Source organism: Culex quinquefasciatus, chromosome 3 (assembly GCF_015732765.1).
Source record: "Culex quinquefasciatus strain JHB chromosome 3, VPISU_Cqui_1.0_pri_paternal, whole genome shotgun sequence".
NCBI lineage: Eukaryota > Metazoa > Arthropoda > Insecta > Diptera > Culicidae > Culex > Culex quinquefasciatus.
This window is the reverse complement of record NC_051863.1, coordinates 159744070-160032427: the sequence shown is the minus strand read 5'-3', so window position 1 is coordinate 160032427 and position 288358 is coordinate 159744070. Positions and strand designations below refer to the sequence as shown.

Sequence of the window (288358 nt, the reverse complement as noted above, 5' to 3'; positions counted from 1 at the left end):
AACGGGCAAAAATGCCACACCCCTATATCGCAAAAAATGCATGAGGACAGATTTCATGCAGATTCTGATATACTTCCATGCCGCCATGCATCACAATCATGCGACCGCCGTTTGGGTGTAATTATTCTGAACAACTTTTGACCAAAGCATAAAAAATATTTGCAAAGGCCTTAGTTAAAGAAAACACACTCAAATCGTGGCAAATAAAATAACACTAGAAGCAACTGCATTGAAAATAGTGCATTAATTTTTTAAGTATTCTACAAGCCATTTGTTTTAAATTTAAGATTCAAATGATTCAAATTTGGATTTTGAATAATTTGTACTAAATCAATCAAGCTTTCTTAATTTTAAATTCATTAATTTTTGTATCGGTGTTTTTTCCTGTTTCCTGCTCCAAAACCTCATAAATGTTCCCAATTCCGTAGCATTCTTGAAGGAAAGTCATAATTAAATTCCAGAACTTCCAGAATGGTGTATTCTCCTCGATTTTTATCCCTCTTTCCTCTCATAAACCACAAAATAAAACATCACAAGAGACAAACCGATGAAAGTTTTCAAAGATTTCCTGCGCTTTATTGGTCTCTTCTCTCTCTCTGGATTTCGCTTTATTTCCGTTTTTCACTTCCGTTCAAGTACTAGATTTCTTTTTGCTTGTTACACTGCCCGCCGGAGGATGGCGAAATAAAAAGACGAGAAAATGATGGTTTTCTTGCAGCCACGGAAACGGCAAGGAAAAAGCACAAAACATGGCGGAATGAATCCGGTCTGATTAAATTTTGCCCTCAACTAGCGAAAGCAAACACATCAAATGGTTTCAGAGGAAGGGTTTTTTAAGAGTGCTGGCAGCACTGCTTGCCAGAGCTATGAGTTATAGTTTTATTTTTGCGAATTCGCTACTAACTTTGTGTGAGAGATTCGCCAACTGCAAAAAAAAATCCTTCGCAATTGAGCCTACATTCCGTTCAAATTTAATTGAAAAGCAATGTTGATGTTTGTCAAAAAAAAAGTTAAATGTTCTTTGTTTTCTTACAAAAACTTTTCATAACCAACTCGAAACACAAACATCTCAAAATTGAGCAAACAATCAAATTCTCCAATTCATTCCTCCAAAATTTCTGAACACGTTCGCCGACAGTAATGCCATCTCCGAAAAGCGGACCGATAAAATCTGCAAACTTTTTCGACGGAAAAGCAAACAGTAGCAGGGAAATTGGCATCACTAGCTTTTTTTCTTGCTCCTCCAGCTTCATCAACTTGGTCGTTTGTATTCCACCCAAGGCAACCCCCAGCCCGATCGATGGACCAGTAAATTGCTCAATTATTAGTTTAAGCAAAAATCACGCCGCTCAAATTGTCCGAAGGAATCGTGGACGGAAAGTTGAGTCGAAATAGTGTCGCATAGCAGATTAGTTTTTTAAAAGCAAAGGGAAAAACTTTGCACAAACTTCCTCGAGCAAAAGTGTACGCTTCAACTACTTAAGCCATCAGAATGCGATTTAAGTTATGGTTAAATACTGGGTGAGCTTTTTTTCAATTTCCGCCGAATGGCATCTGCTCAAAGGCGAAGTAAATATTTTCCCATTGCTAGAATGTTCATGAAGCGCACCCCCTGTCGCCTTCCACAGCAAAGGTACCGAGCCAACAAAGAAGATTGAGTTTTCCTCCCGTGTCCTCTCGCGGTACAGGCTCCTGTACAACGTGCTTTTGGGAAGGTTTCCGTTTTTTTTCTTCCAGCGAAAGCTCGGTACCTTTACAATCAGGGACCTATTCAAAGACGTTAATCATGTTTTATTTGACCATGGGAACTGCTCTCTCGTTTCTGTTGGAGGAATGCAGTTTAGTTAAGTTAAGTAATAACTAGTGCGTTCTTTCCGGGAACTCCTGGATTTTTTTCAAAACCGCAAATTCCAGAATCCCGTCCCTAGAATTTCCGAAATTAAAAAAAAAAACATTTTTGGTCTGGAAATTCAGATTTGGGTGTCGTATTCGTATTCGTTGTATGTATTCGACATTTACAGTATTAATTTGGTTTATTAGAGAAAATTGCTAAAAATTATGTTTTCAGATTCACAATATGTCTAGTCGCTTTCGATATTTTTTATTTAATTTTATGTATTTTTTAAAAGACTGGCTATTTTATTTTATATATTTTTTAAAAGATCCCGATTTCCCGTAAAAAATATTTCCCGTTTCCCGGGAAATTTGGAAATTTCCCGAAATTCTTTTTGGAACCAATTTTGTGAAATTGCTCTGCAAAAAATAATAAATAAAGAATCTCGAAAAAAATGTTAATTTCAAAGTTCTGTAAAAAAAAATTAATGAAATTTTCTGAAAATTTTAAATAAAAATAAATTTGAATTAATATTAATTGTAGAAGCATTTGGAAATAGATCTAATGAAAAAAATCTTTAAACAAATTGAGATTGTTTTCGTTTTTATTTGCCATGATCAAATGAGACAAAAACTGAATAAAAAAATGAATAAATAGTATAATAATATAATAGGTTTCTGCAAGAAAAATAAATTGAATTCGTTTAATATCTACTATTCAAGAAATTTAAATATGATGTAAAATAATTATGAAGCACTGCTGCAATAATAGGTGTAAGAGGGTTTAATTTAAAAAAAAGGAACGCTTGTAGAGTGCTGGTCTATTCCCGTACTTGCAGAATAATTGCAGAATATCTGCAGCTTCTACAGAATTCTGCAGCCAGCATAAGTCACTTTTTTGCAGCACTTTCCCGTACTTTTCAGTTCACTCACTTCATCTCTCTCTTTTGCAGAAGTTCTGCAAGGAGAGAAACCGCAAAACTTTTGCCTGGGTAGCGCGTTCCAGTACTTTTTCAGCAATATTGTACACAGTTGAGTGGATTTACTCAAATTGGGTATTAAAGTTTTTTAATTATTTCAACATATAAAAAATGGTTCACAAAAAAAGTAATTGAAAGAAGCTTACCTCTAGAACGGGGATATTATTTTTTATGCAGTGCAACGTTTTATTTAAAAAATCAAGGATGTATTATTTGTTAAGTAACTAGAAATTAATTATTATGAAAGAACAACGGTGACGCAGCAAAATTGACAAATTTGAAAAAAATTAATCAATAACTCAAAAATTTTGAAAAACTTAAATTAAGAAATCTGGAAATTAAGAAATTCATAATTAAAAATATAAAAAACTAATATTTTCAAATTGAGAAACTTTCAAAAAACATAAATCAGATATTTGAGAAATTTTAAAATGCAAATAATTATATCAGAAAAGTATAAAAAAAGAGTAATAAATCACAAATTCAAAGCTTAAAAATTCAAACAATTGAAAACTAAATATTTCAAAATGTTTAAAATTTCAAAAGAATTTTAATTTTGAAAATTCGAAATTAAAAAAATAAAGGTTGAAAAAAAATCGAAATAAAAAAATAAAAGTTTGAATATTAATGAGTTCAGAACACCAAAACTTCAAAAGCAGCAGTTAAAAATAATAAGAATGAAAATTAAAGAAAAAATAATTTCAAAAATAAGTAAAACTAAAAAATTCTGTTAAACAAAAATTTTAAAACTCACACAGCAGTTGCCCCGACCCCTCTTCGATTTGCGTGAAACTTTGTCCTAAGGGGTAACTTTTGTCCCTGATCACGAATCCGAGGTCCGTTTTTTGATATCTCGTGACGGAGGGGCGATACGACCCCTTCCATTTTTGAACATGCGAAAAAAGAGTTGATTTTCAATAATTTGTAGCCTGAAACGGTGATGAGATAGAAATTTGGTGTCAAAGGGACTTTTATGTAATATTAGACGCCCGATTTGATGGCGTACTCAGAATTCCGAAAAAACGTATTTTCATCGAAAAAACACTTAAAAAGTTTTAAAAATTCTCCCATTTTCCGTTACTCGACTGTACAAAATTTTGGAACATGTCATTTTAAGGGAAATTTAATGTACTTTTCAAATCTACATTGACCCAGAAGGGTCATTTTTTCATTTAGAACAAAATTTTTCATTTTATAATTTCGTGTTTTTTTCTAGCTTTGTAAGGTTATTTTTTAGAGTGTAACAATGTTCTACAAAGTTGTAAGGCAGACAATTACAAAAATTTTGGTATAAAGACATAAGGCGTTTGCTTATAAACATCACGAGTTATCGCGATTTTACAAAAAAAGGTTTTGAAAAAGTTGGTCGTCGTTGATCATGGCTGTTCATGGCTGTTCATGGTCACCCGCGACAGACACGGACGACGAAACAAAGAAAAACGCAAAAAGTAACTTTTTCAAAACTTTTTTTTCGTAAAATCGCGATAACTCGTGATTTTTATGAGCAAAACCCTTATATCTATATATCAAAATTTTTGTAATTGTCTGCTCTACAACTTTGTACAACATTGTTACACTCTAAAAAATAACCCTGCAAAGTTAGAAAATTGTGTTCTAAATGAAAAATGACCCTTCTGGGTTAATGTAGATTTGAAAAGTACATTAAATTTTCCATAAAATGACATGTTCCAAAATTTTGTACAGTCGAGTTACGGAAAATGGGAGAATTTTTAAAACTTTTTTAGTGTTTGTTTTCGATGAAAAATACGTTTTTCGGAATTCTGAATACACCATCAAATCGGGCGTCTAATTTTACATAAAAGTCCCTTTGACACCAAATTTCTATCTCATCACCGTTTCAGGCTACAAATTATTGAAAATCATCTCTTTTTTCGCATGTTCAAAAATGGAAGGGGTCGTACCGCCCCTCCGTCACGAGATATCAAAAAACGGACCTCGTATTCGTGATCAGGGACAAAAGTTACCACTTGTGACAAAGTTTCACGCAAATCGAAGAGGGGTCGGGGCAACTTTTCCCGATTTCGTGTGAGTTGGTAGAGAATTACCCAAATAGATACAGTCCAAATTTCCAATCTCTAAATCCTCTAAATTTAAGTTTCTAACCTAAAATATGACTCCAAAAAAATGTGTGTTTTTTACGAATCAAGATTGCGAAGAATTTGAGAATTTAGGAACTTAAGAATTTAATAATTTGAGAATTTAGGAATTTAAGAATTAAAGAATTCAAGAATTTCAGAGATTCAGAATTTTAGTTTTGACAAAATATCATTTTTTTTTTGTTTATATAAGAATACAAATTGGTAGCATCGTTAAAGGTACAATTTATTATTTGCCAATTTAATTTACCTATTATTTTAACACTACTACATATATACTAAATTCAAAATCAATTTAAGATCAAATGTTATTCCTATACAAATATTTATTTGAAATTATTAAACTCAAAAGAAATGTATCTTTTAAAAGTTTTTTAAAACAATTTGTTTTTATAATACATTTTGTTTTGTTGAGGTAAAAAAAACACTAAAAAATCGCTTTATCATTTACATGAATGAACTAAGCCTGAAATCGTAAACATAAAAAAAATCGTTTTCAATAAAACCAGACATAAAAAAACTACCCCAAAATCATTTATTATTACAACTAATAATAAAATGCTTGATTTCACCAAACTTGCAAATTTTATGTAAGCGTGTACTCAACATCCATCACACCAAATTGCAGTAACTTTTCAACAAGAAAGAGAAGAGAGAACTTGCAGAAGAGTACGAGAACGGTTTCGCGGCAACTTCTACCACTCTCACTGCAGAAGTTCTGCCTGAGAGAAAAGTTACTTTTGTTGCAGAAAAGTACGGGAACGCTCTGCTGCCGTTTTTGTGCAGAATTGCAGAATTCTGCAGTACGAGAATAGACCTAATATCATGGCAAAGGCGGTTTTAAACAAATTTCACCCAAAATCAATTTTAAACCCAAAAACCATGTGGTATAATATAACCCTAAAAACATCATTGAAAAACTACTTTGTATTGTAGGAGAAGTGCAAAAAAAATTTTAGAAAATTGCTTCAAATATTTAAAAATAAATTGAGTTGTTTGAAGTATAACGAGAAATTAAATTTTTTAGAAAAAAATCTAAAATGCTTTACTATTATGATCAAGAGCTGAAACCAAGATCATTCTTTGAATTATTTTACGATTTGATCTGATAAAAATAGAAAAAAATACATTTACTTGAAGTTGTTTGATTTTTTACATGCAGTCAACCTATTAATTGATCTTTACACTTATTTTAACCATTAGAATACAATTTTGATGCAATATATTGATCAAAGTTAAGGTCATAATAATTTTCAATAAATTTAAAATTTCGTTCTATTCTCAAATGGTAGTCTCAGATATCCCCTACACGCTTCAGGTCAAATCGAGTTGATATCTGGATGGAACACTTTTTTATTTTAGTTTGAAAATTGTGCTATTTTCACTAAAATGTCAATAAATCCCTTTAAATTTAACCAATTGGGATGCTTGTCGCATTTTGTTGCATTTTTTGAGCCCTTTCAGATGCATTTTACTTTTGAAATTTAATCAAATTTTGCCTATTTTGGGTGACCGAATTTGGGTTAAAGATTGGGAATACTGGGTCAAATGTAAACACAGTTTCGATTTTCATTTTCCATTTTCAACCCTCGAGCGGCCACCATGCTCCAGTTCCATTCCCTTCCACGCCAGCAGTGCCATTCAATCAAAGTCTCGATTAAAGTCAATTTATTCAATGGTTTATATTGCCTTCTGCCGCCGACTTTCCCATTCGAGCGCCGGAATGAAAAGTACACGTTTCTGGGAATTTCCTTCGACTGTCGCGCCGTGCTCGCTTTTTCCACGTTGTGAAAACTACAATATTTATTGCTCAATTCCTTTCCCTTTGGGGGTTGGGGAGCCTTCCAACTTTTACCTCCTCCCTGCTGGGGGGACGAAAATCTGGAATTCATAGTGCTGCGGCTCGAGGATAATTGAGTATTTTACACAGCGCTAGGAGGAGGGGGGGGGTCCTAAAGTGGGCCCCCGTTCCCTTCCTCCCAAAAGGGCAAATCGCTTTACTGAATACATGTTACGAGACTAGTTTGCGGAATTGTCCTTGATGCTGGACTGCTATTTTTCGTTTGGGGAAAAGCGTAATGCTGGGGGATTTGTTCTCCGGGAACATCCCGAACTTGAGGCGGGGGAGGGACAATGAAATATTCAACTGAACAGGCAAACGTGACATGGGTGAGTTTAAATTTTACATGGGCCCACCCACTGCCTGTGAAATTGGGTGGACTGTGTTGGGGGATTCCTGGGATGATGGTCGTTGTTGTTTTTGGTTCTCTGATGTGAAGAACCGTAAGGGACGGTTAATTCAGGAGATTGCATACCATGTGACCATGAAGGTTGTGTACTTTTCCAATCGAAGTTGTTTACTTTGTTAAGGGTTCTTATCGAATTTGAAAACAATCGAAAGGGTTTTTGCTGAATTTTGAATCAAAATAAGACTTGCAGAGTGAAAAACAATAAGTTCATAGCCATAGGTTTATCATTAATATTTTGATGCCGTTGTGCTCCCTTGTACTAAGCTTGCTGGTTTTCCTATCTAGTTAGCATAAGAGAGCACAGAGACATCGATTTTTCAAGAACAAGTTTAAGAATTTCGGTACAAAGTAGTTTTTTGACATATGAAATGTCCTTTTGCCTTCCTCGCTGATCATTTAAAATTGACCTCCGAGACTTCATTTATACTTATCGATTCAAAATCAAATTGTGTATCAATAACAATAACGATAAATGACAATAACGATTTATTTTAAAAAAAACAATAACGATAAAATTATCAAGGCTCGATAACGATAACAATAGTTCTATCGTTATCGTCGGGACGATAACAATAATCTATCGGCAATAATCTTATTGCCTATAATGGACGATAACTATTTTTTTAAACTTTCTAAAATCGACTCAATTCAACCATATCATGTTAAATTGTCAATGCTTTCACTAAGAATATATATTCTTTTAAATCCAGTATGTTTCATGGTAAAATATGTACTTAAAATTGATCACAAAATACCGTATTTTTTCGAAGGGACCATTCATACGTGGACACTTTTTTGGGAATCTCTTACACTCCTCTCCCCCTTCGTGGACAATTGTCCATACAAAAAAACCTTTTTGTATGGATCGTGGACAACACACACGGTAAAAAAATTGTGATTTTTTATTTAACTTTTTATCACTAAAACTCAATTTGCAAAAAAACACTTTTTTTATATGTTTTAGAGGACATAAAATGCCAACTTTTCAGAAATTTCTAGGTTGTGCAAAAAATCATTAAGCGAGTTATGAATTTTTGAATCAATACTGTTTTTTTTCTTCAAAAAATCGAAATATTGGTCGCAAAAATTTTTCAACTTCATTTTTCGATGTAAAATCAAATTGCACCGTTTTCAAGTTAAATCCATATTTAAGTGACTTTTTTGGAAATAGTCACAGTTTTTCATTTTTTTAAATTAGTGCACATGTTTGCCCACTTTTGAAAAAAATATTTTTGAAAAGCTGAGAAAATTCTCTAAATTTTGCTTCTTCGGATTTTGTTGATACGACCTTAAGTTGTTGCTAAGATATTGCAGTGCAAAGGTTTAAAAACAGGAAAATTGATGTTTTCTAAGTCTCACCCAAACAGCCCACCATTTTTCAATGTCGATATCTCAGCAACTAATGGTCCGATTTTCAATGTTAAAATATGAAACATTTGTGAAATTTTCCGATTTTTTCGAAAACAATATTTTCAAAATTTTCAAATCAAGACTAACATTTTAAAAGGGCGTAATATTGAATTTTTGGCCCTTTTGAAATGTTAGTCTTGATTTGAAAAAAATGAAAATATTGTTTTCGAAAAGATCGGAAAATTTCACAAATATTTAATATTTTAACATTGAAAATCGGAACATTAGTTGCTGAGATATCGACATTGAAAAATGGTGGGCTGTTTGGGTGAGAAAACATCAATTTTCCTGTTTTAAAACCTTTGCATTGCAATATCTCAGCAACTAAAGGTCGTATCAACAAGGTCCGAAGAAGCAAAATATAAAGAATTTTCTCAGCAAGTGAGCAAACATTTGCACTAATTTAAAAAAATGAAAAACTGCGACTATTTTCAAAAAAATCACCTAAATATGGATTTAACTTGAAAACGGTTCACTTTATCAAAATTTCACTAAAGAACTTTTTGATTGCAAATTTGATTTTACATCGAAATATGAAGTTGAAAATTTTTTGCGACCAATATTTCGATTTATTGAAAAAATCAGTATTGATTAAAAAAATCATAACTCGGTCAATGATTTTTGGCACAACCTGGAAATTTCTGAAAAGTTGGCATTTTATGTCCTCTAAAACATATAAAAAAATAAAAAAAAATGTTTTTTTGCAAATCAAGTTTTAGTGATAAAAACTTAAATAAAAAAAATCACCAAATTTTTTTTACCGTGCATCATTTTTTTCCAGTGTAGTCCATATCCATACGTACAACTTTGCCCAAGACACCAAATCGATCAAAAAATTCCTTCAAAAGATACAGATTTTTGAATTTTCATACATCATTTTTGTATGGACAGCTGCCAAATTTGTATGGAAAATTATATGGACAAACTAATGATGCAAAATGACTTCTTTGGGCATACCGAAGGCACCAAAAAAGTTTCAGTCGGATTAAAAAATCCAAAAATTTAAATTGAAGAAAAAAGACCGATTTCGTAGGGGACCATCCACAAACCACGTGGACACTTTTTTGGAAATCTCACCCCCCCCCCCCCCCCTCGTGGACAATTGTCCATACAAAAAAAATCTTTTTGTATGGATCGTGGACAATCGCCATACCCCCTAAAGTGTCCACGTGGTTTATGGATGGTCCCTAGAGAATTGCTCAATAACTAAAATTTCCAAAAAATACCGTTTTTTCGAAAGTTTTCAAATTAACAAAACTTTTAATATGGGATATCAAACGAAGCGAAATATTGTGTGCTTTTTCTCTTTATTAAAGTTTTTTTAAATACTTAAATAACAAAATACCGTATTTTTTGAAAATACTACAATTTTTTTAATTTGCAATATGGGTATCAAACGACGCAAATTTTTGTATGAAGCATACACAATTTGAATGTATGAATGAAGCATGCAAAATTTTGCTTCGTTTGATACCCATATTGCATATGTTGAAAATTTAAATATTTTCAAAAAATAAAACAACATAGGTCATTTGTAAAAACATTAGCGTTTTCAAAAAAACCAATAAATTGAAAAGAACGAAATATCAATTCGTTTGATACTTATATTTCAAATTAAAAAAAACTCTGGTTTTTAGATAAAAAAATACGGTAATTGTTAAAATTTTAGTATTTTCCAAAAACTACTCCAACAAAGTGAAAAAGCATACAAAATTTTGCTTCGCTTTGTTTGAACCCACATAGCATTAGTATTTCACAAAAGTACTTTAATAAAGTGAAAAAAAACATACAAAATTTAGCTTTGTTTGATACTCAATTTTCAATTCAATTCGGTTTTATTGGTGAATAATCAAGATACAATGAGTTATTTTGAAGTGCATAACAGAGTTTTGGAGTTCCTTACAGCTGTGTGTTGCATCATAATCCATTTAGGAACAATTATTTCTTTAACTAAGGCACTAGCAAGAGTAAGAAAAACTATAAAAACTTACAGAAATTGCAAAGGAAAGGGGATAGTGGAAGAGAAAGCTTATATCTAGATCACAGGTAATTTATCCTTTGTAGATGTGTTTGATCATAAGTTCCCCAAGGGCCAGGAATTGTTCTGCCTTGTTCCGGCAGCTCCGAAACCGCGTCATCATCTCCCCCGCGAGAGCAAAGAACTCCGGCAGGGTGAAGAGATCTTCCCCGGTGACTTCTTGCTGGGCCGTATTGCCGCTACCGGCAGCGACCACGCTGGCGAACGAACGCCCCCAACCAGCAGGGAACGCTGAGTTTTCCGCTGGAACCGTACGCTGTCCAGCTGCAGGAACGGCTGCGCTCGTACTTCGCTGAGGAGAGTGGGACGCTTTCTTCTTCCTCTTTTCCTGCTCCTCGAGGTAGGCCTTGCGCGCGACGCATCCGCGGTAATTGCCGGTATGGTTGCCGTCACAGTTCGCGCACTTTACGCGCGGCTTGGTTTGTTCTGCCTTGTCCCCCAAGTCCGCCTTTCGTGGCAGTGCGCACGCCTCCGAGAAGTGTGACTCACCGCACTTCACGCAGCGGGGCCGGAGGTTGCAGTTCCGCGAGCCGTGGCCGAATTTCTGGCAACGGTGGCATTGCGCTACGTCCGTCGGGTTCTTGGTGTAAAACCGCCAGTTTACCCAAAAACCGTCCAACGTTTTAGTCCGCCGCAGGTCTTGGATCTTGACGGTGCCGCGGTCGAAGTACAACAGGTACAGCCCACATGGAAAAATGGGCGGAAAACGGCCAAAAAGCGGGGACGTTTTGCCTGAAAGCGGGCCCGATTTTCAGCACGCTTTTTCCCCTCGTTGTGGCCCATTGCGTGCCAGAATGCAACATTTAGGCGGGCGTTACGCATTTTGGTCGCTGTGTTACGCCCGTCTGTGGCACGCTTTTGGGCCCGTTTTGACCACGATAACAGGGCTATAAACGGGGGACCGACGTGCCGGAAACCGGGGGGTTTCTCCTTCCTGTTTACTTCAAATTTCAAGTTAGGGCGATTAAATAAAATAGGGTGACAAATAAACACGACAGATTTTTTTTATTAAAAAAAATTGAACTAACAACAAAACATAAACTATTTACTTAAACTAGCTGAAACATATAAGATGGGTTAGTATGTTAACAGGACTTGAAATTGATTTTATTGGTAATTTGGTCAAATTTAGTTTATTTTAGTTAGATTTAATTAAATTAAGATAAACTTAGTTAAATTCAGTTAAAATCAGTTATCTTTAATTGAATTTAGTTAATTATAGTTAAATTAAGTAAAATTTAGTTAAATTTATAAAGATTTAATTATAATTAGCTGAATTTAGTTATATTTAGTTAAAATGAGAAAAAATTAGTTAGATCAAATAAAATTTAATTAAGTTTCGTAAAATTTCGTTTCATTTAACTTTGGCTGAATTAAGTTATATCAAGTTAAAATTCGTTAAATTATGTTAAATTGACTTACACTTAGTTAAAAATAGTTAAATATTGTTATATTCAGTTAAACTAAGTGAAATTTAGTAAAATGTACTTAATTTTAGTTAGATTTAGTAAAATTTATTTTAATTTTGTCAAATTTAGTTAAATTTAGCTAGATTGAATTAAATTTAGTTGAATTTAGTTAAATTTTGCTTAATTTACTTCCACATAGTAAACTTTGGCTAAATTAAGTTATATTCAGTTTAAATTAGTTAAATTAATTTAAATTGACTAAAATTGAGTTGTATTCAGTTAAACTAAGTTAAATTTAGTTGATTTTAGTTAGATTATATTTGGTAACATTTAGTAAAATTTCGTTAGATTCAATTAAATTTAGTTGAATTTATTTATAAAATAAGTAACATTTAGTTATATTAAGCAAAATTTCATAAAGTGTCGTAAAATTTCGCTTAATTTATTTCAATTTAGTTAACTTTAGCTTAATAAAGTTATATCAAGTTAAAATTAGTTAAATTAAGTAAAATTGGCTTAAATTGGCTTAAATATAGTTAAATTTACTAAGATTCAATCAAAATTAGTTGAATTTAGTTAAATTTTGTTACAATAAGTAAAATTTAGTTAGATTAAGAAAAAAATAATGAAGTTTCGTAAAATTTCGCATATTTTTTTTCAATTTAGTTAAATTAAGTTAAATTTAGTTTAACTTCGTTTAATACAGTAAAATTTAGTTAAATTGAATTATATATAATAAAATTAAATTATGTCTAGTTAAATTTAGTTGAATTTAGTTACATTTAGTTAAAATAAGTAAAATTTAGTTAGGTTAGGTAAATATTAATTAAGTTTCGTAATACTTCGCATAATTTATTTCAATTCATTTCAATTTAGTTAACTTTGGCTATTTTAAGTAATATTGAAATAAAATTAGTTAAATTAATTTAAATTTAGGTAAAACGAGTTATATTTGGATACATTTAGTTAAATTTAGTTGAATTTAGCTAGATTTAAAAAAAATAGTTGAATTTAGTAACATTTAGTGAAATTTAGTACCATTTAGTTAAATTTTGTTGAATTCAGTTGAAAATAATTGAATTTATTAAAATTTAGTTAAATTTAGTAAAAATTGAGTAATTCACTTAAATTTGGCTAAATTTCAATAAAATCAGTTTAAACAAAGTTTAATTAATTTAAATTAAGTCAAATTGAATTAAATTAAGTAAAATAAGGTTAAATTTAGTAAAATTAATTTAAATTTTATTGAATGAAGTTAAACTTAAAAAAGCTAAATTAAGCAAAATTATGTTTGATTTACCTAAATGTGATAAAATTTAGTTGAATTTAACTAAGTTAAGTTTGGCTACATTTAGTTAAGTTTTGCTAAATTTAGTTAAATTTATGTAAAATTTGCTAAGTTTATTTTAATTTGGTTAAAATGAATTAAGTGAAGTATAATTTAGTTAAATATGGCTGAATTAATTGAAACTACTAAAAATTTGGCTAAATTTAGTTAAATAACGTAAAATGAGGTAAATTTAAAAACTTAAATTTAATGAAAAAAACTTAAATTTAATAATGAAGTTTAGGAAATCTATGTTTAATTTTGTTTAATTCAGTCAAGTTTGATGATTTTTATTAATCTTTGTTAATTTTAGTAAAAATAAGTCAAATTGAGTAAAATTAAGTTAAATTAAGTTAATTTGCATTAAATTTAGATAAACTATGTAAAAATTGGTAAAATGAAGTAAAATAAAGTCAAATTATGTAATATTTAGTAAAATTGGGTTGAATTGGGAGTAACTTAAGTAAATTAATTTAAATTAAGGTAAATTTAGTTAAACTAAGTTAAATTAAGTTTAAAAATGTAAGGTTTGATGAAATTTCGTTAAATTTAGTTTTATTTTGCTAGAATGAGTTAAGCTCAATTAAATTTGGTTAAATTAAGTAAAATTTGGTTAGATTAAGTCAAATTTATCTTTGTTTAATAAAATTTCGCTTAATTTAGTAAAGTTTGACTAAATAAAGTAGTACTAAGCTAAATTAGCTGAATTCACTTGAAATTACTTTAATCCATTAAAATTTACTTAAATATGGCTAAATTTAGATAAAATTAGTAAAAGAGATTTTAATTACTTTCAATTCAGTCAAATTGAATTAAATTTAGTAAAATTATGTAGAATCTAGTTAAATTTACATAAATTAAGTTAAATTATGTTTAATGTAGCTAAATTTTGCCAAAATTTAGTTGAATTTGGCTAATTTTAGTAAAATTTGGCTAAACTAAGTTAAGCTTGTTTAATTTGTGTTTAATCTGTTGAAATTCAGTTAAGTATATTTTTTTTATTAAACTCCGCATAATTGATTTAAATTAGGTTTTATAGTTAACTTAAATTAATCAATATAAAGTAAAATTTAAATTATTATTTTTTTCATTATTGTACATGTAAATCTTTGAATTTATGTGTTTTTTTATTGTATTTTTTTGAGGTTTGTCTTTTTACATACAAACATTTTACACACAGCATTTTGTTTTTTTTTGTATTATTGCATTTTTGTATTTTTGCATTTTTGCGTTTTTGCATTTTAGTATTTTAGTATTTTAGTATTTTAGTATTTTAGTATTTTAGTATTTTAGTATTTTAGTATTTTAGTATTTTAGTATTTTAGTATTTTAGTATTTTAGTATTTTAGTATTTTAGTATTTTAGTATTTTAGTATTTAAGTATTTTAGTATTTTAGTATTTTAGTATTGTAGTATTTTAGTATTTTAGTATTTTAGTATTTTAGTATTACAGTATTTTACTATTTTGGTATTTTAGTATTTTAATATTTTAGTATTTTAGTATTTTAGTATTTTAGTATTTTAGTATTTTAGTATTTTAGTATTTTAGTATTTTAGTATTTTAGTATTTTAGTATTTTAGTATTTTAGTATTTTAGTATTTATCTTTGTTTAATAAAATTTCGCTTAATTTAGTAAAGTTTGACTAAATAAAGTAGTACTAAGCTAAATTAGCTGAATTCACTTGAAATTACTTTAATCCATTAAAATTTACTTAAATATGGCTAAATTTAGATAAATTGTATTTTTGTATGTTTGTATTTTTGTATTTTTGGTTTTTTTGTATTTTTGTATTTTTGTAATTTGTATTTTTGAATGTTTGTAGGTTTGTATTTTAATTTTTTTTGTATTTTTGTATTTTTGTATTTTTGTATTTTTTAATTTTTGTATTTTTGTATTTTTGTATTTTTGTATTTTTGTATTTTTGTATTTTTGTATTTTTGTATTTTTGTATTTTTGTATTTTTGTATTTTTGTATTTTTGTATTTTTGTATTTTTGTATTTTTGTATTTTTGTATTTTTGTATTTTTGTATTTTTGTATTTTTGTATTTTGTATTTTTGTATTTTGTATTTTTGTATTTTTGTATTTTTGTATTTTTGTATTTTTGTATTTTTGTATTTTTGTATTTTTGTATTTTGTATTTTTGTATTTTTGTATTTTGTATTTTTGTATTTTTGTATTTTTGTATTTTTGTATTTTGTATTTTTGTATTTTTGTATTTTTGTATTTTGTATTTTGTATTTTTGTATTTTTGTATTTTGTATTTTTGTATTTTTGTATTTTGTATTTTGTATTTTAGTATTTTAGTATTTTAGTATTTTAGTATTTTAGTATTTTAGTATTTTAGTATTTTAGTATTTTAGTATTTTAGTATTTTAGTATTTTAGTATTTTAGTATTTTAGTATTTTAGTATTTTAGTATTTTAGTATTTTAGTATTTTAGTATTTTACTATTTTGGTATTTTAGTATTTTAATATTTTAGTATTTTAGTATTTTAGTATTTTAGTATTTTAGTATTTTAGTATATTAATATTTTAGTGTTTTAGTATTTTAGTATTTTAGTATTTTAGTATTTTAGTATTTTAGTATTTTAGTATTTTAGTATTTTAGTATTTTAGTATTTTAGTATTTTAGTATTACAGTATTTTAATATTTTGGTATTTTAATATTTTAGTATTTTAGTATTTTAGTATTTTAGTATTTTAGTATTTTAGTATTTTAGTATTTTAGTATTTTAGTATTTTAGTATTTAAGTATTTTAGTATTTTAGTATTTTAGTATTTTAGTATTTTAGTATTTTAGTATTTTAGTATTTTAGTATTTTAGTATTTTAGTATTTTAGTATTTTAGTATTTTAGTATTTTTGTATTTTTGTATTTTTGTATGTTTGTATTTTTGTATTTTTGTATTTTTGGTTTTTTTGTATTTTTGTATTTTTGTAATTTGTATTTTTGAATGTTTGTAGGTTTGTATTTTAAATTTTTTTGTATTTTTGTATTTTTGTATTTTTGAATTTTTGAATTTTTGTATTTTTGTATTTTTGTATTTTTGTATTTTTGTATTTTTGTATTTTTGTATTTTTGTATTTTTGTATTTTTGTATTTTTGTATTTTTGTATTTTTGTATTTTTGTATTTTTGTATTTTTGTATTTTTGTATTTTGATATTTTTGTATTTTTGTATTTTAGGATTTTAGTATTTTAGTATTTTAGTATTTTTGTATTTTTGTATTTCTGTATTTTTGTATTTTTGTATTTTTGTATTTTTGTATTTTTGTATTTTTGTATTTTTGTATTTTTGTATTTTTGTATTTTTGTATTTTTGTATTTTTGTATTTTTGTATTTTTGTATTTTTGTATTTTTGTATTTTTGTATTTTTGTATTTTTGTATTTTTGTATTTTAGTATTTTAGTATTTTAGTATTTTAGTATTTTTGTATTTTTGTATTTTTGTATTTTTGTATTTTTATATTTTTGTATTTTTAGCCTTATATTTTTGTAATTTTGTTTTATTTGTTGTATTCTAATATTTTAATATTTTTATATCTTTTTGTATTTTAGTACTCCAATATTTTACTGTTTATGTATTTTTGTATTTAAGGTTTTTTGTTTTTTTTTGTTTCTTTAGGTATTTTTTGCTTTTTTGAAGAAAATATTGAGTAATGATGGAAACTTTAAGCCTTCAAAAATATACTGAGATAACAAAACACAGCAAAAAGAAAAAAATGACAAAAAAAATGAATGTTTTGGGAGAAAATAAATAAGTGAGAGCATTGAAAATTGAAGCGCCTTCGACAACGGAAAAAAAGTGTGAGAAGTAATTACACTCTTGGAAAAGGAAGCAAAAAAAGCACTTTAGTAAATCAGCGCTGGTCAGTTCAGGTTCAAGGTGACGGAAGCCTTGCCGAAGTGATCCTAGCCTGCATCACATGCGTGACGCCCCCCAGCACGACCGCGGAACATTGAGTTGGCGGATAACTGGTTCGCTAAGGCGGCCGTTTGGCTCAGCACCGGCCACCGGCTGCGCTGGATGTTGGGGCAGACGAGTTCAAACTGCTGAACTTCCGGGTTAGCTACGGACGATTTGACGGCAACAAGATCTGCTGGTCTTGCAGCTTTTTGCGCTGCAGCACGTTCTGCAAGATGTTCTGGGTGTGGAACTGCAGCTTTTGATGGGTCGGAATGCGCCGTTCTTCATAAGCATTAGTTGCTGGTACGGTTTTGGGCCACCATGACGACCAGATGCTTGAACACCATGCTGGACTCTGGTTCTGCTGCTGGGGGGGAAGCGAGTGTTGCGAAACCATCTGGCGAAAGTTCGCCCTATCTGCTGGATGTACACATTCGCACCACAGCGGAACCACTTGCTGAAGCGCGATCCGGAGTGAGGGCCACTGTCGCCGGTGCCGCTCTCGGTCTCCAGAATCGGATCAAAGTTCATAAACTTTCGCGTTGACCCCTTCCCGCCTGCCTAACCTCTCCTCTTCCGGCGACCATCCACTCCGGATCCTCCTCGATGACCGTGTCCTGGAGGCGGTAGAATTGGTGGTGTTCGTTGCCGGGGAGGCGCGTGCCCTTGGTAAAGACGACTGCGGAGAGTGCTGCGATGCCACCCATGATATTGTTCCGAAGTTCATATGCGGCATGTGTGTTTGGCCAAGGCCACGGAGGCCGATTTTGTTGTTGGGAATGCCAGCGGTGCGCCGCTTAGAAGAGGTTGCGGACGAGGAAGCTGTTGTCGTCCCGTCCCCGGTAGTTGTTCCGCAGGCTGAAGATACTTACGAAATCTGTTGCCGGGAAATGATTTTATGTCTCGAATGGTTAAATAAAGTGGTTACTTACCTTCAATTTTAGAAATTATTTTCAATAATTCCAAAGAACGGACCAACCAATCAATTATTTTGAACATGTTTGACAAAAGCAAACAAACATGTTTGACAGCTTGTGCGTTATGAAAACTGAGGCAGTGTGCGTGCTGGAGAGCGCGTGTGATGTTGGTGTGAGTGTGCAACACAAAAATCGAAATTTTTAAGGTGTGCGTCTTAGCTTAAGAATCTTAACTGGCACTGGCGATGCCCGATAGTCGCCCGCTCCCCCCCCAAAAGTTAGAGTGGGAGTGTGTGTGTACCTGTTACCGTTGTCTTGCGCGAGAGCACTTTAATCTCCCGCGGTTTTATTCCGGCGTCCGAAAGGTGACCCTTCAGGTCGGAGATCGGACGGTCTTGATAACCCTGCAAGACGACCTTAACAGGGGGCTTCTCGGGGTTGAATGTGTAGAAGTTGAAGTTGCTACGCTTCAATTCTTCAAACACCAGGTCGAAATTCTTTTTGGTCAGCGTGATCACTTGCACTGCCGACTTACCGATTTTCAGACAATATCCGAGGCCTTCCAGCAACTCGTCAACATCGTCCGCTAACGTGTCCAAAACAAAAACGTTCCGCTGGAGAGTTGTTCTTTTTTGACGTCGGCACTTTTTTCCGTGCACGACCATCATCGTCGTCGTCGTCGTCGGTAGTGCTGCTACCGTCAGAGTTGTTATTTTCTTCGTCGTCGCTCAGCATCTGGAACTCGTTCCTGATGGGGATGTTGGCGGATGTTGATGTGCCACTGGTCGTGGCACCGGAAGTACCGGAACGGGTTCGCACTGGTGATCTTGGGACATATCCGGGATGTAGTAACTTTTGTCGATGCCTTCTGCGCTCACGCTCCCTGCGCGATGGCGGTCGACACGGCGTTGGTTTGTTTACCTTTTGCACACGGCCGGTAGACGAACTTCGCGGGTTTTTCGAGGCCGCACTCGAACTGCCACGGCCACGGCCGGCCTTTGGCATGCTGCAGAAGCAAACTCGCGGGTAACCACAATCAATTACGGCGAAAAAAATCGAAAAAACGATGGAGCACTGAGCACTAGCTGCATGTTCTCGTGCGTACACGGAGGGAGCTGAAACAAAATTTGATTGTTTGATACTCATATTGCAAATTGTGAAAATTTGAGTATTTTCGAAAAAAATATAGTATTTTGTGAACAATTTCAAGCACATATTTATACTTTGAAATGGTATATGGTTGAATTTATCGATTTCAGATAGATATTAAAAATCAGTTATCGTTCATCTTATCGCCGATAGAATTATTGAAGTAACTATAACGACAACCATTATTGTTATCGTTAGACAATAATATTATTGACGAAAATTTTATCGTTTTACAATCTTTAAAAATATGCACTTGATTTTCTCGACATTTGCTGTACGAATTTTTTCCGGGTGTGGCTTATTTGGTCCAGTTTCGGCTCCCACAGCTTGGTATGGAATATTGTAAAGTGTCATTTAGTTGATTGAAAGTTATGATGACGACTACAAAAAGTGATATTTTCAACATAACCTCAAATGACCTGGTCTGATCGCCACGCAAGATCGTTTCTGACAAAAAATCTGCAATTTTATGAAAACAGATTTTTGCCTTCCTCACCTCACTGAGGCAAGGCTATAAAATCACTCGAAAAATGAACTTCTTAAATACACCTCCTAGATATACCTTCGCGTACACCTATCGACTCAGAATCAAATTGTCAAATTGAACAAATGTCTGTGAGGATGTGTGTAGACATGATTTTTTTTCCACACGGTTATCTCAGAACTGGCTGAACCGATTTTGGCCGGATCCGCCTTGTTCTGTTCGTTTTGAGGTCCCCTAAGACCATATTAAATTTTATTCTGTTTAATTAAGTACTTTTAAAGTTATGCCATAAAAAAGTTTTTTTGTAGCTACAAAAAAAGGGTGATTTTTCCATAACCTCAAAGGCCGGGTCTTTTTGCTTACGCGCGAAAGTCGCGCAGCATGCATATCGCCCGGTTGCCACATTGCTTAAGTAGTGTCTGCGTCTCTTCTGGAAAAAGTCTGTATTAATTATGTTGCTGAATACATCATTTCGTCTCGACAAAGATTAACACGAACTTTTTACTTTAATAAAAAATAATTTGAAAAAAAATTAAAAAACTAAATAAAAAAATTTAATTAAAAAAATAAAAGAAACTCCTAAATTCATTTGTAAATACAACATGAATGTAAGGAAGGCACCAACCACCTTTAAGGTGGATTAAGTAACGTTTTTTCTTTCTGTCAAAATTACTCTATAAATGAGAGGATGGCATTAAAGGTGGAATAAGGAACTGGTTTTAAAAACATTGGCTAATTTCGCGATTTAATTAAATAGAAACAACGGACAAGTATTTAGAAGATATTCCAACATTTTGCCAACCTATGGTGGAATTTGATAAACACAGTCTCCCTCTTTCGAGAAGGTGACTTTGGGAAAATAAAACTAAAACGATGCTCACAAACAAAAATATGGTCAAACTGAGTCATCAACAAGGACAACTTATTAGAGAAAATCATATAAACATATCGAATGTAAAGTTTTGAAGCTACTCTTTTGTTTATCATGAAAATGCTTTATAACAAAAAGTTCAACCAGTGCGAAACTCTACTTTAAATTTGAACCCAATCTTAATTAAAATCTAGTTTCACAACGCACCGCAAGTGTAAGTAACATAAAGCAATTTTTCCCCTGATTACAGTTTGCTACATTTTGTCCAAGTCCTCCTCAGCAGCGCAGCATTCGCATTCCAGATTGCGGCAATCTTTCTTTTATTCCCCGTGTTCAAGTACCTAGCATAAATAAACCAGAAAAAGTGAAACTCCCAACATTTTTTCCTCTCTGCTCAGTCTTATGTTTCAAGTCTCCCCTTGCAGGGTGGGGGACGATCCTTTGGGGATGCAGTTGGGAAAAATGTTAATGCGATATCCCAGTCCTTAGTTTCAGCGATTTTCCCCCTACTGAATTTCCCGCTCCCATCCGCAGTGATCCCAGCTGCTGGCCAGGTTTTGGCGCGGCCAACGAGCGAGAGTGGTCCAATCTCATTTGAATAAGAGCGCGCTAATCTCGACCAACGAAGACCGTGGCCGTGGCCAAAGTGGATTAAAGTAACTGCCGAGCTGGCAACACTGCATTTTGGTTAAAAGTGTAGATTTTTCCCCCGTTTTACCTTGTTCACTGCTAACTAGTAATTGTGGGGCGGCGATAAAACTGATTGTTTGAAGATGAAAGTGGATTGAAGCTACTCAAAAGCATCCATCAAGCACCGAAAAGCTTCGTATTTCACCATCCACACCAGTCGGCTCAAGTGTCCAAAAGTCGGAAGAATTCATTTCCGGATAATACCCTCGCCCAAGTTGCGAAGAATGTTACTCCTCCTTCTTCCTCTCCCATGTTGCCTTACTCAGCAATCCCAGCTCGAATTCTTGGCTCGGAAAATTTCTCAAATTGCAATCAATTTCAATTTCCTCCCGAAAATCAACTCTTACTGTGTGTGTCCCTTAAGAGAGTGGAATTTCCTATGCTGAAAGTAGAACACACAGCTCTGCCCATAATTAAAAATTCGGCTATTATGCCAAATCAAGTATTCCGAGAAAAACGCGTTTTAGTGTTTGTCACAAAATCTCTGTCAAGGCAATTTCCCATAAGAGTGGCATATTAGCCGTTTGGTTTTTCGCATCGGCAGCCAAGTCTAAACACTATTTCAGTGAAATTCAAGTTCCAGAAGATGCGTTGGAACATCCTCTACCACCTGGTGCTAATATCTCGTTTTTGCAAAAAGTGGATATTAGCCGTTTTTTCAATGGTGGGCAGAGCTGGAGCTCGTAACTCACAGTTGGGTGGTTTATATTTCAATTAAAAACATATGCCCATTTGTGATGTAGGGAAAAGTTGTGGTCTTAAAGCGGTAAAAATGTTTTTTTCTGTGAATAATAGGACAAAAATTGTTCCCAGTTCCCAGACATTATCTCTATTTTTAAAATTTGTAGTTTCAATCTGTTCCAGATTTCACTAGGAAGGAACCTTTTGATTGGTTTAATTCAAATCAAATTCAAATTAAAAAAAATCGTTTAATTTTTAATAATTAATAAAAATTATTCTTAGCGAGAAAAACAAATTAATTTCAAATGGTGGCACAGTGGTAGAGATTTGGAATAATTTTATTGGCATTTATTTTATGACTTCGACGTATTCCTTGCTCCATGTGTGTGAGGCAGCTCAATTTTGGTGGCAGCTGGTTGTGATTGAATTATTGCTTCGTCAGCAACATATTGATTAGTTTTGGTCCCCCGTCCTGCATGCGAGCATAATTGCTTTGTTTAGGACTGTGAGGAAAATAGAATATTATTTATAATTACCATGAATTATTACTATTTTCATTATTCATTTGAAATTAAGCTAACAAAAAAAATAATAAAATATTAAAAATTCCACAATAATAATCACACAAAAAGACGTAGCTCGTTTCAACAATGCAACAATCAACAATTTAACGATTTGAACAATTCGAATGGTTTAGAACTTGCTACAGAATTTCTTGAGTCACCACAGCTAATTTATAAAAATGTAAACAGTATCATCACAGAAAATAAAACTGTTGATTGATGGATAACAAAAAGCGATTTTTGTCTGCTTGTCTATGCTATTACACAAACCCTGCAGTGCATGAGTTCACAACTAGATGGCTGTGGTGAGAAATTATCGAAGGGTTTTGAATATAAATATAGTTTTTTTGCGTCTGTTTTTTGTTAAGACCTGATTTTATTTCATTTCCTTTGTTTAATTATCCAATTGTCATATATAATTTTTTAAGAAAACCAAGAAGGAACAAACTTTCGGCGACAGCCAGCTTCGATGGGTTTGTGACGTGTCTTAAGATGACCGCGTCGCTAGTTGTGATGTTATGTTTTTCCTCGATGATGTGTTCGGTTACTGTTTCGGTTACTGTTCAATCAAACCACAAGAAGGAACAGTTCTTTAACAATGGGCTCATAATTTTCTACTGATTTTGATTAAAAATAATTCTTCGCGACTTGTCATTAAAAATCATTTAAATGTTATTTCTCTGCCACAATCCAAACCCATCCGCCACTTTGTAACGAACAGTGACACTAATCAACGCCCCGCGGGCCTGATGTCTGACTGTCTACATCAACTCTCTTAACGTTAACCACTTCAACCGCAAATGTCTCATTTTTCGCCTCTGCGGTTCACCATACTGCTCCGTGTCATTTTCCGGTAACCAGTTCATTTTCCCTCGTCATGACTACCACCGTTATGATGGCAAGTAGCAGACGTCATTTCTCACAAAAGCGTACAATTTTGAAATAAAAGGCAAGAACTCTATACCGCACTCCTCAACTTTGTATTCATCCACGTTTTTTTCAGTTTAATGTTGCAGCCTTTTAATTTGCGTTATTCCAACTATCGGCGATGAAAAAAATCGTAATTTGCATCAAATATAATTAAAAATCATCAAAATTGTAAAATTTCTACATTTTGCATGGTTTTATGTCAAATAATAATATCATACGTGAGAGAATTTCCCATCCCTGCTCACACCAACAACATGCTGTCTCTTTCCCGTATACATGTAACGCCATTCACACCGAAAACACCATTGCTCCGACAGTCAAAACAATGGCTGTCATCACACATGTTATCAAGCCCTTATCGCAGCAGCCCAAACTCACACCACGAAAGCTGCCACAAAGCCACAGTTCTATTCATCAGCAGAAGGAGTTGGAGAGGGACGCCGGCGTCGTCGTGGTGAGTTTGTGGCGGCGCGTCCGTTCTACGTCGTCACGTGTGACGATCGATGCGTGGTGGTGGAAAAAAATGGGCGGTGAACCACGTGGTTGGAAGAAGAAAAAGAAATAAGAAGGCGCTACGGAGGAGCGCAGCCTGTCTGGGCGGCGAGAATTTCCACGTCATTTGAGCTAGATGTCGTTACGTTTGATTTCGCAGCGTTTGTTTGGTTTGTTGGATGGACAAATTTTAATCACATCAAATACTGTTGATACTGTTATTTTTTTCCAATTTCGAAAAAAGACCATTTGAATCAGAATCTACAGATTTGTATACAGTCCAGACTCGATTATCTGAAGCATTGTATGGAAATTCATCTTGAATATAAATATTCTTAATTAGTTTAGAGTAGTTTTTCGCTATCAACGACTTAATTTGGAATCGCTTATCTGGAATATGACCCTAAAATGATCCAAAATTGTTTGGGAATGAGTATTCCAAGATATTAATATCTTAAAAAAGGGTAATTCTCCGCCAACTTACACAGCAGTTGCCCCAACCCCTCTTCGATTTGCGTGAAATTTTGCTCTAAGGGGTTAATTTGGTTCCTGATCACGAACCTGAGGTCCATTTTTCGATATATTCGTGACGGTGGGGCGGTACGACCCCTTTCATTTTTCTGGTTTTTTTACTAAGACACGGTTTTCAGTGATTTGTAGCTCGTAACCGTGAAGAGATAGAAATTTGGTGTCAAAGGGACTTTTATGTAAAATTAGACGCCCGATTTAATGGCGTACTCAAAATTCCGAAAAATAAACGTATTTTTCATCAAAAAAAGGTGCAGGTGGTTATGTTCTACATGACCAATATGACAAAGAACTTTGTACAAAACTCTAATAATCATGCTATTTTTATTTATATTTTTTAATTCTAGATAAAATTTTCAAAACAACCTATCCCTCATGGGTTTCCTATGCAGATAGGGCCTTTTGAAAATTTAATCGAGAATTCTTTGCGTATTTATTTAATCATGAATAATTAATTCTAAATAAATTTATTCAATCAATGGCACCGGTAGAACCTTCCCTCAGGGCCATGGCCATTCCGGGTGTGGCCAATCCTGTCAAAATGGCAATTTTAATCACCAGTATCAAAAACCATTAATTTTGATACCCATATTGTCTCAAGTCGTATGGTTCGTAAATGTCCCCCCGGTAGAACCTTCCCTCAGGGCCATGGCCACTCCGGGTGTGGCTAATCCTGTCAAATTGGCCATTTTCATCACCATTATCAAAAACCATGAATTTTGATACCCATATTGCCCAAAGTCGTATGGTTCGATAAATGTCCCCCGGTAGAACCTTCCCTCAGGGCCATGGCCACTCCGAGTGTGGCCTGTCAAAATGGCCATTTTCATTACCAGTATCAAAAACCATGAATTTTGATACCCATATTGCCCCAAGTCGTATGGTTCAATAAATGTCCCCTGGTAGAACCTTCCCTCAGGGCCATGGCCACTCCGAGTGTGGCCAATCCTGACAAAATGGCCATTTTCATCACCAGTATCAAAAACCATTAATTTTGATACCCATATTGCCCCAAGTCGTCCTTGATCCCCCCGGTAGAACCTTCCCTCAGGGCCATGGCCACTCCGGGTGTGGCCAATATCCTACCAGTTTGGTCCCAACCCCATTGCCTTGAATCATTCTGGTTTCCGAGTGACCGTTCTAACAATGTTTTTTAGAACAGAATTCCTTCCAAGGTGGTGCTCAACCTGTGTCTTTCAATGTGTGTATGTGTGTGTGAGCAATAAAATTACCACCGTCGATCCGTCTCTGACTGATTTTCGGTCAAAACTAACTGTTCAGAGGCTATCTGTTAGCTTATATAGTTCGCATGAAATGTGGCAACAGTGGTGCAACATTCTCGCGTGACAGTTCCAAGAAAGCAGGAGACGAGGCAAAATTTGCACCATGTTGCCACATTTCATGCGAACTATATAAGCTAACAGATAGCCTCTGAACAGTTAGTTTTGACCGAAAATCCGTCAGAGACGGATCGACGGTGGTAATTTTATTGCTCACACACACTGTAGGGATTATGGGTTGCAGGATTGAATATGTAATAAATTATTAAAAGAGTATTTATTATAAGATTGATATAATTCATAAATAAGAGTTAAGAGCGCAACAAAAAGTGCGCACCTTCATGAATATTGCCTTGTTAGCTAATCGTGGATTGAGTGCGAGAGCGCGCTAGCGAGCTGCGAGAGAGAACAACGAGCGAGAAAACAACGAGATGCGCGCGGCCGGCGAAAGAGAAAATGAAGATTGTCAAATCAGTTTTGTGGTTAATTTCTGTGGAATAAGACGTGTTGTTTGTTGATTGCAAAATATCTGTGTTTTTATTATAAAAGAAAGTCCCCGATCACGACAATGGCACAGTCCGGTAAGTCGAACCTTTTTGATTCATGAAAGATCATTTGTTTTGCTTGAATTGTTGTGTTGTGAAATCCAACAGTTTTGTTTACCTGCCAGGAAGCAGGTCCAAATTTCGCTTTGTTGTTGTGCCTGTGTTTTGAAACAGGTAGATTTTTGCTTGAACTTGTTATTTGAAATTGATAAAAGGCATAAAACTATCTGCGATAATTGACGGTCTTGAATTTAATGAATGATTTGCTTGTTGTTGTGATATTGGGAACGAATGTTTTGTTTTGAAGTAGTAAGTTTGGCTTTTCGTTGTGATAATTGAAAACCAATGTTTTATTCTAAGTTTATGCAGGAATTTGAAGGCAAATAATTTGCTCAAGATTTGATTGTTTTTGTACAATCACATTTTTGCTTTAGATTTGATTGTTGTTGTTTTGATTGACGACCAATGTTTTGTTTTTAATTTGATGCAATGTTTAATCGTTGTTGTGGAAATTGAACTCCAATGTTTTGTTACGAATTAGACTTCAATTTTTTTTCTTCTTATTTTTGTGATTGATGAAAATCAATATTTTGTTTATAATTTGACAAAAGATTTGACAAGATTGTGGAAATTGAAAATCAATCATTCTTTATGAATTAAATGGAGGATTAGTTTGCGATTGAAGGTAGATAATTTGTTTTTAATTTAGTTATTGTTTTGGTAATTGAAATCAAATTTGTTGTTTGAATTTTATTGTTGTTATTATAATTGACGACCAATGTTTTGAATTTGATGCAAAATTTGATTGTTATGGATTGTTGTTATTGTTGATGATCATGATCATTATTTTTATTTTTTATTTTGGATTGGATGCTGGTTACTTTGGTAATTGAAGACCAATGTTTATTTTTGAATAAGATAAATATTTGCTTCTTGTTAGTTTTGTTTTAAATTTAATGAAAGATATGCTTGTTGTGGCAATGACTTGATGCAAAGTCCAATAAAATCACAAATAACAAAATTTACAGGTTTAATTTTGATTGAAAGATTTGATTGTTGATGAGGGAATTAAAGACCAATGTTTTGTTTTGATAAGATGACAAATTTGCTTATTTTTGCGATAAATGAAAACCAATATTTTGTTTCGAGTAAGATACGAGGTTTGATTAATATTGTGGTAATCGAAAACCAGGTATTATTTTGAATATGATGGTAGATTTGCTTTTTGTTGTGGCAATCGAAGGCCAAGATTTGTTTTCTGAATTTGAGTATTGTTATTATAGAACGGTATTTTTACTCGGTTTTAAATTTCATGCAATATTTGATTGTTATTTTATGGTGGGCAATTTTGAGTTTTAAATTTGACGCAATATTCGATTGTTTATATGGTAATTGATGACCAATGATTTGTTTTGAAGTTGATGCAAAATTTGATTATTAATTTTATGGTTAATGAAAAATGTTTAGTTCTCATTTGAATGAAGATTTGATTGTTGTTATTATTGACGATAAATTTTTACTGTGAATTTGATGCAATATTAGATTGTTGCTTGATGCTGTGGAAATGGAAAACTAGCGTTTTAGAATTCTAATGAAAATTTTATAGATTTATGCAGAAATTGACAAACATTGTTTTGCTTTGAAATTTGATTTGAGCAACGTTTTTGCCGTTATAATTGATTAGTCATAGTTAATTTTGAAGTCTCTTCTTTGTTGGAGCCTGACAGACCTCTGCGATGGTAGTCAGAAAAAGTCTCCTCTGTGTTGGAGCCTGACAGACCTCTGCGATGGTAGTCAGAAAAAGTCTCCTCTGTGTTGGAGCCTGACAGACCTCTGCGATGGTAGTCAGAAAAAGTCTCCTCTGTGTTGGAGCCTGACAGACCTCTGCGATGGTAGTCAGAAAAAGTCTCCTCTGTGTTGGAGCCTGACAGACCTCTGCGATGGTAGTCAGAAAAAAGTCTCCTCTGTGTTGGAGCCTGACAGACCTCTGCGATGGTAGTCAGAAAAAAGTCTCCTCTGTGTTGGAGCCTGACAGACCTCTGCGATGGTAGTCAGAAAAAGTCTCCTCTGTGTTGGAGCCTGACAGACCTCTGCGATGGTAGTCAGAAAAAGTCTCCTCTGTGTTGGAGCCTGACAGACCTCTGCGATGGTAGTCAGAAAAAGTCTCCTCTGTGTTGGAGCCTGACAGACCTCTGCGATGGTAGTCAGAAAAAAGTCTCCTCTGTGTTGGAGCCTGACAGACCTCTGCGATGGTAGTCAGAAAAAAGTCTCCTCTGTGTTGGAGCCTGACAGACCTCTGCGATGGTAGTCAGAAAAAGTCTCCTCTGTGTTGGAGCCTGAAAGACCTCTGCGATGGTAGTCAGAAAAAGTCTCCTCTGTGTTGGAGCCTGACAGACCTCTGCGATGGTAGTCAGAAAAAGTCTCCTCTGTGTTGGAGCCTGACAGACCTCTGCGATGGTAGTCAGAAAAAGTCTCCTCTGTGTTGGAGCCTGACAGACCTCTGCGATGGTAGTCAGAAAAAAAAGTCTCCTCTGTGTTGGAGCCTGACAGACCTCTGCGATGGTAGTCAGAAAAAAGTCTCCTCTGTGTTGGAGCCTGAAAGACCTCTGCGATGGTAGTCCGAAAAAAGTCTCCTCTGTGTTGGAGCCTGACAGACCTCTGCGATGGTAGTCAGATAAAAAAAAAATGAACAATCTGTGCTGGAGTTCTTTGCGAAAGCAGTCAGATAACAATCTCCTCGATAAAGGAACCCGACAGACTTTTGTGATGATTTTTGCCTTCCTCACCTTACTGAGGAAAGGCTATAAAATCACTCGGAAAATGAACTTTTTAATTAGACCTCCTAGACCTACCTTCATTTGTACATATCGACTCAGAATCACCAACTGAGCAAATGTCTGTGTGTTTGGCTGTATGTAGACATGTGTACCAAATCAATGTCACTGGAATATCTCGTCACAGGTTCAACCGATTTTGGCCGGAACGGTTTTAATCGATCCGTCTTAACGTCCCCAAAGTTGCTATTTAAATTCATGCAGTTTTATCATGCATTTAAAAAGTCATGTTAAAAAAAACCGTTTCATATTAAATTAAAATTATGGTAAAAAGGGTGGTTTTTTTCATGAAACTCTCACATGTTATAATTTTTTAGAAAGCATATGAGAAGACCTTTTAGGTAAAGTAAGAATTTTCAAGATCTGACTTACCTATCTTAAATTACAAGCAGTTTAAAAAATGGTCTGAATTCACATAACCTCAACTGGTCGGGTCTGATCGCCACGAAAAAGCTGTGTAGAGGGATGCCTTTTTCCTCAAAGGCCGTGTCTGTATAATCTTGACAAAAAGTCTGTAGGTAGTCTGTTAATTTATTAGGAGCTCTGGTGCTGCGATCACGTTAGGGGAGATCAATAAACCATGTGGACACTTTAGGCGGGTTGGAATCTCTCTATAAATGAGAGGAAGGCACCAACCTCCTAAAGGTGGATTATGTAACGTTTTTTTTTAAATAACTTCGCAGAAGGAGCCTTATGGATTTTACAAATATATTGTTCAGCAATTTTTTTCATTCAATTAAGGACCGTCTTTAACATCACAAAAGAAATTGACCTAAGAAAATTAATAAATACATTTAAATGTGAAAGTGAGCACTTTTTGGTATCCACAGATAAATCAATATGTATTTTGGCGTTATGTCTGTGAACTACCTAAAAAATGATTTTAAATTCATCGAATAGGACTAAAACGGTTGTTACTATTACTAAAACTGGAGTTTTCCTCTCTTAAAAGATAAACCTCTAAATCAGCGATTCTCAACGGGGGTACCGGGCCTACTTGATTTACACGGTAGGGGGTACCAGCCTAGAAGAAGGTTGAGAATCGCTGCTCTAAATTGAAAGACGCTAATGATTAAGTATTCCATATTGATAGTTGTTATGGTTAATTGTTACTTTAATCGATTAACTCAGCTGTGATACAAAAGTTGCTTGAAACCCAACATTATTTCACAGGGAAGTAAAAATTTAAGTAATCGTTAACATGAACATTACATTATTAGGTAAAAAATGTAAAATAATACATTTAATAATTAATTTGATGCATTTTTAAATAATAAATAAAGGAATGATTAATCATCAGAAATGCTTGAAATATAATTTAAAGTGTGAGGGCGTTGCGTCACAAGAGAAAATAATACAAATTTTTGAATATTAATTTTGAATTGAGAAGTATGAGTGACAATTTGAGCAACAAAAAAACATTATTTTAAAAAAACTAGGAAATATTTAAATTTATTTTTCAATGTAATATCTGTTATTTGTATCAAAATGGTTCAAAATCATTCATAAATTTCGATAAAAATTATATTTTAACACTGTATCATTTTATTGAGTTAAAAAAACTTTCAAAATTTTAGTATGGTAAATACATCAAAAATCAATTAAGAGAAACATTATTTTGAAAAAAATTAAAGAAACTTTGGGGTTCTTTAATCGATTGTACTTAATTATGAAACCAAACTTTTCAAATTACATAACAGGAGTTTATCAGCAAAGAAAAAGTTAAAATTTTAAATAAGAAAAGAAATTATTGACAGGGATCGTAAAGATCGTGATTAAAAAAAAATTAAGTTTCTGTGAACAATCTACTCAAGTAATATATCAAAGTTGCTTGGAACTCATTTTACATTACGAGAAAAATAAAACAAAATATTTAAAAATAAAACATTAAAAAATCTTTCAGCTGTTTTTAGATAAGCAAGATACGTTTTGAAGGAATTTATGGTTAGGATATTGTCTCCTCCGTGTTGGAGCCTGACAGACCTCTGCGGTGGTACTTTGAAAAATGTTTCGCCTGAGCTGGAACCCTTTGAGATAGTAGTCAGATTGCAATCTATACATCTATGCATTACAAAAATAATTGAATAAAATATGTTTTTTGTTGTTATCTGATAAGCACAGTACATTTTGAAGGTATATATAAATAAAATGACCTTAAACATTGTTTTGATCATGATTAAATGTAACATTGAATAATCTAATCTACGGTAATATCAACAGTGCTTGAATCCATACCTTTAGCTACAATAAATACAATTTGAAGAGAAAATTAATTTGACATATAATAGAAATCGAATATAGCGGAACGGCATTTATTTCAGTTTATATATTTTATTTTTATTGCAACAATTTACCACATGATTTTGTTTTATTCATTAGAATAATATTTTCTGAACTATGTTTTGTTTCAAGATAAACAAAAATAATATTAAGTAGACACAACAGAGAAAAAAAAACTATTCGGTAAAAACTATTCTTTGTCTGGTTAAAAGATCGCGTAAGTGAATATTAATAGAAAGTACAAAATTTTTAATATAAAAGTTGAAAAATGTTGATACTACCATGCATTTACAGAACAAAATCGTTAAATATGTAATTTTTTTTAAGAAAGCTTTTGTGGCAAGAATAAACAACATTTGATTTTATTTTTATAAAAAATGTATTTTGTGCAGCAAAGCACATTTTGAGCATTAATTGAATTATTTATATTATTTTTGCAATTTGCTTCATTTATTGATATTGCTTTTCAAGAAATCATCTTAAACTTAAATATGGACTGTTTTTTATTTTATAAAAGTGTACCGGTACTGATGAAAACAAATTCTTCGAAAATATTACTGATTTTGCATTTTAGTAATGTTTGCCATGATTTATTAACAAGTTCAAAATTAGTTAAAATGCGGTAATATTTGATACAATGTTAAGCGGTGTATGCACATCGGAAGGAACCGGTCAAGAAAAAATTCAAATGGGCAGCAGTAGAAGCGAAAGCAAGCCAGATAGGGTGAAGAAAAATCCCTAAGAAAACGCTCCCTCTCCTTTGTTCTACTGTTCGTGAAGCTGTTTCTTGACTCCTTTCCTTCCGATCTCCATGCTAGTCTTTATTTAAAAAAAAAAATTGTTTGATTTAGCTGTACAGCTTGGTTGGGAATAAGTTACAGAAAAGTACAGATAAAAATATTGAAAATGAGGAAGGCTTGAAGATCCATCTTGGGTGTTTTTGGGTATTAAGCACAAACATATACTTTTCGTCACGTTTGTATTTAACATTACCTAAAATTAGTTTATGTTTACCTTCAAGTCCCGTCTAGTGGATCAATCGGACGTGGCATTGGGCTTGGGCTCATAATCCATATATCGGTTTGAACTCCGTGGCGGGCGCACATAAATTCAAAGTGTAAATTTGAGTAAAAACAATATCTGTGCCTGTCATAGTTTTTGTTTCAGTTTTTTTTTAAATAAGTTAAATAAATTACCACATTGTATATATTTTTAGAAATGCTTATTCATTGTTTTTTTATGGTACACATAAATTTAAAACTTTAAAACGCCAGGATTATGCTTTATTTGTTATTTAAGTCAGCAACACGTTAGATTGTTGAATTTAGAACACATTGTTTTATATTTCATATTCACGAAATGATGATAAATAAAAATAATGTGATTCCATTTAATTCGAAATGTTTAAGAAAATAAAAATTGCTTTTGAATTTGAATTATTATTTTTTTAAATCGTGTTGTGTTGTTTCAGCAATGTTTGTAAAATTTGCTTTTTAATTTTAAATTACATAAAATTTAAAGAAAATCTGGTAAACAATCACTAATCTCGTATTGTATAAAAAAATTGATAAACCTGCATTTATTTGAGAAATATTTGTGGTTTTTGTTTTTCTCCTCGTTTTTTCTTTTTCTTATATTTTCAGGTGTTTTAAATTTTCAACCTCATCAGCGCATTCCATTTTCTACAACTTCTGCGATCGGATGTCAGCCTCTTGGACAACATAGATGAAACATTTCGAAGACTGCGCTTTCGTATTTAGATCAGCATGAAAACATAGTCGAGGAACCCGACGAAAATCTTTTAGGAAATAAAAAAAAAAACATTAATTGATTTAGCATTCATGTAATTTTTCTGTTAGGAATTATGATTGATATTCGTCATCTTGAGAGTAGAAAAGAGGGAGAATGTAGGGATTATGGGTTGCAGGATTGAATATGTAATAAATTATTAAAAGAGTATTTATTATAAGATTGATATAATTCATAAATAAGAGTTAAGAGCGCAACAAAAAGTGCGCACCTTCATGAATATTGCCTTGTTAGCTAATCGTGGATTGAGTGCGAGAGCGCTAGCGAGCTGCGAGAGAGAACAACGAGCGAGAAAACAACGAGATGCGCGCGGCCGGCGAAAGAGAAAATGAAGATTGTCAAATCAGTTTTGTGGTTAATTTCTGTGGAATAAGACGTGTTGTTTGTTGATTGCAAAATATCTGTGTTTTTATTATAAAAGAAAGTCCCCGATCACGACACACACATACACACATTGAAAGACACAGGTTGAGCACCACCTTGGGAGGAATTCTGTTCTAAAAAACATTGTTAGACCGGTCACTCGGAAACCAGAATGATTCAAGGCAATGGGGTTGGGACCAAACTGGTAGGATATTGGCCACACCCGGAGTGGCCATGGCCCTGAGGGAAGGTTCTACCGGGGGGACATTTATTGAACCATACGACTTGGGCCAATATGGGTATCAAAATTCATGGTTTTTGATACTGGTAATGAAATTGGCCATTTTGACAGGATTGGCCACACCCGGAGTGGCCATGGCCCTGAGGGAAGGTTCTACCGGGGGGACATTTATTGAACCATACGACTTGGGCCAGTATGGGTATCAAAATTCATGGTTTTTGATACTGGTAATGAAATTGGCCATTTTGACAGGATTGGCCACACCCGGAGTGGCCATGGCCCTGAGGGAAGGTTCTACCAGGGGACATTTATCGAGCCACACGACTTGGGACAATATGGGTATCAAAATTCATGGTTTTTGATACTGGTGATGAAAATGGCCATTTTGTCAGGATTGGCCACACTCGGAGTGGCCATGGCCCTGAGGGTATCAAAATTCATGGTTTTTGATACTGGTAATGAAAATGGCCATTTTGACAGGATTGGCCACATCCGGAGTGGCCATTGCACAGTGTTCGGAATGGCAAAATTAAGTGTAATAAATTGATAACTCTTTTATTTGACGTCCTAGCCAAATGGTGTCTTCGGAAGAGTTGTTGTACTTGATAAGGGCTACCTTTTGAAGTTATTGACATACAGGGTGACGACCTTCCAGGGTGTCAACCATAATTAACTTTGTTGGATGACGTTGTAGGGCTTTGGTGAAAATATTCAAAACAAACCAAGTTGACAGCCAAATCAACCAGAATTTCAGTTCAACTTGCTGATTTTTACACTGCAGTAATAAGGCGGCAATAATCTCCTGTCACTCACAGCGAAGGAGAAACGTGATTTTATCTCGCAATAAGCAATATTAAAATCGATCAATTTACCCTTTCAATTTACCGATTATTACCACGTTTCAATAAGATTACGCTTAAAAATTATAAATAAATTGATTAAAAACCGTCAAATTCAAATTGAGATACAGTGGACTCTCTCGTTGTCGATATTGAAGGGACCGTCGAGAGCAGGAGTTATGAAATTATAGAACAAAAAATCAAAGCAATCTATTTGAAGGGACTGAACAATTTATTGACAGCTGGAGTAATATTGATATCGAGAAAATCGACAACGAGAGAGTCCACTGTATCTCTAAATCGACACCGATAGACACGGAGATATTTTCACAAAATGTAGTTGAAAGTGTGTACTTTCATGTGCATTGTTCGGTTTTGCGCCAAAATTCGCCATTTCGAAAACATTGCAACTTAAAAATATGCTCAAAATCACTTACAAATGGTTATAACTCCTCAATAAAGGCTCACAACATTTTGCTGTCTTGGGCAAAGATGTGTAATTTTATGTCATAAACAACTCTTCAGAACATAGAAGGCCGCTAAAATGCTAACATTTTAAGTTATCACAAAAAAAGTGCTTTTTTTACTATTTTTGCAAAAATTACGTAGTAGATTAAGAGCTACAAATTTGGCGCCTTTGACAAACTTTCATGAAATTTTCTCCTCTACAACTTTGCGCAATACACCAAAGCCCTACAACGTCATCCAACAGAGTAGTTTTTGGTTGACACCCTGGAAGGTCGTCACCCTGTTTGTCAATAACTTTAAAAGATAGCCCTTATCAAGTACAACAACTCTTCCGAAGACACCATTTGGCTAGGAGGTCAAATAAAGGAGTAATCAATTTATTCAATTGCCCTGAGGGAAGGTTTTACCGGGGGGATATTTATCGAACCATATAAATTGGGGCAATATGGGTATCAAAATTCATGGTTTTTGATACTGGTAATGAAAATGGACATTTTGGCAGGATTGGCCTCAACCGAAGTGGCCATGGCCCTGGGGAAGGTTCTACCGGGGACATTTATCGAACCATACGACTTGGGACGGTACCAAAAACCATGAATTTTGATACCCATATTGCCCCAAGTCGTATGGTTCGATAAATGTCCCCCCGGTAGAACCTTCCCTCAGGGCCATGGCCACTCCGGGTGTGGCCAATCCTGTCAAAATGGCCATTTTCATTACCAGTATCAAAAACCATGAATTTTGATACCCATATTGCCCAAAGTCGTATGGTTCGATAAATGTCCCCCCGGTCGAACCTTCTCTCAGGGCCATGGCCACTCCGGGTGTGGCCAATATCCTACCAGTTTGGTCCCAACCCCATTGCCTTGAATCATTCTGGTTTCCGAGTGACCGGTCTAACAATGTTTTTTAGAACAGAATTCCTCCCAAGGTGGTGCTCAACCTGTGTCTTTCAATGTGTGTATGTGTGTGTGAGCAATAAAATTACCACCGTCGATCCGTCTCTGACGGATTTTCGGTCAAAACTAACTGTTCAGAGGCTATCTGTTAGCTTATATAGTCCGCATGAAATGTGGCAACATGGTGCAAATTTTGCCTCATCTCCTGCTTTCTTGGAACTGTCACGCGAGAATGTTGCACCATTGTTGCCACACTTCATTCGTTGCTGACCCCTTCCGCAGTACCAAGCATGCAACATTTTCGTAACGCGCGACATTTTTCGTTTTTCTGGATTGACACCTCACCAGAATAGAGCCCTTAGGACAAAGTTCTTTGTCAAAAGTAAAAAAATAGTTTTGAAATCGCTGTCACTTCCCGTTACTCAACTGTCAAAAATCGTGAGACATGTCATTTTATGGGAAATTTAATGTACTTTTCGAATCTGAATTAACCCAGAAGGGTAATTTTTTCATTTAGAACAAAAATTTTCATTTTAAATTTACGTGTTTTTTTAACTTTGCAGGGTTTCATTTTAGAGTGTAACAATGTTCTACAAAATTGTAGAGCAGACAAAAACATTTTTTTTGAAAAATAGACATAAGGGATTTGCATGTATTCTTCACGAGGCATCAGAATTTTACAAAAAAGTTTGTTGAAAAAGTTCTCATTTTGACCATTTTTGTTTTTCGAATTTTTAACCCCAATAATTCAATCGTGTGCTTTTGAAAGTATTTTTTTTTCGGAAAGTTCAGCTAATTTTGCATAAGAATGACCCCTTGGACTTTTTGCGTATCTCTTTGTTTCGTCGTCCGTGTCTGTCGCGGGTGACCATGAATGGCCATGATCGATGACGACCAACTTTTTCAAAACTTTTTTTCGTAAAATCGCGATAACTCGTGATGTTTATAAGCAAACCTCTATGTCTATACATCTAAATTTTTATAATTGTCTGCTCTACAACTTTGTAGAACATTGTTACACTCTAAAAAATAACCCTGCAAAGTTAGAAAAAACACGAAATTTTAAAATGAAAAATTATGTTCTAAATGAAAAAATGACCCTTCTGGGTCAATGTAGATTCGAAAAGTACATTAAATTTCCCATAAAACTACATGTTCCAAAATTTTTTACAGTCGAGTAACGGATAATGGGAGAATTTTTAAAACTTTTTTAGTGTTTTTTTCGATGAAAAATACGTTTATTCGGAATTCTGAGTACGTCATCAAATCGGGCGTCTAATTTTACACAAAAGTCCCTTTGACACCAAATTTCTATCTCATCACCGTTTCAGGCTGCAAATTATTGAAAAACACCTCTTTTTTCGCATGTTCAAAAATGGAAGGGGTTGTACCGCCCCTCCGTCACGAGATATCAAAAAACGGACCTCGGAATCGTGATCAGGGACAAAAGTTACCCCTTAGGACAAAGTTTCACGCAAATCGAAGAAGGGTCGGGGCAACTGCTGTGTGAGTTGGCGGAGAATTACCCATGTAATTTTTTGGTTGTATGCAAGAGCAACGAACCGCCCATACAAACTTTGGAGAAAATCCGTTCGGCCCTGTCTGAATATTTTTGAAAAATTCAAAGTGCACGTATTTCTGGAGTCCCCAAATTTCATGCTTCCCCTCGAGTTGAGCCTGCGCAGTCATTTTTGTCATTTTTTGTTGGTCAGTGTAATGTAGTTCGTTTTCTTATTTGAATTCATTTCTTTAAAAATTACATTAAATTCTTCTTTACCAAAGTAATTTTAGTGCACGAATATTTGTGTTATCAAGTAAGGCACTAATTAAAAATAGCCTGAAATTTGGAATTTGAACTCGAAAAATTAATAATGTTTAAATATCTTATTTGAATGATAAAACTACACGATTCTTGGGTAATTCCATCAGAATATTTCCAACCTACCTTGGTTCATCGAAACATATATTCCAATAGGAATAAATAATAATCGAATCATCTCCAGCAAACAGCCCACAACACACATCATTGTGTCTATCTTCCCGCAATCTTCAGCCTAGTTCACATCCAAGGGCTTCATCCTACCGAGAAAGCGAGAGATAGCCGATAACAGGAGAAAGTCAGACAGAACAGTAATGATTTATTCATGGCCTCGCATGGAGAAAACGAAACGGGACGGAATCGATTCCGCATCCGTGCCTTTCTGGGACGGTCCGGACAAAGTTCTCTAATGAGAAAATCCGGCCCCAAACAGAACCAGATATTCGGTGGAAATGAATGGTTCGAAAGCTTTTTTTCTTGCGACTATTTCGTGAAATATTTTATTTTTGAAGAATTCATTTTATCTATTCCTCAGGACCACCCCAATATCCAGAGCAACGGAATCCCTCAGACCCATGACGAGCTGACATACATTCAGCATTTTAATTATGCTAACCCTTATTTTTGGACGGTGGTATTTGCTTAGACGGCTAAACCCAGTTCAAATAATCTCTCGAAAAAGCTTCAACAGAATCCGGATGGAATGAAATCCAATTTAAATGTCTCGCTATTTGAATTACAGCTCCACGGTTCACTGAATCCGGCTTGGTACAAATCGAAGCACTACCACCACCACCCGCGACCAACTGTGCCAAAGTAAACTAATTATCGCATTTTGTAGTTTCTACGCCGGAAATTTCTCTTCTTCCGTACACAACATCAAACGGGATACCCGTTTGCAGCATCCAATTACTGCACGATTGAGGTGCGACTATTGCAGGAATGCTTCTTCTTTGGCTGAAATTAGAAGCGTCAGAGGAAATCATTCAAGCGATTTTCTTGATATAATATAGATTTTTTGAGGAATCCTTGAAACCCACTTTGAACTGCAGTTTTGAAAACTCAGAGTCAAAACTTGTTTGTGAAATTAATAAAATATTTATTTGTTTTATTCATCATTTCTAAAATTAATTGAGAAAAACTTTTGTGTAAAGAAAAATATCAACACAACTTTTTTTATAATTCCTGACATCTTTTTATTTTTTTTTAAAAATAGCAATGACAAAAAATAATATTAATTTGAGTACTGTCACCCTTCAATCCACAAAACGAACAATTCTGAAACAGATCTTTCCGTCTCAAACAAATAAATCTGCTCCTTCTACCGTAAACACAAAGCTCTTGTAGAACCACCTAAACGCCCCAGTCACTAACTCAGCGAAGTGGAATTTCAACGTCATTTACAAGTCCGCACCAATGCTTTGCATGCTCCATGCAGCGCCAGGCCATTAGTTTAGTCCTGGCAGGAGGGACCGGCATCAGCTGACAATGTATCGATAGCTTTGCGAACGAGGACCGACATTAGTAAACAGTAAGTCCCGGGCTGGCTTGTCGGTTGGTACTCCTCGGTTGGGTTTCCCTCTGTAGCGAGGGAAAATGACAGGACAGACTTTCCGGAAAGCCATTTACACATCGTTTCGCAATGTTGTTTATTCGTCATTGAGTTGGAGGTGGGAATGCTTCCGTGGATGTCTGGAACCTGGATTTGGATTGATGAAAAGAGTGAAAGTGTGGAAAACAACATCGTTTGAGTAACTCATCGCCATGTCAGACATTTCTTATCTTCGGACGTAGATTTCAAAGGAAGCGAGATGAAAATTGCAATGTATCCTTAATTTTTTTTTTGAAATTCAACGCTAAACTTAGTTTGTGTAACAAAATATCCAGCGAAACTTTCCAGCAAACTTGTCCAAATCTTCAAGTAACACGCCAAAGTTCATCTTCTGCTCCAACGCGCTGGTAAATTTTACACCCGAAATTAGAGCCATGCATCAATGTTTTTTCCATCAACAACAGCAAAACAACCTTGTAATGTTTACATACAAGGAGAGCTCCCGGACTCAGCCCGGCTGCACCACGCCAAGAAAGTGAGCATACAATGTGTAAACATCATCCTTTGCCTCATTCTACCAAGCTGACACACACGTGTTATAACATGAAATATGTCTGTGTTTGCCAGGGATGCTCTCCACAATGCTCTCAAAGGCCGATAGGGGATCGTTGGAAGAAGTAGGATCAGTTGAATGTTTTGGAAATCATCAGAAAGGGCATTGAATTTTATATTGTATCCAAAAAATGCAGTCAGTCCCATTGCTCATTGCGCAAAGCTGATTTATCTTTTCTTATTGCTCATTACTCCCCAACTTTTGCTCATTCCCACTGCTCATTACAGTGCTGATTGCTCTTTGCGCTCTGCTCATTGCTCATTTTTCGTGGCTCTTAGCTTATTTTTTTATTGTATACTTGCAGAATGATTAAAACCAAGTGGTTTCCAGCATCAAGGATTACTGACCAGTCTGAATTGAATTACCAGGATTACTGGCAAAATGTCACAGATTACTTTGAATCATAATTCCCTGAAACCACACGGAAATGCTCAAAATTAATAACAATTACTTGAAATCACTGCCTAGCTCCCAGCATATTGAATATAGAGCAATTCTCTACCAAAACCGGAAATGGATTTTATTTGTATTTTTTTATTTGACTCAAACTTTGTGGGGGCCTTCCCTATGACCAAATAAGCTATTTTGTGTCATTGGTTCACCCATACAAGTCTCCATACAATTTTGGCAGCTGTCCATACAAAAATGGTATGTAAATATTCAAACAGCTGTAACTTTTGAGTGAATTTTCTGATCAATTTGGTGTCTTCGGCAAAGTTAGGTATTTTTGAGGACTTTTGAGAAAAAAAAGGTACACGGAAAAAAAATTTGCATATTTTTTTCTCAACTTTTTCAGCACTAAAACTCAATTTCCCAAAATACGTATTTTTTGATTTTCGAGATTTTTTGATATGTTTTAGGGGACAAAAATCCGCCACTTTTGAGCCATAGAGAAACATGGTCAAAAAATCTGCCGCCGAGTTATGAATTTTTGAAAAATAGTGATTTTTGGAAAAAATCGAAGTTTCATGCAAAAACAAGTTTGACATTATTTTTTAATGCAAAATTGAATTTGCAATCGAAAAGTACATTACGGATTTTTTGATAAAGGGCTCCGTTTTCAAGATATATCCACCGAAAGTTTGATTTTAGCGAAATATTTGCAGTTTTTCATTTTTTAAAAATAGTGACCATGAGTGACCATTTCTAAAAATATTCGTGAAATTTTTCGATCTTTTCGAAAAAAATACTTTGAAAATTTTTAAATCAAGACTAACATTTTAAAAGGGCCAAACATTGAATATTACGCCCATTTAAAATGCTAGTCTTGATTTAAAAATTTTCAAAATATTTTTTTCGAAAAGATCGGAAAGTTTTACGAATGTTTCATGTATTAACATTGAAAATCGGCCCATTAATTGCTGAGATATCGTCATTAGAAAATGGTGGGCTGTTTGGGTGAGACTTAGAAAACTTCAATTTTCGTGTATCTTTTTCTTTAAGCCGCTGTATTTCAGCAACCAGAGGTCCAATCTTCAATGTCTCTAAAACAATTTAACAGCAAATTTTCTGAACTTTTCAAAAAAAATATTTTTAGAAGTGGTCACTCATGGTCACTATTTTTAAAAATTGAAAAACTGCAAATATTTCGCTAAAATCAAACTTTCGGTGACTATACCTTGAAAACGGAGCCCTTTATCAAAAAATCTGTGAAGTACTTTTCGATTGCAAATTCAATTTTGCATTAAAAAATAATGTCAAACTTGTTTTTGCATGAAACTTCGATTTTTTCCAAAATCACTATTTTTTCAAAAATTCATAACTCGGCGGCAGATTTTTTCACCATGTTTCTATATGGCTCAAAAGTTGCGGATTTTTGTCCCCTAAAACATATTAAAAAATCTCGAAAATCAAAAAATACGTATTTTGGGAAATTGAGTTTTAGTGCTAAAAAAGTTGAGAAAAAAAATCTGCAAATTTTTTTTTCCGTGTACCTATTTTTTCACAAAAGCCCTCAACAATACCTACAACTTTGCCGAAGACACCAAATTGATCAAAAAATTCACTCAAAAGTTACAGCTGTTTGAATATTTACATACCATTTTTGTATGGACAGCTGCCAAAATTGTATGGAGACTTGTATGGGTGAACCAATTACGCAAAATAGCTTATTTGGTCATAGGGAAGGCCCCCACAAAGTTTGAGCCAAATCAAAAAATACAAAAAATAAAAATGGTCGAAATCGGCCGATTTCGTAAAGAGTTGCTCTATAGTCTTTTGAATTGGATCGACTAACAGCTGTTTAACGCACAAAACCACGTGCATGGAAATAGTGCTTCCATCCCGGATTTATCAAAACCGGAAATTCCTGATTCCCGGAATTTGTTTATTTTGTACCTGGAATTGAAAAAATAAACAAATTTTAGTCTGAAATTCAGATTTTCGTTGTGAAATCACTCAATGCTCACAACACGTTGCTCATTGATCATTACTCATTTTTTATTATTTATAAAAACGTTACTAAGTCCACTTTTAGGCTGGTGCCTTCCTCTCATTTATAGACATATGATTCCAACCCCCTTAAAGTGTCCACATTGTTTATGGATCCCCGCTAACGTGATCGCAGCACCTAAGAGGTCCTAATAAAAATAAGTGATGAGTAAAAAAACAGAACAAGTACAGACTTTTTGTCAAGACTATACAGATACCGCCTTTGAGGAAAATGGCATCCCTCCACACGGCTTTTTCCTGGCGATCAGTCCCGACCATTTGAGGTTATGTAAATTCAGACCGTTTTTAAAAATGCTTGTAATTTTTGATAGGTAAGACAGAACTTGAAAATTCTAAATCCACAAGAAAGGTCATTTCAGAACCTTTCTAAAAATATATAATATGGCAGGTTTTCATGCAGTTTTTGAAAATTGTCAAATTTATATGCAGCAGTTTTTTAAGCATAACTTTTGATGTGCTTTACTAAATCTTATAAATTTCAATAGGAACTGATGGGACTTCAAGACGAATCGAATGAGGCCAATACGGTCAGTGACGAGATATTCCAGTGACATTGATTCGGTACACATGTCTACATACAGCCAAACACACAGGCATTTGCTCTGCAGGTTATTCTGAGTCGATATGTATAAATGACGGTTGGTCTTGGAGGACTAATTAAAAAGTTCATTTTTCGAGTGATTTTATAGCCTTTCCTCAGTAGGGTGAGGAAGGCAAAATCCTTTATATTTATTTCAAATCCCATTGTGCCACCAATCTCCCCTACCATCGTGTTACGTGGATGCTGTTCGCGGAACATCAAGGCATTGAAAAATGCAACAGAAACAATTCCAAAGTCATCAGCGAGCTTTCAGCGGCAGACCAGCGTGCTCCTTGGGCAGAATTTAGAGATGCTCAGATTCAAACGCCGGTTTTGGGAAGCCTCTCCTCAACAAGAATGTTGACAGGTTTGCCCAATCTGGCTTCTGCAATCGACAAAGTGAAACTCTGAACGACCGTTACGTTTTAGGGAGTCAGTCAATGAACAAGTTGGGCGCTACCGTACACCGGTCATTCAATAACTGTTGATTAGCCGATAAGGATCACCAGGAGTGAGCGCTGTAAAGCTATAAAAGAGCGTTATTATCCCTGCGAGCTGAGTCAGTCGGTCAAAATTGGTCGAACAGTGGCGGAGCGGTGACAAAAATGCGTTGGCTATTAGTTGGAATCGTGTGCTGCGTGGTGGTAAGTTTAACTTGATACATTTTCAAGAATTTCCATGTATAACTTTGATTTGTTTGCTTCAGAGCCACGCACATTCCGAAGAAATTGGGGATACACCGTCGTTGAACAGGCAACTCGAGTCCAACGTCAAGTTACTTAGAAGCTCGTTGGATGAGCTGGTAGCTCCACTGGGGAAGCTGGACCTTAAATTTCGTACGCCAGCGATCCGAAAGGCTGCCGAGAGCGTGACCGGTATCGCGAGATCCGTCGCGGACATCGGGAGAAAGCTTGCGGATGGATTTGATAAGATAGCTGCCAGGAGGTCGGAATCTGTGGAGAATGTGGCCGAAACGGTGAGCAGCCCGTTTGATAAATTGGCACAGTTCTTCGCGGATGAAGCTCCTGGACACGTGGCAAATCTTGAACGTCTGATGGGTGGTGTGAGTGGTGGAGAATTCAGAACGGCTTTGGAAGGTGTTAACCGAGCATCCGTGGACAGTAGCAAGGCCGTGGAACGGATGGCCAAGGGAGCTTTGAAAGCATCTGGAAATTCTAGCACACCTGACGTAGGACCTTCATTGCTCACAATTCGAGACCAGGTTAATGTTCTGGCACGTGCGGTTGAATCCTCTGCTTCAAACATTAAGGAAGCCAACACCCAGATGGAACTCGCCGGTCTCGTGGCACCCGTTATAGACATTCCGTTTGATCCAAAAGTCTGGTTCGAATTCATTTTGTTCGACTTTGAAGTTGCAGCTGCGGTTGACCGCTACCAAACCGCTGTTCGGAATGTCCACACGGATCTGTCCGCAGCAGTTCGACGGCTGGACATTTTTGCCCAGAACAAAGACCTGCAACCACTGATCGAGTCCCACTCGGAGGCGTACACCCGAATCTACTACGAGCTCACCAACCGCAACCAAACGGACGTAGCCACTATCCAGCGGGGCTTCGAATCGATCCGAACCAACGTTTCGGATATCATGAACAGTACCGGAACCCAGTTCTACACGGAGATGCACGCCGCCGAGGATGCCCTGGCTACCATGTTCCTAGCCCGAAACTCGTTCGCAGCGCAGTGCAGCCGCACTCACACTCCGTCCATAACGGCGTCCCTCGCGCCCCTTCAAGGTGAAATCGTGACCTGTCTGTCCCGGGAACGTCTCCATCTTCCCAGACTCGGCGAAAACGTCAACAAAGTGTTGCAGCTACTCCAAACCAACAACGTGGACTTTGCCGCGGACATTTCCAGCTGCACTCGGTTCCCTCTGGCGTCCCCCAACGATCAGGGGCTCAACCAGGCTCGGGGATGTCTGGAGACAAACGTCGACGAGCTAAACCAGTACCGGCAGTTGCTGAGCAGCGAGTTGGATCAGCTGCAGACGGTGGTCCAACTGGAAGCCGATGCCAGCGTGTTCCGGACGAACTTGTGCATCAAGCAGAGCACCAATGAGGCTGCATCGTTGCTGAAGGGCATTCAGCGGACTATCAACAGGTGTGCTGTTACCGGGATGTGAAGATGCTTGTTTATGACTACTATTTTACATTATGTTCATAATTTGGGAATAAAATAAGCTTATTCTTAAATTTTACTTTCTTCATCCAGAATACTTCTTTAATTCTTTAATCTCTGCTGTAAATTTTACGCAGTAGGTCTGGCCGCTTCAACGTTTGTGATGTCTCAATTCATTGTAATGCAATGGCGCACTACACTACAAATGACACAACAAAGCTAGGCCTAATCTAACCTATGTTTTCTCCAGGATTTTGGCTGCGCTAGTGTTTGATTAGAAAATTGCGCGTATTCCCGAAAAAGACACGCGCTATATCAACCTCGAACCGACGCGCCGCACTTTCGGCAAATGAGCGCTGTCGAATCCCATACTGCGCATTTTGTTTTTGTTTATCTTCTTCTTTGAATCGCCTGGCATTGTTGCCATTTATGTTTTTTATTGCACCAAAAGTGCAGAAAATCGCTGGCAACAATGTCTACGGAAAATTCTGAAATGCCGCGTGGCGTGTACTTTTGAGAGAAACGGACAATACTTCTTTTATTCTTTTATTTTTACAAATCAACTCATTAAAGTTCAAAAATAGTGCAAACTACTGGAATTCAGCAGTTTCCTTTGTTTCGTAAATAACTGGCTAAAAGTAAGGCTACAAATCTCTCCACCTCGTACTAATTTTGACTCACGCCTCCTAAATCACACCCGAGCAACAACCGTTATCGCCACGCTGACTGTCCCCAAGGCTGCTCCTATACCGACTGGCGCATCAACCTCCAAAACGTTATCAAAGATTTATGCAAAACTTTTTTCGGACGATCCCGTTTTATGCCGCGGCGTTCGGTTATAAAACCCTCCGGTTTTAGTGTTCTCCTCAAAACTAGAGACGCACGGTGCCTTGCCGGGTTGGCCAGACTTTGCCCTACTGCTGGACCGTTCAGACGAGATGATGGGTTGGCTCCCGGTTATCGTTTTGTGCCACGTTTTGCTGTTGGTAAGTAGACCTGGAGTTTTTTTTTCTCGCGACGTGAGCTGATTTAATCTGTGAACTCCTAACAGCACGGTGTTTGTGCGGATTTCGGTCTTCCCGACGGGGTTCCGGACTCGTGGATGGTCGAGTTCAACGCCGTGCAACTGCGGGATGCGTTGAACGAAGTAGCTGGTTCGCTGCAGAGAATACCGGCGGTGTTATACTCGGAAAGGGTCCAAGAATCGGCCAAGATCATCACGGAGCTGATGAACAATATTAGTGCACTTGGGAGAAATGTGTCTGAGAGCTTTGTGAATGCTACAAGAGAGAATACTGCACCCGTTGAGGAAGTTTTTGCTGCGCTACAGACGTCTTCCGATACGCTCAAATCATTTCTTGAAAACAATTCTTCCAAGTTTGTGGCCGAACTAGGTCTTCAAGTGGGGAATGTAAGTGCGGAAGAATTTAAGATAGCATTAATTAATATAAACAATGCCACTGTGAAGACTGAAGAAGCTACCACCGGTTTGGAAGGTGTAATTGGAAATAATTCAAGATCTGGAAGCATTCCGGGAGAATTGATACGCGAACTTGCGAGTTCGTTAGGTGATTTGCGCGATCATGTAAGGATCCTCAGAAATACGGTAGACGCTACTGTCAACAGTATTCAGACAGCAAATTCCCAATTAGAGAACGTTAGAAACGTACAAGTTTCCACAGGGAATGCATTAAATTCGTCGTTCGATGATCTTCTGAACATAATAAACAGTGAAAGTAACTCCGCGATAATCAAGTATCAAACTGGAATTAAAAACATCAACAATGAATTGGCTGGAGCGGTGAAACGATTGACCCCGTTTACAAGCGATAGCTCCTTGCTATTACTGCAAGATTCCATTTCCGAGTCCTTCACACGAACCTATTACGCTCTGCTCAATCGCGATGAATCGGACGTGTACACGATCAAGCAAACGTTCCAAACGTTACGGTACAAAATGTCCGATTTGCTCCGATCAACCTCGCAACAGCTCTTTTCCGACATTCAAACTACGACAGAATCGTTAGCATCGATGATTCTAACCCGATCTGCCGCATCAGAACGATGCACGCCCCTGCTGAGCCCGAGAATCCTCGGAACGTTCGGACCCATGCACGGTGATCTCGTGAATTGCATCAACCGAGAACGAGGTCGCCTTTCACGGATCACCGATTCGGTGGACAAGGTGATGCAACTGTTGCAGGTTACCGCCGCAGACTTTTCGTCCGACATCGGAAGCTGCTCGAGATTCGGAGCATTTGCTACCGATCGAGCAGAGTTTGTCAGAGCCAAGGGTTGTCTGGAGACGGTTAGTTTTCTCATGTTTCTTTCATTTTTATCTAGTTTCATGATTCATTAATTCCAGAACGTCCAAGAGCTGTACCGTTACGATCAGGTGATCAACTCCATACTTACGCTGCTGCAACCCAGCGTCGAGAAGGAAGCTGACGCCAGCCGGTTCCGACTGCATCTGTGCGTGACCCAGAGAACGGATGAGCTGCGATCGTTGATGGAAGATACCCGCCAGGCAGTGGGCACGTGCGTGGATACCGCTGCGTAGATAGTCTTACTACCGAAAGATTATGATCGTCAAAAAAACGTGGCTCCAATAAAAATAGATTCATGACTTTAAGAACCCGTTACTTTGTATTTGGAAGCAGGGGAATGACGAGTCTCTTTTATCATCTCTCGAAACGTATCCGAAACGACCTTAAATTGTCTTCCAATTCAAGGGCATTGTCAGTTGACGATCAACAACGAAAGTGTTCAGATGCTTCTTTTAACTGTTTTGTGTTTTCTGCTGGTGAGTCCAAAAATCGAGATCCTTGCTGTAATGTTATATTAAACCACATTTTCAGCACAATGCCAGTGCAGATCTTTCCAAGTCGGCAGATCTACACCTAGAAGCCGTCAGCAAAGCGAAACTTCTTACCACCAACGCCCAGGCCGCATCTCTGATGACGCTACTAACGGTGATCGATGCCGAAAATACTGCCGCGATCAACAAGTACAAAACTGCGGTCAAGACCATCCAAACGGATCTGGTAGGAGCTGTGAAGCGGTTAGACGTGTTTTCCCGTAATGTAACACTCTTGGCCCTCAAGGAATCCACCTCGGAAGCCTTCACCACAGCGTATTACGAGCTAAATAACCGTAACCAGATGGATCTGACGACCATCAACGACGGCTTCCACCAGCTTCGATCTAACGTAAAGAACCTGCTCCAAACAACTAGCGATCGCTACTTTTCCGATGTCCAGAGCACAGCCGAATCGTTGGCATCCGTGACCCGAGCCCGTGGTACCTTCTCGGAAAAGTGTAACGCCGCGATCGGTCCCAAAATCACCGGATCTTTCGCACCCCTTCAGCGAGAGGTCGATGCCTGCCTGGCACGGGAGCGTCTCCGGCTGTCCAGAATCTCGGATTCCGTCGACCGAGTTGTGCAACTGCTTCGTCTCAACATGGCGGACTTTGCAACGGACATTTCCAGCTGTACGAGGTTTGCGCTGTTTGCTACCAACAGCGCTGATTACTACCAGGCCAAAGGATGTCTGGAAGCGGTGAGAAACATTGTTTTACGCTTATATAGCGGAACAGCATCTAATTCAAGCGTGCCTCTAATGTTGGCAGGTCAAAACTTTTACATTCAATTAAAGCTAATTAAAAGCGTTTTCAACTGAAATCGAGCAAAATTAGTTGTTTAAATAGTGAAAATCAGCAAATTGGAGCGAGTGCTTAACCTGCCAAACATACGAGAATTTCCCCTACATCAAATTATTTGTAATGCTTGCTTCCAGAACTTACTAGAAATGAACCAGTACGGAGAGATGATCAACGCGGAGCTGAACCTACTGCAACCCACGGTGCAGGTTGAGGTTGATGCCAGCAGCGGACGGATCCGGCACTGCGTGATGCAGTCTGCAGGCGAAGCAAGCTCTCTGATGGAGGGTACCCGGATGGCGATCAACCGGTGTGCCGAAGTAGGACCGTAGCTTGAAGAATCTTTAAGAATTCCAAACCATAAAGATGATTTGTACAAGTTAAAATAAAATTGCATGATTTAAACAGACAAATTATGCGAATTTGGTACCTATCAATACACTCTTTTATCAGCAAAATCTCATAAAATCCGATATCACACTTTCCCTGATGGTGCAAAATGACACGTCGACGGCACGCCTTCAATGAACTTGATTATAATCCCTCTTTCGTGGAAAACATGATTACAGAGATGAAAGGGACAACAGTGCACGCTCAATCAGCTGACATAATTTCCGAGTAATTCCATGTTATGCGTTTGATGTGTACTTTGCTCCAGTTCAATTCTGGAAATTCCTCTTGGGTTATTGTTGTGTAAATTCGTGGAATTTTATACGCAATTTTATAGTAATGCATTAAACAACAAAAGAATCACGATATCAAGTTGACAAAAAATCACACAGAAACGCCAGCTTGCTGATTCCACACCATTTTTCAATGGCAATTTTCATGAAAAATCGTCAAGCCAAGTCAGCATTTCCCGAAAACCGCGAAACGCACAAATTTCCCACCGCCAAGCGGAAAAAAAACCTCAAGCTTTACACAACAGATTGCCAAAGATTATCCTGCCAGTGTATTTAGAAAAGGGAAAACAGAACCAAAAACTGGAAAGACAGAAAACACGACGAAAAAAAAAACCAATTTATTCCGTACTTCTCGTAAAGTCGATGCTCCTTACAATGAGAAAAAAAAAATGAAAAATTCAACTTTGAAGCACCTCGGAAATCCGCATCTCGACGTCGTCGTGCTATCTTGTCCCACCCGCCATTTCGACGTTCCGAGAAAACGCGTTTTAATGTTTGACCTTGAATAAACGAAAACGGAAGCACGCAATGTAAACAATAACAAACACGTTTTGTTTGGCAGACCATTCTGTGCATTGCCCCGAAGTTTCGTTGAATTTGGTTGCCGGAGTCCCGAGTTATAATTGAAAATGCTTACTGCAGTCGAGCTCGTACTTGTGTCAAACGCGTTCTGACCTGAAATCCCTTTGGAAAATTGTCGCACTTACATCAATTTTCAGGCTGTGTCAAGATAGCACGACAAGATTGAAACTTCTTTCATATAAAAAGTGACAATGATGCACGGAGTTTTTTTCGGATTTCGTTGAATATCTCAGGATTGAAGTCGAATGTTTGGGATCTGTGAAGGTAAAAAGGTGAGGCATTGTGAGCTGCACAAAACGGCGTTCTTAACTCAACTTGGCCCAAAATGCACGTACGACAAATTAGCACGACGGCGACTATCTGAGACTGTCACACACTATTGGCCCACTCTGTGAGGTTACGTGATGACATGAGCACCTTTTTAGATCTGATTTTGATTTTTTTTAATGCTGAAAAGAATTTGAGATCAGTAGGGGAGAGTGGGGAGACTTGATCCCCGGGGAGACTTGATCCCAAACCTGTATCTCGTCAGCATGTGGGTAAAACAATTAGCTTTGTTCTAGAAAGTTGTGCGAAATTGACTAAAACTCATTGTAGAAAACAAAGAAAAAAATTTAAAAATGTTTGGATTGAGTTACACACATTTTTCTAAGAAGTGCTACAAAAAACTTCCAAGAGATCTTTTTTCTTTGTTTTGATAAGTATAGAAAACACTCAAAAATTATTCAAAAAAATATTTTTTATGCATGAATTGTTTGATAAACATATCAACTCCAAAACCCTTACGCATTTGACGTTAAATTTATCGTCAAACTATTTTTACAATCAATTGTTTAAAAAGTGCGTTTAGGGAGACTTGATCCCTGCATTTTTACATTCACTGGAATCAGCCTCAAGATTAAATAATTGGGCTGGGATTTCGTACATAGGTTCCTTTAGTATAGTTGTACATAACTAACTGCAGTTTGAATCATTTTTCAAAAGTTTTGTAAACAAAAATTACTAGCTTTTGTAAACATGCTCAATTTTGGTCTAAAAAAGAAAATTTTGAGTTTTTAAATATTTTATATGCTAAACTTGTTATATTTTGAACACAAACGTACAGGTTTAATGTGAAATTGCTGTATCTTATCGAAAATTAAAAGTTTGGATGAATAAGGAACATTTTGCTTACGATTTCTTCAAAATGTTGAAAGGGGGATCAAATTACCCCCAACATTTTGAAAATGCCGGTTTAAAATATTTTTTTTAAAAAGCTTGGCATTATTCGAAGAGTTTATCTGATGAAATACCCTTATCAGCCAAACATAGTTGAATCTTTAAGCTTTCAATTCATGCAAAAAGATCATAGTTTTGTGAGAAATTGAAAGAGTTATGTGCGATACAAAAAAAGGGAATCGAGTCTCCCCACTCTCCCCTAATCCTTGGATTATATTAAAAAAAAACTCTAGTTTAAAAAGCATTAATATGCAGTTTAAAAAGAAGCATTTAATCATTTTTTTGTTATTCAAAAACGTATAAAAATGAAATTTGTAATCAAAATCATCTGAAAATGAAACTTGATGGTATTCTCGATTTTTTTCGGTTTCGTTATTAAAATCATGCACAAAGCAAAATGTTCACTCTGATCCCATTTACATCTATTGGCATTCAATACTTCTAACAGCCCAGCCTCGATCATCCGAAATTTCTATTAGGGGAGCTAGGGGTAAGACGGCCACCCCCACTGTTTTAGTAAATATACTAATGAATATTACTAAAATGTTAAGCAAAACTATTCCTCATGCTAAATAATGCATATGGAGCTACCTTTGCCAAACATATTGTTTGAAATAGTATAAAAATAGCTCAAAATAAACAAATAATTTTTTAACTTGAAACTGGATGCAATTTTCTTGAATTACAACATAGGCATTTTTGTTAGATAACAATATGTTTTCCTCCTTCAAATATTTTTTCATGTTAAATTGAAGTTTTCCCTAGATTATGACCCTCGGAAAAGTTTAAAAAATGCGATGAGCTATTTACAAAAAATGTTTTAAAAAATAATCAATTTTGGAGCAAGACGGCCACCTCTTCCGGGGGTAAGACGGCCACCCGGTTATATTTTTTGACGGGGTTTTGACTGTTAAGACATATTTGTAGATAAGGAAAAGCATTTTTAATAAAACTATCATTTTTTAATGAAAATGGTTAACACAACATTCTTCACTGTGATATAGCAAAACTCATTGAATAGTATGCAATCCTATCAAACTTTTCATAAAAATTGCTAATTTAATATTGTTTACATAGTTTTGATTTACTTATTCTAATCGAAATACACAAACTAATTATTTTGCATCAAATTGTGTTTGTTTTGAAGTAAAAATTCACAGTTTTTCATAAGACGTGGTCGCGATGATATGAAATTTACTGAGCATTTTTCTTTAAATTTGAAACTTAGTTTGTTCAACCAAAATAGTTATGATGTTCAGAGAAGTTCAGTTCAGTATTTGGGTGGATTAAGCAATGTTATTGGGTTAATTTTTAGCACTGACCGTCTAACCCCACATGGGTGGCCGTCTTACCCCGCCTATTTAATATATATCCGATTTCATTTTTTTAATTGCTGAAAAGTATTGAAAATTGTTTTTTAAGACCAACTAATTTTTGTCATTTCTATAATGGACTACAGGTAGAACAATATGTACGTAATTTTAGATCAAAATAATCTGATGTGTAAATTGTATGAGATTTCTCCCTTAGGCTGGCCGTCTTACCCCCAGCTCCCCTATCCGAAGCAGTGATCCGATTCGAAGGTTTAAACACGAACAAACCAAATATTTTTTTGTTTTTTTATTATTTTCTTACTTTTAACATCAAATTCATGTTTGCGACCCTATTTTAGTCAAATTTCAATGGTTATTTTCCTTACAAATTAATAAATGCATTTTTTCAGTATTTCATCGCCATCATTTTGACCGCCATCTTGGATTCAAAATTTCTAAATCACGTTAAAAGAGAATCCACGAGCAAAGCAAACCCATCTCGCATCGACCTCACCAATCTGCCTGAAATTTCCAAGAATTTTTTGTACATATAAAACTAGCACCTGGCCAAAATATGAGCACTCTAGGTCAACGAGAAGTGGGGCAAATTGGGACACAAAGTTTGCATCTGAAAGCGCCTAAAAAATTGGTCGTCGTCGATCATGGCTGTTCATGGTCACCCGCGACAGACACGGACGACGAAACAAAAAAACGCAAAAAGTAACTTTTTCAAAACTTTTTTTCGTAAAATCACGATAACTCGTGATGTTTCAATGCAAACCTCTGATGTTTGTATATCAATTTTTTGTAATTGTCTGTCTGTTTTCTTTGTAGAACATTGCTACACTCTAAAAAATAACCCTGCAAAGTTAGAAAAAATAAGAAATTTTATAATGAAAAAAAAGGTTCTAAATGAAAAAATGACTCTTCTGAGTCAATGTAGATTCGAAAAGTACATTAAACTTCCCTTAAAATTACATGTTCCCAAATTGTTTACAATCGAGTAACGGAAAATGGCATAGTTTTTAAAACTTTTTTTGCGCTTTTTTCCGATGAAAGATCCGTTTTTTTTTTCGGAATTCTGGGTACGCCATCAAATCGGGCATACATTTTTACATAAAAGTCTCTTTGACACCAAATTTCTATCTCATCACCGTTTCAGGCTGCAAATTATAGAAAAACACCTATTTTTTCGCATGTTCAGAAAATTGAAGGGGTCGTACCGCCCCTCCGTAACGAGATATCAAAAAAACGGACCTCGGATTCTTGATCAGGGACAAAAGTTACCCCTTAGGACAAAGTTTCACGCAAATCGAATTTTGTGTGAGTTGGTAGAGAATTACCCATGTGTTAGACTGCCTTACCCAAAGCGTTCTTACTCTCAGATGGTAGTCCCAGATGTCCCCTACAAGCTCCAGGTCGAATCGAGTTGATATGTGGATGGACCAGTTTTTGATTTGAGTTGAGAAATTGTGCTATTTTTTTCACTAAAATGCCAATAACTCGCTTTAGATTCAACCAATTGGTATGCTTCACCCCGCATTTTGTTGGCGCTTTTTTAGGCGCTGGAAAATTTACGACGTCCCATACAAATGGGTATGATCTGTTCGTGGACTCGCTCTTAAAGTAGTTTTGGGGTCATACTAAAGCTTCACAATAAAAAATAAATGAATTTTGTTTCGTGATTCGATTTTCCGTATTTTTTCCGAGGCCTTCGGATAATCGAGTCTGGAATCAAAAATATGATCGCTAATTCCCAGAAACGTGCTTTCGACTGGTGGATCAATACTCTGATTTAGTTCTCGGCTTGTCAGTCTCAGTAGTAATTGTTTTTAAAAATCTTGCGTCGTCAGACTGGGGTTGATGAGTCCCGTAAGATATAAATAAACACTAAAACCAAGTTTTCTCGATAGATGATTCTCCGCAAAAACCTTTCACTTTCGACGAAATCCAACTCCATCAAGTCAGTTCACCGAACTTTCACCGGTCCACCCTCCAAGCTGTCCAATCTATAAAAAGGACAGATTTTACGTGGGAAACACCGTCCCACCCAAGGTCCCACCCCATGCCACTGACCCTGTCGAACTCATTCATCGCAAAAAAACGACATTACCCACCTGCGTTACATCCTTCCGAACATCACCACGACGACGGTAATCCTCTCCCTCTTGATGGATTTATCACTGATTAAAACCGAACTCGCAAAGTTTACACCAAGTTGAACACTGACATTTAAAATGGGGCAATTCCATTTAATTTTTTTTTGTTTGCAATCCACACAAAGACACTCACTCACACACAAAAACGCGTAATTTTCACTTTTGTTTGAATTGACAAGAGTGTCACCCTTTTCTCCTTACAAAGTGGCGCACAATTTCCCAGATCACATGTGAGGGATGACAAAAAAACAAACACTACTCTCACTCGGAAAATTCACCCCCACACACACACTTTTAAACAGTTCTAAGCGTTCAATGGTAGTGGTAGTACTCCTCGCTAGTATTGTAATTGTTGTCGGTTTTGTTCTAGTAGCCGAGAACAGAACACACGTTCGGGAGCTGTTCGGGATTCTCGCAACGGCTTTGACCCCTTCTTCTCATCATCTCGGATTCGGGAAGTTTGCCAAAAAACTTTGGTGGGCACGGCCACCGAACGAAAGGATTAAGAACTAACGAGAATCCTTTCGTTTTTTTTGCTTTCAACGCGGATGAAACTTCTGTGACTAGGCACAAATCCAGCCGAATCGATATTTTCCACCAACCACTGACCGACGACGACGCCGACGTCTGTCCCGAAGCTCGTTCATCATTTTTCCCGGCGCGCCCCATAAATCGACCGAAAATGGCCCCAACGCATTCTGTTTCGCTAGCGATGGATAGGCTTACATAATGACGCGCGCGTTGTAAAGACCATCGCGAGGCCTGTCTTCTGCGATCACATTTCACCAGACAACACCAAACAGCATCCGTAATGGAGCGTCGCGACGCCCTCTAGGAGCTCGCCCTCGAGGGCTTTTCCCTTAACGACCCCCCCACCACCACCGCCAGCACCCCTCCTCACTAATAGACCACGTGGGGGGCGTTCGGAGAACAACGGGGTCGGGGACAACAGATCCTAACGTGCCCCAACTCTCACTCTCGGCACCGATTAACGCGGAACGGAACTTGACCGGAACTCGCGCCGCGACGTGACGACCGAAACACGCGACGAAACCGGACGCCCCTTCAAATCAGAGTTTAAGGGGAAGGGGATGGTTAAGGTTAGGGTGCGCTCCCAAAAAAATCAACACAAATCACCGAGCAAATTCCGACACGGTCCCAGGACCAAGGTCTGGTTACGGCAACCGCTCACGGAGAACTGGTCCTTGAAGCGGGCTAGCCAGAATCCGCAGATGGCAAAGATTTCGCAACAAGGACTCTCCGAGATTGCTCTCCGGAGAAATTCCGCGGATAGAGGGGGCCATTGAAGGCCATGTGGCGCGCGCGTCAATGGAGGACGATACCGCGCCCGAAAGTAGACAACAGAGAAAAGTTTTCGAGTAATCGAGAGAAGAGAGCGAGAACAATTCCGGGGAAAATGGCACCAACACACACACATACGCTCTCTCTCTCTCCCGCATAAAAGCTCGCAAATTTCGTAAATCTCGTGGAATAGTATGAATGGAGAATGTCGGTAGTAACCTTCACTCGTAGTGTATATTACCAATACAAAACAGATGTGTTTGTTTGCAGCTGGAAGCGCTGTTTGGTTCTAACTGGTTTCGTCCTCTCAGCTGAACTCTGATGTTTTGTAAGAGTAACGGAGCGAAATTAAGGACTTCTCAACACAACGAGTCGCCCAACATCCCAACAAGACGCACTATTCCGATATTATTTAGAACTTAAAAATTTGGTCTCATGAGAAAACTGTGTTTTGTATATACAGTATGTAAAAAAAGTATTTACACCCCTTGGGCACTATGCACATTTTGTGATGAAACATGTAAAAAATGTAAAGTTTGACAGGAACCTAGTACTACGTTTTGTTCAGAAACTCATGCCAAACATTTTGCTACAATAAGCTCATGAAAAGATGATTTCTATGAAAAGTTATATAACAAATACTATTACGAAAATAAAAAAGGTGCAAAAAAAGTTTGTACACCTTTCGAAAAATTAACATAAATAATGTTATTTGTTGACAAATCACCATGAATCCAGTCTCCCAACTTCAAATAGGCATCCTTGACTGATTAAAAAAATAATTTGGATTGAATATAAAGTTTAATAACTACTTAGTATAAAAGTTTATATAACTCTGGAAATTCTATATAAAACTTATCTAAACTTAATTTTGCAAACTTTTAATTCAACTAAATGTCAATATATTACCATAGAATTGCTAAATAAACATTTTGGAGTGGGTATAACACCGTTTTGGGGGTATTTGTATCGATAGAATAGATTTTTCGTTGGAATTTCGTACCAACCCGGAATTACGTCGTCGGAAAATCCGCCGGCATCTGAACCGGTCCACAATTCACAAGTCAACCTATGTGGCATCAGAAAGGGCATAAAATTTCCGATCTTTTGATACCCATACATCCAGGTTTTCTATAAAACCCACGTTTTTAAATACCTAAGCAAAAACTAACTTAATCCACCTATGTGGTTGAAGCCTTCCTCACTCATTACCATCAATGGCTGTACACAAATTTCATCTATTTTTTAGATCTGGATTAAAAAAGAACATAAATATCACTTAAATGGCCATATCTCGAGACAGGGTTGCCAGATCTTCAATGTTTTGGACTCGTTGAAAAGGAATTTTGATAACCGAACCAACGTCGGGTCGGATGGTGTATCCGGACATAGTTTACATACATTTAAGTGAGATACGGCTTCAAAAAAGTACATAAATATCACTTAAGTGGCCATATCTCGAGACAGGGTTGCCAGATCTTCAATGTTTTGGACTCGTTGGAAAGGTCTTTTGATAACCTAACCAACGATGGGTCGGATGGTGGATCCGGACATAGTTTACATACATTTAAGTGAGATCCGGCTTCAAAAAAGTACATAAATATCACTTGAGTGGCCATATCTCGAGACAGGGTTGCCAGATCTTCTATGTTTTGGACTCGTTGGAAAGGTCTTTTGATAACCTAACCAACGATGGGTCGGATGGTGGATCCGGACATAGTTTACATACATTTAAGTGAGATCCGGCTTCAAAAAAGTATTTAAATATCACTTAAGTGGCCATATCTCGAGAGAGGGTTGCCAGATCTTCAATGATTTGGACTCGTTGGAAAGGTCTTTTGATAACCTAACCAACAATGGGTCGGATGGTGGATCTGGACATAGTTTACATAAATTTAAGTGAGATCCGGCTTCCAAAAAGTACATAAATATCACTTAAGTGGCCATATCTCGAGACAGGGTTGCCAGATCTTCAATGTTTTGGACTCGTTGGAAAGGTCTTTTGATAACCTAACCAACAATGGGTCGGATGGTGGATCCGGACATAGTTTACATACATTTAAGTGAGATCCGGCTTCCAAAAAGTACATAAATTTCACTTAAGTGGCCATATCTCGAGACAGGGTTGCCAGATCTTCAATGTTTTGGACTCGTTGGAAAGGTCTTTTGATAACCTAACCAACGATGGGTCGGATATTGGATCCGGACATAGTTTACATACATTTTAGTGAGATCCGGATATATATGAAAACACATTTTTATACATAACTTTTGAACTACTTATTGAAACTTCAATCTGTATAAAACTCGATCTATGGGACCCTAAACCAAGTCGAATGCAACAAGTTCGGGTCAAATCGGTTCAGCCAGTGCCGAGAAACATGAGCTAGTTTGTTGGTCACATACATACATACACACACACATACACACACACATACACACACACATACACACACACATACACACAGACATTTGTTCAGTTTTCGATTCTGAGTCGATATGTATACATGAAGGTGGTTCTACGATGTTTTTATACAAAGTTCATTTTTAGAGCAGGATTATAGCCTTACCTCAGTGAGGAAGGCAAAACGTTGTTATGGTTTCGTTTGAGCAACCTGCCAAAAATGTATGGAATTTCGTAATTTTTGTTCTCGTGGATCAAACTTACTTTTTGCCCAGGTATTTAAAAACGTAGGTTTTAAAGAAAACCTAGATGTATGGGTATCAAAAGATCGGAAATTTTATGCCCTTTCCGATTCCACATAGGTTGACTTGTGAATCGTGGACCGGTTCGGATGCCGGCGGATTTTCCGACGACGTAATTCCGGGTTGGTACGAAATTCCAACGAAAAATCTATTCTATCGATACAAAGACCCCCAAAACGGTGTTATACCCACTTCAAAATGCTTATTTAGCAATTCTATGGTAATATATTGACATTTAGTTGAATTAAAAGTTTGTAAAATTAAGTTTAGATAAGTTTTATATAGAATTTCCAGAGTTATATAAACTTTTATACTAAGTAGTTAGTAAACTTTATATTCAATCCAAATTATTTTTTTAATCAGTCAAGGATGCCTATTTGAAGTTGGGAGACTGGATTCATGGTGATTTGTCAACAAATAACATTATTTATGTTAATTTTTCGAAAGGTGTACAAACTTTTTTTGCACCTTTTTTATTTTCGTAATAGTATTTGTTATATAACTTTTCATAGAAATCATCTTTTCATGAGCTTTTTGTAGCAAAATGTTTGGCATAAGTTTCTGAACAAAACGTAGTACTAGGTTCCTGTCCAACTTTACATTTTTTACATGTTTCATCACAAAATGTGCATAGTGCCCAAGGGGTGTAAATACTTTTTTTACATACTGTACAGCAATTTCATTTGAAAAGAGTCTAAACCAAAAAAAAAGTTTTCCGATCGGTCTCAAAATATTTCTGGGAGTTCCTTGGCCAAAATAATTAGACCCGTATTTTTTTGTTTGGCCATTAGGGCGACCTACATCGTGGTAGGGTGATTCAAAAATGGCAATTTTCGTCATTTTTCGTAAAAACCACTTTTTTCAAAAAATCATACCTCCGCGTAATTTCATCCGATTTTAGCTGAGTTTTTCGACGCGCCACGCGCAAAAACAGGAAAATGATGAAATCGGCAAAAAATCACTTTTCCCCCTAAAACTGCGATAACTGCAAAAAAAAGTATTTTTTCTCTTTTTCGTCATTTTTCTGTTTTTGCGCGTGGCGCGTCGAAAAACTCAGTTTTTATTTTCAAAAATTTATAATTCAAAAACGTACGGATCGACATCGCCATTTTTTAACTATGTTCTGTGAAATTTTCCGAGAAATCCGACAAAAATATTTTCAGACATAGGCTCTTTGGTCCAGATACGATCAAAACGCCAGTTTAAGTTTTCATACGACTTTTTCAAGTGTTCTGTATTAAATTCAATTCAACGAATTTCAGCACCAAAAGAAATCAGCATGTGCCGGTTGTTTCCTTCTTGAAGCCATTAAAAGAATTTTTGGTCTAGATAAAAAAAAAATTATATATAATTTTGTGGTACAATCATTGACATCCTAGTTGGCAATCATTGATTAATGACGATTTCCATAACTTTCAAGGAATGGAGTAATCGTTACCAAAAGGAATCAGCAACTTTGTCTAAATATTGAAAGCGATGCAAAATTTATATCTTTGAACGAAAAATCACGACAATGATGGAAGTCTTCACGTTAAGTCAAATTTTTGAAACTTCTTACTATTTTCCCAAATAGCCAAACTTTCTTTTGCCTCTAAGACTGCTAAAATCAGATGAAATGGCGCGTTTTTTGATTTTTTGAAAAAGTGTTTTTTTGCGATAAATGACGAAAATTGCCATTTTTAACCACCCTAGCACGATGTAGAAGATCACCCTAATGGCGAAACAAAAAATACGGGTCGAATTATTTTGGCCAAGGAACCCCAAGGATAATTTTGAGCCCGATCGGGGAACTTTTTTCTCGGTTTAGGCTTTTTAAAATGGAATTGCTGCATAAGTAGTTCTCTGAATTTATTTCTCGATTTTTTTATGTGTATTTTTTTCAATTTCGATTAAACTTTGCGCTATGTCAAAAGAAGAAATTTTTTATCATTAGTTTTTCCGTATAAATGAACTATAGTACTATGGCAAGCAAACAAACTCGAAAACAAACAAATTTTTTGACTTTTTATTTGCAGAAATGTACCTCACAGAATTTTTGATAAAGTGCACCGTTTTGGAATTATAGCCAGTTTTAGGTTCTAGTTTTCGGAAATTTTGACATTTTTGGTTCTTTAAATACTTAGGAAAGAAGACACCCCCGAAAAAAAATATTTGTTAAAAGCTGTGATTTTTTTCTGAGACTTTGAAAATCGGACAGAATGTTTCTGAGGTAAAACCTAATAAAAAGTTCGAATCCATGAAAACGAGAATATTTAACATTTTATTTGCATATTTCCGTTTTTAACACTGTTTTTTCTCCGGAACAACATTTTGCATTATTATGGACTATTGCTTAAAAATGTGTTTTCAGTCCCTTAAAACTATAAAAAACGAATATTTGAAAAATGTGGTTTTTTTGGTTCCAAAAGTTGCGCCTTTTAATAATTAAGTAAATTTTGTTTCCCAAAAAATATAGGTAATCGCTGAAATTTTAAAGTTTTTGCAGTTTAAGTAAAAAAGTTTTTTTTTTACCGTATTCTTCATTTTCCCGTTTTTGCGCGTGGCGCGTCAAAACACCTAAAAATTATAACTTTACCAGTTTTTATAAGTTACGTAATTTTTTCCATATAAAATCAAATTCAAATAAAATTGAAATTATACAAGCCATGGGTTCATCATTTGGATATTTTCAGTTGATTTTCCGTAAAAAATCTGAAGTTTTTCGAAAAAGTATTTTTTGCACTTATTTTTCGGGGCCGACTTTGAAAAAAAAACTCTAAAATTGTATAATGAGGTTGACCAACATTTGAAATGTCGGGGCAACATTCTTCTAATTATATATCAATGGCCTTAGCATAAAAAATAAGCGTTATAATTACAACAACAACAAAAACATAGAATAAATATGCCTGATTCGTAGTGATTTACTTCCACGCTTTAAAAAAATCATGTAAATATGAAAAAAGTGCCAAAAAGTCCACTAATGACCAAAAAAGCTTCTCACAAAAACACACACATTCACAAATGTGGCACATCAAATAAGATAACAACGAGAGCACCTCACTAATTCGAGAACGAGAGCGCACAACCTCCCCCAACAACTAACATCAACGAGGAGAGAGTAATCAGGACGCCTCTTTCTCACGATAAATCAAATCAACAATCTTCCACACGCGTAAATACTTGCTGCACTCTACACCTTCTACCCGCCCCCTGGGAGGGTTTCCCTTTAATGGAAGATCTCTCTGCGTGTGTGTGTGTGTGTGTGTGTGTGTGTGTGTGTGTGTGTGTGTGTGTGTGTGTGTTTGGGGAAATACCACACCCCACGCCCACCATCACCACCCATCACCTTACCGTTGAGGTGCTCAGAAGTGAAAGCAGTTTGTTGTTTAAGGTTTTTGATGTTGACTTAGGTGCTTTTTGTGGTTTGTGACCTTTTGGATGAGCTTGAAGCTTAAAAGGTAAGCAATAAAATGGAACTAAGTTAAGAAATATTTCAAATTCGATTTAAAAAATAATTTCCATTCCTTGATATAGGATTAAAAATTTCATGATCAAAAAAGTGTTTTTTTTTTTTTAAATAAATAAAGCAATAAATAAATATATAAATTGAAATGTATTTTTTATCTGTTAAACAGTTTAATTATGGTATTTCTTCAAAAAAAAGTGTTGCCAACAGTTTTTTTCGCTTTCTATTGATGTGAGCAAGCTTTCCCGGCGTTGACGGCACTGTCGGCAACACCAAAGAGAATAATGTGTGAGACTTCTTTGAACGAACAAACAAACTTCAATTACCGTTAATGATTCAAGAATAAAGGCTTGCGAAAAACGAAGAGCTGAGAAAATTACATCTTCAACTGAGTGGAATCACGTGTGTGCAAATGTATGGTTTAAATGCATTTAAGACACAAGAAAATGTACTCTTAGTCTTATGAAAAGAGAAAACTTGATGTTAGGGAGCATTTGAATCCAAAATACTGATAATAAAATCGATGCCGAAAAATTAGAGATGGGCAAAACCGCTCTTTTTTAGGAGCCGCTCATTTTCGTTTGCTCAATAAAAAGAACCGCTCTTTTGAACGGCTCTTTCGCTCTTTTGCAAAGTTTGGATAAAAAGGGTTTTTTAAAGAATCGAGTGATTTTATAATTTATTTCACATTGGACTTTTATAAATTATTTGATAAAACAAATTAAAACTGAAAACGAGAAGCAATTCCTCTCAAGGGTGCAAGATGATCCGAGGCCTCTAATCTTGCCTAGAAGCAGATTCATTCCGGCGTCGCCAAAATTCTCATAGTCCCTGCAAAATGTACAGAGTTAAATCAAAGCACACTAAGAAGGCTGCCTCGATCAGAGGACGCCACATGCCAATCAGCCACCACGTGGCAGGGTGACTCACCCCAAAACCTCTTTTACTCAAATGGACCGACATTTTACTTCCCCATCCGATAGAAGGCCAGGAGGATAAGGCGAGAATCGCGCCCCATAGCAACTTAGGGATCGGCAGCCGAAGCCGCTAACCACCACGCCACGAGGCTAGCCAATTGGGTCCTAAACTGCCCATAATTGAAAATTCGGCTATTATGCCAAATCAAGTATTCCGAGAATAACAATAAAATTAGATAAAATTATAAATGTATGTTCTCTAGACAACAGGTCCCTGCAATGGCGGCCATCTTTTTGTAACCAAAGCTTCTGACGCATACGGGAACATAAAGAAGACAACAACAAAAATACTTCTGTCAAATTGTATCAACAAACCAAACAGCGTGTATTGATCTACTTGGGAAAAATACAACATAACAAGAATTTTGCCTAATTTATGGGAGAATACCGATCCCTGGGTCTCCTCGGAGCCAATCATCCGTCATCGAATCTGGATGGCCGCAAAAAAAAATCTGATTATCAACACCTTCCCAAGGAATTCGTCCCGGCAAACTTTCTGCACTCCATTGACTGCAACGTTGACTATCTCAAACACGGCCTTTCCGGTTCAAACAGTCGGGCCGGTCCAGATCGAGCAGGTTGAAGTTTAAAGTTATGGCTTCAAAAGAATTACGGTGTTCTCCTTTTTGAACAGATTCACCGCTATTTTCCGGCTCGTGATCTATACCACGACGGACATTCGGTGTTAGCCGCGACACACCATTCTATAACATTTGCTCTGCCACGATGCCACGTGAACTGGTTCTGCGCCGAGACCGTAATCTCTCCGATGCCACCGAAACTTCCCCCCGGAGTTATCCCCGAACCGCCCCCGTTCGATTAATTTCGCCGAGACTGTTCTGTCTGGCCGGATTCTGGTGCCCGTTGATGGTCAGGTCGGAATTGCAGAGGAAGCTCAGCCGCATCTCTGTCCGTCGGGTATGGCCGGCGCTGGTCTCCCTGTTGCCACGTGAGTGGGGCGCAGATCGCGTTCGAGGCGTTTTTCCGGAGCGCAAACTTAATCAGCTCGTCCGACGAAACCGGCCGCTTGGTGGCCTTCGCGAAGCTGGTAAGCTTTTGCCTTGCCTGGAAGATGGACGTTGCCAGAATGTATTCGGCTTCCTTCAGTTGCTTCTGCAGCTGATTAATTTCCTCATCCTGATCTCAACAAAAAAAAATGGTTCGATCGCTTTGACGTTTCTAAATGTAAACAGTAGGCCGCCATCTACCACTACATCAGCAGCCGATTTCAGATAGGGGCTACTCACAAACACTTATGCATGGGCTAGTTTTCAGACAGGGGCTACTCACTAATACTAATGCAAGATTATGGTGATGGACGAGTAGAGTGTCCCTTTACTCTGACACCACCCCCTCGCTAGACAATTATTGCAAATTGCATAGATTTTTAGACTTTCAGGCAAGTTTGAATAAACGTCAAAAATCTTCACACTTCATCTAGATGACGTTTGCTGTCATATTTACAATGTTGGCTGGCGCGCGTTTTGTTTATTTACAGTTGAAAGCTACTCGTGGGATAATTGGTTTGTTAAAGTTAGTTGAAATTTTTTGAAATTTTTTACAATTATTGAAGTATTTAAATTTAGGATTCTTTCCGGGACACCATGGCTGCAATTGTTGCCGAAGTGAAGCATCGCCGAGCTGCAAACAACACCGTCTATCACGCCTTGTATGGCTTTTATTTCCTCGGACTCTCAAAGGCGGAACTGGCCAGACTGTACGGGAAGCACAAAACTACTGTTCGGCTTTGGATCCAGCAGTACGAGGAGAATGGATTTTTCGACCGGAAGCATTACACGATGATTGCAAAGAAGTTCGGGAAGGAGAAAGTAACGTGGCTCATCGAGCTGTACAAGCGCCAACCTCTTCTTTATTTGGAAGAAGCCAGACAGCTCTTCAACCAAAAATTCCACGTGACGATTTCAGCCTCATCTATTTGTCGTATTTTGCGCAGTGAAGGTCTCACATGGAAGTGTTTGGAACGCCGAGCCATTCAAATTAAAGAGAGGGACGTTTACCGATTCTTTGTCGAATTAAACTCCCTCGACTGGTTGTACATCAATTTGTTGTTCTTGGACGAGGTTGCATTTGATAACAAAGGAATGCTGCGTAGGAAGGGGTATGCACTTAAGGGGGAGAGACTTGTAGTGCATGGAGAGTTTGTCCGGAAGCCACGCGTTTCATGTCTGTGTATGATCGGCCAGGGAGGATTGGTTGAATGCGCTTACACAGAAGGCACGTTTACACGTTTAAAGTTTTTTGAGCATATTCGCCGATTTGCGCTTCACAGCGAAGAGGTTCAGACGTATCCTGGCCGTCATTCCATCTGGATCATGGATGGGGCCAGGATACACTGTGACCAATATATCATATACTACCTTAGATCATTGGGCATCTACCCAATATTCTTACCTGCCTACTGCCCCCATTATAACCCCATCGAGATTGTGTTTGGTATCATCAAGAAGAGAATGCAGAAGACGTACAGTGAAAATGGAGAGAGCAATATGGAAAAGTATGTGGCTAAAACTATGCAAGAGTTCCGTTATTTCAGAATGGACAGATTGTTCAGGAAGTGCGGGTATCTGCAGGGAAAATTTGACCCAACAATTAACGTTCCTTAAATCATTGTAAACCAATTCATTGAAATAAAACAGATCAAATATCCGATGTTTTATTAACTAAAAATAACAAAGAAAACAAGTATCTGGTCAAAAGAATCGTTTACAGCTCATGTTGATTGTTTACGGACTGTGCTGGTCATCAATGCAGTTGGAAACTTTCTTATTCAAGTTCTTCCCGACAGCATCTTCTTGGACAACAACAGATGTTTTCATAGAGTTAATCAGGCTGCTGCTCGTATGTTCCCGTGTCTCCAGTCTCGTAATTCGATCATCCAATGTTTGAAGTCCACGGTTGAGAGTGACCTTGAAAGCCTCGAAAGCTTTGCGCACTTCTACGATGTCATCATGATAACTTTCATTCACATTACTTGCAGCCTCCAATTCATGGCGGACAGCGTTCATTCGGACCCCTTCTTGAATCGAAAACAAACTCGCCAACGATTCCGGCGGATACTGCATCATGGTGGAGCGCTGATGGGCAGGCGCACTGTGAATAGCATTGGCCCAAAAGGACCAGGCCATGTCATGCCCTTTCAGGAATTTGCCGTGGTCACTTCGCAGCTTTTCGGTGAGCTCTTGCAACGCTTGAGTTGTCGCAGCTCCAGCGCGATCGTGTTCGATCGGATCGATCAGTGTATCCTTTACCTTAATCCACTGCGAACGGTTGCTGACGCTCAGGGAGTAAACGTGCAAAAGGAGAGATACTTCTTTGCCGCGCCAGCTTTGTAGCAAATGTTGTTTGTTGTCAAGAATGTTATCGATTGTGTAGGGTCTGCGTCCGGATAGGAACAGGGCGAACTGCTTGAAGTCTTCCTCCGTTGGTTTTTCTTTCGTACTCCACCTTGGAGTACTTTCACCATCAGGATTCGTCTCGAAAACAATCTCTCGGTTCAAATAAGCACAGGATAGGCCCCAAACTCGTGTTACAAAGTCCGCGCTCGAGTTCCCGGAAACCTCCCAGTGTGCAATGTAAGCACCAGACGTTTGTCCTTTAAATTCGCGTTTGTAAACGGCAAGCGTGCACATAAACAAATCTTCCGACGTGTCATGTTTACCTTTGGATTTGTTTTTACGCTTTTTTGAAGGACCACCTTCTCCTGCTGACTCATCAAACTGGTCCGACGCAGCACTGTTCGCAAACTCTGAATCATCCGGCTGCTCTGGTGCAGCACTGTTGTCGAATTCCGAATCATCCAACTGGTACGGATTTGCACTTACTGAGGGACCATCCGTGTCCCCATCTCCGGCAGGGCAATCTGCAAACGGATCCTCTTCCAGATACTGCTCCTCCATCGGAAAGTCACCAACATCGATTTCCAATGCCTCAAGCGTTTGCACCGAATCCATTTGGTTTGGAGTCTGAAATTTTCACAATTATTATAACTTTGTACAAATAGATGAATGTTTCAATGAAAATTACTCGGAAATATCCTTGTTTTTCAAATTACCAATTCAATATTGAGAGAAATACACCTCGCAAACGTTTTTTTGGTAAATAAACAAACGACAGCGGCGCAATCTGTCAAAACAAAGTTAGCTACAGTAAAGGGCGTAAATTATGGGCACCCTCAATATTTTATTGATTCCATATTTTGCTAAAATATTCATAATAAGGTAATAATCATGAGAATTTCAGCATAAAAATAAATTTTGAGAATTAGCAAGCTAAAAAAAATATTTTCCATACAAAACAACACAATAATGACCATTCTGGTTTTTGTAAAACATACACTCAGCCAAAATACCTTTTACCAGCCATAAGGATACCATATAAAAATTTTCCATACATTAACCATATAGATTTCATAGAAGTACTGAATGGATAATTTTTCCATAAGCAGACCTTATGAATTTAATGTAACATTTGTGTTACGTTCATAAGAAAACCTTATAAAATTCAAATTTTGTGAAGCTAGCAGGTTTTTGTTCTTATATGGAAAACTTATGAATATTATTTTCTCTCTCTTTAAATTGTTACTGTATTCATTTGACTAAAATTTGAAGGTTTATTTCTGTTAATTTACAAAAAATAATGCAATTTGTGACAAATTAGATTCAAAGAGTCACATTGCTGGTCGGGGTCGTGTCGGTATGCAGCGACCGCTGGGTGTGGAGTGTCTCACGATGGCCGAACCGTTTCGGGACGAAGTCGCAAGCGTGAACCTGATCTCTGGGGGGGGGGGGGGAGTTCGTCCGAGTGGAGACTGTATGGAATCTTGAGGTATATTTCGCGCGGGTAGATCGGGTACTAGTCACAGTTAAAACGCTCGTGTTCGTGGATCTGCTTGCAATGATGGATCATTGATGTGCTTCTCGAGGGCTGTTTCGTCCACACAGACGGTTGCAGAAGCGGCACTGATACTTTCGCTCCCGCGCGATCGTACCGGAGCGTTTCTCGCAGCTCTTGCATAGTGATGCCGTGGTCGCGCCTTCATGACGGACCGCCAGGTACAGCGAACATCGCTGCTCGTCGATATCATACTGCTTTTCTCCAAATTGATCATGATCCTGGATCAAAAGGGTTGAAATGATTACTATTTTTTCTAAAAAATCTACTTTAAACCCTAAAACTTACATATGCACCGGGTTGGAAGTCGTTTGTCGCCTCTTCAAGGTAGTCTTCGTTAAAGTCGTCGTCGCTGTCCGCGACGGCGCGTCTTTTGCTATCCAGCGTGCCCACCTTTTCCGACAGGAACTCCTCGTACTTCTCAAAGGTTTCCTCCTCGATTGTTTCCTCGAAGAACCCGACGTGATCACCATCTCCACTGCCGGCGACATATTTCCCGAACTTTATGGACTTGAGTTGACCGCCTGCTTTTGGTCAAATCGTTGTTCGTTTTCCTGTTTAGAAAAAGTTAATGAATATCGAATCTAGCCAAATTAGACAAAAACCTCACAAATCAACGTTACCTTCAATCGTTCTTGGCGGCCACGCCGGATCCACTCTGTAGAACTCATGCCGAGATCTATCTCCGGGAGTTCCTAGTGGATGTCTCTGACGAGGCCGGTGACCAAGTTACAAACCGTGACTTTTCCGGAGCGTCGCAACTTCCACCGCACCAGCTTGTTGTTCAAACACATTCCGGTTGTCGTGCTCCGCTACGCTCCAGATGACGTACGATGCCAAAACTCCGCGCTCCCCGTCGTCAGCAAGTTCGAATCCAGACCTCCGGCTCCCAGGGGTTCGATAAAACAATCTGTGAAAAAATAATTATTAGAAAACGGAATACTTCACCAAAAAATCAATTATTTTTAATATACTCACATTTTTTCATTTGCTGGTGGACATTGTCCCTTTGCTCTTCGTCTTCGCTATTTCCATTTTGAATGTTATATGGTTTTCTTATGACTTTTTCACATAAACAAAGTCAATGATAATCATAAATTAACCTTATGAATTCTACTCTTATGCAATCATGCTTATAAGGCAATCTTATGAATTCAAAAACAGAAGATTTCTGAGGGTGTTATATGGTGTGCCATATGTATTTTAAAAGATGTTTTGGCTGAGTGTATGCATAAAATTAGTGGCCTTGACTGTACAGAAGTGTGCACTTTTGGTGTGCAGATAATATTTTCAGGGTCGGAGAATTTGGTGCAAAGTGTGCAATACATTAAAAAACAAATTATCAAAATTACAAAATTATGGTTGCAGGTAAATATTAATGCATAAAACTGTGTTTCTATAACTTAATATGTAATCGTTATTCGCTGTGGCCATTTATCTCGACCGGGTCCTTAACGTCTAATCTCCTAGTGGATCGGTGACCCCCACCCGTCATCAACATCATCGTCAACACGCCTAATCGCGTTTAACACCGCAATTAGTTTAATTACAAGGATCAAACGGCACGGGGCGGCGGTCGCGTGCCTGGCTCCCAGCAGGGACTTCCGCTTTTATGCTTTCATCACGTGGTCAGTGGGAAGGGGAGGCGGGGCATATAATTACCGTAATAGACATTTTTGCAACCTCGAGCAACATCATCCACTACAATTTGCATAAATCTACATTGTGCTACTTCCTTCCGTTCTCGTATCCGGAGGCTGCAACCGTCCTTGACCTCCCCAACGGAAAGGAAGGGTGGCCAAGACGGATGCAACCATAAGCAATCCACAAGCAAATCCCTCTGGACTGGTTCGTTGTCCTCCTTGGACATGCAGCATGGTTGATGACGAGAGCTTTTGTTTCGGTTGACCCCCGTTCTGGGACCAATCGAGACTAGGAGGAACTCACCAATACCAGCGAATCAACATGATGTTGGGATGCACCACCCAACCCAGCAAAGTCCTTGTGAAGCAGCGGTGAAACGCACGAACCCGTGAGAGTTTGACCTTGTCCTCACTTGGTCGCTCAAGGGGAACGAAGTTGCCCCAGTTTTGAGAACTGACCTCGTTGAAGATTTGAGGTTATGTCGCAGTAAAGTAAGCAATCAGTTGAATTCTTTTATTTTCAGTCATTATTTATTAAATCAAATTTATCATTGCAACACTTTGTACAATTAGTCATCGGAATGGCACATGCGCCTACCTCAATGTCTGTCACAATTCTGGTCCCTCAACAATTTACTCAAATTCCCGGATTCGTTCCAACAACGGTCGCATTCCTGTTCACCAACCGTATTACCTGGGTCTTTGCGCTGATCACCGGCTTGGTATAAACCATCAACAGGTGTCTATTGCTGCTCGGCTGCGGCGAATGTTGATGATTCTGATGGATCGTCTGCTGTAGGGAGTGACTCAGGTTCTGAATCGGCTTCAGAACAACCGGTTGAAGGCTCGTTTGGTGTGCCGGAGGTGGCGACTTCAGCTGTAACTGCGTCTCGCCAACGGGATGACCGTAGACCGTGGGCTTCGACTGGTGGAACACCAACGGAGTTGGGCTCGGTCTGAAGATCGACGTTTGGGCATGGTGTGGATTCGGAATCACGCGAACCGCAGGTTGAACGATGACCGGAGCTGGCCTGCTGTGGATCTGGGATGCTTGAGATTGCTGAGCTACCGGCGGACTTGCAACAGGAGAATTAATGTTGCCATGCCTGCCATCGTCGGAAGAATCCCGCTCCTCGGCGCTTTCCGTTTCTTCACCGGACGAGGTATCCCCAACGCTCGTCTGCCGATCCATTTCGCTGGGCACCGGAATCTTGTGGCGCTCCCAGTCGATCTGGTGCAGCACGTTGCGCCAGCTGGCATCACTGGCAGCCAGAACGTCGGCGTAGGTGGCACGGCGGTAAAACAGAACGATTCGCGGGTTCGGTATCAGCTTGGAGTCCACGATTGGACTCGGCGGTGCCACCTGCTGGTGATACAGATGGTCGAGGATGCCGGTGGACATTACTGTACTTTAAAAAAAATGTTTTTTGAGTAATGTAGCACCTTTTTAGGCAAAACACACAGCTCTTGGTGATGCAGGCACGACAACAAGAAGCACGTTTACAGTTATGAAACGAAACAATGGCGGAACATAACAACAAACCTGTTTAGAACAAGTCTTGTACAATTACAATTGCAGAGTGTTGTTTACACAGAGCCAATAGAGGTCCACTGTGGTCACGATTGAGCAAATACAACAACTAAATGTATTCCTTTGTCCAACTCAGTAAAGGGTTTATTAGTGAAATAATTTTAAACTGATTTTATTTCAAATAATTTCCACAGTTTTAAAATTCGTTTTTAACCATAACATAAAATGAACCTGTATTGAATTTTGAAAAACAAATCTAAGGTTTGGTTCAACTTATTGTATGATTATTAGATCGACGCTGTCGTGCTAACTTATCGCACGTCGCTTTTTTGACGTTCCGAGAAAAACGCTTTTTATTGTTTGACCTTGAGTAAACAAAAACGAGACCACGCAATTTAAACAATAACAAACACGTTTTGTTTGGTTGATCATTCTGTGCATCGTCCTGAAGTTTGGTTGCTGGAGTTTGGCTGGAGTCCCGAGTTATAATTACAAAAGTTTACGGTAGTCGAGCTCGTACTTGTGTCAAACGCGTTCTGACCTAAAATCCCTTTGGCCAATTGTCGCACTTGAATAAATTTTCAGGCTGTGTCAAGATAGCACGACAAGATTGAAACTTCTTTTTTATGAAAAATGACAAAACGATGTTTTTCGGTTTTTATTGAATACAAGCCTTACCGGACAAACTTCGTCTTGACTTTTTTTGTTTCTTGACTTTTTTAGTTTGTTTGCTTAATCAGCTTCCTGCGATCAAAATTTGATTTACGTAAATTTTCCCATACAATCTGCAGATGCTCCGGAATCGGTCCCAGAGTGGCCAAAGTGAGATTTTATTAGCATCTAAACCTTCCTTGGGCAACAAAGAGCACCTTGATCCGACGCTCCGTATTGAACTGATTCGCGTTCGAACAAAACCGTCGAAATTTTTATACAAATAGAATATAGAAGAAGATATCATTATTAAATTTTGGGGACCTGTGGGTGAGGCATTCTGAGCTGCAAAAATGTCGTTCTTAGCTTAATTTGGCTCAAAATGCAGATACGACAAGTTAGCACGACAGCGACGATATGTTTCTATTCTCTATTCTACTAAAGATAAAAAATACCAAAGTTGATCTCCACGATGATCAATATCGTATGTATTAGAGGCCATTGTTCTCATGTGATCTCTTGAAGCTTGACTTAGTGATCGCAGCACACTTCGATCTTGTGTACAAATATTCCGATAATCATTGAAAACAGTGTTTAAAAGATGGCCCGTCAAATGTCCACCAAATCAGCCAAACCTAAACTCACGCTCAGCCAGCAGGAGTCGCCGCAAATTCCCATGAACGCCGTCCTCGAGATGGTCCAGCGGATGGCCGGAGTGCCACCCCCTCCGTACGAGCCGCGGAACCGCGGCACCAAGGCAACCCGTGCGGCTAACCGCAAAAAGAAGGCCCTGAACCTTCCGGTGACGCCACCAACTTCGTCACCAGCCAGGGCACCGTCGTCGGCAAGCTCCGCTTCTTCCGCGTCAAAACCCGCCCGCACCATCACATCGGCATCGATCCACGTGGACAAAAATAGCGACCCGGCGAATCCGGCCATGTCGTTGGAGTTCACGTTCGGACAGGTTCAGCAAGCACCAGCGGTACCGGATCCGGCCAAAGGCCGTCGCAATCGGAACCGAAACCGCGTTACGGTAAACGCTTCGGCCGAGGTGACCGGCCAAAATCTACGCGGTTTCATCGATCCCACGCTGAAGGCAGCCAACGAGAAGGGCGTAATGCAAGCTAAGGCCAAACCAGAGCAAAAAGACGACGCTTTCTACGAACAGGAAGCGGAAAAGATTTGGAAGCGCATTTCGGACCCGCTGTGTCACTGCCGGAAGGAGCGAATTCTGGAGAAGCTGCAGAAGCACCAGGAGAACCTGCAGCACGTGAACGATCTGCTGAAGGCTCGCGTGATGGCTTACCAAGCTTTCGGGGATCAGCTGACGGCCGAGCTGGACAATCGGGATATGGGGATTGTGCTGGTGGTCACGGAAACTCCCGACGGGAAGGCGGACATGAAATTTAAGATCGAAAAGAAACCCGATGCGGTTTTCGGTGGAAATTGAGAATATTTGGTTGGAGTTTTCTAGATTGAGGTACCGATTTGGGGTATTTAGGTTCAGGGATTTAATAGAGAATGGAGAAGTAAATTTTAATCTGTATTCATTTGTCAATATAATGTTTTAAGAATATTAACAACAAAAATACAAATTGGAAATACATTATTTTACTTGCAAATACATTAAAAAGAAGCTACAAAAACTACAGTAGCGTTCAGTAGTAAATCTATTTCATCATAATTACCGATACTCTGGGGGATGAAAAAAATCCGTGAAGCTAATAAACGATGTTGACTTTATAGTATGGCACGAAGCGACGGAGCCGAATACCCATACTTACACAAACGATTTTAGAGCGCCCGCCGTGGGATTCGGACCGGCGACCTCTGGATTGTGAATCCAGTGCGCGGTTCGATTGATCCACACGGGCGGGACAACTTGAAGCTAATACTGATAATTAAAAAAAAACATAGTAACAAAATCCATGATGAAACATTTAAAAAAAGTAATCCGAAGGAGTTACCGATTGCTCACGAAAGGGAATTCTTTCAAGCGTAAATTGTTATACCTATTTCAATAACATAACCTAACTGAGTTTGAATCATTTACCTAATGATATATCTCTACCAAACTCTGAATATAATAAAAAACAAAGTTTTTCATGAGTTCATACCACTGCACTACGTTACGGTAAAGAAAAAAAACTCATTTTAAAATGGCCAAATCCTCCGCACCTCCAACTTACCAACATGAAGGACAGAATAAACCCGGTGAAATGACTGCCCAGGATCTGGCCATGCTGCAGCAGTTCACACACCACACCATGCAGCAGACTCTGCTGGAAACGCAACAGTGGCAGGCCAAGATGGCGACCAAAATGGCGGCTTTTCAGCAGTTTGTGGATTTCACTATCAGTGCCGGTGGAACAAATTTTCCGTCAGTGTGCAAAAAGATAAAAAAGTAGTGATTTTTCAGAGTGTTAAAGTTTATGTAAAAATGTGTTATTAGTTGTAGAAATTAAAATTCTGAAAATCCCGGTAATTCAAAAAATAAATCAATTTAAAATATTATTAAGTAATATTGTGACTTTTAGGTCTATTTTTTAGTTTAATCATAATCAAAAAAAGTTACGTATTGAAGCGACGTTCCCTCAAAGTGACATCAAAATCCCACTCCCAGCTGTCACTCCCAAGCAAAGAAGAAAACCAACAAAACAAGCGACAGAAGAAAACAAGGCAGCAAAATCAAAATAGAAGATGGCGATGATTCCGATCTGAGGCAGCGCCGCGAGTTTTGTTTTGCTCCGTGTGTCCTCGTGACTTCCGACGTCAATCGACAGTACCGCGACCAGCCTCCAGACCCGCGTCCGCCCCGGTTGCCGTCGAAATTGTTCCGCCGCGCCGCGTCATCCCCAGGAACCGGCCGCAAAAATTGCGTCCAAGCATGAACTAGCAGCCCTGACTTGTCTGAGCCGCAGCAACAGCAAGCCGAAAATGTCTCGCTCGTCCAAGTCCCGGAACCAGCAGCAGCAGCAGCCGGAAGTGTGCGGCGATTGTGGCAGCTCAGGTGGGTTCCGGTTCCGACGCCTGGACGGAAGTCTGCACTAATTCACGCTTGAAAATGTGATGCGACGATCAATCACGCCCACGATTCAGGAGCTATTTATGGACTTGTTGCTTCCCTCTCCCTGATTTTCATTCGAGCGAATTCGCGTCCAATTTACGCAACGAAAATAAATTATACACACCTCAATCAACCCGCCGAGTGATTCATCATCGTGGAGGAGATTATCTCCATTATATTTAGAAACTCGTTCTTAATCCAGCGGACAGAATGGATGACCTACTTCATAAATGTATTGATGAAGCCCGAAACAGTGAAGAAGACAAGCAGCATCCTAATCCAGAATAAACAACAAAACAACAGATTGTTAAAACGGACGATTAACAAAAATAAAATTCATGATGAATTGTAATATTTACGAAGATGGGAACGGCGTCCAGCAAAAAAGTAAAACCTATTCCTTTCTTTAGTAAGAAAGGCAAAAAGGTGATACGACTAAAAAGTTAAGTAAACAAGGAGAAAAATCACTAGATTGCAGAAAAGAACCATTAAAATACGAAAAAGTTCGTAAAACAACTGAAAATTTCAGCAAACAACGAAAAAAAAAATTCGATTGCAAAAAAAGTCATTTCAAAACGGAAAAAGTTCGTGAAACATACTGAAAATTCCAGCACGCAACTGGAAAATTCACTCGATTAGAGAAGAGAGCCATTCTGAAAAACAGGAAGTCCAGCAAGCATCGGAAAACGATCATTTAATTGTAGAAGAGAGCCACTTGAATACGGAAAAGTTCGTAAACAACTGAAAGGTTTAGTAAACAACGATAAAAATCAGTCAATTGCAGAAAAAAAACTGTTGGAATACGGAATTCGTAATAAAAAATAAAAGTTCAGTAAGCAACGGAAAAAGATCATTCGATTGCAGAAGAAGGACGTTAGAACACGGAAAAGATCCTAAGAGAACTGTAAAGTCCAGTAAACAACGAGAAAAACCATTCGATTACAGAAAAACCGTTTGAATACAGAAGAAATCGTTCTAAAAAACTGAAAGTCCAGCAAGCATCGGAAAAGATCATTTGATTGCAGAAGAAAGTTCGTAAACAACTGTTGGAATACGGAATTCGTTATTGCAAGCAAGCAACAGAAATGGTTTATTCGATTCCAGAGGGGGCCGTTAGAATACGAGAAGTTCGTAATCAATTGACATGTTCAGTAAACATCGAGAAAAATCATTCGATTGCAGAAAACAAACCCTTTTGAATGCGGAAAAGACCGTCTAATCAAGGAAAAGATCATTCTACTGCAGAAAAAAAAACTGTTTGAATACGGAAAAAATAGTTTTTACTACACTGAAAAGTCCAGTAAGCAACGGGAAAAGATCATTCGATGGCAAAAGAGAGCTATTTGAAAACGGGAAAAACCGTCAAACAAAGGAAAGGATCATTCGATTGTTGAAGAGAGCCATTTGAATCCCGAAATGTTGCAGTAAAAACCGTTTCGAATACAGAAAAGATCGTCAAACAACGAAAAAGATTACCGAGAGATCCATGTTGTCCGAGTTCAAACTGAAAAATCACAAAATAACAATAACACTAATTAATTTCATAAGTGAACTGCTTGAATTTTAAAAATGTCTTCCAAAAAGAGATCATAAATGGAGAAGAACATTCAATTCTAGGAAATTCGGCTTAGGGAAAAGATAATTACAAAATCAAAGAAATATATTTAAGAATTTAAATATAGATACTAAAATTTCGCTTTCTCACTCCCCAGACCCCTCGTGGGCCTCCATCAACCGGGGCATCCTGCTGTGCGCCGACTGCTGTTCCGTCCACCGGAGCCTCGGCCGGCACATCTCCCAGGTCAAGTCGCTGCGCCAGGGCAGCTGGTCACCGTCGGTGCTGGCCTTCGTGAACCAGCTCAACGGGCACGGTGCGAACAGCGTGTGGGAGCACCTGCTGCTGGATTCGGTCGCTCCGAAGAACCTGAAGCGGAAACCCGGCCCCAAGGATGCCCTCCATCCGGCCAAGGCGGATTTCATCCGGGCAAAGCACGTCAATTTGTCGTACGTGTTGAAGCCGAGCTTGGAGGATGGCGTTGGAAGTGCGGCAGCTCTGGAGGTGGAACTTAGCAAGCAGCTGCACGCAAGCGTAAGGTCCGGGAATCTGGAGACCAGCTTGAGGTTGGTGGTTCAGGGAGCCGATCCAAATTACTTCCACGACGAGAAGGGTTCGACTCCGCTACACGTAGCTGCCCGTTCCGGTCAGCTGTCCCAGATGGAACTGCTGCTGGTTTATGGGGCGGATGTGAACGCGTTGGATTCGCAGGGCAACACTCCGTTGGACCTGGCCAAGGCCTGCAAGCAGAGTGCAATCGCCGAACGGCTGGTGGAAGCCATGTACGAGGTTACGGATCGGTTAAGCCACTTCCTAACCGGAAAGAAACCAGATCACGCTTCCGGACAGCATTTGCTCATCCCGGATCAGTCGAAGAAGGACATTAGTGAGCAGCTGAAAATCGCCCGAGGTAAGTTGCAATTGGTGCCGAACCGAATGTTCGAGGAACTCGTGATGGACCTGTACGACGAGGTTGACCGCCGTGAAACTGAAGCCATCTGGGCGACTACTTCGCTGAATCCGGAAGTTGGAGCCGTTCCGTTTCTACCTACGAATCCGCACCTGAGTGCCACCAGAAATCAGGTACGTTGAACCGCTACTTCAAGATCTCATAAACTCATTCGTTCATTTCCCCCAAAAAAGGGTCGCCAAAAGCTGGCCCGCTTCAGCCAGCAGGAGTTCAACGGGCTAATCAGCGATGTGCTGATCGATGCGCGACGTCGCCAGAACATGGCGAACCTGCGTCCGATTGATTCACCGCTGCCGTCGAATCTTGCCCAGCTGAAGAACGCAGCGGCCCGCGAGTCGAACCTTTCCGACGACGAGCCGCTGTACGATGCGGTCGCGTCGGACGATGATTACGCGGCACTGGCCCCGGTCGCTCAGCAGGTAATGTTTCTGATGCGCCAGAAGGCGGTCCTGAACCATAACAACAGCTTCGGGTGAACTCGCGTGTGGTGGTGGGAGTAACAAACCTGTTTTGTTCCATTTGTAGCTAATCCTCAGATCAAATATTGTTTGTAACACTAAATTTATAAAGAACTGCAAATCCGGACAAAACATAATTCTCAGAGATCCAGAAAAGGATGATTTATAAATTATGAAGTTATCCAAAAATTGGAATTCTAGATCACTTTTTCAAAACAACCAATGCGCCAAGGGTTTCCTATGTACATAGGACCTTTTGAAAAAGTAAGCGAGAAAAAAATAATGTTATAAAAATATCCGGATGATTAAAAAATCAGATATTCAAGGGTCCGAATTAGAAACTGAAACATTATGTGAAGCGATCGACTAAACCGCTGGCTGCTAGCAAATCGTGGTAACTCACGATTGGTTACGCGCTGACGATTCAAGCGACTTGATCGGTACTGAGGGAGTGATTTTTGGTACACTCAACCCCCAGCAGTTGGTCACTTTTTCGTTTGACACTTTTTAGTTGATTTGACAAAGGCAAACTAAAAAGTGACGAACTGTCACTGTTTACACGGCGCTCACGCACACTACCGAAACAAACGTTTGGTAGTGTGTGTGAACCCTTGTAAAGGGGGTTTGAGTGTAGTTGAACCGAAAATCTAGACTTTTACAAATAATTACTGCAATCACCTGCAAATGATAATTAAACTATCCGGATATTTATTTGAGTAGTATTTGGTAAAATCTGTGATCTGCATAATTATCCTGATTTGCAGCTTCCCTGCTCCAATGCATTGTTTTCAACATTTCTAACACGCATGCCCTAATCTAACCCCAAATCTCATCTCATTACACTCTGTAACGCCGTCCAAAGAATTATTTTACTGTAGGCCAAGAGCGAAATGTTTTAGACAAATTTACATCGACTTGCTATAGCTATAGCTCAAACCAGGAAACGAACTCATTAGAAATAGCTTAGTCAAGGATATAGTGAATCCAACCTCATAACGCTGTGAATGTTGATCATTTGTGATTCTCTCATTTCTATATTTATTGTAGCTTAGCTTACGGTGAGGGACACCTTAGTTGATAGCAAATATTAACCGAATCTGTGACAACGATGTAGCCAAAGAAAACATTAAAACTAACCATAACTAACCTATTGTGTATGTGTTTTCGTCCAACTATCACATATCTGTCCATTTCCTAAACGCTTTGTGATTGTCCAAAACTAACCAAGTAAAACAACCTTCGAATAATCCTAATTTTTATAAAGGCTCTGGTGAACAAATCGCCACCTGGGGGACCGACGTCCGCCGAGGTGGAATCCCTCCGGCAGAAGCTCCAGGATCAGGAGTCGACCATCCAGGAGCTGCGAATTCTCATTCAGAAGCTGACCAGCGAAAACTGCCAGCTGAAGCACTCGCTGGATACGAAGGAATACGACGTGCAGCTGTGAGTATTTTTACTTAGGTGCCATTGAAATCACGTGGACACTTTTCGAAATGTTTCATAGCTCATTACGAAGAGGTCGGAACGCACACGAAGTTGAAACGAACGAATGCTGAGCTTGCCACTCTTCAAGCAGCCGCGCGACGCGAAGGCACTTGTTCTTTCCCTTTTACTCTCACTACGTTGCTGCGTGGTGACAGCAATCATTTGAATGTAGTCATGGAATTTCGGTAGAATGCGTTGCGCTCATTCGTTTTACGAACGAAAGCAAAATGTCAAAGCCTGGTTTACAAAGTGATGGTGAACAAAGCGCTTAGTCACCATTCACTAAAACTTTCGAAGGTCCACAAGCCCTGCTTGAAATACACCACGTATGACCTCCCGCCTACTTCCAGACGAATCGACAGCCACCTCAACGGATCGACGCCCACCGAGGAAACCCCGGAAGAGGTCGAACCCGTATCGGACGGCCGCCAGTACGGCAAACGACCGGTAAGTATGTACGAAGCCAGGCAGCTCCCCCGCGACGAAAACCGTCCTCCCATCACCCAAAGTCTGTACTCGATGACCCCGGCGGGCGCCCAGGTGACCTCAAACTCCGGCAGCGCCGGTTCCGAGCTGAACGTGTCTTCCTCCTCTTCAAATCTTCCACACTTTGAGGACGTCAAAAAACGGACCGACCTGGTCGCTCGCCGTATCAAGGAACTGTTCGCCGCCATGCAGGACCTGTCCTCGACGGACTCGTTCGTGCCGTGCGCCGAACGGATACGGGTTGCCGTGGCCGAACTGGTGGCCATCTTCCCGCCCACCATGCGCGAAGAAACGCTCCGGACCGCACTCAAGCAGCTCAACTACAACACCAACCTGATCCAGACGGAGTGCACCCGGCTGCAGAGGGCCTTCATCGAGGATGGATCCCAGCAGCCGGCACAGGTTCTGTCCGACAGTATCAAGCTTAACATGGAGCAGGTGCGCGGCTGTGCGTACGATTTGGCCATGTCGACCAAGATCTTGATTACGCACTTTCAGGCGCAGGCTTGACGACGAACGAAAACACGCACACAACCATTGAGAGAACCTTTTGCAATATCCCTTTTAAAATTAACACGCACAAACACAAAACGAAAATCACACACCATTACACGGAGAAAAAAGAGTTCCCAAAATCGTGAACAAGCGTTCATGAAAATGGGAACCATGAACAAAGTGTTCAAATCTCATGGTACGATTTCGAAAAACGTACCATGGCATTTGAACACTTTGTTCGTGGTTCCCATTTTCATGAACGCTTGTTCACGATTTTGGGAACTCTTTTTTCTCCGTGTACACACATACAGTAATTACTCGTAATACATGCAAGTATTTTTATCCTATTGTCAGCAAAACAATTGCCGAATGTGCCAAATTTTGTTCGTTTTTTTAAATTAAGAAAATAATAAAGATATAAGTATTTTAACATTATTTTATACTGGGTTTAATGTCCACCATTTTCAAACTAATCGCGTATTTAAACAAACTTCATGAGAATTACATATTTTTTAATCATTAATTACATTTATGACTTAACTGAAGAGAAAACAATATAATTTATTTTTGAAGTCTCCGATTTTAAAAGCTAGACCAATATTACTAACCGACAATCGCCGATAGAACCGGCGGAACGACCAACAACTTTTTCAAAACAAAAAAAAAGTAATTTAATCAAACTAACAATAAAATATTGACAATACATTTGAAATATCAAAATTTGTCATATTTTGTATTGTTTCTTCGAAATTCCTTAACCGTATTGTTAAGCTTACAATTTTGGTGGATTTTACATTTCAGAAGCTACATTTAATGGCATGCATTCAATGTACACTGAAACCCCGATGGTTTGACACCAACTGTTGTCAAACGAACGGGGTCACTTTTTAGTTTGACACCCTCTTTACACAGAGCTCACACTTACTACCAAACGTTTTGTTTGATAGTATGTGTGAGTCACGTGTAAAAAGTGACAGTTCGTCACTTTTTAGTTTGACTTTGACCAACCAACGGGGTATCGAGAAATTAAAAAGAGAGATGTGAGCCGGTAACATGGAGTGAAACTTTCGCAGCTGTCATGGTAAACTTCACAGCAGCTTGACAGAAAGTTTAACTCCATGTTGCACTTTTAATTTCTCGATAAACTAAAAAAGTGTCAAACGAAAAAGTGACCAACCACCGCCGGGGGTTGAGTGTACACATGTCATTCCCCGGCATTGTTTTCGCCGACCTGACATGAAAAAAACTGATGAAACGTTTTAAAAAAAAAATCCACCAAAATTGTAACTTAAACAATACGGCACTTGTCAAAGCTGTCAGATGAAACGTTTCATATATCAACCATCAACAAACAAGTTGCATTTTGGTTACCCGCGGTAAATTTTCTTGAAATATTTCGAACTGTCAAAAATCCACCACCAATGCAATTCTACAATTAGAGGGTGACGAGCGAGAATTCCCGGGAAATCGACCATTTTTGGACCTCTCGATTCCCGGGAAATTCGGTCGAGACTCCCGGGAAAATTCAAACTCAAGAATTGAAGCAAAATTATATTAACTAATCTGAAAATTAATTGAAAAACTCATGTTCGATGTTCTAATTCGAATAAACCAATGCATCTCTAATCTTCCTATTCGGAAAGTGTAAATTTTAACTTGTCAAAAATTCCAATAACTATAATTGAGAGCATCAAAAAAAAATTGTGTGATCCCCAACATTTATCTTGATGCATATTCAGTTGTTACACCCCAGAAATAAATCTAAAGTTTTTTATTATTATTTTTATTTATTATATCAAAGAGGGAAAACTTTTTCGAAATAGGTTCCATTTCTTTAACCTCTCTCGAGCATAGCAATCCTCAAGTACCTAAGTTAATTTTACTGTATCAAGTTAATTTCCTTTTTTGATGTCATTAAGTCATGTTGTGTTTTACGTCAACCTCAATATTAAATTATATTTTGAAAAAAAAAACTCTGGTAATCTTTGTCAAATTAAGGTCCGCCAATTGTAAACATTCGAGCTTTCTTGATAACTGTAAATATTTCTTCAATGAATATTTACAGTTGACCTTGAAAAGGAAAAAAGTTTATATTTTTGTTTAAAGTCGTTATTTCTCAAAGAGTAGTGCGGTGCTTGTGGGGACGCGCAGTCCTGTTTTTTTCTTCGTGTTATTTTCCGTCTCTTTTGTGTCGCTATTTGTGTACATGGGGTGATTGGATTTCTTCTTCTTCTTTGTTCATTTATTTTTTGTTCGCGCGTTCGTTGGCCGATGAATGTTATATTTGTTCTCTTTACATAGTTTTCGATAGAAACGATCCGATTTTTGTTTTTTGAGACAAGCAAGTCGTATTGCTGGATCAAGTCCTTTCCATATCATCGAGGATCGGAAGGCACATCGACGGATATATTTTAAGGCTTATGATATAAAATAATTTTAAGCAATGAAGCCCTTCCTACATCACCGTTGATCGGAAGGCACGCCGACGGAGAATTTCTAGAGAATCGCGGTCGAATTAATACTATATTTAAATCCCTAGATAGGTATCTTTCCGCAGCCGGCTGCCTAAGATTTTTAAAATTTCAACCGATAAACAAATTGCTCATGGTTGCATCACCTACCACAGTGAATCCTGACCTCATACCCATCTTACTAACCCCTCAAAACTCATGTGATACTTTGTCGGAGACGCAGCTAATTTAGCGGTCCCATCACTCAAGTATCGGCTAACATTCCCATCCACTTCCCCGTGTCTTACCACTGGTCGTGGCCGGCGTCGGTATTGATCAGCACGATAGGGACCTTTGAAAATTGCGAAGGGGTGATGATTGGTTCCTACTTTTCATCTGTGGTCCACGGAGCAATTTTTGGGGGTCCTGGTCAATAACGAAGTAGCAGCTACGGGTAGACACCAATGCTATGCTATGCTTGTTTAAAGTCGTTATTTCTCAAATTGCAAAAACCGCTAAGCCAGGAAATTATATATTAGCTACGTTTTTACTTCACAAAAATCACTTATTCAACAAGTTTGTGCAACATTTGGAAAGTAACTCAGTGTGAATAATGAGGATACTTAAATCAACGTTTAATAGAATAAGTATGATTTAATTGGAACTGAATTCATTGAAAAGAAACAAATTTATTACTTTTCTTTTTTTGTTATTGGCAAAGTCAACAAAACTCCCGGGTCCCGGAAATTCCCGGGAAATTGTCAATTTCAACTCTCGATTCCCGGGAAATTGAAAATCTCGAGTATCGTCACCCTCTACTTTTGACTGTTCGATACTAACGAATTATTTCAAGAAAATCTACCAAAATATGAGTAGCATTGTTAATTTGATTTTGGTTAACCGCGGTAAATTTACTTGAAATATTTCGAACTGTCAAAACCCACCAAAGCATTTACCACATTGATCACACAAAAAAACTGTGGTAGAAAAGTATCCACCGCGATCAATTTTTGACAGTTTGACGCCAACGAATTATTTCAAGAAAATTTACCGCGGTTAACCAAAATCAAATTAACAATGCAACTCTGGGTTGTATTGCCAGGGCCTCGTGCAGCTCTCAAAATCCGGTAACAATTTTGTATGGTTTGAAGTTTGCGAGGAGACAAATCAATTCCTGCAACTGTCAATGGCCCGTTCCTTGCTCCGTTCGTTATACTTTTTATGTGAGAATCATTAGATCATTCCTCATATACCTTGAATTCTACCGGCCCGCTCCGTCTGGACTGACCATCTATAATTGTAATAAAAGTCCAGATTATCGCATTTTTTGTTCATTGTTTCCTCCTGATAACCAAACCAAACCACCGCTAATGAATGAGTCATTCCCTCTATCACATCCGCGCAAATTATCGAACACGTTGTAAACCAAAGCGATAACCACCCCCATCGGCTTACCGTTTATCACCCAAATACATCGTCACAGTACAGGGCCTTTTCATTCCGTTACAAAAATTCAAAAAGTCTAGTCCTCTTGAAAAAAATAATACCTTGTATTTGTTTTGCTGTTTATTAGGAAACCCTTGGAGCACCCGTTTAGCGCATGGCAAATCACACACTCATCCGTGCGCGCGACTTAACTGCTTCGATTTGCACTTATTTTGTCGTATTACTGTCGATCGATATTATATCCTTTATAATTAGTAGTTTTGAATAACTCACTGGTCTACAGTGGTTGTCCAGCTTTAACAGATTTATTTACACATGCTAACAAATAATTAATTTCAACTCTCACTCGATGGCGTCATTTCTTTGGTTCAATATCGGTACTCGGGTCCACTCCATTCTGAAATTATTAAAAATTTTGTTGAAATGATTATTGAATTATTATTGCTTAATGGACCATTGAAATATTTGATTTACGAATGACAGTTTGTCACTGTTTAGTTTGACTTTGTCAAGCAAACGGGGGTGCAAACTAAAAAGTGTCAAACCACCGAGGATTTTGTGCCTAATGTCTAATGAAATATATCAAGAAACTGCGTCGAGTGGTTCTAAATCTCATTATATTTTTTGAAACATTTCATCAGTCAGGTCAGGCAGCCAGTAACAACCGACGTTCCACCTAAATGATCAAAATAATTTCAATACTTACTCCCTTCATCGCTGGACCGATCTTCGGAGCCCGGTTTGCTCGTTGGCGTCCTGAACTCCTGCCCGCCGAAGTCCTTACTCTCGGTAAGCGTCGATGTTATCCGCTTGGGTTCTTCCCAATCACGTGCCGCCGGGAAGTACGACCTCGGCAGTTGACCGTGCTCTTCCGGCACTTTGGTCGAGTTCCGCGGGTTCATCTGGGGAGGTCCGGCCAGGTACGAAAACGGCTGCGGATTACCGGGCAGGTACGAGAACCGTTTGTCCGTGTACGGGTTGAGCACGGTATTGCGCAGCGGACCTGGTGCTTCGTTCGACCGGTATACCGGCGGCTCCTGTTGGTCGTAGCCAACCTTAAGCGGTTCAACAGTTCGTCGGATTACGTTGTTGTTATTGTTAACTACCATCGTGGTGTTTGTCACCGGCGGTGGAGGTTCACTGTACACTAACTGATCGTTAGGCTGCCTGGCGGGGTCGGTGTAACGAACCGCTGCCACCGTCCGAGTGTCCTCGACCATTTCGACTGGAGCCGTAGCCGCAGTTGCCGTCCGTGGGGACACCGAACTGTACGGTGGCGCCGGTTTGTTTTCCTCCCAGAGGCGACTGCCGACGCCGAGCATGACAAACGCCAACAGGAAGAAGATGAACCAAATGATGACGCCCTTGGAGGCGGTGATCCAGAAGATCAGTGGTGGAACAATCAAGAAGATGTCATCAATGTCTTTGAAGAAGGGCCTTACTACGTCTTGATTCCCGATTTCCAGCAGATTCAGCACGAAATCGAGTTCCTGAAAAATGAAATTCTGAAATGTTGCAAACCTGGCAGTCTTATTGTACTTACAAAACTTTCTACAAAGTCTATCATGTAATACACAAGTCCAACGACGTCAAAAGCCAACACTAGGAACAAGACTACGACATACGGGTAGATCCCGAAAGCTATGCCGCATCTTCCCAAACAGGAAATGCATGCCGAGGCTGAAATGAACCAAAATAACTTATATTTTTCGCTTCAAAAACCTCAAAAGCGTTTAAGGGATCATTTTCGTTGATTTTTGAAACATTTCATTCCACAATTTAATCATCACAGTTGTATTATTGAACTTGAAATTTTGGTGGATTTCTTTGAAACGTTTCACCGGTAAGCATTCTCATGTCATGTCGGTGAAAAGTTTGGCAGGGAATGACACTTCTTCGCCAAATGTCAGCTTGAGATGTACCATTGAATTTGTGCGATGAAATGTTTCCAAAAAATCCACCAAAATTGTATGTTTAACAATTTGGCTCAGCTATTTATTAGACCGATGCCACACTTGAAACATTTCATGTCGATTCACCAAAAACGGTCAGAATAACAATCCGGCTCTAAACTTACTCAGCAGGAACAAGCTGGTGATGAACCACAGCCCGTATATCACCAGCCCGACGATGCACAGGATGTAGGTCCGATGTCCGGCATCGCTCACATCCGGCACGTCGATTTGAAAGTCGGCGGGCACGTTCGCGATGCCCAGGTTGGTCAGATTAATCTTGCCGCATTCGGCATCTGTAAACGGGGTGAAATTATGATTTTTGCACAATTGAATGAATTTTAGGTGGTTTACTTCGCAAATAATACACGTAAATTGCGTACTCCTCTATGGAATTGTTCATGGGTAGGACACAGTTGTGCGCTAGAACACCGGCTGTCGTGAAAAGTACGTAGCCCGCGGAAAAGAGCTGTAAAGAGAATAAAAGGAACGATTTTTACTCATATTTAAATTTTCATCGATTATTCTTGAAATTTCAAGAATCATTTTCATTTTAGCTCCCAAAATTGTAAATAAATCTGTGATATTTCATCAATGATAAATGAACCCAAATCATTTGACTCAAGTTTGATAAAGTGCCCTTCATCAACTGATCCATCACCCTAGCAGACGACTTTATGGCGACAATCCAATTGCAAAAAAAACTGTGAGGTCAAATCACAAAAAAAAAATCGCGCTTCCCATGACAAACCGTGTTATCAGAGGTGCGCTAATCTGCGACATATAAGCCACATACGAGCTGAATAGACAGACATTTTGTCACAGATATCGTCAACCACCTGTCATGTTGTTGGTGACAAATTAGAGCCACCCCGTCGTGAAAGGTGTTCAACTTTTTCTCGGCACAATTATCTGTGCAGGAATTTGAATGCGGCCAACCACGGGTTAAAATTGAAGATACTTTATAAGGCTCTCGATTTCGTCATCAGTGATAAAAAGTGTTTGAAGATAATATCCTTGCTCTACTATCTTGTTTGAATTAAGCGTGGTGCTATTGTACTGATAAGAAAGAGAGAGAGGGTGTTGCTGTAGTGATTCATTTTCTGATAAATTCTTTTCCCGAATTTTTCAACAGACAAATGTGGATAAAAATTGATGAATAGTCGTTTTGTTCAATGGTCTAAACGTCAAAATTTTTGAAAACCGGTAGTGGGAATCGATTCTCCAGACAATTTTACATAAAAGTCTCCATATTGACCATTGTCCTATGTCCAATCCTTCGGAAGATACAGAGGTTTTAAAAATGAAAATGTTGAAAAAACCGGTTTTTTTGGTGGTTTTTGGCAATTTCTATATGACAGACTTGGTTTTTTAATCTCGTAAATATTTTACCGGAAAGCTCGTCCAATTTCCCATAAGTTTGCCTTTGACAGCGTTTTAATTTATGTCGTTTTTAAATTTACGTTATTAAATTTACTATCCTGGTTTCTACCACACTGAAAAAAATATTCTATTTTCAGTTATAAGCAGAGCAGTTCTCTAGGATTTCGGTCATTCGATTTTTTTTGTATTTTTTAATCCGACTGAAACTTTTTTGGTGCCTTCGGTATGCCCAAAGAAGCCATTTTGCATCATTAGTTTGTCCATATAATTTTCCATACAAATTCGGCAGCTGTCCATACAAAAATGATGTATGAAAATTCAAAAATCTGTATCTTTTGAAGGAATTTTTGATCGGTTTGGTGTCTTCGGCAAAGTTGTAGGTATGGATACGGACTACACTGGAAAAAATAATACACGGTAAAAAAATTTGGTGATTTTTTATTTAACTTTTATCACTAAAACTTGATTTACAAAAAACACTATTTTTATTTTTTTATTTTTGATATGTTTTAGAAGGCATAAAATGCCAACTTTTCAGAAATTTCAGGTTGTGCAAAAATCACTGACCGAGTTATGAATTTTTAATCAATACTGATTTTTCAAAAATCGAAATTTTGGTCGTAAAATTTTTCAACTTCATTTTTCGATGTAAAATCAAATTTGCAATCAAAAGTACTTTACTGAAATTTTGATAAAGTGCACCGTTTTCAAGTTATAGCCATATTTAAGTGACTTTTTGAAAATAGTCGCAGTTTTCATTTTTAAATTAGTGCACATGTTTGCCCAGTTTTGAAAAAATATTTTTGAAAAGCTGAGAAAATTCTCTATATTTTGCTTATTTGGACTTTGTTGATACGACCTTTAGTTGCTGAGATATTGCAATGCAAAGGTTTAAAAACAGGAAAATTGATGTTTTCTAAGTTTCACCCAAACAACCCACCATTTTCTATCGTCAATATCTCAGCAACTAATGGTCCGATTTTCAATGTTAATATATGAAACATTTGTGAAATTTTCCGATCTCTTCGAAAAAATATTTTGGAATTTTCAAATCAAGACTAACATTTCACAAAGGCCAAACATTCAATATTACGCCCTTTTAAAATGTTTGTCTTGATTTGAAAATTCCAAAATATTTTTTCGAAAAGATCGGAAAATTTCACAATTGTTTCATATATTAACATTGAAAATCGGACCATTAGTTGCTGAGATATTGACGATAGAAAATGGTGGGTTGTTTGGGTGAAACTTAGAAAACATCAATTTTCCTGTTTTTAAACCTTTGCATTGCAATATCTCAGCAACTAAAGGTCGTATCAACATAGTCCGAATAAGCAAAATATAGAGAATTTTCTCAGCTTTTCAAAAATATTTTTTCAAAACTGGGCAAACATGTGCACTAATTTAAAAATGAAAACTGCGACTATTTTCAAAAAGTCACTTAAATATGGCTATAACTTGAAAACGGTGCACTTTATCAAAATTTCAGTAAAGTACTTTTTGATTGCAAATTTGATTTTACATCGAAAAATGAAGTTGAAAATTTTACGACCAAAATTTCGATTTTTGAAAAATCAGTATTGATTAAAAATTCATAACTCGGTCAGTGATTTTTGCACAACCTGGAAATTTCTGAAAAGTTGGCATTTTATGCCTTCTAAAACATATCAAAAATAAAAAATTAAAAATAGTGTTTTTTGTAAATCAAGTTTTAGTGATAAAGTTAAATAAAAAATCACCAAATTTTTTTACCGTGTATTATTTTTTCCAGTGTAGTCCGTATCCATACCTACAACTTTGCCGAAGACACCAAATCGATCAAAAATTCCTTCAAAAGATACAGATTTTTGAATTTTCATACATCATTTTTGTATGGACAGCTGCCGAATTTGTATGGAAAATTATATGGACAAACTAATGATGCAAAATGGCTTCTTTGGGCATACCGAAGGCACCAAAAAAGTTTCAGCCGGATTAAAAAATACAAAAATTAAAATTGAAGAAAAAAGACCGATTTCGTAGAGAATTGCTCAGCAATGAAATTAAGCTTATATCTGTAAGCCCTTACATCCAGTTGAAATGCAGTCAGAGGCAAACTTATCGGAAATTGGACGAGCTTTCCGGTAAAAATATTTACGAGACTGAAAATTCAAGTCTGTCATGTAGAAAATGCCAAAAACCACCAAAAAATCCGTTTTTTCAACATTTTCATTTTTAAAACCTCTGTATCTTACCAAGGATTGGACATAGGAAAATGGTCAATATGGAGACTTTTATGTAAAATTGTCTGGAAAATCGATTCCCACTACCGGTTTTCAAAAATTTTGACGTTTAGACCACTTTTCAAAAAAAACAGTTTTAGTAAATGATTTTTGTTTTTTTTTTTTTTTTTTTTTGGGAGAGACATACCATCTTGTATTTTTCGTCAGTCTTTTGGTTATATTTTAGACTATTGCCTCAAAAATTTTGAACTAAAAAAAATCGTGACATCACCTTTAAATTTATGTTTTAGACTTAAAAATCAAAAACTCTCATAGATGTGGCTTGTGTTTTTGTTTCAGTGTATTTTTTTCAGAAAGCCCGTCCAATTTCCTACAAGTTTGTCTTTGACCACTTTTTGATACGACGGCTTCGAGATACAGTAATTTTTAAATGACAAAATACAAAAATATTTAAATACCTTACGCCCTTCTCAAATGTTATTTTCGAGTACTATACACTCCATATACACAAAAATGCCTTATATAGGCCTAGGATAACATGTCTACAAAGTTTCATTGAAACCGGAGAGGGTCGGTCACAAAAGTACCAGAAAAATTCCTGATTTGAGCTGGAATTGCTCTATAGCAGACTTTGTTAGGCAATTTAGGCTCTACGTAGAATTCTTCAGGTGTACTAAAAGAAAAAAGTTGAAAACTGATTTAAAACTTCTAAACACAATTCTTTATCATATCTTGAGAAATTCTTAAAGTATCTTTCAGATTTTGTGATGATAAAACCTGTTGGGTTTGGTGAAAAATGTAATAAATATTGTTTGCATTTATTAAAACTGACTTCATAAGAATCTAAAGCATTAGCCTTGTTACTTGGGCTTGTTACTTGGGATAGCTCCATCCGTAAAAAATTATATTGCCAGTCCAAATAAATATTGTTTTAAATGAAGACAGCATTGTTTTGATAATTTGATGATTAACACTTGATTGTCACCTTACACTGAATATAATAAACGATTTATTATTCTTTTATAAAGCTTTAAAACAGCTTCTATATAGCATTGGACATTCACTTACTTCCGTTAAGAAATTTGTATTTTTTTCAAATTTCAAGGCCTACTATGCTCTAACACAATGTACTGTTGAAAATTGGTGGTTAAGTGAAACATTTCCTATGTAATACAGGGCTTTCCAATTTTAAAATGTGCTATCTCTAGAAATATTCAATTTAACCTGAGGTTTTGATTGAATTAAATGTAAAAAACTCTCAGCAATCGAATGCAATTGTCAGTTTTCCCGTAAGTGCTCGTTCAAAGGGTTAAAATGCATTTTAAAACTTAAAGCGTCAAATTTTCATATCTGGCAACACTGTACGTAAATTTTGAGTACGCCATTCGATTCTACGTCAAAAAATCTTCAAAATGTGCATACCCAAAAGTTCACTTTTTGTAAACTTTTCTTTTAGCAAAATGCATTTTAAAAATGAGGTTTTTCAAAAATCTCAGAAAAAGAGGGGGGTGACACGGGCGCGAGGTTGGAACAAATGTCACCAAACTTGGGATTCTTTGTTTTTGGGGCAAAAACAACCCCCATGCTAAGTATGAGCTGATTTGGTGAAGGTCGATGTTGGACGCGTGGTCACTTGGGAAGGAATGACCCGTACTCTGTTAGGTTCGTCACCCCAAATTCATAGCATTTAAATTCCTCAATATATTGATGCCTCTGTACTCTCTTGTGCTAAGCTTGCTGGTTTTCCTATTTAGTTAGCCTAAGAGAGAACATTCGATATCCTGAACTTTTCAAGAACAAAAATACAAATAAAATAAATAAAATTTCTGACACAAACTGATAATTTTTTTGTGCAATTGTAAAAAAGCTATAAATCATTATTTGAATTTGACCTTTGAAGATTTTATTTGAAATCAAAATTTTAACGACATACAGGTTAGACTCGATTATCCGAAAGCCTTGGAAAATTTTCAATTTGGATTATCAAATGTTCGGATAATCGATTCGAATTTGGTAATGTTTATGCATTCCAGGGCTGTGGAGTAGTCGGGTCTTTCTGGGGACCTGGAGTCGGAGTCGTCAAAACTCGAACAGCTGGAGTCGGAGTCGGAGCCGGAGTCGGCTAAATTTTATGAGCTCAAGTCGGAGTCGGAGTCGGAGCCGAAAATTTCGGATAACCCGGAGTCGGAGTCATCTTAAATGCAAATAAAATCTTGTTGTTCAGTATTTGCTATAAAACAGCTTAATTTACAAAACTTCTTATATTTTTAACTGTTTTTTTAAGTCGTATGTACTCAATTGCCATTTTTTTAAGATTTATCAGTTGTCATTATGTTTTTGAATCTTTTTACTGTGATTGGAAAACTCTTATTGTGTTATTTTACTAAATGATAACTTGTTTATTCCCTCTTACCCAAGTATTATAACTTTTTGTTGTCAGAAATATTTAATTGATTCTTGACTGCATCCCTTTCAATTCAAAGTTGACCAAATTTAATCTAGTTCTCTCTGAAAAAAGTACACACTCAGTCATCTTTTACCCTGATAGCGAAAGTCTTGGAGGTTTTAAGTAAATCATTTTTCAGGGAAAACTAACGAGGTATAAAAAAAGTTTTAAAATAATAATTGCTGTTTTTGGAAATCGGAAAAAGTCACTGACAGTATAACTCTTCCAACAAATATTCAATCGTTATAACAATCTATTTCTAAGAAATCAACATGTGCATTTTGTTTTAAACTAAGTACAAAAAAAATCAAAGTGTTGCATTTAAAATAATTGAAACTGACAAAAATTATCATTACTGTTGCAACTTATTTTGAAATAATCATTGAATATGTTAAATATATCGATTATCTTAATGTTTACTATTTCTCTACTAAAATATGAGAATGTTGATCCTTGACAAACTATGTTGATATCGTTGCAAAAAATCGTTGAACAAATCTCAAGATTTCAGTACCAAAAAGTACACAAAATTAAAATATTATTCATCCGGTAATAATTTTCTCATATTGTATGTTCCACGCCAATATTTCGGAAGGTGATTATCATTGCAAATCAATGTACCTAAAAAAATGTTTTTTGGAAAGATTGCTTTAAGGTCCTTTTAAAATGACCTGGAAAATATTTTACCTGTGGATTTTGGTTTTTATCCAATATTTTGATATTTCATATATTTTAAAGGAGGCGCACGATCATTCATAAAGCTTCGTTATAGGTGAAGATTCAAGAAGTATTGCGCGCCTCCTTCTATGTATATTGAAAATTTTAAAATTAAAATAAATCAATAATTCCCAGGTAAAATATTTTCTAGGTCACGGGTATTTGAAAAGGACCCCTTAATTATCTTTTCCACGAACACATTTTTTAGATACCTTGATTTGCGATCATAATCTTTAAATAGTTGTTTATGCAACAAGTTGCAAAAAGAAGTTGTTTTAAGTACGTGTCGTACATTCATTGCTGCTTATTGCTTACAACACTTTTTGCTATTCCGAAAAACGCTTTTTGAATGGAATTTTATGTCAATTATTCATGTGTTAAGTAAACTCACCGTTCAAAACAAAAAAAAAATATTGAAAAATGTTACTTTTCGATACTAGTGGTGAAAAGTTATTTTAAGTGGAACTTTTCAGCACTGGTGTTGAAAGGTATAAATTTTCCATTTTGTTATTTTTGGTAGGGAAAAGTAGGCCGTTCCGTTTCTCCAGAAGGACAGGAAAAGTTGACAGTTTCACAGAGGAATTGCAAAAAAACAGTTTCGTTTAAAATTGTTATTTAAAAAAAACAAGGTGACTTTGATAGTCAATGTGCTTGAATTTATATGTTAAATTGATTATCAAGGCCAGGTTTCTTTTAATGATTCATTCAAAAAAAAATGCAATTTAATATTAAAATATATAAGCTTTTTATAGTTTAAATGTAAAAGAAACAAACAAGCTAATTTGAGGTTAAGTAAATAAAACCCAATTTAATTACAAAACTGTTCTTCTGAAAATGCCTTCAAAACTGGATATAGTTTTTGAATTCTGTTTCAACAACGTATAAAACTTGTAACCTAGAAACTTTTATTTCCGTTGATTCTTCCTTGAGAAAAACATAGCACTTAGAGAGTATTTAAATAATGCTATTTATCAATGTTTTCAAAATAATAGTTAACAAACTTTTGAAACATTTCAAAATATGTGGAGTCGGAGTCGGAGTCGGAGCCAACAATTTGTAGAAAGCTGGAGTCGGAGTCGGCTAGAGTTGGTAGGCCGGATTTGGAGTCGGTTGGGACTGAAAGCCGGAGCCGGAGTTGGAGTTGGAGTCGTCTAATCTCAGCAAGCCGGAGTCGGAGTCGCTTGAAATATGACCCGACTCCGCAGCCCTGTTGCATTCAAACATTCGAATTTGGCTAAAATCAATCCTCTACGGCTCAAATAGCGTCTCGGACGTAGCGAGGTGCGACGCATACTTTTTTTTGCTTGGGCCGATTTTTGGAAAAAAAAAATGCCATACTTTGAAGGCCTGTACCGAGCTCTAGGATGCTTAAAACTTCAATGTAATATATACCAAAAGATGCGCAAGGATGCACGCCATTTGGGCTCAGTACGCCAACCGGAACCAGCCCCAGAATGCCCGCCAAAAAGTCATTTTTGTTACACTCTAACACACAGACATTTTTTCAGTTTCGATTCTGAGTTGATCTTGAGTTGAGCAAGGTGGGTTTTCGAGCTTAAAAAAAGTTCATATTTGGAGCATGATTATAGCCTTACCTCAGTGAGGAAGGCAAAAAAGCCGAAAGCATCAAAGACAACGAGTAAATTAAAAAAAAACATTTGAAGATCGAATTATTCAAGTGAATGGTTTTCAATTCAAAAGTTCACTTCACAAAATTCACTGCCTTTTTTCATTGATTGGCAAAAACTAAGCTTACGACATCGTTTTTAACCAATGGTGGTCAGCAGAACCAACCGCATTTACATGAATCAATTTCCTTACCAGTGACAACAATCCAACCAGCACGATGGTGGCCCTCGGGCCCATCCCGCACAAGGTACAGTTAAACACCATTTCGTGTCGTCACTTTCAAACTTCTTCCGGTGGTGGTGACGTTCAACGCACACACTTTAAATCACTTGCTCGCTGCTCACTTTCGTCGATTTCCGTCGATTTTCTCGTGATTATCACTTGCGTTTTTCACATTCTCCCGCCAACCATCAGCTGGCTCTGGATCACGACAACTGACTAACTCACAAGACTTCCAGAATGGCACATAAAACAACCCCGGTTTGGCACCGATATCTCACACGCAGTATCTTTGGCGAGTCTTTTTTTTTATTTCACGGTTGATTAGAGCCAGGAAAAAACCCTCCAGCAGCAACTTGTGGACTGTAATCAATCTGAGTTGAGTTTTTTTTTCGCGTGCGATAAACGCTTATTTTTGTGTGTTCTGTCTCACGAGCTCCAGCTCTTATCAGCTCGTATCGAAATCTGCCATCTTTTCTTCGCACTGACTAATCGAGTGGGTCAACCATTTTCCCTAAAATTTATTGTTTTTCGGACGGTTTTCGACTCGTTAAGCTCCCCCCATTCCGTCCTAAACCATTGTCGTCTACATGTTTTATTTATTTCGATAATTTTTTTTTCTCGGACGCGCGATTAGCCCCCGATAGCCGTGATAAGGTCGCGATTTAGAAAGAGCTGCACGCGCAATTTTGCAGACCGTAAACCTTGCCCAGCCGGGTGGTTAAGTACAACTGATTGTACCTGCGAAGGTACGCGCCCGCGCGCAAGTGTTTTCCCCCTGCAACTTCACCCATGCCACCATGCTTCTGAGGTATCTCGGAGTGTCGTCTCCCTTCTTTGTTGGAGTGGACAGCCAGCTGGAGACACATTGCGTCCCCGCGCGAGAGGTAAACTGATATCGCTGTGTGAATCTTCTGTTTGTTTAGCTGTACCGTGGGATCGGAGGACTTTGGAAGCACGTGAAAAAATTACTTAAAATTCAAAATCTCATTGTTAAAGTTATGTTTAAAGATTCATGCTTATTTAAAACGTATTTGTAAATGAGTTAAGTTTTTTGTCTCGCTCTTCAAAAATAAGCTGAAAATTCAGTAAAAATATAAAAACAAGGTTTTACATACTTGATTTTTGTTAATATTCCGTTATAACAAATCATCAATTTTGGAATGTGCGGTCACTGTTACTTTCTGTTGAAGAAAAATGTTTTGAAGAATTTTGAAATTTGCTTGTAACATTAAATCATGTCTATTTAATTTTTAATTGTTTAAAATAAGTCGAGCTATGTTTTCAGTTTTGTTTTAAAGTCCTGGAATCAGATTATGGTGAGCATTTTATGAGCAATTCTTTACGAAATCGACCGATTTCTACCATTTTCATTTTTTGTATTTTTTATTTGGCTCGACTCGGGCGGACCTTCCTATCACCAAAGAAGCCGTTTTGTGTTATTGGTTCAACCATACAAATTTTCATACAATTTCGGCAGCAGTTCATACAAAATTGTTACGTCAATATTCGAAAATCTGTAGCTTTTTTTGATTGATTTGGTGTCTTCGGCAAAGTTGTAGGTATTCATGAAAACTATTCTGGAAAAAAATTCACAAAAATTATATTTCACAAAATCCGTTTTTTTTTTTATTTTATTATATGTTTTAGGGGACAAAAATAGTGTCTTTTATATAAAATTGATATCTTGTACTAACAACTTTTTGACCTCATTTTTTAATGTTAAACCAAATGTGCAATAAAAAAGTACGTAACAATTTTTTTAATTAAGTATACCGTTTCCAAAATATAGCCATTCAATGTTAAATTTTGTCTGTGAAATCCTAGTTTTTTTTTTATTTTTTTAAATTGTTTCCATGATTATCCATCTCTGAAATAGTAGTTTTTGCAATTCCATCGTGAAACCACTTACTTTTCCCGTCATTTTCGAACGACGAACTAGCCTACTTTTCTCTCCCAAAAATAACACCATGGAAAATAAATACCTTTCAATACCAGTGTTGAAAAGTCTACTTTCCAGCACTGGTATCGAAAAGTAATATTTTTCATCATGTTTTTTTCAGCAGTCTTCTAGTATGCAAACAAGTTACGAAAACAAGATTTCTTCAGCACGAGTCGTACCGTAAGACGAGTGCGAGTATTGAAGATTGGGCCACTGGTTGCTAAAATTCAGCGGATAAAAGAAAAAGAAACAGGCAAATTGAAGTTTTCTAAGTCTCACCCAAACAACCCTTCATTTTCTAATGTCGATATCTCAGCAACTATTCGATTTTCAATCTTAAAAATGAACATTCGTGAAATTTTCCAATCTTTTCGAAAACAATATTTTGTTTTTTATAAATCAGGACTAACAATTCAAAAGGCCATAATAGTGAATGTTTGGCCCTATTGATATGTTAGTCTTGATTAAAAAAATCGAATTTCGTTTTCGGAAAATTGGACAGTTTTGATATCTTGTGACAATCTTGAAAAAAAATACAAATTTAGCTAAAATTTAAAAAAAACCTAAATTAGCACAAATGAGAAAACATAAAATATATGAAAGCAAAAACTAAACTCATTTTGATGAAATTATACAAACTTTCGATAACAATAATTATGTTTTAGGCATTTGTAGCTAAATTAAGACTTACCATTCGAAATACGGTTTTTTCTCATTTCTCAAATCGGAGAACGATAACATGGAATAAAATGAAACTGAACAAAATATCCAATTTCGAGAACAATTAGGCTGGTACAAATATTTTTAAAAGTTTTTGTCACCCCCCCCCCCCCCTTCAAAATTGGCCCGAAAAATAAGGGGGCAAAAAAAATATTTTTACAATAAACTTCAAAATGTCAATGAAAATTCAAGTGCAACCAGCTGAAATCAAATTAAAATACATTCTCCTGCGGTTAAAATCATTTTTAGCATGTTTGAGTTTATTAAAAAATCTTAAGATTTTTTGAAAATTTTCGATGCAAAATCTTTTTTTCGATACAATTTTTGTTTTTGTCAGATCTTAGATTTTTTGAAAAGTAATGATTGCAAAACAACTGAACTAGTGTAAAATGCATTTTAAAACACTTTTTTCATTTAAATGTGAAGACTATGGCTTGTTATTTAAATTTTTATTATTTTTTTATTTTTTGCCCCCCCCCCCCCCCTTGACCTCGGCCAGGGCCGAGGGACAAAAACTTTTTTAAATATTTGCATCGGCCTTATCATACATTGTAAACAGAAAGTATTTCAAATTTATGAAAAAAAATCCCAAACATATACGAATTTTCACGAGCTTCACAGAAAAAAAAATCATGGTGATATTACATCTGGAAATAAGTACATCTTTTTTTCAGAAAAAAGGTTCAATTTTACCCTTGATAATGTGTAAATTTACATCTGGCATACGCAATGCAAAAAAAATTGCAGTGCCAAAAATAACATCAAACTGTGCATTATCATTTCCAGCTTACTAAGTCCACGCCCCAACCCGCACGGCCATTTCGACGCAGTTGGCTGATGAACGCCGATGTACTTACCGATGTATTTACTGCATATATTTACACATTATCAGAGGTAAGGTTTTTTTTTTACTGTGTGTGACGCTCAAATCCCGATTTTCTGAAAAAATAAATAAAAAGCTCTTTATTTGATTGAAAACTCATTAAAAATTTTACAAAATGTTTTCTTTTCAATTTCCGAACCTTTTTTCAATTAGGGGAAGATGGGGCAAGATGCTATGAGACGCGAGTTCGATTCCCGCCTTATCCACTGAGCTTCTATCGGATGGTGAAGTAAAACGTCGGTCCCGGTTTCTACTGTCTCGTCAGAGGCGCTGGAGCAGAAATCCCACGTTAGAGGAAGGCCATGCCCCGGGGGGGCGTAGTGCCAATAGTTTCGTTTCGGGGCAAGACGACGATATGCACAGAAAAAAAAATCATGGTAATATTACATCTGGTAAGGGGTACATCTTTTGTGTCAGAAATTTTATCTCTGGAAATGTGTAATTTTACCGCTTTTCTGGTGTAATGCCACTTTTTCAATCTAAATTGAGGTAAAATTACATCATAAAAGAGGTAATATTCAACCTTCCAAAATTACAGCTTCCAAAATTACATTATTTTTTTCTGTGCGGGTCAAGAGGAACAATCGCTACACAGCTAAAAAAGTAGTAATCCAGCTGCGTGTAAAAGGCCTGGGTGTAAAATAAATATTGCATTATTTTATGCAATTTTATGTGATTTTACACTCTGAAATATGTAGCCCATCAATATGGGAAACCTACTTGACCGAAATGTCAAGCTCATATATGCGTTTATCCTTACAGATTTTCATCGGTCTGATGGCCGAATGGGCTAAGGCGCCAGTCCATACTGTTGGTGCTGGGCTTGAATCCCGTCGGTTGCAACTTTTTTTTGTGTGTTTCAAAAATTGTACATGCAGTGTGTAATATTAAGTGTTTATTTTGACGAAGGTGATGTGCATGCTTTTGCATGCGATTTTACCATCGGATTTTTTGCTGTGTAGTACGGCCGTAATTTTTACAATTTTGATTATTTCCAGTATGAGGAATTGTTGCTAGCAATGCAATTAGCTGATTCTACTACCACATAACTGCCAAAACGACGTAAACGCCACGAGGAATAGGATTTAATGAAGTTTTTTTCAAAACCTTTGTTTTCTTACAATATTTGAAAAGTACAAAATAAAGCTTAGGCTTCTTTTAAGGCTCATTTTATCAAAATGCAATTTTTCCTAGATCAGTAGTGTCCCTACCAGTGACTTGCACCTATTAGAAAGTATGATTTAACTTTTGGTTATTTTTGTTGAGAGCATTTAAAAAATCTTGTTCAGGTGGGGCAAGTGTACCATATGGATTTTTAGTATGGAAAAAAATACGAATTGCTTCACAACATATATTATTGAGAAATAAATACATAAAAGTACTTAAAAACTGATAAACAATTGTTAAAAAAAAATTGTCCATGGAAAGTTAAGTGATATTTTGAAAATTTCCTTTTTTCATCTAAATTATAATATTTTTTCGCAAAAACGATCAAATTTTTAATAAAATATTATTATTTAATCTAAAAATGAAAGAAACGTTTCAAATACATTCTAATCTGATGTATCTAAGTGATAACAGTTCAATTGTTAGCAAATTAACATGTTGTTTCATGCATTGTTCCTCTTGCCCCAACGGGTTGTTCGTCTTGCCCCGCTAGTTGAGTAGAACGTACGGAAAATCAAAAATTTTAAAATCAATTTTTGACATTAAAAAACAGGATTTTTTAGAAATTGTTTTATCAAAGTCTTACTCAAGACCTGGAATAAGATGATCATAAAAAAATCCGACAGATTTTTTTACGTTTTTAATGAATTATAACGAGCATTTCCTTAGCTTGTTACACTTGCCTCACTTTCCCCTACTCGAAATAATAGTTAAAAAATGAAATAGAATTTGCATTGGCATTATTAACTTTTACGGTCAAGATATTTTAAACATGTGAACATATTGAATGCAGAAATTATTAGTAATTAACTTCATTTGTTTTCACGGGAATTACGAAAGAGAACCAAAACACGCGATTCGCATGATCATTAAATTTGCCTTACCCTATTTATGAATAGTACCTACCTTAAAAAAAACCTTGTTACACAATTTCACAGTCCAAAAGCTTAATTTCTGGGGTTCTTTTTTTTTAAAAAAAGTTCCAGTAAACCAAATTTCCAGTTTTTGCTTTTTGGATGTTTTTTAAACCGACTTGAGTCAGGGATATTAAAAAACAGCCAAAAAGCAAAAACTAAAAATTTGGTTTATTGGACCTTTTCAAAAAAAAACTTCAGAATTTGATGTCAATCTGGCGCTATTTTCGCTTTGGTCAGTTGCTGGAGTATGGGAAATTCTCGTATGTTTGGCAGGTTAAGCACTCGCTCCTAACTCCATCCAATTTGCTGATTTTCACTATTTAAACAACTAATTTTGCCAAACTTTTGATAGAAACTTGCTTGCTCACTTCTTATTGAGCTATTTATCACTCGAGTTCAGTTGAAAACGCTTTTAATTAGCTTTAATTGAATGTCAAAGTTCTGACCTGCCAACATTAGAGGCACGCTGGAATTAGATGCTGTTCCCCTAGTAAACAGAAAAAAAAAAATCAGGATAATATTACATCTGGGAAGGGGTACATTATTTATGTAAAAAAAAATGTGAAATTTAACCTCTGAAAATGTGTAATTTCACCACTTTTGTGGTGTAATGTAACTTTTTCAGTCTGAATTGAGGTTAAATTACATAAATTACAATATTAGAAAAACACATTAAATCTAGTACTTTGTTCGGAAACTCATTGAAAACAACACCAATCCTGTTTGTCCCATCGTTGTACTTCTACGCACAATTGTCCCACCAAGTATTTTCATTCACGGAATCATTAGTCGTGTTTCCGTATTGAATAGCAAGAGGATTACCAAAAAGAGTGATGAACTGCTAACTGGGGCGTTTAGGGACACGTGGGGTGAATAGGGACTCACGGGGCAATTATGCGTAGAACCAAAGAAATCGGTCGAAAAATTTCAATCGCGTTTTTCTCAGTTGCACTTTTTTGAACATGGGACATTTATGCGTAGAACGGCAGTGTACAACATTGGCATTTATTAAGTCTCTGAAATTTTTTTTTTTTTTTTGGAAAATTATTTATTGCGGCTCAACCAAAAGCTTTTTAACGAACAAGATTTGGAAAGAAGCGTTTCAATGCATACAAAATTAATTTAAAAAATGCACTGCTTCGACCAACACACACTTGCATTACTTGCCAAAAGAGCAATAAATGCAACAATTGAAAAAAAAGATAAGATAGCAAAAACCGAATCAATTTAGTGCTGATAAAGTAGATAACCTCAAGGCAGTTCCCTTTCCCTCCCTCTTGCCCATCTTCGAAAAGGGCACAAATGGTTTTCAACCATTCTGTTATCTTCGCACTTTTTTTTCCACCGCCACATTCCACGACATTTTATTTAGTAGACCAAACGGATGACCAACCGGTTCGTCTTCCACCGTCGGAAGCAAACTTTACATCGATTTGAATAACTGCGTTACAAGCGCGCGCGGCTTCGACAGTTGGGGAGAGACGACAATCTTGGGGTGGCGTCGTGTGTGCTGAATATGAAATTAGTCGCGCGCTCAATTTGGGCATCCGATCGGAACCTCAACCTCAACTGTATGCATTATAATTTGTAGAATAATGGACGTTGGAACTGTAAGCTATCAGTTGTTTTATTCTGAAGAGAGGCAGCATTAGTGCCAATTGTTTAGGCCGATGCAAATATTTAAAAAAGTTTTTGTCCCTCGGCCCTGGCCGAGATCAAGGGGGGGGGGCAAAAAAATAAAAAAATATAAAAATTTAAATAACAAGCCATAGTCTTCACATTTAAATGAAAAAAGTGTTTTAAAATGCATTTTACACTAGTTCAGTTGTTTTGCAATCATTAGGTTTCAAAAAATCTAAGATCTGACAAAAACAAAAATTGTATCGAAAAAAAAGATTTTGCATCGAAAATTTTCAAAAAATATTAAGATTTTTTAATAAACTCAAACATGCTAAAAATGATTTCAAACGCAGGAGAATGTATTTTAATTTGATTTCAGTTGGTTGCACTTGAATGTTCATTGAAATTTTTAAGTTTATTGTAAAAATATTTTTTTTGCCCCCTGATTTTTCGGGCCAATTTTGAAGGGGGGGGGGTGACAAAAACTTTTAAAAATATGTGTACCAGCCTTACTGAGCTATCAAAAAAAAGTTAAAATGTACAAGATATTTGAATCACCAATTTTCCACAAAATACGGAAATGTCACTCACTTAACTTTTACTCATATTTTTTGATTTGCCTTTCAAGCCATTCAGAAGTATGAACCAAAGTTTTGCCGACAAGTTATGTCTTTGTTTTTAAATAGTGATCTTTGTAAAAATTTAAATATTGTACCTTAAATAGTTTGACCTCATTTTTTAGTAAAATCTAATTTTCAATCGAAAAGTTCTTTACAATTATTTTGATTAAGTGCACCATTTTCAAAATATAGCCATCCATAGAGCAATTCCAGCCCAAAACAGGAATTTTTTAGGTACTTTTTTCTCGACCCTCTCCGATTTCAATGAAACTTTGTAGACAAAAAAAAAACAAAAAAAAAAAAGACTTGGTAGACATGTTATCCTAGGCCTATAAAAGCCATTTTTGTGTATATGGAGCCAGTTACACTCGATAATGACATTTGAGAAGGGCGTAAGTGTTTTAAATATTTTTGTATTTTGTAATTTAAATATTGCTGTATCTCGTAGCCGTTGCATCGTATCAAAAAGTGGTCAAAGACAAACTTGTAGCAAATTTGACGGGCTTTCCGAAAAAAATACACTGAAAGAAAAAAAACACTTCACTTTTATGAGATTTTTTTGATTTTTAAGTTTAAAAGTCAAATTTGAAGGTGAGCCCACGATTTTTTTCGTTCAAAATTTTTATGAAAACAGCCTAAAATATTACAAAAAGACTCACGAAAAATGCAGGATGGAGCAGCTCGCCTAAAAAAATACAAAAATCATTTCGACGTCGTCGTGCTATCTTGTCGCACCCGCCATTTCGAAGTTCCGAGAAAAACGCTTTCTAAAGTTTGACCTTGAATATACAAAAACGAGAGCACGCAATGTAAACAATAACAAACACGTTTTGTTTGGCTGACCATTCTGTGCATTGTCCTAAAGTTTGGTTGAAGTTGGTTGCTGGAGTCCCGAGTTATAATTATAAATGTTTACGGTAGTCTAGCTTGTACGTGCGACAAACGCATCCTGACTTTCCTGGCCTGAAATCCCTTTGGCCTTTTGTCACACTTACATCAATTTTCATGGAGTGACAAGATAGCACGACAAGATTGAAACTACTTTCATATATAAAGTGACAAAAATGCACGGAGTAATTTCGGTTTTTGTTGAATATCTCAGGATTGAAATCGAATTTTGGGGATCTGTGACGGTCAAAAGGTGAGGCATTGTGAGCTGCACAATATGGCGTTCTTAACTCAATTTGGCCCAAAATGCACGTACGACAAGTTAGCACGATGGCGACGATTTACTGAAACTGTTTTTTTTTTTCAAAAGTGCTCTAAACGTCAAGTTTGTCTTTGACCACATTTCAATTGGATGCATGGGCTTGCAGATATAAGCTACACTGAAAAAATATGATAAGTTCAGTCATGAGCAATGTTATAAGCTTATATCTGCAAGCCCATGCATTCAATTGAAATGTGGTCAAAGACAACTTATAGGAAATTGGACGAGCTTTCCGGTAAAAATATTTTCAAGACTGAAAAATCAAGTCTGTCATATAGAAATTGCCAAAAACCATCAAAAACCCAAATTTCATCCACATTTTTATTTTTAAAACCGCTGCAACTACACAAGAATTGGACTTAGGACAATGGTCAATATGGAGACTTTTATGTAAAATTGTCTGGAGAATCGACTCTTGTGTTCGGTTTTTGAAAATTTTGATGTTTGGAGCACTTTTGAAAAAAACAGTTTCAGTAAATGATTTTTATATTTTTTTTTAGGTGAGCTGCTCCATCCTGCATTTTTCGTGAGTCTTTTTGTAACATCTTAGGCTATTTTCACAAAAATTTTGAACGAAAAAAAAGTCGTGGGCTCACCTTAAAATTTGACTTTTTCACTTAAAAATTGAAAAAATCTTACAAAAGTGGAGTGTTTTTTTCTTTCAGTGTATTTTTTTTTCGGAAAGCCCGTCAAATTTCATACAAGTTTGTCTTTGACCACTTTTTGATACGATGCAACGGCTTCGAGATACGGCAATATTTAAATTACAAAATACAAAAATATTTAAAACACTTACGCCCTTCTCAAATGTCATTATCGAGTGTAACTGGCTCCATATACACAAAAATGGCTTTTATAGGCCTAGGATAACATTTCAACAAAGTTTCATTGAAATCGGAGAGGGTCGGGTACAACCGACATGGAATTGCTCCATAGTAAAAAATTGTCCGATGGATTCCGGTTTTTTTTTAAATTTTTTCAAAAAGTGTCCATTCCTGAAAATATGTTTTTTCTCGAAAAGTTCAGAAAATTTCCTACAATATTTTCTAAGAAACATTGAAGATTGGACCACTGTTGCTGAGTGGATAAAAAAAGAAACAGGAAATAGCAGTTTATGCAACAAGTTGCAAAAAGAGGATTTTTTCAGCACGAGTCGTACATTTATCCAACGAGGTTCACCGAAAATAAGAAAAAAATCGAAGAGATCGGAAAATTTCATGAATGTTTCATGTTTTAACATTGAAAATCGGACCATTAGTTGCTGAGATATCGACGTTAGAAAATGGTGGGTTGTTTGGGTGAGACATAGAAAACATCAATTTTTCTGTTTTTAAATCTTTGCATGGCAATATCGCAGCAACTAAGGGTCGCATCAACAATGGTAAAAAAAGCAAAATATAGAGAATTTTCTCAGCTATTCATTTTTTTTTTTTTCAAAATTGGGCAAACATGGGCATTAATTTAAAAAAATGAATATCAGCGACTGTTTTTAAAAATGTTACCTTAAAATTGCTATAAGGCCGTGACAAATATTTTTCAAAATTTATGTCGCCCTCCTTCAAAATTTGTCCGAAAAATTAGGGGGCAAACAAATCAAAAAACTTCAAAATTTCAATGGAGATAGAAGTCAAATCAACTTTAAACTATCTAAAATGCATTTTTCTGCATATTTAGCATGTTTGGGCTGGATTAAAAATATTTAAAATGAAATTCCATTGTACAGCATCACAAAAACATTTTTTCTCGAAAAAAAAAATTCTTTGATACTTAGATATTTTTCAAACATATGATTGCAAATCAACTGGACTGCTGTATAATGCATTATAAAACACTTTTTTCATTCAAATGTTGAAACCATGCACAGTGTTCGGAATGGCAAAATTAAGTGGAATAAATTGACAACTCCTTTATTTGACGTCCTAGCCAAATGGTGTCTTCGGAAGAGTTGTTGTACTTGATAAGGGCTATCTTTTAAAGTTATTGACATACAGGGTGACGACTTTCCAGGGTGTAAGCCAAAAATTAACTTTGTTGGATGACGTTGTAGGGCTTTGGTGTCTTCGGAAAAGTTGTAGACGAGAAAATTTCATGATGGTTTGTCGAAGGCGCCAAATTTGTAGCTCTTAATCTACTCGAGATATGCGCCACTTTTGCAAAAATGGTCCAGAAAATGGTGATAACTCAAAATGTAAGCATTTTAGCGGCCTATACTATGTTTTGAAGAGTTGTTTATGACATAAAGTTACACATCCTTGTCGGAGACAGCACAATGTTTTGAGCCTTTATTGAGGAGTTATAACCATTTTTAAGTGATTTTGAGCCTATTTTCAAGATGCTATGTTTTCAAATGGCGCATTTTGGAGCAAAATCGAACAAAGCACCTGAAAGTACACAATTTCAACTAAATTTTTTGAAAATATCTCCGTGTCTATCGGTGTCTATTTTTAGATATCTTAATTTGAAATTGACGGTTTTTAATCAATTTATTTATAAATGTTATTCGAAATCATAATAAATACGAGGTGAACATCGGTAAATTGAAGGTAAATTAATCGATTTTTATGGAAAATACTTTGTCTATTAAATAATACGACAACCTTTGTAAAGTGACCAAATATGAAAGAAAATACTTTATTTTAAATAGGAACAATCATTTAAAATTTTAACTTGCATTGTTTCTGGGCTAAACATGTTTTTATTCATAATTTTAAAATGTGTATCATTTTTTTATGCATAAACAATGTATTTTCCATAAAAATCGATCAATTTACCCTTTAATTTACCGATTATTACCACGTTTTCAATAAGATTCCGCTTAAAAGTTATAAATAAATTGATTAAAAACCGTCAAATTCAAATTGAGATATCTAAAAATAGACACTGATAGACACGGAGATGTTTTCAGGAAATGTAGTTGAAAGTGTGTACTTTGAGGTGCATTGTTCGGTTTTGCGCCAAAATGCGCCATTTTGAAAACATAGCAACTTGAAAATAGGCTCAAAATCACTTAAAAATGGTTATAACTCCTCAATGAAGGCTCAACACATTGTGCTGTCTTCGGCAAAGATGTGTGATTTTATGTCATAAACAACTCTTCAGAACATAGTAGGCCGCTAAAATGCTTACATTTTGAGTTATCACCAAAAAAGTGCTTTTCTGAAAGTCTCGTATCTCGAGTAGGTAGATTGAAATTTTCTTCTCTACAACTTTGCCGAAGACACCAAAGCCCTACAACGTCATGCAACAAAGTTAGTTTTTGGCTAAAACGCTGGAAAGTCGTCACCCTGTATGTCAATAACTTTAAAAGATAGCCCTTATCAAGTACAACAACTCTTCCGAAGACACCATTTGGCTAGGACGACAAATAAAGGAGTAATCAATTTATTCCACTTAATTTTGCCACTCCGAACACTGTGCCATTTTTGTTTGGATTTGGAAACGGGGTAATTGTTTTGTGCTGTTCCTGTTGTAGCCGAAATCAATCAAAGCAATCAGAACACTATTCAAAAAAAAAAAATATTTGGACAGCTGTCTTAATTCGTAACTTTTGTCCTGATTTTCTCCAGATGTTGGTTTTTGATGAAAAGTTTATTATTTTTTTTATAATAATACTTTTTTCAAGTTTAAAGTCATAGATATGCGTGAATATAATACCTACTTAGTCTTTTTTTTTTCAATAAATAAAATTAAATCGAAAATATTTAAGGCACAAAGCAAAATTTTTAAATAAGAACGATGCAAATATTTTTCAAAGTTTTCTCCCTCGGCTCTGGCCGGGGTCGAGTGAGAAGAGGGAGGGGGGGGGGGAATGATTAAAAAATATAACTATTGAAATGACAAGCCATAGTTTGAGCAAATGCACGGAAAAAATGTTTTAAAATGCATTTTACACTAGTTCAGTTGTTTTGCAAAAAAAAACATCGAAAAATTTTAAAAATTCAATAGATTTTTAAATCAACTCAAACATGCTAAAAGTGATTCTAAACGCAAGAAAACGCATTTTTAATTGATTTCAGCTGATTGTACTTAAATTTCCAAACCAATTTTGAAGTTTGATGAAAAAATATGTTTTTTGCCCTCTGATTTTTCGGGCCAACTTTGAAGAGGGGGAGGAGGAGACAAAAACTTTAAATAAAAGTTGTACCAGCCTAACTTAAAAAAAGGTTAATCAAAACATTTTGAATTTTTTTTTTAAGTTTTGCGAAGTTTCAACATTTAAAAAAAAACCCGAGAATTACTGAAAATTAAATTTAAAAAAAACATCAATTATTTGATTGCTGGTATGGGCATCGAACTGAAAACAAATATTTCTAGTTTTTTAAATCACAGATTTCAAAAAATTAAAGAAAATTATAATCAAAAAAATAATGTTGATGCTAATATTTTTCAAAGTTTTTGTCCCTCGGCTCTGGCCGGGGTAGAGGGGGGAGGTTTCAGCATTTGCATACGGAAAAAGTGTTTTAACCCTCTACTGCCCAAATTTTTTTTCGAATTTTTTTATTTTTCCCGTGTTTAGGAGGTCATTTTGAGCAACTTTTGTTCTACGAAAAACTATACTTCTCTTGTTTTATGTTTTTCTTGTTTCATTTAAAGTATTTTAATTTGCATTTATCTTGTTTAGTTTATTTTGGTTCTTGGTAGTATTTGGTGATAGAATAAGTATCACCTCCTATCATTACATTTTGCCTATCTAATTTTTTCAAGTTTTTACAGTCACTTTTTAATTATTTTTTCACATTTTCTGCTATAAAATGGCACCATTATCATTTAAATTGTAGAATAATGCGTAGAGGCATAGTCTGGGACACTACAAAAATTACTGCATACTTCTTTTTACTTAAAATATAGAAAATGTTAGCGAAGTCTCATAAAACAAGTAAAACCTCCAACCCATAAATTTTCTAAAATGTTAAGTGTTCTTCTATTCAATTCTTTTTAAAGATCAAAAATTGGTTGAAAAATTGATTTTTTGCATTTTTTTGAATCGAAGCCCGTCTAAAGGCGGGGTTGGGTTGTAGAGGGTTAAAATGCATTTTACACTGGTTCAGTTGTTTTGCAATCATTAATTTTCCAAAATTGAAATATTTGACAAAAATAAACATTTTAGCGAAAAACAAATTAAACATAAAAAATTTCCAAAATTCAAAATTTGTTTCAAACCAAATATGCAAAAAATGATTTTAAACGCAGGGGAATGCATTTTAAATCAATTTCAGCTGATTGCATTTAAATTTCCACTGAAATCTAGGAAATTATTTTTTTCCGAAGAGAACTGCTTACAAACTTTAAGGGATATTTTCTCAACTAAAAGAACACATTTCCGTGCATTACATCTTAGTTAAATGTATATTAAACCTTAATAAAACACAAACAAAAGAAGCGAAATTACTTGGCCAAAATTTCCTTCCTCTGCGTTTTGCGTTTCTGCGTCTGCTCCACTCGCTGCTTCTTGTCGATCTGCTGGCGCTTCTCCTTCAGCAGGTTCGCCTCCTTCGTTTGCTTCTTCTGCTTCTCCAGCATCTTCCGGTACAGCTTCTTGTGGCGAGACTTGACCATCCTCGCCCGCAGCGCTTCCTCCTGCTTGGTGAGCTTCTTCTGCTCGCTTGGGTTCTCCTTGAAGATCTTTCCACTCACCACGGCCATCTTTTTCTTCTTTTCGTTCTTCTGCTTTGTCTGCTCGTCCTCCTCGGGGGCTTCTTCATCATCTTCTTCTTCCTCGGGGGCTTCTTCCGGTGCGCCGGAGTTGAGTGCTTCGGTCTTTTCCTCGCGGAACGCCTTGACCAGTGCGTAATCCAGCTGAACCTGTTGGCGCTGCTCGGCGTCTTCGTCTTCGTCGTCGGAAATTCTTTCCTCGCCGTTGCGAGCTCCGGCGTCCAGTTCAACGCCATCGCGCAGGGCGGCCTCCTCCGGTGGAACGTAAATGGCGTCATCCCGGTTGAACGGTGACAGATGCGGGGGCAGAACGGCCCCAATGAGGTACTTGTTGACTGGAAGCAGCTTCCGCTGGTTCACACAGTCAAAGATCCACTGCGGTTGGACGTAGTCCCGTGAAATGTACTGCTTGGGCAGGCTCGGTCTGTCCACAATCTGGTGCGTGATTGTTTCGTCCGACTCGTCGAACGTGGCTCCGACGAACAAATTCCTATCCCAAGACGCCCTGCCGCCGAAGCATCGAAGAATAAACACCAACGGCTCTCGTGGCACTTCCCGGTTGATGAAGAACTTTAGTCCCTTGAACAGATTCTTCAGCTTGTTCAAACTGACGGCATCCTCTCGCAGCTTGCGCACCTGCTCCGAGTCCTTATCGCCGTCCAGCAAGTCCAAATCGATCTGGTCGTCCTCCTCCTCCGTGCCCATCTGATCCGAACGCAGCAAGTCCGAGTTCAGCGCGGCGATTCGCTCGGAAATAAAAGTGTCCTCGTTGGAGCGACTTTCTTCGGAATCGAGAGACACCGAAAACTGCGGCGGATAAACCAGGTTGATAGAGTTGTACAGACGGAAATTGACGAAGCCCGCCATCACGGTGAAAAAGTCGGCGAACGATTTCATGATCTGGAAGGGTCAACAATCGTTAATATAAAGCAAATTCAAGTTTTTTAATGAACTCACCTTAAAATCAACGTACTCCTTCCGCTGCGGCTGGTACGGATAGTAGTGCGGCACGATCCACGTCACCAGCTCGCCCTTGATCTCCGCCTGGAAGTAGTATCCCTTGATTGACACAAACACCTTCCGCAGCGCCTTGGACGCGATGCAGTAGTGCATGAACTCGATCGACAACCGACGCGCCATCGACGTAATGTCACGCGTGACCGTTTTCATCGCCGGAAACGTACTGAACAGAAACAGCAACGTCATGCAGTCGTCCAGCTCTTTAATCGCGTCCACGAACGTCGGGAAGCGTTCCTTGATGATGTGGTCCAGCTTGATTTCCGGGTAGTTGGCCATCCTCACATTCTTCAGCAGATTGTTCCCCTTGCCCTTGGCCGCCGCAATTCGCCGGTTGAAGATTTTACGATCGCGCAGCGTCCACACGATCGGTTCGTGCAGCAGGAACGTTATGTCCTTCTTGTGGTACAGAATCTTGATGTCGGTGCTGCCCCGCTGGGCGATCGCACGGTGCTTCGGTTCCCGCGGGTAGATCCCCTTCAGGATGCACAACCGACGAAAGTCCTGCATCGACAGCTGCAGCTTTCGCATCGCTGCCTTCCGGGTCAGGTACTGGGCACCCTCGCCCGATTGGAACTGAAGCAAAACATCCGGATTGCAAAACATAACCTCAAAAGTACAAGTCTCAAAGCACAACTCACCTTGTGATTTCGTTTGACCATTTTGGCGTGTGTTTAGGATTCTGGACGCAGTCCGGCGATCCTTGCAACCGAAGCGGTATCAAACAACACCGATTCCAGGTATTTTTCAACTGGAAATCACAAATTTACAACGAACGACCAATCGACAATCGAACCGAACACGTTTGGTGCGGCTCACAAAAAGAAGCACGTTTGTTGTGACAGGTAGAAGCAAAATATTTTCAACGCGGTTGACGTTTTGAGTGCGACAGAATTTATGTCGCGCAACATTAGAGATGGGAGACGACATATTGAAGTATGTTGCATGTACGTTTAAATCGAAACTAATGAAACTGGGTGAAATTCTACATCAGATTTTTTTCACTGCAGTTATTGCACACTTTGCACCAAATTCTCCACCCTTGCAAATCATAACTGCACACCAAATATTTGCACACTTGAAATCCTACCCCTTCTCCCCCCCGCTCGCCTAGAGTGGTGCGTGTCTCGACTGAGCTTTGTTGCTTTCGACCACTTTAGATCAGTTTCAAACTAGGGTGTGTGTCTTAGATAGTTTTTTTCTGCTGTAGTTTGAGGTGTGCACATTGTTGGAGAGCTTTTCACAACTTGCACGATTGTCTAAAAATCTCTGAAATCCGCAATATGATTTTCAGTAAAAACTGGTACGGAGCTGGTACACTCAAACCCCGATGGTTTGACACCAACTGTTGTCAAACGAACGGGGTCACTTTTTAGTTTGACACCCCTTTTACACGGAGTTCACACACACTACCAAACGTTTGTTTTGATTGTGTTCGTGAGCGCCGTGTAAAAAGTAAATCGTCACTTTTTAGTTTGACTTTGACCAACCAACGGGGTACAAACTAAAAAAGTGTCAAACGATAAAGTGACCAACCACCGGGGGTTGAGTGTACTAGTTTAAAAAAAAACTCTACCCAGTCAACTTAATCGGAATTCTGAAACGGAATTCAATTCGAATCGTTTACGTATTCCGTTTCAAACGCAACAACCGATTCCGTGTACGTAGATATGTTTTGAGGAAAAATCAACTAATTTTGATTTGCTTATTTGAATGCGACTGAAAATTTCAAGCGTATAAATCTAAGTATAAATAATGTTGTATTCGATATAACAAATACAGTGCCATTTGAAGTGCCATCTGGTTTTTGCAACACGACTTAATGCGTGACCTTACGACATATTTTCCCTAGTCAAAATTGACCTATGTATGAGACGGCATTAATTTTTCTTTTAAATGTTGATCGAAAGCCAATCTTAAACTTGTGTGTGTGTGTGTGTGTGTGTGTGTGTGTGTGTGCAACCAACCAAACGGGACCACGCGGCCACTTCTTACAAATTGAGTTGTTTCCATGTATTTTTAGATCTTCATTCTATACATGCAAATAACTCGCATAGGCATTTGGAAGGTGTTAGCTCTGCCGAGCTTCGGTGACCCATTTCTACGCTGGCTAGCCGAGCGCGAGGTTCCTCAGCTTTTTTTTCGACAAGCCCCGCCCTGAAGAACGTTTGCACCAATCGGGTTCAAACGTTATTTAGAACTTCCGAACCCTTGTCAAATGGACAAGGACCCAGCGCGTATATAGTTTGATAGTAACAGTATTCCTAATTCCAGACATAGCTCACCAAGCCGTGATGGCGTAGTGGTTAGCATTTTTGCTTACCAATCCAAAGGATGGGGGATCGAACCCCGACTCGAGCTACTTTGATTTTTCGTTTTTATTCAGTATTTCAAGTATTTCTAAGTCTTAAACTTTCTCGTTGGGAGCAGATGGGCATCGAAACCAGGACCATTCGCTTACAAAGCGAACACCGTAACCAGTCAGCCACGGCCGCTCCTTTTCGAAAGCCAATCTTAAACTTCACACAATATTGTAAGATCAGTTCCTAACTGGACTCGGTCGTTGGAAACGACCGTTGGCGAGCTATGAAATAGGCGGCGGGCCAGATGTGGGCATAAAAATGTCAAAATCTCTCCCCCCTCACTACGTCTTTTTTACATCATTTGAGAACCCCTAGGTCTATCCACGACCAAGGTTGAAAAAAAAATCTCTTCGAGCGAATAATGATTGCCTGAAGATAGGCCCTCTGAGTATGCTTTGATCTCGTTTTTCCTGACTGCCACTTGATCGCTGGGTGTGGCAGAGACGAATAAAAATTAGAATGATTGGGTTTAGTCATCAACTTGCTGCGATCAAGATCCAATCTTGCCCCTTTACTGCCAGCAGTCATGGGTTGTTACAATCATCGACAGCACTCTTGACGAATGACAGCTAGTCGTGGCAATTTGAGAATAAAGATTATTCTCAGCAGTCTTATTCGTGGGGTGTAACAGGCAGCGATTAATCGCAAAATTAATCATAGTCGCCAGATTTTCAACACTGTCCACGACCGTTTCCAATGAACGTGAGAAGATGCCAGAAAATCTAGATAGCTGCTAAATCCACAATAATAAACAATTTAAAAATTGACGTTGATTTTTGGCAAGCAAAACTTGCCGAAAAATTCGTGTTCCTGAAGACGGAACGGCACTTTATTAAAAATTCTTAATTTTTTCACATTTTCGTTTCTTTGAGATTCGCAAAATCTTAAAATGGCAAAATTTGAAAGGAGTGAATAAGTTTTTTTTGCTCAGAATGATTATTTCGATAGACGAAAAATCCATATCAATAATCATTTGATTTGAAATAAAAAAAATCGAAATTTAAGCATTTTAACTTATAAAAAGGGTTTAAAAATAATTCTACAATTTTACTAGATTGTATCAAGTCCTCGTAAAAATTTAACTCCAAATGATCAAATAGGAACTTAAAACTAATATTTTCTAAATTGGTAATTTTAGAATTTAAGAATTTAAGAATTTAAGAATTTAAGAATTTAAGAATTTAAGAATTTAAGAATTTAAGAATTTAAGAATTTAAGAATTTAAGAATTTAAGAATTTAAGAATTTAAGAATTTAAGAATTTAAGAATTTAAGAATTTAAGAATTTAAGAATTTAAGAATTTAAGAATTTAAGAATTTAAGAATTTAAGAATTTAAGAATTTAAGAATTTAAGAATTTAAGAATTTAAGAATTTAAGAATTTAAGAATTTAAGAATTTAAGAATTTAAGAATTTAAGAATTTAAGAATTTAAGAATTTAAGAATTTAAGAATTTAAGAATTTAAGAATTGAGGAATTTAAGAATTTAAGAATTTAAGAATTTAAGAATTTAAGAATTTAAGAATTTAAGAATTTAAGAATTTAAGAATTTAAGAATTTAAGAATTTAAGAATTTAAGAATTTAAGAATTTAAGAATTTAAGAATTTAAGAATTTAAGAATTTAAGAATTTAAGAATTTAAGAATTTAAGAATTTAAGAATTTAAGAATTTAAGAATTTAAGAATTTAAGAATTTAAGAATTTAAGAATTTAAGAATTTAAGAATTTAAGAATTTAAGAATTTAAGAATTTAAGAATTTAAGAATTTAAGAATTTAAGAATTTAAGAATTTAAGAATTTAAGAATTTAAGAATTTAAGAATTTAAGAATTTAAGAATTTAAGAATTTAAGAATTTAAGAATTTAAGAATTTAAGAATTTAAGAATTTAAGAATTTAAGAATTTAAGAATTTAAGAATTTAAGAATTTAAGAATTTAAGAATTTAAGAATTTAAGAATTTAAGAATTTAAGAATTTAAGAATTTAAGAATTTAAGAATTTAAGAATTTAAGAATTTAAGAATTTAAGAATTTAAGAATTTAAGAATTTAAGAATTTAAGAATTTAAGAATTTAAGAATTTAAGAATTTAAGAATTGAGGAATTTAAGAATTTAAGAATTTAAGAATTTAAGAATTTAAGAATTTAAGAATTTAAGAATTTAAGAATTTAAGAATTTAAGAATTTAAGAATTTTAGACCGATTTAGAAAGTTGGCCATCTTTTCAATTTGGCTTTCTTTGCTGAATTAAATTTTCGTGAGATGCGAGCCGTCATCCTACCTCTTGAAATGCTGGCAGCACTGGATTTTGACAGCTGTCCTTCAAAACATTCCCGCATTCGAGCATCGATTCCCCTCGTCGTCTGTTCCGGATTGTCCTCAAATGGAACAACGAAAGCGGAAACTGTCCCAGGTCCAGCCAGCGAAAAAGTGCAGCATCGGCCAGCCCAAATCGCTGTGCCACTCCGACCAACCGTGCGAGCTATGCCGCGGCGGGGTGATGGCCGCTTTCGAGCGGAACTCGTTCTTCGGAAAGGTGATTTGGGTGGGCGAATAAGGTTGAGCTCGGAGAGTTTGAAACAAATTTGGTTGGTTGGTTTCGCAGGAAGCGGATCGTTTGAGGGTGCTTCGGATTTGTGGTGGCTGCAATGGCATTCTGGACAAGCTGTACACGTTCCGCAAGCAGGCACTTTGCAGCTCTAAGTTTTTGCTGAACCCGAGCGGAGGGGACGACGATAGACCTAGGATTTGTCGGTTCTGTTTCGTGACCGGCGATGGGCTGGTTGAGATGTTTGACGAGCGTGGCGGGGCTTTGGATTTGAAGCTGCTGGAACAGATGCGGGATTGGTTGGAGATTTTGTTGAATCCGCGGGATTCGGTGACCAAGTTGTGCGGGTCCTGCATTTTGGGTGTGAAGGCGCTTGCGGTGCTTGGTATCGGTCCTGCGACGGATATCGTGTACGTGAAGAAGTCACTTCCATCGAAGCCCAAAGTCAGCAAAAAGACCCAGCGGGAGAAGCGCGATGCTCGCGAAGAAAGCGACCAGAGGCTGCTTCAGCTGTTGCAGGAACCACGCGAAGGTCGCAACTTTACGGTCCGGACGGCCGATGTCGATCCTCGCGTTCAGGTCGTCTTCGAGGAGTACTTTTTCCGACTGTTCAAATGTCACCCGGACGGAACGAGCGCGTGGAGATGCGTCCACAATCGATTGCGGAGTTGCGCCGCGGAGATTGGAATTGACTCTGGGGGAACGGTTGCCACGCTGAAGGACAAGCGCCACAATCACGCGTCAGGTGCGGAAAAGCTGCTGGAGTATCGTCAGGGCAAGGGAAGGACGAGGGTTGACGGCGTTGAGCAATCGTTTTGGCTGACTTTTGGAGCTTCCGGGAAGAGTCCGTACACGAGGACGCTTTGGCTGGACGGATATCGGTTCTATCTGGTGAGCATCGGTCGTGGAGGAGGAACTGGAAGCAAGTGGTACTGTAACCGGTCGTGGGACACGGGTTGTCGTGTTTTGCTGACCGTGGAAGGGATCTTTGAGGAGATTAAACGGTGCGGAACTGAGCACACGCACGACCCGTATCCGGAAGCTAAAATCGAGCGATATCTGCAGGATTGCGGTGTGCATTTGGAAGTTGAGGATTCACGAGAGGTCGACACTGCGAGCGTTGAATCGAACGAAGCTCAAAACTTTACCATGAAGCTGACGGTCGATCAAAAGGTTCAAATCACCGTCAACGGACACGACTTCCAGTGGGAGGACGAAGCAGCCAGCTGGTGCTGCGTTTGGCGCGAGATTCGTCGCTGCCCGGTGCAGATTCAACTGAGCCCGGACGGAAAAGAGGCCACCCTAGTCGATACAACCAGCGAGCACAACCATCCCGACGAAGTGGTCGCAATCTTCTGGCAAAAATTCGGCAAAAATCTCATCAGCGACGAGCACGAAAACAACGATTTCTACTACAGGCTGTCGGGCAAGTCGGAAGATCTGAACCGCAGACTCGACTACCAGGGCTATCGATACCAGCTGGCCACAATCGCCGACAACGGGGACAGCGACTGGAAATGCGAACAATGCCAAGCAACAGTCCGAGTGATGGGACTGTTCTGGATCATTGACTACCGCTGTCTCCACAACCACGCTCCCTTAACACTGGAGCAGCTCGACTACGACCAAGACCTGCTCCCGTACAAGTCAACAAACCCAACCGCCAACATTCCACAACCCCCCTCAGCCCTTCTAAACCTGCTCTCCGTCGACGAACCCGAACGCAACTTCCAAATGCACCAGCACGAAAACCTCATGAAGATCCTCCAGGACGGCTACGAGTACTACTACAGCTGCTCCAAACCGTCCTACTCCCTCTGGAAGTGCTTCTACGCCACAATCCGCGGCTGCGGCGCCATCCTGCACGTGGACAACCACGGCCGAATCGGCACCCCCGCGCCAACCTCAACCCACAACCATTCCATCGAGCTGTGGGATCTGTACTACCACCGACTTGGCGAGGCCACAATCCGGAACGAGCCAACGAACGCCCCAACCCCGTTCGTCTTCCTCATCAAGCCGGACTTCCTACGGCCGCTCCCGCACATCATCTATCAGGACCATTTGTTCACGATGATCTTCATAACGGAGCTGGGCGAGCGCAGCAAGTGGCGTTGCGTTGGGCCGGATTGCGGCGTTACCGCGAACGTGACGGGGCTGTTTGAGGCGATCGTCGTTGAGGGGCTGCCGCATTGCGAAGAGCCGTTGCGGGAAGAGGAGAAGCGCGAGTGGATTGGACGGTACGGAACGCCGGATGATTTTTAAATTGTTGAAGTTCGTGTCAAAATTCGAGTCTCTTTTTAGTGTTCTCAGTTTGAGTCGAATTCAAGCTGATTGGTTTTAGTTTGTTTGGTTAAATTAGGTTTCAAACCAATAGATTCATAAGTGCATAAAGAACGTGCCTTACTTTGAATTCAAATTTTAAATTATTTGAAAACAAGATGAACATTTTAATACAATTCTTGTATAATAATACCACAACACGTTGTTTTTACTTGAATATTTATAAAAATAAAAAAAAATAGAAAAAAAGACTACAAACAACCATCAATAACTAATGTGGGTGAAAGTTATCCGAAACTCTGCATGAATAATCAATTTGTTCAAAAATCACTCAAGTTATGTACGGTACGGAGATCGGAAGGAACGCGGTCAAGAAAAGTTGCACATATTTTTGAAATATCAAAAAGAATAAAACTCTAAGATTTTGAAATCATGAAGTTTTAAAATTCTTGAATTAAATTTAAAAAAAATACAATTCCTTACATTTTTAAATTATTAAATCCATCAATTCTTAAATTCCTTAATTCATAATTTCTTAAATTAGGGTACGTTATCCATTAGTGGACCCCTTTCCTATAGTGGACCCTCTGAAGGGTTTTTGATGAAAAAATCAATAAAATCCCAATTTCAAGCGTGTTTTCGTCTGCAAATCTTTTATTTGGCATGTCCAGCATCATTTAAAACAATGTTGACTGACATTGAATTGTCCTTTTTGCCAAAATAAGTGTTTTGAGTTCGACTTCTTAAATCAGCCATGGCCACTAGCATTTTCACAGCAAAATAGCATTTCTATTTTATGATTGAATTAACTATCCAATCATTTTTTGCCTGGTTATTTAACTCCAGTAAGTCTAAATAATGTAAGTTTAATCAACTATACTAAAATAAAGCGAAGAACTGCTCATTTTTAAGCAAAAATTTGGGGGGTTCAATATAGGACAACGAAAATCCAAACTTTTCCAAAAGTGGACCCCTGTTAATTAAACCTTCAAAAATGAAGAAAACTGTGTAATTAAGCAAAAGTTTCTCTTAAACATACAATAAATACTTGTTGTTATCAACCTAAACGCATATTTTTTCAATTATGAGTATAAATATAGCTGTTTTCATGTTAAAAGTATCAAAAATGTTGAAGTCGTAAGAATTTATAATTAATAAAAAACTATAGTGAATTGAACTAACTAAAGCATCATAATTGCAGGTTGAAATGATATTTTATAATAATAAATCAAGAACAATTTTTTTTTTTGAAAATAAACATGCGTAGTTCTAACAGCAGCTGTAAACAAATGTATTGTTTTGTTTCGGTCAACTATTTATGTAATTTATATGGAAAAATGTGCATCAATATTACTTTTTTTTATAATTTTAATGTTTTCAATGTTTTTGAAACGTTTTCTTTGATCTTTTTCGGAAATAAATTTGTTTAAATGTCTGTTAGGTTTTTTGTTGTTTTAAGCCAAATTTGTTAACAAAACATATTTGTTTATGATGGAAAATCTATCTTTTATTCATTATATCTATCATAAGAACTTCACCATGCATCAAAACACCAAATATCGGCTAAATTTGGTATAAAAATAATAGTTTTCCTATAGTGGACCCGGGTCCACTATAGGAAAAGGGGGTCCATAACAGGCAACAAAACTTTTCTTTTTCAAATGGCAATTTTTCTGCTCAAAAACAAATTACTGATGAAACAAATAGTCAAAATTGTTCAAAACACTTCAGATTTCATTGTTTTGTACAAAGGATTATGAAAAAGTGCTTAAAATATTTAAAAATTGTGAAAAATATGCGTCGGCTCTACTTGGGGGTCCACTAATGGTTAAAATACCCTAAATTGAATTCTTAAATTCCGTAATTTTTAAAGCTTCCAAATGCTTAAGAGCGAGTCCATGAGCAAAGCATACCCATCTCGCATCGACCTCACCAATCTGCCTGAAATTTTCAGGGGTTGTTTGTACATATAAAACTAGCATCTGGCTATATTATGAGCACTCTAGGTCAACGGGAAGTGGGGCAAATCGGGACACAAAGTTTGAAGATTCAAAAACGTCAAAAATCTTTAAAAGGCAACTTAGGCAAAATTCAATTTAATTTCAAATTCAAAATGCATCTGAAAGGACTTGAAAAATGCAACAAAATGCAGGGTAGAGCATCCAGATTGGTTAAATTTAAAAGAAGTTATTGGCATTTTAGTGAAAAAAAAGCATAATTCGACGCCAACATTTCAAAAAGCATCATGTACAAACCATGCGTTTTGAGAAAAACGCATTTGAATGTTGAGCAACCATTTTCAATTCCCATTTTAATATAAAAGCAAAATAAGATGTTGTAATGATAACAAACGATGAAAAACGTTGCTTTTATTGATACTTGATCATCCAAATTCAGTAAAACATTATTTCTGTAATTTTATTTGAGAAAAACAAACATAACTTCTTTTCAAATCACAAACGTCTATATCACCCTGCTGTCATTGAGGGGGACGCTTTGTTATGATTCGTTTTTCTTCGCCGAATGTACATGGCGCTTTGTTCATGATGCTTTTTTTTCGCCACGAGGTTTATGTAGTCTTTTGTTTGACAGGTTGACAGGGCTATATAAATAGGGACTGCTGATGGCAGAGATTTTGTTTATGTTACTTTATTTAAAATCGTGATTAAACAGACTTTACTGAAGTAACTTTTGCTCGTTTTTGGTGGAGAGGTAGCTTATTAGGAGTACTTTTAGAATATGCAATAACCCAGAAAGTGTCAAAATGTACATGATGCCTTTTGAAATGTTACCGTCGAATTTTCAAACTCAAATAAAAAAGTGTTCCATCCAGATATCAACTCGGTTCGACCCGCAGCTTGTAGGGGACATCTGGAACTACCATCTGAGACTGAGAACGCTTTGGCTAAGGCAGTTTAACATATTAAATAGACACTTTTACTTTTAGTGAATTTTTTGGTTGTAAATTTTTGCTCGGGGGACCCGTTAGATCCCATTTTCTGGTGAAAATTTTATCATATTCGTGTTCCTGAGACAATTTCACAATACAAACATGCATGAAAATGTATATTTTCATCCTTAGCCCTTTAAAAAATAAAAGTTAAAAAAAATCTTCGATTCACATTTATTGAAAATCAAGTTCGTTTCCAAGGATACTAGATGACACCAGAAAAAGCAGCTTCTTAATTTTTTTTAACTTCGGGAATGATGCCTTCCGGATCCTTAATACTAAAAAAAAGATCCTTAATACTGCGATTGCATTCAAATCACAAATGCACATAACCAAACTTAAGATTATTTCAAAATAGACGTGTAACAAACGCAATAAAAACCGCTCACATCTCTCTGCAACATTTCCCCGTAGATGTCACACCATCCTGGCTTCAACCCTGCGCTGTCAGCAACAACAAATTTTGACAGCTCCCGAAACGTCAGCTGATGCACGCGAACTCCTCCGCAGATTGCGGCCAATGTTTGCGTTGATCACGTCGCGTGTGTTTTGTACCTGCGCTGCCGTGAGAAAAAGTTTGTAATTTTACAGTTAAAAAAAGTGTACCGGAAAAGTTTGTTTAGTTAAATTACCGTCAGCAGCATCCCTATACCGGAGTCATAAAATCCAATCAAGTCTAATTTCGCCGTGTCCGGGTTGCTTCCGGGTTGTGTGTCGTGCTCGAGAAACCGCAACAGGAAGCGAAAAATTCCACGGAAATTTCCTGCGGAAAATCGCTAGCAAGAAGAAAATTCCCCAGAAGCAAAAAATCATGTGCAGCGAGGTGAACAACACACACGATGACACGACGCCCAGCTCGACGAATCCGGCCGATTACGGGTGCAACTTCAGGATTCTGGACACCAACGATCAGATTCTGGAACTGCAAACCATCATCAGGGACAAGTGAGTTGGGGGTTGGATCGGGGGGTTGGAAGCAGACGCGACTTACACGCGACTGCAGGGTAATTTCGATGAATCGGTGATTTTTTGGCAAGGGGTGCAGGGTGGCGACTTAAGGATTTAATTGATTTTAATATTCAATCACCCGATAAAAAGTTGTAAACTAACAAGTTCTAGGTATAGCACAATTACAACAACTTTTGTATTTATTATTTTGAAGTTTTTTTTGTATTTGTTTATGTTAAAAAATATTGTAAGTACTTTTTGCTATAACCAAAAGAGTTATCTACGTGCGCATGTATTGCGTGTACGTACACGAAAAAGATTGAGGTTAAATTTTGTACCGGCCAGCAAAACTAATGGCGTGCTAGTGTGCGTGAGCGCGGGCTTAGATAACTCTATGAATTTCAAGCCCAATTTTAAAAATATTTCGAAATATTATTTAAACATTGTTAAAGTTATGCTATTGTCACAAAGCTAAAATATATCAATGAGTACATAACAACTTTTTATATCATCACCATACTTTTAAAACTTAAAAAGTGCTCGTAAAATACCCCATTTAATGTAAAATGCATGACAGAATAATGCATTCTATAAATATAAAATTACAAAAATATTTAAAAAAAATCGCATTTGCCTTATAAATAACAATTTTGAGTAAACCCGAGTTTGGTAAAAAATCTAAGGCTTAAGAAAAAAATAAAATTTCATCTGTTAAAACTCAATAAAAATGCGTGTTTGTAAAAAAATAACAAGCAACAAACAACAAATTAGGAAAATAAAGGAGATTTTCTTGGCGCAAAAATAACAAAATATGAAAATGAGAAAATAAGAAAATAAGAAAATAAGAAAATAAGCAAATAAGAAAATAAGAAAATAAGAAAAAAAGAAAAAAAGACAAAAAGAAAAAAAGAAAAAAAGAAAATAAGAAAATAAGAAAATAAGAAAATAAGAAAAATAAGAAAATGAGAAAATAAGAAAATAAGAAAATAAGAAAATAAGAAAATAAGAAAATAAGAAAATAAGAAAATAAGAAAATAAGAAAATAAGAAAATAAGAAAATAAGAAAATAAGAAAATAAGAAAATAAGAAAATAAGAAAATAAGAAAATAAGAAAATAAGAAAATAAGAAAATAAGAAAATAAGAAAATAAGAAAATAAGAAAATAAGAAAATAAGAAAATAAGAAAATAAGAAAATAAGAAAATAAGAAAATAAGAAAATAAGAAAATAAGAAAATAAGAAAATAAGAAAATAAGAAAATAAGAAAATAAGAAAATAAGAAAATAAGAAAATAAGAAAATAAGAAAATAAGAAAATAAGAAAATAAGAAAATAAGAAAATAAGAAAATAAGAAAATAAGAAAATAAGAAAATAAGAAAATAAGAAAATAAGAAAATAAGAAAATAAGAAAATAAGAAAATAAGAAAATAAGAAAATAAGAAAATAAGAAAATAAGAAAATAAGAAAATAAGAAAATAAGAAAATAAGAAAATAAGAAAATAAGAAAATAAGAAAATAAGAAAATAAGAAAATAAGAAAATAAGAAAATAAGAAAATAAGAAAATAAGAAAATAAGAAAATAAGAAAATAAGAAAATAAGAAAATAAGAAAATAAGAAAATAAGAAAATAAGAAAATAAGAAAATAAGAAAATAAGAAAATAAGAAAATAAGAAAATAAGAAAATAAGAAAATAAGAAAATAAGAAAATAAGAAAATAAGAAAATAAGAAAATTAGATAATTAGATAATTAGAAAATTAGAAAATAAGAAAATAAGAAAATAAGATAATAAGATAATAAGAAAATAAGAAAATAAGAAAATAAGAAAATAAGAAAATAAGAAAATAAGAAAATAAGAAAATAAGAAAATAAGAAAATAAGAAAATAAGAAAATAAGAAAATAAGAAAATAAGAAAATAAGAAAATAAGAAAATAAGAAAATAAGAAAATAAGAAAATAAGAAAATAAGAAAATAAGAAAATAAGAAAATAAGAAAATAAGAAAATAAGAAAATAAGAAAATAAGAAAATAAGAAAATAAGAAAATAAGAAAATAAAAAAATAAGAAAATAAGAAAATAAGAAAATAAGAAAATAAGAAAATAAGAAAATAAGAAAATAAGAAAATAAGAAAATAAGAAAATAAGAAAATTAGAAAATTAGAAAATAAGAAAATAAGAAAATAAGAAAATAAGAAAATAAGAAAATTACAAAATTACAAAATTACAAGATTACAAAAATCAAAAAAAATTACAAAAATAAAAAAATACGAAAATTACAAAAGTCACAAAAATAACAAAAATCACAACAATCACAGAAATCACAAAAATTATAAAAATCAGAAAAAAACACAAAAAACACAAAATTCACAAAAATAATAAAATAAAAACAATATAAACCCCAAAAAAAAAATTTACTAAAATCACAAAAATTACGAAAATCACTAAAATCGCAAAGATCACAAAACTTACAAAAATTACAAAAATCACACATCACAAATATCACAAAAATCATAAAAATCACAAACATCACAATAATCACAAAAATCACAAATAACACCTAACACAAAAAATCACAAAAATTACGAAAATTACAAAAATCGCAAAGATCACAAAACTTACAAAAATTACAAAAATCATAAAATCAATTTGTGTAAAATCACTAAAATCACGAAAATCATAAAAATCATAAAAATCAAAAAAATCACAAAAATCACAAAAATCACAAAAATCACAAAAATCACATAAATCACAAAAATCACAAAAATCACAAAAATCACAAAAATCACAAAAATCACAAAAATCACAAAAATCACAAAAATCACAAAAATTACAAAAATTACAAAAATCACAAAAATCACAAAAATCGCAAAAATCACAAAAATCACAAAAATCACAAAATCACAAAAAAATACAAAAATTACAAAAATTACAAAAATTACAAAAATTACAAAAATTACAAAAATTACAAAAATTACAAAAATTAAAAAAATTACAAAAATTACAAAAATTACAAAAATTACAAGAATCACAAAAATCACAAAAATCACAAAAATCACAAAAAACACATAAAACACAAAAATCACAAAAATCACAAAAAAAAACACATAAAACACAAAAATCACAAAAATTACAAAAAATACAAAAAAAAAAAAACAAAAATTACGAAAATCACAAAAATTGCAAAGATCACAAAACTTACAAAAATTACACATCACAAATATCACAAAAATCATAAAAATCACAAACATAACAATAATCACAAAAATGTCAAAAATTACAATTAACACAAATAACATAAAAAAAACAAAAATCGCAAATTTCACAAAACGTACAAAAATTACAAAAATCACAAAAATCACAAACATCATAAAAATAACAAAAATCACAAAATCAATTTGTGTGAAATCACAATAATCACAAAAATCACGAAAAACGAAACTATTGGCACTACGCCCCCCGGGGCATGGCCTTCCTCTAACGTGGGATTTCTGCTCCAGCGCCTCTGACGAGACAGGAGAAACCGGGACCGACGTTTTACTTCACCATCCGATAGAAGCTCAGTGGATAAGGCGGGAATCGAACCCGCGTCTCATAGCATCATCGGGATCGGCAGCCGAAGCCGCTACCCCTGCGCCACGAGACCCACAAAAATCACAAAAATCACGAAAATCATAAAAATCATAAAAATAATAATAAAAATCATAAAAATCATAAAAATCATAAAAATTATAAAAACCATAAAAATCATAAAAATCATAATAAGGCTGGTACAAATATTTTTATAAGTTTTTGCACCCCCCCCCCCTCCCCCTTCAAAATTGGGCCGAAAAATCAGGGGGCAAAAAAATATTTTTACAATAAACTTCAAAATTTCAATGAAAATTCAAGTGCAACCAGCTGAAATCAAATTAAAATACATTCTTCTGCGTTTAAAATCATTTTTAGCATGTTTGGGTTTATTAAAAAATCTTAAGATTTTTTGAAAATTTTCGATGCAAAATCTTTTTTTTCGATACAATTTTTGTTTTTGTCAGATCTTAGATTTTTTGAAAACTAATCATTGCAAAACAACTGAACTAGTGTAAAATGCATTTTAAAACACTTTTTTCATTTAAATGTGAAGACTATGGCTTGTTATTTAAATTTTTATATTTTTTTGCCCCCCGAAAACGCCCCCCCCCCCAAAACTTTTTTAAATATTTGCATCGGCCTAATCATAAAAATCATAAAGAACATAAAAATCATAAAAATCATCATAAATATCATAAAAATCATAAAAATCACAAAAATCTCAAAAATCACTAAAATCACAAGAATCACAAAAATCACGAAAATCATAAAAATAATAAAAATCATAAAAATCATAAAAAATCACAAAAATCACAAAAATCACAAAAATCTCAAAAATCACAAAATCAAAAATATTACAAAAATCACGAAAATCACTAAAATCACAAAAATTACAAAAACCATAAAAATTACAAAAAAATCTTAAATAAAAAAATCACTAAAATCACATAAATTACAAAATCAGATAATGATACAATTGGAAAATTGATACTTTATAATATTAGGAAATGAGTAATTCTTTTTTTCTTTTTAAATTATAAATATAACAAAAAACACTATTCAAAATGGGAATTTAAGAAAATCCTGAGTTTTAATAAACAAAAAAGTTTATGTTTGCATTCTGGCAAAAAAAATTGGTTTATTGATTATTTTTGCCTTCCTCCTCCTTACTGCGGGAAGGCTATAAAATCACTTAAAATGTGAATATCTGAATTTGAACTATTAGATTGCTTACTTAAAAATATTGGTGAAACACAAAGCCAAAGTTGACCCCCGAAATATGACACTTTTAAAAACATTGCAAAGCTACATTCTTCAAATTTCAAGAATTCTTCTTTCCAATGGTTTTAAAGATTGAAAATTGGTTGAAAAATTGATTTTTGGTCTGATCGGGGTTGGGTTGTAGAGGGTTAAGTGTTAATAATTATTATTCACTTTTTTGAAGAGTTGAGAAAAAACTGAAACTAATGCATTTTGCAGTTATGTTTCAGGTCAAAATCTCAACATTTTTATGAAAATAAAATAAAAACTTCACGATGCGGTTATCCGTTGTTTCGATTATCGGAATAAACATTTTGGCAAGGATTTCGAATAATCTAGTACGGACTGTAAACAGAAAAAATGATGAATTCTTAGCTCAAACGTCAGTTGTTTTTGTTTTAAAATGTAAAGAAGTGCTGGAGATTACAATGTTTTGAAAACACATGTGACTAAACCTTTGAGATTGGATGTTGATTTGCTTTAATCATTGCTAGAAAATAAACTTTTTCCGCAAATGCTCTCTGCAATCTGTGTTTATGTAATTATTGAACAATGTTGAAAAACACTAGATCAAATCAATACACATTATCTGATGCCAAGCTCATTCTAAGTCGACACCCTGTTTCGGAAATGCGCCAAGTTTTAGTGATATCTTAATCGCACACAATCACCCGACTCATCGAATTCGCCCGACGGAAGTCTCTGCACACAATCGCGCTCCCCAATCACGCGGTTCGGCAATCCCTTTTTTGCCCCTGCGCCATCCCACAATTTGACCCACTTTGTAGTTCCTCCTCACCACCAACCAACAACGCCCCGTGTCGTCCGTCTTTGACTCTGTTTAATTTTAGAAACACAACGCGCAGTGACTTTAAGTTCTACGCCGACCGGCTGATTCGGCTCGTGATCGAGGAAAGCCTCAACCAGCTGCCCTACTCGGACTGTTCCGTGGTGACGCCGACCGGTGCCATCTACGATGGGCTCAAGTATCGCTCCGGAAACTGTGGCGTGTCGATCGTGCGCTCGGGAGAGGCCATGGAGCAGGTAACATTCTTCGGCAATTTGTGAGAATGATTGTAAACTTTGCAACTTTTTTTTTTGCAGGGCCTGCGAGACTGCTGCCGGTCCATACGGATAGGCAAGATTCTGGTGGAGTCGGACGCGGAAACGCACGCGGCCCGTGTCGTGTACGCGCGGTTTCCGGATGACATCGCGAGGCGGCAAGTGTTGCTCATGTACCCGATCATGGCCACCGGAAACACCGTTATACAGGTAAGAAAGTGCAAAGTTGGTGGCACACGACGTTGTCGATTAGCGTCGTGGTGTGAATTGCGTCGAATCAATTAAGTTATTTTGAAAAGGGGGTTCTGAATTGAGCCAGTGCTGAATTCTTCAAGTGAATACACGCACCACACACGCAAAGTGGATAGTTCTTGCTGGTCAAATCTATTAGAAAGGTCATGAATTGGCGAATTTCGTCCAATCAATCTTTAATTTGCAATGCCTTTAGCTCTTTTTGACAAACTTGTTGCTAAAGGCTGGGATTTCAAAGATGAACGGTAATTGTAAAAATTATAACTCTAATATTTCAAGTTTTTCAATTTTGTCTTCCTCGCCTTACTGAGGAAAGACTTTAAAATCACTCGGAAAATGAACTTCTTTATTCGACCTCCTAGACCCACCTTCACGTATACCTATCAGAATCAAATTCTGAACAAATGTCAAAGTTATTCTAAAAAAACGAGTTTAGCTATACTTTGGAAGATTGTAAAAAGGGTGCTTTATTTAAGAAAACTCGTCTTGCTATACATTTTTTGAAGGGTATTCAAAAGACCTTTCCATTGAGCCCAAATCGTTGAAGATCTGACTACCCTATCAAAAGTTATTAGCACTTAAGTGTTATTTATACTCTTTTTAGAAGCCGGATCTCCCATATTTTGATGAAAACGTTGTCCGGATCTACCATGCGACTTATCGTTGGATCTTTCCAAAGACTCTAAAAGAATGAAAATCAGGAAACCCTATTAACAGTTATAAGTACTCAAGTGTTTTAATTTACTTTTTGTGAGGCCGGATCTCGGATAGTTTGATCAAGTATGTGTTATTTATACACTTTTTAAGGCTGTGTAGTGTATTCACTTTATGAATGTGAGGAAGGCAATCTTTGGTGCTCATCCCTAGAATGATAGATTAGGATGTCAGGAACAATGTTTTCATACAACAAAAAAAAAAATCCCAAAAATGGTTTGCAACTCGCGCGCGGAGCTTGAACGAAAAAAGTGCATTTTTCGAGTATTTTTCAGAAATGCGCGTAACAATCATACTAAAGTCATTCAAATTTGATCGCCTTGGGCTTCAAGTTATAGTTTAATGTCTCTTGAACAAATTCCTGTACAGACATAGTCCATGAAAGCTTGTGTTTGGGCATGGCAGGGCGTTTTAGGGAGAATAATTTGTATTTTTTAGACAAAAAATTTCAAAAATCACTCCCCAAAACCAGCCAAACTTTCAATATTACGCCCGTTTAAAATGTTAGTCTTGATTTTAAATTGATTTTCATATTTTAACATTGTAAATCGGACCATTAATTGCTGAGATATCGACATTAGAAAATGGTGGGTTGTTTGGGTGAGACTTAGAAAACATCAACTTTCCTGTTTTTTAACCTTTGCATGGCAATATCTCAGCAACTATGGGTCGTATCAACAAAGTTTATTAAAGCAAAATATAGAGAATTTTCTCAGCCTTTCAAAAATATTTTTTTTCAAAGGTGGGCAAACATGGGCACTAATTTAAAAAAAATGAAAAACTGCGACTATTTTCAAAAAAATACCTAAAAATGGTTATAACTTGAAAACGGTACATTTTATCAAAAATTCACTAAAGTACTTTTTGATTGCAAATTCGATTTTACATCGAAACATGAAGTTGAAAATTTTTTGCGACCAATATTTCGATTTTTTGAAAAAAACAGTATTGATTCAAAAAATCATAACTCGGTCAAAGATTTTTTTCCCATTCTGGAAATTTCAGAAAAGTTGGCATTTTATGTCCTCTAAAACATATCAAAAAATAAAAAAAATTAAAAATAGTGTTTTTTTGCAAATCAAGTTTTAGTGAAAAAAATTGAAATTAAAAATCACAAAAAAAATTTTACCGTGTATAATTTTTTTTCAGTGTAGTCCATATCCATACCTACAATTTTGCCGAAGACACCAAATCGATCAAAAAATTCCATCAAAAGATACAGATTTTTGAATTTTCACATATCATTTTTGTATGGACAGCTGCCAAATTTGTATGGAAATTTATATGGACAAACTAATGATGCAAAATGGATTCTTTGGGCATACCGAAGGCACCAAAAAAGTTTCAGCCGGATTAAAAAATACAAAAATTAAAATTAAAGGAAATAGACCGATTCCGTAGAGAACTGCTCAGATATGAACAAATAAAATTGTAATGGGTAACTATTTTTGAAAAAATATATTTTTTTATTAAATGAATTTGTTTCATTCGATTGTACATGCAAAAAGAGCTATGAACTTTAATCAAATTAATTTTGATTTATGATTATTTGTCGTTTACGTCACATTGTGAGAAAATCTTATGTTTTTTCATAAAATGTTATTACCACATATCGTTTTTGAGCGAAAAAAATGATTTCCGAAAAATAAGCTCCTATAAGCTGCATGCATTAGTTTTGGCTGCAAAATTGTTTGGCACGTTTTGGGGAGCGATTTTTGAATATTTTTTAGCTAAAAAATATAATTTTTTCTCCCTAAAACGCCCTGCTATGCCCAAACACAAGCTTTTATGGACTATGTCTGTACAGGAATTTGTTCAGGGGACATTAAACTATAACTTGAAGCCCAAGGCGATCAATTTTGAATGGCTTTAGTATGTTTGTTACGCGCATTTCTGAAAAATACTCGAAAAATGCACTTTTTTCATTCAAGCTCCTCGCAACTCGCAAACCATTTTTGGGAATTATTTGTTGCATAAAAACTTTGTTCCTGACATCCTAATCTATCATTCTGGGAGCACCAAAAATTTGACAACTTTTCATTTTTTTGGGACGCCCTATTGTTCATTCCGAACAAAAAATGGAAAAGAACGTTTGAAAATATGAAAAAAATACTGAAAATGCAAAAAATAAGTACAAGTCCGTTCCGTACAAGTTCCGAAAAATCAGGGGCAAAACAAATATTGTTTCACAAAACATATAATTTTTTATGTAAACAGAAGTCTAATCAACTGAAAACAAATTAAAATGCATTTTACTACATTGTTAATCGTATTTTTTTACACGAATTCCTATATATTTTCTTAAGTTTTTGAAAGAATAATAACAATCATTCTTTAGATAGGAAATGCCTATTATTTGAGTTTCTAGAAAAGTTGGAAAAAAGTCCGGAATTTAATAGTTGAGTAGTTACCCTGATTTTAGCAATTGTTTTTTTTGCACAATATATTTTAAAATGGCACTAAATCCATTAAGTAATTGCATTTTTTCCCAAATTTTTGATCGAGTCAACATTTTTGTGAGTATGATTACAGTCCAGACTCGATTATCCGAAGTTTCGATTATTCGAAGGTTTGAATTAGAATCCGATAATCAAATCAATATGTTGGATCAATTTTGAGCTATTTTTTTTTTTGCGATTCGATAAATTCTAGGGTATTTTTTTCCAATGCCTTTGGATAATCATGTCTAAGCTAAAAATTAATAAATGTTACACTTGATTTGCATTTATCGGAAAAAACTAATAAATCAAATAAAATTCTAAATAACAATTGTTATGTTATTTCAAATTTATGATTTTAAAGAATAATATCTTTAATCGTGTTTTAATCATTCTTTCATAAAAATTTGAATTAATATTGAAAAATTAAATTTAGTAATTTTTCGCATGCTTGGCAGGTTAAGGACTCGGTTCTAACTACGTCCTATTTTTCAATTCTCATAATTTAAACAAAGTTCCGAAGTTCGATTCTCCGAAGGCTTTTTTTTCATTCTGCGACCCCATTTTAGTCAAATTTATATGGTTGAATGCCTTAAAACCAATGAATGCAATTTTTCAATAATTTATCTTCGCTTTTGAGCTGCCTTATTTCATTTAAAAATTTAAAACAAGCGCAAGAATTTTTTAGCCTGTATTTAAACAACCTCCTGCTTTATTTATGTAAACAAACGGGGTCACTTTCAACTACGCTTACGCTTTCTCACTTTTCATACTCCAGCCTTTTAACTATCTCTGCCTCGCGGCCGACCTCGAAATCCTCTTATGCTCGATTTGGCGTTTTCCAAAAAAAAACACCCTCCATATTTCGATACAGAAGCAGAACTTGCGATGGTTTTTAATTTCGTAATACAGTCTAGACTCGATTATCCAAATGCTTCGAAATAGTTTCACTTCGTGTAATCGAACTAAGAAAAAAAATTTTTTTCGTTGACCCATTTTTGATATTCGATGACCCCAAAACTACTCGAGAAATACTTAAATTTTTTACAAAACTACGTATTTTCCTAAAAATTTCCGTTTCTACAATATGGGTATCAAATGATAGGGGTTTTTTCATACATTTTGAATGTAATACCAACATTTTTTGAAAAAGCTGAAAATTTTCACAAAACTACGTATTTTCGAAAAAAAAATACTCAAAATTACAGGTTTTTAAAACATAGTTATCAAATGATTGGGATTTTCACAAATTTCAAAAGTTATAACGCAAATTTGTGAAAAAATCCAAATTTTAACAAAACTACGTATTTTCGAAAAAATAATTTTTGAGTAATTTCAAAACATGTTGTTATTTTGTTCGAAATGAATGAAAAATTGGAAATTTTGAGTATTTTTTCCAAAATACGTAGAATTGTGAAAATTTTGAGTTTTTTTTTTCAAAATATGTTGTGATTACATTCAAAATTCCAATTTTTTGATATCCATATTTAAAAAAAAAAATTTGAGTATTTTTTTAAAATACGTAGTTTTGTGAAAATTTTGAGTATTTCCAAAAAATGTTGTTATTACATTCGGAGTGTATAAAAAAAATCATGATCTCTTGATACCCATATTGTAAAAACGATTTTTTTTGTATTTTTTTTTTTTGAAAAATACGTAGTTTGGTGATAATTTTGAGTGTTTTCACTAAATGTTGTTATTACATTCGAGAGGTGTGAAAAATCTGGGTCGCGGAAAAAATGTGTCGCGTCGTGGCCTTGCGAGTTGGGCCCTCAGTCGTGTTGTGTTCGTGGGGGAGATCAGTTGGCGAATCGAAGTGCGAGAATCCGCGAGAAAGTGCTCGAAGTTTCTTGAATTCATTGAAAAAATGTGTCGCGTCGTGGCCTTGCGAGTTGGGCCCTCAGTCGTGTGGTGTTCGTGGGGGAGATCAGTAGGCGAATCGAAGCGCGAGCATCCGCGAGAAAATGCTAGAAGATTCTTGATTTTATTGATAGAAGGCTTCGCGTCGTCATGTATATATTGTCTTTCTGTTGTTGAGCCGGTTATTCGCGGTCCGGACTGGGTAAATTCGTGGTGAAGTTTGTTACAAAGAAGTCTTGCGCGAAGAAATTCATGAAATCGATTGAAACAGTTCAACATTTTGTTTTGAAAGCCCTTCCCTTAGCTACGTGGCTCGGAAGGCACGCCGACGGTAAGAAGTAAAAAAATACGGGATTGAGTATATAATTAAGTCCTTCTCATAGCGTCGAAACTCGGAAGGCAACGATTATGTTTCACTTTCTGGTCATATCATCTACCAATAATGAATCCGGATCTATTTTAAATTGAACGTCACCGAATAATGCGTTGATTCAAATTTCATTTCGTTTTGAAAGCCCATCCCAAAGCATCGTTGCTCGGATGGCACGCCGGCGGTAAGAAGTAAAAATATACGCGATAATAAGTCCTTCTCATAGCGTCGTAGCTCCGAAGGCAACGATTATGTTTCACTTTCTGGTCATATCATCTACCAAGATGAATCCTGACCTTCCCTTTCCTTCCCCTACTAACACAATTCCCCCACTTCCCGTGATGCTTGAAGGAGATGCTGTGGATTCAACGGTCTCATGCGGTGTCAACAGGTATAGAGCGACAAACTCTGTGTCTGATGAGTCTGCAACTTCAACTATCGGACTAACATTCCTACCTTTGTTGAACTGCATCTCCTTGGGGGCGCCGGTATTGACATAAAGCAGAGATCTTCAGGGGTTATACAGTGAGGATGATTAGCTCCCACTACTCATCTGTTGGTTCATTGTGTAACTTCAGCTGATCCGTCAATAACGGAGTAGCAGCTCATTGGCAGTCAACCATGCTCATGCTCATGCTCATGCTCGATGACCCCAAAACTACTCGAAAGTGATTTAAGAAAATGCATTTGGTATGCGAACAGGTAATCAACTACTAAAATTTTATTAAAATGAGGTCGCAGAATTCTAATTTTGATGATGAAAAAAAAAAATGTTTTGTTCGTGATTCGATTATTCGAAGTCCTATGCAAACCTTCGGATAATTGTACTTAGGATGACCGAAACTTCGAATAATCGAGTCTGTACTGTATTCCTATCACTTTATTTAAGTATTTAAAATAAATAATATGCGTCATAACATATCTAATCTGGAACGATTCAAAAATGATTCAAAAATTTTTAGGATCAAGATATTAAAAAAAAAACAAAGTTGACTCGCAATTCGCAATTCGAAATTCGCAATTTTCAGTGTAAGAACGGGCCTTGACCGATCTTATGCACTAGGTTCCCGACGAACACGCACTGCCCTTACACCTACATCTCACCCTTGCTCTGAGTCAGTACGAGCAGCACGCTAGAACACGCTTTGAGTGTTCGTGCCAGGCATGCACACCTTCTTTTCCGGTTACGCATTTTAACTCGGCCGGGGGTGGTACATTAGGTAGGGTTTGATGTAAGTATAAGCGCCTAACCATTTAAAGTGTGCCTAACAACTTTCATTAAAGCAAAAACTGTTTTATTTGTAGTTTAAATTCAAAAACTAATTGTTATTTACTGTGTATTGTTTTCTTCTGGAATCTTTCCTAGTGTTGAGTCGTGTTTATATGTTGGTATTTCTTTTGTCGCGGTGTTTTGTTACAATTTTTGGTCCTAAGAATTTTATAAAAGTTTTTCAAAAGTACAATAGTAATAGTTGTATTAATTCTTTGATCATTCCAAAAATTGAGTAAGGGCTCGAACCTCATTTGGTTGAAGAAAAGGATGAAGATTGAAAACAATGGACAGTGAAAGAAATATACTATGTAAAGAATCAATAGTAAAAGAAAGATAGTAATTTATTAAGTAGATAATGAAATTAACAATAGTTAATAACAAGAGGTAACAAACAAGCTTAGATTGTGTTAAGTTCAATTTATAGGGCAGATGAAAAATTATTCAAATAGATAAATAAAGATAAACAAAATTGACATCGCTGCCAAATTAAGGAAAAACAGACAGTTTGTTACAGCAGCATCAATTGGTAAAATAGAGTGGAAAAGCGTTGAGAAATAAGAGAATGAAATGAGTAAAATCGAAATCAAATGGAGTAAACAGAAGTAAACAGAAGCCGTGTAGAAAATCAGTGAAACAAAATAAACAGAAGATAGGTGGTAGATGAAATAGAATGAAGAGAAACCCCGTTGTGCGATGTTTCAGGTACATCCACAGCAGTTGACTCAACATACTGCGAATCAAAACAATACCGTCTACAATCACAAATTACATCCCTTTCCCACATTGTCGCGCCCTTTCTTTTAGCCATCTCGACTTTGACCCGCGGTGGTCAAAGGTTTACGATCCGTTTCACAGGCCACCAGCTAGGTCATCATGAAAACCAAGCCAACGTGGAGGTAAGAAAATAGGACACTTGCAAGGAACCAGAGCTATACTGTCTTGATCAAGAAATGATCTAACAGGACTACGGACGTAGTCAGTGACGCTCCTTCCAGGATGTTCCTCGCCTGAGCGTCAACTGAAGAGGTATCATCAGAATCATTCGCACTTGGCCTGCCTTAAAAAAAAAAAAAAAAAAAAAAAACGTTGACTCCAAGAAACAATCATTTTGAAAACTTTGGCAAATTCACCCAAACCAAATTAAACCACATAACGTTCAATATTCACAAAAAATAATGAATACTTTCTTTTAAATTAGAGGTGGGCAAACCCGCTCTTTTTTTAGGTGTCGCCCAGGCTTGCCACAAATACAGATTTTTTTGGCACATACCAAACACTCAATCGAGTATAACTTTAAAGAATAATATTCTTACCAAAAACTGAACATGCCAAAACATGCTAACAATGTTTATCTTTTTGGCCAGTTTAACAAAAACTGCTCAAATTTATTTTAACTGTTAAAAAAAATTCGTTTGTGTTTCGGGCCTGTGCTGAAAAATCTGTATTTGTGGCAAGCCTGGGTGTCGCTAATTTTCGCTCGCTCATAAAATGAGCGGCTCTTTTCAACGGCTCTTTCGCTCTTTTTTTTTAAAAAAATATGAAAAGGCTATTTTAAAGCATGGTGTGAATGTTTAAAAGTGAATTCTCTCGTTGTCGATATTGAAGGAACCGTCGAGAGCGGGAGGTATCAAATTATAGAACGAAAAATCAAAGCATGCTTCTTGAAGGGACTGAAAAATTGATTGACAGCTGGAGCAATATTGATATCTAGAAGATCGACAGCCAGAGCCAGAGAGTCGACTGTATTTTTGTAAATTAGGCCGTTGCAAATATTTTTCAAAGTTTAGGTCGCCCCCACCTTCAAAATTGGTTTGAAAAATCAGGGGAATATTTTTTCATAAAGCTGGAAAATTTCAATAAATATAGAAGTCTAATCAACTCAAAACAATCCTAAATGCCTGCATTGATGATCATGTTAAGATTGTTTGGCTCGGCCGGGTCCGGTGGTGTAGCTGTTAGCGTGGTAGCCTCTCACCCCAATAAGGCGAAATAGCACCATCACGACGAATTTAAAAGAACAACACTTTTGAAACATTTTGTTATTTATTTGCCTCTATTTCACCCATCTTCCCTCCGCTTGCAGGCCGTCAACGTGCTGCGCGACCACGGCGTCCCCGAGACGGCCATCATCCTGTCCAACCTGTTCTGCACGCCCGTCGCCGCCCGGATGGTCGTGTCCGCCTTTCCCGACATGAAGATCCTCACCTCGGAGCTGCACTCGACGGCACCGAACCACTTTGGCCAAAAGTACTTCGGAACGGACTAGAGCGTGGGAACGGACCCGTAACGTGAAGCTACTTATGATAACTACAACTACTGCTGCAAACAACAAGAATAACAAACTATTACTATCAACCATTGCTTCTGGGAGCTTGTTGTGGACCGCTCCGCGCCGGGAGAATCAGTTTTGGACCTAAGTTATTTATACATATTTTTTTTCTGTTCGTCTTTTGTGTCTTAATGCCAATCAAACGTGACCCGTTTGCATGATTTTCTTTTAAATTAAATCTTTAGTTTGTAGGCGTAATGTGTCAGATTGCCAGATAATGAAACTCAGTTATAGGAACACTTTGTTATATTAAAGAATTAATATAAGATTGATAGAAGCTGGTTTGTACTAGTAACACATTGCATAGAATCTTCGAAAGCCCTTTTCTTTCCGTTAGAAGCGAAAATACAAACACTGTAATTGTATGTTTTTTTGATAAGTTTATTTAGCATGTTTGGAAATAAAATTTACACCAACTACTTCAAAGTTAATAATTTATTACAACTTCTACAATGATATTTACATCTTTGGTATTTTCTTCAACATGTTTCCATTTTCATCTTTTCAAATTCGTGTGTGCGGAGAGAGATCGTCACACGATCGTTTCCTTTGCTCTGTTTTCCTACCCAGTTTAAAACAACTTTTAGTTTTCTGCAATATGTCTAGCAAAATGTTAGATTATTTATACACAATCACTTAAATTGAATGGAATTTCATTAGTAGCATTGTCGACTGTGTGTATCTGTGCTGTTTTTTATTTGTTTTGTTGATTTCGAGATATAGTTCGCATAAATCGCCCGTTTTTTTTTTCTTTCTGTATCCTTGGCACGAAGATTAAGGCTGAGATTCAGGAGCGCAGCACTCTGTCTCTAGATGTCGGCATCGTCATCGTAGTCGTACAGCGGGGGCACGACCGGAAGGGACGCCGCCACCGCCGGGGAGTCCATCAGCAGGAAGTCGGCGCACTCGGGGTGACCTGTGTGTGTGTGATGAGAAGGGAGAGGAAAAGTGTAAGTTTTTTTTGCTTTTAAACTCTGTGATTAGTTGAAACTGGCAATTCTCTGCGGAAACAGCTTTATGTTTTGAGCAATCCTCTTTGGAGTTGACGTATTTATTTAAAATAATATTGTTAAACATTTTTTTCAATGAAACATTGTGGGGACTTTGGTTCTTAATTTTTTTAAACAATTTTAATATGTTCATACAAAATTGTTATGTAAATTTCCTATAATTCATTCCCGGTCAGTTAAGGTTATGTTTTAGTTTATTTGTTTTTTCAATGATTTTTAGAAAAGTGACAAAAATGTACAAAATTAGTTTCAAAAAAAAAATTGACCTTACAATCCTTACACCATTTTATAACATTTTCAAGTCAATAACATTGTAGAAAACAGTTTGCAGAACAAGTTCCCAAAAAAGTACCAGTTTTAGTTAGAGGTGGGCAAAAAAAGCGAGCCGCTCAATGAGCTGGTTCTCTAAAAGAGCGAATGAACCTTGGCTCACAAAAAAAGAGCCGCGGTTCTTTTTGAAACTTCGGTCTTTTGAAAGAACTGTTCTGTTTATGTTTATGAATATAATTAATTGAATTTCCATCGATTTTCACAATTAAATTTGTTTTTTTTTCAGAATTAAACGTATATACCAAATTGGTCAACATTGTCTCACGGTTTTTTTCCATTAAATTTAGGATAAAAACTGAAGGTTTAAAATTTAAATGTTAAGAAAACTAGGAAATCAAAATTATAGGCTTAATTTTGATTTCCTAGTTTTCTTTGTAATTACAGTCGACTCTCTGGCTGTCGATATTCTCGATATCAATATTTCTCCATCTACCGATGAATTCTTCAGTCCCTTCAAACTACATACTTCGATTCTCTTCATTCCTCGACATTTTCTCTTGCTTGAAGGATCTCTTCCTCGACGGTCCCTTGGATTCTGTTTGCTTTAAAAATCTCTTCCGGTTGTCAATAATTTCACTTTCTCATGGCTTGCATAGACATTTTTCTTTGCGAAACGAAGCTTTGAAGGGTGTTTGACATTAGTTTGTTTTTGTTTGCTGGGCGTTTCCCTGATTCTCTCCCATAGCTGGGTACCAAGAAAAAAATATTTTCAATCGAGTTTTCATTTTGCATCGATCTGTAAACTGATGATTCTCTTCCTCGACGGTCCCTTGGATATTGACAACCAGAGAGTCGACTGTACTTCAAATGTAAATAATTTTCTAAATAAAATGAAAATCTTTTCATTGCACACCTGTTCGTAAAGATATATTAAAGAATTACCCAAATTTCATTTCAAAATGGTTTACTCAGAAAATTTTACCAAAAAAACGACTTATTCCATGAGATCTTGGAAAAAATAATAATTCTCTTGCTCGATTTAGCTTTGGCATTTATAGACTTAATCGATCAAATCAGAATGTAGAAAAGAGTTCGCAGAATGCTTTCTTAAAAAAATATCAGCATTTTAATTTTTATTTTGGCAGATTAGACCTATTATTTTCAAGCAAATCTTCTCGTTTTTAGTTTTTTTTAAAATAGTTTATAAAAGTTTAATAAAAAACTTAAGAAAATAACACAATTCTTTGAAAAAGCTTTTCACTTTTTTTTTGAAAATAATCGAAAGAGCCGTTCAAAAGAGCAGCTCAACTTAATGAGCGAACGAAAAAGAGTGGCTTCAAAAAAAATAAAAGAGTGGTTTTGCCCACCTCTATTGTACAAAGAAAAGATTTTTATTCGGTCTTCTTGGTTTTTTCAGCTTTGGTTTTGGGATAATTTCAAAGAAAGCTAGAAATCTGGTAAATTTGGATCGAAAACTTTTTATTTTCAGCGACTTCACTGAAGAAATATTCTATAAAATCGAAATTTAAAAAAAAAACATCAAGAAACAAAGTAGCACCACAGTAGCATTAGCCCCCGACAAAACCAACTTTTTCAAAACTTGTTTTTTTTTCGTAAAATCGCAATAACTCGTGACGGGCACATCCCTTATGTACATACATCATTTTTTGTAATTATCTGCTCAACATTTAACCCTTCAAAGTCACAAAAAACACGTAATTTTTAAAATATTCGAAAAGTACATTAAATTACCTATAAATGGCATATTCCGAATTTGTTTACCAAGGCGTCCAGTTTAACACACGTCTTTTTTCGAATGTTCAAATTTAAAAGGGGTCGTACCGTCCCTACGTCATGAGATATCGAACAATGACACTCAGATTCGTGATCAAGGACTAAAAGTACAATCTTTTCTGAACGTACATTTTTGAACTAGTTTTTCACAAAGTCTCGATTTTTATTATTTCTTTTGTTTTAATTCATATCAGCAATCAATAAATTGTAATGATTTATTTGCTTTTCATTCAACATAAGGTATCCTAAGAAGTAAACAAGAGTACTCTCCAGCAAACCTGAATCATTCACTCGCGAGCACAAATCGAACGCGACGCAAAATTGCTCTGACGTATTCCAACCGTTTGTCACTTCCACACCAATCTCTACTGAATACTTTCTCTTCTCTCTTACTCGAATCGCCTAAGTGCGGCGAATGGCTCAGAGAGGCTGTTTGCGCTATGTCGCTCAAAGTAAACTTAAAATAGTCTGCAATCGGCATTGCTTTGATCACTTATCAAACTGCTTAAAATTAATGTTTTCAAAAATATTTTGCAATTTTGTTGATAACACAACATCAAAGACACTTTTGACAGTAATTTCCACCGTGCCAATTTCAAATTGATGGCAAACTGTGGTAGTGCCGCCCGAAAGAGCGCTGCGCTGGTATTGTGCTAGATTCTCTCCTCTCTGAGACGTTGGCAGCTAGCGAGTCGCGTTCGCTCACGAATGGTTGCGCGCTCCAGTCGGCAAAGATTGGTTCAAAGATGAGTGAGTGATTTATGATCTTAGAACCGAAAATCATTTATTTCATTCATTCTGTCAAAATTTCAGTATCATTTTCAAAAAAAGTTAAGAAGAACCCTTTTTTTGGTTCCCGGCAAAAAAATATTTTCTGAGATATCATTGTAGAGAAGAAAACTTGTACAAATTTGCTTTCGAAAAAAAATACTTCTAAAATGTTAACACATTTACAACCTTTATACTTATTTTGAAATTTTGAAAATGGTTTCAGAGTTTTTTTTTCTTAAATTTTTTTCGAATGATAAAATATAAGTATTTATTTTTATTTACTTGGCCGAGTAGCCGAATACTGATTAGATAAGATGAAAGCATATTATTTTCAGGGCTAGCTAAAATACCGCCGATTGTCCTCACATAGTTTTAATCAAATCTAATAATATAATAAAAAAATCCGTTTTTATTTGGAATATAACATGAGCATCAAATTTAAGGTAAATAAAGAACTGAAAAAAAAAGAAGTAAACTAGTTTCCGAAGAGAATTGCCAAATACAGTTATGCACAACAGAACACATCAAACATTTTCAAACCACAGTTAGGAGGTGGGGTTAGTGTCACACACACTTTACAAAACGGACCATCTTTTTGGGAACATTATTTTTTCCGATGAAAGTCATGGAGGTTAGTAAATAATACAGGGTTAGTAATCGTGTTAGAAACCGTGGTTGCTTCGTGCGATTAGCCATTTGCATTCTTTTAATAATTTTCTTTGATTTTCACGTAAACAGGCGCGCAAGCGATAGTGTCCTACAAACTGGTTGCTCATTTTCGTATAATTTTGACTACCATTGACGGATTCGTTTAGTTGGCCACATTCATCTACATTAAGCTACTTTTGAATGCTTTTGCCTCTGCTATTTTTTTTTTACAATGATCATTTTTCGTTACATTTTCCGATGCATTCACAAACTGTTTTGTTATAAACTTTATTTTCCTCTAAAATCTACTCAACAAACTGCAAAAAAATACATCTTCGATTACGGCTCATTCGCATCGTTTCGCATTCGGAGTTAAGATTTTTGGAGTATATTTTGATATATGTATGAACCTTAAGCGCTACACATCTGGTTCTTCCGGATATCTTCTTCTTCTTCGCCGGGGTTTCGCAATCTCAACGGTTACACAAACGGGAGTACGACGGATGCGGCGGCGGAGGAGGTCTTGGCCATCGGGGTGCTAAAACGAGAAGGGAATGACACTGGTCAGAAAGGCTTTAGGTTGCTTTTTTTTTAAATATTTTCGGGTGAAAAACAATTGGACGCGTGCATGCTTAAATTTGGATGAGAATGGGGCAAAGTTTCGTAAAATATAATTGAACTTCCAAAACATAATCATGAAATGAAAAATTCACAAAGTATAATTAAACATGTTTTTATGAATAACCGTCAAAATTCTTGAGCTACAACTCAAGAGATGGATTTTTCACCTTAAACAAATATTAGAAATAATATTATTAGAATTATTTTTCTTCTGAGTGGTTCTGTTCTTATCAACGATACCGAAGACATCAAATTATAAAAAAAGTTACAATTTATTTGAATATCTTTTTGACCTTCGGCCATCAGAAAAAAGACCACGAAATATAACTGACCTATATAATCACTTTTATAATTTGGGTGTGACAAGACATAAAAAAAAATTCATTTTTTTAAATTGATCAGTCTTTAGGTTGCTGTTAAAGTTGTTTTGAGAAAAACAAAAAATAAATGCTGGAGTCAACAACTTTTTACAAAATATAATAATTGGGAACAAGATTTCTAATTTAAAAATCTATTCATATTCTAGTTTTAATGAAATCCGAAGCATAAATAAAACGTTTTCCTATCGATTTGTTTTGCTGAAAATGCCCAGAATATTTAAAACATGCTTGGCTTCAAATTGAGTATAACTTTCATTTAGAAATGTTGAATTGAATTAATATTTATTTAACAACAGTTTCGTAAGAACAATTTTCATAAGTAATCAATTAGAACATTAAAAATTTAATTAACACATACTTCTCGAGTTACTACTTTGAGCAAAGCAGCCCTTTTGTGTCATTGATTCACCTATACAAGTCTACATACAATGTTGACAGCTGTCCATACAAAAATGATATGTGAAAATTCAAAAATCTGTATTTTCTGAAGGAATTTTCTGATCGAGTTTGTGTCTTCGGCAAAGTTGTAGGTATAGATGAGTCATGTTCAGATAACAATATGTACAGGGTTTTTTCTTGGCAATTTTAAAATGAACTGTTTTTCCTTCCTCACTTTCCGAGGAAAGGCTATAAAATTACTCGAAAAATGAGCTTCCTAGTTCGACTTCGTAGACCCACCTTCACGTATACCTATCGACTCATAATCAAATTCTGAACAAAAAAATGCACTCTATTATCTCCGGACTGGCTGAACCTTTCTCGACTGTATTGGTCTCATGCGATCCGTCTTGGGGTCCCACAAGACACTAGTTAATATTATGAAGTTTAAAAAAGTACCTCAAAAGTTATGCTAAAAACAGTTTTGGTTAAACTCCGGAAGATTGTAAAAAGGGTGGTTTTTTGTAAGAAAACCCGTCTTGTTATATATTTTTAGAAAGGTATTTGAAAGACCTTTCATTTGACATTGAAGTTCTGATAACCCTATCAAAAGTTATATAAACTTAAGTGTTAATTACACACTTTTTAGAGGCAGGTTCTCAGATACTTCTATGAAAATAATGTCCGGGTCCATCATGCGACCCGTCGTTAGTTAGATAACACAGTTCAACAAAAAATCAAATGTTTCTTGTCTCTGAGACGAGAATATGTGTTCCTAGTAGATTTTTGCCTGTTGAATCCGAATCCGGGTCCAGAATTGCTCCAAATGGTCCCAATTTTGAGATACACCAGTTTGAAATGTTAATTTAGGCCAAAATTAGACTCTGTCGACTATTTTACAATAGAATTATTGAATAAACAAATAAACCAATACATGTATCTTAAAGTTCACGTTTTCCCTTTCTGAAACACTGGTTTTAAAATTTGATTGTTTCTACGCATATTTATAGCCATTTTAAAATTATAATTTGACTTGCATGCAAGTTGGAAAACTTGAATGAGAACCAACTGAAAATATAATTTTAAAATGGCTATAAATATGCGTAAAACAATCAAATTTTAAAAAGGGTGTTTCAGAAAGGGGAAAACGTGAACTTTAAGATACATGTATTGGTTTATTTGTTAATTCAATAGTTCTTTTGTAAAATAGTCGACAAAGTAGCTAATTTTGGCCTAAACTAACATTTCAAACGGGTGTATCTCAAAATTGGGACCATTTGGAGCAATTCTGGACCCGGATTCGGATTCAGCAGGCAAAATTCTACTAGGAACACATATACTCGTCTCAGAGACAAAATCTTGTTGGACTGTGTAATTGAAAGAACTTCAAATGAGCTTAAAACAGATCTGAAGATCTGAAAACCCTATCAAAAGTAAGCGACGATGTCCTATATGAATGTGAGGAAAGCACCAACCATCAAGTAACGTTTTTAAACTAGAAAACAATTTCCCATACCGTAAAACGGGGTGACTTTGATAGGTTCGCGATTTTTCCGTAAAATAAAAAGTACATTTAAAATACTTACGGAATGGTTTAGAATCATACTGACTGTGGAAGAGAAGTGTTCAAAGTACCTGAAGAAGAACTTTTCATAAAATTTTGAAAAGTTAAAAATTTTAACTATAGTTAATCGGAAAACAGAATGCTTTCCTTGGACAATTTTCCACTAGGAGAAGGTTAAATAAGTTTGTAAATAATAAATAATATGCGGTTTTGAAACACTAATTGTGTCTTCAAATTTATAAGCAATTTCAGGTGAACAAATTCCATGTTAAATAAGAAAACTTGTGATTCGTGCTAAAATACAATATAAATCGATAATTTTATAAACAAAACTAGTTTTAACCAATTTCAGGCAAAATTCCTACGTTTTAACAATTTTTCCTAAAATGTATGTGTATTTTGTTAAAAAAGTTTAAACCGCAAGTTGCAGAAACAAGATTTTTTCAGCACGAGTCGTACATTTATCCAACCAGGTTTACCGAGATAGATAAATACGACGAGTGATCAAAAATCAAGTTTTGCAACGAATTCCATACAACATTTTTTGCAATTCCGGAAAACACCATTTGAACAGAATTATAGGACAAATTTCCATGCATTGAGTCAAAGAATCGTTTAAATGAATATTTTTTTTAAAAGTACAACTGTTTCTAACAAGTGCTAAAACTTCTACTTTTCAGCATTTATTTCAGTGCTGAAAAAAAGAACTTTTCAGCATTTGTTTGGAAAAGGGTTATTATTTGATTCTGTTATTTTTGGTAGAGAAAAGTAGGCTGTTTCGTCGTTCCAGAACGACAGGAAAAGTAAGTAGTTTCACGACGGAATTGCAAAAAAAATATTTTTTCATAAAGTCTAGCCAACTGAAAACAATTAGAAATGCATTTTCTTGCGCTTAAAATCATATTAAGCATGTCTGGGATCACCCCAAAATATTGTCAATTTTTGTGAAATTCCAATGTACACCACAAAACATTTTTTTTGGGGGAAAAAAATCTCTTCAATACTTGGATATTTTGACAACTAATGATTGCAAAACAACTGGGCAGGTGTAAAATGCACTTTAAAACACTTTTTTCATGCAAATGTTGAGATTATAGCTTGTTATATCAATTTATATTTTTTTTTATAAAAATGTTAAAAAGTATTACTTTTCCAAACAAGTGCTGAAAATAAGAACTTTTCAGCATTTATTATGAAAAGGGTTACTATTCAATTCTGTTAATTTTGGCTGTTTCGTCGTTCGAGAATGACAGGAAAAGTAAAGAGTTTTACGATAGAACTGCAAAAAAAAACTTTTTTTTAATAATAAAAATCTTGAGAAAATATTCCAAAAACAAACTGAAATCCTATAAAAGTACCGTAATCTGGGGTGAATCGGGACTACAGTCTGAATAGGGACAGCAGTTTCTAGAGCACTTAAAGCTTTTAAATTTGGAAATGGATGTACACATTTTGTTGGCCTGAGTCTGTTCTAACCGAAACCAACCAGAAAAATCAAAATATTGTGCTCCAACATGGTTAAAACTGCTGTCCCAATTCGCCCCATGTGTCCTGATTGACCCCAGTTTACGGTAATCAATTTTTGAATGACACATGTATTTTTCAATAGAAAAGTGCTTCACAGATATTGTTATATTATTATAGTTTATTATTGACACTTTACCATAATTTGGCATTCGTGTCATATAGATATTCGTCGCCATCGTGCTAACTTGTCGTACGTGCATTTAGGGCCAAATTGAGTTAAGAACGCCATTTTGTGCAGCTCACAATGCCTCACCTTTTGACCTTCACAGATCCCCAAAATTCGATTTCAATCCTGAGATATTCAACAAAAACCGAAAAAACTCCGTGCATTTTTGTCACTTTACATATGAAAGTAGTTTCAATCTTGTCGTGCTATCTTGTCACTCCATGAAAATTGATGTAAGTGCGACAAAAGGCCAAAGGGATTTCAGGCCAGGAAAGTCAGGATGCGTTTGTCGCACGTACAAGCTAGACTACCGTAAACAGTTGTAATTATAACTCGGGACTCCAGCAACCAACTTCAACTAAACTTTGGGACAATGCACAGAATGGTGAGCCAAACAAAACGTGTTTGTTGTTGTTTACATTGCGTGCTCTTGTTTTTGAATATTCAAGGTCAAACATTAAAACACGTTTTTCTCGGAACGTCAAAATGGCGGGTGCGACAAGATAGCACGACGACCTCGTATTGTGATGATGTGCAACGTTTTCGAGATAAGGACACATAAAGTTACATGTTTACTAAAATGCAGTTTTTCGTTTTTTTCTTAAGCGACCAATGCTAAAAAAATCCAAAAGATCATAATATTTCCTGAAATTTTTATTTATGAGCTTTGAAATAATAGTGTATCTTTTGGCTTAATTCTTTAGGTTAAAAACACTGTGCCAAATTTGAGCCCAATCGGTTAAGGTTTGAGGGTCGCTATTGGTCGTTGAAGTTTGTATGGGAAAATTTATAAAAATGTTTGGGGAAAAGCCAAAATTTCAAAATTTAACCTAAAGGTGTCGTTAAATGTGTCGGATCATTGTTAAGAGTGAAAATGAGATTTTTTGTAAAATTTTATGACAAACAACTTTGATGAAGATAGTAACGCGATCCGAGTTAACCCTGACGATTTATTAGCGATTTAAAGAAAACGAGTTTTTTTTCGCCAACTTCAACGATAAAAAGCTACCCTTAACCCTTAACCGATTTCGCTCAAAATTTTCACAGTTTCTCATTCTTGGCTGAGGAATCGATTCGATTTTTGTTATTTTAGCCCCCTAAAAGTTTGTTCCGAATAAAACAAATTCAAATACAATCAATTTCTGGAATTCGGGGATTTTTTTTCCACTTCCATAGCAAAATCAGAATATTTCCATGCTTCCATGCTCTTCTGGTATTTAAATCATAATTTTCATTTTACAGAAAAAAAATAACGTCAGATTTCCTCAAGAGACATATTTTTTCTTTTGAATCTATGATTCCTGAGTTTTAGAAAGAGAAACAAAAGAAAAGACTTGTTCGACACTAATATTTCAATAAACATGACTTAAAAATAATAGAAAAACAAGGTGAATTTTGAAATTATGTTGACACTTATGATGAAACATATTTTTTAAGATTACAATTAAGTAAACAAAAATGATTTCTGTTTTTTTCTTAATAATGATCAAATTCATCTGGTAAAAAAATCTAGTTCACAAAACAATTTGTTGTCGTCGCCAAAAGTCAACAAATCGTGCACCACGTGCGCTCCCATTTCGCCTCCGATGTGCCACAAATATACAATCGCAGTCTTTTAGCCAGAGTTTGTAAGAGCCGGTAATTTCGCTTAGTGGGACTTGGGATTGACAGCAAAGGCCAGTAAAATTAAGTTGCGATAATAAGTTGCGTTTCAGCCTGTCTGTCTGTATCTCGTTTTCTCGCTTAGACAAAAAAAAAAAAAAGAGTGGCAAGAAATACACTTACCAAATTAACGAAACAGCAAAAATAAAAAGAAAAAAACAACAACAATGTCGAGAGCCATTGCTGCGACAAAATGGAAAATCACGAACCGGAAAGAGAACGCAGCAGAAGCAAAAAGGTTAGGTTAGTAACAACAACAACAACAACAACAACAACAAGAACAAAAAAGGCAAAGGAAACATAAAAGCCACACCATAAGACAAATAAAGAGCACTGATAACGATCAGATGAGGAAGTCGGAAAGGTGAAAAGAAGCGTAAGAATAAAAGCGTTAGATAAAGAAGGAAAGAGGGGGAGGAGAGGAAAACAACAACAAAAAAGCAACGTAATTTTTGCGCTAAAAAGATAAGTAGCAAACACCATGGTGGGAGGGGGGAAGGGGGGGTGAGAAACACACACACACACACACAAACACAAATAAATAATAAAATAGATTCGTATAAATTAATTAGGCTTACCCGGTGGGATCTTGGCGGAGGTCCGAAAAAAAACGGTGAGTAAGTGGATGCATCCAACGCCGTTAGGGCATCTCCACACGGAGGGGGGTTGCAAATTTCGCGCTTCCAGTTTGGGGTTCTTTTTCGGTTCCATCGTACAACTAAATGCGTCAAAGGAAAAACTGCTTGAGTGCAATGTGGGGGTGTCGGTGGTGAGTGTGTGTGAGAGAGGATCGAAAAGAAGTAGCTTAAAGTTGACCTCAACCAAGCAGTGAAATAAAGTCAGGGAAACAAAACGCAAAATTGAAACTGGTAGCAAATTGTGAAGATGTTTTTTTTTCATTTGTAGTGCCAGGTCAATTGTTGATAGTTTGGAAGGGCAAGAAGTGAACAGTCATCATCACCAGAAAGGATTGCGGTCGAGTGTGACGGAGAAAACGGCGATGTTTGGTGGGGGACCTGGACGGCAGACTTTGGGAATTGGGTCTGGCTTGAGGTAGCTGATGAGAGGTCGGAAACAGTTAGCTGTCAGGTTAAGCGTATCTTCTCTAGATGGAGTGGTTTAGATTTGGCATTTGCTTGAAACTTTTAGATGTGGAGTTGGTTTTCCAAATAAAAAGCGTCGACATTTTGAAGTCAGATTTTGAAGGTTTTTGTTTTGTTTTTGAGCTGAAGTTCTTATGTTATAAAAATGTAACGCAAATCAAAAATAAAAAAAAATGCTTTTAATTTTATTGCCAAGAATACTCATTCTCATGTAGTTTGCTTAGAGAATATAATACTTTTCTTTAAATCACTTGTCTTATATTTAAAAATTGTTCAAAGAGTCAAAGGAAACATCAAGGATGCACTGAAACCTTACAAAAAATCGTAATTGTGTGAAGTTTGGCAATGCAATTGAAATCAACGTTGCTAAACCATATTGATTCTTGCACTGTAACTTGGATTCAGCTCGCAATTTTTTCTCGTATTTTTAACGACAAGAGTTCAAAAAGCTAGGCAACCACGTTTTGTTTATTTACATTTCTAGTCGCAGTTCCCACCAAACAGAACTTTTAGCACTTTAAAAGTGCGATTGACAGGTGAAAACGAGCGAGCAACCTCGGCTCGCTTTGATCGATTTAGAGGAAAATTTAAATTCCAAGGCAGTTTGACAAGTCGCAATAGTGCGATCGATAGCAATAATATAGTGCGAAGTCCAAGTTAGTGGGAATCACGCAATAAAATTATCGCCGAAAATTTTCTCATTCGGCCATAACGAAAACCTTAACGATAACGTCAGTTTTTTGAAAACTCTTATTTTTTTTATAATTTGCAATATTAATATCAATTCTTGACGAGAACCGGAAATAGCCTTTATTTTTTAATTGACTGTAACTTTCTAAGAAGCTTCCCTGTGACCAACGAAGGCATTTTGCACCATTGGTACAAGTCTCCATACAATTTTGGCAGCCGTCCATACAAGATTAATAAAATCTGTGTCTCGAGAAAGTCTTGATGCCTTCAGCAACGTTGAAGGTTATGATGTGGACTAATCACACAGAAATAGTTGTACTCTTATGAAAAAATAATAATTTTTAAATTATATTTTCACACTATGTAAAAAATTCTCGCAAAACATTTTTTTCATTTTTTGGCACACAGAAAACCAAAAATAAAAAAATAGAAGTATAGCACACAATTTTCACCGTTTCGAAATGTAAGGTAATAAGGCAAAAAACCTTGAAAATTTTAATTTTCTCAATTTAACTCTTTGCAACACTCTTATCATTGCAATTATTTGCCCGATAGCCAGAGTCTAAAATGAATGTTGTAGAATTTTGGTTCAGCTACTTTAAAAAAAAAATCATGATTTTTTTTTAAACAAAAATATACTTGATATTTGCCAGATATCGGACAACCCACTGATAGAAGCCATCCTTCCCCTGTAATGGAGCAGAACTCGACCCCACCACTCTTCTGTGATGTTAGTTTTAAGGAACCCCAAGTTATGATCTCACTACAATGAAAAAAATAAAAGTACCAAATTCCTAAATTCTAGGAATTTTGGCTCCTTTCCTTATAAAGTAATCCAAAAAACCCGATTACTAAATAAGGAGGCAAGAATTCCTAGAATAAAGGAATTTGGTACTATTTTTTTTATTTCAGTGTGGGTTTTTTTGGCCAAATTTTCCCTAGTTTTTGAATATTTGCATTTGAAGAACCTTCTGTTACCAAGCAGTAAATGAAAAAGAAATAGTTGCAAGGAACACCATATCTCTATGAACCAGCCAATCACACAAGATGTAAAATTGTTATTTTGGTAAATAAAATGAATTGAATTGAATTGAAAATATAGTTGATTTTTTTTTTCAAAATAATCCTCAGGAGGCTTTAACTTTAAAACTTGTCAGCCAAAAAAGCCAAAAAATGCATTATTTTACGTTATTTCTTGCGGTCTGATGACCGTGCGGGCAAAGGCGCCAGTACTCACTGTTGGTGTTGGGTTTGAGTCCTGTCGGTCGTAACGTTTTTTTTTATTACAAAAAATGTTTTTTGTGAAACAAAAGTGATGTGCATATTTTTGCCTGCGATTTACCATCGGATTTTGTATTGTGTAGAAAAAATGTTTAGAACCTTTCGATAGCAAATTTATTTTGAATGTTAAAAATATATTATTTTTTTTTAATTTCTTAAAATTAAAAAAAATAACGAAGCTTTGTAAAAAACTAAACAATTTCATATATCTTAATGTGGCTTAAAAGGTGCCTTTTTGTTCTCTGAAACATATAAAAAATAGACATTTTTAATTGTAGGATCTCACGGAATCCCGAATTTTGTTCAAAAAATAGTTCAAAATTGCTATTTTTTTACAAGGGTGTAATTTTTTTTCCAAATCGATCAGAAAATCCCTTCCAGAGATACAGATATTACTATTTTTATTTTTGAGAGATTTCAAATTAAATAAAGACTTGTATGGACCAACAAAAAAAAAAAATTGAGTAGATTTTCACTACACTAGAGTTATTAATGTTTATTATAAGAAATGACCCCGAATAAAGTATTTCTTTTTGCAAAATTCATTTCATTATTTCCCATTTTGTTGTAGTTTGGGTGACTTCGACCTCGTTAGACAAGTGTTTAAACAAGACAAGTTATCACTAAGAGAAGATGAAATCGGTTTGTAAATAATAAATTTCATGTGTTTTTGAAACACAATTCAAATAAATCGTCAAATTTATAGGCATTTTCAAAAAGGCCAGTTTTATATAAAATGGAAAGACTTTTGCTTCGAGATTGATTTAAAAAACAATACAAATTATTTAAAAGACTTTTAGGCAAAATTCTGTCTTTTAAACTTTTCTTTAAATTAAAAAAAAATAGTTAAAAGGTATATAGTTTAAAAGCTTACGAGCTTAGTGAACTAAAAAAGAAACATTGATTATTATTTTTCATTTGGGGTGCACAGCAACCAAGGAAGTTGTTGACTTCTTATTACAAATAAGTCGAACTTACGGACCTGACAAAGTATGTTGGAAATCTTTGTGAAAATAGTAGCTTATGAAAGGAATTAAAAAATACATCGATAGTTCCCGTAGTTTTGAAGATACCAAAATGTCTGTAACCAAAATCTGGGTGCAAAAGCTCTGGTTGATGTGCACCGTTAAAACCACAGCTGCCAACTAAGTGATACAATTTAAACACTTCAAATCTGATTTTAATTAGAAAAAAATGACTAGATACTCGGAATTGAAAATAACAAAACAAAAGCGTTAAATTTTGAAACTTTTAAAAAATATATTGGGGTAATTCTCCGCCAACTCACACAGCAGTTGCCCCGACCCCTCTTCGATTTGCGTGAAACTTTGTCCTAAGGGGTAACTTTTGTCCCTGATCACGAATCCAAGGTCCGTTTTTTGATATCTCGTGACGGAGGGGCGGTACGACCCCTTCCATTTTTGAACATGCGAAAAAAAAGGTGTTTTTCAATAATTTGCAGCCTGAAACGGTGATGCGATAGAATTTTGGTGTCAAAGGGACTTTTATGTAAAATTAGACGCCCGATTTGATGGCGTACTCAGAATTCCGAAAAAACGTATTTTTCATCGAAAAAAACACTAAAAAAGTTTTAAAAATTCTCCCATTTTCCGTTACTCGACTGTAAAAAATTTTGGAACATGTCATTTTATGGGAAATTTAATGTACTTTTCGAATCTACATTGACCCAGAAGGGTCATTTTTTCATTTAGAACATAAATTTTCATTTTAAAATTTCGTGTTTTTTCTAACTTTGCAGGGTTATTTTTTAGAGTGTAATAATGTTCTACAAAGTTGTAGAGCAGACAATTACAAAAATTTTGATATATATACATAAGGGGTTTGCTTATAAACATCACGAGTTATCGCGATTTTACGAAAAAGTTTTGAAAAAGTTGGTCGTCATCGATCATGGCCGTTCATGGTCACCCGCGACAGACACGGACGACGAAATAAAGAGAAACGCAAAAAGTAACTTTTTAAAAACTTTTTTTCGTAAAATCACGATAACTCGTGATGTTTATAAGCAAACCTCTTATGTTTATATATCAAAATTTTTGTGATTGTCTGCTCTACAACTTTGTAGAACATTGTTACCCTCTAAAAAATAATTCTGCAAAGTTAGAAAAAACACGAAATTTTAAAATGAAAAATTTTGTTTTAAATGAAAAAATGACCCTTCTGGGTCAATGTAGATTCGAAAAGTACATTAAATTTCCCATAAAATGACATGTTCCAAAATTTTACAGTCGAGTAACGGAAAATGGGAGAATTTTTAAAACTTTTAGTGTTTTTCGATGAAAAATACGTTTTCGAATTTGAGTACGCCATCAAATCAGGCGTCTAATTTTACATAAAAGTCCCTTTGACACCAAATTTCTATCTCATCACCGTTTCAGGCTGCAAATTATTGAAAACACCTCTTTTTCGCATGTTCAAATGGAAGGGTCGTACTGCCCTCCGTCACGAGATATCAAAAAACGGACCTCGGATTCGTGATCAGGGACAAAAGTTACCCCTTAGGACAAAGTTTCACGCAAGTTTCACGAAGAGGGGTCGGGGCAACTTTTCCCGATTTCGTGTGAGTTGGTAGAGAATTACCCATTGAGAAAACTTTTTTCCAAGAATTGTGCATTACCACGCCTCGCCTACTCGCTGTATTTTTTCAAAAATTATTTTTTTACTCTAAAACTCTAATGTACTGAAATCTATAAAAAGTTTACGCAATTTGATATCTATTTAAAAAAAAGGCTTGTTAAAATAAGGTATTTTGTTAAAAAAATATTTCGCATTAAAATCTCAAATTTAGTGAAAATTAATACCCAATTTTGCGTCGACTGTTATGCATAGTACAAATAATTAAAATTCGACTATTTAAAAATCATCATTATTAAGAATATATTAATTTTTTGGTTTCAAAGCAGCCATTTTATTTATTGATGTTTGACATTTTTTAATAGACTTCGGTACTATTCAGTTAAAAAAAAAATCTCATTTTGCTATTTGTTGTAATTTTGAAATAAAATAGTTTTTAAATCAAATCTTATGAAAAACTACAACTTTTAAAAAGAGATAAAATAAATTAGACTTGTACAGTATTTGTTCGGTAACTGGGCTGAGAACGTAGCCCAGTCACCGAATGCCGCTCGTTAACTGGGTTGAAAAAAAAAATAAAAAAACTACGAGGGGACCACCAATGCATAATATTTTCCAGATGAAATATAAAAATAAAAGTTACTTAGATTTTTTTATGATGCATTCTTTTCATGTTTCTTTAATTGTGCTTTGAATTAAATAAATGTTTGAAAAAAGTTATTTAACATATAAAATTAATTTAACATGATTTTTGCATCCATTAACCCCTCGGTCATTTCGGTTTGTTTTGGTTTTTGACGTTTGTCTGTTTTTCTCTGGGCTTCGGCCCAGTTATCGAGTGCCCAGTTAGACAACACCCAGTTACCGAACATCTGAACTGTATTGGAAAACAACTTATGAGAAATCAAATAAATAACAACTTAACATGGAAACATAAACCAAATTTAAATCAGAATTGCTCAACCAAAGTATAAAATAAGATCTACTTTAGTGCTCGGGCGTGCTCAAAATGTGTGAAAACATAAAAAAGTGGAACAGAAAATTTCATTTATTTAGTATGTTTTATTAAACTTCAATGCAACGCGATGTTGTTTTGCAGTTTTTCGGTTTAGTTGATCTTCAGCAATTACACAAAGGTTCTCCGCATTCCATTCTACACAGATTTAACATGGATTACTGCTCGGATGATTGCTTGCTCTGTACAATAGAAATAAATTAGTTTCCTTCTTCGTCCTCTTCCTCGGATAACAACATTTTCCTTACAATTTTCCTAGCTGCAGTTAGTTTGCAAGACTCACACATACACACACGCGCGCTCTTACTCTCTCGCTCGCTTTCTCTTTCCCTGCTTTCCGACAGTGTTTTGTTCCTAAAATTATTATTTTTAATTTTTACTATGCAAAATAGAAAAAAAGCTTCTCTTGGACGAAGCCCTTTTGAAGATGGCGTCTGCACGTGTGCGTGTGTGTGTGTGCTTCGTCGACTCAACATTGAAAATAGTACATAGTAATACTTACACATTCTTGTTATGCCTTATCGAAAAATTACTTCACCTTCTGTGTGAGTGTTATTGTTCGCTTCTTGTATTTACAATTTACAACGTTTTTCAGTTTTCTTGTTTTTGCTTCCGCTTTTGGGAACTTTTTTTTTCCTGCTTCTAATTTATGGCTAACGATTTTTATTTTCGCTTCGAAAAAATAAATAAACGTATTTTCATGGTTTTAGAATTTATTGTTTGTGTGCGTGGTAACAACATTCTGTTGGTTTCTCTAAAAGCAGTTACGTCGGAGGGGGGGAAAAGAGTAAAAATCCTTAGCCAGCATGTTTGGTCTAGTGTTGTCAGTCGCAAGCGCCATCACCATCACCAGTGTTGTTTTGATTTGCAGGTTAGATTCGTGATTTTCGATTTTTTAAAAGTGCACTAGTGTCAATCGGCGGCTGTCAGACGAGAGGTTTTTTTTATAGCAACCGCCATTATGGCGCAGATTTTTGACAGATTGACAGTTCAGTGGAGAAGCATGGCGGCTCAAACTTGTTTTTTTGTTTAGTGTGAGTGCTTTGCTACAATTTAATTGAAAATAAATTCGAAGATATGACAGGGGGAAATGTTTCGTTTTACTTTTAGGTCCGTAAATCGTTCGTTAGTTTTTTTTATTTGTAAAAGTGTGTGTTTAGGTGTTGGTGGGAAAGGGAAATCTGCTTGATTGTGTGGGTGGGTGTGTAAAGTTTGTGACATTATTTGTTCGAGATTCGGCTTTCCAGGGGTTTGTCATATAACACCAATTGTTAAAGTAAGATATTTGTAGTAATTTGTGGTGGAGGTGGAAAAAAGTGGTGAACCTATCGTCAGGACACGTTGAGTATCAAATTGATTTTTGGTTGAACGGCTTGATGCAAACAATTTGTTTTGTGTTTAATGTGTTAGTTGAATTGATTTATCCAAAACTTGGAATGTTTTCTTCGCGTTATAAATATTTGGCTTATTTTATAATAAATTTTACCAGTAGGCAATATAAATAGTTTTTTACACATTATACACAAATTTGTACTATAAATTCATAATTATATAAAGAAAAGAATCTGCAATTTATTTCTATATTACACAAGAAAACAAAAACACATGTTTTCCATTATTTACAAAATAGAAAATGGGTGCTATTAGATACTTTTCTTCGTAATGACCATAGAAACAGAAAATAATAATAACTACGACTAATTTTTGGCATTTGGTTCTAAGAGTTAAAAAGTCAAGACGATTTCAAGTAGTTCTGTTTATCGTGTACCTGCTGGTTGCCACACGTGTGTGAGAGTGTGCGTACTATCAGATCTAAATTGGCTAAAAATACTTTCGTCGTTTTGGTAGCTCAGAACAAAACAAAAAGTAACAGGGAGGGAACTTCCAGGGAATTTTGATGGGAAGGAATTCAGGTAAGGAAGGTGGCAATGTGTTGGCTTTTGTTTGATTTTGTTTCGATTTGTGTGAAGTTTTGCTGTGGTGGTGTGGTGGTGGTTCTTTGTCTAATCTCTAATATGTTAATTCAACAATTGGTGTTATAAAGCCTATTTTAGCAATAGTAACCTCCGTATCCGTAACCGTACGAGCAGTCCTGGTGCTTGCTGGACGTCGTCGGGTGGTAGTCGATGTCTTTGTTCTCGCACTTGTTGCCCGAGAATCCTTTGGGACATCTGCAATGAGAAGGATATGGAATATAAATAGAAAAATAAATAACAACGTTTAAGATTATTTCTGATGTTGTTGCAGTTTATAATGATAAATTCTATAATGGTATCTTCATTATTCAATTTTTAATATTTTTAAGAAATTTCCTGCGACCAAAATTTAAAATTTAGTCATAAAAATGTCTACATTTATGTATGACCCAATCTCACCCCCAGACCTCTGATCCCTGATGACGGATACATTTTTTCGCATTCATTTTCACATTTTATTCAAATAGAGCGTTTGTCCAATAAAGGCGACTCATTTTATAAAACAAATATTTTAAGGAAACTTTAGATATTTTGATTTTGTAAACAGCTAAATAGGTCCAAAAGCCCTATGTTATTTTTAATGTACAACGGTAAAAAACACGACTAAAAACCTAATCTGATCATTTTCTTTCATGTTAATGCAAAAAAAAAAAATATATATATATATATATATATATATATATATATATATATATATATATATATATATATATATATATATATATATATATATATATATATATATATATATATATATATATATATATATATATATCGACAAGACACATTTTTTCCATGGATCAACTATCAACAATATTTAAGAAGCAAAACTTTTTTACATTTCGGAACTGATTGTATTTGAAAGAATGGAAAAGTCTCAAAAATATTCGAACCATTATTTTTTTTATAAATTAAATAAAAACTTTCAAAATGTTTTAGAAGTGCGCAATTCTCTACGAAATCGGTCTTTTTTCTTCAATTTTAATTTTTGTATTTTTTAATCCGACTGAAACTTTTTTGGTGCCTTCGGTATGCCCAAAGAAGCCATTTTGCATCATTAGTTTGTCCATATAATTTTCCATACAAATTTGGCAGCTGTCCATACAAAAATGATGTATGAAAATTCAAAATCTGTATCTTTTGAAGGAATTTTTGATCGATTTGGTGTCTTCGGCAAAGTTGTAGGTATGGATACGGACTACACTGGAAAAATAATACACAGTAAAAAAAATTTGGTGATTTTTTGTTTAACTTTTTATCACTAAAACTTGATTTACAAAAAAACACTATTTTTAATTTTTTTTATTTTTTGATATGTTTTAGAGGACATAAAATGCCAACTTTTCAGAAATTTCCAGGTTGTGCAAAAAATCATTGACCGAGTTATGAATTTTTTAATCAATACTGATTTTTTAAAAAAAATCTAAATTTTGGTCGTAAAATTTTTCAACTTCATTTTTCGATGTAAAATCAAATTTGCAATCAAAAAGTACTTTAGTGAAATTTTGATAAAGTGCACCGTTTTCAAGTTATAGCCATATTTAAGTGACTTTTTTGAAAATAGTCGCAGTTTTTATTTTAAAATTAGTGCACATGTTTGCCCAGTTTTGAAAAATATTTTGAAAAGCTGAGAAAATTCTCTATATTTTGCTTATTCGGACTTTGTTGATACGACCTTTAGTTGCTGAGATATTGCAATGCAAAGGTTTAAAAACAGGAAAATTGATGTTTTCTAAGTTTCACCCAAACAACCCACCATTTTCTATCGTCAATATCTCAGCAACTAATGGTCCGATTTTCAATGTTAATATATGAAACAATTGTGAAATTTTCCGATCTTTTCGAAAAATATTTTCAAAATTTTCAAATCAAGACTAACATTTTAAAGGGCGTAATATTGAATGTTTGGCCTTTTTGAAATGTTAGTCTTGATTTGAAAATTTTGAAAATTTTTTCGAAAAGATCGGAAAAATTTCATATATTAACATTGAAAATCGGACCATTAGTTGCTAAGATATTGACGATAGAAAATGGTGGGTTGTTTGGGTGAGACTTAGAAATCATCAATTTTCCTGTTTTTAAACCTTTGCATTGCAATATCTCAGCAACTAAAGGTCGTATCAACAAAGTCCGAATAAGCAAAATATAGAGAATTTTCTCAGCTTTTCAAAATATTTTTTCAAAACTGGGCAAACATGTGCACTAATTTTAAAATGAAAAACTGCGACTATTTTCAAAAAGTCACTTAAATATGGCTATAACTTGAAAACGGTGCACTTTATCAAAATTTCACTAAAGTACTTTTTGATTGCAAATTTACACATCGAAAATGAAGTTGAAAAATTTTACGACAAAATTTCGATTTTTGAAAAATCAGTATTGATTAAAAAATTCATAACTCGGTCAATGATTTTTGCACAACCTGAAATTTCTGAAAAGTTGGCATTTTATGTCCTCTAAAACATATCAAATAAAAAAATTAAAAATAGTGTTTTTGTAAATCAAGTTTTAGTGACAAAGTTAAATAAAAATCACCAAATTTTTTTACCGTGTATTATTTTTTCTAGTGTAGTCCGTATCCATACCTACAACTTTGCCGAAGACACCAAATCGATCAAAAATTCCTTCAAAAGATACAGATTTTTTAATTTTCATACATCATTTTTGTGGACAGCTGCCAAATTTGTATGGAAAATTATATGGACAAACTAATGATGCAAAATGGCTTCTTTGGGCATACCGAAGGCACCAAAAAAGTTTCAGTCGGATTAAAAAATACAAAAAAAATCGAATGACCGAAATCCTAGAGAACTGCTCAAGTAAGGGAAATAAGTCCATTTTAATCACTCTCTCCGTTCGATCAATTCTCATTACTTTTGCCGTTTTCCGCCATAAAATCAACATTTTCAGATGTATCAACAATGGAGAGTTGCTTGCTCACTTTTGTTTGAGCTATTTATTGCTTTGGAACAGTCAAAAACACTTTATGAAAGCTGTAATTCATGATCAAAGTGCTGATAGGCCGGTAATAGAAATAGGCTGAGAAAGGGTATAGTTCTCCTATTATTTAAAAGATATTTGAAAGAATGTAAAAATTATCAAAAGATTATGACTGTCATGAAAAGATTTTAAAATAAAAACAAAGTCGAACTTTACATTATGACCAAGGGTCCTAATTTTCGGCTCAAAGATCAGAAATCACTCACTCATCGCCTAGCGAATCTTTGCCGACTGGAGCTCACAACCATTCGCGAGCGAACACTACACTCAGGCTGCCAGCGACTTGCTCCAGAGACACACATTCTTCGTGAATGCCTTTGCCTTCTCCGTCCGTCGACCCGAGTCACTCACGAATACGTTCAGAGAGGAGAGAATATAACAACATACCTGCTCGGCGCTCTTTTGGCCTGCAATACCGCAGTTTGCCGTAAATTTGTGTTCGGCATGATGGAAATTGCTCTTGAATGTGTCTTTGATGTTGTGTTATCAATAAAATTGCAAAACATTGTTGATAACATAGATTTTAAACAGTTTAATAACTGAGTAAAACAAAGCCAATTGCAAACTATTTCGACTCAGCGACTGAACGATATATCGCAATCGGTCTCTCTGAACCATTCGCTGTACTACCCGATTGGAGTGAGAGAGAGAGAGAGAGAGAGAGAGAGAGAGAGAGAGAGAGAGAGAGAGAGAGCAAAGAGAGAGTATTCTGTAGCAATTTGTGTGGAAGCAACAAACGGTAGGAAACGGTCAGCGCATTTTTTTGTTTCTTTTGATTAGTGGTCGCGAGTGAATGAGTCTTTTTGAATCAATCAGAACCCTCAAGAATAGGTTGTATTTAATAATAAAAATAGATTTTCAAAATATTTTAGAAGTCATTTTTTGAATAAACTAATTGAAAGAATGGAAAAATTCACTGCACGTGACGACAGTCATAAAAAAGTGGATTGCAACAAAAACTAAAAAATGTTGTAGAGGTCACTTTTTTTAAACAACTGCTCATATTTGAAAGTATGGAATGACTCACTATATTATTGCAAAAACTAATATTTTTGTACTTCTCAAAAAATTGTTAGGAAGATATTCTGTTTATTTGAAAAAATGATAAACTATTATTTTGAAGAATATTTATAATTTATAAGTTCATAATCATTCTAATTTGTTCATATTTTCACAATTGACCTTTTGTCCACTTTCGACCTTATGTCTTTCGATCTTTTGTCACACATACGGAAACCAGCATGCTTAGTACATGGGGGCACAGAAGCATCGTAATATAAAAAAAAATGCGGGCAAAAACATACTTGATGACCTAAATTTTCTAATGTTACTGGAGTCAATATATTTTTAAGAATTAATCATATTTATGATGTATTGAGGAACTGATATTTTGATATTTATAATAATTGTGAAATTTATTTTTTATTAGCTATTAGCTCAGTAACTGAGAGAGTTTGGTACTGTTGAAAGCCAAGATTTTAAAACTGCACTGATTTATCAGTTATCTATGAAATAAATTTGTATTGGATTATCTTTTTTTGACATTCATATTCCAATATACGTTGTCACATTCCTACTGGTTTTCTATTCATTTTATTTTTCAATCAAATAATGGGAAGACGGTAATAACAAAATTCATGTCATGTCATTATGTTATCATAACAAAATTTGTTATTGGTCTGATATTGGTTGAAAGCCAAAACAACTTTGATAGAACATTTTTTGTTATGGAAGAATACCTCCAACTGTATTGGGATTAAAATAAAATTTTGAATGTCATACATTTTTTTTGAAAACACAAAAAAATTTCACAAAACTACGTATTTTGAAAAATACTTCAAATTTCAGTTTTTTGCAATATTGGTATCCCAAAAAAAAAATCCCAATCATTTCATACAATTCGAATATACTAACAACATTTTTTGAAAATACTCAATATTTTCACAAAACTACTTATTTTCGAAAAAATACTCAAAATTTTAGTTTTTGGCAACATGGGTATCAAATGATCGGGACTTTTTCATATGAGCATGAGCATGAGCATGAGAGACCACCCATGGTTGTCCTTCTCCGTTGCTGAACAGGACCGTAATATCCTATCAATACAACCGACCATACAATTAAACGATCAAATGATGTTTCCCTTATCAACAGCATGCATGAATGCGCTGAAAAGATAAAACATCACGATCATCAAAACTAGAGCCGTTGCTAATAGGAAACAGTCGTTGGCCACCAACGGCGCCCGCCATGTCAGTTTGTAGATCTCGGGGGATTGGGACGGGAATGTTAGTTAGCACAGGTTGCTACAAAGGGTGGGTTCTATACGATATCCATACCCCCACGTGTGCCGGAAAACTACTTCTACTTGGGATTTTGTTAGTGGGTAAGGGTAATGGCCAGGATTCAACATAGAGGATGATGATGCGACCCAATAATCAATAAATTTTGTTTAATGGTGTAATGCATTATGCATTCTCAAGGCAAACAGTCGGAGTATGCGGATGAGACTATTCCCGGTTATTTGGTGTTGAGTTTAGCATAAATGATTAAGTCTTAGACAGCCGGCTGTGGAAAGATAAAACCAAATAAAATGCGAAAACGCGAAACCGCCCGGACCGAAAAACACACTCAATCGGGGGGACAACAAAGACGGAAACGGCAACGAAAATCCTGCGTGATGACCGCGACGCGCACCGTTCAAATTCTCTCAAATGATCGGGACTTTTTCATATATATGGAAAGTAATAACAACATTTTTTTGAAAATACTCAAAATTTTCACACAACTACATATTTTCAAAAAAAAAAAAAAATACTCAATATTTCAGTTTTTGACAATATGGGTATCAAATGATCGGATTTTGTCATACATTTAGAATGTTATAACAACCTTTTCTGAAAATACTCTAAATATTCACAAAACTACGTATTTTTGAAAAAAAAAAAAACACTCAAAATTTGATAACACATGTTCGGATTTTTTCAAATATTTCGATTGTAATAAATTTGAAGCTTTGAATTTTAGATTATTTTTTATTAAATACGTAGTTTTGTGTAAATTTTGAGTGTTTCCAAAACAAAAACTGTTATAGTGTTCGATCATTTCATACCCATATTGTGAAAAACTGAAATTTCTTTTTTCGATATACGTTGTTTTGTGAAACATTTGAGGATTTTCAAAAAAATAGTTACAACTTTTGAAATGTATGGAAAAATCGCAATCGTTTGATATCCATATTGTAAAAAACTGAAATTTTGAGTGTTTTCATTCGAAAATATGCAGTTTCGTGAAAATTTTGAGTATTTTTTTAAATGATACTATATTCGAAATGTATGAAAAGATCCCAATCATTTGATACCCATATTGAAAAAAACTGAAACTTTGAGTATATTTTCGAAAATAAGCACTGGGCCGTGCTTAACCGAGAAGCTGAACGAATCAAAACCGGAGCAGTGCAAAACCGTAAAATAAACTATTTTAAGGTGTGCTAACAAGAAAATTCACAAAATTGTGATTTGCCTCCTCTCTTTTTCGCGGGTGGAGAAGGCTCGAAAGCGAAAATGATATTTTGCGATTATTCGATCCCTGGATATTATTGTTCATAACGAAAAAGCTTATTTTTCTGAGTACAATGACCCTTTTGTACCACCACAAAGGGCTTAAAAAGCGATTTTAATTTTGAAATTTAATTTTCAAAAACTTATTTCTCGCCCTTTTTTGACAGAAAGTAGTACACGGAGAAAAAAGAGTTCCCAAAATCGTGAACAAGCGTTCATGAAAATGGGAACCACGAACAAGGTGTTCAAATGCCATGGTACGTTTTTCAAAATCGTACCATGGGATTTGAACACTTTGTTCGTGGTTCCCATTTTCATGAACGTGATTGTTCACGATTTTGGGAACTCTTTTTTCTCCGTGTAGATAGCGCGTTCCAAAGAAATCATAGTTGATCCATCGTAAAGTGTTGTCTAGATAGTATTTGTTTTGCATTAGAATAAAAAAAGTGATCAGATATCTTTTTCAAGCGGACCCTTTGGAAATACCACATCATGGCAACATAGTGGATGGCGCCAATGTTATTTTCTTTAAGTTTATTTTTTTATCTATCTTTTTGTGCAACTGCAACTGTTTGCGTAATATGTAATATGTATATTTCGTATTTTATATTTACGTGCATGCCCACTCTTGGAGTTCCTCGAAGTGAATGCAGGTGCCACTGTTCAGACAGAAGTGCTCAGCGCCAGGGCCCCGGCATGGCCGCGGTTTGTACGGAGGTTCCGGCGTGGCCGGCGTTGCTGCAAGAGGGAGAGCAAAAACGGAAAATAATGTAGAAGCGAACCGAAATTAAAACCGACGTGTGCCACTGCCGTCGCGACGTCCGTCGGAAAAGTGTGAAAATGTCTTAAGAATGAAGCTGCGGTGCGCGCCACGCCAAGTCCATGTCATATTTCATCAGGATTAATATAAGATCGCACGCGCGCTGGGTTCTGATGGTGACTGACGGTGGATGGTTGGAGCTGACTTGGGTAGGGTAGGTTGATGACTATTGGGACTGCCTATATTTTGTCCATTAATTTCAAATTCAAACGTCCAACAATTGCCGCACTACCCTGCCCAAAGCCCGTGTGCCCAGGTATAGAAAGGCCATGTCTCTTTCAACGCCGGTGTTTGCCCGATCAGCGGCACATTTCGACACAGCATCTCTGGCGCGGTGCGAGATCTTTCCCAATTTTAATTAAGTGGAAAATTGTGTGTGCTGCTGCGGTACTGCTAGCAACCTGATGGCGAATGCACTTTTCCTGAACTACAGAAACACGCGCGTTCACCTTTTCAGCTCAGGTGCGCGCCACTTTTTGGGGGTCTATTTTCGTCGTCGGAAAATGCACACACGCCGGCGAATTTTCTCAGAGTGGTGGAAAATGCATGGGCTATTCGGACCTGGCTGGACGAATGGTTCTACATTTTTTTTTTGGTCGGAAGATTCTTACTTGGCTGCTTGGTGCTCGAATGTTTGGCCGTTATTCGAACGTGCGTCGAGTTGGAAATCTTGGCGTATTTATTTTTAGCTCGGCACTCGTACTCTCCAGCATCACTGGGAATCACCGAATGAATGATGAGCTCGGATCGTTTTCTGCGGAGGAGAAGTGAAAAGACAAGAAGAAAATGTATTATAACTACTAGGCAAGAGGAAAATTTATAACAACGAGCGGCTGGAAGTGATGAGTTATTAAATTATGGCAGATATGATTAAAAGGTCGTAAATTTGAATAGCCAATTGATTGGCTGCTAAGCGTGGCGTTGAAGTTGAGATTAGAATAGGGATCAAGTGGGGTCGACTTAAAGGAAGTTTGCACTGAAATGTGTGGGATGTGTTAATTTGTAGGTATGTTTTAAGTGGGATATCAAATGATCATCACAGCATTTGCGATAAACTGTTTTGAAGTATTGAGAAAAGTTGTTGAGTAGATGGTCTAAAACTTGAACATTTTTCGTCTATTTTAGAGCTGGTTGACTGGCTTAAATTCCTAGTTTTAACTACAATGCGTATCTTCTTTTCAATTAGAATTACTGCTCATGTTTGCATAATTGTCACTTAAGAGCGATTGTCTACGAAATCGATCTTTTTTTTAATTTTGTATTTTTTAATCCGGCTGAAACTTTTTTGGTGCCTTCGGTATGCCCAAAGAAGCCATTTTACACCATTAGTTTGTCCATATAATTTTCCATACAAATTGCCAGCTGTCCATACAAAAAAGATATCAAAATCAAAAAAAAAAAAATCAAACCATCCACATTAACGACCCCCGGGTCTTTAGTGGTCTCTATTGCAAGTTTCTGCTCGAACCTAGGAGTCCGAAGGCTTAGAGCGAGTTGTGGCGCTATAACCACGGCAAATAGTGTCCAGGGCATTCGTGGAAATACAATGTCCCATCCCAGAGGGTCCCGGAGTACCAAACCTTCTTAGCATGGTGCTCCCAACGAATACAACCAAATCTCGGAGCGTATGGTGGTGTGTCCCCACGCTTCTTCCTCCCCTGTCGATTCAGAATTGTGTTGTTGTTCGAACTTGGTTGTTCGAACACTCAGTGCTCAAACTCAACCCAATTACGAGTCATCTCTGCGATACGGCTTTACGCAGTAGGCCTGGCCGCTTTAACGCTTGTGATGTTTCAATGCATTCCGATGCAATGGTGCACTACAAATGTTAATAAATGACAAGAAGAGTGCTAGGCGTCATCTAACCTAAGGCACTCTCCAGGATCCCTTCGAAAGATTGGCTGCGCTAGGGTCTGATTAGATTAGATTAGATTAGATTAGAACCTAGGAGTCTGAAGGCTTGAATGGGGAGAGCACCCAAACCTCTTTTTACTCCAAGGAACCTTCCACCCCAGTGTTTGAACTGGCGACCTTTGGATAGCGAGTCCAACCGCCGCCAGCGATTCCACCGGAGTAGGCTTGGTTTGGTGTGTTGTTTGTACTTATGGCATGGAGACAACTCCTACACCTGCAATGACTTAATGGCCTAACAACCAAGGCCGGGACCGACATTTTACTTCCTCATCCGATGGAAGGTTGCAGCAGATGGGAATCGAACCCAGAATCATCCGCTTACAAAGCGGACAGCGTAACCATTCGGCCACGCACTGCCAAAAATGATATATGAAAATTTAAAAAATCTGTATCTTTTGAAGGAATTTTTTGATCGACTTGTTGATTTGCGTAAAATTGTAGGTTTTGATAAGGACTACACTAAAAAAATGATACACGGTAAACATTTTTTTTGGTGATTTTTAATTTCACTTTTTGTCACTAAAACTTGACTTGCAAAAAAGTGTTTTTTATTTTTTTATTTTCTGATGTGTTTTAGGAGACATGAAATGCCGGCAAACATTTTTACCGTGTATCATTTTTTTTTATTGTAGTCCATATTCATACCTACAACTTTGCCGAAGACACCAAATCGATCAAAACATTCCTTCAAAAGATACAGATTTTTGAATTTTCACATATCATTTTTGTATGGACAGCTGTCAAAATTGTATGGAAAATTATAAGAACGAACTAATGATTCAAAATGGCTTCTTTGGGCATACCAAAGGCACCAAAAAAGTTTTAGCCGGATTAAAAAATATATAAAAAAAATGAATGACCGAAATCTCAGAGAATTGCTCTACTGAGAACTGATATTATTTTTCCTTTTCTCATAAGATTGTGTTCTAAAATAAATGAAAAAACCGTGAAAAGTAAAAAAAGAATACTTAATTTCACTTTATATTAAAAACAAACTTTGAAATTACATCAATCAAAAAATCAAAAAATATAAAAATTAAAATAACAAGCCATAGTCTCAATATTTGAATGAAAACATAGTTTTAAAATGCGCACATAAGAGCGTCTGTTGCTTGGTTCGTGGCATAATCGGATCTGAACAGAACTGAAACTCGCGGGTTAGATAGTGCACAGTAATTTTTAATGAAAACTTTATTGCTCTTGGTTTCTGTCGGTTTATTGAACTGTACTGGACGGTAATTAGACAAGAAAACTGTAACTTTCTACATCTTGAGCTGTATTTCAGAACAGGACGATTCTGTTCTGTCTGATCTGTTCTGTACTGAGTCTCGCGGAGCAATGGCCACTTCTAGAGAAGATTCTTATGACCAAAGCTGGTAGTTCTAGCGGGAAATTCTATAACAGTGCCAAGAACTCATTTGTAGATGCTTAGAATTATTCTGTAGTACTAGATCTAACTGAACTGATGCAAATCTACAATCTGAACCTTTTGCATGCGCAAACACACTAGTTTAGTTGTTTTGCAATCATTAGTTTAAAAAAATGTAAGATATGACGAAAACAAAAAAAATTGCAAAAAAAAACTTGTTGCGTTACGTACATCGAATATTAACAAAAAAAAAAAACAAAAGATTTTTGAATAAACCCAAACATCATAAAAAGCTGGGTGCTGAATAGTGGTTCACACGGCCTCAATTTCGAACTGTTAAAGTGGAACCATTTTACTGTTCGCAAAAAGTAGAGAGTATTGTTATCGATCATTAAAAATTGTTTTTTTTTTGCAAGAATGAAAAATTTGTGGCTTTGAGCATCTGAAGTCAAGAAATCTTAAGAAAGTAATTCTCTACCAACTCACACGAAATCGGGAAAAGTTGCCCCGACCCCTCTTCGATTTGCGTGAAACTTTGTCCTAAGGGGTAACTTTTGTCCCAGTTCACGAATCCGAGGTCCGTTTTTTTGATATCATTTTAAAATTTCGTGTTTTTTTCTAACTTTGCAGGGTTATTTTCTAGAGTGTATCAATGTTCTACAGAGCAGACAATTACAAAAAAATTGATTTGTAAACATAAGAGGTTTGCTTATAAACATCACGAGTGATCGCGATTTTACGAAAAAAAAGTTTTGAAAAAGTTACTTTTTGCGTTTCTCTTTGTTTCGTCGTCCGTGTCTGTCGCGGGTGACCATGAACGGCCATGATCGACGACGACCAACATTTCGAGCCAAACATTTCATTAGAGCACAAAACAAAAACGTAAACATTCGGGATTATTCCACTATTCCATTCATTAGTACACTCCCTACATGCCCTCCAAAAATCAGATTGATAACAAACAATTTCCTATTGAAAAAATCAAAAACACAAAAGGGCACATAACAATGTTCACTCCGAACCAGAAAAAAAGTTCAATTGTGCCCTTTTCTTTTTTGTTAGTTTTTCGTAGTTGAGGAACTTTCTATGTTATAAGTGAACTTTTCATACATTGTTAACACTAATTTACTTCAAAACAACGTTTGGTTCACGTTTCACCAAGGGTTTCTGCAGAAAAAAACTTCGTCGAAACACAATATTCACATCTTCAGTTCAGTTGCATTTAGAAAGGGCCCATAATGAACAAAAGTTGGAAAGTTAAAAGGGTCCAATAACGAGATTTCCTTTAAATTATGAGTTTTATTGCGAAAATCAACATAAATCAAGAAGCATTCAAGCAGAGTTGAGGATAATGATGTGTTTTAGCATATCATAAGTAAAAATGCCGAGCTCCCGTGGTCTAGTGGTACGGGTTTCGCTTTGTAAGCGGAAGGTCGATGGCTTGAAACCCATCTGGCGAGGCAAAAGGGGTAGGTGGCGGTCGAGAGGGGATTTCGGCTGCTGCGGGAATTGATTTGTCAAGTCCCAAGCCTCCCCAAAACCCATCACATCCAATCTCTCGGACGATCTGTTGGCGACTGAGTCTGAGCGTTGAAGAACTCTGCAGCAATACACAGAGAAGAGCTTCAAATGCTACTTTCGACTCGGTCACATGCTCTCAGGCAAAATTCGAGCTGAAGATTGGGCTATATGATCGGTAACGATCCCTAGATGGGTCAAAAATAAACGAGATTTCCCCTCAATCTCGCTCATCTCCACGTCTTCGGATCGGTCTCTCGTGCTCGTGTGGCATGGCATTGAGTGATTGGTTTGGGGAATGAGAGGGGGCAACTGCTCGAATAATTCGTCAAAAACTGTCTCGCTCAAACAATAGCGCTACGGAAGACGATCGTTCGGCAGGCTGTGTATAGCAGCAAAACAGAAAACCTGAGAACAGATCATACTACAATAGATACGCAAGTGTCGCAGTGGTCCGTGTCTGTTCACAGTAAAAAAAAAAAAAAAAGTAAAAATACCATCAGTCAAGCTTCTTTTGCCTTCCTCACTGAGGTAAGGCTATAATCCTGCTCTAAAAATGAACTTTTTATTAAAAGCTCAAAGACCCACCTTCATATATACATATCGACTCAGAATCGAAAACTGAACAAATGTCTGTGTGTGTGTATGTGTGTGTGTGTGTATGTATGTATGTGTTCAAAAATCTTGCCAAGTTTTCTCAGCACTGGCTGAACCGATTTTGATCGAACCAGTTGCATTCGACTTGGTTTAGGGTCCCATACATCGCTATTGAATTGATTGAAGTTTCGATAAGTAGTTCAAAAGTTATGTATAAAAATGTGTTTTCACATATATCCGGATCTCAATTATATGCATGTAAACGATGTCCGGATCCATCATCCAACCCATCGTTGGTTAGGTAATCAAGAAACCTTTCCAACCAGTCCACAACATCGAAGATCTGGCAACCCTGTCTCGAGTTATGACTACTTAAGTGATATTTATGTACTTTTTTGAAGCCGGATCTCACTTTAATGTATGTAAACGATGTCCGGAACCATTATCCGACCCATCGTTGGTTAGGTAATCAAGATACCTTTCCAACAAGTCCACAACATCGAAGATCTGGCAACCCTGTCTCGAGTTATGACCACTTAAGTGATATTTATGTACTTTTTTGAAGCCTGATCTCACTTAAATGCATGTAAACGATGTCCGGATCCATCATCCGACCCATCGTTGGTTAGATAATCAAGAGACCTTTCCAAAGAGTCCACAATATTGAAGATCTGGCAACCCAGTCTCGAGTTATGACCACTTAAGTGATATTTATGTACTTTTTTGAAGCCGGATCTCACTTAAATGCATGTAAACAATGTCCGGATCCATCATCCGACCCATCGTTGGTTAGGTAATCAAGAGACCTTTCCAACGAGTCCACAATATTGAAGATCTGGCAACCCAGTCTCGAGTTATGACCACTTAAGTGATATTTATGTACTTTTTTGAAGCCGGATCTCACTTAAATGCATGTAAACGATGTCCGGATCCATCATCCGACCCATCGTTGGTTAGGTAATCAAGAGACCTTTCCAACGAGTCCACAATATTGAAGATCTGGCAACCCTGTCTCGAGTTATGACCACTTAAGTGATATTTATGTACTTTTTTGAAGCCGGATCTCACTTAAATGCATGTAAACAATGTCCGGATCCATCATCCGACCCATCGTTGGTTAGGTAATCAAGAGACCTTTCCAACGAGTCCACAATATTGAAGATCTGGCAACCCAGTCTCGAGTTATGACCACTTAAGTGATATTTATGTACTTTTTTGAAGCCGGATCTCACTTAAATGCATGTAAACGATGTCCGGATCCATCATCCGACCCATCGTTGGTTAGGTAATCAAGAGACCTTTCCAACGAGTCCACAATATTGAAGATCTGGCAACCCTGTCTCGAGTTATGACCACTTAAGTGATATTTATGTACTTTTTTGAAGCCGGATCTCACTTAAATGCATGTAAACGATGTCCGGATCCATCATCCGACCCATCGTTGGTTAGGTAATCAAGAGACCTTTCCAACGAGTCCACAATATTGAAGATCTGGCAACCCTGTCTCGATGACAACTTAAGTTATATCTGTGTACTTATTTTTCTGGAGCTAAAAAAATAGCTGAAATATGTGTCCAAACAAATATTACCCATTGTTGGTATAAAGTGAGGAAGGCATCAACCACATAGGTGGATTAAGTTAGTTTTTTAAATAGGAATTGAATCAAGTTGTGCACTTTTTGCAAGCGATTTTCTCGAATCGCGGTTTTTGGTTTTGTGCCCTAATGAAATGTTTGGCTCGATTTTCAAAACTTTTTTTCGTAAAATCGCAATAACTCGTGATGTTTATTAGGGGTTTCTCTTATGTCTATATGTTAAATTTTTTGTATTTGTCTGCTCTACAACTTTGTAGAATATTGTTACACTCTAAAAAAATAATCCTGCAAAGTTTGAAAAAAACACGAAATTTGAAAATGAAAAATTTTGTTCTAAATGAAAAATGACCCTTCTGGGTCAATATAGATTCGAAAAGAACATTAAATTTCCCTGAAAATGACATGTTCCAAATTTTTTTACTTAGACACCAAATTTCTATCTCATAACCGTTTCAGGCTGCAAATTATTGAAAAACACCTCTTTTTTCGCATATTCAAAATGGAGCGGTCGTACTGCCCCTCCATCACGAGATATCAAAAAACGGACCTCGGATTCGTGATCAGAGACAAAAGTTACCCCTTAGGACAAAGTTTCACGCAAATCGAAGAGGGGTCGGGGCAACTGCTGTGTGAGTTGGCGGAGAATTACCCAGCTGTCTTAATTGTTTGATTCCGTTTGGAAACCTACTGGTTTAGTGTTAAAAATTTCTGGACCAGGAAATGCTGCAAAATTTCAAAAACAGCCAGGGAATTTATCTGCGACATTGCAGAATGACACTCTCGCCGCATTTCTTCGTCACTCATAAAAAAACCTTTTCTAACCGAAAGAAAAAAAAAACACTCAAAATTTTCCATAAAAAAAATGTAGAAAACTAGACAAAATAAAACATATACCACTGATTACAGTATGTAAAAGAAGTATTTACACCCCTTGGGCACTATGCACATTTTGTGATGAAACATGTAAAAAATTTAAAGTTTGACAGGAACCTAGTACTACGTTTTGTTCAGAAACTCATGCCAAACATTTTGCTACAAAAAGCTCATGAAAAGATGATTTCTATAAAAGTTATATAACAAATACTATTACGAAAATAAAAAGGCGCAAAAGTATGTACACCTTTCAAAAAATTAACATAAATAATGTTATTTGTTGACAAATCACCATAAATCCAGTCTCCCAACTCCAAATAGGCATCCTTGACTGATTAAAAGAATTTGGATTGAATATAAAGTTTACTAACTACTTAGTATAAAAGTTTATATAACTCTGGAAATTCTATATAAAACTTATCTAAACTTAATTTTGCAAACTTTTAATTCAACTAAATGTCAATATATTACCATAGAATTGCTAAATAATCATTTTGGAGTGGGTATAACACCGTTTTGGGGTATTTGTATCGATAGAATAGATTTTCGTTGGAATTTCGTACCAACCCGGAATTACGTCGTAGGAAAATCCGCCGGCATCGAACCGGTCCACGATTCACAAGTCAACCTATGTGGAATCGGAAAGGGCATAAAATTTCCGATCTTTTGATACCCATACATCTAGGTTTTCTATAAAACCCACGATTTTAAATACCTAGGTAAAAACGTTGTTATGGTTTTGTTTGAGCAATCTGCCAAAATTGTATGGAATTTCGTAATTTTTGTTCTCGTGGATCAAACTTACTTTTTGCCCAGTTATTTAAAAACGTAGGTTTTAAAGAAAACGTAGACGTTTGGGTATCAAAAGATCGGAAATTTTATGCCCTTTCTGATTCCACATAGGTTGACTTGTGAATCGTGGACCGGTTCGGATGCCGGCGGATTTTCCTACGACGTAATTCCGGGTTGGTACGAAATTCCAACGAAAAATCTATTCTATCGATACAAATACCCCCAAAACGGTGTTATACCCACTCCAAAATGATTATTTAGCAATTCTATGGTAATATATTGACATTTAGTTGAATTAAAAGTTTGCAAAATTAAGTTTAGATAAGTTTTATATAGAATTTCCAGAGTTATATAAACTTTTATACTAAGTAGTTAGTAAACTTTATATTCAATCCAAATTCTTTTTTTAATCAGTCAAGGATGCCTATTTGGAGTTGGGAGACTGGATTTATGGTGATTTGTCAACAAATAACATTATTTATGTTAATTTTTCGAAAGGTGTACAAACTTTTTTTGCACCTTTTTTATTTTCGTAATAGTATTTATTATATAACTTTTTATAGAAATCATCTTTTCATGAGCTTTTTGTAGCAAAATGTTTGGCATGAGTTTCTGAACAAAACGTAGTACTAGGTTCCTGTCAAACTTTAAATTTTTTACATGTTTCATCACAAAATGTGCATAGTGCCCAAGGGGTGTAAATACTTTTTTTACATACTGTTTATAACAGCTCATTTACCAGTAAGAAAAAAGTCATGCTTGTGCTTGAACAGCCTCCTACTTTGTTGATGTAAACAAAGTGGGATGATTCGAAAATAACGTTACGCATTCTCTCTATTCATCACCCAGATAAAAAGGATTCGAAACGCTGGGAAATGGATTTTGAATTATTTGCACTTGGATTTTTATTGAAATTTTATAGTTTTTTGAAAATAAAATTGTTTTTTTTTGCCCTCTGATTTATCGGACCTTAAATTTAAAAAAATATTTGTACCAACCTTACAGTAAAATTGATTTGTTTTATAAGTTATGGTTGTGATATATCGTCATTTCTTACATATTTTCAGAGAATCTCTTTAATTATTATTTCGTTCCTAAAACGGTAAACTCGTGGAAACGCATGGTGCCTCAGCCAACCTAGCTAAACTATGAATCACAACCCAAAACCCACAGAAATAAAAAAAACACTAAATTTCTACTCACTTGAGGTGTACTTGAGCGTATTTCGTCACGTTCCGGTTGATGGACCGTTTGTCCTTGAACCACGTCACTTTCGGCGGCGGCTGCCCCCGCACCTTGCACACCAGACGCACCCGTTTGCCCTCCTGCCGCGTCACGTTCGACGTGATGGAATAGATCTCCGGGCGTTTACCTATTGAACAAGAGAGATAAAAAAGGTTTAAGTTAAAATATTATCCAAAGTCACACACCCCTCTTTAATCCAGAGCCGATTTCGTCAGGTCTCGAAACTGGAGTCTCCAAAGTCTCGGGAAAAATTGGCCAGTTATTATACGCCGCCGCGATGATGGCGTATTGCTCCATTTACTCTGGTGCGGAACGGGGTTTCCACGCAGACTTGCTCAACTTTTGATGTGTTCTTAGCCAGTCAAAGAGTATGTGTGTGTGTGTACGCAAGATGAAATAAAATTAGATGAGGTTTTTGAACTTGGTCGATTTCGTACACCCAGAACTGGGCATCGGCATACGAGAGGATAAAGAGCACGATTCGGTAGTAAAATGGTACTGTGTGCGGACGGAGAGGATAAATCCCGAAATTACAGAGAGTACTTTACTCATGGTTCATTTTCCAAAAAAGTTCATCTATCAAAAAAAAAAAAGTACCGGTACCGAGACTCGAACCCAAGACCTTCGGCATATTGAACCGTGCCTTTGCCGTATAGGCCACCATGGTTCGGTGACTAAGTGTCGGTCGTTTGTCCATATAAGCCACTCATAGGATGAACTGTTCCAATGAACGAATGAACACGCGAGAGGACTATACTCTCGCAATATAGCACTTTCCTCACGTTTCTTTTCGTGAGGACTATCCCCTCGTTCTTTAACTTTGGGTGTAAACAGACGGAAGATGTGCGAAAAAAATAAATATACTATATATGTGCGAATTTAACGTCGTCTGAAAAAGGGGAGTGGTTGGTTGTGGGGTGGGGAAGAGGGAACTAGAGGGGGTGTAAGGAAGAAAGGATGGGTGGAAAATTTGGTAGGAGTAGACATCTTAACCTGAGAGTCAGACGTATCTATCAATCTAGCTGGGAAGTGGTTTTTATTACCTACACTGTTTCTCAGCTCGATTAATGGTAGAGGAGACTGGAAACGATGGTGGACTCAATTTAATATATCTTTTTCTTTAAAAATGTTTATAACATAAACAAGTAATATTTGTAATTTTATGAACAACACAAATAATGCTAAAAATGTTAACTTTATAGTTGAATAAGTGTATTCAATTAAATTAGCAGTCAATACGAAAATTATTCCTTCGTTTTTTTTCTATGCTGTTTTTTCCATGAAAGAATAATAATCTGATCTGAACTGAGCTAAGCTGATTATTTCAGGTATCACAATATACATGACAATAGTAATCCATCCATCAAACTTTTTTAAAAGAGTCAAATAATGTTTGATGAATATAGCATGTATTGCATAAATATCTGTTACAAGATTTTCAAAAATAAAATAGTTAAACAAATGTCTCGAACTTTTGAAAGCGTATTTTTGATTCAGAAATTATCCCAAGCGATATGATCATGCGTATCTGGTTTCTATTTCTATTAACAAAAACTTTTAAATATTTTTTTTTAAAACCCGCAACCGTTACAAAAATACTCTATTGTCTAATTTTATTTTTATTTTTTTTTTATTTTTCCAGTCATCACAAAGTTATTTTGTTTTACGAAAAACTTTGTTTGTTCCTGATACTATTTCGCTTATTCTACCACCTCCTATCATTACCTTTAGCTTATCTAGTTTTTTTCATGTTTTTACAGTATTTTTTGCAATGTTTGGTATGTTTGTCACATTTTATTCTATAGAATGATACCATCATCATTTAAATTGTAAAAAAAATACGTTGGGGAATAGTCTTGCATACAATATAGGAAATGTTAGTAAGAAACAATGCTAATGTTTACCCATGGAAAAAATAAAAAGATTTCAACATTGGCATAGTTACATAAAACAATTCAAAATTCCAAACGTAAAATTATTTATAAATTTTAAGAGTTCTTCTTTGAAATGTTCTTTGAAGATCAAAAATTGGTTGAAAAAATGTTTTTTGGCGGTTTTTTGGGCGGGCTTCCCTAGAGGCGAAGTTGAGTGGTATCAATTTTAAATTCAATTTCTGTGCATATTAGTTTAATCCAGTTCTACAACGCATGTCTCGTTTGCAGTTCAGAGATTTGCAGAACTTTTTACCTAACTAATAATTTGTTTAATGTTATTTGGTGTTTATTTTGTCTTACTGCTTAAGTATGTCTTTGTCAATATTTGGACATTTTTAGTGGTCAACTTGGACCTCATTTAATAACATTCTCTCTTCTAGTGTATTAAATATTGTGTACATTTGTAGTTATTGTGTATTGTGTACATTTGTATTATTGTGAAAGATTCTGGATGTGAAATTCGATTCAACACGAGCGAAACATCCGGATATATTTGTTTGGAGTGGAGATATTCAGTGCTAGGAACACTTCCACTTCATGCGATCGGCCTGTTTCTTGTAAAGAACCTGGGCTGACGATCGGGACACCACTTGAAGATTTGCTGTTCCTTGGTGAGAGCTTTCCATCAGTATTTCTAATTTGACAATTATAATATTATAAATTTAATAACCCTTCTACCCCTTCCCCACTTTCCCATTCCTAAATCCCAATTTCTCCAAACCCAATTTCCCCATATCCACTTCCCCCCTAAAAATATAAACAATTGCCAATTCACACTAACACACCACACCCAACTAATTCGGAGCGTTTGGTACGGTATGTCCACGCATTCTTCCTCCCCTGTTGATTATGTGAAATGTGATCCGTTCACAGAATCTGTCTTTGCGGTTAATGCAACGCAGTAGGCCTGGCCGCTTTAATTTTTGCTATACATTTTCGGGGTAACTCGGATGTAGTTACTGTAATTATTAATATTGACAAGAAAGAACTTGGGGCGTAATCTAACCACAAGTTCTTCCAGCATGCTTTCTTCGGACTGGCTGCGCTTGTGTTCGATTAGATTAGATTAGATTGGATTAAGAAAAACATTATGTTTACTTTCTCGCGTTCAGGATGTCACTTTAAGCAACTGTTTCATTGTTGTTCATCGAAAGCTTCACTTCTCTTTTGTAATGTTTAATTATTTAAAATATGTTTTTATCTTGCTTAGTTTGATTTTTAATTGCTCGAGCCTTTTGCACAAACTCCATATCTGTAGCTAATTTGTTGTTTTGCACAAATTTTCACTTTTTAAGTTTTTGAGTGTTTTTGCATTTTTTTGTCAAACCATAATGTGAGACACAATAAATATTTCTGCTTGCATATTTTAATATAAAAAGCAGGGCTTATTAATTCAAAACACACCAAAAGTTGATCTCATTAATAATCCATGTTTTTCAAAACATTGGCAAAATCACACGAAACCAGTCAACACAATCAAAACATAACAATTCTCTTTTCCAACTTTTGTTTAAGAATCAAAATTTTCGTATCGAAGCCTGTCTAAAGAAGGAGTTGGGTCATAGAGGGTTAATTAGTTTAGCAAGGTTACATGATTTCTAAATGATCAGCTATTCAATTTGAGAAGAGAAGTGGTTTTGGGACAATAGAGGTTTCTACGTGCAAAATCAGATGGTGCGCTAGTGTGCATACGCGAAACGTCATTAAGCTCTATTGACGAAAATTATCATTTTTGGGGCCACCCTAGCACGGTGTAAGTTACCCTATTGACCAAACAAAAAAAAAAAAAAAAAATAAATACAGGTCTAATTATTTTGGCCAAGGAACCCCCGGAAAAAAATGAGCCCGAACGGAGAAGTTATTTTTTCCGTTTATGCTCTTTTCAAATGGAATTGCTGTTATGTAAGTTTAGAAAATCCACAATGAAATTCAAGAGAGTCCTAGCTGAGAAAAACTATAAACGGTTTGCAAAAGAAACTAATAAACAAGAATAATAAAAAGTGTACTAAAAAATGCAAGAAAAACATATCAAAACAAACACATAAACAAAAACTGAAAAAAAGATCAAAATAAAACTAGAAAAAATATCGATAGAAAACATTTCAAACTAGGAGTGAAACTATCCACACCCTCCCCTATACGGATAGCGCGCGTGTTCACATAACTCTTCACCGTATAAAACCCCCGATGACACTAATCATCGCCAACATCATTATCAACACCATTCAGAGGAGGTGGTAGGTAGAGCCGGGGGTGGCAGTGGTGGGGGATAAAATCTATGCTCTTCAAACTTTGTGCGGAAAACCGCCACCACCATGTGCTAGTCATTTGTGGATGTGTTCGCACGAGTGTGTCTATTTGTATTGGTTTTCCTAAGCAAAATAAATAACAGCTACAGTGTATTTTCATCTGTGCAAGTTTGTTGCAAAATTTTAAGATCTATAAATGCGAAACGTTTGACAACTTTGTAGTCGATTGCCATGTTAGTGAAGGCCAAATTTGATTGATTTATTATAGATCTTGATTTTAGAGGTATACATTGCATAAGGTGGCAAATATGCCCTTTTTGGGAAATGCAATTAGATCGGATTACATTAATTTGTTTTTGTGAAAATTTTGTTAGAAATACTCGTTTTATATCTGCAATTCATTCATGGTTTAGCTCTGTGACACAGATCACTAGATCTCGAAATCGTAATGGAAAAGTCTACCACACCAACGTAAACGAATAAAGGTTTTCTTCGTCGTTTTCCACCACCTTCCGACGATGGTGGCGGTTGCGTGAGCAGGATGACACTAGGCGCGATTGTTGCGTCTCGTGGCGCAAGGTCCTTGTACGACATACGAGTCTCACGAGAAAGTTAAATATAAATAATCCCACAAAAACACCGAAACACAACACTCTCGCTAGACAGGTCGGTTTCTGCGTGCAAAGTTTTGCGCTTTGTTGGCTTTTATTTAGTTTCTAATTCGTTTATAGTTTTGAAAGAAATTGATTAGTTTGATCTTCTTTTAAGAAATTTTGATATAATAAATGTATTGTCCAAGATTAGATAAGATATGATTTAACAAAACAGTGAAATGTTTATAACTTATGAAATATTTTGTTATGTCATTTTATGTTTTGTCTTAATATAACATGGCATAAAAATTGATTTTTCTGTTGGAATTATTAGTAAATTGTATGGTTAAATTTATTCAATTATATTTTTACTATTTATTCCGTGAGCTGCTTGCTCATATGCAACTTGATTCTATATTTTCAAAAAAAAATTGATCTTTTTTAAGAGTGACCATATTAACTACCTCGGGCACCATATCTACTCTAAAGTAATAAAATTCACACTTCCAGGAAAGTAAAGTGGCACAAATGCTCACACATGCCTAATGGTAAGTGATACGAAAATGGAATACTAATCACATTCTGTTTGTAGTTATTTTTAACCCTGTTCCATAAAAATTGCTTCACGTTTGTTCCTCAAAATAGATTCAAATTATTTATTGCTATTAAATTTAACGATCGCTGGTACCTCCAGCATGATTCGGCAAATCGACCAAGTAGATAAAAATCTTCCCGGTACTGGTACCTCAAATCCGACTTTTGGGCACACACAGCTTCAGCAGATTTCCCGCGAGAAAATCCCCACCCCTCCCTTCCTCCCCCGCACCCTGCCAGAGTCGACTGATCTGCTTACATTAACGTCTAATTACTGTCTGTCTGCCTGTCTGGCTGGGTGCCCGACCCAAGAGAGATAGTCAGTGGGAGAGAGAGAGAGAGAGATGTACCCGTCGGATGAAGACGTTAATGATAATTACGATTTTTCTTCCCGCGAAAAGGTACACAAACTTTTTAATTTTGCTCCTCGTCATGCACTTGGACTCACGCGCAATGAAAAATAAAAAAACCTCTAAAAGATGCCAGCCAAGTAAACACATTTTTCGCTGTGCAAACTTGACGGGTTGTGCAAAAATGTTGCAAAACGATAAAATTATGCGAAAAAGCATTGGCAAAATTTAATCTCGGCCCGGCACCGTGTCAGTCGGTTGAGATAGTATGACGACGAGGGGCAAACGAACAAAAAAGAAGGCCACCAGGCCGTAAATAATGAAATTTAAAGGAAGCAGTGCAGGAATGAGGATAATATATCACGGTAGATAATTTTACTGAAGCTTGGGAAATTAAACTGTTTTATTCCTCCCCCGACAAATGCATGCATCATTAGGGTGAAAACGAAAAATTGAAATTTTGGAAATTATAGATTTTTTCCCGGAAGGTGTGCAGAGGTGTTCAGTGTTGTGTCGCAATTTCGTCGAGTGTGAGATTATAATGTGTTATTTAATGCTCTGCAATTTTGTTGAAGAGTGCATTGTGATCCGAGTTGATCCTAAAAAGTTATGAGCAATTTAAAGAAGACATTTTTCCCGAGCAGGGGTAAATAACACGGGAATACCCAATTTTGGTATTACTTGAGCAAATAACAGCGACCAAAATGTGCCCTTGGTTGCCCAGTAATAGATGGTAAAATATCATGAAATCATACCAAAGTCTTGTATACGGAAGGGCACAACAATACCAAACCATGTTATTCCAAGGGTAAAATAATACCTCAAAATAAAACCATTTCAATACCATGTTGAGGTCTTCTGGATTTTTGAACATTTCTTGAATACAAAAACTACTGGTATTTGCGATCCTTTTGTTTTTTAGGTATTCCCGCGTCCTTGGAAAATCAGATTTACATACATGATTTTGGTATGATTTCATGGTATTACTGGGCAACCAAGAGCACATTTTGGTCGCTGGTTTTTGCACAAGAAATACCAAAATTTGGTATTTTCATACCATTTTTAGTGCAACAGTTGCACTTAGTGAAAAAACGGAAATGATCCATATGCAACAGCCAAATCTACTCACCTGATGATTCCATGTTGTTCTTAGTGATATTCTTCACCACATCGAATGCATTTGTCATTGATGAACGGCCTGTGCTTGAAGTTCTTGAAGATTCTAAAAAATAACAAGATTGAAAAATAAGTGTTATTAAAATGAAACTGGATTGGAATTCACCAAAATTCCAATAATCTGTCGATAAACTCGTTTTTCAAAGTATTTAGTTATCCCAACTTAGAGAAATTTCAACGTTTTTTTTTTAATAATCTTAGTGAGTATATAAAAAAAATGAAAATCAGCTTTAACATTTTTGGGTTTCAAGTCATTTTAGCGCAAAATTAATTATCTCATCAAAATTTATAAAAAATTTCCCATAGTTTCAGAAGAATTTGATAAAACACTATAATACCATAATAATACCAAAATGTGTCATTCCAACTTAGAAAATTTTTCACAATTTCAAGTCATTTCTGTAGGGGGTATATCAAAAATGTTTAAAATCAAGTTTGAAATTTCCGGTTTTCAATGAAAGCATTCTCTTTGAGACATCATTTTAGCGCAAAATTAATTATTTTGTCAAAATTGGTCAAAATTTTCTCATAGTTTCAGAGGAATTTGATAAAACATTGTAATACCAAAAGAATACCAAAATGTGGTGTTCGACCATTGACAAATTCTGCAATTTTGCAATATCAAAACAATACCTTAAATTGGTATGATAGCACATTTTGCTCTTGCATAATCCTTAAGACAAATTTTAATACCAAAATTTGGTATTGATACCAGAAAAAGGTAATATTACGCATTTCCCTTGTGATTTACCCATGCTCGGGTTGCAATGAATTTTTTGTTGAAAGTTGCTCAAAATTGGCACAGATGATTCATTTCTTATGGTGGTAGAAGGTGTCCTTCACTTTTGGGGCAATCACTGTCAATGAACGGAATCGACGTAACACCTTATAATGTGGCCCTCTTAAACCTTGCGGTTTCGTCAACGGATCCACAGGCGTGTATCGTTCTTTTTGCGACAAGACTCCGCCTCCCGGGTCTCCTAAGTGTGAAGGTATGGCACGGGGAGAGGGCACCGAAAACCTATATTTACACTAAGAATTTTTTGCGTCCGCCTCGGGATTCGAACCGGCGACCTCTGGATTGTGAGTCCAGTGCGCGGTGCGATTGATCCACACAGGCAGACTGTCAATGATGGTTTCTTAATTCAGGGTTCAGAAATAGTAAATTGAAATGAAAACATAATCACTATGTGTAAAATGCTTCTGCAAACAACACAAAGAAAACCCTTTTTTGATTGAAACAATCTGAATCAAGATTTGAATGTTTTTTCTTAAACAAAACATGGCCGCCAAATGGCCGATTGGGGATGAGGCCTTCCAGAGCCTTAAGGAATAGAACCGGGGGTATCACAGAAATATTTTTTTTTGTTATCAACCTAATTCATCATTGTTTGAGGAAATAATGATAACAATAATTTTTTTTTTAAAGACGTTGTCTTGAATTTTTTTTAACCAATTTTTGTTAAACGCATTTTGCCTTAATTCTCCATTTTCAGCATGTTTTTCTTCAAAATCGCTCTGTATTTAGATGAGAGGCTTTAGACGGCCAACCAAAATGCACTCAACTTATGTGAAAATGTCCCAGGAATCTAGTAAAAATAACCACTTGCACCGCAAAATCATTTAGGGCTCATTTAACCTCAATTCCGGTGAAAAAAGACGTATTCAAATGTTATCTGAATCGGAAGATCAAACATTTTTACATGAAATGACTATTTGCACTTGATAGTTGGAATATTTATGTGGATATAGAAATTATATTAATTGTAGTATAAAATTTCTGTAGATATGAATATTTCATTATTTTTCAGCTTAATTTTTGGAAAAGAAGTTTTGCAAACATATCAGTGTTGAATCTTCTATTAAATTTGAAACATTTTGCTACTCTATTCCATTTTTCATTCATTTGAATGAATTCTAAAATAAACTTTTTAAGGCATTTTTTTTCCTGATAATGAAGATTATAGGGTAGGTATTTCTTAAAACGAATGATTGAATAAAACAAGAATGTAAAATAGTAGTTTACGCAACAAGTTGCAAAAAGGAGAGTCGTTCATTTATCCAACGTAAGTCAAATATTTATATATTCTGTCAGTTAACCATTTAAATAAAAATGGAAAAGAAAAGTATAACTTTTTGAAACCAGTGCTGAAAAGTATGACTTTTTAGCATTTATTTTGAAAAGTGTTACTTTTCGATTCTGTTATTTTTGGTTCTGAAAAGTAGGCTTTTTCATTGATCAAGGATGACAGAAAAAGGAAGAATTTTACAACGGAATTGCAAAAAAAAAAAAAAATGTTTCCTTAATCAGTATGACCAGGAGGATAAAAAAAAAACAAATCTTTTTCCAAGTAGATGAATATTCCAGCATTAAAAACATGAAAAATATTAACATTAAAAAAAAAAAACATTAACTGCTTCTGAACAACGGTTAGAAATATTCTTGGGCGTAACATATTTTGACAATAAAATAATTGTAACTGTAATAATTGTATTTTTGATCTGACAAGAAACTTGGCATAAGGGCTCATCAGTGGACCGGATACCATAATGATTTCAAAACCTCCGCGGGCCGCGGTCTGTTGACCACTGGGTTGAGTATAAATGTAAAGTGTCATTTAACATTCAACACCTTATGAAATAAAACTTGTCCTAACGATTTTTAATAATCTAGAATGTTTTACTTACATACTTTTTGATTATTAAAAAAATGATACAATTTTGACATAATTTTTAGAAAGTGTTAAGTGTAGCATTTTCAAAAAGATTTTGTTTTTGTAATGCAACTAAGAAAAGGGCGAAAAAAAACAGCTGGAACTATTTTGAAAATTCTGAGAAATCAAATCAATATTTCACAAAACACAAAATGTAAAACAATAGCTGACATTTCTAGGGCTTTGTTGAAAAATTACCTAAAAATCTGATTTAATCCCACCTGGGATGAGATAGAGCCTTTCTTATTAAAGAATATAACATGGGAAACAATTTGATTTTACCCGGATAAATGTCCTATGTCACAAAAGTTTTTTGCATAAACATAGGACAGTTACACAGTATGCACAGATGGACAGAGCAAAAGAAACCGAAAAGCTACGATATCTTCAATGCTGAACAAAACATCGATAGGCAACTACTACGAAACGAATATATCTCGAGCCACAAACTATATGCGCCAGCATTCTCGCGCCAATATACGAAGCTAAACTTGACAACTTGTCGACTTGGCGACGAAGCATCAAAAATCGATGCAGTGTGATTTTTTGACGATTTTTCCGATGAAAATTCGTGCTGAATCGTAAAATTGGCCAAAATAGGGTGACCTACACCGTGTTAGGGTGGTCTGAAAATGGCCATTTTCGTCGATTTTCGCAAAACTACTTTTTTCGAAAAATCATAACTCCTCGCCATTTCAACCGATTTCTATTGTTTTATACGCAAATGAAAGGTGATAAGTTGGCCTTTCAAAGAAAAATAGTAAAAAGTTTTAAAAATCTAGCCTAACATATGAAAAGGGCGTATGAAAGTTTAAAATGCCGTATTGACGGTGTCTGGACCAAAGAGCCAACATAATAAAAATTGGGAGAAGTTCATTAAAAGGATTCTGAGATATGATTTTTTGAAAATAAACTCCGTGTTTTTTGACGCGCCGCGCGCAAAAAGGGGAAAATGACGAAATCGGCAAAAAATAAACTGTTTTCAACGATGACCTTTATTTGTCTGGGTACCAAAAGTACAATTTTTTTTATTGTTTAATGAAATTGTCTAATTAGATGGAATTAGAACGAAATAATCAACTAGCCTAATATACGTGATTTTGCGACTTGAAGAAAGTTTCAACAGAATCTGTTCACAATATTCGCTTATTTGAAAATTTGCCTCAACTTTAAAAATAATAGTAATAAAAAGAATTATCAAATTATACGTTCAATTACTTTCCTTAAGTGTACTGCAGCAGATTACCCGACTTGGTTTAATTTCAAATGACAGAGCTGGCGCACACTTTTCTTGGCACTGCGACGATTCGTTGACACTGCCCGAGATGGTTCAGTTATTCAAAACATTGCCCGCATGAATCATTCTGTAAGTTTGCCAAAATCAGACAGTTTAAACCTTGCCAACCGAGCCAAACAAAAAAAAAACGCTGGCAGTTCCGCTCAATTTCCGCTCCAGTCCTAACTAGAATACAGTTTGTGAATCAGCGAAATGTGTCAACCATTGGACGGGGCATTGAAACTGTGACAAAACTATAATTAATTTATAAAATTCGCTAATCTGACATTCGAAATCTAACGGAGCTTTGGATGGGTGGGAGATGTGAAGATTCACTTGCCCGGTCAACAATTGCGGCGTTGGCCCGAAAAGAGCGTGGCGACTCAACTGGGCCCTTTCACAAATTTGTACAAAATTTGCTACACTTGTATTTCGCGGCAAATGAAATAAACTCAAATCATTCGTATTGCTTTTTTTACCTCGAAAAACGTTGCTAACCCTTGGCTACGTCGATTTGAGTTGAATTTCTGTTTCGTTAGTCGATTAATCGCTAAGTTAAATTCAGTGGAAAATTTAAAAATAACGTTTTTCAAAAAAAAAGTTGATAAGCCAAGGGACAACCCCCCCCCCCAACCCCTCCCAAAACTGCCACCTTCAGAAGTGCAAAGAAGCATAAAGGTTGCAGCCCAGCCACCACAACTGATGATGACGATGATGGTGCTACTTTTTGGCGTGTCAAAAAGTGGTCCGCGGTGGGCGTTTTCCACAGTAAGTGTGCGAGTGGGTGGGAAAAACTTGGTTGAGGGACGAGGAACGTGATGGGTGCACGTGACGGTGCGCGGGGTTTGCGAAAAATGCTTCTGCTTTTTTTGCTCAAAATTTGGTGCAACTAATGGTCAGAGGCCATTGTCTTCACAGTCCAGTCGGTTTCTGATTGTTTTCGGCGCAGCAGAAACGTTAACATTGCGAATAGTTTTGAATAATTGTGGTGTGCTGCCCCTCTGGTTGGTGGGGAAGGGGAGAGGGGGGAGTCTTTTGGAGGTGGGTCATGTCGACGGCACTGACGTGGGTTTTTTTTTTCTCCTGGTCACAGAGAATGGTTTTGAACGAGGTGCGGTTGGTTTATTTGTATCACAATATTCGACTTTTAAGACCGTGCAAAAATGGGGCTTAAAACAATACTCACAATATTAAATATCAACCATTTCCATTCAATACAATAAAATTAAGACAAAAATCACAAATAATTGTTTCAACATTTGGATGAAATTTTTATTGTATTATCGCGAAAAAAAAAAACACTTTTTGGGGGACTTACTACTTCACTGTGTACTTAATTTAAATTCAAAATGTTTTTAAAGGGGTTTAAACGCAGGAAAATGCATTTTAACTGGTTTTCAGTTGAGTATCCATTTTCATTAAAATTTTAAAGTATTTCGAAAAATTATTTATTTTGCCCCCTGATTTTTCGGGCTAATTTTGAAGGGGAGCGGTAATATTTGCAACGGCCTTACTGATGAATTTTCATCAGTTTCTGATAAATTTTGATCAGGTCATTACATTTTTTTGAGAAAAACTACTCAAAAAGAGGTAGATTTTCAACCTTCCAAAATTCAACTTTTTTTTGCTGTGTAGTTGATGCCTTACTCACATTAATTTAGTTTTAGAACTTAAAAATGTTCTCTGAATATAGTTTCATATACTCATAATTATAACTATCGAACGTTTTATTTGTTATACTATTATAAATACCATAAGTACAGAAAAATATGTTTGACTTAAAGTTTTTATTTATCTTCAAGAAAATCACATAATAAGAAACCAACTCTCAACCAAAACGGAAATGGATTTTATTTGTATTTTTTGATTTGGTTCAAACTTTCTGGGGGCCTTCCCTATGACCAAAGAAGTTAGTTTGTATCATTGGTTCACCCATACAAGTCTCCATACAATTTTGGCAGCTGCCCATACAAAAATGGTACGTAAATATTCAAACAGCTGAAACTTTTGAGTGAATTTTCTGATCAATCTTCGGCAAAGTTGTAGGTATAGAGGAGAAAAGCGTGACGTCAGGAATGAAGTTCATTTTGTGAGTGACTTTAATAGTTTGGTCTAGTTTGACAGCTACATTGTCCCCAGTTTTCTGTGGGAGAGAAAAGGAGGCGAATACTTTATGAAAATCATACCTGTCAAAATTTTGTCGCGAGTTGCTTTTCTCCTCTATTGTCAAGGACTATTGAGAAAAAAAAAATGGATACATCGAAAAACAAAATTTGCCTATTTTTTAACTAACATTTTTTTTACAGAAGCTCAAATTCCCAAAATATGTATTTATTGATTTTTGAAATTTTTTGAACTGTTTTAGGGGACAAAATGCAAATTTAAGCTTTTTTTGCAATTTATGCAATTTATTTATGCAATTTCATGCAAAAAAAAAAAAAATAAAATGTAAAAATCAAAACAATATTTGGATTTTTTTTAATCAAGACTTACATTTCCAAAGGGCGTAATATTGAATGTTTGGCCTTTTTAAAATGTTAGTCTTGGTTTAAAAAAATTATTAATATTGTTTTTGAAAAGTTTGGAAAATTTTAAGGAATGTTTCATGCTTGAAATTGAAAATCGGCCCATTAGTTGCTGAGATATCGACATTAGAAAATAATGGGTTGTTCTTGTGAGACTTAGCAAACTTCAATTTTCATGTTTTTTTTTTATTTAAGCCACTGTATTTCAGCATCCAGAGGTCCAATCTTCAATGTCTCTCAGACAATTTCATAGCAAATTTTCTGAACCTCTCAAACAATTTTTTTTTAGAAATGATCACTCATTGTCACTATTTTTAAAAATAAAAAAACTGCAAATATTTCGTTAAAATCAAACTTTCAGTGGCTTTATCTTAAAAACGGAGCCTTTTATCAAAAAATCTGTAAAGTACTTTTCGATTGCAAATTAAATTTTACATAAAAAATTTAGGTCAATTTTTTTAAATTTAATTTCGATTTTTTCCAAAAATCACTATTTTTTTCAAAAAATCATAACTCGGCAGCAGATTTTTTGACCATACTTCTCTTTAGCTCAAAAGTTGCGAGTTTTTGTCTCCTAAAACATATCAAAAAATCTCGGAAATTTGGGAATTTGAGCTTTTGTAAGGAAATGTTAATTAAAAATTAGCAAATTTTATTCTTCCGTGTACCTATTTTTTCTCAACAATACCTACAACTTTGCCGAAGACTCCAAATTGATCAGAAAATTCAATCAAAAATTACTCCTGTTTAAATATTTACGTATCATTTTTGGATGGACAGCTGCCAAAACTGTATGGAGACTTGTATGAGTGAACCAATTACACAAAATAGCTTCTTTGGTCATAGGAAAGGCCCCCACAAAGTTTGAGCCAAACCAAAAAATACAAAAAATAAAAATGGTCCAAATCGGCCGTTTTCTGCTCAAGAATGCTTTTTTGCAATTCCGTTGTGAAACTACTCACTTTTCCTGTCATTCTTGACCGTCGTCATTCGACGAAATAGCCTACTTTTCTGTACCAAAAATAACAGAATCGAATAGCAACACTTTTCAAAATAAATGCTGAAAAGTTCTACTTTTCAGCACTCAAATGGGTGCTGAAAAGTTGAACTTTTCAGCACTTGTTTCGAAAAGTAACACTTTTCAACATTTTTTTGATTAAAACGATTTATTGACAAAATACATGAAAATTTATTTTAAAATTTCACTCAGTGTGTGTTTTTTGGAATTCCAAAAATGTTTTATGGAACTCGTTGCAAAACTTGATTTTTCAGCACTCTTCGTATTTATCCAACTCGGTGAACCTCGTTGGACTCGTGCTGAAAAAATCCTCTTTTTGCAACTTGTTGCATAAACTACTATTTTATATGCTCAGATCTTATAGAAATGTATGATTATTCCAGAGAAACGAGGCAGTAAACATATAACTAATTGAATATATAACTAATTCTGTTGTTTTTTTGAAAAGGACCAATAAACCAAATTTTCATTTTTTTCTTTTTGGGTTTTTTTAATACCCCTGACTCCAGGCGGTTCTAAAAACACCCAAAAAGCAAAAACTGGAAATTTGGTTTATTGGACCTGTTAAAAAAAACTCCAGAATTGAACTTATAATTCGTTGCCAAGCGATTATAGCAGGCCGCGAACGGGATTATTTTAAATTTATTTTTTGTTTTGTTCGTGAAAATGTATAAACATTTAATATTCTTTTCCCACTTTATTTATAAACGTGGAAAAAGAAATAAAATCCAATCAAATTAAGAATATTTTAAGATTAAATAATCAATTGAAAGAATTTTTAAGTACAGTCCAGACTCGATTATCCGAAGGCCTCGGAAAAAAAATCCCTTCGGATAAAAGATTTTTTTTTGTCGTCTAAGTTGTGATTGTTGTGCTTATGGATGACCCCTAAACTACTCTAAATTTATATAGAATTTTAAATTCAAACGTCCAAAATAAAAACAAGATACATTAAGAAAATACCTTTGGTAGTTAAATATGCAATTAATCACCAAAATTTTACTTAAATGGGTCGCAGAACTCGATTTTGACGTTAAAAATAAGAAAGTTAATAAAATATTAAAAACTATTTTTTTCCAGGCTCGATTATCCGAAGTCCCATTCAAACCTTTGGATAATCGAGATTTCGGATAATCGAGTCTGGACTGCACTAAAATTCACAATCCAAAAAAAATTAACCGTTTCTTGTCTTTTCTGAACAATGTTTGATGATTTACGTTTGATTAGCAACTTTGCTGAATTTATCATTTATCAAAAAACGCTTGTGCGTGTAGTTGAGAATCAGCCTACAAAATTAGGCACAAAAATACCGATTGACGCCAAACGCACGTAAAACTTACACGGACGCCCAAGTCTCCCAAAAAGTTGGAGCGGTTACTTCAACTCGATGTTTCTCGTGCTTAACTCAATTAATCGGGACGATTCTTTTTTCCAGTGATTTGTAAGAAAGTCTAACTGATCCTAAAACTTTGCAGAACTCGATTTGATCAAATCTGTAATTTTTACGATCAAAAACATCTAACTGCCTAAGAGGATTTTTTCACACGCGAAAAAAAAAAATGGAACGATGTTTTTGATCGCAAAAATTACAGATATGATCAAATCGAGTTCTGCAAAGTTCTAGGATCATATAGACATTCTTACAAATTACTGGAAAAAGAACCGCCCCGATTGGTTAAATTATGCCCGAGAACCTGCAAGTTGAAGTTACCGTTCCAACTTTTTTTTAGCCTTGGGAGTTGGAATGTTAGATGGATTATTATTGTAACAAAGTTTTAATTCTTCGTCCCATTTCTTATGTTCGACTCGTAGAAAATTACCTAGCATAGGTCGTCATCATCATCACGTTTTCGTCCGAACGTCACCATTCAGAAACCGCAAGGTTTGACGTCGTCAACGACGGATCTATCCGCCAACTCGCGGACTCTGACCGTTGCCACGCCGTTAGTCATTACAGGTTAGGATCATAGCCATTTTTTTTTGTAAAATAGTCTGGCGGTCTTGAAATCAGACGTTATGGCAACACTAAGGTAAAATCCGGGCTTCCCAAACATATGATTTTAAACTTCGCCAGTCTATCTCTACACAGGCTAAAGAGTTGAGATGATTTCCGCGAAAGTTCCGCGTGACTCTGGCACATACTCCGGACGGCGAAAAAAAAAAAAAAACCGACACTCGCTAATCTTGGCGGCGGTTTTGGCCCCATGACTGTGCCGGCGCTGCCAGACGGAATTATGTTTATTTTTGTAAGAACCCTCCGGAGTTTTTGGTCCGGCGGCGTTCTGCGTACTTGAACATTACCGGGGTGGCTATTTTTAGGTGGCGTGTAAATACAATTATTCATTTGCCTCATTTGCCAAGTCAGAGGGTGTATGAAATTAGCATGCCGGAAAATTGCACGTGGGATTGGAGGAAAATTATTCATCCTTTTTCAGAACTCGTTCAACGCGCGCTTGATGCTGGTTGGGATGACCCAGTGGCATTTGAGGTCTGCGCGCGTGCGCGGGATCGTCATCAGGGGTGGACAAAAGGTTCTGCGCAACGCCGTGTACGGCTATGCAAAGTGTATAAAATATTGAGTGACAAGTTGTAAACACTGCCTCTGCCGTGGGCCTATAAATATATGCAATTGATCTTGCCGCGATCGATCGCCGGCCACGGGCGATGCGGACCTTAACGGCAGATCCATCTATCCGTCAACGCTACAGACTATGGTGCAGTACCTTGCAGACAGATTTCATCAGGCTGAATAACTTGTAGGTGGTGCCAACAGGACGATGCAATGACCCATATTGTTTTGGATATCAGCAAATTGTTTAAGAACTGCTTATCAAGCACTTTTGTTGCCCCTTGTGCAACCAAGTTTGACAAGATTCATCGGTGATTTCAAATTCTAAAATCAAGTTTTGGGACAATGACTTGAATAGTAAATCAAACAAACCGTTAAACCCCCAAATCTCAAAACCATTTCCCTTTTATGGCTCGGATTCCTCTTGTATCCCACGCTCGCAACTCCCCGATACATCATGGATCATCTCACTTGCACTTTTCGCCGCCAATGCAAGCGTTGCATAGTTTATTTATTTGGTCAACCAAAACAACAACAATAACAACAAACAGAACGCACCATCACACAAAAAATGTGCTACCTTAGCGGTCTCTGCTAAACCGCCCAAACAATGCAATAAATATAAACCAGTAGCCAGAGCGGTGCGGCCACGGAAAAAGGTCCGAAATCAATCAATCAGTGATACATCATCAAATCACCCGGCGATATATATTTATACATATTCGCCCTGGTTCGGGCCCCCGGGCTGAGCCCCCCATAATTTGCAAACAATGATTTGTTTATTTGCAAGCCGCCGCCACCGCGCAGAGATTTCGCGCGGCCCTGTTTGGAATAATAACGACTTTGGCGGCGATCGACGCCCGTTACGGAACCGTCACCGAGGGGACACTTTGGAATAGGGATTTGGAAGATGGACGGGATTTTTTTTAATTTTTTTTGAAAAAAATTAAGATTGTTTTTGCTTGTTAAAAAAAAATGACAAAATGACGAACAAATCAACACAGTAAAAAATAATGTAAATTTGGAAGCTGTAATTTTGGAAGGTTGAATATTACCTCTTTTATGATGTAATTTTACATCAATTCTGACTGAAAAAGTGGCATTGCACCAGAAAAGTGGTAAAATTACTCATTTCCAGAGGTAAAATTACACCTTTTTTCAGACATAAAAGATGTACCCCTTCCCAGTAATATTACAATGATTTTTTTCTGCGAACGTTATCATGCTATCTTGTCGTATTTCGCTTTTTGAAGTTTCGAAAAAAAAAACTCGCTTTAATGTGAGACTTTGAATAAAAATAAGCTAGAGAACGTAATGAAAAAAAAAAAAAAAAAAAAAAAAACAAAACGACGCGACGCGCACAAAATGGCATTCTGAACACAATTTGGCCCAAAATCGGCATGCGACAAGATAGCACGGTTTTCTCACCTACAAAAATGAGACTCTCCCGAACTCTCAAACAATGAGTATACCCGAGCACATGGCAATTACTTGACAATAACATTTTTTTTGATATTTTGCAATTCTAGGCCAATAGCATTTTATGTTATTCAAATTTCAAGCCCAACCGCCCATTTTTTTTTTCGAAGTTTTTTATTTTTCCCGTGTTTAACAAGAGAAGTAAAGTTTTTTGTAAAACAAAAGTTGCTCAAAATGACCTCCTTTGAGCAACTTTTGTTCTACGAAAAACTTTACTTCTCTTGTTTTATGTTTTTCTTGTTTTATTTTAATATTTAAATTTGCATTTATCTTGCTTAGTTTATGTTTGTTTTTGGTAGTATTTGGCTTATTCTATCACCTCCTTTCATTACATTTTGTTTACCAAATTTTTTCATGTTTTTAAAGTCATTTTTTTCAATTTTTTGCTTGTTTTCATTTTTTCTGCTTTAAAATGGCACCATCATCATTTAAATTGTAAACAAATGCGTAGAGGTATAGTCTGGGACACTACAACAATTACTGCACACTTCTTTTTACTGAAAATATAGGAAATGTTAGTAAAAACACAGCCAAAGTGAACCCCTAAAAAATAACTTTTTTAAAAACATTGGCAAAGCCACATAATACAAGTCAAACTTCTTGAGGGTTGGAAGTTATACTAAAATTTTTAGAGATCTTTCTTCCAATGTTTTTTTAGATCAAGAATTGGTTGAAAAATTGTTTTTTGCCGATTTTTTAGATCGAAGCCCGTCTAAAGTTGGGGTAGAGGGTAGAGGGTTAAACATTTTGAAGCAAAAAGTATCACAATTTTTCTTTATATTTACTACGCAAAAACGGAAAAACGACAAAAAAGGAAAAACTACTTTTTCACTAAAACTGTGATAACTTTTAAATTTAAACAATTACCAACAGTACATTTTTTATTTCAAATAAATCTTTATTATTGTACAACAAAATAAAAACTTATCATATTTCAAAAATTAATACATTTACCTTTAGTTACAGGGGAAAAATCACTTCCATATAATTTTCTCTATGTTATTTTTTTTCTTGCAAAAAACAATTGATGAAATTGATGAAATGAAATTTTGTTAGCAATTTGGAAATGGTATTTATTGTGAAGCTCATGGATTAAAAAACAGTAAAATGTTTTGACACATTTTGAACTCTTTAAACTAAAGATCATATAGAGTAGCAGCCCAAAACATTTGGGGAATTGGACGAGCTTTCCGATAAAAAAACATTTACGAGACTGAAAAATCAAGTCTGTCACATAGAAATTGTCAAAAACCATAAAAAAAAACATTTTTTCAGCATTTACTTTGGACTCTCTAGTTGTCGATATTGAAGGGACCGTCGAGAGCGGGAGTTATCAAATTATAGAACGAAAAATCGAAGCAATCTATTTGAAGGGTCTGAAAATTTTATAGGCAGCTGGAGCAATATTGACAACGAGAAGATCGACAGACAGAGAGTCCACTGTATTTTTAAAACCGCTGTAACTTCACAAGGATTGGACTCAGGACAGTGGTCAATATGGAGACTTTTATGTAAAATTTGCTAGAGAATCGATTCACGAATTCGGTTTTTAAAAATTTTGACGTTTAGAGCACTTAAAAAAAACAGTTTCAGTAAATGATTTTTGTATTTTTTAAGTGAGTTGCTCCATCCTGAATTTTTCTTGAGTCTTTTTGTAACATCTTAGGCTATTTTCACAAAAAAATTAAACGAAAAAAAAATCGTGGGCTCACTTTCAAATTTGACATTTATGCTTAACAATCAAAAAATCTCATGAGAGTGGCGTGCTTTTTTCTTTCAGTGTATTTTTTCGGAATGCCCGTCCAATTTCCTACAAGTTTGTCTTTGCCCATTTTTTGATACGATGTAACGACTTAGAGATAAAGAAATATTTAAATTAAGAAATACAAAAATATTTAAAACACTTACGCCCTTCTCAAATATCGAGTGAAACTGGCTTTATATACACAAAAATGGCTTACATAAGTGTAAGGTAACATGTCTACAAAGTTTCATCGAATTCGGAGAGGGTCAACATTTGACAAATGTTCTATTTTCTTATCTTTTATGATTCAGCATGAATACAAATTTTAAATTTCGTTTTTGATGTTTTTTAAACAACAAACAAAATTATTCTATAAATAATTCTTTTATTTTTTTTATTTTATTTAAATTAACGAACACGGAAAGGGGATCCATCGCCAAATCGCGATAAAGTTCGCTAAAACTAGCGAAAAAAGTCGCTAATTTCTCAGCCTGCACAAAAATTACCTAGAATCGCTAATTTTTTTCGCTGGTTTGGAAACCGTTGAAATCCTACCAAACCAGTGAAAAAAAACACTGGTTTGGTGAAAAATGTCGCTGTTTGGGGGATCAGTTTTGCTAGAATCAGAAAATTTTCTCGCTGGTTTGGAAAAAGCGGCAGGGCACCAAAATCAACCAGGAGATTATTGTACTGGTTTTGGGAAACAATTCGCTGGTCCAGCGGATTTCTTCACTGGACCAGTGTTCTTTTACGCTGGATCAGCGTTTTCTATCGCAGACGTCCGGGTTTTTTTTTTCCGGCGGCAGCAGCTCGTACCAAAATCAACCAGGAGATTATTTTACTGGTTTCGGCGAAAAATCCGCTGGTTCAGCGAATGTTTCCACTGGACCAGTGTTTTTTTGCACTGGATCAGCGTTTTTTATCACCGACGTTTGTTTTTTTTTGTTTTGGCGGAGGTTTACGGATGGAACAATCGTCAGAAAAGATTTCGCAGTAACGGAAGCAAAATTAAAAGAAAGTCCAGCCAGGTTGTACTTACTTGCCACAGCACAAACTGTTCCGCGGCCATGGTCAAGTTCCTCGCCTACGATTCTTGCTGCCACCTGCGACAATTTGTGCACTCATCTATGCAGCAGTACAAATACATCTCCAGCTTCACTGCACCGTATTTTTCTGCTGCGAGAACTTTATGGAAACGTGCTTCTTTTCATTGAAAAGAACCATCACCTGTTGAGTATGTTTTTTAATGCTGAACACTTGATGCAGAACTTTTTCATGCTTTTTTGTTTTGAAAAACCCCCTAAAGCAATTCGATTGCCACAAATCGCTTCCAAACGTGAACAATAACAAACATTTATGACGGCTGTCGGAAGGATGTGTATCAAACCAGCGAAAACTTTCGCTGGAAAAGAAACCGTTTCGGAAATAACATCGCTGGTTTGTTATTTCCAAGTTGCTGGATTTGATTTCGCGCAGCCACCTCTTTCAGCGAAAAATTTCGCTGGTTTAGAGAAAAATTTCGCTGATATCAGCAAAACCAACCCAGCAAAATTCGGACGCTGGTTTGGTGATCGATCCCCTTTCCGTGAAGGCTAAAATATTTCTTTTGATAAATTTGACAGTGTAAATTTGTATTGAATTGAATAGCACCCAGTGACGGTTCCGCGATCCTGGAATGCCATTCCTGATGTATACAAAATCAGCCTTAAAAGGTTTTAGTTGCCGGTGTAAAATCAAAGAATTTTTGGATGCTCTGACTCTAACTGTTTGAAGGCTTGCGATATTAAATTTAAGAATATTCAGATATTGTTTGATTCAAGTATTTCAAAACCTTAATGCATTATTGGAACACCATGAATATATGGAACAGAGATTTCGGGTTTACAAACATATTTAAAACATTGACAAAAATTAAAGACATTTCCTGATTTCCCTAAGAGTTTTCTGAAGAAAAGTCATGAAGTAATACAGCAATTCCCACGAAAACAGCACGATTAAAAAAGTTCTCCGATCGGGCTCAAAATTTTTCTGGGGGATCCTTGGCCGAAATAATTAGACCCGTATTTTTTTGTTTGGCCATTAGGGTGACCTACGCCGTGTTAGGGTGGTTCGAAAAATGGCAATTTTCGTCGATTTTCGCAAAAACCACTTTTTTCAAAATGTCATATCTCCGCGCCATTTCATCCGATTTTAGCTGTCCTAGTCCCAAAAGAAGGGTGATTAGTTTGGCTATTTGGGAAAAATAGTAAGAAGTTTCAAAAATTTAGCTTTATATTTGAAAAGGTTGGATGAAAACATAAAACGCTGTTTTGAAGGTCTCGGGACCAAAGAGCCTATGTCTGAAAATATTTTTATCGAATTCCTCGGAAAATTTCACATAACATATCAAAAACTGGTGAAGTTATGTTTTCGATACTCTGAGATACGATTTTTTGAAAATAAAAACTAGGGTTTTCGACGCGCCACGCGCAAAATGGGAAAATGACGAAAACGGGAAAAAATCGACTTTTTTCACAAAAAACTACGGGTCTAATTATTTCGGCCAAGGATCTCCCAGAAAAATTTTGAGCCCGATCGGAGAACTTTTTTTTTCGAATCATGCTGTTTTCGTGGGGAATTGCTGAATAATTAAAGTTTAATTAATAATTTTTCCTAATTTAAAAAAAAATCTTTCATCAAATTCAAAACTCTCCGCTGCCAATGTCCACGGTCATAAACCACCATCTATTTTCAGGTGACAGCAAGGTAATTTTCATTTATTGCACTTCCTGTGTCTGTCCTTGCCGCCCGTGATGCTCTTCTCATAAAATCATAATCATATACCTTTACTGCTAGACGTTACGAGAAGCAACTCTTTCGCCATACGATTTTAATTTTTACGGCCAACATCCACGAGCTGCGAGCTGCTGCTCTTGCTCGCCCAGTGGGATCCTCATTTTTGCTCATTAACCAAGTTTTTTCGAAAACGCCACCACCTCTTTCATGTACGACAACGGCGACGATTTTCCATCACCCAAACACCCCACTTTCCCCCGGGCTCAATTTTCCGCCGGTTGGCTCCCCCATGTGATTCTGGGTCGGCCGTTCCCAATGAGAAAAATAGAACTTTTCGTAAATAAGATGAATCACGGTGCGCCGCGGCAGCCCGACTAGGACGGCGAGGATGATTGTCGCGCGCACGGACACATGAGCGACTTTTACAAGTCTTGAAGACGACAACGACGATTGCAGTTCGAGGTTGCTGAAAAATGGGGGGCAATTTGGCAGTTGTTGACTTTTGGATGTTTGCTTTCTGGGTTTGTTCTTTATCCAAATGAACCATTTTTAAAATCTACTCAATTGATATCTTTACGAGATAATTACCCCAACTTGAGGATCTGATTTAGAGTTGAGACACCACGCAGACTACTGAATTCAACGTGCGATCATTAACCCTTTTACAGTCGAAAGCCACAAGAAGGCATCTATCGTGTGTGCTATTTTTAATCAAGTGCAGCTCAGCTGATTTTGGTCCAATTTTGGAACAATTACACATCACGTCAATTATAGAAGGTATGGTTATACCGGCAATAAGCGATGTCTATCGATATTGTTAAACATGACAATTCAGATTTAATGGCGTTAGCTTTTTTATACCAAACAGATAAAAAAACAATTAATTTAACCATTAAACACAATGAAGTAGAAAAATTTCAGTTTCACAATAAAAAGTAGAGCTTTGCCTGTTCCTGTTGCCTGTTCATGAGAGGAACTCCTCGGGCGGTTTAATCAACTAACTAACTTGAATGTTAACATTGTCTTTCATGGGTATCTTGATAAGGTCCAGGTTGCTACAATACACAACTTTTCCTTTACTAAGCAATCGAATCCAGAAAGGAAACATTCATTAATTCTGTTAGTTTGAGCCGGGATTTGAACCCCGATCTATCGCTTATGAGGCTTTAGAGCGTTGCCACTAGGCTGCGTGGCTCAATTAGTTTCGTAGGATTGTCATTTTTTTTATTTAACAAATTCTTGATCCAAAAAAATCAAGAAAACCACCGTTCAAGGAATACATCTGAAATCATTTTTAATCATTTGTTCAACTAAAATATTTTCTAAAAGTAAAAGGAAAATTACTAAAAACTGGACCTAACCGATTTTTGTGCATTGTAAGACTATAACAACATATATTCAAAATTTTTATCCCTCAGCCCTGGTTCAGGTCAAGGTCCAGGGATTGAAATAAAACTGCATATCTAAATAATTTCATGTTTTAAAAAAAAAATCTACTTTATAAAATGTATTGAATATTATAAAGAATTAATTAAGCTCAGTGTTTTGAGTAATTAAAGATCTTTTTTATATTTTTTGGGAAATTTTGAAGGGATGGAGATAAAAATATGAAATTGAATTTGCATTGGCAACATGATGATTCAGACACTTTTGACATTTAATATATTTTTCAACTACTAAACCCTACTCAAAAGGCAAAATAAAGAGAAACACATAGTCTACTCCTTTAGTTATTTGACGTTGTAGCTTTTTGTTGTTAATGTTGTATTCGGATGAGTTGTTGTTGTAGTATCTTTTTATTTAAGTTATTGTCATACAGGGTGATTTAAAAGAGTTAGATTGTTCAACCGGTAGAACATTTGAGCCGGTTGAATGAACCGGTTTAACTGAATCGGATCAATTTTGTTGCAGAATGACTATTCAGGCAATTTGAAAGAGTTAGATATGTCGCATGATACATATTGTGCCAGAAATATTCAACCGGTGCAACTATTGATCCGGTTGGATGAACCGGATTAGCTGAATCAGTTGATGTAAGTATAAAGAACAATAAAAGTTTACTAAACTTTTTAGTAGAACTCTATAGAAAACATAGTCTTTTTATATTTTTAACATAAAGTTTAAAATCTATTGTAATAAAGTTCAGATAAAGGTTCCAAAACACTAAAAAACTTTGAGTTTTGGTCATGTTTTGCATGAGATATAAATTTTACGCATTTTGCTCGGATATTTTTTCGTTCACCCCCTACCCCCCGAGCCCCGCCTCAAAATCCACTTATTTGCATATTTTGTCCTTAAAGAAGTCATTCTGACGATTCCAAAACACTATAAAACATTGAAGTTTGGTGCTATTTTGGCTTTTTCTCAGGCCTTCAAAAATCACTGTAACGCATTTTGCAGGACTTCAGGCTTAGACTGTTAACATCATCTTAATTTGTTGAGCTTTGACGTCTTTGGCAAAGTTTTAGAGGAGAAAAAATCATGAAAGTTTGTTGAAGATACCTAATTTTTAGCTCTTGTTCCACGCATTTTTTCTTTGCAAATATGATAAAAAAAACGCTTTTTTGGTGATAATAAAAAATCTAAGCAATTTAGTTAGCAATTTTTCCCGCAATTTTCAAAAAATTTCAAGAGGAAAATGATTATTTCAGAGAAAATAAATTTTCATGGATAATAACTTGTTAAATCGTTTATAAATTGTTTGGAACTCGAAAATAATGATTATTTACACATTTTTAATCAAATAGTTACTCAATAATCTCTTAACATATTACATTTTGAGACCATAGAAAGGATTTTTGTTCGTAAATTTGTTGATATTACGCAAACTTGCGATAACTGTAATCATGTAGGGGAGAGTGGGGAGACTTGATCCCCGGGGACACTTGATCCCAAGCCTGTATCTCGTCAGCATGTGGGTAAAAAAATTAGCTTTGTTCTAGAAAGTTGTGCGAAATTCACTAAAACTCATTGTAGAAAATAAAGAAAAAAAATAAAAAATGTTTAGATTGAGTTACACACATTTTTCTAAAACGAGCTGCAAAAAACTTCCAAGAGATCTTTTTTTCATTGTTTTAATATGTATAGAAAACACTCAAAATTATTCACAAAAAAAATTATTTACATGAACTGTTTGATAAACTTATCAACTCCAAAACCCTTACGCATTTGATGTTAAATTTATCGTCATACTATTTTTACAATCAATTGTTTAAAAAAGTGCGTTAAGGGAGAATTGATCCCTGCATTATTACAGTCACTGGAATCAGCCTCAAGATTCATGAATTGGGCTGGGTTTTCGTACAAAGTTTCCTTTAGTATAGTTGAACATAATTTTCTGCAGTTAGAAACTTTTTTCAAATGTTTTGTTAACAAAAATTTCCAGCTTTTTTTGGTCTAAAAAAAATATTTTAAGTTTTTAAATATTTTACATACTAAACTTGTTATATTTTGAACACAAACGTACAGGTTTTATGTGAAATTGCTGTAACTCATAGAAAATTAAAAGTTTGGATGAATAAGAAACATTTTGCTTAAGATTTCTTCAAAATGTTGAAAGGGGGATCAAGTTACCCCTAAGATTTTTAAAATGCCGGTTTAAAATATTTTTTTAAAACGCTTGGCATGATTCGAAGAGTTAATCTGATGAAATACCCTTACTAGCCAAACATAGATGAATGTTTAAGCTTTCAATTCATGCAAAAAGTTTATAGTTTTGTGAGAAATTGACAGAGTTATGTGCGATACAAAAAAGGGGATCAAGTCTCCCCACTCTCCCCTATACTTTTGCATATTTGTGATAATTTTGCATTTTTTTGAAATTTTTAAATTTAGTTTTTTTGATTTCTTCACTTTAAGAACCGTAGCTACGACATAAAAAAGTGCTTTGATTTTACTGGAATTGATTATTTAAAAACTATTGTAATTTTCCGAAACATGAATTGAAAGTAATTTTTGTGACATTTAATGAGTTTTAAATTTCCAAAATTTAAGTTATTTGGATTTTGTTCAATTCGAACATTTTTGCCTTTGTTATTTGAATTTTCAAGTTGCCAAAACGGATTTTAATTTCCCAATACAAGCAACCGGCCATGAAAGAAAAGGATTGATTTTTATAGAGTATCTCACTGTTCCTGCCATGTGAGTTTACAACGATAAAATGTATGCAAAAATACAATAAATCTTATATTTTTTTCAATGTTAGTGCAATTTAATTGAAAGAAAATGCAGCAAATAGTTCATTGTAAAATTCTGAAAAAATAATGTAATTTTGTTTTTTTTTAATATTGTTTTGCTCACTGAAGAACTTATTTCTAAAGAAACATACCTCCATAATACGATAAAAATTACTATAATCTATCCCTAACTCTAGCCAGACATCAGCAGTCTGGTGGAAAATTTTACGCTGAGACAAAACGCAAGTTTGTCTTTTATTGTTTATTTATATTTTTGAAATTTCTTGCGCGTTCCCTCGTTCCCCGCGTTTTCCTACAGTCGGCGGCGGCGGCCGCTTTACAATCTCCGTCACACAGACAGACAGACGGTTAGTCAGTGTGACTAAGAAAAACGCGAGTGGAAAGCCGAACGCTGGCGGTTATCTGGTGGGAGAAAATCGCGCTTTTACGCGCCCTCTCCCTCGACAGAATAGAATTTTGCACTTTTGCCCGTGGTACGGTTCATAAAAGTTGATTTTCATGATAACAACTTTAAATTCATCAGTTCCCCATCTTGGCTGGGGATGTTGTCTGCGTGGATTTTTGTGTGTGTGTGTGTGTGTGTGTTATTTTTGCTTCTCACGTTCATTTGGTTCCATTATTTTTAAATGTTGGGAAAATTAAACGATAAAACCGGCGAGACGGTGTTTAGATAAAAAACGAAATATGTTTATGAGCTTCTCGTTTTTGCTTTTGGCCTAGTTGCATCATCAAAGAGTGTTTCTTTTTTGATAATCTAAACTGCAGAAATGGTGGAAGCATGTAAACACCGCACGCAGTTTTCACATTTGGACGGATATTGACCTTGTGTTTCGAGCAGGGACGTCTTGGATTTGTTTTGACGGCGCAAGTCGCAACCGTGTGGCCTAATATTTATTTTAAACACGTGTTGAAGAGTGTAAGCGAAATGCGGTGGAACTGGTGCGAGATTTAGACTCTATAGAGCCACATTGAACAGCTCCAATGCTAATTTAGAGCTAGTTTTATTCGATTTTACGGTCAGGAGTAAAATGATCTCAGATTTGTCTGAGAGGATAATACCCAAACAAGGCGCTTTTTGACGTTCCGAGGCCTTGAATAAACAAAAATTATTGCTTACATGGCGTTTGTAAGCAATAGCAGCAGCCACAAAACACTTATTGTTTGGCTGACCCTTCTGTGCATTGCCCTAAAGTTTGTTCGAATTTGGTTGCTGGAGTTATGGTTAAAAATGTTTACAATAGCCGGGCAAGTGCGTGTGTCAAACTGGTTCCGACTGAATTCCCTTTGGCCAGTTGTCTCACTTGCAGCAATTTTTAGGGTGTGTCAAAATAGCACTAACAGATCGAAACAATTTTCACATGAAGAGTGATAAAACGCAGTTTTTGTTTAATATCTCATGATTGAAAACGAATTTTGAGGATCTGCGAAGGTCAAAAGGTGAAGCAACTCAATTTGGCTAGAAATCGACGTGCGACAAGATAACACGATCACGACGAATTGTTGTTGAGTCGATTAGTTAAAAGTTTCAACTCCAAGACTCAACGTATCTTACGACTCAAAACATCTTACTCAACCCACATTTCGTTCACACCTGATCGCAGGTTCAGAGGCCGTACGCACTTCAGGATCTGCCTCAACTAAAGACTGTAGTGCACTTTGCTGTGTACGTCCACGGTAGTAATTTGCCCCCAAAGAAACAGCCGCCTGTTTACGGCCATAAATCTTCGGATCTAACGAAAGAACCGCATCGGAAAACCTCTCACGGTAGCGTTTTCCGGCGGCGGCGCACTTACGCACCGTCGGAGGGCCGCTAGAACTTTCGGATCAGTGGCGTCGATCGGCCAAGATTGATTACCGAATGTTGAAATTTCCCTTTCGGAGCATCCCCGTGAGAGAGCGCCGCCGCCGCCGCCATCACTCTCCGAGGGGTCCGTTGATGGAAATATGAGTTGCAAGTTGAGAAGTACCTGATGAGTTCGGAGCAGCTTGCAAGTGGCGCGCAAAGTTTCCAACTGCGCGCGAAGATCGTGTTTATTTACTACCGGGATGAAGCGCGGCACTACTAAAGGCCCAGCAGGTTGATTTGATCGGAAGCCGTCTAATGTTTGGGATTCAGTAGGTGGTAAGTTTTCAGACTATTAAATCTTACCCGCAAGATTCAGCATTCATACAAGCAAATTTGAACGAAAATATAAAACCATACTGGTGCACTCAAGGCCTCCCAAATCCAAAGTGTTCCAAAGTGAGTGACTCTCGACGGTCGTCCCGCACGACGCGCGTCGCGACGTCCTCTGAGCAGACCCACCTGTCATTCTATTTTGAAGCGGAGCAGCGCCGCTGCAACTTTGTAAGTCATTGGGCGGTCGTCAACGCACTGCTCGCGGAGTCTGAGACTCGAATCCAAAGAAGTAGGTAGAAAAAAAATGGAAAACAAAATAAATCGTAAAGATCTTCTTCGGGTGTTCTCCCAGACTGCGCGTTCGGCTGCAGGGTGACCCCCAGAACCGGTCATGGACTGGGTGTGTGTTCGTGTCTCGTTCCATGACAGAGATAAACCCAGATTCGTTGGCTGGCAGTTGGTCATTTTTTTTTCGTTGGAAAGAAAAATTAAAGGAAAAATCTCCGTCCAGCCCACCCCTCCAACAGGTGGGACCGATTTTTCGGTGGAGGAAATTTTGGAAACGAAAGAAAATACCGGCAACACTGCCAAATCCCCGCAGCAGACGACGCAGCCAATCTGGCGGATGTCAACCGTTAAGAGTAAAATCAGTGTGCACGCTTGCTGTCTGTGTGGGAAATTGATGGCTGACGATTATTTGAAAAGTGTGTTCGGTTTCACTTTCATTTTCCAGTTCATGTGCATTTTGGTGCTAAATATATAAAATAAACACCGCACACTCGGGCGGACGAGACACAGGAGCGTGATTTTTCGGCTGCCAGCCAGCATGAAAAACGAACCAGAAGGTGGTAGATTCTGTTCTACTTTTCGTAATGGGTTGGAAAACTTTCTCCTGTTTTAAAGAATACGTGTCGAGATGAAAACCTTTTTTTGGAGATCCTTACACATTAAATTCACTGAAGTTTTGATGGTTGAAAAAGCTAAGGAGACGTTAAATATTAAATTGCTCATAATTCGACATTTTCAGAGACCCTTACGTTATATATTTCCTATATAATTTGAAATTGGAATACATGAAACGTAACACAGTTACGTAATATTTGGATGAATCCAAAGAGATTGTCAAATGTTTAAAAAAACATAGAAAACCAATACAGTAATGCCCGTTTATGGAAAATTCCCGATCGTTTAGTACGTATTGCAAAACTAAGAATACTTTTTTCGAAAGTACATAATTTTGTAAAAAATTTAATATTTTTTAAAAAAGTATCATTATTTGTTAGTGTTTGAAAAACTCTCGATCATTTGATACTTGAGCTGGGACTTCGGATATCCGTATAATTTACATTTTTCTCTATATTATATCAGATATCCTCTTTTCATACCAAATCAAAAGAGATACGAAAATCGTATCAGAACTGTACATTATTTGGATAAAAAGATTTGATGAACCCAAAATAGATTTTAAAATTAAAATGTAACGGATCGGATAGTTTTTCGGATAATATTATTCGGCCATAAATCATGTGATTCAAAATTAGAGGTTTTTTGAAAACCTGTAGAATTATTTTGTTTCATCTTTATGTCACCCCACAGTCGTGAGACAAAGACAAAGACAAAGTATAAGTTAGTTCATTTTCTAATAGAATTATTAATTCTGCAAATTATCCGGATATCCGAAGTTCCAGCTCTATTTGATACCCTTATCGTAGAAAACTAAAATTTGTTTTTTTTAATAATACATAGTCTTGCAAAGAAAATAAGTATTTATCAACCATAGCTTTTGCACCATGAATTATGTTACAGACTTTTTAGTGTTTTCAAAACTATGGGAACTTTAATGATAACTTTTTATTCAACCCCTTTAGTCAGGCCTGCCCAACGTTTGACCCGCGGGCGCCTTTCAAAATAGTTCAATTACTGGCCCTTAAGGCTGTTAATGAAATGTTCGATAAATAAATTTAGAGTCTAGATTTGAAAAATAAGCTTGTGATCTCATCTATCTTTTTTTGCTTCAGCAATGTTTTTGTTCCAAATTCAAATATTCTTTATGTTTGAATTTAATTTTTATTATTTCTGCATTGATGTTTTCAGAATCAATAATTTAATTGAAAACTGGGACGAGAGCCCATAATTATCAATTTTGTAAAGTTGTTAAATATACGATAAAAAAACTTGGGTATTGAATTTCTTAGAGTTTTGATTCATTAAATTTCAGATTTTCTGTTTTGAGGCACTTTATAAAAATTATAGATTTTTTTATAAATGAGTAAGCAAAAAATAATGTAGCTTTAAGAAAAAAATTAAGTAAAAAAATAAGTAAAGAAAAAGCTTAGAAGAGTGAATTATTTACACAGATAACAAAGTATGGTGCAAATATATTTGAAATATTAAATATTTCGCAAAATGAGTCAAAAAATGAGCAAAAAATATATATATTTCTAAAATAAACTTTAATTATAGAAATTGTAAAAATAATTTATGATATTTTTATTTTCAATCCCGCCACTGCTTCAGAAAAATCAGATCTGGCCCGCAGGGCCAAAAGGTTTGGTACCCCTGCCTTAAGTAGTGTCTACTAAATTATATACAGCATAGTTGGTAAATTTTGGAATAAGAAGACATCAATTTTCTTGGTTGCTATGTACTCATAAAAAATCGAAATGTGTGCAAAATTCCCGTTTATTCGATACTCAAATTGTAAAAAAAACCTGTAAATTTGTGTTTTTTTCGAAAATACGTAGTTTTGAGATATGTTGAGTATTTAAAAATAATACTATCAAAATGAATGAAAAATGCCCCACCATTTGATACCTACCTTGTAAAAATTGAAATTTTTAGTTACTTTTTTGAAAATACGTAGATTTGTGAAAATTTAAGAAACGAAAACAAATGAAATGATACCATCCAATGTAAAATTTCAGAAAAATGATTATTTTACAAAATATCTATAAGTCATTACCGCCAACTGGGGAAAAGCGGGAAAAGCAGTCTAAATAGGTACAGGATAGTTTAGAGCAATGAATTTGAAATCGGTGTACTAATTATTTTTTGTTAATTAAAGAAATGTCAAAACATTATGCAAAAAATATTGGCTTAAACAGCTGTTTGAATTTGTACTATTGTCCTAACTTAGTCCAGATTTATTAAATGGATTAATATGTTTTTTTTTTTCAAGTATAAATCATCAATAAACGTAAACATTCAAAAAAAAATTTATAAAATTTTATGGAAAATATTCAAAGCGCTAGGCATTTACCAGATCCAGAGAAATATCAATAATTTTCCCTTATAAGCCAAATAAATGTTGATACATGCCGATTACAAATTTGCTAATGCTTTAAAGTTCTTATCGATTACAAAGTACTCAACTGTTGATCTATTTCCACAACCAAATCTGATATCCCAAACAAGAGAAAATTCTTTTAAATTTTTTTGATTATTTGTCCAATCAATTGTTTTTGTGAGTACTCAGGCCATATCTCAGTTACTGATACTCAGATCGATAATTACAATAGATGAAAGTTGTACAGACTTTTTTTCAGCTCTGAACATATTTTTCAAATATGGTCGAGTATTGAAACTATTTAAAATATTTGAAAAATGATCGGAAACAAAAAAACGGAATCGACGTAACACCTTATAATGTGGCCCTCTTAAACCTTGCGGTTTCGTCAACGGATCCACAGGCGTGTATCGTTCTTTTTGCGACAAGACTCCGCCTCCCGGGTCTCCTAAGTGTGAAGGTATGGCACGGGGAGAGGGCACCGAAAACCTACACAGCAAAAAATCCGATAGTAAAATCGTCAAAAAAGACACTTAATATTACACGCTGCATGTACAAATTTTGCAAACACAAAAAAAAAGTTGCAATCGACGGGATTCAAACCCAGCACCAACAGTAAGGACTGGCGCCTTAGCCCACTCGGCCATCAGACCGAAGGAAAGCTGAAAGGATAAACGCATATATGAGCTTGAAATTTCGGTCAGGTAGGTTTCCCATACTGATGGTCTACATGTTTCAGAGTGTAATATTACACAGAATTTCATAAAATAATGCAAAATTTATTTTACACCGAGGCCTTTTATACATAGCTGGATTACTACTTTATTTGCTGTGTATATTTACACTAAAATTTTTTTGCGTCCGCCTCGCGATTTGAACCGGCGACCTCTGGGTTGTGAGTCCAGTGCGCGGTCCGATTGATCCACACAGGCAGACACAAAGGTTGTTATGTTTGTTAAAATTACGATATTGGGAAAAAATTAAAAAGAAAAAATCAGCATGTATTTTTTTTCAAAAGTGCTTATCTGCGTGAGGTTTTAGGCTTATTATATTTTTTAAAATAAATCCCCAAAGTAACAAAGGAATTTGCAAAAAAGTAAGGCTATTTTTACAATCAATTTATCTGGATTAGGTTTAAAAAAACACTTATGCGTTTTTGGTATTGCTGAGAAGAAATGTTTGGTCAACAAACTCAGATTTTAATGATTGACACTTATTCCAGAAACACCCACGTCATTGGCTCGATCACCTGACGGGTGTCCTACAAAGTCGATAAAAACATCTCAAACATAACTCACCAAACGATACCCAAACACAGCAGTATCGTTTGTAAGACCCTCGGCAGTAATAATAGTATAGACATTCTGAGAGGAAACAAATAAGTCGAACATAAATTAAAATATTATCGTTGCATTGTTTTCTGTAGCGCCATCTAGGGTCACACAAGCAGAGTGCAGAAGCTGCTCAAAAGTGTGTAACTGGCCATAAAAATTTAAATAAAATATATAAAAAAAGTGTGCACCGCGTGTCTACACACATTTGCGACGCGTTTTTTATATTTTATTTGAAACGTGAGTTGGCCACCATACAAACCAACCGACCAGCCCCGCATGCCCGCAAGCGCGCTAAGTTTGGTTAGGTTAGGTTCGGTTTTGCGGCGGGTTGTGACCGGTTCCAACGGAGTTTTCAGAGCGATGATCGGATCCCACGGCCAGCCAGCCAGCCAGCCTCACACACTCACACGCGGAATCGAAACAACTTCGAGCGAATGATAGGGTCTCTCCGGTTGTCCGGTCCATATTCGGGATTCTCGCGGATTCTCTTGTGGCGGCCACGACTTGCACACACGGCTGTACTGCATTAGGACAGCGCGGCGGTGGCTCCAGCTGGACAGTTGCATCTGCGTATGCAACTACTGCGCGCGTGGTGTAGGGGAGAGCCGTCCATGGTGGGAGACTTAATGTGACATTGAGATTCTTAACTTGATTGGAAATAGATAAACTTTCACAATATATGATTAGATGAACAGGGACAAGGTTACAGTTCAAACGTAAAACAATGCAATAAAAACTTTTGACAGATTGTAAGAAAAAATCACGACTCTCCCCTAAGCCTATAGAGTGGTAAGTTTGTTTTATGGTGAGTCGAATTGGCGACGACAACGACGTGCACCTGATATTCCACATTTGGCATGTTTGGATTTACTGTTTATTTATATGCCCTCTTCCTGCCCCCCTCGAAGAAGAGGTCGAAGCTGTCTTCCAGGGTGCGCAATATGATTGTGATTAAATTTTGGTCCTAGAGTTTATTTTCAACTGCAACTATCTTTGTTATATTTTTTTTCTTTTTAATTTTACCATTTAAAAAATGCAAGGCCTCATTTCAAATTGAAGCTTGATCATGGAAATGAGAAACCGCAATTCTTGATAGGAAATATGTATTTTTTACAGATTTGGTTCAAATTCAACATTTTTCAATTTTACAAAAACCCTAAAAAGGTCATAAATATTAAATTTGACTTAATTATTTTGTGTTTTTTGCTTGAAAACTTTACAAACATTCTGGACATTAATATGATAAAATATGGAACGTTTAAAAGTGCAGTCATTTTTTCAAGTTGAACTTTGGATGGTTCTGATAATTTTCCATGTTTTCCAACTATTTGAACCACACAAAAACATATTTCCACACCAAAGTTCCTATTCGAAACAAACCAAAGTTCCTATTCTAAACATATATTTAATAATTCTAAACGGAATTTTATAGTAAAATTACTCTTTTATAAGCCCTCTTATTGGATATCATATCATCATGTTTTGGATTCTCTTCATACTCAAAAAAAAACCCCTTTAAAATGCTGATTAGAAATCGAAAAATTGTTCAAGAGGAACCAGAGTTACGACTGACGCAAGTTTGCGTTTCCCCGTCACGCTATTTTTTTTTTGGTCAAGGCACTAATTCAAAAAAGGTGCTCAATCCTCGTGTCTAGAAGCAAAACGTATAATAGGCCAGTTTTTGATCGATCTAGACTAAATCGACCCTCCTGAATCAAAATTTTCCTGTTGATTTTCCTGAGTCTCAAAAGGAAGCGAGACATTTAAGATGGCGTCTAATATGTATTTTTAAGTTCAATCAACTAATCAAATTTAACTAATTTGGGATCGCTGAACTCGGATACGACCTCTAAAATACCTCAAACAATTCGGGACATGTGAAGTTTAAAATGGCGGCCAAGATGGTGAACCTAGAATATTGGAAATTTTTATACAGAAATGCAACAGGCAGTGAACAGGTCAAATTTAATCAATTTGGGGATGCTGGACTCGAATATAAGTCCTAGAATATTCTTTAGTCCTTAGAACAGTCTGTACGGCATAATGCCGAATACGTTGACAAATAAATAATAAATACTCAGGGAATGCAATTCAATTTTCTAGCTTCGCCATATTGGCCACCATCTTGGATTGCAAATTCCCGAGTACCTTGGAGTACTAGATGGCTCACATTCGGGTTCAGGGACTCCAAATTAGTTAAAGTTGACTAACGTCATAATTCGAATTCCCTGACGCTTCGAAACCCGGACACTTCATCTTGTTTTATTAATAATTTGGATATAAGTTCGCATTATGAATGTCGAAAGTGTGTTATTTGATGAATTCAACATCAACTTTCGTTTAAAGTTTGTTTGAACGCTGTAGTTAATGCCAAAACAATTAAATACAATAAAATAATAATTTTACCAAAAATGCGAAACATTTCACTTGAAATATTTCATAGGCATTCGAAGCACCGGGAAGGCAAAGCAGAAATTAATGGTTTCGATTTCCTTAAATTCTAGCCAATTTTTATATAAACTAACATTTCAGTCCAAATTTGTACGATTCATTAGCAAAAACGAGTGTCCGGAATTCGAAGCAAAACTGTCCGGATTTCGAATCAGCTTTTATCAGTGTCCGGGATTCGAAGCACAACAAGTCATTTTAATTTTCAAATTCTAATGAAAAATTGTTAGAAAAGACATATTTTGCATGCATTCTCTTAAAACTGACTGTTAAAACTACATCCTGATGATATTTCTTCATTTCCAACTTATTACATGATTTTTTGTCAGCTAAAACAAAAATGATATGCTACTAAGTGTCCGGATTTCGAATCATGACGTTAGTCAGTAGAGATTTTCACAATTGCTTCATTTCGTGACGGGACAACGCGAGCAAAACCCTCTTTTGCAAAATATCTGCGTTGTCCCGTCACGAAAAGAAGTAACGTCATGATTCGAAATCCGGACACTTAGTAGCATATCATTTTTGTTATAGCTGGCAAAAAATCATGTAATAAATGTAGAAATATCATAAGGATGTAGTATAAACAGTCAGTTTCAAGAAAATGCATGCAAAATATGTCTTTCTAACAATTTTCATAAGAAAAAATTAAAATGACTTGTTGTGCTAATTCAGACACTGACTGATTCGAAATCTCCTTGCTTCAGACACTATTTATAAATCGCACAAATTTGAACTGAAATGTTAGTGATTGGCATTCTTTATGTCTCAACAAGCTGTTAACATCAAAACAATCGATAGTTTATATAAAAATTTGCGAGAATTTAAGAAATCGAAACCATAAATTTCTGCTTTGCCTTCGGCTTCGAACGCCTATGAAATATTTCAAGTGAAATGTTTCCATTAAACTAAATTTTATTGTATGTAATGTTTTGGCATTAACTACAGCGTTCAAACAAACTTTAAATGAAAGTTGATGTTAGAATTGATCAAATAACACAGTTTTGACATTCATAATGCGAACTCATATCCAAATAATTAATAAAACAAGATGAAGTGTCCGGGTTTCGAAGCGTCCGGGAATTCGAATCATGACGTTACCTGTCAAATCAACAAAATTTGACGAAATTGGGTGATCCAGGAAGCAAAATCATCGTTTTTCATTTTAGAAACAACTGTAGAAAAAAGTTTTTTTTTTTTAAAACTTACTAGGAAAGCAGAGTTCTTTTCTTTTGTGTATAAAAATCAAAACGATCCATTTGTTCGATATTGTCCCTTTACGCTACATTTGTAGCTCACTTGACTCAAACTTTGTGTTTTAAAATGTTTGCTGGCGTGAATCTTATTGGAAATTTAATGTACTTTCCAAATTTGTATAAATTGGTACCTTTTCCCACACATTTTAAAGTTATCAGCAAAAAACTTTAAACATATATGTACAAGGTTGTCCCGTCACGAAAGAATCGGTCTACACAGAAAAAAAAAAAATCAATTCTCGTAATCGTGAATTAAGTTAACGAATGTGAGAACCACGAAGGAATTTATTCTTGAATATGGTGCATTTGCACCATAAACGTGCATATATTCTAGAGGTGGGCAAAATCGCTCTTTTTTAGGAGCCGCTCATTTTTGTTCGCTCTTTAAAAAGAGCCGCTCTTTCGAACGGCTCTTTCGCTCTTTTTCACAATATAGATAAAAAAGGACATTTTTTAAGAATGATGTGATTTTTAAAAGCTATTTCACATTGGATTTATATAAATTATTTTAAAAAATTACTAAAAATGAAAAGATGCCCTGCAAAAATCACAGGTCTTGGCGATTTCTATGTCAAAATTTCTACTTGAACCTTAACGTTTGAATGATTGAATTGCATCCGAACTTAAATCTAGGACTTTGAAGAAATTGCTTTTAATTTTAAAATGGCGTTTATTTCTGCGAACATTAAACTAATGCTGATATTTTATTAAAAGAAAATATTCTGTTAACTCTTTTCTACATTCCGATTTGATCGACAATGTTCATAAACGCTGAAGTTTATTCGGGCAGGAGGAATTATTTTTTGCTAAATCTATAAGCTATTTAGTAGATTATTGATAATAACTTACAAGTTAAGCAAATTTAAATGCTCAAATTTGTATTCGGGTAATACTTTGATGTACGATGAATACAATTAAAAGTTTTTTCGTTTTGTTTTAAAAATTCATACACTTTTGGAATAAAAAAAACAGCAGGAAACTGATTATATATGCTTGAAAACTTTTAAGTCGTGTTCAAAGATTGACATCAATGCTATTGAGAGTCTTTCAATATATGTTGATGAGATAGTTGCTATAGGCTCCCCAATGAAATATGACGATTCAGCTCTGAAAATAGCTCCTCATTAACATACCGTTTTAATTTTAAAGTACTTGAAAAGTACTTTTTTTAATCATTCAAATATTTGAAATTGTATTTTCAATTCTCAAAAACAAATTTTACAAATCATTGAAATATTTGAAATTGTATTTTCAATTTTCAAAAACAAATTTTACAAATACAAATTTGTTACAAATTCTATAAATTATATTTCTAACAAGTTAATTTTAAAACTTGGACCATTTTGGAACGATTCTTTCAAAAGACCGGAGTTTAAAAAAGAACCGCGGTTCTTTTTTTTTGTAAGCCATGGTTCGTTCGCTCTTTTTAATGAACCGGCTCTTTGAGCGGCTCGCTCTTTTTTTGCCCACCTCTAATATATTCCTTCGTGGTTCTCGCAATCGTGAATTTAATTCACGATTTCGAGAATTGATTTTTTTCCGTGTTATCGATTTTCCTTTAATTTTTTGTGGACGATTTCACTTTAACAAATCATAAAAACCTAATTCAGTTTTTGTTATTTTAAATCTCAAAACAACGCTAACAACGCATGTATCCTCATAAGCGAGAACATTTTTTTCTTCAAAAAATCCTACCAGACTGGGGAAACCCGAAAATCTCAGAACCAATTATACAAACCCGGGTCCAGATGGACGAGTACGTGTGTCTATTTTTGATTTATTAGACAATCTCTTTTCACACCCTTCCCCGTGCTGCTCCCACATCTAACCACCCACATAAACACTCACTCTTAAAAACACAATCCCGCACCCAATAAATACATAGAGCTGAACGTTGAAGCGGGAAGGCGAGATCGATCCCGCGCACTAAAGTGTGTCTTCAACCGAAATTTCGGGATCCCCTCGTCTTATTCCAAGTCTGCATGTCATCGCCAGCGATGAGACGACGACTTGGTCTGCTTGGTTGACGCTGCTCTCGTCGGAAAATCTGTCCCGCCTGTTCCCGCGCCCCTGGCCAAGCCCTCCCGGGTAACGCGCGTGTGAGTAATGGTTGTTATTAGAATAAATATTGACTCTTCCTAATAACTTACTAATAAACATGTAACCGTATACCCTAAGCACCATTAGCCTGGCCGATGTCAGTTTGAGCAGCGTTGCGTTGATAGCTGCCTCCAAACGGGTCCGTCTCTTTCTCGTACGCGGGAAATTTTTGGAGGAGCGCGTCTGGTTCTGGTCATCCGACAATGTCCTGTGAGTGTGGTGTGGGGGTAAAACCAAGATTGGCACCAATCTAACCCACAGCACGTTTCCCGGGTCGCTATTGTTTACTCCCGGTCCCGCTGACGTATACGAACCCGTCAGTCGGCGTTGACGTCGGCCCCGCCGAACGCCATCACGCGATACACCACAACCAGAGGCCTTTGAAACCGCGATATAGTGCGCGGTCAGTGTGCGAAAAATATCAATGAATGGCCTACGCAACGCGGCGGCGCCAACCGTTTGACATGTGGCGAGGGCGTAGTTGGCCACGCCGGAAATGACCCCCGTCCGCCAATACCCACCACCGTCCGAAGTTTGCGTAGCCGATGACGATAATATTTTAGCAACGGTCCCAGCATCTCGTGGCGACCTTGAATGGGCGGTCTCATTCATTGAGTTGGTTTGTTAGTGCTAGGGTGGTCAAGAATACAGCACAATACAGGATCAACTCTTTGAAAGGGCCAGGCATACGACATCGAATTTATTGCAGAGACAAATCGTTGAACAATGTTGAGATAAGAATTTGTGATTATTGTTGACCACCCTAACGCTCACCTCCAACGAAGTTCACCCAAGTGCTCAACCCCGCGCAAAAAATTGTGCGAAAAATCTGGTTTTTCGATAAACTCACTCCGGCGATCGCGTTGACGATCAGCGTCGTGATCGATCGAGTGTTGAGCTATCAAATGTGGCGCATCTCGCGTCTGATGGATGCACCAATGACAAACACACCCGAGACATCCAGGGACAGGGAACGCAATGTCTGCGTTTGCAATTAGACCGCGCTCAGACGCCTTCAATCAGCCCACACGGGACTTCATCAGCGGTGATATCTAGGTCTTACTTTTATTAGATCTTCAGGAAATCCCGAATAACGATAATATCTCAAAGATCTACCAATTCAGGGAATGCCCCAAGTAACATTTAAATCTTTATCATAGTTGTTACAACCGCGATAGAACCTATCCGGCAAAACTAACATTAAAACTATTTAGTCTTAACAAGCTCCCCAGAGCCCCGTTAAACCCCACTTAAAACCCAAAAGGACCTCTGCAAAAGGTTGTTACGGCCTATCGACAGAACCCACATAAAACCTTTGTTAAAACCTAGTCAGGAGTTATTGAAAATAACGTTTCATACGTCTTCAAACGTTTTATGTCAAATAGGATTTATTTTGGCAATATATAAGTCTTCGTCTTGATATAATGGTGATGGTTTGCAAAAATGGCGATGATAAATATTAGAGATAGAGCCAATCAACTCGCTTTATCAAAAATAATTCTTTTGTAATTTTAGTTTTTGATGCAAAAAATAATCGACTTCAATTCTTTTGACAAAAATTACAAATTAATTTTAATCTTCTATCGCTATGCTAATTATTTTCGAAATTCAGCATAAATGTGTGCGTTAAATGCTTTTTAACGAGCTTATGGTTTTAAGTGAGCTTTTTGCATGCCGAATGGCAAATGACAGCTACAACACCATGCGATAAAACCATTTGGCACGGCAGCTAGTCGGCTTTCATTTTCAAAAGGTTTTATGACCGAGGCATAAAACCTTGTTATAACCTAATAGTTACACAGCAAAAAATCCGATGGTAAAATCGCATACCAAAGCATGCACATCACCTTCGTTAAAATAAACACTTAATATTAAACACTGCATGTACTGCACTGCATTTTTGCAAACACAAAAAAAAAGTTGCAACCGACGAGATTCAAACCCAGCACCAAAAGTAAGGACTGGCGCCTTTGCCTACTCGGCCATGAGATCGATGAAGATCTGTAAAGATAAACGCATTTATAAGCTTGACATTTCGGTCAAGTAGGTTTCCCATTCTGATCGGCTACATATTTCAGGGTGTAAAATCAAATAAAATTGCATAAAATAATGCAATATTTATTTTACACCCAGGTTTTTTACACGCAGCTGAATTACTATTTTTTTAGCTGTGTAGCTTTTGCTTATTGGTTGCGGTGAATGCCGAAATAAAGCTACTAAGCAATCAAGATGCTACCATAAAACCTTAATAAAACTTGGTGGTGGCTAGTTGGTTTAAAAATGTTACATGTAACTCTTTTGGAAACTTATCAGCATTTTTTTTAAACTACACAACCTCTCCATTGACCAGACGCCATAAACTTTTCGACAATCAATCAGCAACAGTTCATCATCACAGCACCTACACTTTTTCAAAAAGAGAAAATAGTCTTCCGCTAAAGTTCAAGCGAACCCTTCTGGCGCCTTGTATTGCTCACTCAACGCTCGCCATTTGTGGTCGCTTCTTGCGATTGATGTTCTTGACTTTTGCTGTGCACCGCCGAAGACGTGTGCATCGCCCTATTATGCATAAACTAAAGTGAACATGAACTCCCACCCCGCCTGATCCGGTAAACGTCAGCGATGACGTCCGTTGACGCCGGCTTCTAACCAGCGGGTTTGAGCTGTGGCGCGGTTGATAACCTGCTGAGAGTTGTCGGTTTATGGGAAGGAACCGCCAACAATTCGGCCAACAAGACGTAGGTGGTAATGGAAACATGGGGACGAGAGTGACGAAAGTCCGTCAACAGATTGTTTCGGTAACTGCAGAGTGCGTTACGTGAACCGATCAGCTATATTTTAGATTCTAAAGAAGTTTGAAGATCTTCAAATTCTTCTCAAAATCAAACAGCGAATTTTCAATCTACTTTAACTGTCACTCTTGCCATAAAACATGCCATAATGGCGACCACACCATATAACTTCGCATGAAATCAATGTTTTCAAACAGCTCACCGCCCAATGTCACCGTTGACAGACCTGTACGAACCGATCGACGCGGCACACGGTGCGGATCAATCGTCATGTGACATTGCCAAATAAACATAACCGCCGAATCATTGCCAACACGCGTCGTCCGTTTGGTGATTTATTCGTTCGAGGTTTTTTTCGGCAGCAAAAAAAAAAACACGTAAACCATGCTTCACAGACCGGAAAGACTTTGACTGTTCGCTGCGTTGCACTGAATCGATCATCTGTGTAATTGAATCGATCGAGTTGGAAGCATTCACACACACACACACAATAATTGGCTTAGCTGTGCAAGCTCGGCGGCGTTGACTTTGTCCGGAGGAACGAACCGTGTGCGCTGCACTGTCACCAGGCAGATGGCCGAGATTTGCCAGCAACGGCAGTGAAATTTAGCCTAGTTAGCGACGAAGCTAGAGAGGCGAACCCCGCGTTTAACTTAGCACGGTAGATCGTCGTCTGCTTGATGTATTGCCGCATGTGCATTTTGGACTAAAACGAGTTGGAGACGACGCCATTTTTTACAGAATTCGATGCATTACCTCTTGCATTACCTATTGGTAATTGGAAAACTAGACAATTCGAGATCGAACCTAAGTTGTTCAAATAAACTCTCAAAACTTCATGCAATGTAGCCACTTTGGAAACCAAATTTACCAAAATATCGGGACAACGCGCACAATGGTCAGCTAATCAAAACGTGTTTGATATTTTTATTTACATTAGCAGAGTTCGATGTCATCGTCGATTTTGTTCGGAAAAATTCGTCGAAAATCGACGAAGACCATGTAAACAGTGCACGCGAGCTGTCAAATGACGTCACGGCGGAAAACCTAATTAGCACACGTTTTCTCGAAACATCAAAAGGCTACGTGCGACAAGATAGCACGGACACGTCAAGATGATGATTCACCGAAGGTGATTAACCACATGGGGACATTTCGGGGAGGGCCCTTGGCTCCAGAGTACGGTGTTCTATTTTTGGGCCGGTGGAATGACTCCGTCCAGGAATAGCTTGTTGGTCTAGGATTGCACTATGATGCGCTAAACCGTCTTCAAACGGAGTTTGGAGTCGTCAGGTTAGTCTAGAACCGTTAAGTTTCGTCCAAGTTTTCGTCAAACCCCCCTTCACAAAATATATTGTTTGTACTCACCATACTTTTCGCTCACCCCCTCGAGCACCCCGTTCGTGGTACGTCTGGTCTTGCGGATCGGCTGCCCGAGGATGGTAAAGTTGCCGACGTCGATCTGCTTCACGAACAGAAAGTACACCTTGCCCTGTTCGAGCTCTTCGCGGACAATGCCCCGCTCGCGGTACGTCTCCCGGTAGATGTCGCACTCGGAGTTGTTCCGGTACGAGAACTGGAGCCGCACGTTGCTGGGCAGGTAGAACTTGGTGTACTTTTTGTGGACCGCCACCAGCTCGAAGGTGACGGAAAAGTTGGCCCTCCGGTCGCTGCTCATCGACTTGACCTTGCCCTCGAACACGATCGGGGCGTCAAAGGCCAGCGTGGCAGGATCACGGGCGGAACAGTAGCGCCGCCCGTTGGCCGGCAGGTTCGCCGTGGGTCCCTGTTGGTTGGGAGGACGCCGGCTGGGCGCCTGCTGCTGACTGCCGGAGGTTGGCAACGGTCGGACCGAGTCCCGCCGGTTGCGGTTGGCCAGTTGAGTCCGGTGGGCAAGCCGTCGGGCTCGTTTCTGACTCATCCGGAGCCGCCATTGGTGCTGCAATCGCTGCTCGGCTTGGACAGCTTCGACGTTAATACTACTACTGGTGCTAATAATACTACTACTATGGTTGTCGCTAGTGGATGACTGACTTAGGCTGCTAGCTGCTAGCTGATCCTTCAAGGGGCGCCCATGGCTTATCAGCTGCTTATTGGCATTCTCTACGAGCACACGATTAGCGTAATTAATAGGATGGTGATAGCTGGAGGAAGAGGAGTAGGAAGATGACGAGAAGGAACTGCTGGCCACTTGAGCTGGTGGCGTCGGCGTCCACCGGCGATCAAGGGTTTTGGTAAATGTAGCCGACCGTTGAGTGGTCACTTCCGACGGGCGCCACTGGTACGGACTGGTGGAACCGCTGCCCCGATAGTGCATCCCATTGGCAAACAGCTGCTCCGCTATACTATTCCTACTACTGCTGCTGCCACTACTAACGCTAGTACTACTACTTAAGCTACTGCCGCCGCTGCTACTGCTGCTGCTGCTACTAACTCCAACTGGCGCCAGGTGCATCGTGGCGACGCTCTCACACCGACAGAATATCCACACTAGAATTGCTAGCCATAAGTACATCAGATATTTAATCGGACTCCATTTGCGCAAGTACATGGCGTCCGGCTTTGCTCCGCTTGGATGGGTCGCTGCCTAGAGGTCCCTAGGGCACCAACCGCCGCGAAATTCCCCCCGGGGGCGAGTTTGACACAAAATCCGACACACACACACACTCGCGTGACACAAAGACACGTCCGCCCAAAGCTTAGGGCGCCTCTCGGTAGCGGTTGGCTCGGATCAGCAATATTAGCTTGAACTTCTTCGTAGATCTACAGTGACGCATGTCAATTATCTTCTTCATCGTTTTCCGCTTGCACCCAAACGTGCACCCCCAGACTCGCAATTTTGGGCCACCACAATTCGTAAAACTACTCACTCACTGGTGAGTGACCGCGCGCTCACGCGACACTCACGCTTCGCTCATCGAATGAGCTGCACGCACGCGGAACCGCTTCCTCAACTCTTCCGGTTCAGAAAGGTCCATAATCTGCAAATAGAGAAGAAAAAAAAACGAACAAAACATTACAAACAGATCAAACTTTTATGGCGGCGCCACCGGTGGCCGCCATTATGGCAGCTTGACACTTTGTGACGCGACAAATTTCGCTCATAAATTCCGACAAAGCTGTAATTTCGTGCGCACTCGCTCCGTAGAGAGTGTTTGTTTTTTTGTTCACACTCGTTTTTCAAACGACGATTGTCATCTCATTCATTCATCACGAGACACATTCTACTGTGGTGATATGGTTGGGACCCCTTCTTAATACAGTTATTACTGCATAGCGTTGGGGTCATGCTCGCTTGTCGGATTTTTTTTCACTGTCTGATAAAAAAAAAAATCATCAAAGATCACCACAGGGATTTTAACCTCTCTTTTGCAAGAAATAGATTATGTGAAAGATTATGGAATGATTTTTTTAAAAAACTATCTTCAGAAATTTCCTTAACATCCATTCGCATTGATTGTTTTTTTTTCAGGAATTGTGAGTGTATTTTCTGTAAGTTCCTCAACGTGTCCTATTCGCTAGTGAGCTGTGATTCAAACTCTACCTTTTCATTGTCTGTAACTCACACAACATCCACTCACTGTAGGTTTATCCAGCGAAGTTAAACTACCGCACATTTGGAGATTTTGCTACTTTAGGAAGATGGAAGGAGCTTGTTGTCTTCTTATTCAAAAAATTCTAAAAATTGACAAAGTTTGTTTTAAATCTTTTTCGAAATAGTGGCTTAGGGGATGAATAAAAAAATAAATCAATAATTCCCGTAGTTTTAAAGATACTAAAATGTCTGCAAAAGTGATACACGGTAAAAAATAATTTGTTGATTTCACTAAAACTTGATTTGCAAAAAACACTATTCTTATGCTGTTTTTTTCATTTTCTGATATGTTTTAGAGGACATCAAATGCAAACTTTTCAGAAATTTCCCGGTTGTGCAAAAAATCTTTGACCGAGCTTTGAATTTTTGAATCAATACTGATTTTTCCAAAAAATTGAAATATTGGTCGCAACAATTTTTCAACATCATTTTTTGATGTAAAATCAAATTTGCAATCAAAAAGTACTCTATATTTTTTGTGAAAATATGGATTTTTCTGATAACTGTAAATATTTCTTCAATGAATATTTACAGTTGACCTTAAAAATTACAAAAAATACAGTTTTATTTGTTGTTTTGAATCGTTGTTTATCATATTGCAAATTTCACGATACTGGGAAAATATATATTAGCTATTTTTTTTTACAAAAATCTAATAACAAGTTTGTGCAACTTTTGAAAAATCACTCAGTGCGAATCAAGATTTGTTAATATTTTAAACTACAATTTTGAGTCTTTAAAATCTCAAGAAACGATTTTGAATTTGCAGATTCAGAAAAAAATCCAAAAGGTTTTATATAGTTCCTCAGAATAATGAGGCTTCTAAAAGTATTGTTTCATTGATTTAGTATGATTTATTTGTATATGAATTCATTGAAAAGAAAAAAAAAAATTACTTTTTACTTCAAATTTTGGCACTATTGGCATGGTCAAAAAAAACACCCGGGTTCCAGGAATTCCCGGGAAATGGCTAAATTCAACTCTCGATTCCCGAGAAATTGCACTAATTCAAAAAAAATGAAAAACTGCGACTATTTTCAAAAAAGTCACCTTAAAATGTATTTAACTTGAAAACGGTGCAATTTGTCAAAATTTCACAAGAGTACTTTTTGATTGCAAATTTGATTTTACATCGAAAAATGCAGTGGACAAACTTTTGCGACCGATATATCGATTTTTTGAAAAAATCAGTATTGATTCAAAAATTCATAACTCGGTCAAAGATTTTTTGCACAACCTGGAAATTTCTGAAAAGTTGGCATTTTATGTCCTCTAAAACATATCAAAAAATAAAAAAAAAAATAAAAATAGTGTTTTTTGCAAATCAAGTTTTAGTGACAAAAGTTAAATGAAAAATCACCAAAAAAAATTTTACCGTTTGTCATTTTTTTCAGTGTAGTCCATTTTCATACCTACAACTGTGCGAAGACACCAAATCGATCAAAAACCATCCTTCAAAAGATACAGATTTTTGAATTTTCATAGATCGTTTTTGTATGGACAGCTGCCTAATTTGTATGGAAAATTATATGGACAAACTAATGATTCAAAATGGCTTCTTTGGACATACTGAAGGCACCAAAAAAGTTTCAGTCGGATTAAAAAATACAAAAAATAAAATTCTTAAAAATAGACCAATTTCGTAGAGAATTGCTCAGTTAGCAAAGGTGAATGGTGTTTTATCATTTTCCCGGACTCTCAAATGCTCATCAATAAGTTAACAATATTTTCATAATTCTTGTTGTCACTTGGCTTCCAATTACTAGATATGAATTCACTAGATTTTTAGCTGATTTTTTGCGCAAGACAATTGATGTCGATTTCTCCAATAACTTGACAGTGCGACAACCAATAAATAATTTCGCCAAGCCAGCACGAGCCCGTCGATAAAGTTCAAACATGCGACTGCTGCTCTGCCACCGAGGGGGAGTGTATATTAGTTATGTTATCACGGTGTTATGATCAAAATTCGTAATTAATCTCCAGCGAGTCTCGGGCGCTGAACTGCGTCAGTATGAATGAAAGAATGAACAAAAAAGTGGCTAGAATGAAATTGCATGCCGGCGCTCGCTGGCGGAACTCGATTAGCACGTTTGCACGTTATTCTAATTCTTTGATGATTAATTCGTAAATTGGAGGGAATTCCAGCTGCTGCTCTACTTTGTTATACGGTGTGTTACCCACATCTCCAACCCGGAACAGCACCGATTGTTCAATTGTGGCTGGTTCACATGATTATTGTTTTTTGTTGCTATTTTTTTAAAATTAAAATTGCAGTTTTGTGAGTTCTTTAATATTATACGTTTGAAAATAAATTAATTTTTGTTGGCCTTCACTTTCCGAATGTCTAAGTTAATTATAACAAAACATATATTGTTATCACTGTCAGTAACCCGTTGAGCACACCTGATTTTCCTGCTCCTCTCTTCCGAAATTGAGTCCTCTCATCCGCGGTTGGGTGTTTCTCGGAAAAAATCTTCCGTTGGTGAGAAAATCAACGCGAAAGTGAAAGACGAGCGTGCGCGCCCGTACTTATGAATAATATAAAGGTGCGCAAGTCGTCGCCGCCGCCGCGACGCCTTCAAAAGAGATGCAACCTCCAATGATGGAGATGCTGGCTGGCCGCCAATGCAGCCAAACCTTTGCAATTTTGCAGACGGTGTTAGTGGAACCTTAAGGAGGAGTGTGATCGTATTAAATTGATTGATTCTTCTTAATTAAACATGTAAAAATGCGAAAAAAGGTCAAAACCATGCAGATTTTACGACAAAAATCAAGATCCTGAGAGAGAGAAGAACATAAACATTACACTCCTCTCTTCCTCTCATATAGTATTCTACAGCGACGCAGCAAATGTAATGATGTATTAGTGCCAATTCTCCACCTTTCCACTCTAGCTCAACTTTTGTGAAGGTGTGTGTTAACTTTCCTTGAGAGTTGATCAAAGCGACTCCCCTGGACGGTAGTTTTCCTTTGCGCAGCCTCGTCGGTCGGTCGGCCAGCAGCCGGTTCGCCGTTTGGCTTCGGGACTGCACTGCTGGCTGCCGGGTTGGACGTCAAGTTTCCTTTTACAGGGAATCAGTTTAGTGAGTGAAATGGAGTCCATAAAATGTGTGGTATGTTTTTTACCCTCCCCCCTCGCCATCTCGGTGGCCGGCGGCGAGAGATGCTGTCTTAGCTGGGTGCATTTATGGTGCATCCATATGAGAGAGCGACTAATTGTTTATGCAACTTGCGAAATGTGGTGTGGTGGCGGCAGTGTCAGGCAAATTGTGTGCGAGTCTTGAGCGGCTTCTGGTGGATGCATCAATCCAAAACTCAGTTCAAAATAATGGCGGCAGCGATGACGGTCGGACCCCGGCGGGAAAATCAATTCGGCCAACATGCGACAGCTGGCCTTGTGAACTCGAGAGATGGCTAATAGCTGTCAATGTGTCAGTGGGAGATGGGATTCAACAAAGTTTAAAGTTTGAGAAAAAATGCGTGTCTGAAGCCACTCTAATATTATATTCATGGAAGAAGAATGTATAAATATGTTAAATGATTTTATTTTTTTAAATAAATATATAAAAAATAACGAGTCCAAATTAGCAACAAAAACAAATTATATTTTATTTAATAAACTCCAAAATGAGTACAACTAATCGATACCAACTCATCTTTTTTATATATATTGACCCATGGTCATTACTCACATACCTACTTTGTGTACTCTCTTTAAATAAATTTGTATGACCCAATTTCACCCCCCAGACCCGATGTCACCCCTGATGACGATATTGAAAGATTATTTTTTTTATTTCTCATTGATTTATACAAAATATCTTAACTATTTGGGTCGGTAAATTTCCACTTGATTCCATTTGCGTGAAGTCCAAAAAATTTTAGTCTCTTTCTGAAATTTGATGTTTTGTTGTAAAAAACCTGAACATGCTTATGGAAGTCTTATGTGGGTCATTCTCCGCCAACTCACACAGCAGTTGCCCCGACCCCTCTTCGATTTGCGTGCAACTTTGCTCTAAGGGGTAATTTTGGTCCCTGATCACAAATCCGAGGTCCATTTTTCGATATTTCGTGACGGTGGGGTGGTACGACCCCTTTCATTTTTCTGGTTTTTTTAACTAAGACACGTTTTTCAATGATTTGTAGCTCGCAACCGTGAATAGATATAGTATAATAGTATGGTGTCAAAGGGACTTTTGTGTAAAATTAGACGCCCGATTTGATGGCATACTCAAAATTCCGAAAAAAATTAGTTTTCATCAAAAAAAAGTTAAAAAATAGTTTTTAAAATCGCAGCCATTTCCCGTTACTCAACTGTCAAAAATCGTGAGACAAAATTTCATGGGAAATTTAATGTACTTTTCCAATCTTCAATAATCCAGAAGGGTCATTTTTTTTATTTCGAGCAAAAATTTTCATTTTAAAATTACATATTTTTTCTAACTTTGCAGGGTTACATTTTAAAGTGTAACAATGTTCTACAACGATGTAGAACAGACAAAAACAAAAATTTTGATACAAATACATAAGGGGTTTGCATGTATCCTTCACGAGTTATCAGAGTTTTACAAAAAAGTTTTTTTTGAAAAAGTTATGATTTTGACCATTTTTGACCAGTTTTTCGAATTTTTATCCCATAAAACTCAATCGTGTGCTTTTGAAAGTATTTTTTCGGAAAGCTCAGCTAATTTTTCATTAGATTCACCCCTTGGACGATTGTCGTAACTCGTGCATTGCGAGAATCAGATTTTATTTCAAAAAATATTTTTGTGATGAGTGAGTGTATCCGGTTTGTTTTTTTTTTTATTTTCGAAAATTCCACACATACAAGCAGTGCATAAGCCAAAACAATCGTTCAAGGGGTCATTCTTATGCAAAATTACCTGAGCTTTCCGAAAAAAATACTTTCAATAGCACACGATTGAGTTTTTGGTGTTAAAAATTCGAAAAACTTGTCAAAAATGGTCAAAATCATAACTATTTCGAAAAACATTTTTGTAAAATTCTGATAACTCGTGAAGATTACATGCAAACCCCTTAAGTCTATTTATCAATTTTTTTGTTTTTGTCTGCTCTACAACTTTGTAGAATATTGTTGCACTCTAAAATGTAACCCTGCAAAGTTTTGAAAAAATACGTAATTTTAAAATGAAAAAAATTGTTCTAAATGAAAAAAAATGACTCTTCTGTGCTATTTAAGATTCGAAAAGAACATTGAATGTCTCACGACTTTTGACAGTTGAGTAACGGGAAATGGCAGCGATTTTAAAACTATTTTTTAACTTTTTTTTATGAAAAATACTTTTTTTTCGGAATTTTGAGTATGCCATCAAATCGGGCGTCTAATTTTACATAAAAGTCCCTTTGACACCAAATTTCGATCTTTTCACGGTTGCTATAAATCACTGAAAAACGTGTCTTAGTAAAAAACCAAAAAATGAAAGGGGTCGTACCGCCCCACCGTCACGAGATATCGAAAAATGAACCTTGGATTCGGGATCAGGGACCAAAATTACCCCTAAGAGCAAAGTTTCACGAAAATCGAAGTGGGGTCGGGGCAACTTTTTCCGATTTCGTGTGAGTTGGTGGAGAATTACCCATGTACAAACAAATTCGTTGCAAATATTTTTCAATCTTTAATGAGGACATTTCCTTTTATTTAATTTAGGGAACGAAAAAAGGTATCGCTTCTTTGATTTCAAAATGTGATACAAAAGCCATGCATTTTTGAAATAATATGTAACTTGTTGTTGGGATTTAGTCTCTTAAAATAAAGTTTAAGATGCAAAATACCATCGAAAATAACCTTAGATTACTTTTTTTGTGAATTTCACTATCTTAAAAAAAATCTGGTCTTTTGATATTTTTTCTGAATCAGTTCTAAAATTTTAAAATAAGTTATAAACAAAATAATAAAATATTCTCAAAGATTAGAAAACAATTTTTCACAAATTTTCAACTTAAAACTTTGTATAACCATGACTACATTGGAAATTTACATTTTTTTTAAGTTGACGTACTAGATTATACAGTATTCTACATCATTTTGAATAAGGCGATACACATGCATTATTTTACTTACTTTCATTATGCTGGTACAAATTATATTTAAAGTTTTGTCACCCCTTCCCCCCCCCGTCCTTCAAAGTTGGTCCGAAAAATCAGGGGGCAAAAATTTTTTTTTCAAAAAACTTCAAAATTCCAATGGAAATTTAAATGCAATAATCTTAACTTGATTTATAATGCTTTCCCCTGCCTTTAAAATTATTTTAGCATGTTTGAGTTGATTTAAACATCGTTTATTTTTTGTTTTTCTTGTTTTTAACATAAAATTCTAGTTCTGCGACCCCGTTTTAGTCAAATTTAAATGGTTGATTGCGTATCAAATTAAAAAATGCTTTTTTCAATTTTTCATCACCACCATCTTGGACTAAACAATTCTAAATAACTTTAGCATGGTTTAGAGGTCAACCTTAAGGCGAAATGAGAGCTAGAACTAATTTTTGTCGTGAATTGGTGCACCTTACTCTTAGATTTTTTAAAAATCAGCAATATTTTTATATACCATTGGATTTGTTAGGATGTAACGAACACGTTGGTGTATATAAATCAATATTTCATAACTTTTATATCACACTTTTTTGATTACCAAAAAACGAATCAGTCAAAACTAAGACAACGAAAAAAAATGTTTTCAATGATTCGGCCACGGCCTTCAGATAATCAAGTCTGAACTGTTAAAATGTAATAAATGCTTCGTTTCTTTAAAATTCATAGATTCAAACACATTTCTTCTAAAAAAATAATTTTTGAAAACCGAGAATAAAAAATAAAAAAAATATGTTAAATTTCGTAATATTTCCATTAAATTATAAAATAAGTTATATTTATCATATCCGGTATGGGTAATTCTCCGCCAACTCACACAGCAGTTGCCCCGACCCCTCTTCGATTTGCGTGAAACTTTGTCCTAAGGGGTAACTTTTGTCCCTGATCACGAATCCGAGGTCCGTTTTTTGATATCTCGTGACGGAGGGGCGGTACGACCCCTTCCATTTTTGAACATGTGAAAAAGAGGTGTTTTTCAATAATTTGCAGCCTGAAACGGTGATGAGATAGAAATTTGGTGTCAAAGGGACTTTTGTGTAAAATTAGACGCCCGATTTGATGGCGTACTCAGAATTCGAATAAACGTATTTTTATCGAAAAAACACTAAAAAAGTTTAAAAATTCTCCCATTTTCCGTTACTCGACTGTAAAAATTTTGGAACATGTCATTTTATGGGAAATTTAATGTACTTTTCGAATCTACATTGTCCCAGAAGGGTCATTTTTCATTTAGAACAAAATTTTCATTTTAAAATTTCGTGTTTTTCTAACTTTGCAGGGTTATTTTTAGAGTGTAACAATGTTCTACAAAGTTGTAGAGCAGACAATTACAAAATTTTGATATATATACATAAGGGTTTGCTTATAAACATCACAAGTTATCACGATTTTACGAAAAAAAGTTTTAAAAAAGTTGGTCGTCATCGATCATGGCCGTTCATGGTCACCCGCGACATACACGGACGACAAAACAAAGAGAAACGCAAAAATTAACTTTTTCAAAACTTTTTTTCGTAAAATCGCGATAACTCGTGATGTTTATAAGCAAACCCCTTATGTCTATACATCAAAATTTTTGTAATTGTCTGCTCTACAACTTTGTATTGTTACACTGCCACTTGAAATTTTGTTTAAAATCTGAAAATCAGTACCATCGATGCGTCTAGTACAAAATCTTTACATAAACACACCTCAGGGCACCTGCATGTTCAAAATGGAAGGGTCGTACCGCCCTCCGTCACGAGATATCAAAACGGACCTCGGATTCGTGATCAACAAAAGTTACGAAAAGTGCAAATCTTTTTCCCGATTTCGTGTGAGTTGGTAGAGAATTACCCGTATAATTTTAAAATGTCACTGCAAATATTTTTTTTTCTGGTGTTGTTCGAAGATCGCTGATGTTTGACACTATTGATCGCGCCCTAGATTAAGCTCGTAGCGACAATACGCACAATTCTTCATTCAACCGAAACTGTTAGAACACAACATGCTCGCTTTCATTCTTTCTCATTCCCTTTCTCTTGCTCTCTCTCAATCTCCAACTTCGAGAACCTGTCAAGCGAAATGATACAGACATTCCCCGTGACTGTTCGGTTCGGAAGGTTTATTTTTACAATTGCCTTCTCCAGACCGCGCCGTCTCGCGCATATTATATGCTTAATGCTGCTGGCTGCTACTCCGCGCACTATGCATTTGTTCCGCATGACAACTCCCCCGGAGAACGTCTTCTTCAACCGTTGTCGACGGCGCGATGATGATGAGCGATAAAAACATGGCACCCGAGTTTGGTTCCACCAGAAATTTGGCTGCTTCAGTGTTGTTAAGCTTCTCAGCCAACCCGGCAGCTAGTCAGCATATTACATAACAACATAAACAAATAGCATAACAGCAGTCGGAAGCAGGATTAGTCACGGGCGAGCCCGAACCCGAACGTTCGGAAACACTCTCAAGTGGTTTGAGCAGTGCGCGCAGCCGTCCAAGGACTCAACCGTGGAAGAACTTCCACCCTCCCCTCCTGAAGTTCGGCCTCGATAATGATGTGTTTAAGGTTAATTTGCGTTTGTTATTGCTTTTTGACAATGTTGCGTGGGGGCGTGAGCACGCACCCTTGGGCGGTTAAAGTTTGGGACGAAATCAAGATGCGTGAAATGTATGTAAACTTTGTATTTGAACACACGAAAGCGAGAGTAATTGAGCGGGAGCGTCCGAGGAGGCCGTGACGAACGAAGGCGGAAATTGGTTTAAGTTTGAAAATTTGTATGGTTTTAAACAATTCACTGAAAGTCCTATGCTTAAATAAAAGTTTATGTTGAACTTAAGTTATTGTGACCAATCATTTAAATTTTCCTAAACTTTTTACGGTCAGAGTGTAGAGATCTCCAACCAACTGTTGTGTTTTTATTTATTTTATTAAATTATGAATTACGTTTTGAATGTCACATTGCATATTGTTTAAAAGGTAACTATTTTGCAGAAATCTAGAAAAAATCAATTTCGAAAATGATCAACATTTTCAACATTTTAAAACAGTCATTTTAAGTTTTACACATCGTGAATATTTTTTACTATCACTGCCCTCAAACTGCCGTTTTACGGTGATATGATGTATACGCCATTTTGGACATTTTCAATTTTATTGTACAGTCTGATAAATAATCTTAAAAGCTACCTCCTGACGAAAGAATTTTTCAAATAACTGCTCTGGGGCCCATTTTATTAAGCAAACAAACAATGATGTATACGCCAATTTTACTCATCATGATGTATGTATACATTGAGAATGATAGAAGTTAAATTCAATACTGTTTGAATGTTGAATTGTTGGACCGAATCAAGACTGGGCAATATTTTATTACATTATTTCGACTTAATTATTAAGGGGACGCCCATTAGGCGTCATCCACAAAGTACGTCACGTTCTGAGGGAAGAGGGGGGTTTTGAGCAAGCGTGACATTGCATGTTAAAAGCATAGGGAAATCGTAACAAAGGGGGGTGGAGTAAATTTCGGCTGACGTATTAAATGTGACGTACTTAATGGATGACACCTTATCCACATCCACGTAGACACTTTTTTGAAAATTCTAGACCCACCCACCTCCGTTGCGGACAATTGTTCATGCAAAAAATGGGTTTATGTAGCGTAGACTATCACTAAGGGAGCGTTCTTTTATTACGTAACACATTAAATCGGATTTTTAGACCCCTTCCCCAAAATTTCCATACAAATTAAAAAAAATGTATGGAGCGTAACACGGCCTCCCCCCCCCCTTCCAGCTGAGTTACGTAATAAAAGAACGCTCCCTAATACCCACATTTTTATTGTACTTTTTAACAGTTTCTACAGAGCAGACCTTAAATTAGTCATTTAAAATTGAAAATATGAACAAAAACAGAAAATCGTGTCTACAGCAAAATCACCTCAATGGCGTATACATCATATCGCCGTAAAACGGCAGCAAAGTGAAGCCACCTTCTCAACTTGATGTTTTACGCTAAGTATAAGATATAGGTAAGAACCAATAAAGAAGAATCAGATAAACTCTAAATAAATTTCACTAATTTTTGTGTTTTGCTATTAACTCATAAAAATAGTTGCACAAATGCAATACTTTTGAAAACAAACATTTTCGATGAGTCTAAGACGTTCAAAAAAAAAAATATACTCATCAGTGATGGTCAAAGGGGCCAAAGTTTATAGCAGAGTTGCAATTTGTTTGAAAATATTTTTTTATTTGAAAACTTCAAAAACGTAATCTAATTAACTTCAGTTTAAAATAAAAATAATTGGAATAGGAGTCACAAGGAGTTTCATTGAAATTTTACGAGATATATCTACCTTAAGTAAGGCTACCAACTGTACGGATTTTTTCCTTACCATACGGATTTTCGAACCTCTTCGCGGATTTTTAACAGGCCACAATTTTTGTAGGGAATTTTACGCATAATACGGATTTGTACGGAATTTTAACAACTATTTAATCATTGAATTGCTTTTTTGATTTGGTCGAAGCTTTTGTTAGCTAGAAATTTTTATTTTTCTGTGGTTTGATTTAAAAAGGTAGAGTTTTCCAGGGTTTCCTCAATTCAAACTTGATTATCAATAATTCTAGAGTTTTTTAAACTATTGTCTTTCATATGTTGATACGACCTTGTAAAAAAACTCTAGAATTGTTCTTTTAGAAATTCCTTACTAAATATATTTATCCATTTCCAAAGGCTTTCTAAAACTTGTGATAACATTTGAACATTTGAATTAACAAATCTAGAGTTTTTTTAAAGGTCCTAAAAACTGTTGTGATTCACATGTTGTAGAACCTTTTCAATAAAAAAAACTCTGAAAAACTGTTCGTGAAAACGCTAAGAGCGATATTATTCGTAAAAGCAAACTTGACATTTCATAAACTTTTAAACGTTTAGCAAAAAAAAATTAAGAACATAATGATTTGATTCAAATCACGGTTTATTTTTGGAAGTCATAAGCACTCTGATAGCATTTTGTGAAATTTGTTAGCTGTAAAAACGACACAGTTTTATATTTTTAATTCACAAATTTATTAAATTTAATTTATCTAAATAATTCATTGCAAGTTTTTGTTACACAATGGTGTCATATCGGCAAAGTGTACGGATTTTTGCTCAGCAAGAGTTGGTAGCCTTAACCTTAAGTAAGATTTTCTGGATTTTTTTTTTTGCAATTTTCAATTTTTTTTTTCTAAAGTGTCAAAAAGTAAAAAAAAATTAATGAAATTTTCAGAAAATTTTGCATATATTTGTCAAAGAATCTATTTTTTTTTTATTTTAACATCTAGAGTTTAATAGGTCCACAAATACAATAGTTTATAGGACCTTTTCAAAAAAATCTATAAATAAACTTCTGGTTGCTGAGAGCAACAAGAAAAATAAAATAAAAATAAAGCAAGCACTCAATTTTCAAATGCCAACTATTGATCCGATTTTCAATGTCGAAAATGAAACTTCCTTAACATTTTGTAATCTTTATAAAACAGATATATTTTTTTTGCATTTTCAAAAAACGTTATTTAAGAATAACTTGAAAATGTTATTATTTTTTTTACAGAGTTGTAAGAAAATTTTAAGTTTCATTCTACGATTTAAAAATCAAATCCAAAACATCTTGAAAAAATAAAAAAAATAATTATAAAAATTTCAGAATTTTCACTAAGTTTTATGTTATGGAATAAACATTTTTCAAAAACGGAGCACTTTATAAAAAAGGTAAAATTATTTTTGATTCTATCACATCTAAATTGAACATGACTTGCTTGGAGATTTTTTTCGAATTTTTCAAAAAAAACTTTATTAATGTTTATCAATACTTGCCAACACTGCTAAATTTTATTTGCCTTTACGTAGCAAAAATTGCCATTTTGCTGTAAAGCCGTTACATTTTTTTAAATAATTTATGTCCCTCGACATGACCAAAGTCCATGGGGGGCAATAAAAAAAATAAAAATTGAAATTATGAGTTTTAATATTAACATTTTAATGAACCAGTTTTTAAAATGCATTTTACTCATGCCAAGTTGTTTTGCAATCATTAGTTTTCAAAATATCAAAGTATTGAAGAATTTTACGCCGAAAAAAAATTGCAGTACCACTGTCTAATGGAATTTGTTTTCAGTTAATAGACTTCTATTTCAATTGAACTTAGAATTTTTAGAAAAAACTTTTTTCCTGCCCCTGATTTTTGTGACCAATTTTGAAGGGGGGTGAGGAGGTGGGGCATAAAGTTTGACAGAAATTTGCAACAATCTAAAACATATTAAACAATGACATTTTTTAAATTTGCGTTTTTGCTAAAATGTTTTTGGTATGTTAAAATGCGAAATAAGTAAAATGACTTAATTCTAAGCACTGAACTTAAAGAAACTTTAAGGTTTTCGCTGGTTCATTTACCTTTCGGGGCAGACAAAATATCACTCGCTGGCAGTTTATAAATCCGTCCAAAATCTGTGGCGATGCAATAATTGACAAAGATATTGTGAGAAACAGCTGCGAGTGGTGAGAGAAATATGATTGCCAAAAAAATATTCCATTTTTTTGCTTTCCAAAATGTACACGCAAAACAGTGAGATAATTTAATTAATTTGTTAAACTGGTGCGAAAAAATCAACACAAATTTAGCTAGCCAAACTGTCGGCGTGATGATGGTGAGTAGAAAATTAGGTAACACTCTACAGTTTTGGGTAATTAATAAACTTTTGAACCTGGAGGAGAAGGAATTAATAGTGTTAAAAAATTAAACTCCATTTATACGAGAAGAGATAAAAAATAGAACAAAGTAATTGTTACCAAATTACCCTAGTGCAGCATGACCGAAACCAAAAAGTGCAATATCCTTGCACGATGGCGGTTCGGTGTGTTCTCACTTCTCACCATGGTTAAAAAAACACGCTTATAAAGTGAGAAAAAATTTGCAAAACCCAAAAAAACCATAAAAATGAAATTGCGATCACAATAAACATATCAATTTTATTTACATTTTCCTGTTTGTTTCCTTGGTGACCTCATCAAACTGACAAACGTTAGTGGACACATTTTTCACTGTGAGCTGATGAATCATGGGTTCATTCAAAAATAAGTTTGTTGGCAAGATCTTTGGTAAACTGCAAACGTTTTGCGATAATTTGTATGAGTACAGGCAATGGACCCGTTGTCGACATAGGAGCGAATCACAATACAAAAAAGTATGAAGGTTCGTTGAGGTGTTGTTAACGAATGTTTTGTCACAAAATTCAAACAAAACCAATTAAATGGTATTATTTTAATACAAAATAATTCTAAAATCATGCATTGCAAACAGTTTTTCCTAGTAAACCCAAACCAATTTCTCTAACCATCCAATTAGGAAATCCATTACTGCCCACCACTTTCCCAGAAATCCAGCTGATTGTGCGCAAGTATTTAGAGCAAGATTTACAGAAAGATTCCAAAAATAAGAGATTACAAACCAAAACCCTCAAGTGGGAGGGAAAACGCCACGCCGCTGTAGGCCGTGAATCACGCGAGGAAAATTGTTGACCAAAAAAACACACACACATAAGTGGGATCTCTGCCTGGTTTTTCCTAGTGTAAACACCAAAGCAAACTGGCCCGTGGGAATGTGCAACGTGAGATATCACCGAGTGCGCCAAATCCGGATTTTACGGGGCAAGTGCAGAATGAACCGGAATGTTGATATTTGGACATTTTATCTGTAAATACGTGGCATTTCTCGGGAAATTTCGGGGCTGGTTTGTGTCTATTGTTTGTTTATGCACACAAGTTGTTCTGGATCAATGCACTTCTGGGTGAGGGTTGCAACGCTTCATGGAAATGCATATTTAGATTCGGAAATAGTTCAGTAATTTGGGAGTTTTGGCAGTGTGGGATTGGAATTTTGGATCGTTTTTAGGGTGCCATTAAATCTGAACGTAGGTTAGGAAGTCACGGGATTGTTGCTTTATAGATTTATTTTATGGGAATAGTTTCGATATATTCAACAATGATTGTGATTTATAGTTTATTTTTAGGTAATGTCATGGATCTCATCTTCGAATGACAGAATTCTGAATGAAAAGCTTTTTTTTCGCAACGCTCAGTTCGTTGCCCTATCGCGTGATAAAATGCCATAAATTGTTTTACGATGCAAGTGGACTATCATTGGCAACGCTATTCCAACTGTCTGATGGTCCCATAAAACATGCCCAGAACCTATTTTCGGTCCCAAGAAGTTGGCAACGTCATCGAGGGTGGAACTACCACTATTCATTAGATCAGAATCGTAAATGTGTTGTCACCTGAGCTATTCCTGTCCGATCTTTATTGCCATTTTGTCAGTTCTAAAAGTGGTCCATTTTATTTTTAGCATCTAATTTAGACAAATGCTTTCACGGAAAGTTGATAACGGTGTGATAAAATTTGCCGCCTTGTTGACTTCATTGTTAATGGAGAGATCTATTTTCAGTCTACTCCATAAAAAGTCTTATTTCATTAGCAACCAGATAAGTTTTTTGTTTTCGTGGGTCATAAATCGTCTATTCTTGTACAGAAGGTACTAAAACTGTGAATCCCGATGGAGCCTTTCGTTTTATTTATTGCGCGGAAAATTTGCCAAATTTCACGCAAACCAATATAAAGCCCCTCGTGGACTTGATACTTTCCAGATCAACCACACAAACACATCGGAAACCGGCGAGCACTACCTTAAAATAAATAAACCAAAAATAAGCAACTGAAGAAGAAGCAAGCAAAAAAAAAAACTCCGGCTGCGAAACCCGACCCCAGGCAATCCCGCGGTAGCAATTAGTTGCTAAATTAATTAAGCTATTAATTAATTTGCGCCCAGAAATGCGGCTGCACACATACCGACACATGAGATTAATTAACTTTATTGAGACGTTTCCATTGTCACGCACACTGCTGCACACGGGCTGAACCAGGGCACTCGTTCTCTCGTGATTGCCCTCACACCCCCACGCTCCGTCCTCCCACGCTGCTGATCCAACCCCTTCGAAGCAGTCCATAATAATATTTAAAAGCACTCGCTCCATGCGGTGCGGTGGCCCCCAAAAAGTTCAGTTGATCTGCACAGTGGGACAGGGTCTTATTTTGGAAAAAAAACATATTTTATAAAAAAATGTTATGGGATGAAATACAGAGAGCTCGCAGAATTAAATTTATTTTTTTTAATACGATTTTTCTATGGTTTATTTTAGAGGTGGGCAAACCGCTCTTTTTTATGAGCCGCTCATTCTCGTTCGCTCATTAAAAAGAGCCACTCTTTTGAAGGGCTCTTTCGTTTTTTTTTTTTCAAAATTTGGAAGAACAAGTTTTTTTTTAAGAATAGGAGCAAACAAATAAAAAAAACATAAAAATTTAAATTACAATTCATGGTATTAACATTTCAATGAAAAAAATGTTTTACAATGCATTTTACACCTACCCAGTTTTTTTTTTCGCAGAATTTTTTTTACTGCTGTACAACGGAAGTTTATAAAAAAATAAAAATGTTTTTTATCGATCCCAGACATGCTGAATATGATTTTAAAAGCAGGAAAATGCATTTAAATTTATTTTCAGTCGATTAGACTAAATGTTTGCGACGGCCTAACTTATGTTTATAATAAAAACCATTTCAGTGAACCGGCTCTTTGAGTGGCTCGCTCTTTTTTTGCCCACCTCTAGTTTTTTTTTAAATTATTTTTAATAAAATAGCTTTTCTAACAGAGGAAATGTTACGAAACGACTTGAATTTTTCGGTTAATTAATAATTTTTAATTTAAAAAAAAGTAAAATAAAAAAAAAGAAAAACCCTTAAATTTCAACAAAATTACGAGTTTTATAATAAGGCTTCATCCATAAAGTACGTCACGCTAAAATCAGCTAAAATTTACCCCCCCCCCTCCCCCCCTTTGTCACGCTTTTCCTATACTTATAACACGCAATGTCACACTTACTCAGACCCCCCCTCCCCCCCCTAAAGCGTGACATACTTTATGGATGACGCCTAATACGTGTTTCATCAAACTTTGACAATGTTTTGATAAACTCGAAATCGACTTTTTCTGAACATGGTCAAATTTGATGGAGCTTTATATACTATTGAAACATGCCAGAACCCCAAATTTCAGCAAAATTGGACCATCCCTTTTCTTGGCACCGCCCGAAAGTTGTGCGATCTTGAAATTTTTTCAAAAAATCCTCTGTTTTCATATGGCCATATCATAAAATCGGCGGTGTCAAAAAAGTATGAAATGTCCTGATTTTGCTAAAATTTGGCATTCTTGCATGTTTCAAATTTGAGCATGATCAAAACAGTCTATTTCGAATGTGTACTTTTTTGTGTACAGTTGGTGCTAAATGGCCTGAATGTATAGCAATTTGTAGTAGCATAAAATTAATAAATGCATAAATTGAGCTGGAAACCATAAAAATTACAAATTATGCTAAAGATAAGGAAAATATTTTTTTATAACAAAATAATGCAAATAAAATACTAAAAATGAAGAAAGAAACCCTTTACACAAAGAAATTAAAGTTTATTACAGAGATTTACCCTACTTTTTAAAATGTTCAATTCTCCAAATCCTCAAATTTCAAATCATAAAATCTTCAAAACTGGAATTGAAGGCTTTCTTAAATCCTCAAATTCTCAAATCTTGAAATCTTAAAATTTCCAAAACATAAAATGTTTAAATAAACAAAACATTATATTTTGAAATCTTCAAATACTCACATTTTTTCAAAAACAGGTGATCTAGTAGCTAAAGATGTCCTAATTATCATAAACATTTTCCAAGAAATAAAAAGATAAAATAGTGGCATTTCCTGATCGCCTCCACAAAATATTTTGGTTTTTTTAAGTTAAAAAAAATATTAAAATTGTAAAAAGTCAAATTTTTGATTGCCTACTACCCTGGGTGGTTTGACACTTAGTTTTTTGAGAATCTTTGAATACAAATAAAAAAAATAACTTTAGACTGACAGATCCAAGACAGATCAATTTGAATTTTTAAAATGTATAAGCAAAAAATATTACAACATACTTTTTTGGAAAAACCTTTACAATAGTTGAAAGTCGATTGAACATGTCATTTTCAATATAAATTAATATTCTTGTAAATGGGTTATTCTCCGCCAACTCACACGAAATCGGAAAAAGTTGCGTGAAACTTGGTCCTAAGGAGTAACTTTTGTCCATGATCACGAATCCGATGTCCATTTCTCGATTTATCGTGACGGTGGAGCGGTACGACCCCTTTAATTTCTCTGGATTTTTACTAAGACACGTTTTCAGTGATTTGTTGCTCAAAACCGTGAAGAGATAGACATTTTGTGTCAACTGCTTTGTGAGTTGGCCCAAATAGCAAATATATTTTTATGTCACTGATTTTTCTGTTTTTTAAAGAGATTTGTGTTGGCCTTTCAAAAATTGATATTTTTTAAAAGATTTTACTAACATTTTTCTGGATCTATTGAGTACTTTTGACAAAAACATGATGATAGGGAAAATTTCTTAACATTCTGACAAATGATAGGTACAAACTCAAAAAAATCCAAATAATTGTAAAAACAAAAGTTGCCTTATATTTGTTTAGTCATTGGGAAGGCTCCCTAAATGTTCCAAGCTAGATTTCATGAAATCGTCTGATTTTGATTAATATATATTAAAACATATTAATTATATCATGCAATTTTATTCGTAAAATATTTTAAACTGTTATAAGCATACCATTTAAATATAGAAAGGCCTATTTGATTGTATAGTTATATTCAAAATTGTTTTTTTAAATATATTTTCACTGCGGTTCAATTTAAAGGATTTCAATTTAAAATGTTATGCCAATTTTCAAAAAAAAAAAAAAAATCTCAACGTGCCGACTTGTTGCATGCATGGAGTGTTCCAAGACCCCACGTTTTCCCACTTGCAAAGTCCACCCTCCCTCTACCCTGCTCCTCCTCTCCCCCTCCCCAGCTCAATTTTCCCACCAAAAATCCACCCATGCCCTCAAACAAAGCAACCAAATTGTATGTGGCGGCATCATCGTAGCAAGCGGAGCATAAAACCACACCGAAAATCTGCCGAAATAAAAGCAACAACTTCGAAATGAACCAAAAAAAAAGAGAGTGAGAAAACCAAAAAAAAAAAAACCCAAAAAGAACTCGCTCGGGTCCAACTTTGTGGCAGAACATCGACCCCCCTCTCGCTCTGCGACTCTGTCTCTGTCTGACTGTCCGTGTGCGTCAGACAGTCAGTCCCTCTGTCTGTGTGTTCTCTCCGGTTGGATGTTTGCGTGAATAGTTGAAACAATTGGTTGGGTGTTTGTGTGGGGGCTAGGCCGTGAATTTTCGAAACATTGGATGATTACCACTTCGGGGGTACCTGTTATAACACGTCTTAATTAAGTCAATTTTGGCAGATTCTACTTAGCGAAAACAACCGAAACTGAGCCGATATGATACAGACGATACTGTTGGCGGGGAACTGTGAACGTAGCTCTTTTTTTTTTTTTTGGATGAGATCGATTTTTTGAGTTTTCAGATTGCTGAAATTTAACTATTTTTTTGGTGGCAAATGAGCTTTTTTTTATTTCATAAGGCTGTTAGAAATATTTTTAAATGTTTTTGTCACTCATGGTCGTCCGTATGTGTTTGTAAAAATGCAAAAATAATTATAAGCGAATATCGTTTGCTCTTTGATGTTCAGCTTTTTATTTCAGCTTAAATTTGTTCAACAATTCCCAATGCAATTTGGTTGTCAAATTACGAGCATTTCTATTAATTGCAAAAAAAAGTTAAAACAATTATTTCGATCCAAAGCCAAATTTATAAACATGCTTTCTGAATTTAATTGGTGAATAAGAAGCAAAAATCGGAGCTTCAAACTTTATTTGGTGTTCTACAAATTTGCGGAAAGATAACGTCATGATTCGAAATCCGGACACATAGTAGCACATAATTTTTGTTTTAGCTTGGAAAAAATCATGTAATAAGTTTGAAATGTAGAAATATTCGCAGGATGTAGTATCAACAGTCAGTTTTAAGAGAATGCATGCAAAATATGTCTTTTGTATCAATTTTTCATCAGAATTTGTTGTGCTTCGAATCCCGGACACTGATAAAAGCATAATGTGAACTTATATTAAAATAATTGATAGAACAAGTTGAAGTGTCCGGGTTTCGAAGCGTCCGGGAATTCGAATCATGAAGTTAGTAAACTATTCTGAAAAGTTACCAACATAATGGTTAATTTTGATAAGTATTAACTTGTTTTTTAGCGAAATATTTATTTCTGTTTTAAAGATTAAAAAAAAACAATTAAATAATTCATAAAACATAACCATTTTCATGACATCACAATCGTTCCCCCCAATCGTTGTTCGACTGTCGTAAATTATCTCATTATACCTGATGTCAGTCAATCTTGCCTGGTTTCGACCGTGAGTTTTGTATATTTTTCCCGCACCCACCACATCAACAACCATCTAAATAAACCTCGGAAAAGTCACTCTTCGTTGCTTACTCTTTTTATATCCTCTCACGCACTCCAAGTCTTCAAAACCCAAACGCACCACCACGATAACGTGCTCGAGTTTACGATCGCCCATCCAACACACCCCCCTAAAACAACCCACACACACACACGCTCACGGCAATCACTTTGGCAAGGTTTTTCCTTTTAGTTTTTCACACACCCTTTGTTTTGCACCGTTCTAAGCACCCGAACTGTCTTTGCGCGTAGTTTGACGTCGTTATGAGCGCCCTAAACGCTCAGCTGCTGCTGGGAGCGATCGCCGAACGATTGCCCTCCCTCTCTCGAGTAAGAGAGATTACTGAGAGGGGGTTTTGCATACACGATCCTTGCTCTAGGCGCACGGTGATCGCGCGACCAAAGCAACAGCCGACGCAGCATCCAGCCGACGATCGAGGAAAAGTGTGAGATGAAATTTTCCTTCTTTCTGGAAGGGGAAGGGCGCGATCGTCATCAGCTGTCAGCATGTCGCGTCGTCGTGTAGTGCATTGAGTGGCAGGAGTGGCAGGGGCTTGTTATATGAGAGGTATTATTCGATTGTTGCTTATTGAAATATTTGTTTTCTAAATCAATGCAATAAAAAAAATAAAAATTTGGGATCTGCCCATAATATTTTTTTTCTATTGGTTTAAAGCAGCTAATGTTTCAACATTTCTAAAACAAAATACTTCAAGCATTGGGGTAGCTTCTCATAAACGTTTATAAAATGACAGATTGATTAAACTTAAACATATTCAAAATGATTATGGAAATGCATTTTAATTTTTTCAGCTAATTGTACTTATAAAAAAAAGTTAAAATATTGCAGTATTTTGAAAAGTAAAAAAATAAAAACGTTTGCCTCCTGATTCCAATATAGGCCCTTTGGTACCGAGCCTTCCAAACCCATATTTCGAAATTTAATATGACCTTTTCAAATGTTAGGCTGTTTTTTTCACGAAAATTACTTTTTTTTGTGCTGCCACAACACTCACTCACTCTAATCGCTAAACAAAAAAAATATTTCGGCCAATTTTAGAATGGATCTCAAAACTGTTTTTTCGAATCTGTTGTTTCATAGCGATTTGCTGAATATGTATTAGGCCGTTGCTAATATTTTTCAAAGTTTATGTCACCCTTCCCCTTTAAAAAAAATCCAAGGACAAAAAAACGTGTTTTTAAGCAATTTTGAATGTAAGGCGTCATCCATAAAGTATGTCACGCTCTAGGGGGGGGAGGGGTGGGTCTGAGCAAGTGTGGCATTGCATGTTATAAGTATAGGAAAAGCGTGACAAAGGGGGGGAGGGGGGGGGGGTAAATTTTGGCTGATTTTAGCGTGACGTACTTTATGGATGAAGCCTAATGGAATCAGTCTTATCAACTAAAAACAGTTTGGAATGCATTTTCCTGCATTTAAAATCGTTTTAAGCATAGGGACCATCCATAAACCACGTGGACACTGTAGGGGGAAGGGGGGGGGGGGTATGGCGATTGTCCACGCTCCATACACAAAAGATTTTTTTTGTATAGACAATTGTTGGTGAGCGTAGACTAGAATTAGGAATACTGTTACAGAGAGCGAGTTGTGGCGCTATAACCACGGCAAATAGTGTCCAGGGCATTCGTGGAAATACAATGTCCCATCCCAGAGGGTCCCGGAGTACCAAACCTTCTTAGCATGGTGCTCCCAACGAATACTACCAAAATCTCGGAGCGTATGGTGGTGTGTCCCCACGCTTCTTCCTCCCCTGTTGATTCAGAATTGTGTTGTTGTTCGAACACTCAGTGCTCAAACTCAACCCAATTACGAGTCATCTCTGCGAAACGGCTTTACGCAGTAGGCCTGGCCGCTTTAACGCTTGTGATGTTTCAATGCATTCTAATGCAATGGCGCACTACAAATGTCAATAAATGACAAGAAGAGTGCTAGGCGTCATCTAACCTAAGGCACTCTCCAGGATCCCTTCGAAAGATTGGCTGCGCTAGGGTCTGATTAGATTAGATTAGATTAGATAGACAATTGTCCACGAGGGGGGGGGGGGGGTTCGAGATTACCAAAAAAGTGTCCACGTGGTTTATGGATGGTCCCATACCTGATATTGATCAAAAATATTTTGCATTTTTCTGAAATTCCGTTGCACAGTACTGCAAAAAGATTTTTTTTCGTCTAAAAATAAATAATTCGTCTCTACCTAGGGGAAATATACCATTTCTCAGCCTATTTCTATTATCGGCCTATCAGCACTTTGATCATGAATTACAGCTTTCATAAAGTGTTTTTGACTGTTCCAAAGTAATAAATAGCTCAAATAAATGTGAGCAAGCAACTCTCCATTGTTGATACATCTGAAAATGTTGATTTAATAGCGGAAAATGGCAAAAGTGATGAGAATTGGGCGAACGGCTTAGAGTGATTAAAATGGGTATATTTCCCCTACATTAAAAACTTTTTCCTTTATTCAAATTTTAAAACCATGGCCATTTTTCATTTTTTGTCCCTTCCCCTCAACTTGGCCAAAGTCGAAGGACATAAACTTCGAAAAATATTTGCAACGGCCTGATGTGAAAATCTCATCTCAGCTTAATCACCACGCACTGGGAAAATAAGCTTTTGACATGGTCCTGGAAAGTAAATATTCAAAAACTAGAATAATTGTATTTTAAAGTACCGTCAGTGGGGGTGACTATGGGTAAAAAAACGATACACCTCTCGAAATTCCTTAATAACAAAAACAATTTAAATAACATCGAAAATCTTTCAACGTAGATTTGTTCTTAGATAGTTTACTAACATTTTCCCAAAATATGGTGGATTTTGATGAACACTACCTTAAATGCCAATAGTTTGAAAATTGACCCAATCTCACCCCTTAGAGGGGGTGACATTGGGTCAAATAGAACTAAAATGATGCTCAAATACATCATTTTAGTAAAAACAAGTCATCCAACAGTGTTTCTTGTTCGAGGGAATCGTATTGACATGCTACAATGTTTGAAGTGTAAATTTGAAACATTTGGGTAGTTTTTGAGCAAGCGCAACAAAAATTTTAGAAAAATGATTTTTCAAGAGGTCATTTTTGGCCAAAAACGTACCTCAACTTTAGACAGCTGTCAACATAACAGGATTTGCTCAAGGAATGAGATTTTTTCAGCGAAGTCATCTTAAGATGTCCCCTACACAACCCTTTTAACAGAATTCAGTTTAATTGAGAAGAATCTGAGAAATGGTAAAATACGTAATAAATCACTTTGACCCAATCTCACCCCCCAGACTCAATGTCACCCCCACTGACGGTACTTCTAGAAGCATCAAAATCAGTTAAATTTTCGCAAAGTTTGACAAAAATTGGCGTGTCCCGAACGACCACTGTATTTAAAAAAAATACTTTCAGGCTTTCTAAACTACGAAAAACTTCTCAAAATGGCTTCTTTGGATGGAAATTTCAGATTTTTTCATCAGATTTTCTTTTCCATTTACACTAATTAAGACAAAGTTCTATGAAGTGTCTCCAATCACAGTCCGTAATTTTACAAATTTGAAATATTTTTTGTATGATTGTATTTAAGGTATGATTTTTGTTACATAAATAATTTATTTTTTTAAGAAATGGCTTTGAGAAAAGTGTGGTTAGAGTACAAGAAATCATTTTTAATTTATCGATAAATTAATATCATTACACGACCAGGCTTCCATTTTTCACATTGATTTGACTAGCACCAGTTTAATGTATCAAAAACAATCAAACATTTACAAATACCAATTCTAATTTGATCCAATTTGGTTTAGCAAGTAGTACATGGTAACCAACATTATAAAACATGAATTTTCCTACGGACGGTAAGTGTTTAATACTTTTTTATTAAAATAATATAATTGATTTATATTTTCGCTTTCTTTTCCAATAAGTAATATGTAGATAGGAAATCGAGACGCATTGATTGTTTTGAAAAAGTACTCGAGAAGAATGTTTTATAATCTTCACAAAAAATGTTAAAGATTAAAACCGTTCTATAATACTGTTATTTATGTTGTAAATTCAGGAATGCTGATAAGTTCAGTAAGAAGAGCAGTTCTTTGAGATTTCTGATATTCATTTTTTTTATCCGGCTGAAACTTTTTTTGGTGCCTTTGTGTCCATACAAATTTGGCAGCTGTCCATACAAAAATAATCTGTATCTTTTGAAGGAATTTTTTGATCGATTTGGTGTATTCGGCAAAGTTTTAATATGTCGAAAAATTGTCCATAATAAGAAATACACTGAAAAAAATGTACACGGTTAAATTTTTTTGTGATTTTCAATTAACTTTTTTGTTTCTAAAACTTGAATTGCAAAAAACACTTTTGAGCAATTCCAGCCCAAAACAGGAATTTTATAGGCACTTTTTTCTCGACCCTCTCCGATTTCAATGAAACTTTGTAGCCATGTTATCCTACGTTAAAGTAAGCCATTTTTGTGTATATGAAGCCAGGATAATGACATTTGAGAAGGACGTAAGTGTTTTGAATATTTATGTAATTCGTAATTTAAATATTTCTCTATCTCGAAGCCGTTGCATCGTATCAAAAATTGTAGGAATTTGACGGGCTTTCCGAAAAAAATACACTGAAAGAAGAAAACACGCCACTTTTTTAGGATTTTTTGATTTTTAAGTTTAAAAGTCAAATTTGAAGGTGATCCCCCTTTTTTCGTTCAATTTTTTTTTTGTGAAAATAGCCTAAGATGTTACAAAAAGACTCACGAAAAATGCAGGATGGAGCAACTCACCTAAAAAACCTACAAAAATCATTTACTGAAACTGTTTGTTTTGAAAAGTACTCTAAACGTCAAAATTTTCAAAAACCGAATACGAGAATCGATTCTCCAGACAATTTTACATAAAAGTCTCGATATTGACAATTGTCCTAAGTCCAATCCTTGTGAAGTTACAGCGGTTTTAAAAATAAAAATGTTGCTGGTTTTTGGCAAGTTCTATATGACGGACTTGATTTTTCAGTTTCGAAAATATTTTTACCGAAAAGCTCATCCAATTTCCCATAAGTTTGTCTTTGACCACATTTCAATTGGATGTTTGGGCTTACAGATATAAGCTAATTACATTGCTCATAATTCAAACATGACATTTTTTCAGTTTAGTAAAGTAACCTGGATAATAAATTAGCTGAAATGTGGTCAAAGACAAACTTATGGGAAATTGGACGAGCTTTTCGGTAAAAATATTTTCGAAACTGAAAAATCAAGTCCGTCATATAGAAATTGCCAAAAACCACCAAAAAAAACCTATTTGTTCAACATTTTTATTTTTAAAACCGCTGTAACTTCACTTCACAAGGATAGGACTTAAGACAATGGTCAATATGGAGACTTTTGTGTAAAATTGTCTGGAGAATCGATTCCCGTATTCGGCTTTTGAAATTTTTGACGTTTAGAGCACTTTTCAAAAAACAGTTCCAGTAAATGATTTTTGTATTTTTTTAGGTGAGTTGCTCCATCCCTTAGGCTATTTTCACAGAAAATTTGAGCGAAAAAAAATCGTGGGCTCACCGTCAAATTTAACTTTTAAACTTTAATATCAAAAAATCTCATAAAAGTGGAGTGTTTTTTTTCTTTTAGTGTATTTTTTTCGGAAAGCTCGTCAAATTTCCTACAAGTTTGTCTTTGGCCACTTTTTGATACGATGCAACGGCTTCGAGATACAGCAATATTTAAATTACGAAATACAAAAATATTGAAAACACGTACGCCCTTCTCAAATGCCATTATCGAGTGTTACTGGCTCCATATACACAAAAATGGCTTATATATGCCTAGGATAACATGTCTACAAAGTTTCATTGAAATCGGAAAGGGTCGAGTACAACCGATTCCCTATTTGACATGGAATTGCCCCAACGCAAACCTTTTGGTAAAACCCGAAATGCAGAAATAGGAAGCGCAGTCGAAATTAAATCCGCTCATATTCATGCAAAATGACAAGACGCAGCGCTCCTCGCAGACAGAAAGAAACGATCAAGAGCCGTGCTAAAAAGTCTCGACGGGGCCAGCGCGATGAAAAACCATCATCGTGGTCTCCTCAAGCCAAAAGAGTAAATATAGATCACCGTGCGTCCGTCGGATGTCGGTCCGGTCGAGGTGGGGTTCTTACGCGGTGGTGCCGCTAGCCAAACAGTAGTCCCGCGAGTAGACTTTTGGTTTGCCGTCGGTGCGTTACCGGGTACTGTCGAACGGGGTTGCATCGGACTTTATCTTCAAACTTTAAGAAAAAATCCAATTCGGTCAAGTCCCATCTGTTTACGGTAACTTTACTCCGCTGTGTAGTCACCGTCGATCACTTGCTCAACCCAATCGAGACCAGGGGGCGCCAGGTAGCAGGGAACCGCGGTGGTGTGACGGAGACTGCACGGCAGATCCCGGCAGGGAAGGACCAAAGGAAAAACGGCCGCCGGTGGCCACCAGCAACGGTTCATCCTGCCGCCGCCGTTTATTTGCGCGCCAAAGGAGATCGGCGGGAAAAGTCCGACTGCGTACCTTCCTCTTCAAATGTTGGGCCGGGGTTTGGGACGTCCAACAGACAGATGAGTCCCTGGAGGGGGGAAGGACGGCAAGTGATGAAAATTGGTTACGATGTTTACCAGAAACGTTCGGACGGCGGCGGCGGCGGCATGTTTATGTAAAAGAGTGAGAGATGTTGGTTGGCTCCTGGCAAAGAACACACACACACACCAGATCGGTAACAGCAGCAGCCAGCCAGTAGCTCTGCAGTGGGATGATCTTGAGATGCAGCGTGAAAAGTGAGTGAAAACGCAATCGATCCTGCCAGGCGCAACGACGACGGCGAGGTGTGGTGTGAAAATGTGCAACCGACGCCGTCGACTGACGGGGTTCCGAGCAGGGTTGGTCGTGTTTCGTGAGTTGAGTTTTTGTTTTTGCATTGGGAGTGTGATGAGTTTGTTGGTTTAAGGTAGCATGACTAAGAAAACTCACTACAGTCTACTTGATATGCGATTTTTTCCAAAACCTGGTCATATTTTTTTATAAAAGCAGAAAAATAAAAAAAAATCTGTCTTGATGATTTCACTATCAAAAAATCAAATTGTTCGCTCTACAAGCATTGCCTTGGCGTTCTCGATTGCGAGATTCCTACTCGAAACTTAGTATCCGAAGGCTTGATTGTTGAGGCAATTGCAAACATCTTTTTACACCTAAGCTTCCTTCCACTCCGGGATTCGAGCTGACGACCTTTGGATTGTGAATTCAACTGCCACCAGCAACTCCACCGAGACAGGATCCAGAGAGACAACTCCTACACCTGGACTGAGCTAACGACCTAACCTTTAGGTTAGACCGGGGACATTTACTTCCCCGTCCGACGGAAGGCGTGATCAGGCAAATCTCGTCTCGAAAAATGCCACCGAGACCTTCTGGGAGCGAACCCAGGCCGACTGGGTGAGAGGAAACCACGCTTACCTCTTCACAACGGGTCCACGGCCCTTCAACCCTGTGCAAACATTTTTGGAAAAAAATCAAAGTGAACGAGAAAAGGGCGGATAAGCATTTTGACAGCTGGAACTACTTTGCAAATGACGAGCCAAAAGGTTACTTTTTCACAAAACTTGAAATGTTAAACAATAGTTGGCCTTCTCAGCTACCTTTTTAAACCTGCGGGTTTTGTCAAATGGTTACCTGTTGGCTCAGAAATTGCAAAATAATTTTAGCTGTCAAAAAGCGCCCTTTTCAAATCCTTCTCCAGAACTCATTTGTGAAGGGAAGTGTATATTAAATGCCAGAAAACAATCATTTTTAGTTGAAAAACTACACAGAAAAAAAAGATGAGTTTTGGAATGTTGAAAATTTGGAAGGTTGAATATTACCTCTTTTTTTAGTAATATTACATAAAAAATGTGAACCTGATGAATATTCATCAAAAACTGATGAAAATTCATCATTTTCTGGGGTAAAATTAATCATTTTTTTTTTGCCACAAAATCTGTCACCATTTCCTGATGAATATTACCATCATTTTTTTCTGTGTAAATACTGGAATCATTATTTTTGAAATTGTTCAACACAGTGTTTTTTTTGTTAAATAAATTTTAGAACGGTTAAGGTAATTGTTGCGACGAGAATCAAAGATCTGCTTGTCTGTGATGCCTGAGTGGGGACAGAACTTTAGCTAATATTATGAATAACTCTGTTCATTACCAACTGCTAAGATGAAGAACACAGAAAAAAAAGATGGTAATATTCATCAGGAAATGGTGACAGATTTTATGGCAAAAAATTGATTAATTTTACCCCAGAAAATGATGAATTTTCAGTTTTTGATGAATATTCATCAGGCTCACATTTTTACACATTTTTTATGTAATATTACTCAAAAATAGAGTTGATATTCAACCTACCAAATTTTCAACATTCCAAAATTCAACTTTATATTCTGTGAAAGATTAACACCAAAAAGAACTCAAAAGAAGAGATTTAATTGCCCCAATTTGTGAAGAAAGATCCGGAAAACCGAAGCCAAACGAGGTTCTAAGAAAGGTGTTTAATTACTGAATAATTGTAAATTGTTAAAATTAGTTAAATTGAATTGGATTAATAAAAATGGATTCTAGTTTTACCTGATCAACCACAACAATCGGGACATTCGATCTGCTCAAAGAAATTCAGCCCAATTAGGCCTTCGCAAATCTTTACAGTTATATCGACATTTTATAAAGATTTTTCATTTCCTTCTATTTTTCAATATTTATTTTTTTATCATTAAAAATAAATGCAATCGTTAGCTCCACACTAAGAACAGTTCGTTAAACTGGAAATTACACTCAAACCCCGATGGTTTGACACCAATTGTTGTCAAATGAATGGGATCACTTTTTAGTTTCAAACCCCTTTTACAAGGAGTTCACACACACTACCAAACACGGGTCCCCAACAGACCGTTATTATGAGAAAAAAAAACCACTCAAAGACTGGACATGATTTTTGAGACCATTCTTACACTCTGGGCCGAGTGGCCCAGAAATATCGAATGTGATCAGTTTTAGTATTTTGAGTAGAAATTAAGGAGAAATCGCATGTAAAATGTGTAGGAAAAGTTCATTTAAAACATAGCTAGCAAATTTGCGTAGCAATATCATCTAATTGTTTTGCTGGAAACATAAATAGATCAAATTAATCCTTCAACAAATAGCTTGTCAACACAATCTTTAGTCGTTTGTAGGTACGATGTCATTCTTTGGCTCAAAGTCACCCCTTGGCTCAAATTCACCCCATTTTAAATTATTCGTGTGCCATCTAGCGTTCCTTGACTCGATATTGCAAAATGTAGGAGTTTTTGCCTTCCTCACTGAGGTAAGGCTATAATCCTGCTCTAAAATTGAACTTTTTATTTAAAGCTCGAAAACCCACCTTGATGTATACATATCGACTCAGAATCGAAAACAGAACAAATGTCTGTGTGTATGTGTGTGTGTATGTGTGTGTGTATGTGACCAATAATGTCACGCAGTTTGCTCAGCACTGGTTGAACCGATTTTGACCAAACCAGTCGCATTCGACTTGGTTTAGGGTCCCATACGGTGCTATTGAATTGTTTGAAGTTTCGATAAGTAGTTCAAAAGTTATGTGGGTAATTCTCCGCCAACTCACACAGCAGTTGCCCCGACCCCTCTTCGATTTGCGTGAAACTTTGTCCTAAGGGGTAACTTTTGTCCCTGATCACGAATCCGAGGTCCGTTTTTTGATATCTCGTGACGGAGGGGCGGTACGACCCCTTCCATTTTTGAACATGCGAAAAAGAGTGTTTTTCAAAATTTGCAGCCTGAAACGGTGATGAGATAGAAATCTGGTGTCAAAGGACTTTTATGTAAAATTAGACGCCCAATTTGATGGCGTACTCAAAATTCGAAAAACGTATTTTCATCGAAAAAACACTAAAAAGTTTTAAAAATTCTCCCATTTTCCGTTACTCGACTGTAAAAATTTTTGGAACATGTCATTTTATGGGAAATTTAATGTACTTTTCGAATCTACATTGTCCCAGAAGGGTCATTTTTTCATTTAGAACAAAATTTTTCATTTTAAAATTTCGTGTTTTTTCTAACTTTGCAGGGTTATTTTTTAGAGTGTAACAATGTTCTACAAAGTTGTAGAGCAGACAATGACAAAAATTTTGATATATAGACATAAGGGGTTTGCTTACAAACATCACGAGTTATCGCGATTTTACGAAAAAAAGTTTTGAAAAAGTTGGTCGTCATCGATCATGGCCGTTCATGGTCACTCGCGACAGACACGGACGACGAAACAAAGTAAAAGGAAAAATAACTTTTTCAAAACTTTTTTCGTAAAATCGCGATAACTTGTGATGTTTATAAGCAAACCCTTATGTCTATATATCAAAATTTTTGTAATTGTCTGCTCTACAACTTTGTAGAACATTGTTACACTCTAAAAAATAACCCTGCAAAGTTAGAAAAACACGAAATTTTAAAATGAAAAATTTTGTTCTAAATGAAAAATGACCCTTCTGGGACAATGTAGATTCGAAAAGTACATTAAATTTCCCATAAAATGACATGTTCCAAAATTTTTACAGTCGAGTAACGGAAAATGGGAGAATTTTAAAACTTTTAGTGTTTTTTCGATGAAAATACGTTTTCGGAATTCTGAGTACGCCATCAAATCGGGCGTCTAATTTTACATAAAAGTCCCTTTGACACCAGATTTCTATCTCATCACCGTTTCAGGCTGCAAATTTTTGAAAAACACTCTTTTTCGCATGTTCAAAAATGGAAGGTCGTCCGTCCGTCACGATATCAAAAAACGGACCTCGGATTCGTGATCAGGGACAAAAGTTACCCCTTAGGACAAAGTTTCACGCAAATCGAAGAGGGGTCGGGGCAACTTTTCCCGATTTCGTGTGAGTTGGTAGAGAATTACCCATGTATAAAAATGTGTTTTCGTATATTTTCGTAAGTTGAATAAATGGCAGTAAACTGAACCAAACATCATCATGTTATACATCGTTAGTTAGATAATTAAAAGACCTTTCGAACGAGTCCAAAACATTGATAATCTGGCAACCCTGTCTCGAGTTATACCCACTTAAGTAATATTTATGTACTTTTTTGTAGCCGGATCTCACTTAAATGCATGTAAAAAATGTCCGGATCCATCTTCCGACCCATCGTTAGTTAGATAATCAAAAGACCTTTCCAACAAGTCAAAAACATTGAAGATCTGGCAACCCTGTCTCGAGTTATAACCACTTAAGTGATATTTATGTACTTTTTTTGTAGCCGGAACTCACTTAAATGCATGTAAACAATGTCTGGATCCACCATCTGACCCATCGTTGGTTAGGTAATCGAAAGACCTTTCCAACGAGTCCAAAACATTGATAATCTGGCAACCCTGTCTCGAGTTATACCCACTTAAGTGATATTTATGTACTTTTTTGTAGCCGGATCTCACTTAAATGCATGTAAACAATGTCCGGATCCATCATCCGACCCATCGTTGGTTAGGTAATCAAAAGACCTTTCCAACGAATCTAAATCATTGAAGATCTGGCAACCCTGTCTCGAGTTCTGACCACTTAAGTGATATTTATGTACTTTTTTTGTAGCCGGATCTCACTTAAATGTATGTAAAAAATGTCCGGATCCATCATTCGACCCATCGTTGGTTAGGTAATCGAAAGACCCTTCCAACGAGTCTAAAACATTGCAGATCTGGCAACCTTGTCTCGAGTTCTGACCACTTAAGTTATATTTATGTACTTTTTTTTGTAGCCGGATCTAATTTAAATGTATGTAAACAATGTCCGGATCCATCATCCGACCCATCGTTGGTAAGGTTATCGAAAGACCTTTCCAACGAATCTAAAACTTTGACGATCTGGCTACCCTGTCTTGAGCTATGACCACTTAAGTGACATTTATTTACTTTTTTGTAGCCGGATCTCACTTAAATGTATGTAAACAATGTCCGGATCCACCATCCAACCCATCGTTGGTTAAGTAATCGAAAGACCCTTCCAACGAGTCTAAAACATTGAAGATCTGGCAACCCTGTCTCATGTCTTGACCACTTAAGATGCGACTTATGAGCCCTTGAGTGACATGTGTGTTTTTTGTATTCCGGAACTTAACGAAATCAGACGAAAATTGTGTCCAAACCCATCATATCACATATCACCCATTGTTGGAAAAGGGTGAGGAAGGCACCAACCACATAGGTGGATTAAGTTAGTTTTTTTTTATGTATTTACGTATAAACTTGTCACGTGACTTGAGGCTTAACCTGGTTAAGTCAGTCCTGTGAATCAATTTTTTTATCATTCTGCTGCATGTAAGTACAATTTAAAACCATAACCAGTAACGTTTTAGAGTTAAAACATTGAAACTTTGAACTTTGTCAAATCTAATATTACACCAGGGGTGCTCAAAGTTTTTGGAGGCCGGGCCAAATATGAAGCTCAAATGAGGTTGCGGGCCAAATATACAAAAAAAAGGTTTAAAAAAAAATTACGATATTTTAATTTAAAAGATTTAATTTTTGTTATGTAAAAAAATGTCAATTCAAAATAATAGAAAATACAAAATAACGGTCTTCTATCCGTATTGTTGATTTCATTGTTTCAGGTATTTGAAAAAAAGTTTTTAGCTGAATGTACTTGTGTTTAAAAAAAAGTTTTGTTTTTATATTTCGGAAATGGTTACATAACATGTTGAACAATTTATCTAAAGGCGTAATTTTATCTATAAGTTTAGTGTGGCTTATAAAAAATCGTTGAGAGCCAGAATTTCAACGTTTCAGTGAAAAAATGTAAGCTTCCATATAGTTAGACTGCAATCATTATATAAAAAAAAAAAAAAAAAAACATTTTGCAGAAAAAACATTCATATATTTCAACGAAAATAAACTTAAATTTAAATTATGTTTCATAAACCTAAGCATGTTCAAATGGTTCTAAATGCAAAGGAATGCATATTTAATTAATTGTAGCTGATTGCACCTAAATTTCATTTTTTTTGAGGTTTTAAAGTTTTTAGGAAATATATTTTTGCTCCTTGTTTCCGAGCCATTTTTTTTAATGGTAGAGAGGTGGGTTGATTTTCATTGACGAAAGCTTTGAAACATATTTACAACAAACTTGATCCTCAGATTACACAACTTCTGTAGTCAATCAGATACGTTATCTAACTGTAATGAGTTCAAATCCCGAAAGAAGTACAATGTATGTTTCAAGGTCAGTTCATAATAGGGTTATTATGGCTTGCAAATTAATCAAGAAAACTTATATTTTGGCAAATATTACAGAATTCTACCTAAGTCAAACTTGAACTTTTTTTAATATTTCTAAAAATGTTTGTTGAAAGTTTTGACGATATTTACAAGTTTCACTCACATTGATACCTGTGAAATTGTTTTATTTATTAAATATTATGAACAATTTTTTGGTGTCCTAAAGTGTGGATCAAAATATTAATAAATCATAAGTTTTTTTATTAACAAAAAATAAAAAAAGATTAGCATATAAAAGTTTAAAATAAACCTTAACTTTGAAAAAGTAAAAAATAACTTTACAGGTAGTCAACGGGCCATTTTACATGATTATTCAAAATGGGCCCGCGGGCCACAAAATATCACCTCGCGGGCCACGCTTGGCCCGCGGGCCATGCTTTGGTCGCCCCTGTATTACACACTCACACTTTTTTACCCAATTCGGTCGTTGAAGAATCGGTAAGGTTTAGATCGGTAAACCATCTTTTAAATTGAATAAAATTTTACCGAAGTACGGTTAACAATAATAAACTTGATTACCGAATTTCGGTAAGTTTTTACCAGATTCGGTAATTTTAACCACCGAACTGCTCGGAAGTTGGAAATTCGGTAAACTATATCGAATTCTGTAAAAAACCTAAGTGTGTACATATTTTACATATTTACCACCTTAGTAACATTTTTAAGCATACAAGTTTCATGATGGTTCTGAATACCCCCATGTATTTATAAAATTAAAGCTATATACTATCATTTTAATTTACAATCGCCATCTTTCTCAAGCTCTCAAAACTAAAAAAACAAAAACTTAGAAACAACCGTGATCAATTGAACGAAGTTGATTTTTCTAGTTTTTGGCCACTTTTGCTAGTATTAATGACTAGTGCCTTCGCTTTCATTTCACGGACATTGCCACGTTGGGCTGCTAAATGTTTGAAAGTAGTGCACGGAGCGAAGATTTGAATCGTTGACATCTAGATTGTGAGTAAAGTGGCAAATTCTACTACAGTCACAACTTCACTTCGAATAATCGAATCTGGACTGAAATTTTAAAATTAAATCATTACAGCGTAATCAAGAGGTAAGACCAAAAAGGCATAGTTCGAAATTGAGAAAAAAAAAAACAAATTCCGTTCTGCATTTTCGAACAGGTTGAACATAAATTCCATCCCAAATTCTTCGAAAGAATTGCAAAAAGAGCTAACCACTGCACGCCACATTTGAATCACCCACTTTCCGCTGAACAACTTCACGTCACAATTAACAACCTGCATGCGTCCAATCTACTTCAGAAACCTGTACGGAAATGACTAATGTCTCTGCCGGTGGCGACCCGACGAAATCACCCCCTTATCAGCGGCGAATAATAGGCGAATCGCCGTTCGTCCTTCACTTCTACTTTTCGCCGTAACCTTCGTACCTTTTCTGACGTTTCCGTTGCGTCGTGTCGATTTGCTGGACTGCAGCAGTGTAGTCTTCTTGGCTCTTCCTAGGCACAACACAGACGATTCAATTCTTCTTCCTCTAATGCACACACCAACTTCGAGAAGGGTATCCCCGTGTATCTTTCACTCTTGCTCACTCACTTGCATGCACTCACTGCTGATCATGCGATCTATCTTCTCTCTCGCCCTCGCTTCGTGCCCTAGATCTTCGTCGTGATCCACAAACCCTGTGAACGATTGTGAAAAAAAGTGTGTCTGATCTCACGACGATATGTCTCACTGTGCCCGCCTTCGCCGTCGTCGCACACCTTCCCTCACCGTGCGCCTCGATGATCTTGCCTCACTTCACTGGTGATCTTCTGTGTTGATTTTCCTCGTGCGATTATTCAACTCTCGTGCAAGATTTATCATTTGTGTACTCGCTCGGCGGCGCACTCACACCTTCGCGAGGTGACTCATTTCACGGTTACTTACGGGGCAAAAAGTGTAACTTTTCCTCACCAAATTCTGACCTCTTCGCGGACACACACACGCGCGCTCTTCGTCACCGTCGTCGTCGTTGTCTTCTGCCTCGCAAAATTGACTAATTTTATTTTGGGGTTACGCGGTACAATTTTCACATTGGCACCCACAACCGCAACACAAACCGAGAGGACTGGTCACATTTTCACAAATACGCACAACGGTCGCGCACCGGTTTGTTGGTTCGATCGCTCTGGGCTGGCGTTTCGTCGTAGAATCTGTCTCAAACTCTACACACCTTTCGGCCACGCGTTGTGCGATGTGCTGTAAAGTCCGTCAGTCAGTACTACAGCTGAGAGAGCTGACCCTCCAATGTCGCGCGCACGCAAAACCTTATGTAACGGATTCTCGGCCGTTGCGGAATCGACGACCCGCACGTGATCTTCGTCCTCCTTTTGCCAGGACCTGCAACAAACTGCTCGACGTCGAAGAACTGCTGCTTCTCTCTTCTCTGCTCTAGACAATCACACACGCCAGGGGCGGCTTCCTAGTAGTTCGGGGTTGGCACTCCGGTTCGGTTCGGTGGTTCACTATCGACTGAACCGGCCTCGCCGTTCGCCTTCGTCGACTGGGGTTCCGGATGCGACGACGACGACGGCTGTGTCTTCTTCGACGAAGGTGGCGTCGCGACGTCGGGAAAATCTTGAACGCAGAACGCGCGCGCGACTTGACGAAACACACACCGCCTCTCTCTCTCTCGCTCTCTCGCTCTCTCCCACTCACGAAGGAAAACTCTCCCTCTCTGGTTTCCCTCGGGAGAGTGATTAATTTCTCACGACGCGCGTGTGATACGCGCGCGGCGTTGCAAAGTCGGAAAAACTGTGCGGCTTTAATTTCACCACACGCCACTTGCGTAGCCGCTGCTGCTGCTTCTGCTTGCGATCACGCTGGCGGACGAATCTGAACTGAACCGAACCGAGGAGCAGAGCATGCTGGCAACTGAGCTGGCACTGTAACGCACGGTGGCCCGAGTGGGGGGAAATATCAAAACAAGGGGGATTAAGTTTTGGGAATATTGCCACAATTAGTAATACCTGCGAGTATACAAACATGAAAAAAAATCCAAATGTATTACTTGTCGAAGCACTGAAAAGTTGAACTATTAAGTACTGTTATTTTTTGCGATGAAAAGTAGGCCGTTTCGTCGTTTGAGAATGACTGGGAAAGTTATTAATTATTATTAGGGTTTTGAATTTCCCAAGAAACGGGAAAAATATTTTTTGAATCCCGGGAATTTTTTTGAAACAGTAATAAAATCTATGTTTTTATTTTATTTTTTATGTTTTCATAGCTTAAAAACATAGAATTTGATCAATACTAATAGTGATAATCTACCCTTCAATTTTAACAAGGATGTCAGTTTTTTGATAACTTATATAAATGAAATCAAAAATTTTATTTTGTTCTTTGTTGTGCTTTGGATTTCAAATAAAACACAATTTTCAATCCAGTGTAATTCAAAGTAAATTAGTCTTATAAATACTTTTATTTCCTTTTAATTATATGACATAACCAGAAAAACTTTCTTGAAAGTGTCTTTAAAAAAACAAGAAATGACTTCAAATAAAATGATACAAGTGAATGTAAAATTTTAGATATACGTAAAAAACATATTTTACAAATTATTATTAAGTCACTACCGCTAACTGGAAAAAAACCGGGACTACAGTATGAATAGGTACATGAGATTTTAAAGCAATAAATGTATAAAACGGTATACTAATTGTTTAGTTCTGTTCTTGTTTTTATAGAAATCAATTAAAAACGTTACTTAATTCACCTTTGGTGTTGCCTTCCTCACATTCATAAAGGGAATACACTACACAGCCTCTAAAAAGTGTATAAAAACACTTACCTTATCAAAATAACTGAGATCAGGTCTCAAAAAAGTAAATTAAAACACTAAAGTACTTATAACTTTTGATAGGGTTGTCACGCAACGATGCCAGATTTTTTTATGGGAGATATTTAATTTCTAAAAAATAATCTGTACTTTATCTTCAAATTCGAAGCCATAGAAGACATTTTTAAAATTTCAACAGCAGATTTAAGCTTTTCAATCATATTAAAGCACAATTCAATTACTAAATTGATGAAATTTTTAAAACTAATAATTTAAAAAAAAATTATAAACAGATTTTTATGATTTTTAGGATCAAAAAATCTGTAAAATACAGATTTATCTGTATATCTGGCATGGTTGTTGTCAAATTTTCAATCTTTTTGATTCTTTGGAAAGATCTCTTGATTACACATCCAACAATTGGTCGCACGGTAGATCCGGACAATGTTTTCATCAAAATATGTGAGATCCGGCCTCTAAAAAGTGTATAAATAACACTTAAGTGGTGATAACTTTTGATAGGATTATCACATCTTCAACGTTTTTGGATCATTGAAAAGGTTTTTAAAATACCTTTCTAAAAATGAATAGCATGACGGATTATCTTACAAAACCACCCTTTTTACTATCTTTCAAAGTTTAGTTAATACCGTTTTTTTAGCCTAACTTATGAAGTACTTTTCTAAACTTCATAATGTCAACTAGGGTCTTGGGGGACCAAATCGGGTAAGCCAGCAATAGATAATCGTGTGCATATTTTTCAGTGCACGAACTTACAGACATACACACGCACAGACATTTGTTCAGAACTTGATTCAGAGTCGATAGGTATACGTGAAGGTGGGTCTACGAGTTCGAATAAGTAAGTTATTTTTTCGAGTGATTTTATAGCCATTTTATAGAAGAAAGCAAAAATTGAAACGTCATGCGAAAAATGCAAAGCTGTTTTAAATCGTTACATTTTTCCTGATTTTCCGCAGATGGCGATTTTGGATGAAAATAAATTATATTGATATTTTTTTCAAATTTAAAATCATAAATATACGAAAATATAATACCCAGTCTTTAAAAATACATAAAATTTAAAAGAAAATATTTTAAGAGCTATGCATTTGGCTGATCTGTAAAATAACATTTTAATAATTTTCCCCAATAAGCCAAATTAATGCTTATATATGCCCAATACAAATTTAAATGCCTTAAAATTGTTATCGATTATTCAGTATTCATTCGTTCGTCTATTTCCACAATCAAAACTGAATTTTCACACCGAAATTTGATTTTTTTTTTCAATTTCGGGAATTCCAGGGACAATATATGAAAAATCCCGGGATTCGGGAATTCCCGGTTTTGGAAAAATCCCGGGAATTCTCGGGTGGACACACTAAACGTTTGTTTCTCTCTCGAATGTTGAGCATTTCATCACCGAAATAAATGCTGAAAAATACATTGCGACGTTGTCGTTTTTTGACGTTCCGAGACAAACGAGATTCAAATAAATAATAACATACACGTTTTGTTTGGTTGACCATTTTGTTCATTGTCCCGTAGTTTGGTTGAATTTGGTTGCCGGGGTCTCGAGTTATAATTACAAATGTTTACGGTAGTCGGGCATGTACGTTTGTCAAACGCGTTCTGGACTGAATTCCCTTTGACCAATTGTCGCACTTGTAGCAATTTTCATGGTGTGTCAATATAGCACGACGAGATTGAAACTTCTTTCATGTGAAAAGTGACAACGCACGATGTTTTTTTAATGGTTTTTTTTGAATATCTCAGGATTGAAATCGAATTTTGGGGTTCTATGAAGGTCAAAAGGTGAGGCATTATTAGTAGCACAAAATTGCGTTCTTACCTCAAATTACCCAAAAATGCACGTGCGACGTTGTTGAGCACAACACCGACAAATTATTAAAAACTAGATTTTGAATTTTAAAATTTCAATGAAAGCGTATTGTTAGGAACAATGTTTTACGAACAAACTGATTTCATTTCATTTTTCATTTCATTTCATTTTATTAGGTTGCATTAACAATTACATTGGTGCAGTTGTTATCCTGAGCTGAGATATGGACTACCTTTCAACAGCTGATTTGTTCAAAATGGAGAGAGAGTTTACTGGTAGGGGAACAGCATCTAATTCCAGCGTGCCTCTAATGTTGGCAGGTCAGAACTTTGACATTCAATTAAAGCTCATTAAAAGCGATTTCAACTGAAATCGAGTGATAAATAGCTCAATAAGAAGTGAGCAAGCAAGTTTCTATCAAAAGTTTTGCAAAATTTGTTGTTTAAATAGTGAAAATCAGCAAATTGGATGGAGTTAGGAGCGAGTGCTTAACCTGCCAAAGATACGAGAATTTCCCCTAATAAGGAGAACGAATTGGACAGAGAAGGAAAAAAAAATGCAAAAATAACCTTCGAAATAGCTAATAGATGTGGGATAGTTAGAGGAAAGGAGGAACAAACTGATGGTTTTGTACAGATCGGACGAAAATTTCCTGTAATTAAAAAAAAAAATCTGAAATTTTGATTCCTAGTAAAAGTTAACGTCATAAAAATATGTAATGTTCCCAAACTTCAAACAATTTTAGGTCCCCAAAAATTGATTTTTAAATGAAAATGAAGATTAGGGACCATCCACAAACCACGAGGACACTTTTTTTGGAAACCTCAACCCCCCCCCCCCCGTGGACAATTATCCATACAAAAAAAAATCTTTTTTGTATGGAGCGTGACAATCACCGTACCCCTCCCCTAAAGTGTCCACGTGGTTTATGGATGGTCCCTTACAAAAAATATCCGAACAAATTAAAAAGTCCAGCTCGAATATTTTTTTGTTGATATTTTTGCAAAGACTATAAAATACCACTAACAGTATAAGATAAACTGTAGATAATGCAGTATGATCATGAAATATACTTCGCATAATATGCAATCTTTTTAAAAAGTTGTTATACGAGTTAGGAGGAGTTTAAAGTGAAATGCGATGTAATACATATTGGCTTTTTTGTGCTCCAACTTCTTGTGAAGTTTGCTCAGAAGATTTGGTTTGGTATCGCATAGATCGCTATTGATTTTTGAATCTGAATTTTCCGTCAGAATTGCGCCAAAGTGTCAAAATATTGAATTTTGGTCATATTTTGTGTTTCTATTAAAATAATTATGATGATGATTCTTTTCAATTTCTATTTACCGATATTTCATTCCCGAGAGAGGAGAGAACTGTGCCTTTCGATTATTTTTCTTGACGAGCGTCAGTAGATTTTTTTTGAGATTCTTCCATCGCCGCTAACTATTTCGTCTGTTGTCTGCTATCTTGTGACTATCTTTGGAATAATAATAATCTCTCCGGAAACGATTCAATTTATTTAATAAAATTTAATTTAATTATTAAATACAAACATAAACTCTATTGTCAAAAGTTCAGTCACTTTCACCTACTCGGGCTCTTAGAAAACGTTCTCCACACGCTCCATGCTCGCCGTCATCGTAGCCGGTCCGTTCTCCTGCTTGTGGTGCTGCTACTGTGCTCATCCGCGCGTTTACGACGACGATGACGATGATTCTACGACTGCCCAACCGTTGGTGAACCCCTCGCCATAGTCGTTTCCAGCACTGCTGTTGGGCCCAAATCGCAAGCAGATCAACCCGTCAGAACCGGCCGCAAAGTGGTGAAACCGTCATCGCCATCATCATCATCATCATCATCAGCTACCGGCAACATATGGTGTGTATCGCTGACTGAGCTGATTGGGTTGGGAAAATTGGCGGTACCTACCGTAAAGCCCGCGTATAAAGATGATGAGGAGCTGTGAAGTGTTGAAGGTGGAGCGAGCAAATTAATCGGAAGAAACAAACACCAGTGGCAACAACTCCGGCCAGCAGGGGCAAACAAGCGGGTATTGGGAAGCGATTTGAGTTTTCTTGGTTTTGGAGTTTTGGATTTGCGGGTGCGCGCATCCCACCGTTATTCGCCGACCGCGATGCTGCTGGCGCGCGACCGAGCACGCGGTGTCACTCAACAGGAAAGCAAGACTTGGCAAGAAACGGCAAAGGGGTGCGTAAGGTGCGTCCACGTGGGACTGTGGCATGTGTTGCATTTGGCAGTGTTGCCAGGTGTAATAAACAGACTACTTCACTTTCGATATATTTTTTATCTTAATAAGACAATATTTTTATATTTGTGTCTTTTGTTTCAAAAACAAATGTGCTCTTTCAGGATGGTTTTGTTCTTGAAAAGTTGACACTATTTATTTGTCGTGTAACTTTGATCTTAGATGTACTGTTTATGAGAACAAAAATATGATTAAAATGAGAAATCAAACTAGCTTCTTGTACAATAGTAAGTCTTTCAAGTCATCATTTCGTCTTCATCGAGACGTCTCGTAAAACCCGAAAGCAATGCAAATCATTTTATCGCCCATCACCAACATAAAAAAAAACTGACCCCACTTAGAAGAAGTCCTAATCGCACCCTACTTCCTTTCTCTTGGTTTCCCTTTTCTCTAGTAGCAAGTAAAAGCGACTAGTTAGAGATTTTTTTTTCCCTCAGCGTGAAAAATCTGTCCTGCCTGCGTTTATATACGCTGTAGCATAATAAATATCGATAAAATAGCCAGACTTTCGGACACCAGAAGTTTATTGATTGGAACATTTTTTTTTGTTTCTTCTCCGTTTCCGGCGATTCTGCTAAGAACTACTTTTTACTTGGCTAGTTCTAGCTTGCAATTCGGCTTGGCGCACGAGTTGTGATCGATTACGATGGCTATCAGAGGTCAATGAATTCGCAATCAATTCCACGCGTTGGATTATGTGTTTTTTTGCTGGCAAATTCGTTTGAGCAATAAAAATTGTGATGCGAACATGGACTAGCTTCATGACTGACTCTTTCGACAGTTTTTAATCAATTGAGTGTTGGAAAAACAACACACCAGACTCAGCTACTCGAAAACGTAAAGTTTTCCAACCGTTTAATTGAACATTGGCAAATGCTAAATAAGGCGCTTAGAAGGAAATAGTTATTTTAATAAAACTAAAAAAATTAAAACTAAAAACTAAAAACTAAAAACTAAAAACTAAATACTAAAAACTAAAATCTAAAAACTAAAAACTAAAAACTAAAAACTAAATACTAAAAACTAAAAACTAAAAACTAAAAACTAAAAACTAAAAACTAAAAACTAAAAACTAAAAACTAAAAACTAAAAACTAAAAACTAAAAACTAAAAACTAAAACCTAAAAACTAAAAACTAAAAACTAAAAACTAAAAACTAAAAACTAAAAACTAAAAACTAAAAACTAAAAACTAAAAACTAAAAACTAAAAACTAAAAACTAAAAACTAAAAACTAAAAACTAAAAACTAAAAACTAAAAACTAAAAACTAAAAACTAAAAACTAAAAACTAAAAACTAAAAACTAAAAACTAAAAACTAAAAACTAAAAACTAAAAACTAAAAACTAAAAACTAAAAACTAAAAACTAAAAACTAAAAACTAAAAACTAAAAACTAAAAACTAAAAACTAAAAACTAAAAACTAAAAACTAAAAACTAAAAACTAAAAACTAAAAACTAAAAACTAAAAACTAAAAACTAAAAACTAAAAACTAAAAACTAAAAACTAAAAACTAAAAACTAAAAAACTAAAAACTAAAGTTTGCTCAGATGATTTGGTTAGGTTTCGCATGGATCGTTAATCTGATTTATTTTTTCTCAGAAAAAAAACGCAAAATATTAATTTTTGGTCATATTTTGGGTTTGAAACGCAACCCGGCGTATTAATAATGACTTGTGATTTTGTGAGAAATTTGTGTTTGAAATTGAATCATTTTTATTATACTGAAACCATATTAAATTTTTCGAAATCGAAAAAGTTTGTTTTTAAGAGTTTTAATAACGCTCCATTTTTTCTAAACTTTTGATCGCGACAGAAAATTTTGGAAAAAATACCACAACTTTTTAACTACACTGGAAGTTGAACTTTTCAGCACTTGTTTCGAAAAGTAACACTTTTCAACATTTTTTTGATTTAAACGATTTATTGACAAAATACATGAAAATTCGACTTGAAATTTCACTCAATGGGTGTTTTTCGAAATTGCAAAAAATGTTGTATGGAGCTCGTTGCAAAACTTGATTTTTTCAGCACTCGTCGTATTTGACCAACTCGGTGAACCTCGTTGGATAAATGTACGACTCGTGCTGAATAAATCCTCTTTTTGCAACTTGTTGCATAAACTACTATTTCGATTTATTTATGGTTTGAAGTTTCATTTTTTAAGCATTTTAGCAGCGTGAAATATCACTAAGTCATAAACTCCAAACCGAACTTCGAATCTTTGCAGCGGCCTTACGAGAAAGATGTTTTTAAGGTCAACTTTTTGACAACCGTTTTCTTTAAAAGTAAGAACAATATTTTTTAGAAGATTCAAACTTGGTTTATAGTATAGTTTTTAGGTAGTATGTTTTAGGTTGATCCCTTTTAAATCAACTTTTAATTTGGAATTCAATGAAATTTTTAATAGGAAAAAATTAAAGCGAATCAGATTTGATAATAATACAGCAATTCCCCACGAAAACAGCATGATTCGAAAAAAAAGTTCTCCGATCGAGCTCACTTATTTTCTGGGGGATCCTTGGCCGAAATAATTAGACCCGTAATTTTTGTTTGGCCATCAGGGTGACCTACACCGTGTTATGGTGGTTCGAAAAATGGCAATTTTCGTAGATTTTTGCAAAAACCACTTTTTTCAAAAAGTAATATCTCCGCACCATTTCATCCGATTTTAGCTGTCCTAGACGCAAAAGAAAAGTGATTAGTTTGGCTATTTGAAAAAATAGCAAGAAGTTTCAAAAATCTAGCTTATTATTTGAAAAGGTCGTATGAAAATTTAAAATGCTTTTTTGAAGGTCTCGGGACCAAAGAGCCTATGTCTGAAGATATTTTTATCGGATTCCTCGAAATTTCACATAACATATCAAAAAATGGTGAAGTTATGTTTTCGATACTCTGAGATACGATTTTTTGAAAATAAAAACTAAATTTTTCGACGCGCCGCGCGCAAAAATGGAAAAATGACGAAAACGGGAAAAAATTGACTTTTTTCACTAAAACTGCGATAACATAAAAATTTCAGCGATGACCTATGGATGTTATGGTACTAAAAGTTGCGTCTTTTTATTACAAAAATTTTGGTAAAAAAGAAAAAAGTGGTTATTGCGAAAATCGACGAAAATTGCCATTTTTCGAACCAACCTAACACGGCGTAGGTCGTGGAGAATTGCTGAATAATCATATTTTGGAAAATAAATATTCAGGTTACTTTTATATTATGCTTGAAACTATTTTCAGTAAATTTTGCATATTTCAGTTCTTTCCATTAGATAATCTCATGTTAAGAGCAACCTAACGTGACTTACAAGAGGATAAAAATTTAGTCTCGCTAAAAATTGTAGAACAAAATTTTTGGTTGATTGAAAAAAAAGAAACAAAATATTGTATACAAGTACTCTCTGTTTTGGAATTATGGTACCCGTAAAAATTGCATTTTTTTAGCATGAAAAATCACTAAGCCATAAACTCCAAGCTAAATATCAAATATTTGCAGCGGCCTTATCTAATTATAAAATGCATATTTTTACAGATTATTTTGATGTTTTGGTTATTATAGTTTAAGTTAAAGTATAGGTATAATTTCTCATAAAACTAGACATTCAACCGAAAGTGATTTCCTCTAACGCGTTTTCACCATCAAATTTTTCGCAGTTTTCCTTCTCGTTTAGCAATCACACCATCATCGCCGCGTCGGCTAAACTTTGTTTATCAAACCCAACGGCAAATGTACGCACTAAAACAACAATTCTGTCGTATTCCCATCAGACGGCTTTACTCTAAACAAGTGTTCAGTGTATACGCAAACAGGGTAGTTTTTCGGCTCCTCTAGTCGAAAACATATTTTTCTCACGCACTATCACGGTGACGCCGACATTTCGTCGGTGGGGGGGAAACACCCCTTTTTCGCAGACGAGTGCAAAAAATTACCCTGCCATGAGGTGCGGGAAGGGGTGGGGAGCTGAAGGCGACTAAGTGAAGAAAATATTATTCTGGGAAGATTTTGGAAGAAGGTTGAAATAAAAGTGTGATGACATTTTAAAGAGAAGTTCAAAAAAAATGAAAAATGACGATTTGAAAGAAAATGTTTAAACCAACATCGTAAAAAACCCATTTTCAAATGTTTGGAAAGATGTTTTCGGGCAGAAATCCCAATACGCAAGATACGCGACCCGATTGTATTAGCCGCCAATCTTTTGGAAATTTCGCTGAGCTTGAGGAAAAAGTTGTACGCCTTTTTGGCAGTAGTCTGTCGTAGCTGATTTCGGGCCGATGATAATGTATATTTATGAGGCTAGTTTGCCGTCAGAAGCCGGGTCTTAACTATACAATAACAGCCCGCCACGGCTACGATGACATTGTTGAGTGGATAGTAAAGTTTGTGTAAAAAAATGCTGAGCACATCCCGAACTTCGTCTCCTTCGTCTCCTAGATATAGCTCTCCCAAGAAGCTATTAGGAACCGGCGGCGGCGTCTGGTTCAAAGGACGCTACAAGGTTATGCCTCGCGTAAGGACCAATATCTGATTGGCAAAGAGTGTAGACAACAACGCCCAGAACTGTCGTACGTTATCCTCGCAGACTACAAATATTGTTGTCTCCGGGCCAGACTACTTTTGATGAGTTTGTACTAGCTGATTGGTTGATATCCAAACCATCCCACTTGGGGGGCTTGCCTTGGAAGACCGTTTGTTAGGAATTATGTTGTTCTGAAAAAAAAAACACAAACTTGAAAAACAAACTCCACCACTATTAATTTTCCTAACACATTACAAACAAGTTGTTGTTACAACTGGTGGAATTCTGGGAACGGAGGAAAGTTTGTATTCTAAATTGTAAACGGCGACCGCAAGACGCTGCTTCTAATTCACTTAGAAGATCCGCCAATTTGTTTGGGTTTTGGCTTTTCCGCGAACTCTTCTCTTTTGGAATAGACTGAAGTAGGGGGGGGAGGGGGGCGATTGGAGTCACAATCTTGTTCACCTTTGAACGGCTCAAACTACGCTAATGAAAAGTGAAGTGAGCATGGGCGTAGAGTTTCGAAATGACAAGATTTGGATAAGATTAAATTAGAGAATATTAGACGTGATTAAATTAAATGAGATCAGATAAGATAAGATGAAGTTTAATGAAGTATACACAATTAGATTTTTTTATCAAATTCGTTAAAGTTTACCGAATTTTTAAAAACTTACCGAAATTCGGCAATGCAGTTCATTCACACTTAGATTTTCTTACCGAATTCTGTAGTTGAGCAGTTCTCTACGGAATCGGTCTGTTTTCTTTAATTTTAATTTTTGTATTTTTTAATCCGGCTGAAACCTTTTTGGTGCCTTCGGTATGCCCAAAGAAGCCATTTTGCATCATTAGTTTGTCCATATAATTTTCCATACAAATTTGGCAGCTGTCCATACAAAAATTATATGTGAAAATTCAAAAATCTGTATCTTTTGAAGGAATTTTTTGATCGATTTGGTGTCTTTGGCAAAGTTGTAGGTATGGATATGGAATACACTGACAAAAATGATACACGGTAAAAAAAATTTGGTGATTTTTAATTTAACTTTTTGTCACTAAAACTTGATTTGTAAAAACACTTTTTTTATTTTTTTTTATTTTTTGATATGTTTTAGAGGACATCAAATGCCAACTTTTCAGAAATTTCCAGAATGGGCAAAAAATCTTTGACCGAGTTATGATTTTTTAAATCAATACAGATTTTTTCAAAAAATCGAAATATTGGTCGCAAAAATTTTTCAACTTCATTTTTCGATGTAAAATCGAATTTGCAATCAAAAAGTACTTCAGTAAATTTTTGATAAAGTGCACCGTTTCCAAGTTATAACCATTTTTAGGTAACTTTTTTGAAAATAGTCGCAGTTTTTCATTTTTTAAAAATAGTGCTCATTCTTGCCCACCATTGAAAAAAATATTTCTGAAAAGCTGAGAAAATTCTCTATATTTTGCTTTTTCGGACTTTGTTGATACGACCCTTAGTTGCTGAGATATTGCCATGCAAAGGTTAAAAAACATGAAAATTGATGTTTTCTAAGTCTCACCCAAACAACCCACCATTTTCTAATGTTGATATCTCAGCAACTATAGGTCCGATTTACAATGTTAAAACATGAAACATTCGTGAAATTTTCCGGTCTTTTCGAAAAAAATATTTTTAAAGAGTTTTAATCAAGACTAACATTTCAAATGGGCGTAATATTGAATGTTTGGCCCGATGTTTCATGTTTTAACATTGTAAATCGGACCTATAGTTGCTACCGTGCATCATTTTTTTCAGTGTAGTCCATATCCATATCTACAACTTTGCCCAAGCCACCAAATCGATCAAAAAATTCCTTCAAAAGATACAGATTTTTGAATTTTCACATATCATTTTTGTATGGACAGCTGCCAAATTTGTATGGATAATTATATGGACAAACTAATGATGAAAAATGGCTTCTTTGGGCATACCGAAGGCACCAAAAAAGTTTCAGCCGGATTAAAAAATACAAAAAAAAATCGAATGACCGAAATCTCAGAGAATTGCTCAGTTGAAAAATCGGTTAAGTTTAGATCAGTGAACCATTTACAAAATCAACAAAATTTTACCGAATTTCGGTTGTACGATGACCAATAATGAACTTCATTACCGAATTCGGTAAGTTTATACCGATTTCGGTAATTTCCAGTTTACCGAACACGGCGTGTTTTCTGGACAAACGTAAGGGAAAAAAATAGTCATCGCTACTTTAAAGTGTGTCTTATAGGATATTTTAACAGATTTCCAATGCTTCTATGAGCAAAATGATTCATCGAGAAATTTCTGAGTTATCTTTTTTATGTTTTTTTTTTTCTAAATTCCTTTATTATTTATTGGAAACTTTTTAATAACAGTTTATGAAACTTGGCAAATTATGTAATTTATGTTATATTTACGCATCAATGTGTGCAAAATAAAACAAGAAATAAATTTGTAGAAGGTTGCAAAACGAATTTTAAAATTAAGTTTAACCGACTTTTTGAATTTGTGGGATTTATTCAGAAATGAATATCATAAAACCGTATTAAAAATATGTTTCAAAAGAATTAATAGTCTATTACATAATTTTGTGTACAAATATTACTCGTCTGCTCGGATTCAGCTTGGATTTAGCTGATAAAACTGCTATTTTTTTTTGCAAGTTTGGGATTGATAAGGGTACTAAAGTTTTGGGAAAAAATATCAAATTTCCTTAACCAAATATTTACCAGTTGCATGGCTACAAAACATGTTTTATACTCGAAATTAAACTACAAATTACTGTTGCAAGCTTCAGGAGAAATCTTTGCCATGAGTATGAATTGTTTTTTTAGTTTTCTTGTATGAAATTATGTAGGAATCAGCAATATTATTGAAGTCTTGTAAATCTTATCTTTTTTAAAACGTATTTGTAGATTTACTTTGACTTTTGTTCAACTAGTTCGGAATGGAAGTTTCTGTTTTATTTGTTTAATTAAATGCTGCTTAATTTTTTTTATCCAAAAACATGTTTGTGGCAATGTTTTCAACACTCAGAGTTAAAACACACGAATTTTACTCCTATTTTTAAATGCATTTTCAACAGAAAAACTTAGTTTTTCTTTATTTTTTACTCATATAACTTTTGGAGCTTGAAACAGTTATTTGTAGTATATTTTCGATTTTAAATCATGTTTTGTAGCATCGTTCCTGGTTCATGTTTGATGAGGGAAATATCATATTTATTTATAAAAATCCAATAATAACCTTAATAATCTCAAATCTGCGAAAAAAAATACGGTTGTATCAGCTAAATCAGATCAGACACGTGATACTTGAACATAACAATTATGTTATTATCTTTTAATTCATGTTAAAAACATATTCAATTACGGTTTTATGTTTTTAATTCCTGAATAAATTACACTATTCACACTCAGTTAAAACATAATTTTCAAAATGTTTAGTACTATGCGACCTTCTACAATGTTGTTTCTTGTCTTATTTTGCACATTTTGATGAATAAATGACTCATAAAACACTACATTTGACATGTTTCCAGAACAGTTATATAAAAGTTTCCAATAAATAAAGAAGTCATTTAGAATAAAAAACTTAAAAAATAGATATCTCAGAAATTTCTCGATGAATCATTTCGCTCTAAAAAGCATTGGAAAGCTGAGAAAATTTCCAATAAGACACATTTGAAAGTAGCGATGACTTTTTTTTCCTGAAAAGTTTGTTCTAGAAAACACGCCGTGCCGAACTGTTCAGCAGTTTAAAATTCGGTAAACTTTCCCGAATTCGGTAAAAAAATCTAAGTGTGTTATTTTTCATCGTACAACCAAGATTCGGTAAAATAACGTTATTAATTACCGACTTTTCTACTAGCAAATTCGGTAAAAAATCTAATTGTGTAAAAAAATTCGAATCATATTCTAAATTAGAAAAAAAAATAGAGCCAAATTGTTTAATACATTACAAAAATTACACAACAAAAATTAAATTTAAATTTTAAAATTAAATTAAAATTAAGCACGCCCCTGCATTTCGCCAAATATCAAAGAATATCACTCCGTGGCGCCGATTCCAAATCGGCCCGGCGTCGCGACGCGTGCTCGCTTGGTTTAGCTTAGACGTTTGCCTCTCGTTCTGTTTTGGTTTTCCTTTCTGCGGCGGACATTTCGCGGGAACTAATCAAGCCAGTCATGGAAAATGGGAGAAAATTCGCACAAACAATCTCACCTTACTGTGCTGTGGAAAGTAGGGTTGTGTTTTTTTTAACATATTTTTTTTATCGGATTCCTTGAATTTTGATTTGATAAATCTCAAAAATTGTAAAATGATTGCCCAGCTCAACTAAGCTAGTGTCAAAAATCTCAAACAAAAAGTTTCACTAACCTTTTCAGTTTTTAAACTGCCGTAGCCGTCCGTTGGTTAGCTCATTGGTCAATTTGAGGGGCTGACACATGGTTTTCCTTGGGGAGAAGTGCGCTAAATAAATAAATTCGCAACTGGGTGGTGTAATTTATGAGGTGCGTACTGAAATTGAGCATTTATATGCCGGGGGACTATAGGTAAACGCGTAAGCAGCACACAGTAATAGAGAAATGGAGGAAGGCCAGCTTGAATTGGCGTCCCTAGACAGGATGCCAGTGACGCCACCTGGGTTTTCTGGTCATTATCGCTGTTAGCATTGATGACGGTGCTAATCAGGTGCTAAGCTCACGTTATAAGTGTGACGCACTAGATTTTGCTGACCTTTGGTTGATTAATTGTTTCAACCTTTTCTACAAATTCATCTGAAGGTTGTGATCGTGCTTTTTTTTTAGCTATTGAGCATTATTAGCTACATCAAGTGCGGGACTCCACCAACCAAACTTAACCAAATTTCCGGACAATGCACAGAGCGATTAGCCGAAGAAACCTAATCTGTTTTTTAACCTGTTATCAATGTTAAATAATATTTGGTGAAATTTCTGATCTTTTGCCTTCCTCACTGAGGTAAGGCTATAATCCTGCTCGAAAAATGAACTTTTGAAATACAGCTCGTAGACCTATATTCATGTATACCTATCGACTCAGAATCGAAAACTGAACAAATGTCTGTGTGTGTGTATGTATGTGTGTGTGTATGTATGTGTGTGTGTATGTATGTGTGTGTGTATGTATGTATGTGTTCAAAATTCTTGCCAAGTTTTCTCAGCACTGGCTGGACCGATTTTGATCAAACCGGTTGCATTCGACTTGGTTTAGGGTCCCATACATCGCTATTGAATTGTTTGAAGTTTCGATAAGTAGTTCAAAAGTTATATATAAAAATGTGTTTTCACATTTATCCGGATCTCACTTATTTGCATGAAAACTATGTCCGGATCCATCATCTAACCCATCGTTGGTTAGGTAATCAAAAGACCTTTCCAACGAGTCCACAACATTGAAGATCTGGCAACCCTGTCTCGAGTTACGACCACTTAAGTGATATTTATGTACTTTTTTGAAGCTGAATCTCACTTAAATGTATGTAAACGAAGTCCGGATCCATCATCCGACCCATCGTTGGTTAGGTAATCGAAAAACCTTTCCAACGAGTCCAAAACATTGAAGATTTGGCAACCATGTCTCGAGATATGTCCACTTAAGTGATATTGATGTACTTTTTCGAAGCCGGATCTCACTTAAATGTATGTAAGCTATGTCTGGATCCATCATCCGACCCATCGTTGGTTAGGTAATCGAGAGACCTTTCCAACGAATCCAAAACATTGAAGATCTGGCAACCTTGTCTCGAAATATGTCCTCTTAAGTGATATTGATGTACTTTTTTGAAGCCGGATCTCACTTAAATGTATGTAAACTATGTCCGGATCCACCATCCGACCCATCGTTGGTTAGGTAATCAAAAAACCTTTCCAACGGGTCCAAAACATTGAAGATCTGGCAACCATGTCTCGAGATATGTCCACTTAAGTGATATTGATGTACTTTTTCGAAGCCGGATCTCACTTAAATGTATGTAAACTATGTCCGGATCCACCATCCGACCCATCGTTGGTTAGGTAATCGAAAAACCTTTCCAACGAGTCCAAAACATTGAAGATTTGGCAACCATGTCTCGAGATATGTCCACTTAAGTGATATTGATGTACTTTTTCGAAGCCGGATCTCACTTAAATGTATGTAAACTATGTCTGGATCCATCATCCGACCCATCGTTGGTTAGGTAATCGAGAGACCTTTCCAACGAATCCAAAACATTGAAGATCTGGCAACCTTGTCTCGAAATATGTCCTCTTAAGTGATATTGACGCTCTTTTTCGAAGCCGGATCTCACTTAAATGTATGTAAACTATGTCCGGATCCACCATCCGACCCATCCTTGGTTAGGTTATCAAAAACCCTTTCCAACGAGTCCAAAACATTGAAGATCTGGCAACCCTGTCTCGAGATATGTCCACTTAAGTGATATTGGTGCACTTTTTTGACGCCGGATCCCACTTAAATGTATGTAAACTATGTCCGGATCCACCACTCGACCCATCGTTGGTTGGATAATCAAAAAACCTTTCCAACGAGTCCAAAACATTGAAGATCTGGCAACCTTGTCTCGAGTTATGATTACTTAAGTTATATGTGTGTACGTTTTTTTTCTGGATTCAAAAAAATTGCTGAAATATGTGTCCAAACCACTCATATTACCCATTGTTGGTATAAAAAGAGGAAGGCTTCAACCACATAGGTGGATTATGTTAGTTTTTAATATAAAAATTATAAAAAAGCTCGATTTTAAAATTTTGAATTATTTTTTATTAAAAATGTCACAACACTAATTGCCTGATTTTCAATGTTTCAGAGAGATTTTTTTTACAGAGAAAAAATTATGGATGATTAACCGTACATATTTTTTCATGAGCGAGTTGTGGCGCTATAACCACGGCAAATAGTGTCCAGGGCATTTGTGGAAATACAATGTCTCATCCCCGAGGGTCCTGGAGCACCAAAACTTCTTAGCATGGTGGCTTCCAACGAATTATTGCCTATAAAACAGGAACGTGAGCGGGGATCCCCACGTTTCTTCCTTCCCTGTAGATTCAGAACTGTATTGCTGTTTGAACATTCGTGTTCAAACTCAATCCAATTCAACGAATCATCTTTGCGGTAAACTTTACGCAGTTGGCCTGGCCGTTTTAACGTTTTGTGATGTTTCAAAGCAATTTATTGTATTGGGGCACTGCAAATGTTAATAATGACAAGAGAATGCTAGGCGTTAATCAACCTAAGGCATTTTTCAGGATGCCCTCGAAAGACTGGCTGCGCTAGGGTTAGATTAGATTAGAATAGATTAACCGTACATATTTTTTCAGAGCTGCTTTTTTCAAGAAATATTTATAAGATACAATAAGTCAAAAAGAAATCCAAAATGTGTCCCTAAAGTATACATAACATGGAAACGCTGCTTTTTATCACAAAAATTGTATAGAACTTTTAATCTTTTTAAGAATTTTTTGTCTAGGTTTTTGACATTTTTTAAAACACAATTTAAAAAAACATATTTATAAAATTAAACTAAAAACTAACTTAATCCACCTATGTGGTTGATGCCTTCCTCACTTTTTACCAACAATGGGTAATATGAGTGGTTTGGACACATATTTCAGCTTTTTTTTTTAGGTCCAGAAAAATAAGTACACAGATATAACTTAAGTTGTCATAACTCGAGACAGAGTAGCCAGATTTTCAATTATGTGGACTCGTTGGAAAGGACTCTTGATTACCTAACCAACGATGGGTCGGATGATGGTTCCGGACATCGTTTACATACATTTAAGTAAGATCCGGCTTCAAAAAAGTACATAAATATCACTTAAGTGGTCATAACTCGAGACAGGGTTGCCAGATTTTCAATTATGTGAACTCGTTGGAAAGGTCTCTTGATTACCTAACCAACGATGGGTTGGCTGATGGTTCCGGACATCGTTTACATACATTTAAGTAAGATCCGGCTTCAAAAAAGTACATAAATATCACTTAAGTGGTCATAACTCGAGACAGGGTTGCCAGATCTTCGATGTTGAGGACTCGTTGGAAAGGTCTCTCGATTATCTAACCAACGATGGGTCGGATGATGGATCCAACCATCGTTTACATGCATTTAAGTGAGATCCGGCTTCAAAAAAGTACATAAATATCACTTAAGTGGTCATAACTCGAGACAGGGTTGCCAGATTTTCAATTATGTGGACTCGTTGGAAAGGACTCTTGATTACCTAACCAACGATGGGTCGGATGATGGTTCCGGACATCGTTTACATACATTTAAGTAAGATCCGGCTTCAAAAAAGTACATAAATATCACTTAAGTGGTCATAACTCGAGACAGGGTTGCCAGATTTTCAATTATGTGAACTCGTTGGAAAGGTCTCTTGATTACCTAACCAACGATGGGTTGGATGATGGTTCCGGACATCGTTTACATACATTTAAGTAAGATCCGGCTTCAAAAAAGTACATAAATATCACTTAAGTGGTCATAACTCGAGACAGGGTTGCCAGATCTTCGATGTTGAGGACTCGTTGGAAAGGTCTCTTGATTACCTAACCAACGATGGGTTGGATGATGGATCCGGACATCGTTTACATACATTTAAGTAAGATCCGGCTTCAAAAAAGTACATAAATATCACTTAAGTGGTCATAACTCGAGACAGGGTTGCCAGATCTTCGATGTTGAGGACTCGTTGGAAAGGTCTCTTGATTACCTAACCAACGATGGGTCGGATGATGGATCCGGACATCGTTTACATGAACATAATTGAGATCCGGATATATGTGAAAACACATTTTTATACATAACTTTTGAACTACTTATCGAAACTTCAAACAATTCAATAGCGATGTATGGGACCCTAAACCAAGTCGAATGCAACTGGTTCGATCAAAATCGGTTCAGCCAGTGCTGAGAAAACTTGGCAAGATTTTTGAACACATACATACATACACACACACACACATACACACACACAGACATTTGTTCAGTTTTCGATTCTGAGTCGATATGTATATATGAAGGTGGGTCTTCGAGCTTTTAATAAAAAGTTCATTTTTAGAGCAGGATTATAGCCTTACCTCAGTGATGAGGAAGGCAAAAATTGGATTTTGGGAATTTTAAATTTGTATGCATATGTTTTAAACAAGTTTAAAAAAAATCCATTTTTTCATAAAAAATTTTAATTACAACCTCCAACTTTGTCGGAGATACGAAATTTGAACAATTAAAATTGTTGATTTTACTATCGTGATTTTTAACAAAAACGTACTTGTTACTGCCAATTTTCAGTTAAAATAATCAAAATTCAGTATTAATTTAATAACCTGTTTGTTGAAAATTATTAAGGCAAAAAGCTGTGAAAGGTGAAAATCACATTATATGGGAAATGTTGAAGTGGCAAATCAAAGTGAACTCTGTTGCAACCGTGGAAGTGCAATTGGAGAGTAAGTTTGTTGATGATTACTTTGCAGGTGATACACTATGGAGAGCAAGACGAGGACATTGGCAATGAAGACCTCTGATGCGAGGGGACTTTAAGATAATGTTTGAAGGAAAGAGAGGGGCTGTGGAAGGAAGAGGCGGACCAACTCTTGCACAACAATACTTGTACGGGGAAATTTAACAAAATGTTAGTTAATCTAAGTCCCGCCCGTGTGGATCAATCAAACCGCGCACTGGACTCACAATCCAAAGTTCGCTAGTTCGAATCCCGCGGCGGGTGCTCTAAAATTCTTTGTGTAAATATGGGCATTCGGCGCCGTCGCTCCGTGCCATACTTTCATACATTTAGGAGCCCAGAGCGGCGAAGTCCTTGTAGATAAAAGGAAGACACTAGTGGTTGGTACTAGCAATGGTGGCCGACAGCTATAAAGTCAACTTCGTAGTTAATATAAGTAAGTATGGGTTTATTTTTAATTCACGTGAATCGCGCATTTACAACATTATTTATTTCCTGCTAGATTATTTACATAGTTTTTCTTTAAAATAGTTAATTTCTAGTTCTGTGGAAGGAGCGAAGATGCGTGGCCGTTTTTTGTGTTTTCTTTTGTTCTATTTAAGATCGCGTCTTGTATGTATTCTATATTTGATAAATTTGCTACATATTTCTTTAAAATGAGAGAAAATGAAATCGCATATTAACAACGAACGCGTTTGATTCTCTTTTGGTCAGCTCAAGCTTTCCACAGCCGGCTGTCTAGGCTTGAACTGTTTGATTAAAATTTAAAACTAAACAGGAATTGTCTCGACAGCAACATCAGATGTTTGCCTTGACAGTAATAACCAAAATCCAATGTAATTAAACGGGAATTTTCTCTACAGCAGCATACGATTGCTTGCCTTGAGAATAAAACTATAGCCCTTAAACACACCATGCCAATGGTCGCAACGCTTGCTTAGAGCGTATCCTACACCTTTTACCTTCCCAAAACCGTCCAACTCCAAGCGAAACTTACTTGAGGATACCGTGGAGATTTTCCCTTAATACTCTAAAAAAAAGTGGAGCATCAACACTTCCCGTCTTCCAAATCCTCTTCCTTGTCGCTTGTGCGCGGTGCAGATGGGAGCGGCCGGCAATGGACAGCTGTCGTGGTGTTGAGAATCTGGTTCAGGCGGAGTTGGTTCTTTTCCCAGTTATAATTCCTAGGCAACTTGGGCTTAGACAATCATCACTTAACATGACGAAATCCAGTCTGCAATCCGCTAAAATCACCGTCTCCTAGCGAAGCGAATATAAGTAAGTATGGGTTTATTTTTAAACATCATTTTATCTATTGTGATTTTAATTATAAAACTGAATCATCAAAAATTTTCGTGTTTACGATGGATAACATTTTAATGGACCATTGTTTTTTCAGCATTATCAATTATAAAATACATAAAAATGCGTGCGCATAATAGCAAAATAAAAATGAGATGAAGGGAAATGACAAAAAAAAAATTAAGAAGATATGTGAAAGAAGATAATTAATATTATGTTTTATTTTGGATTTATTTGCATTGAAGGACCATTCCACTCAAGAGTCATTCGGGTCCAATTTTAATATTCAAAAAAGGCGGTTGAAAGAAAAATGCTCAATAAACTAGCAATTTCAAAAGGTGCAAACCTTACGCTACTAGAATAAATAAACAAACAAACAAACAAAGTGGTAAGTTAAACTCAAAACATTTTTTTCAGGAATCGGAGTACGTTAATTAAATTTAATCAAATGCAATGAAAGTGTGTTGCTAAAAGTAGTTGTTTTATTAATGCAAGCTTAGTATTGATATATCTTCTTTCCTCATTATAATTAAATTTATTTACATTCCTTACTTCAGTTCATAGCCGAAATTTTGTATTAAATGACTAAATTTCATATGCAAAAGGTTCGCTTTGGTGTAAATTATGTGTATAACCATAAGAAAAATAACCAAACCTGAGACCGTTGTAGATAATGATGGCTTATCGGATGATTTCATAGTGCAAAAAGCACAGCAATCCACTTTAACGACCCCCGGGTCTTTTGTGGGCTCTGTTGAAAGTTTCTGCTCATTTCTAGGCGTCCAAAGGTTATGTGTGGTGAGTCACTCAAAACCTCTTTTACGCTAATGGACCGACATTTTACTTCCCCATCCGATAGAAGGCGTGGTCAGGCAAATCTCGTGTCGAAAAATGCCACCGGGTCCGTCTGGGATTGAACCCGGGCCATACTGGGGTTTGGAGGCTACCACGCTAACTGGACCCGTCATAGTGATGGCAAGTGAATAAAACACTTTATTTTATAGAACATTGTAAAAATATAAGCTTAAAACTTGGCAAAAATTTTGCTCGGTTTATATTTTTCAGGAATTTACGATTTTAACATCCTTTTTTGTTATTTTAACAAAATTTTTTATATGCCTTTTTTTATTTATGCAACTTAATGTTAAACTTATTCATACTGTACATGTTTTATAATAACAGTTAAAAAAAAGTTTTGTTCTTATGCTTTTTAACAGTAATTTAACCATTTTATGCAAACAAAAAAAAATAGTAGTATAAAAAGTTAAAATTTTAGGCAGAATAAATGCGAATATTAAAACACACAGCATAAATTTGTGAGGCATTTTTATAAAGTTTACTGAAAATTCAATAAAAATATTGCTAATAACAGCTTATTATTGACTACATGTCAAATATTTTTCTGTATTCAAGTAAGACATTAGTTAAAAATATAGCTAGAAATTGCTCTGAGCGGTCTCTCCGTGAAGATATTTTGTATTTTGTATGGCCATCCCCTACATTTGTTTAGAAAACCTAATGATGTAAAATGATTGCAAGGACAAAGTTTCATCCAAATAAAAAATTTCAAAGATTAGTCGATTTGCGTAGTCGTAGAGAACCACTCATATGTGTTGGCTACATAAAATGTCATCCCGGAGTTCATAAAGCAAAACTATGCTCAAGACAAAGGTCCCGTAATCATATTCAAGGACAAGTTCCACCTCCAACTCCGATTACGGAGTGTCCCCGAAAACAAAAACAAAAAAAAATCATCTACCCGTTGTCGGTGTCCCAATTGCCGAAGGCAGGCACACAGATTGGCCAAAGTCACCAAATTATGCTCGCAGCCCCGACACGACAAAACCGACATTTTTTGCCCAAAATATTTGGCCTCCAACACCAAACTCGGGGGGTCTCTCCCGCGCGAACGGGGTTCCCTAAAAAGGCGAGTATTATCACATCAGAAGCGCCGCAGCTGCCAGCGGGCCGGTGCTGGTGCGGTTTTGCATTTGGCACAACCTTGTCCAAACCCGGCGCGGCAGCTTCCGAGCATATCGGCCGGGAGAAATCTTCTCCGGTGCTCTCTTACGATAGGTACCGTCCGATGATCCGCCGTATTTGGCCTGCCCGCCACTTTTATATGCAATGCGTCTGCATACCGGACTCGTACTTTTTCGCACGGTGTTTATAATGCCCCGTTTTGCCCCACCCCCCCATTTCCCCTTGCAGTCTCCGCGAGTTGCGTGAGAGTGGCCAACAACGGGGACTCCAAATTGGAAGTAAGCCATCCCGGAGCGGTGGCCAGCGGATTCCAGGCATCATCGACAGTGGCCGTGGTGGTGACAACGAAAATATAAAAATGGTACTCTCCGATCATATGATGGCCGGCGGAACCGGTTCCCTTGGTGTGGGGAAGTCCAGTTTGGGACTGCTGCTGCCGCTGCTGTGGCGCGGCATGCTGGTTGCTTTCAAGGCTGCTGGTGCGCGTACGCGAAACGCCGTTTGGACTGTGGACCTGTACGCACGCAGGATCGAGCTCTCTAGGATGAGGGGGTGTTTTTAGTGCAAAATTTTTAAATTTAAATTCAGCGATGTATGCACAATTTACCATAAGAATCAACATTGGGGTCAAGGTTTATAGATTAGATAAGGTAAGGCGTGTATTTTTTCCAGAAGTCAAAATCAAAAAAGTTAACAAAAACCTGAATTTTATATGGGGGTAATTCTCTACCAACTCACACGAAATCGGGAAAAGTTGCCCCGACCCCTCTTCGATTTACGTGAAACTTTGTCCTAAGGGTTAACTTTTGTCCCTGATCACGAATCCGAGGTCCGTTTTTTGATATCTCGTGACGGAGGGGCGGTACGACCCCTTCTATTTTTGAACATGCGAAAAAAGAGGTGTTTTTCAATAATTTGCAGCCTGAAACGGTGATGAGATAGAAATTTGGTGTCAAAGGGACTTTTATGTAAAATTAGACGCCCGATTTGATGGCGTACTCAGAATTCCAAAAAAAACGTATTTTTCATCGAAAAAAAACACTAAAAAGGTTTTAAAAACTCTCCCATTTTCCGTTACTCGACTGTAAAAAATTTTGAAACATGTCATTTTATGGGAAATTTAATGTACTATTCGAATCTACATTGACCTAGGAGAGTCATTTTTTCATTTAGAACAATTTTTTTCATTTTAAAATTTCGTGTTTTTTCTAACTTTGCAGGGTTATTTTGTAGAGTGTAACAATGTTCTACAAAGTTGTAGAACAGACAATTACAAAAATTTTGATATATAGACATAAGGGGTTTGCTTATAAACATCACGAGTTATCGCGATTTTACGAAAAAAAGTTTTGAAAAAGTTACAATTTGCGTTTTTCTTCGTTTCGTCGTCCGTGTCTGTCGCGGGTGACTATGAACGGCCATGATCGATGACGACCAACTATTTCAAAACTTTTTTTCGTAAAATCGCGATAACTCGTGATGTTTATAAGCAAACCCCTTATGTCTATATATCAAAATTTTTGTAATTGTCTGTTCTACAACTTTGTAGAACATTAATACACTCTAAAAAATAACCCTGCAAAGTTAGAAAAAAACACGAAATTGTAAAATGAAAAATTGTGTTCTAAATGAAAAAATTACCCTTCTGGGTCAATGTAGATTCGAATAGTACATTAAATTTCCCATAAAATGACATGTTCCAAAATTTTTTACAGTCGAGTAACGGAAAATGGGAGAATTTTTAAAACTTTTTTAGTGTTTTTTCGATGAAAAATACGTTTTTCGAATTCTGAGTACGCCATCAAATCGGGCGTCTAATTTTACATAAAAGTCCCTTTGACACCAAATTTCTATCACATCACCGTTTCAGGCTGCAAATTATTGAAAAACACCTCTTTTTTCGCATGTTCAAAAATGGAAGGGGTCATACCGCCCCTCCGTCACGAGATATCAAAAAACGGACCTCGGATTCGTGATCAGGGACAAAAGTTACCCCTAAGGACAAAGTTTCACGCAAATCGAAGAGGGGTCGGGGCAACTGCTGTGTGAATTGGCGGAGAATTACCCATGGAGATTTTCAGGTAAGTTAAAATGGCACCATTTTCCGGTCAAATTTCACCGGATTTTGTCTTTATTCATGTAGCATTAGGGTGTGATGTCAAAATCGATTTTCTAGCACAGCTATTTTTCAGTTCCTTTTGGGGTCCTAAACAATTCCCCAAAGATTGAGAACGATTGGTTTAATCCTTACATTGCGCAGAGCGATTCAATTTTCTATGTGAATTTGAATGGGAAAAGCCATTTTTTTATTTTGATATGTGCAAAAAATTAACGTTTCATGCTGTACTGAAACAGGATTCATATTCTGGTGCTCTGGAACGTGGTATGGTGCTAGCTTGCCCCTGAAAGCGTCCACAAAACTCGTCTAAAACGTGATTTTCGGGCAAAAAAAAAACTTTTGTCGAGTTTTGAACACGCTGTACCTTTACAAGCAAGTCATCACCATACTCTCTTCGGGGATGTTGTAGAGCATATTTCAAAGCATCCAAATATGAATCCAGTTTTAATCAAGCGTGAAACGTTAGTTTTATAAATATCAAAAAATCCATGCAAATTCCTAAAGAAAATTGAATCGCTTTGCGCAAAGTGAGGCCTAAACCAATCGTCCTCAAACTTTGGGGAGTTGTTTAGGACCCCAACAGGAAATGAAAATTGCTGTGCTCGCTAAATTTGGTATGATCAGTTTTGGATAGATCTATTTTACCATGAAATCAAGTTTTAAAATTCACAGCAAAAAAAGTAGTAATCCAGCTGCGTGTAAAAGGCCTAGGTGTAAAATAAATATTGCATTATTTTATGCAATGTAATGTGATTTTACACCCTGAAATATGTAGCCCATCAGTATGGGAAACCTACCTGATCGAAATGTTAAGCTCATATAAGCGTTTACCCTTAGCTACTCATCGGTCTAATGGCCGAGCGAGCTCCCAGTCCTTACTGTTGGTGCTGGGTTTGAATCCTGTCGGTTGCAACTTTTTTTTGTGTGTAGAAAAATTGAAAAAGGAAGTGTGTAATATTAAGTGTCTTTTTTGACGAAGGTGATGTGCATGCTTTTGCATGCGGTTTTACCATCGGATTTTTGCTGTGTTATCTTACTGTATACCAGCCTGGAGAAGGTGACACATTATTTTTTTTCAAGATCTTATTTTTTTAATCAGAAGTGCAAGCCTAAACATTCCAAAACATATTATACTGCCTTTTTTTAAATTTTCCAAGTATTTGGGCTATTTTTATTTTTAAATCAAGCATTGGTCATATTTTTTTTATAGTGCCGTCAAAAGTTTTCTATTTGCGTAACTGAGGTTTATAGGACAATTATCATTGCAAGGTAAACGTAATGTTATAAAATGGACTTATCACTTATTTTTTCTCATTCTCTGCCAACTCTCACGATTTTGAAAAAAGTTGTCCCGACTCCTTTTCGATTTGCATTAAACTTTGATCACTAATACGTGGTCCATTCGTTGATATCGTTTGTCGTTTGGGACTTTTATGTAACATTAAACGCCTGACACAATTCCAAAAAACGTATTTTTCATTGAAAAAAAAACTTGAATATAAATTTTGCAATTATGCCATGTATCGTTACTGAACTATAATTTTTTGAACGTGTCACTTTTTGGGAAAGTTGATACAATTTTCGAATCTCAGGAATTCTCTACCATAGCTGGAAATGGGTTTTATTAACATTTTTTTATTTGGTTCAAACTTTGTGGGGTCCTTCCCTATGACCAAAGAACCCATTTTGTGTCATTGTTTCACTCATACAAGGCTCCATATTGTTAAGGCAGCTGTTCATACAAAAACAGTACGTAAATATTCGAATATCTGTAACTTTTGAATGAATTTGCTGATCAATTTGGTGACTTTGACAAAATTGATGGTATTGTTGAGGACTATTGAGAAAAAAAAAATAGGTACACGGAAAAAAATTTTTTTTTCACAAAAACTCAATTTCCCAAAATTTGATTTTCAAGATTTTTTTACATGTTTTAGGGGACAAAACCCCGCAACTTTTGAGCCATAGAGAAACATGGTCAAAAAATCTGCCACAGAGTTAGGATTTTTTGGTAAAATAGTAATTTTTGGAAAAAAAATCTAAATTTCATGCAAAAACAAATTTGACGTAATTATTTTTATGTAAAATTGAATTTCCAATCGAAAAAGTACTTTACAGATTGTTTGATAAAAGGCTCTGTTTTCAAGATATAGCCACAGAAAGTTTAATTTTAGCGAAATATTTGCAGTTTTTCGATTTTTTAAAAATAGTGACCATGAGTGACCGTTTCTATTTTTTTTAAGTTCAGAAAATTTGCTATAAAATTGTATAAGAGACATTGAAGATTGGACCTCTGGTTGCTGAGATACAGCGGCTTAAACAAAAAGAAACACGAAAACTGACTTTTCTAAGTTTCACCCAAACAGCCCACCATTTTCTAATGTGGATATCTCAGCAACTAATAGTCCGATTTTCAATGTTAAAACATGAAAACTTCGTAAAATTTTCCGATCTTTTCGAAAAAAAATATAAAAAAATAAATCAAAACTAACATTTTAAAAGGGCCAAACATTGAATATTACGCCCATTTAAAATGTTAATATTGATTTATTTGTTTTTATTTTTTTTCGAAAAGATCGGAAAATTTCACGAATGATTCAAGTTTTAACATTGAAAATTGGACCATTAGTTGTTGAGATATCGACATTAGAAAATAATGTGCTGTTTGGGTGAGACTTCGAAAACTTCAATTTTCCTGTTTCTACTTATTTAAGCCGCTGTATCTCAGCAACCAGAGGTCCAATCTTCAATGTCTCTTATACAATTTTAAAGAAAATTTTCTGAAATATAAAAAAAAATTAGAAATGGTCAATCATGGTCACTATTTTTAAAAATTGAAAATCTGCAAATATTTCGCTAAAATCAAACTTTCGGTGGCTATATCTTGAAAACAGAGGCTTTTATCAAAAAATCTGTAGAGTACTTTTCGATTGGAAATTCAATTTTACATAAAAATAATTACGTCAAATTTGTTTTTGCATAAAATTTCGATTTTTTTTTCCAAAAATCACTATTTAAAAAAAAAAAATATGACTCGGTGGCAGATTTTTTGACCATGTTTCTCTATGGCTCAAAAGTTGCGGGGTTTTGTCCCCTAAAACATGTAAAAAAATCTTGAAAATCAAAAAATACGTATTTTGGGAAATTGAGTTTTTGTGAAAAAAAGTTGATAAAAAAATCTGCAATTTTTGTTCCGTGTGCCTATTTTTTTCTCAAAAGTCCTCAACAATACCTACAAGACCGGCCCGTGGCTTAATGGCTACGGCTCCCGCCTCATAAGCGGAAGGTTCCGGGTTCGATTCCCGACCGGTCTCCTTGAAATTATTCGGTTATAATTGAACTTTGAATATGAACAAAAAACACATGGAATTAGGTGGGATTCGAACTCACACCTTTGGATTGGTAGTCAGATGCTCTTGCCACTCGGCCACCGAGGGGTTGACACCCCTTGAGTGAATTAATCCGTAGTGGTGAAATAATGTCACAAGGTCATTTACTATATCTGGAGCAACATTTGAAAGGGGCGGTACGACATTGCTCTTACGGCCTTTCGTCCCATTTAAACGCGTGTAATGAAAGGCCGTAAGAGCAATGTCGTACCGCCCCTTTCAAATGTTGCTCTGGATATAATACAACAATCCCTTTCCCAACGTTTCCCCTACACACACTACACACCATATTCTATAAATAACTCGAAGTGGTTGGTACGGTATGTCCTCACTTCTTCATCTTCCCCTGATGATTCCATGAAATGTGGGTTCCGTTCATAGAATCTGTCTCTTGCGGTTAATGCAACGCAGTAGGCCGGGCCGCTTTAGTGAGTGTAATACATTTCGGGGGTTCTCGAAAGTACTGCAATCATTAATAATGACAAGAAAGAACTTGAGGCGTAATCTAACCATAAGTTCTTCCCGGATGCTTTCTTCGGACTGGCTGCGCTTGTGTTCGATTAGATTAGATTAGAAAAGTCCTCAACAATACCTACAACTTTGCCGAAGACACCAAATTGATCAGAAAATTCATTCAAACGTTACAGATATTCGAATATTTACGTACCATTTTTGTATGGACAGCTGCCAAAATTTGTATGGAGACTTGTATATGTGAACCAATGACACAAAATAGCTTCTTTGGTCATAGGGAAGGCCCCCACAAAGTTTGAGCCAAATAAAAAAATACTAATAAAATCCATTTCCGGTTTTGGTAGAGAATCGTTTTTTTACAAAATAAAAAATATTTTTTTAATTTTTTTATTTTTTATTTTTTTATGTTTCAGGGGACAAATGCAAATGAGCGTAATATTGAATGTTTGGTCCCTTTAAAATGTTTGTCCTGATTCCAAAACATTAAAAAAAATCGAAAAGATCATAAAATTTCTCAATTGTTTCATTTTTCAACTTAGAAAATTAGTCCATTTGTTGCTGAGATATTAGTAGAAAAAATTGAATTTGAAGACATAATATTTTGATTAATATTGTAAACTTTTTGTATTTTGTTGAAACTCAACAACTATTGCTTTATAATTTGTATAGGATGCGGTGTGAAAAATGTTAATGTTAGTGCAACTGCACCTCATATATGCTCTTCGCCATAGCATAAAATTCCCATCATCAGGCCACAACTGCCGACCACGGAATACGCACCAGACGGCTACCTTAAGCCAAGCGCTCGGCCGGCATATTATGATGCGCACGGTTTGCGTTTGCCGTTGCGTTTTACGTCGATCGGTCGTGAAACAAAACCAACAAGCTGTCGATGCAATTGCCAATTTTGGCGCACGCTACAAAAGGATAAATATTTTTACCGCTCATATGTTGTTTGTTTTGCTTTATTGCTTCGCGTCTTCTCTGAACAGTGGGAAGGGTGTTGGGGTACGGTGGTGGGAAGGTGAAGGGCGGGAAGGTGTATTATGTTAAAAACTCGCTAAGGAACAGTAACTCAGCCGCTCTTAAAGATGCATTTTCTCCCACGACGAACCAAATAATAATGCGGATTCATACGTTATAAATACGCGATGTGCTGCATGGCAGTAGAAAATACATCTCTTTGCACTATTCCACGCGTCGTTACCAAGGAATGGTGCAAGTTTATACTTTATCTAAACGATTCAATTTCAAAAGTGTTGCTGGCATAAAGCTGCATTAAAACCTCATCATTTGATTTTTTTTTCCTGGTGTGAAATTAAAAATAAAAAAACTTTTAAAAACATACAACTTTTCAAAAATATTGAATTAATTCACCCTTAACCGAAATTTAAAAATAAAACAACCATTTCAATAATTTCCTGTATTCTTGTCCAAATTTGCACGAAGTGACATTGCTTTTACGTCAACACACGTTAGCATTAGAGGCGTGTACGGATGCAGTGCGCTTCATCGCTTGTTGTGGCAAGAAACGGCTTTTGCCAGGACCAAATTGGGCACAGCATGAACATTTTATTAGCTTGGAAGCTTTTTCGGGAATTTGCATGATTTTTTAGGATTTTTACAAACTAAAATAAATATTTGAAAAATCATTTAGCAAACTAAAAACCCTACTCTTAAAATTCATACTCAAAGTAACACCAACTCTCCAAACCGTCCACCACCAAACATTGAGTCCAGCAAACTTGCGAGGACAAAAAGCCTCCATCCGACAATGTTCCGCCGTCCGTATCGGACCAGCAGCAGCAGCCGTCCGGCGTCGTCGCGCGCCTTTTGTGAGTGTCCACGGTAGCATAAAATAAGCCGACGCGACGCCACCCCCGGCATGAAAAATGGCCAAAGAATGGAGTCAGCCAACGGCGACCGACCGACCGACCGACCGACCAAAAGTCTTTCCATGAGATCCTTTGAATTGGAGGCGCGCTTCTTCACGCTTCTTCACGCTATTTAAGCCCCCGCATGAAGTAGCATGACTTGCTGGTCATCGGAGTCAAACGAAACCTCTGAGTAAACTTAGGATTGAACGGGTAGGCTTTCATTTTCATTAATTTGTCAAAAAAAAAAAATGATTGATAAAATGGTAAAGCAATGGACGTTGAATGTAATAAATGTGAAGTAATAACAGCCCGAAATTGGCATAGAAACATTTTCTACGAAGCAAATCATCAATCAAACTTTTATGAAGTTCTTCTGGTTGAGACAATAAACCAGCACAGGAAAAAACTGTGTTTCCTTTTTCTCCCATACTAGTTTGCCGATGTTGGAATAAATCGCGAGCCAACGCATTCGAATGACTTACTCAACCAACGCACAGTGGGAAAAATCGGGGCAAAAAACGGTCTGAACTGATGCCGGTCAATGAGCAATTCCCTACCAAAACCGGAAATGGATTTTATTTATATTTTTTGATTTGGCTCAAACTATGACCAAATAAGCTATTTTGTGTCATTGGTTCATCCTTACAAGTCTCCATACAATTTTGGCTGCTGTACATACAACAATGGTATGTAAATATTCAAACAGCTGTAACTTTTGAGTGAATTTTCTGATCAATTTGGTGTCTTCGACAAAGTTGTAGGTATTGTTGAGGACTTTTGAGAAAAAAACAGGTAAACGGAAAAAAAATTGCAGATTTTTTAATCAACTTTTTTTCCCTAAAACTCAATTTCCCATAATACGTATTTTTTTGATTTTCGAGATTTCTTGATATGTTTTAGGGGACAAAAATCCGCAACTTTTGAGCCATAGAGAAACATGGTCAAAAAATCTGCCGCCGAGTTATGATTTTTTGAAAAAATAGTGATTTTTGGAAAAAATAGTGATTTTTAGAAAAAATCGAAGTTTTATACAAAAACAAATTTGACATTATTTTTTAATGCAAAATTGAATTTGCAATCGAAAAGTACTTTACAGATTTTTTGATAAAGGGCTCCGTTTTCAAAATAAAGCCACCGAAAGTTTGATTTTAGCGAAATATTTGCAGTTTTTCGATTTAAAAAAAAAATGACCATGAGTGACCATTTCTATAAATATTTTTTTTTTAAAGTTCAGAAAATTTGCTATAAATTTGTCTAAGAGACATTGAAGATTGGACCTCGGGTTGCTGAGATAGAGCCACTTTAAGAAAAAGAAACACGAAAATTGAAGTTTTCTAAGTCTCATCAAAACAACCCACCATTTTTTAATGTCGGTATCTCAGCAACTTATGGTCCGATTTTCAATGTTATAACATGAAACATTCGTGAAATTTTCCGATCTATTTGAAAAAAATATTTTGAAAATTTGTAAATCAAGACTAGCATTTGAAATGGGCGTAATATTCAATGTTTGGCCATTTTAAAATGTTAGTCTTGATTTGAAAAATTTCGGAATATTTTCTCTTTCTTCTCTTCACCATCGAAATGAGTTTCAGGTACATTTTGCGGTTTCTCGCCATCACCATTCCTCGGAATTTTTCACTTCAGAAAAGTCTTGGTTGAAAGTTCTTATTGATCGGCATCAGTTAAGTCCGGGTTTTGTCTCGATTTTTCCCACTGTGCAACGCCAACGCTGACAGTGGGTTGACCTGCAGGGTGACTAGGAACCCTCTTCTGCCCAACAGTTTTTTCGAAAATTTTAATTTTCCCTTGTTCAGGAGGTCACGTTGCGCAACTTTTGTTCATTTTTTTGCATATTTTTCACAATTTTTGCACCATTGTTATTTAAATTGTAAAAAAATGTGTACACAGAAAAAAATATGTGAATTTACTCGACACGGAAAAAATGAATCTTATGTAAACTCAGTTGATGTAAACTTGAGATTCTACGTAAACGATTGAATCACACGTAAAATCATGTTTTTACGTAGAATTTGTTGTAAATTTACGTCAAATTGCATTTAAATTTAAATATTTAATGACGTGCAAAAGTGTTACATTATAAATGATGTAACATTCGGATTTTTTTTTGTGTGTGTAGTTAACCCATAAAAAATAACATTTTTAAAATCTTTGGAAAGACATATAAAACAAAGTAAAACTTCCAACCTATAAATATTCAAAAAAATTAAGAGATCTTCTTTCCAATGCTAGAGGGTAGGGGGTTGTTGGAATCTTTAATAACGTTTTTTGACTTTTAATCCTTTACAATGTTGCTTGTTCCGATTAAAATTTGAGTTTTTTTTTTGCTCCCCTGCTTAACCTTTACCAGGAATAAAAACATAAAAAAAGATTTGTTATTTATTTTTAATTTCAATTTTTGATCAGATCACGAATCCGAGGTTAATTTTTCGATACCTCGTGACGGAGGGGCGATACGACCCCTTCAATTTTTGAACATTC

The 288358-nt window shown here is 36.1% G+C and overlaps 7 protein-coding genes, 1 long non-coding RNA gene and 1 pseudogene across 15 annotated transcripts; 3 read left to right on the top strand and 6 right to left on the bottom strand.

Annotated features, from left to right (window-relative positions):
• Nucleotides 1–64088: 64088 nt before the first annotated feature.
• LOC6050063 lies at nucleotides 64089–64539 on the bottom strand (annotated as a pseudogene).
• A 243-nt stretch (nucleotides 64540–64782) lies between these two features.
• LOC119769317 lies at nucleotides 64783–65959 on the top strand. The gene is made up of 2 exons (XM_038261308.1): nucleotides 64783–64868; nucleotides 64922–65959. The coding sequence occupies exon 2, from the start codon at nucleotides 64940–64942 to the stop codon at nucleotides 65957–65959; it is 1020 nt and encodes a 339-aa protein (XP_038117236.1). The 5' UTR covers nucleotides 64783–64868; nucleotides 64922–64939.
• A 120-nt stretch (nucleotides 65960–66079) lies between these two features.
• Nucleotides 66080–67667, bottom strand: LOC6050122. The gene has a single exon (XM_038261307.1). The coding sequence runs from the start codon at nucleotides 67304–67306 to the stop codon at nucleotides 66080–66082; it is 1227 nt and encodes a 408-aa protein (XP_038117235.1). The 5' UTR covers nucleotides 67307–67667.
• Nucleotides 67668–68766: 1099 nt separating this feature from the next.
• On the bottom strand, nucleotides 68767–69466 carry LOC119770276. The gene is made up of 3 exons (XR_005278745.1): nucleotides 69225–69466; nucleotides 68870–69156; nucleotides 68767–68800 (listed from the first exon to the last, which is right to left on the bottom strand). It is a non-coding gene; the product is annotated as an uncharacterized LOC119770276 (long non-coding RNA).
• Nucleotides 69467–74727: 5261 nt separating this feature from the next.
• Nucleotides 74728–80683, top strand: LOC6036576 (ARF GTPase-activating protein GIT2). Its single transcript, XM_038262867.1, has 5 exons — nucleotides 74728–75081; nucleotides 76851–77776; nucleotides 77837–78082; nucleotides 79386–79564; nucleotides 79957–80683. Exons 1-5 carry the CDS (start codon nucleotides 75009–75011, stop codon nucleotides 80600–80602), a joined length of 2070 nt encoding a protein of 689 aa, XP_038118795.1. The 5' UTR covers nucleotides 74728–75008; the 3' UTR covers nucleotides 80603–80683.
• A 3880-nt stretch (nucleotides 80684–84563) lies between these two features.
• LOC6036574 lies at nucleotides 84564–95792 on the bottom strand. Its single transcript, XM_038264155.1, has 6 exons — nucleotides 95025–95792; nucleotides 86790–86904; nucleotides 86561–86731; nucleotides 86027–86163; nucleotides 85190–85973; nucleotides 84564–84880 (listed from the first exon to the last, which is right to left on the bottom strand). Exons 1-6 carry the CDS (start codon nucleotides 95094–95096, stop codon nucleotides 84852–84854), a joined length of 1308 nt encoding a protein of 435 aa, XP_038120083.1. The 5' UTR covers nucleotides 95097–95792; the 3' UTR covers nucleotides 84564–84851.
• A 13663-nt stretch (nucleotides 95793–109455) lies between these two features.
• Nucleotides 109456–111639, bottom strand: LOC6036573 (pescadillo homolog). The gene is made up of 3 exons (XM_001846558.2): nucleotides 111441–111639; nucleotides 110740–111375; nucleotides 109456–110682 (listed from the first exon to the last, which is right to left on the bottom strand). The coding sequence occupies exons 1-3, from the start codon at nucleotides 111459–111461 to the stop codon at nucleotides 109516–109518; spliced, it is 1824 nt and encodes a 607-aa protein (XP_001846610.2). The 5' UTR covers nucleotides 111462–111639; the 3' UTR covers nucleotides 109456–109515.
• Nucleotides 111640–121435: 9796 nt separating this feature from the next.
• On the top strand, nucleotides 121436–137290 carry LOC6036567 (uracil phosphoribosyltransferase homolog). The gene is made up of 4 exons (XM_001846556.2): nucleotides 121436–121884; nucleotides 127567–127759; nucleotides 127820–127987; nucleotides 136768–137290. The coding sequence occupies exons 1-4, from the start codon at nucleotides 121751–121753 to the stop codon at nucleotides 136948–136950; spliced, it is 678 nt and encodes a 225-aa protein (XP_001846608.1). The 5' UTR covers nucleotides 121436–121750; the 3' UTR covers nucleotides 136951–137290.
• Nucleotides 137291–137433: 143 nt separating this feature from the next.
• Nucleotides 137434–255639, bottom strand: LOC6036570 (protein vein). 8 transcript variants are annotated; one of them, XM_038261744.1, is made up of 9 exons: nucleotides 254208–255639; nucleotides 217643–219255; nucleotides 173706–173874; nucleotides 164456–164598; nucleotides 163639–163762; nucleotides 156553–156659; nucleotides 148383–148522; nucleotides 141917–142044; nucleotides 137831–137929 (listed from the first exon to the last, which is right to left on the bottom strand). In XM_038261744.1, the coding sequence occupies exons 2-8, from the start codon at nucleotides 218823–218825 to the stop codon at nucleotides 141925–141927; spliced, it is 1986 nt and encodes a 661-aa protein (XP_038117672.1). In that variant the 5' UTR covers nucleotides 218826–219255; nucleotides 254208–255639; the 3' UTR covers nucleotides 137831–137929; nucleotides 141917–141924. The 8 variants fall into 8 exon arrangements, 5 of the variants coding, with proteins under 5 accessions (XP_038117673.1, XP_038117675.1, XP_038117677.1 ...); XM_038261745.1 differs by lacking the exon at nucleotides 141917–142044 and having other exon boundaries at nucleotides 137434–137929; XR_005278333.1 differs by lacking the exon at nucleotides 148383–148522.
• Between the last annotated feature and the right edge of the window lie 32719 nt (nucleotides 255640–288358).

Coding starts and splice junctions, on each gene's coding strand:
- LOC119769317 (XM_038261308.1), top strand. CDS start 64,940: ATGGCTGCAATTGTTGCCGAAGTGAAGCATCGCCGAGCTGCAAACAAC.
- LOC6050122 (XM_038261307.1), bottom strand. CDS start 67,306: ATGGATTCGGTGCAAACGCTTGAGGCATTGGAAATCGATGTTGGTGAC.
- LOC6036576 (XM_038262867.1), top strand. CDS start 75,009: ATGTCTCGCTCGTCCAAGTCCCGGAACCAGCAGCAGCAGCAGCCGGAA. Junction 75,082..76,850: donor CGGCGATTGTGGCAGCTCAG/GTGGGTTCCGGT, acceptor CTCACTCCCCAG/ACCCCTCGTGGGCCTCCATC. Junction 78,083..79,385: donor TGGCCCCGGTCGCTCAGCAG/GTAATGTTTCTG, acceptor ATTTTTATAAAG/GCTCTGGTGAACAAATCGCC.
- LOC6036574 (XM_038264155.1), bottom strand. CDS start 95,096: ATGGTGTTTAACTGTACCTTGTGCGGGATGGGCCCGAGGGCCACCATC. Junction 86,905..95,024: donor TGGTTGGATTGTTGTCACTG/GTAAGGAAATTG, acceptor TTCTCTTTACAG/CTCTTTTCCGCGGGCTACGT. Junction 86,732..86,789: donor TTACGTGTATTATTTGCGAA/GTAAACCACCTA, acceptor CCCCGTTTACAG/ATGCCGAATGCGGCAAGATT.
- LOC6036573 (XM_001846558.2), bottom strand. CDS start 111,461: ATGGTCAAACGAAATCACAAG. Junction 111,376..111,440: donor TGGTCAAACGAAATCACAAG/GTGAGTTGTGCT, acceptor GTTTTGCTTCAG/TTCCAATCGGGCGAGGGTGC. Junction 110,683..110,739: donor AGGAGTACGTTGATTTTAAG/GTGAGTTCATTA, acceptor TGACCCTTCCAG/ATCATGAAATCGTTCGCCGA.
- LOC6036567 (XM_001846556.2), top strand. CDS start 121,751: ATGTGCAGCGAGGTGAACAACACACACGATGACACGACGCCCAGCTCG. Junction 121,885..127,566: donor CAAACCATCATCAGGGACAA/GTGAGTTGGGGG, acceptor GTTTAATTTTAG/AAACACAACGCGCAGTGACT. Junction 127,988..136,767: donor CCGGAAACACCGTTATACAG/GTAAGAAAGTGC, acceptor CTCCGCTTGCAG/GCCGTCAACGTGCTGCGCGA.
- LOC6036570 (XM_038261744.1), bottom strand. CDS start 218,825: ATGTACTTGCGCAAATGGAGTCCGATTAAATATCTGATGTACTTATGG. Junction 164,599..173,705: donor TACGCTCAAGTACACCTCAA/GTGAGTAGAAAT, acceptor TCTCCTCCGCAG/AAAACGATCCGAGCTCATCA. Junction 148,523..156,552: donor GTACGGTTACGGATACGGAG/GTTACTATTGCT, acceptor TGACGCATTTAG/TTGTACGATGGAACCGAAAA.